Source organism: Lycorma delicatula, chromosome 1 (genome assembly GCF_047948215.1).
Source record: "Lycorma delicatula isolate Av1 chromosome 1, ASM4794821v1, whole genome shotgun sequence".
Lineage (NCBI taxonomy): Eukaryota > Metazoa > Arthropoda > Insecta > Hemiptera > Fulgoridae > Lycorma > Lycorma delicatula.
This window is the reverse complement of record NC_134455.1, coordinates 114,962,416-115,188,551: the sequence shown is the minus strand read 5'-3', so window position 1 is coordinate 115,188,551 and position 226,136 is coordinate 114,962,416. Positions and strand designations below refer to the sequence as shown.

The window sequence follows — 226,136 nt, the reverse complement described above, 5'->3', positions numbered from 1 at the left end:
GCAGAAAATCCAGTTTCAGAAAAATATGTGATAGAAAATGGAATAAAAACAATAATGCTTTGCTACACAATGATGGTATACCATTCTTAACCTTAAATTTAAGTTTAAATTCACATAACTCTAATTAGCAAATTCAATTTTCAGATCATCTTCACAAAATAGTTCTATCAAAGATTCTGTTTGTTAGTTACAGTACCAAGAATGATATCCAGTATGAAATGGTTTTGTATCAATAAGAATTCAAATAATTTTCTTTCAAATATTCTTCAAAAGTTTCAGTGAGCATTTGCCAAAGACATTTTATGTTACTGATGGGATTATCTTTATGAAAACTACCAGTTTTCATTTGAAATACTGTTATTCATCATTTGACTTCTTTTATAAATGTCTTTATTTTGTTGTAAAAATGTGCTGTTCACTTCACAAACTTAAATTTAACTCATTGATATGAAAAGTATCAGATAAGTATGCTAGTGTTGTGATCCACAGCATATCTGCTACCCTGCTTGGCATTTTTCCCATTTTCAGAACAGTTTTGAAAATAATACTAAAGCTATTACTACTAAAGCTTCTCTCTGTAGATGCTGCAATGAGTCCAGGTACAATTTTCTGTAACAGCTTTCTTCTTTGGTGGCAACACCACCATCAGAACATCAGCCAATGCCACTGCTTCCAGTCCAACCATTTTCTGCAAAGAAGTTATCCAGCTTTTTTTAATTTTTCATCGGTGGTAGTTCGTGTTGCTTTACCATACTGTGATTTACCATGTAAATCATAAGTTGAGCATAGCTTCTTTTTACATCTATGTATTTGAAATTGTAAAGTGAAAAAAATCACTATCTTTGAATTCAGCTATTAAGTTCTCTTTAATGACCAAGGCCATACATTTAATTACACGGTGCAGGGTACTATTTGACAGTCGTATTTATCTAGCTATTTAGTGATTATTCACCCCATATATCTTCTGCAGGAGGAAACAACAACAGCTTTTCCACAAATGAGAATTTCATGCTCGGTTTTAAAGAATTTTAAAGCAGATTACACATTGAGGTCAGGACTCATTGTTTATACCTGTGACAGTAAATTCAATGTTAATGTACTCAAAACCACATTTTCTTCCCAATTTTTATATTTTAGTAGAAAAAACATCTTGAGACTCCACAAAAATTTTGATTCTAAAATAGAGTCCAATGGAACAGGATTTTAGCTAACAATGTTTTGTCTGTAGTTAAATGTCAATAAAACTAAACAAAATTAATGCAAGGAAAGTTCATAAGTATGTATATAAAAAAAAGGCTCTTTGAGATTTATCAAATGAAAAAGTAACAAAAAACAATATCTTCAAATAGGATTATCACACTAGTAAAACACTGGAAACAACTGTATCCCCATCTGTTTGTACGATAACTGTTAGTCTTCCTACAGGAAAGTATGGCAATTCTTTTATTGCAGTCATTAAGAAACTTGTTTGTACATGTGCAACGAAGTGCTTGCATGGGCCAGATAAGTTGCTACATAGGCACTGTGGCATGTAGAAACCCACTGGCATTGAATGTTCACTCTTACTAGCCAAATAACTGACATTGTTGCTATACACAAATAATTTTCTCAAATTACGAGAAAAGGAAACTTATGATAAAATACTATTGTATTATGTCAAAAAATTTGAGAAGCACTGACCCACATATTAATAATAATAAAAAATATCTGTCATACTAATAATTTTGTATTTTAATAACTATAGTACAAAACTTTTGTATTATAATATTTTTTGTATTGTGTCTGTGTAGCATCTTGAGAAGCTTTGCGTATCACCAGTGCTACGCATACCACAGTTTGGGAACCGCTAATAAAAAATTACAATTTACATTACTTTCAATAAGTGTATGAGAAGTAAAAATCATCATTCAGTAGAAAAAAAGAAAATAATTTTAATTTCTACAAAAAAAACTGTAATAACAGAATCAGGAATGAATATAGGTTTTTGTCAACACTAAGCTATAACACTAAAATTAACAACATAATGCATATCTATTAATACCAAACTCTCTCAACTCTGTTTTACACATCACATTTTAACAAACAAAATCCCATTTTAACAACAAAATGAAACTAAGAATTCACTCACTCAACATCTTTTTTTTAATAAACTTTTACAAAGAAACTGAGTCTAGATTCAATTCTGAGCCAGATAAACTAAATCCCTTAAAACCTGATAGTTCTACAACATTATGAAAAGTTTTAACTTTATGAAAAGTAAAAAAATATGAGAAAGATAAAATGCAAGAATAATGCCACATTCAATAAATTCTTACCAATTGTTCACAGAGATGCTGTTAGGATGGATAACTGCATGAACTAGCAATAAGGAAAATCACACAAAAGGCTAAACTGGGATGCAGGACAAGCATCAATGTTAAGTCAATTTCACTTAGAGCAGTACAGACAATAATAATTTCAGATAATACTTTCCATCAGAGCAGTACATATAATGCTTTAAAAGTTTTTGCAAGTTTTAATTTTACAACAAAGAATATATTTTACAAAAACTTTATGTAGAATAAAGCTCGAGTTCTGAACATGACAATAACAACAACCACAAATCTAGCTTGGTGGGCAATCATTTTTTCTTACCACCCACCTCTTTTCTTATCACTGGTCCCTTATTCACCAATATCAGTTCTATAGTTGACCCTGCTACATTCATTGCCCTAAGGATCCAGGACCTGAATTGCCAATACACCCCTTGGTATCTAGTAGGGTGACCGCCTAGTGACACTCTAAAATCCATTTCTTGTTTTATGGTTGCACAACAACCCTAATTTTTTGAAAACTGTTTAATTATTTTTTTTAAATTATTTATTTTTCACCACTAAAAATAAAACTTTTATTTGATTTTAAATAGAAAATTAAACACTCTGCATTTATAATAATAAAATTAACAAGTGTTAATATGTTTCAGGGTCAGATGATAAATTAATTTTTTCCAAATGATTTTTGTATATGATTTTACACCAGTAATTTACTGTTGAAGTACTGTTTCCACACTATGTCCACTAGCTTCATAAATATCCTGTCATTAAAATTCAATTTTTAAACATTAAAACAATTGACAAAATTATTTCTTGTATTTATTTATTTGGTTGCTTTCTATTTTATTTAACTTTTGAAACACTTTTGTTTAAAGAAAACTTCTTTAGATAAAAAAACTTCTATTTAATAGAGAAAACACAGATTTTGACATTTGTCAAATTAAAATGGATTAATAATCCTAATAACACATTCAAAAATAAAACATTTTTATTATCGCTACACGTTATATCCTTGTAAAGAAAAGAAGGAATGAATTTAGTTTTAAACACATACCATTTTTAATCTCATGTTTGAAAGTTCATTCTCAAAATCTGACTGCATTACTCTTTCTGTAATTGCATGGTTGTTGACAGATTCTTCCCATTTCTTTGTAGCTTCTTCATATGCTGTCTGAAGTCTATTTTGGAAATCTTTCAATTTATCATACTTTATACTTAACCTAACACAAAAAAAGTTGTTAAAGCATTATTAAGTAAATCACCTCATAAGTAAACAAATGTTTAAGTAAAGAAACTTGGAAGAGTAATATTTGAATAATGCTTTATTTATTTTATTAATTTTTATTAAAACAATTTTGTTAAGTCCCCTCTGTACCAAATGAGAACAGGTAATCAATTGTCAACCGAAGAGCTTTCTAATCAGCAAAAGAAAAGACCTCTCATTCAGCAAAATAGGTAATGTTCAATCATTATCACATTAGTTGATTAAAATTAGAATCTTTTTTTGTTAATTGTTGCTTTCAAATTACATATTGTAAAATTTACTATATTTACACACTGTAAATTTTACCCCTGGGCCAGCCCCCCAAGAAGGGATTGAAATTCTATTACTCGTCAAAAGTAGTGACTGTTACCTTTTTCTAAGAGTTACAGTATTCTATGTGGAACAATTTTAAAGCTGCTGAGGGGTTTCCATACTTTTGACTATCTGTATATAACATGACTGAAGATGTGGATCCCATAAAAGTACTTTCATTAAAAATAAGATATCTTATCTCAATGTACTGTACTAAGTTTAAAAAGATTAAGTTAAATAAATTAAAAATAAATTAGTGTACTTTTACTTAAATATATTGTTAGGACTAACAAAAAAGGTGGCTTATATTAGTTACATAATTTTAATTCACATAGGTTTTTGTTTTCTACAGTTTCTTAGCAATCAGATCATTCCCCAAACCACCAAGTTATACCAAAAGAATATGAACACAAATGATTATTAGCAGTGATTAGCTAATAAGCCATTTTCTGATTTTCATTTCCTCATTCAATCTGTTAGAGGGGTATATCAAGTCAACCTGGAGGTTGAGTTCTTAGGAGAAATGTGAACACTATATTATATTGTTTCATTTAACAATCTTAGATCTGAAATGGATGTACTAAAATTCTTCAAATTCTATTTCACTATTTAATAGTGTACTTTGGTATCCTAATGTCATTTCATCTACTGTTTAGTCTCCCATACAAAAAAATAATTGAAACAGTATTATAAAATAGTATTTTGGTTAGAAAGAAACATGCATACACACACCCATATCCAAATACACACCAGCAGTGAAAATTATACAGTTTCTGATTAAATACTTCACTGATCAAATACTTCTATAAGCTTCAAGACATCAACAATTATCTGTTTGCAACAATAGGTTAACATTACTCATGTTAATTGTTTTGTATAGCCTGGCTGAAATGAGTGCTACAATAAATAATCCCACAAGTTGTGAAGTGCGATCAATAATTTGTTATCTATTGGTGAAAAACAAATCTGCTGCAAATATTCAATGGGAAACTGCTGATGTTTACAGACCCAGTTTTCCTTTTTCACGAAGAACATAGTAGCTGCCAGACTGTCTTCACAGACGAATTGACTGAAAATGTGAATGCAAAAATCCATGAAAACAGAAGGCTTACCGTTTTGAAATTATAGACTGAATTTCCTTTTGTTTCTCGATCAGTAATTTATGACATTTTAACTGAAAAATTGGGTTACAAAAAGTTGTGTTCCAAATTGGTACCAAAACTTTTGACAAATGCACAAAGAAAAACGTCTTGCTGCAGCTCAAACATTTTTTAGACACTCCGAAAATGAAGGTGATGATACATGAAAACACATTGTGTTCGGTAATGAAACGTGGATATCTTATTCAAATGTTGAAACAAACCAGCAATCAATGCAATGGCAGCATTCACCACCATGAAGCCCAAAAATTTTAAATGAGAAAGTTTATAGCTACAGTTTTTTTGGATGACGAATGGATATTGCAGATTGAATTTCTCGAACGTGGAAGAAATGTTAATGCCAACACATACTGTGAAAACATTCAATTCAAAACAAGAGGCACAGGAAGCTAACCAATAGGATTTTCTTTCTCCATGATAACACACGGCAAACAAAACCACTGAAATAATGCAAAAATTTCATTGGGAAATGTAACATCCACCTTACAGTCCAGATCTTGCACTAAGTAATTATTAATCTTTTCTCCATTTAAAACAATGGCTTGCATAGCTGAAAAGTTTGATGATTAGAAATTACAAAACAGAGTAATTAACTGGTTTAAATTGCAGGCAGGAACAGAATAATGAAGCTGGTAAAGCCAATATCAAAAATGTATTCCAGTGAATGGCGAAAATGAAGAAAAATAGTATATACATGTAAATTTATTTTGTTATAATAAAGTTTTTCTTTTTCACTAATTTCAATTTTTATATCAAAACGGCCCTTACTTATTGCATGCCTCATATTAAATAATTATTTAAAACCATCGTAATTATTTATTGAAACCACCAGGTCACTTTCTTTATTTTGGTAGTTATTTCAGAATAATTTGAATGATAAAAAATTTTACTCCACAGTTCTAAAACCAGTACAGTAAATTCATTAAAGGTAAAGATAATACTCTAAACATAACTCATAACTGGATTCACTTTACTAGAATTTGCTTTACAGCCAAGCTTGAATGTCAGCTTGAACAGCCAAACGGTATAGTTGCCTTACCTCCATTCTGTTGTATAATTATTCATGAGAGTTCTGTAATTACCTAAGATATACTTCATGACCCTTCTTAAAAATTTATAACATTGTAATTGTAAAGACATTTTAATCAGTCGAGCTAAATACAAAAAGGCATACACTTATATATAGAATTTGATCTGTAGTAGTATTCTACTGATGAATAAAATTTATTTCAAAGAACAGTAATGTGCAAAAATAATGAATATTTTCAAATGAGGTAATACAAGCAATTATTTGTAATGGAAAAAAATTATCCATAATATAATATATTTTTATTAAAACCTGTAATGTTTCTCATTAATAATAAAGTTGAAAATTAAAACATATTAAAATTAACAAACATTAAAATATGTTTATAGTTTGCTGTTTATCACCCGCAAAGCAAAGTTCATTCATCTGTAATTTATTAATTAAATGTAAAAAATTAATTAAAATTAAAATTAGAGATTGGATTTTTTAACCTCATAATGACCACAACCTTTCTAAAAGCTGATTAACTGATTTAACTATTCAAAGTATATATAATTTTAGTCAGCTAAACAAAATTATTTTACTTTTATATAATATGTTTGGAGACTAAAATAACATATGCTTTTGACTGCTACAATACTTCTTTCTCTATTCTAGGCACTGTTATAAGCTGAAAAACTACTGATCTAATATAGAAGATATAGGATTTTTTCCCATATACATTTGCATTGAATCTGCAATTCAGTGGTTAGAACAGAACTAAATCAGCAATCAAAATCTTTTAAAATCTGATAGAGAATAAATTAATGATTCCCAAATTCCATAATATCACCTTGGAAAAGTCAGATACAGATTAAACATATTTATCACAATTATTATAAAACTAATAAATAAACTGATCTGTAAGCAGTTCTTGTTATTTCTCTTACTGTCATCTCACCACAAAACTTATCACAACTACAAAAGTGTAACAAACTGTGAAGTTAACAATTATGATAAATTGTAAAAATTTATGCAACTGTTTCATGATAACTTAAAAGACTTTTACAGCAATAGATTACTATTACCAAATAATAAGAAATAAACGTATACATACATGTTTTTTTCTTCTTCCAGTTTAGAACACTTTTCATCAAAAGATTCAGCTGCAGTTTCAATTTTGTTACAAATTTCATGCTCAAGCTTAAAAGCATTATATTCATTGAGAACTTTAATCTTCAATTCATGGAGTTCATCAACCAATTTTTCTTTTGATGCCAACTGAGCATGCAAACAATTGTTTTCTGCATTATAAATAGAAATAGTTTCCTCTAGATCTTTTACTTTACTAGTACTAATAGAAAACTCAGCGCTCAACGTTTGTAAATTTTCTAAGAGAGAATTATTTTTAACAGTAAATTCAGAAATAAGAACCTGATTCGAAGAATTTATATCTTCTAGTTTAAAAAGCTCTTTCTTTAATTCTTCAACAGTCAATTTCTCTTGCTGCAAGAAAAACAAACAGGATTTATAAAGTAAAGATTAATAAGCTCTCACATACTGAATAAATGAAAATTATAAAATAAAAATTTTCAGAAAAAAGATAAAAAGGGTTATCCATGGAAGAAATCATCACATACGGTCAAAATTAAGCAATTTTTATTATACTTTAGGCATGTTATTTTTATTACCTTTGTTATTTTATAATTCAAAACAATTTACACTAAATGAATTATTACACTCAATGCATAATAAACATCTAGCATACACAGTACCTGTGTGCGTTTTTATAATTTACTTTACAGCTTTTTAATTCTTAATCATTATAGAAATACAAGCACATTATACCTCATACTTCTCCTGTGTATCCTGTAATTTCAGTTTCAAATTCTCTAATAATTGCACCTGATTCTTCAGCTCTTCACATTCAGAAGATAACTTCTGCAGCAACTTATCTTTATCTTCAAGGGAGAATTGCTTAAAAAGAAAGAAAACCCCTATTTTATATGAAGATATTAAAATAATATAAAATATACATTCACATTAACTTACAATTCTTACACATACATATATGTATATTTTTAATGCATTTATTTTATATACAAAAAAATACACGTTGTGAGCGATTCATAATCAACACCCCCAGCAATAATTACTGAAGGCAAATTAATAATTTATTTACACTTTCTTACCGTGTAAATTCACACTGAGAAAGGATTTTTTGAAATTGACTTAAAATGGATTAAGGGGTTAATGAGTTAGAGTTAAAATAGAGTAACAATGAAATTTACTATTTTTTTAATTTCTCTGTAACAAATGAAGTCATCAGCTGGATGGAAAACTCATTTGCCAGCTAAAAAGAATCTTTGAACACCAGTAATGTACAAAGAAGCTCTTGTGGGCCAAGAAATATATTGCTTTCCTACGAGTCACAACTTTATGTTTAGGACATATGTTAGAAAAGCATTAGATGAAAATACATCATCAGCTCATATCAAACAATCAGTTAAACATTACTCTTTGTTCATTACTTCCAGTAGATGGTATATTGAAAAGTGATGGATATGCCAAGATTCTGAAGGAAAGGGTAGTGACAACTTCAATAATTCTCACAAGACAATGGAGTATTCCAACAAGATTTAGTGCCATGCCATATTGCCAAAAAAAGTGGAAAAAGTTTTCAAAAAGTGAAAATAAAGTGCTCCCATGGCCAGGCAATTTTGAAAAATTTTTTTCTGAGCAAAAGTCAAAAAATGACAAAAAAGAATTGTATCACAAAAATTGACCTATTAAAACAATAATATCAATACAGTTTCATGAAGAAACAAAAACAAATGTGTAGTACATTTGTTGAATCAATGCCAAATCATGTACGTAAAGTGATTAAAAATAAAGGTCATATTATTCATAGATATTCATAAATTGTAAGAGTACGATTTTTTTCTAAATAAAGTTGCTTTTTATTAAATAAAATCTGTGTTCGAATTAATTTGCATGTTACTATGTCTTAACAAGTGTATTTTTTGCAAAATTTTTACATCAATATCTTTATACTACAAATAATGCACTTTCATAACAGATAGTAGGTAAAATTGTACTAGATTAGATTGGTTTCAACATATAACAAATTCCTGATTTCACAATGTAACCTCTACCTGATGGCAGTGTCTTGTATTGGTAAGCTTGCAGGCATAACACTATGAACTGTTTTTGCAGGACATTACTGGTAAAATACTGCATTAATAACTAGTAAATTATTGTGCAACGTAATATTTTGTATTTGACATGAGACACTAATTTACAGTCAAATAACAATGCAGGCCAGTTGTAATCATTACAGATGCTATTTATAAAGCAAAACAAGAAACAAATTGATGGAAAATGATATATGCTGTATATATCCCATTCCTTCAATCAAGTTCATAGACAGTTCAAGTTTTTTCCTACAGTTCAATTCATAGATAACAAATTCGGTAAATTTAACTGATTTTGTGATTTTTTCTTTTAGTAAAAAATTCATTCTTAATATTTAACAATAAACATAATAAAAGCATATATTTGCAGAGATCAATGATTACAGTATAATCTGTAACACACCATAATCATGAGTACAGTATATTACTTTCACAAAATTGAAAACCGGGTGCCTAAATTGCTTTAAAGGTTGAGATTATCTTGACACTAAAAGCTACAATGTTGTAAAACTAACTACCAAATCATACACATAGGTTAATTTTAACTGAAAAAGTTTGCATACAAGAAACCCAGAATACTAAAAAAACATTCAGAACTATAGAAAAAAGTATCAATTACATAGATAAATCTTTGTAATGATTTCTTTATTATTGCAGGAAATTGTAGTGGTTAACAACACTAAACGTGCATCAAAAAAGATTAATCATACACACTGGGACTTAACTGTATCAAAACTGCTTTACAGAGGTGGAATTCTTAGAAGTAAATGTAATTATCCCAGTGACTTCAATAATTTTAAGAAATTATTTTGGAATAAATTTTTAATTAATTTGTAACCATAGCATACATTGTTTATAGATAAACCCCTCCTCCGAAAAAAAAATATGTGCATCAAAAAGTGTAAATTTACATGAAAATAAAAAATATTATAACCAAGATTTCCAGGTCCAATTCAAATAAAATCTACTGATTGGTTGGTGGTATTGTATTTTAGAAGTCCAATGTCTAGGGGATATAATGTTGCTGATAGAAGATGTGTTTACAGAGATACCGCCCACACGAACTCAATCCCTTGCAGCTTCCACAAACACAGAAAATCTTTTCCTGACCATAATCCTAACAACCCTATTTTTACACTTATCCAGTTACTTTTTATTTCAAGTTCTGGAGATTACTCTCCAGAAATTAGTTATAGAGAAATTGGTTCTTAGTTTCTAAACTTCTGTAAAACTACTTAAGAAAAAATTATTTAATAAGCAAATAAATGAATAAATATGAAAATGACAAATGGGAAATTATCTCGCTAAGATAATTAAGTAACGAATGGGATTTTCATAATTCAAGATAATGGCGATAAAACTTAAGTAGAGATTAGTATTTCATGTTGCATCATCTACAATGAATATTAAAGATCTACACAAATGTTAAATAATTTTTGCTTTTTAAGTAACTAACTGGCGATAAATAACAATACACATAACAAAATTCATATTTCTATATTTTTGACAAAATTATTAATAAATGCTATATTTCATCATTAATTATTCACTAGACTTTTACAATAAATAATGAATTTAAAAAATGTAATAACTATAAATTACATACAACAAAAAGTTCTACTTTTTAAATCCCATACCATTTTTTCTTTGACAACTACAAGCTGGTTTTCTAACTCAAAATGCAGTTCTCTTTCTTGATTAATATGTTTCTTTTCCAAATCATTTAAATTTTCTTTAGCTTCTTCAAGTGCTAACTTGAGTTTAGTTCGATCAATCTTTAGTTCTTCATTTTCACATTTCATCCTAATAATTAAACAAAAGTTCCTACAAATAACTTAAATAAACATAGCTAACGTAATAAGTAATGATAAAAATAAATTCACATCAGTATTAATTGTTCTCCAAAACAAGAAAAGAAATAAATGAGAAAGACAAATAAATAGCGTTAAAGAAGATAAAAATAAATCAATCATCAAATACAATCAGGAAATGGACTGGTAGTTAATAATATGAATCAGAGTTTGAAGTCCATGTTATCTTCTAGCCCAAAATTTAGTTATTCTTACAAAGACCAGTAAGAGGATGTCCACAGCAATTACGTTTTGATAAAGAGCAAATATGACAACTAATAGTTACTTTTTTAGAATAATTTTTTATTCTTTAACTAAACAAATCTCATTTTTATCTGCAAACACACCCATCACTTTTAATACAAAATACTAATCTTTAGCTTAATATCATTTAAGCTAAATCTTACTAACTGAATGATTTTTAGTACAATTACTTTCTTACTATCCAGTTATTTTTGTAATTTCTTTCATTTAACTCATTTTATTATATTTTCATTTTATTAAAGTCATTTGTTTATTCATCTTTTCATGTGATTCACAAGTTTCTTTGTGATTTACTTCCACTACAACAGAGGTTAATTAAGAGCCAACATACATCAGGTTACTATAGTTTATTATATAATTTCACTTTTTATTTCAATTTTATTTATTAATCTGATCAAGTTTACATTTTCTTTATTATGAAGAGAATTAAATAATTTATACCTACTCCCCTTTTATAACATGATGAGTATAACAAAATCTCTCATGTGAAGAAGAATGAGAATAATTCAAAAGTTAATGAATGAGTTATGGTTAAAAAATACTTGATAGGGATTCTAAGAATAAAATGAAAACTTAACAAAATTTTTTCCAAATGCAAGACTGGTTCTTTAATGCAGTGTTTCAAAAAACAATTATTCTTGTTAATTACGAAATATAATAGAACAGAATCATCATATCTTAAATGGATGATTTGCCCATTGAAAAAGAATTATCAAATGTAACATCACCATCGTATCTCAATTTTTTTACATAATACGACGCTGTGATATGATAGTACTATTAGAGCAAAATTTACTGGAAATATGCATGGAAAAAGTTGTCACTTTAATATTAAATCTCTGTTTTGCCGAGGTGAGAATAAAAGAATGCAGAAGGATTATATCCTTTTCAGCAATTTTTTCTTAAAAGTTTAGTAGATTAAATGAGAATATAACAAAAACTGGTCAGTTGGTTTGAGGAGTGGCTACACCTTTCAAAAAACATGATTTTTTATTTGAAGAATGGTTTAAGATATAAAGAACACTGGTGAGACAGACTAAATGCTTTACTGGAGAGTGTGAGTGAAAGAAATGACACTGGATTGTGCATGTTAGTTTGTCCAATCGTTATAGATTTTTTTAATAATATTATATTAAATTAGGGTTGGGCAACATGTTTGCATAAATAATGTGATTGGACATTATTTTCTGAAGGTGTGAAAGAGAATGCAGAGAAATAAGACTTAGGTGGTTTGGTTATAGCAGATAACATTTTTTGAAGTATTTTTTTAATCTACTAAATTGGTAGTCCTAATTTGGTTTTGATACAAGCTTTGAGGAAAAGCATTATTGGTTATTGGATTTAATTATTAACAAATTACTTAAGGGATATATATATATATGCACACACTGCATATTTGTGATACTTACAAATGATCCATACTTATGTATGTGTACTTCATATTTTGTATCTACATGTGTGTAGATATGGTATTATAAAGAAAAATAATGCTATAGCTTGGTACAGTATTATATTCAATGTTGTTGCTATATAAGAATTAAAACAGTATGTGACCACGAAATGTAAAATCAGTAAGACACTTAGAATAATTTCTAAAAGATTCACAGACCTAGCCTGTGGTTAAGTACAAACATTTTCAACGTATAAACTAGATCTACAAAGTAATATACATAAACAGATATAAATAAATTTAAAAAACACAACATTAATGTAAGCTTACTACTCAAAATATATACCAAACTAATGTGTACAAGCATGATAATGCAACAACAAACACAAGTGAGGCATAAACCAAGTAATAGTTCATGTTTACACCAAATAAAACATTCACTCAAAAGTTTTCATTAAAAAAAATCCTGAGGTACATAAATCAGAATTTAGATTAAGATAAACAACTAGCACATGATCTTATAATATTGCAGCTAACTATCTATCCATTGTACATCAACTACTTAATTAAAATTCTGTATAACTAATACACTCAAATACAGAATATATTTAATATAAATTGTAATAAGTAATCACTTTAAATTGCAATTCAATCTTAATATAGCTACAAAATTATAATAATAAAACAAACATGAATTTATTTGCACATATAATGCATCTAATCCAACACAATCAACAAAAGTTAACTAAAAAAACCCTAAACAAAGACAACCATAAACATAAAAAGTCTAATAATAATTCTAACAGTAATATATTTATACTATTATACTATTTTATAATAATATTACAATAATATAAATAATAATTTATTATAAATTTTATAATAATATTTATAATACTATTACATTATACTATTTATATTAAACATTATTTTGATAAATTAGGTGTAAATATTAATTTAAATTATACTACAGAACAGTATTTTTTCCAAATAATTTTTTTTATTTTACATTAATATTAAAAAATAAAATAAAATAGTTTTTATATTTAGTTGTACCATGTCTTCCTTGGTTGTAAAGATGATTAATTTTGCTTTTTTTAAGGGAAAGAAAGGCAAAGATAAATGAAGTAACAAACGTCCTACAAGCAGAATAGCAAAGAAAATTAAGAAAACAAAGGATTCTTGTACAGTGTAGGGAATGCAGAGGTTTTAGTCTTCAAAACAATTAATAGAAGCATAAGAAAAAATGCAATTTACTCTTATGTAGTTTGTTTTCTTACATAGTAGCAATACTAATTTTCTGCAAGTGTAAGAACTGTTACAGTCAACTTTGTTTTGCACATAATGACAACCACTATTTTATGAAATGAATGAGTAGATTTTCTACAATCTAATAAACAGAAGCTTTACTGCAGGTTATTGAAAACATCAAATTTACAACAGAAAACGTAAGCAATGGAAGGCTGCTTTCACACAAAATAATAAATTAAAAAAACTAGTCAAAGAGCAATACATAAATCCCTTTAAAAAGTGAACAATAAAACATGCAATAAGACTACAACTGAAAAATATTATAATAATTAAATAGTTTTTTGATACAGTCAGTTCAAAAAACACAAAATTACATCTTGACAAATCAAAAGTTTGACACTTTAATGGAATATATTCTTTAGAAAATGTTTTTAAATAATATGGTAAAATTTTTTTTAGTAAAAAATGTTTACTTTATTTTAAATTTTCAGTTGATTTTTAACAATTATTTTACAATATTATATTGTTCTAAATAAAGAAAAACACTAAATCATGGCTCAGAATTTCTGTGTGTAATCAGAAAACAAAGTACAAGATCTGTAAATAAAGTAATGAGATTAGTTTGTTTTTTAGTAGTCAAAGTGGTAACACTGTAAAGTTACTAGTAAGCATGTGGTTATATGAACAGCTGATTTATGTTAGGTATTAATATTTTTAGTCTATTGTTGCTACGTGAGATGTAAACAATTTTTCATGAAATGAGTTTTTGTTGTGTGTTACATTTAAGTGATAATACTTATAAGCAAAGTTCTACAATCAAGTTTTGTTCTCAACATGTGAGAAAGCTACTGAAACTTTGTCAAAATTGAAAAGGGTTGAAAAGGGCATATGGAGATGACACTGTCATAAGCCCAAGGTTTTAGGTGATTTAAAGCATCTTCAGATGGCTGGGAATCAGTTGCACACAATCCATGCTCTGGAAGACCGTTAACATCAAAAGGTGACAAGTGTTGAGCAAATCAGAGACTTGATACGGTACAACCGGCAATTAACTGTCAGAATGATTGCAGAACAATTGAATTTGAACCATACCACAAATCCATCAAATTTTGACAAAAAATTGGACATGAAAAACTTTTGTGCAAAATTGGTCCTAAAATACCTCACTGTTGAACAGAAAAACAACAGGGTAGAAGTGTGTCGCGACCTTCTAGGGCAAATTGAAACTGATCCTGATTTTCTAAAAAAATGTTATTACTGGTAATGAATCTTGGATACTCATATTTGAGTACAACCCAGAAACAAAACACCAGAGCAACACACTTCAAACTCACCACATCCCAAAAAAGCAAAAATGAGCAATCAAAAATCAAAACAATGCTAATTTGTTTCTTCGATAGTAATGGCATTGTCCATATTTTTTGCCTATAGGACAGACTATAAATCAATATGTTTACCAAGAAATTCTTCAAAGACTGCAGAAAAGAATTGCCCTCATGAGACCAGCCATCAGACAACTGGATACTTTCTTTTTCTTTTTCCTGTTTAACTTCCGGTAACTACAGTTTAATAATTCTTCAGAGGATGAATGAGGATGATATGTATGAGTGTAAATGAAGTGTAGTCTTGTACATTCTCAGTTCAACCATTCCTGAGATGTATGGTTAATTGAAACCCAACCACCAAAGAACACAGGTATCCACGATCTAGTATTCAAATCCGTGTAAAAATAACTGGCTTTACTAGGACTTGAACGCTGTAACTCTCGACTTCCAAATCAGCTGATTTGGGAAGACGCGTTTTAACCACTAGACCAACCCGGTGGGTAGACAACTGGATGCTGCATCATAACAATGCGCCTTGTCACACTGCACTCTCAATTAATGAGTTTTTGGCAAAGAAAAACATTCTTGTAGTTCCTCAACCACCTTATCCTCAACATTGCTGTCAAGGATGGGAAAACTGTGAAGCATTGCGTGGCTTCCCAAGAAAACTATTTCGAAGATGATAAAGTCCATGAAAAACTGTATTGTAAATAAAAAGTTTTTTTGAACCAGTCTCATTACTTTATTTGCAGACCTTGTATAGCATTGTAAAGATTACACAGTGTGAATTGTTGTTTTATACCGTCCCTTTTTTCCCAATTTTCACTAGAAAATTACCTAATTTAGCATGTTTTATAATTGATGAATAAAACAAGAAATAAATACCATAGTAATCCTACAACTCAACAAAAATAACCCAGTAATACATTTGAGAAAGCACACTAACATGCTGTTTTATACCAGTCATTTGAAACATTCTCCATATTAACATATTTTACATATTAAAATGCTTATAATTATAAATGTAAGCTAACTAAACTTAACCTATGCTTGCTTTGCTCACTAACCTTGACTAATTAACAGCAATGTTTTCAATTTATTAATAATAATAATTACTGAATTTATTATTTAAATAATCAAGCTATTACTGTTAATTAGTCAAGGTTAGGGAGCATAGGTTAAGTTTGGTTAGATTATATTTATAATTTCTCTGCAAATACCTCCAAATATTCACTGAATTTGAAGAATTCTGCCTCTATTATATAATTTATTTTTGAAAATGAAGCCTCGTCTATTTCTACTACATTCCTAGACCATCTACCTTTTTTGGATTTTTTAATAGATGATCAGCACACACACACCTCTCTCAGGTAAATTTTCCAATCCATCATTTCTTCACTTGAAATTAACCTATGGTCGATTCACTCACTAACCTTGAATAATATGTTAATATATAAAATACGTTAATATGTTTAAAATGACTGGTATAAAAAAGCATGTTAGTGTGTTTTCTCTAATGTTTTATTCATCAATTACTATAAAATATAAATTAAATAATTTTTACGTGATAAAACAAGAAAAAAGTTGGGGGCATAAAGTCAGACTTTGGTCTGGCTTTATTTTTGGGGGCATGAAGTCAGATTTTTGGAAGGGTAACTGCATGTTATAATCTATAGTTAATGATCATTGCATCAAACTATTCCAGCTAGAGTAAAACAAAAAAACACACATTTACTTCCCCGTACAATACATCTCTGTATCATTTACAGAAATTAAAAGGTTAGAAGCTACTACAGAATCATTTAAGTGGAAGCAACAAAAATTTAATTTAATTTACACATTTTAGCAACATGCAATTAATAAAAAAAATATAAATACATCAATACATACAACTTTAAGTCTTCTTCAACCCTGATGCAACCTTCTTTAAGAGATTTCATTGTAGCCCAAACCTCAACACAGTTCTTATGTTCATCTTGAAAAGTCTTGTATTCATTCCTGACTCCATTTAGTTCATCAATTAACTTATCTTTTGACATAATACTAGAGTTCAAACATATTATTTCTTTGCTTTTATCAGAAAGAATTTTTTCTAATTTTTCATTTTTTAAAATGAGATCTGATAATTCAGAATTAGAAAGTTCTATGTTTTGTACAAGTAAAGAATTTTTTTCACCGATTTCAGAAATTATGATCTTATTTGATGCTTGTAGATTTTTAAGTTCTAGAACTTCCTTCCTTAAATTCTCCGAAACTTGTTTTTCATTCTGTAATAAATTAGAATAGATAAATGGAAGGAAAGGGAAAACTACATATTCATGAAAATAAAAATCTTAATGAACAGAAGAAACATGAAACTACTATTAAAATTAAAAAAGCAGCAATATGCACTACATTAACTTTATAGTGAAAATGTTTATTTCCAAATATTTTTGGAGCTTTCAATATCAATGAATTTTTACTATCACAAAAACTTACTTATTACTGTAGATGTACAGGTATGTCATAACAAAAAAATTCAAAAACTATATTTTAACAGATTTTTTTCGGTATGTTCATTTTAACTGAAGGGAAATGTCTATACACATTGCAGTATTTTATTATTACAAAGTTTTTATACAAAAGTTTTCTATCATAAAACTATAAAAAAGTGTAATTTTGAATAATTACACGATTATTAATTGGAAAATAAAAATTAATTGTAATAATAAATTATTAGTATTCATCTAAATAAAACCTTTACAGTTTTATTTTTCGAGTAATTTTACTTATGTTACAACAAATTAAATATCACGCACTCTAATCCATAGTACTTTTCAGTACAAGTGTCATGAAGAATATTGTAGACAGGATTTGGGTAATTTTACTTATGTTGCAACAAATTAAATATCACGCACTCTAATCCATAGTACTTTTCAGTACAAGTGTCATGAAGAATATTGTAGACAGGATTTGGGGAACTAGTACAATAAAGTATATCTCACAAGAACAATTTACTCATCTGCCTAAGGATGTATGCAATCAAAAAACAATAAGCCCAGGAACATTGCTGTTAATCAATATTTCTTTTAAAAAAAAGTTAGAGACCAATTATCAACATAATTCTCATGCATAATAACTTTACCCATCAAGGATTATCTATCAGACATAAAGCATTCCAACTGATTAGTTTAGAGATTCTTGGATGTAAAATTAAAATAAAAGAATTATCCAACTTAATTTCTGTAAAAACTGAAGAAAATTATATGAACCTGAAATTGTATTTGGTTTACACTTCACAGTTGAGTAAATCAGTTTGAGAACTTATGAAGTAAATATGTAACCACAATTTTATAACAAACACGGATTTTTTCTAGTACAGTTCGTTCTGTAATCTAAAATTTTTTATTTGCAAGAAACTTGTCAAAGAAATAACAGGAAGTTCTTCATGTATACAATTTTATGCTTACAAAATACTAACACTAAAATAAACATAAAGCCATATGTAACAATACCATAAAATTTTCCTTCATATTTTCTAATTCCATCTTCAACCTTTCAGCAAGATTTGCTTGTTTCCTTAATTCCTCACATTCAGAAGATAGTTTATTCAACATTTCTTCTTTCAATTTATAACATGACAACTACAGAAAATAATAAAAGTTCTATATAAACAATCAAGAATGTAAATAATGAAAATAAATAATAGTAACATTTAAAAATCAAATCACTATTATAACATGTGTTGAATTTGTGATAAATTAATCACATGTAATAAATTAATCATATGTAATTAATAAATTTATATTTATTTATGTTGGCAAGGCTATGTAACAGATGAGAAAGAAAAAAAAATTTTCAGTCTTAATAAAACAGTCAAAGGATACAGATCAATAACTGAACATTAAATATTATAATTAGATTAACTATTTTAATAAAGCAAGTTCAATCTAATTCTAATAGAACCAGAGTACGGTTATATTAATAAACAGTATGAAAATAACAAATATTAAGTGGCTATTAAAAGTTAAGAAGGAAACTTTTAAAAGAAGAAAATTCTATTTTCAATTATTAAAAGCTAAGCAAAATGGAGCGTATAAAAATAGATGATATTGTGATAGTTTTTCTCTTGTATCAAAGGAAAAAGGAGATACGGATAATATTGATATTTGAAAATTAGCTGATTAAACATTTTTCATAAGTGTCATTTTCTGATGGATTCGAGAAAGCAGATGAGCTGAAAGAAGCTGGTTCCTTTCTGCCTTTATCCCTGCATGTAAAGTTTTTTTTAGTCTATAGCGAAACATATATCAGAAACATTGAAATGGAATCATAAAATATTTAGTATAGTGTGTGTTGCTTTATGTCCAACAGATAGCACTGTTTTTCAAAAAAAGCATGTTTTTACCTGTCACAGGTGTGACATCAGGTATATAAATAATAGGTATATATAAAAACACGTGCATATTTGAATGCAACGTTGTGTCAAAATTTCAAAGCAATCTATGAAGAACTTTCGGAGATTTAAGATTTTGAACAAATGAACATTTAAATTTTTATTTATATAGATATACATTACACACACATCAATCAAAAAGCTTTGGAAAACTGGAAAAACCAATAAATGTAAAATTAGAGATGGTAGTATGTTCAAGTTTATGGAGGGAATGTTTTTTATTTTAAAGAAATGAAACAAAATTTAATAAGTAATTCTAAAGTAACAATTAAAAATATAATATCACATGACAATTTTTAATCAAAAAAAAAAAAGAAAATAAACAACAAAAGTAAAAGTATATAGAATAAAGTAACATTCATATCTTGCCTTTTGAAAATAATGGAAAACGAGCCAAAGAAATTTTATAAATGATTCATCCTGATATAAATGGGCCTCATTTTCATCATTCATACGAGTTTCAAAGATTATGTCAATGTAGTAGATTTTGAAGATAAATGATATAAATAAAAACTTTATCTTTTGACTTAGTTTCAAAGTTTCATTCTTATTTAAGCTAATTTTATAATCACATCTTTTTTTCCAATTTTCAGCATTACTGCTTCACATGTACATAAATACCGAATTAGCCAAATAGCAGGTATATATAAATGATGCTACATTATTCTTATTCTCATTTAATTATATTATCTAAAACCTATACATGTAATATTCTTTTATATTACGTCATCCTGACATCATCCAGTTTGGATTTAATTGATTTGGTATTTTCATAAAAACTCGACTTCCATACAATTTTAAAAACTTGTCTTAGTTTTACATTCAAACTTACGTTGTTTTACGTTCAATAGTATTAGCTGCAGTTCTAATTTTATGAAACCTACAGAAAACTATGATAAAAATGAGTAAAGAAAATTATATTGAATCATTAACAAAAAATATAATTTAGAAAAAACAACATTATAATATTACACCAATGGAAGTCAATTTAAAATTAGAAACTGCAAATGAAATATACTGTAGTAAATGCAAATACACAAGTGTGAATTATTTAAGCAGATTAGATTGTTTAACAAATGAGAAAAATATAAAACAGTCATATTAAAGTAGTTAATATTCAATTATGGCTATTCTATCTTTTTTTCATCTGTTACAGTGTATATTATAAGAACTGCTCATCAATTCTTTAAATATTGATCTTTAAAAATTTGTATGAAATTTATGTAAATGAAACACACAATTGCCATAGAATGCCACATTCTGTAGCAATCTTTGAATGCAGATATACATTTCTGTAAAAGTGGCATTTTTCAAACATTTTAATTTATAAACTGTATTTTTACCTGTTCATTTTTTAAATTTATTTCTTCCGAGTAACTAGAAATATTTAATTGTAATTCTGATATATAAACATTTTTTTCATTAAGCTGTACAGTTAACTCATTAAGTCTGTCAGCCATGTGATTATTTTCAGATTGCAATTCTAACAATTTATCATCCCTTTCTTTTAACAGCAGATCTATCACCTCTTGACCAAGATCAACACTTGCTTGAAAGCTAACAGAATCATTAGCATTATCCTCCATGGATTTCATTTCATCTAATATCTTTTCCTTCTCCTAAAACATGCATAATTATATGAGGAAAATTATAAAAAGTAAACATAATACAGATAAATCTTTCATTGCTTAAACACAATAAGCCTTGAGAAATCTTTCATTTTGAATAAAAATTCTAAATAACACAAAATATGCAAGATATTTTTCTCTAGTCAAAATATCTTGCATAAACATGTATACTATACAACCATGTAACAAAGATTACAACTGCACCCCATACGTTGTAGCTCAATGTATGTAGGTTGTAGACATGTCATAAGTTGGTCCCAAAAATGATAAAGTAGCTTCCCATGTAACTGCACAAATATTTAAAATTCACTGGAAAATATATAATGTTAAATAATATCAACTACTTTTTTCTTTCAATAACTGAATTTTTTAACACAAATTCAGTTATTATTTTTGTTTTATAGTAACTTAAAATATATATATCTTTTACTAATGCTCGGACAGTGTGTTCCAGAGATACGGGTTGGTGAATGACTGAAATACGAGGGATATCTCTAAAGTAAAGACCACTGGAAAATTTTTCTCCTTAAGGTTGGCGAACCTGTGTCGTTCAGGCCCACGCTAGTAATGTACACACTACATTGTTGTCTGTAAGTTGTTGCGCTGCAGTATCTTTGATTACATGTGAGTTATTACATTATAATATGAATAGGAAAATTGATGTTGCTGCTGTCTGTGAAAAACATGAAGTCATATGTTTTAAACCAGCTGAAATTTATAGGCAGTTTGTTCCTGTGTACAGTGATAATGTAATGAATGAAAGAAACATCCAAAAATGGTATGAAAGGTTTAGAAAGAACAGAATTAATGTGCATGATGAAGAACGTTAGGGAGACCATCGATAATCACCGAGGACTTGTTGAAATGTGTCTATGATGAAATCAGAAAAGATCATCATCACTCAACGATTTCCAACCTGGCCCTTATTTTTCCTGTTATTAAGAACTGTTATTGGTCGTACTGTCCATGACCATTTAGGCTTCAGAAAGGTTTGTGCACGTTGGGTGCTGTACGTTTTAACAGAATGACACAAAAACATCCGAATGGGATCTGCTTTGGAATTTTTGATGCACTACATAGAAAAAGGTGATGAGTTCCTTAATTCAATTGTTACCGGCGATGAAATATGGATTTCGTATTACATACCAGAGAGAAAATGGCAGTAAATTGAATGGTGTCATCCTCAATCATCAACCAGACTAACAAAGATCAAGCCACAGCCATTTGGACGCAAACTGATAACCACAGTCTTTTGGGATTGGTTTGGCATACTGCTGATTGATTTCATACCACGTGGAATGACTATAAATGCAGAAGCCTACTGCAAAACACTACATAAGTTACAGTGCGCCATTCAAAATCGGCTGACCAACGGCATCATCCTGCTGCACGATAATGCACATCCACATGTTGCAGGTCCGATACATGATTTACTGAACATTGAAATGGGAAATTTATTATAATCCACCATATAGTCCAGACTTACCTCCTTCTGATTACCATTTGTTTGGGAAATTGAAAGAATTTTTGAGTGATAAGCAATTCACAGGTGACGAACTTAAAAATGCAGTTAATCAGTGGCTAAATGGACTGGGACCAGAAGACAAGGGTATATTGAAGTTGGTATGATAGATGTCTTAATTCGTATGGTGATAAGTAGTATAAGGTATGTAGTTTAAGAGAAATAAAAAATATTTATAAAGTTTTCAGAATAACTTTTTTTACAATGAAACTGTCTTTCCTTTAGCAACTTCTAAACTTCCTTTAGAAACTCCTTTAGAAACTTCTCATAGTATAATAAAATAAAAGCTTGTAATGACAGAACCACACAAAAAAACAAGTCAGTAGAAGCAAACTTCTCAATATAGCATTAAGAGTTACAAAATAGAAGTACATCAACCAAAACGGAAATTTAATGAATCTCTCAATAATAAAAAGTTTAATTTGATCTAAAATTGGCAAAACATAGTCTAAAGTGCTTTTTTAGTAAAATATACAAAATAGAAATTTTTATGTTTTTTTTTTTTGTATTTAACTCAATATCTCTGCCAAATACCAATATTTTTATTTTAAATCTTTATGGTATAACCTTCAAGCAATTCTTCAAAAATCAAGATCTGGCCAAAATATCCAAAGCATTTTTCATATATTTTCCTAAGCATTTTTCATATATTATTTTCCAAAGATTTGTTGGGTAAAATTAACAAAAATTCATTTTTCAAAAATTCAAACATAGCTCATTTTGCCAAAAGTATTGGACTTTAATAAGAAAACAATATCGTAAAATAATGATGAATATGATAAAGATGAAAATAATAATGTAAACAACTAATATAACTATAATGTTAACAAAATATAATCAATTGTTTGTTAAAAACAATTGATAATATCCAGTTAAATATTCAAAAACAATTAATAATATCCAATTCTTTCCTAAACTAATCTTTCTTGATCTTGATACATCATGTACAACATTTTTCATAATGATTTATACAAATTAATATAGTTAATTTATAGTTACAACACTTCATTTGATAAATATTTAAGTAATAAGTAATCATTTTCTTCTTCTTTTTTTGAATTACTGAATTAATGGTTCATTATTATTATTATTATTAATATTAGTGCACTGATTTTGTCACTACATTTTGGCCATTAATAGAATAATGCTTAAGTGATTTACTGATGATCATTTAAATAATTATAATTGAAATGATATCTGAATGATAATTGAAATGGAAAAGTACTGTACAATTTACAAAATCATAAGCATACGTTATATAGCAAATGTATAAAAACTAATAAAACATTCTAAAATTTACTTATTTAAAAAACATTATTTCATATATATCGTATAATACAAGATAAATAATAATTTGAGCAATCGTAATACATATGGAAATTCATTTCACAATTAATAATTTTAATTTACCTTAATCATGCATTATTTTTTGTACAAAAATGAACACGTGAATTAAAGTACACATATATACATACCATTCTTTTTTTTTAATAATTCTAACACAAACTTGCATCCAGTTCACATGTAACAAAATTTGAGTCACTATTTAACACTTGACTAAACAAAAGAATGAGAGTTAAATTAACATCACAGTTCTTCAATACAGATGCAAGCATTTGCACAATTGTGAGCACATTTAAATGTACATGCTTACTCATTCTTTCTAAAATAAATATTTAACAAAAAATAGTGTTTTTTTTTACGTGTTTATCCTTGGCGTAATCTACAGTGGTTATTAGAAAATGCAGAGGTAACACTTTGTTACTAGAAATTGAATAATACGGAGCATCACAAATTTGTAATAACCAGTTCGGAAAGATCCTGCTTCATTAAATTTGGCTGGTTTGTAGTAACTGAACCACTTTCAACACTAGACATTATCTACTAAATTTAAAATTAACTTATCAAAGAAACGAGGCAAAACAATCATAGAAATCTGTGAAATCACGAAACACTGACGAGTACAACAAGACGATATGGCGACCGAGTATTACCACACTAAACGAGGAAGAAAACATGAATGAGTCGCAGGCATCCACACACCGTGGAAGTCTGACCTGCACTGAAGAAAAGTGGCGTGATGAGAAGAGGGAGAAGCAAACTAGGCCGTAGACAGAAGAGTGTTGACAACAACAGGTAGTGTGCAAGTGTTAGTCCGGGAAAGAAACAGCATAAGCAGGAAGTTTGGGAACGATACACATAACGAAGATTATTTTATTTTTTTTATAACCAAGCAGACCATTAAAAGAGTTACATTAAGACTGATAAAATAGTTTCTGAATACGAACAAGTTGAAGAATGACATCATCGCAGACAAAGAAAATTAGACTTCTAGGAACTTTGACAACAGTAAAATTGGAGATAACAAAAACAGTTATGACTAATTTGGCTAAATAGAAATTGTTTTTATGAATCATTACGACCACAGCAGACAAAATAGAAAATGACGGTGAACTTGACACTACGAGAAGACCTTGAATTTAGTGGATTAAAGCTACTTTACGCATTGGCGTAAACAATTTGTTTTCATACATTTTTAATGTTTAACAAAGTACTTTGTACCACTATGTAGATTATTATATCTAAATGTAACATATACACTAAAAGATTATTACAAATTGAAGGAACTATTTTGTGCAATATTTAGTTTCTTAAGAGGTAGTCATGTGTTGATATCGATAAATTACTGAAAATTACTTGAAGATTTCTTTTGAAGATCATTTATTCAAATAAAGTACCTAATTTTTTTAAATTTAAAGAATTTGCTGCATGCATTTAGCTCATACGTATCAACAGGTTTGCTTGCAGCTATCAACTTGTCTACGTATATTGCAGTACTGAAAGAATTTGAGGGTTTTTTTACTACTCTACTGTCAATTTACAATTCTACACTCAAACAATATCATAAAAAAATTATATATTATTTACCGAATAGACGTAAGTATTCATTTGTTCTTGTATCATTAAGCTGTGCTAATATGAATGGCTAATTGAAAACTAAATTTTTATACCTGATTATTAAAACAGGGAGTAGGCAATGTAATATTTACAAAATTATTTTTGTTCTTGCAATTGCAAAAATGCATGTGCAACTAATGTATGTAGTCAGATCTCAAATGTTGTGATATTTGCACATGTCAAGATTCATTCAATAATAAACTAGAAATAAATGAAGAAAATGAATGGATAATTTTTTTAAATGCGAAAAATAGTTAAAAGGCTACACACTGTGATAAATTTGTATATTCTTATATATTTTTTTAATAATCTGGCATGCTTTTACCAACAGCTAGTGTGAAAAACAGCTCACATGCCCCTGAGCGACTATCGCTCAAGTTACATTCAGTGTTCTTTCAATTTCTGTAACTTTTTTCTAAGGTATATTAAGAGCTGAAGCTTTTTGAAAAACTTTTCCATATCTTAAACTTTAAAACATTACAAATAAAAAATTTTGTCACTCAACTTTTGCAAATGAAACGTGCAAACTCATGAAAGTGCACCAAAAGTTTTCAAAAATTATCCCGGCCAGAAAATGTTTTGTTAGATTCAATTATAAAAAATTAATGATATTTAGGCTTATTAATTTTTTAAATCTCAAAGAAATTGAGACTGAAACTACCCAGTTTCAAAATACATACGGAGTACAGTAAATAATCCTCTACTAACTCAACCAAACACATCTCAGAGGGTTGTTACAATTTTAGTTAGGTGGTTCAATCGTGTCCTAACTACAGGAAGTACATCAGCTCCCTGCATTAGCTTAATGAAAACATGAGGAGAACACTCTTTACTTTCCCAAGTAATTATGAATCTGAATACTTGTATCAGGGTAGCTGTCTTTTATTTTAGGTTTACTGACTTTCAATAAGACAATCCACTTTATATTATTATTATTAATTTCTATGTAATATGGCAGCTATCCCATTTTCAAGTATAACCTATTTTTTTAAATATTAAAAAAATATAACAGAAATATTTATTTCTATGTAATATATGGTAGCAATGCCATTTTCAACTAAATTTATTTTCTGTCAGGACTTATTTTCTATCAAGTCATAAATTGGATTGTCCTACCAGATTTTTTTTATATTAGGTTTACTGACTTTTGATAGGATAATAAAATTTATATTATTATACTTAATTACTTAAATAATTTATATTATTATACTTATATTATTTATATTAACAGTACTTTGAAAAAAAGAATATTTTAAAAGAAATATATTGATTTGTACTCTAAAATTTTTTAGTCTAAAATAGACTTCAATTTGCTACTGAATAATAAGGTCAATATAAAATTTGGTATTTCAATAATAAAAACACATGCAGACACATCTGAAATAGAAATAAGTAACTACACCATCAGAGAACTATACTACAAAAAACAATATGATTACTAAAGCTGCCATCATAACAGACATAATGGTACATGTTTATAATCTCAAAATCAATCACGATACTTACAAAATATTTTTCTTGAAGTGTATCATACTGTTGTTTATACTGAGTATTTTCGTCTTTCAATTTTTCCATATAAATTTCATAATCTATGATTGTTTGTTTCATAATAGTTGTCTGTTTACCAAGATCAGATGCCTAAAAAACACCAAATAACTACATGTAAACTTTAAACAACCACAAATCACATTATTACAGATATGGCAGTGTAGTAATATTTTTTTCTGAATGATCTCAAATCTCATTTTAAACTTTAGCTGTAATTTTTTCCTTAATTTTCCAAAACTAACAACTGACAAAACAAAGAAATAGAAGTTTTTTGTTCTTCCAGCTGGACCTTGAGTTTAATTAATTAATTTTTCAATTTTATAATTTATATCCTGTTCAGCTGTTCATTGGTGGTAAACACAATGTATATTTAAAATATTATTTATGGGTAGGAGCTCCTGGGTTGGCCCAAGAAATAGTGGTCAACAATGGAGTTCAAACCTTTGATACACATGAGTACTGCAAATAGACCACATGCGGCACTTGACCTGATCTTGTGCCGTCTGCAAATTCAAACAGATTATATCTAAAACATTTAACATACAAATTTCAAAAAATATTTTTTAAAAATATAAAATTTTCAGAAATTAAGAAATTAGAAAGAAATAGGATCCTCTAATCCTGGGGAGACAACCGTATTCTGACACTTGATAAAAATAATACATTCCTTGGTACAAAACTTATACTAGCATGCATAGCACCATTTCTTGGCATAGTAGTGTATTCATGATTTGTTGAAAGAAGGACATTTTTAGCAAGTCACAGAATTAAAACACATTTTTGAAGACAAAAATCTAAAGAAAATTTCCGTCCAATTTTTGGTATTTTTCTACCACAAAAATTGATAATTATATGTGATTATTTAAAATGTTAACAGCTATTAAAAGTTTTCTTAATCAGGCATATTAATTACTATAATCAGGCATTTCAATTACTTTATTTCTTCAGTAACATTTTTTTAAATTTTTTGTACCACTTATTTTCCACAATAACAATTATTTATAATTTCATTCTAAATTATTTAATTTCTTTCTTGAATAATTTTTTTTTTCTTTTCACTGGAATCAAATTAAATCAAATCAAATTTTTAGTTGTTTTTATTATTTGTTACTTATTTGTAGATTTGTTCGAATTTCCCTCTACCTATTTTTGTTATCTGGGTATTTATTAATTTTACAACATACTACATTCACAAAATAAAAAGTGATATTGTGTAAATTAGTTTTATAACACACATTCTTTTTGTAACATTAAACTATTTTAACATTAAACAGTTGATAGGAATTTTTCCCTCTTTGTGAAAGCCAAGAAATAATTATCAATTTCTATGTTCTCAGTTTATTACAACTGCACTATTACTGGAAACAAACTATCTTCGAACACATCAAAATTCTTGCCTCTTTCTAAAAAAGAGCAAATATACTAAGAAACTTATGAATTAAAACAAAATACCAACAAAAACACAAAAAGGAAAAGCAAACCTGTTTCTCAAAAAAAGATAGCTTTTCCTGAAGTTCATCCAATTTGCTTAGTAAATTTTTTATTATGTTTTCATGTATACTAATTTCATCCAAATACTGTTTATCTCTTTGAAATGATGTAGATCCTTTACCAGATTCTAGTTCATCTTCTTTAAACAAAATGGATTCCAAATCTGTAATCTTTTCATCTTTTTCTTTTAATTTTGAAGCTAAATCAAACAGACAACATAAAAGTATTAAGTTTTCCTTCAAAACACTAATGAAATTAACCAAAAAAGTATAATAAATAAAAGAATTTCAGCTATTCAAAGCCCAGCAGCAACAATTGTACTATATATTAGAGTGATCAGAATTTAATTTAAACAAGTCAAGAAAATAAGTAAATAAAACCCAATTCGTTTTTTCAAACCAAACTTAATAAAGCTGCAACAGATATAATACCATTTACTTCTTTACAAACCAAAATCTCATCCAGTAAAAATTATTATTTTTGCTACCCAAGACCAATGTGTTTAAACTTCATTACTGTTATGTACACAAACACAATCTATTCAGAAACTAAAATTTGTTCAGATGACCCAGTCTGTGTAAGATTATTATCTCACAAAATAGAAAATAAAATTTTTTGACATTAATTTTGTATAACTTTTAACTATTTTTAAAAGATAACTAATTACAAAATTACACAAAGTTAAGGTATTATTTAAAAATTTTGTTACACAAAAGTTAAACACTATTAAGTGTTTTACGCCAATACATCTTATTTAGCAACAATACCGGCTTTATTTTGATCATTCTTATTTTGAAGATTTTAAAAGTACCTAAAATCCAAACTTCAACAATTTAAAAGAACAAATTTAAAAGAACCACAGCAGTAGTTTTATTTACAGGAACCAGATTTAAAATACAAGAAATTCTCTACATTTAGCTGTCAATGAAAGAGGTGAAGAATTTCAAGGGAAGGAGCAATTACTGAGAAAATGGAGAAGCCCTGACGTTGCACATAAATGGTATATACTTTATCTTTTTTCTGTTTAGCCTCTGGAACCAGTGTAAGGTATTATTACTTCAAGGACGAATGAGGATGATATGAATGTAAATGAAGTGTAGTCTTGTACAGTCTCAGGTTGACCATTCCTGAGATGTCTGGTTAACTGAAACCCAAAAAACACTGGTATTCATGATCTAGTTTTCAAATCCATATAAAAATAACTGCCTTTACTAGAATTTGAACCTTAAAACTCTCAACTTTGAAATCAGCCAATTTGCGATGACGAACCACTAGACTAGCAATTTGAGTGGATGTGCTTTACTGAACTTTTATAATCGGTAACAAGCATAACAAATTTGAACATAAAGTAAAGAAAACAGTGTAGTGTGTGCAATGAAAATAAAAGCCTGTGCTGGAGAAGGTTGAAACTGCATTACTACCAAACCTGAAAACATTATACTCACCAATAGGTCAACAATAATAATCGTACTTTTATTTATGCATGTTTAATTTATTACAGTTTTCAACTTCTATTATAATTCATTATTAAGTAATTAGAATTAATAACTAAATAAATAAAGACTAGACTAATAAATAACTAAATAAATAAAGACTAGAGTAATAAATAACTAAATAAATAAACATTAGTATTGAATATTAGTCATAATGCAAAAAAAATTACTTAGCTATTTTATGAATATATGTAAAATGACACAGCTATTAATAAATTATAATTTGTAGAGTATAGGCCTATTGTTTAATAATGACGTTTATCACTATAAACATCATCAATACTAATTCCCATTACAAGTGCACACAAATACAGCTCAAATTAAATATTTTGATAGCCTTTATTCAAATAAAGTGGACCATTCATTTTATTACCCATTTGATGGAAGGGGTGTAATAATAATTAATAAATCAGAAAGCACAACTATTCATGCAAAAAATGTGTAATAAAAAGATATAAATATATTTATCATTTTTAAAGGTCTAGTTTACTGGTGTATTTTGGTGTAGAAGCAATAACCAGCACTTTTTGAAAATAGTAAGTTTAAGACAGGCCAGGGCCTACATTGTGCATGAAATTCACATAAACAATTGTCAAATGAGGAATGTACACCACACTTCAGAAATATATTCTACAAATAAAAATGAAGAAAAAGGTTCCTATAACCATGATCCAGAAACCCTATTTTCCAATTATAGTAACTTAAGATTCTTTAAAAATGTTGTAAATAAGTAAACTGACATACTTTCCTGTGAATATAAATAATTAAGAAAAAAATGCAATTTTAAGAATAGTTTAATTCCAGGAATTAAAAAAGGAGTTAATCAACTATATAATTACTACTTAAAAATGTTTAAAATTACTCTATAAAGTAACAGACAGAAAACATCATTAGGTTTTAGGTAAATTAATTTTGTCACATAACAAAAATATCTCAATGCATAGAGAATTTAATTATGAGTAAGATGGTCTCCCCAAGGTAACTAAAACGTGTTAAGCCCATAGAAACGTCAATCCTGTTTTTTTTTTTCTATAAGGAATCTGTCCCAAATAAACAAATAGCCAGCAAAATGTGTATTGTAATGATTTGTGGCAAATGAGAGAAAATTTGAATTACTAATAACCTGGATATGAATAACTGGCTATTACGCCGCAATGAGGCTACTTGCAGTTAAATCACTGTGAAGCACTCCCAGTACCTAACAATAGGACCATTATTTCCAACTTCCTTTAATCCAGACCAACTATTGCATCTTCTTCTCCAACATGAAATTTTGGCCGAAAGGGTAGCACATTTTATATTTTAAAATAGAAATGAAATAGTTATGGGCCCTAAACTCACATCAACTAACACCTACGATCCTTCACACAATGGAAATTCAATAGGTTCACTGTATAGAAGCCCAAAGGAATTTTTTTCAAAGGAGACATTATAAATTAAGGTAGCATAATAAAGAAAGAATAGAAATTCAATGGAAGCAAGCCGAAAAATTTACTATGAGTAAATTCCACTACATTAATAAAACAAACCAGACAACTAGACTATAAATCCATATAGTCTCTATAAAACCTATGTGAGTATTTAGTAAAGTATTATGTTTATAAAATTATAATTAACTGCAAAAAAAAATCAAATACATAATCACAGCAATATAGTACCTAACAGAATTTAAGTCTTCAAAGAATTAATGAAATTTATCATCACAGTATTACAAACTGAATAATAGATAAATAACACTTAAAACAATATACAACAAATATATCTAAAGAATATAACAAATTTCTGAATACTTCAAGGTAACTTACTTAATGCTACTATTGTTTTAGATGCTTCTTCTAGTGATTTTTTCAATTGACAGTTTTCATTCCATTCTTTTTCTAAATCTTCTTCCAGAGATTTAATAGTTTGGTTCTTTTTCTCAGCAGCTAGATGTCTTTTAACAATTGGTGACTGGAATTATGTTATTTCATCATAATGTTAGAAAGCATTAAAAACTCAACTTCATTAAACAATGAATTACAAAATTTATCAAATTTGCATTAACTTCCAGAACAAAGCAGAGAAATTAACGTTTAAGCAATCTTTACTGAATTAATAAAAATAAAATAATCAGCTAATGTTTATGATACGAGGGTTATTTTTTTTTCAAGGTCCGATCAGTCACGAAATAAAAACCTGTGCAAAAATCGGATGAACCTTCGCGCATATATGTTGCGCAGCGTCTCTAGTATGGCCTTCAATCACTTCGTTTAGTTCTTTAGTTCTGAACACGCAGCTAGCACGTAAACATGTCTGCAACAATAGCATCTCCCGCCAAGTGTGAAGTGCGTGCGGTAATTCGATTTCTTCAGGCTGAGGGGTGTAATGCAGCTGAAATTCATCGACGAATAAGTAATGTGTACAGTGAAACTTCAATGAGTGACAGCAAAGTGCGACAATGGTGCAGGAACTTTAAAGCAGGACGTACAGATGTTCATGATGCAGGCAGTCAGGGTAGGAACAAAGTGTCAACCGATGATCTCGTTGAGCGAGTGGATGAGGCAATTCGAGAAAATCATCGGTTCACATTTTCTGTATTGAGTGATTAGTTTCCTGAAATTTCAAGGTCAGCTCTCTACACCATTGTCAGTGAGAGACTTCAGTACCGCAAACTGTGTCCGAGATTGGTTCCCAAGATGCTGTCCAACCATCACAAAACAATGAGAATGGACACCTCCCTAACATTTCTCCAGCGCTACCACAATGAAGAAGATTTTTTGAACAAAATTGTCACAGGGGACAAGACATGGGTCCATTTCAAAACTGAAGAAACAAAAGAACAATCCAAACAGTGGATGCATTCTCATTCTCCCAGTAAACCAAAGACGTTCAAGCAAACCTTCTCTAACAGAAAGTATGGCTACTGTGTTCTGGGACCGGAATGGAGTTCTCTTGGTGGAATTCATGGAACGTGGCACGAGTGATGGTCGTGCTCAAGAGTCATGCAGTATGAGGCTCATGCAGCCTCATACTGCAATGTCTATGAAGGGCAATTCAGAATAAGTGGAGAGGAATGTTGTCATCAGGCATTGTCTTGATGACAACATGTCATGATGTCATCATGCTCAGCCACACACTGCAGCTGTAACAAAGAAGCTTCTGCAACGTTTTTGTTGGGAAGTATTTGATCACCCACCATACAGCCTAGACGTGGCTCCATCCAATTTTCACATCTTTGCTCACATGAAATGCTGGTTAGGAGGACAACATTTTGGCACAGACATCGAGCTGCAGACCAGCGTAGAAACATGGCTGAAAACCCAGGCAGCTCCGTTCTATAATGAGGATATTGGAAAGTTGGTACCACACTACGACAAATGTCTAAATCAGAGTGGCGACTATGTAGAGAAATAGCATAACTATGCAAGTACATGTTACAAATAAAAAATCTTTTATTTTCACTGTGGTTTTAATTTTGTGACCGATCGGACCTTGAAAAAAAAATAACACTCATATTGCTCTGAAACCTTTTTTATAGGAATATACAACTACATATAATTATCTGTGTTACCTGTTTCCAAGATTAATTAATGGTCACTGTTCACCATCTTTAATAAACAGCTATCAAATAATTTTATTAGGAAGTATCACTATTAAATATGACTTTATACTTGCAACAGATGACAGTTTGAAAATGAGGAACTAATCAACGTGTGTAATTTTTGCAAATGAATGTACACTAATGCAGCACCACTTGGCACTGTTATTTACATGTAAAAACTGTTTCAAGGGGTTCATCTTTAGGAAGTATGGCCAGGAAGAGCATAACTGCAATCTGTTTAGTAGGGTATAAGCCAAATCTTAATTTTATAATGAGACCAGTAAGTATCTGTTAACATGAAAAACATTCAGTAAATCTTTTACACAATCAGATAAAGAAAGAAAAAAGTGAAATTCATAGTCACAGAGTTGAAAGGCAATTTTAGAATATAAGTACCTTCATTAAACAATGAAATAAAAAAAATAAATAAATAAAAAATTTCCAATAAAAGAAATAAGTGATACATTTCATATAAAAACCACAAAGATGTGAAAAAAAATTGACAGTAGTGAACTAGTGATAGGCCTACTTATCGCTTTTTGTAGGTTTCTTTACTTCTTTACTACCTTTGATTTATTGAGTTGCAGTAGTAGTGTTACATATAATTTTAAAGTTAACTTTTTGATTTTTGATTTAATATTTATTACCTAACCAAAAAATCAAGCCAATTAGAAAACAAAAAGTAAAAAGATAAAATCAATATTCAAGAACAAAGAATTGTTTTTAAAATCAAACTGAAGAGTTAAGCAGGTAAATATAAGAAAAAAAACGTTGATAAACATTTTTTTAAATTTTTTATTGAATAATTGCAACCTAAAATTCCAGAATATTAGATAAGGAAAAAATAAATTACGAAAAAATAATCAAAAAATAATAATTACGAAAAAATAAAATAATCAAAAAATAATCAGATAAATCACTTGAAATGTGTTTACAGTCGACATTAATTTTGATATTACCTCTGAACAGAAGTAATACTGTATCTGCTACAAAAATTTACATTTATTTTTCAATGTAGTTACCACTTACAGCTACACATTTCTCCAATGGTGAACCAGTTTTCTGATTCTATTCAATGAAGAATGCTGATGGCATTTCCCCTTAACTATGATCTCACTGTATTCTTCAAGTACAAGAGGTTATATCTAAAGTAAAGACTGTTATATTGTAAAAAAATTTATTCTGAAAACTTCATAAATATTTTTTATTTCTCTTAAACTACATACCTTACACTACTTCTCTATATAATCGCCATATGAATTAAGACATTTATCGTAGCGATACACCAGATTCAATATACTCTCATCATATTCTTCTGGCACCAGTCCATTTAGCCACTGATTAACAGCATTTTTAAGTTCATCATCAAATGCGAATTGCTTACCACTCAAAAATTCGTTCAATTTCCCAAACAAATGGTAATCAGAAGGAGGTAAGTCTGGATTAATATTGTGGGTAATATTATCTTTACTTTAGAGATGTCCCGCATGCATCATTTGTGATAAAAGGTTGCGTTTCAAATTTTTTTGATTATGTCAAACCAGAGTCCTGGTATTCCATGTTTTTGAAGGTTTTCTTCTGAGTCATAATGATTCATCCTAGTTTCATCTCCCATCACAATACTGAAAAGAAAATAATCTCCCTTGTTAAGAAATTAGTGTAGCTATTCACAACATTCCCTTCATTATTGTTTGTCCTGTTCTGTGAGTCTGCTTGGCACCTACCACTAACAGATGTGATTCATAGCTCAGTTGTGCAATATGTGTCTTACTCATTCTTTTGATCCTCCTAACTGGTGGCGATAAGTTGTTGTGTGATGTTACATCATTCTGAACCAATTCATAGATCTCCTTTTGGTGGTTCTAATCAGACCAATGCAAGATCATCAATTTTTACTTTACCAGTAAAATAAATATTGATGCAAGAGATTTTATTGCCCATCTACTCACAGTTCTTTGACCAACACATACTTTTAGATAAGTTAAACTTCTAAAATTCAGTCAGTTATTTTAAATACATTGATGTAATAGGCATAATCGACTCCATAACAATCTCAAATGACAGAAAATGAGCAAATGAGTTTTTGAATGATATGTACCAGCATGCATTACATTTCAACTGCCCTTCATATTCACTTCAATATCAATAAGTTTATATAATATAAATGCAATATTACTTTAATATATGTTATGAAACATTTTTACAAATACGTATAAAAAAAAACAAACATAAATGACACAAAAACAAAGGCAAAAACCATACTCAAAAAGCAGGATTTTTAATTGATATTATTAAAAACTGTAACAGTATAATTAACAAAACGGAAACATAAATAGTATAAATTTGCCAGTGCAATGATAGCCTTCACCACTGGCATTTCAATCACATCATATGTAATCACATTACCATATGTCAATCATGTGATGTAATTACCATATGGAGAATTATCTGAAAGTAATGACCTGCAAAAATATCTTTGTTACAACACAGAAATATTTATAAGTAAAATTTATAGCAAATTTTTAGTGTTTAATATAGAATACATAAAGGACAGTATAGAACAACACACTCCAGATTGCTTACAAATACCATTTGATCACTATCTCATAATTAGCAGTGTCATTCATAATAGTTTTTAATACTTTTAATAGTGTCAATCAGAAACATTTATTTGACTACATAAAAATGGATAACAATTAAGATTTTCTTAAGGAGAGTCAGGAGTTCTGTTTCCGACCTATCTTCCTGATACCAACATAAGGAACATTTTCTCAGATTGTATTAGTCTGATCATAATGAAATGTTTTGTGCTGTTTACTCTATCCCTGATAAATATTTTAAGATGGGAATTTTTTTAAATTTTGATTTAAAAAATAAATAAAAATGTTTTTGTATTCTAGTGCTATGTATTCAAATTTTGGTCAATTTAACTGCATAAAAACATACAAACTGTTTTCAACAAAATCTCATGTTAAAATGTGTATATGGATATGTAAAGACATGCCTGAAAATTTGGGTTTGATTAGTCATTTGGTTTCCAAGAAAATGTTTCTTTTGTGCTAAAATCATAGAACTCACAAAACTCCAAAAATAAAATACAACACAAGTAAAAGACAATTTTATCCAACCTCAAAACAGACCAGCTACATATTCTTCTTTCTGCTCCTCCTCCAACTTTCTCTTGGCAACTTTCTTTTCTCTTGTGGCTAATCTTTCGTAATATGAAATTGATTTTTGAGCTCATCAGATTCATTGTGTCAAGTTCTTTCATGGCCTTTACCATGCAATATCCATGTTAAAGTCAAAATCTATGAATAACATCACAACTAATGTTTCTTTTGTTGAATGTAGCCACAGCCTCATACACGCCAAATTAAAGAGTTTTTCTTTTTATAAATACAATTTTTGGAAGCACTGTCTACACTACATTATTGAAGGATTCATTTACATTTTTTATAGTTTCATACTACATTACTCAATAAATTACGGTTTGATCAAGCTTGAAAAATGGGTTTTATTACTTTCAAAATTGCCCTGGGGATACTTCTCTTGTGCTAAGGATCTACAAAGTGTTTATTATATTTACACCACCTATTTATTCCTTTAGAACACAACCTATGACCATCTGATTCATCAATGTCACGAACACTGGAGAAAAATCTATTTGCAGCACAAATATCTTAAAAATAGAAAGGAACATCGTACAACAATGTCAAATATATCAAATGAATCACAACAAGATTTTGAAATATAATACAATTAAAAAACTAAAAAATGACAAAAATAAGATTTTCAAACTCCTGACTCCCCTTAAACTTGTTTACTCAGAATGAATATCAAAAGTTTCTTTAGAAAGTTTTTTTCAAAAATACAACAAAACAAGCGCTATTTGTTTTGTTATTTTAGAAAATTCAATTAAAAAAATCAAGTAAAAAAATGTATTATGATTTAAAAAAAACTATTATTATAATTAAAAAACATAAATATTATACTTTTATTTAAAAATTATTATTATGATTTAAAAAACGTATAAGCTACAAACAAAAAACATGCATTTATTTCAACATGATATAAAAGAAAGTTTCTATATTAGTTATAAATTCATCAAGCTCAACCTATTGTAGGAATGTAGATTTAAAAAAGATCTTAATTTGGGAGTAGAAACAAGATACAAAATGTGGTATTTAAAATTCTAATAACCATTTAAAAATAGCATGAACTGAACAAACAATCAAGGCTTTTGATAAAGTATATCGAAGAATCAGAAATTCAAGGAAGAGGTAATTGATCCCAATTCAAAGAAATCTTACCTCAATCATATTGTCATCGCATGACTAGAATTTCCAGTTAGTAACCCAAATATATTAATAATTTCATTTCAGAACAGAAATAATAATATAATGTGACCCATGAAAATTTTCAGTGACAAAAATATGTATGTAAATTTTAAAAAGTAAACATCATTTTTAACAATTGTTATATTATTTATTTATTTATTATTCTTTTTTGACAGTCCTTGTTAAAGGAAACACAAAATGGTCATTATTTATTTGTCTGCACAGTCAGTCTTATGCAAGGTTGTCCTTGAACTGGCAAGGACATATTCTTATTATTCCATCTAACAAGATTGTACAGAACTTCTGGTAACAGAAATAAACATGATTTAATTATTCACTGGTTCATTTTGAACCACAAAACTGCCAAAACATTGACAGCTGCTGCAAATTATTGACACGTACTCATACACAAGTATATATTAATTTTAAAATTAATTATTAATTGATAAAGTTTAAAGACAAACAGATAGATGCAAGTTCTAACTGGGTGTCTGAAGCAGCATTCTCCCTGCTAATACAGTGTCCTATATAAAATGCAACCCATGTAAATGACATATTTAAATAAAAAAGGCATTCGAAGGTTATTAAATTAAATATTTTATTCTTAACTTTCCAATACCTTAAATTCTAGAGTAAATGCTGGAAGTGGCACCATCTTCACAAATACACGCTTCCACCCTTTTCACTGTGTTTCTTGCACTGTTTTCAGAATTTGTGGGTTGATATTTAAAACAGTTTGTTTGATATTGACCTTCAGTTGTTGAAGTGTTTGTGGTTTATTGCTGTAGGCTTATTCTTTGAGGTAAACCCACAGCAAAAAATCTGGAGATCTTGGTGGCCATAAGCCATGACCAATAATGCAATCACCAAAGAATTTATTAGCATAATCAGAAGTTGATGTGTGTGTGTAGTTTGATGTCGCACCATCATGTTGGAACCAGCAGTATCGATCTTCCTCTTCCAAAAGTGCAAGGAATTGCAATAAAATTTTCTATCATTCTGGAGAAATGGTGTACGCGAAGAAATGAAGGCCAATGTTTTTTGTGATATCACACACCATATGCCCATCTTCTGCAGGTGCAGTTGTTTTTCATGATATGCGTGGGAATTTTCAACACTCCAAATCCTACTGTTATGGCTGTTTATTTAGCCATCCAGATGAAACCACCTCTTATCTGAGAAAAAAATTGAGTCCATAACATGAATACCCTCATGCAGGAATTGAAGAAATCAATGACAATATTCTAGCCGTTTTTCTTTGTCTGGATCAAGAAGTTGATGAACTGTTTGAATTCAATATGGTCGTAAGATTAATTTTTTTTGCCGCTCGATAAACAATTGATTTTGGTAAATTAATTTCAGTGTCTAATTTATATTTTGGCGAGGCAGTTAATGAGTCCTTGATTTCAGCAACTGTGTCTGCAATCAACAATGTCATCGAATTTTTGTGCTCCTTTTTATTAACAGAACCCCTCTCTAAATTTAGCCACTAACCTAAAAACTGATATCTTGTTACGTGCTGGTTTATCACAGTACTTAGGCAAAAACTTGCACTGCTACCATTGATCGCATGCTAAAGTATGACTCAAGAATAAAAACTTGTTTGTCTTGTGAGAACACCATCTTCTCTCTTAACAATGCACTGAGCTTTATGATCGCTTTGTTATGGCTATCAGTAGCAGTGTACTGCATCAGCATAATGTTCAATTGTTGGACGAGTCCATTCCAGTAAAATGTAGGGGAGTTGAGCAGTCAATTCAAATACTATAGAAGGCTGATTGGTGGGTTGCGTTTTAAATGGGATACCTGTAGAACATAGATAAAATTATTGTACTATGAGAAGATATCATAGACAGCAAGGAGCCACTTCCCAATCCAGCAATCCATCCCCACCCCATACTTCAACTGATCTTTCTAAACTTTGAAGTAAAACTTCAATGAATAATTGTATTACATTACCTCAAATTCACAGAAAAAGCCTTGCAGTGGAGTGCTACTTCTCCTTTTCTTCTTTGTATCCTTAGAAGATTGTGGTGTATTACAGTTTTCGAGGAGTAAAACTGCAATCAAACAAATTTTGAGGTAAAAATGAAGTTTTTAGATTTTAATGATCAGATACTTGCTTGCATTCAGAAAAACAATACTAAACCTGAACACTCACCTACATTCAATAAGCTAGGCATACTGATGTGTATGTAGTATTTTGAGCACAACTAAGAAAACTATTGTACACCTAACCTTTCCCTAATATAACTGACAAAGAGGAAGCTGTTCTACTTTCATAAATTCCATTTTTATATATCAATTCATCTGTAACCATTTTAGTATGGAGTAATGGCAAAATGAAATAATAAACATACTTTCGAATTAAAACAATCTTGTGTAACACTTTCAGTTACAACAATTATTATTAATAATTCAATCAAATCAAGAACTGGAAGTAAGGATAGACATTTATGATAATTTTGAATTTTAATCCCTTAAACAATATCTGCTGATTCATTCAGGACTGCATTAATCGAATTGTTACTTTGTAAGCTGATGTAAAAATACTTAACAATATCTGAATAACAATTTTTCATACTGTTAACCATTATCTACTTCTTTGATATTTAGACTTCTTTTTAGTATCAATTTGTTTATTCAGACTAAACATTAATAAGTATCTGCAATAATGAGAAATGTAAAACCCTGACTTTTTCTATCGGATTTGACTTACTTTTTTATTTTAATAAAACAAAATGTCATCCTTTTTAAGTGTTCTCCTCAATTTCTGTAATGCAGGAATTTCTGTCTTATTGTTGTCTTGTTAAATTAATGTATTTTGTGCTGTATACATTTAATATAATTATCTGACAACAAATCTTTACTTTCTAGATGATTTTTTTCTCTAGGTGTGGTAAAATGTCAGCTAATCCTAAGCAGAAAATTATTTCCCTTCTTCAATAAATCATTTGACTGGAAACTCCTGCTGTATTGCTTATTATTGTGAATACAACATCTTACATTTCAAGATATATTTAGCCTATAAAAATTAATATTTATAACATTAGTATAAACAATTTCTCATGTCTGACCTCTACACGGAAACATAAGTTTATGGGATATAAGCACCAATAAGAAAATCAATCCACAGGAATCACTTTTAATTAAACTATAAAAAAATAAAATCCACCCACAGATACTATCTGCATATAAACAAACACACATATAGGCATACTGTTGTAACATATTATCATTTTACTGTTAAAGCCAAGACTATTATCTATTTTCAAATACCTCTTCAGTAAAATTAACTTTCACAACTTGAATTAAACATTAAAATGAGAATTACAAATGAGACAAGTATATTATTACAATTTACAATGGTTTATAAAATAATAATCATTTATTAATGCTATCTGAACACTATAACTTTGTATGATCACCAGCTCCAAAACAATGAAATGCAAACAGCAATAGTTTGCTCTGTAACAAACATCACCATGACATGAAAATATTTTTATAATGAATAGCCATAGGAACTACAAACAATAAATAAAAACATTAATTAATATAAAAGAGAAATACTGCAAACTTATTTTTTTGTTGAAAAAATAAATCTGTATTCATATGATTTGAACTACTTTTCTGTTTGTTAAAAAATCATTCTACCTTCTTTATTCAAATGAAAAAAATCATATTGTAAGTAATGTTATAACTTACAATTCTGTCGTAAAGGCTACACTTCAACTCAATATTTTTAAATTTAAATTCTGTGTATCCACAGTATGTGTAATTATTTCTCAACTGTTTCTGTTTAATACCAGAAACACAGATCTTTCAATCCATAATGTCCACTGCTGATAAAATTGAAAGGAACACGGCAGAATTGATAATTAATAGTAAAAAATGGAAAAAAAAGGTTATAAGCAAAAATTAATCTCTGACCTGTATTTATTTGTTGAGATGTTAGTTTGCCAGCAATATGAATTTTAATAAGATAAGATCTTAAATGATCCTACTCCTACAACCCTTCTGCCATGCATAACAGATGAAATTGCACATTGAATTAAATTATGAGTGGGAATTACATTCTCCTCCAAATGTAGTGAATGCATACACAAAGAATTTTTTTAGGAAACTACTGTAATCTAATTCACTTCCAGAATGCTTCTTCATAAATATTTCAGGAGTTATACAACTATCAAATTGAGTTAAGGGTTATAATTTACAACTTACTCAGAACCTTGCAAAAGAAATGATGTTATTACCTTGGTAAGCAATGCTGTTACTATGACACGCATACAAGAGTGATTTTGATTTCATGCTGCTACAGCATAGGCTAGTATTAACATATTTACAAATTACAGAGAGGGTAAGCACATCAGTATGAAAAATATATTTTATATAAGTACTCAAAGTTACATATGAAGTTAGATTAGTATGAATTAACTAATGTAATGTAATACCTTACAATCTAGTATATAAGTTAAAGGTGTTACAAATAGAATTTTCAATGGCTCCAAAAAAAAATTGCAGCAAATGTAGTAACAGTGATAATTATAAGAATCAACAACCAAAAGGTAACTTCCAGTTGACATGTCTGTTTAGTTATTGCATTTATGTTGCATCAAACCATTTTTAATTTAATTAACTTTAATTAATTAGAATCAAATTCTATTTTAATAAAATTAACTAACTTCCTGCTTTTTTATAATACATTTCAATATATAAAAATTATTAATAAAGAATTTTTGTAAAATTTTTGTTTTGCTAATGCAGCTTATTTTAAAACAACAAAATTATTTAACAATAACAATGACCAGGGTAAATAATTTTAACAGACTCATGTACAGCCAAGCAAGCAGATTAAGCTAGTTAATGCAAATGGCTTGTTTATTAACTATAATTAATATGCTTAAAAATCAAGCTATTCACACAGCTATTATCTTAATTACCCAAACATGTGGTATGGTTAAATTAGCAAATTAATAATAATTTTGCAAATGAATCATGTAAATCGCTTCAGTTATTCTTGAGTTACATGTTGAAAAAGATACACTTTTTCATATAATAATTTTTTTTCATACAACTAATTTTCATATGTATTATCAGCCAAGCACTTACAACTTAAAAAATATAATTACCATTGCTTGAATTTTGAATCGCATTATTTAAAGACGCTCTAACAATTTTCTTCCCATAGATTTCTTCCAAAAATTGTTTCACATGTATTTGTAGAGATTCTTCAAATTTAAGTAATGAATTTCTATAAAAATCATCAGAAGTATATAATGTTGTAGCTATTAAAAGGGTTGATGTAATGTAAGTCAGTTCTTGTTTATCTATTTCAGTGGTTTGTGAATCAGGATTTACAAATTTTGTCACTGGTAACAAAAGTGCTTTTTCCTCAACAAACTCTGGAAAAATACCTAAAAATAAATCAGAATATACATTATATATATTATATTATAATATATATATTTTAATAAATAAAAAGATTAGCAACATAAAAAATTAATTATTAAAGGTTTTAACTTTAGGTTGGTGGCACACTGTATTCATTAATCAACAAAAATTTTTTCTAAAAAAATGTCCAAGTATGTAAATAACAAAATTTGGTTGTACTGACTAGTATCAGAAATAGCATTTTATGAAATACATTTTAATGAAACTTTCAAAGTACATTTTATTTCATAATAGATTTATTTTCAAGTTTCATTTTTCTCATACCCTGCAATATAGATAAAAGCCTTCCAAAAATTCCAAAACAACAGAAAAATTCATAAGAGGTATGGGATAACTGGTAGTTATTCGACGACTATTACTGTTTACTATAAAGTTTGGCAAATATAGGTTTTTTTTAAATTACAGTAATTGGCTCCATATGAAAACTGGCCTAGAAAACGCAGCAAAACAAAGTTAAAAATTCAACATATGTCACCCTTTCCAACCAAACATGTTGTTGTTCTTTCTTGTTTTGTTGTTAATCTCAGCATTGGTTTGCTACTGATCTCCATACATCTCAATTCTCCAAAAGTCCCTTCAATTCCATATTAAATTCCACAATCCACATCACCCATAATCTGATAAGTATACCGCAGTCTTGGCCTACCCTAGCATTTTCCCTTCCACAGTAACTTCTATAATCGTTTTATTTAACCCATCATGCCTTAACAAATGGCCAACCCATTTCTCTTCCCTGCTTTAAAAAATTTAAGATACAAGGCTTCACCACATTGACCCTCCTTCACAATTCCTCACTGAAAACTTTATCCACCCACTGGACTTTGATCAATCTGCAGCAGCAGCACATTTCAAAAGCATCAACCTTCCTTTCCTCTCAACCCCCATTGTCCACATCTTACTCTCATACAAAATATACTCCAAACAAAGGTCTTTAGCAGTCTTTTTCTAAGGTCTTTTATTAAGTTTATTAGAAGTAAAAAGGACCCTCCTTTAATTGAATCCATTCTTCGCCAGGCTTATGTGAATTATCACTTCCTTTTTTTGGTCTACCATTTCCTGTAATTCTGCTCCCCAAATATATGAAGTAGTCCAAACTTTCTTATTGCTCTCTATCCACCAAGCAACTCACTTTTTCATGCTGTCAACTTTTCAAAAGAATCTTAGTCTTTTTTTTAATAATGTGCATACTGCATACTATATCCCATACAGAATGCGATCCATCTCCTCCAACATTATTACAAGATCCTGCTCACTGTCAGCCAACATTACTACATTGTCAGCAAATCATATCATAGCTATTCTCTCTTCTTAAATCTTTACTCCTCCAACTTCACCTAACTTCTCTCTAACACCATCCAGCCCTCCCTGTATACAACAATTGAACAATGGAGGTGATAACATGCAGCCTTGCCATACTTCTGGTTAAAAAAAGGCCACCTTTTGATGTTCCCCGCATTTTGCTACCAGTTTTATCTACATACAAACTATATACTATCCTTCTATCCCTATATTTCACTCTAGCTATCTTTAGCATCTCAAATAGCGTTACCTGGTTTATTTTATTGAGTCTCTTCTCTGACTATGAAGGCTATATATGTAATCTTGTCTTTCATTAATTAATCTCTTCTCGAGGATAAGGCGCAATCCCAATATGGCTTCCTTTGTTCCTGTGCTTTTACTGAACCCAAACTGGTCTTCAGTAAGTAGCACTTCCATTTTTATCTCATCCTTTTTAATGTTTAATAAGTCAGTAACTTAGCTGCATGCGGCACCAAACTTAGTGTTCTATATTGTTCATACTTTGTAGCATACTTTTTTTGGTAGAGGTATTATGACACTTTTCCTTAAGTCTGATGGGACCTCCCCCTGATCTGTAAATTCTACTGACAAACTGGAATAAAACATTATGCAGATTATTGCAAGCAGCCTTCATGAGTTTTGCAGGTAAATTATCAATACTTGAGGCCTTTCCACCCTTTATCTTTCTTAAAGCTAAATCAAATTCTTCACTTAAAAAAAAGGATCATCGATCTCCTCTGAATCAACCTCCTCCTCCTCCTTCTCCAAAAGCATTGCATCATTCTCAAAGCAATTATGTAACTTTTTTAGGTACTGTTTCCATCTCTTTACAAAATCCTTTTGGTCATCGACATCTTTCCATCCTCTGCCTCACAGCCACCTCTCACTCTCCAACCAAAGAATTGCTTGATAGTTGTGTATGCTTTTTCTATTTTACCTTCTCTCATCAGCTCTTCCACCTCTCTGCAACTCTCTTCCAAAAAGGGCTTTTTTGTCTTCTTTGATTTTCTGTTTACTTCATTCATCAGCACCTTGTATTGTTTACTACCATCTTCTGTAGTTGCAGCTTTAAATTCTCTTTGTTTCTCTATCTTGTTATAATGCTCTTTGTAATCCCTATTTTTTTAACTCTTCTTTCCTGTCAACCTGTTGTGTTTCTTACACTTTTACCATAGTACTCCATTCCACAGTTCCTCTTTTCCTTCCACTTGACTTCCCTTGCTAACTATAGCTTGGCCTGTCTCATTTTTATAACGTCATTCTAAGTTTCTCCAAGTCCCACTTCGGACTAGCTTTCTTTGGTAGTAGTTTGAATCTAATTTTACAATCATTGACAACTAAATTACAATCACTCATTTAGTGCTACAGCTTAGAAATGAAAGAATTAGTAAGGTGAGATATGTTGGTTGGTAAACATATATTAGCAGAATCAGTTAATGGTATATGCAATTAAAAGGCCAGTTAAGACCTTTCATGCAAGGTTCTGTTTCATACAGCTATTTATTTAATCAAATTCATTGAGTAAATTTTAGAATTGACAAGTAAAGGTTTTTAATTATGTTTAACTTACTGTAACCACCAGCATCATCATAAACCCATCAAGAGAAAAAAAATCTGAACTTTATAGTTGCAATAGTACCCTAACAGCTGTAATGCCATAAGTGCATATTTGTAGTGCGTTTGCCAAGCATATAAGCAATTACTATGAACAGCAATGAAATAAATATACATTAGTGTATTATACTATACTGACTAACCTCAATTTGGGGTCAAAAATATATTTCTATAAACTGAACCTTTAATACAGTAGCTATAATACAATAACTTTTAATTCTTAAACTAGTTTGGAATCAAGGTAAAGTTGGTTATAAGCAGCTGCAAGGCAAACAATCTCTACACATAAATTCATTTACAATTATTACTTCATAGTTTACCTTTCAGGTATGAAGTAAGTAAAAATCCATTAGGTTTTTCTCCTTCACAACCCTTTATTCCTCTGAAAATGATAAACAAGAATTAATTACAGATTTCAACAACAAAACAGGTATAAAATGATTAAAATATAAAATAATTAATTATGCAACTATATTTTTTATTCTGTTCTTAAACTAGTTAACTGATAAGATCTCCAACTGCAACAAAAAGTTTATTAAACAACCCAACTGCCCTACAATAAATAATAGTTTTGACTTTTAAAATGTATATGCTGATCTGTTTTAAGACTAATTCTATTTCTTGTAATTTGATCATACTCAATATTAGTTTTAAAAAAAGATTTTTTTTCTTTTTTTGACATATAAAAGAACTTTCATACTAAGTATACGTAAAAGTATATGAATAGAAGAAAATCAACACTTTTAACCTTGCAAACAATGAGCTCATACATATACAATAAGCTCACCTACATAAAAAACTCTGCATGTTAGCATTTCAGAGACTAAGGCAGGTCATTATTATAGATACTAATGAACAGTGGCCCCAATATAAGATCCTTATAGAGCTCAAACTATAAAATTTCAACCATTTGAAAATTCCCCATGGAAAACTGCACAAACTGTAAAATATGTTTTATTTTCTACACAGGACTAAATAAATATAAGAAGAGCACTACTGAATCCATAGTACAGCAATTTATTCAAAAGAAAATCTCTGCACTGTACTGTTAAAAAGTCATGTCAAAGAATCTAAAACAAATTAATTTCCCTTCAATACTTTTAATTGTGTCTAATAAAATGTGACAGCATCACCTGTACTGCACATATACAAAATCCAAACTACCTACCAGTAAAAATAAGAGGATATCTGATCATAAATTAAAAACTCAAAAAACTCTGGACACTGCCAACACAATTGAGAGAGCTACAGTTTTTAGAGAAAAGCACTAACTTAGTTTTTTTTTCAAAACTAGTAGCAAAGTACATCTGCTCAATCGGTTTATTAAACAATGTTAATAAATCAAAAAGACTATTAGAGGCCAATTTAACAATGGTTGTGTTTCTTCATCTAGATTAAGTCATTTACTTGATTTTACACTGTTTATAACATAAGATATTCGTTCAACAATAAAAGATCTAAACCTAAAATACTTTTAACATTCCACACTCCCTACATAAAAAAAATACATAAATGGTAGTATTCTGTTATTTTATTCTATGTTTTTAACAATGTTTTTGAATCTGTGAAAAATATATTTTAAGCCATGATTAAATTGCTTACTCATATTTCTATCACCAGCAAGCTTTTTAATTAAAGACCAAACAGCTTAGGTTTTAATACTATTATTACTAAACTTTTTCTGTTTTTCTCAAATTTTCTGTTTTTTTTTTTGTTCAGTTTTTTTGCCAATCTCCATGGTGAAGGGATAGTGTTTCTGACTTACATCTAAATGTTTTCAATTCAAGACCCAGTCAGGCATGGCAATTCTTCACGTGCTAAAAAATTCATTTCATTATCGTCCACTAGCAGCTCTTACATGGTAACAGCCAGAATAAAACAAAATATAAAAGAGCAAATTACTTTTGGCTGTCTCTCTCATTTAAACCAATTATAGAAATGCAACATATCAATTTAATTGAATAGATCGCAGATATTTATTTGTCAACAAACAGATTCACATATCTTTTACCCAAAAAAACCATAATACAGCTTCAAGCAATGACTCTGTATCTCTAAAAAAATTTCATACAAACTGCAGCTGTTCTCTTTATACAGCTATTTTAATTCATAAGTGTACTCTGAAACCATGGTGAATCACCTTTACAATACAAAAGAGTCAAGCTAGGTAAAAACACTGTCAATACGAGCCAGTATTTTTTGTCCCAAAGTATATATTTTATTACTGGAATTTTTAAAGGGATAATAAACTCAATGGGTCAGACATCTATAATTTTAAATCAATACTAAAGTTATTTGCATTAATTACAGAACATTTAAAATTAATAATTACAATGAGATTTTCAGATAATAACAATTGCAATTGATTTTTTTTTTGAACACAGCCAATAAACTGAGCATAAGTGCATTGCATTTATAAACCTTAACTACTGATAATTTACAAATAATTTTAAAAGGCATTAAATTAATTTTTTCCAGCATTTTAAACTGGATGGCATGAAAACTCCACTGATCTTTGAGGATCTGTATAAAATGTGTCAGAATTGTATCTAGGTAGAGTAATATGTTCCACCTCATCCAAGATGCAGAGAGTATTCCAGAACTCAAACAATTCTATGCGGACCTAAATGTAAATTACTTAAAAGACTTTCAATATTTCAGAAAAACACATTTAAGTTAAGATTGACATTTTACAAAATATTTTCATTAATATTAAAAAAGAAAAATACTAAATTATGCTATCTTTCTATTGTTTCTTTTACTGATCTTAAATGAAAACTTAAAATTTACACATATTTACTACAAAAATAATAACATAGATTAATTTAAACATGCAGATTCATTCAACACATAGAATCATTTCAAAAAAATATCCAAGTTTTATGGTGTGTAATAATAACTAAACTGGAGATAAGTGGTGTTACATCAATTTTGTTAATCTCTTTTAAAGTTTTTTCAAAGTTGTTAGTGCTTTCAACAATTACACTTATCCTCTGAAAAGAAGTATTATAATTTTCTACAAGTTTTTATTAACCAACCTTTCCTGTGCTTTTGCATAACACTGAATAATAAAACTTGAACAATAATTCAAAATATATATATATATAATTTTACAATAACATTTTTTTTGGATAAATTTTATTAATCTTACATTGAATCCATAAATTTTCTATTAATATATATAAAGAAGTCACAAAAAAATAAATAAAAAATATATGTATAACAAAATCATAATATACAGTATGGCATTTTTATTACTTACCTTATTCCCTTTTTATTTTTTTTTTAAATTAACATTATGATGGAAATAAATTATTTTTAACTCAAATTTCCCACAAATTCATTTGTATGCATAAATTCTCAATTCAGTGAACATTTCCATACGAAAATATTTTCTAAAAACTAGTCATCTGATTTACATAATTCAACTTATGCAAAACCTTCCAGAATGTAAACTTTAAATAAATTGGGGGCCAACCGTAAATTGAGTAAATTTTAGTGGTCCTTAAAATAATGAATAAATTATTTTTTGTTTCTATATTTGAAAAATGTAGGTGCACTAACAATTGAAAAAATATGATGGTGATATGGGCACAAGTGATAAGCAAAGGTAATATTTGATTAAGTTAAATGTTGTAATTTTGTTGTTAAAAGTTGCATTTTCTGTGATATTAATAGAGGATGAGAAAGGACAAGTGGTCAAAAATGAATGCTTTTATATCAACCAGATTCTAGAATAAAAAAGGGATCACTGCAACTGATTCTAAAGAAGAGTACTCTAAAACCACAATACATACTAGAAAGCTCTGGGATGTGCACTGGAGAGCTCTGGAATAGAGGAACCAAATGGGATACAGGAAGAAGACGCATTAGGAATTCTGCTACTGCAAAGTAAGTAAAATTTTTAATTCAACAACTCATCTTGGGAAATTTGCTATGTAAGAAAAAACCAACAGTTATAATGAATGTATTTCTTTGCCGCCCCATACTCATGTGTTATCAGTTTTCCTATGCTGCATTGTTATTTATTTATTATTCAAGTCACTGGATTAAGCAGTCAAAATGTTATATAACACTCTTTTTAGTAATAATAAATTGTGTTTAATTTTTATTAGCATGATGAAATATTAAGTCAAACTGGCATTAATTACTTGACAAGATAGTTTTTAAAAATCATCATTCTTCCTAAGAATTTAATATGTGCAACAGAAGAGGTTATTTAATCTAAATTGTGTATACCAGAAATGTCTTTTGATAAATATAAAACTGTGCATTATAATAAAACCAAACAATTTCTGATCATGTTGCTCCGCCTTTTGCTATGAAAACCAATTTTGATTTATATACATTACTCTACGTGGGTAGAGTAATGAAAGAATAGGATACTATTAATAGAATAGAATACTATTGAAAGAATAGGTTAATTTGCAATATGGAAAATTATTTTCTATGATACATTCAATGAAAAATAAACAGGTTATGAACTTATTAACTAACAAGTTTCACAAATGTTACAATGGTTCTCACAAAAAACGAAATGATATAAAATGGGCACAGAACTCAGCAAATAGAGGGTTAATGAACATTTAATAGTTTTACAAAAGAAAGCATTCGGTAAAGCCAAGGTCTGTTTTACTAGTTATCAGATTTTTATGTATCTAAAAGAAATTTACCCCCAATTGCCTCAGTTGAGTCTATACTGAAATGTAAATGCACATAAAGCCATTTTTGTAAATCTAGTTCACAATTAAACACAGATTTCAGTATTTTTTTTAATCCTAACAGCTTCCGATGAAAAATAGAGAGATGTTCTCTTTTAATAGGAAAAAATAAGCTCTGAATACATAATATAAAAAGTGTGAAGTTTATGATTAGCCAATTTAACTAGTGAAAATGAATTTCACAACCAAGAAGAAGGATCACTGTCATTGTTTAATGTGATATTAAAAACAAGACTACAGAGGTCCGAGCTCATAGGACCTCCTAACCCAGAGCTTAGCAAGCAAGTTTTTAACCTACATCCCTAATTATTTTCCTAATCTTGACAAGAATATCAGCATCAAAATTCCAGAAAAAGGTGTTCATTTAATCTACAAGAACTCTTTCAACATGTTCAATGCTAAGCATTACATTTTATAAACATAAAATCTAATTCCATACATATCCCAAGTAAATTCTTGTATATACTCATACATACACACATGAGCAAACACAGAACCTTAACCATTAAGGATATTTAACCTAACAAAAATTTACATGCGTTATAAATTTAAAGCCAAATCTTAAAACAAAAATCAAATTTAAAAAAAAAATATTTTAGAGGGAACTTTAAAGCCATATCAACAAATAAATAAATTTTGTCAAGTTAAATTGATTTTTCATCAACTTCATTTTTCATCAAGTTAAATTCTCTCAAATTAAATACAAGTTTTTGCATTAAAATTTGTCCACAATGAAGTGAATTAAGGATATTAAACCTGAATACTTACAGTACATATGCTGCAATTATATACAACATATATGTTTTATGACACAATATGACAGTGTTTATATTAAAATTGGAAAATTAGTGAGTTTTTCATTTATTACTCCAATTACATTTATGAAAGTTGACATAACATTTTTTACTTATATTTGAAGAAAGTAATAATCAATCATTCTAGCCAGCATTAAATGTATACAGAACTGATCTCATAACAAATTTTAAAATTGGAGATTATACAAATTAAATGAACTACTCTTTCCAAAGTTAAAAAAAACATTGCCATTGGTTACTATATTTTAGTAATTCATGAAAGACCAAATAGCATCAAAAAGGTTCTTTCAATACAGGGTGTCCCATATAAAACGCAACCCATCAATCATTCATCCATGAAATTTCAAAAGTCAAGCTTACTCCCCTAATCGTTACTGAAATGGACTCGTCCAACATCTGAACATTGCGGCGACGCAGTAGAACACTACCAATAGTAACAACAATGCAATCATAACATTCAGTGTATTGCTAGAGACAATATGGTGTTTTCGCTAGATGAACGAATTTTCATTGCTGAGTCGTACTTCAGTACAAAATCAGTGGTTGCAGTGCAAGACTTTTTTCGCCATAAGTACCCAGATAAACCAGCTCCTAAAAAAAACATCAGTATTAAGGTTAGTTGCAAAATTTACAGAGACTGGTTCTGTTAATAACAAGGAGCACAAAAGATCTGCGTCAGTGTTGAATACAGATACAGTCACTGAAATCAAAGACCGATTGATTACTTGCCTCGCCAAATAAATCGATCAGATGTTTGTCTGCTGAAATTAATTTGTCTAAATCAACTGTTCATCGGGCGACCAAACAATTACAATTACGACCATATCGCATTCAAACGGTTCATCAACTTCTTGAGCCCGACAAAGAAAAACGACTACAATATTGTCAATGGTTCCGTCGATTTCTGTGTGAGGGAATTAATGTTATGGATTCGTTATTTTTCACAGATGAAGCTTGGTTTCATTTGGATGGCTACGTAAACAGCCAAAACAGTAGAATTTGGAGTGCTGAAAATCCCCATGTTTATCACGAAAAACAATTACACCCGCAGAAGTTGGGCGTGTGGTGCGCGATATCGCGGAAGAAAATAATCTGTCCTATTTTTTTCAAGTGCATGCAGAACGATATCAAGATATTTTATTTCAGTTCATTGCACTCTTGGAAGAGGAAGACAGACATTGCTGGCTACAACATGACGGTGCGACATTGCACTACGCAGGTTCAACTTCTGATTTCGTTGAGAAATTCTTTGGTAATCGTGTTATCGGTCGAGGCTTGTGGCCACCAACATCTCCAGATTTGACTGCAGCAGATTTTTTTCTATGGGGTTACCTCAAACCACGAACACTTGAACAATTGAAAGTCAATATTGAACAAGCTGTAAATATCCAGCCACAAACTTTGAAAAAAGTTGCAAGAAACGCTGTAAAAAGAATTGAATAAGCTTGTATTCAAGAAGATGGCGGCCACTTCCAACATTTACTCTAAATGTAAGGTAATGGATGGTAATAATAAAAATTACATTTACATTTACACATGCTTTTTATTATTTCAATACCTTCCAATATAAGGTTGGGTTGCGTTTTATATGGGACACTCTGTATAACTCAAAACCAAATCATTTATCATTTTTAATAATATTACATTTTGTCATACATCTTCAGAAATAAGTAAATTTTTTATACCAGCTATATATTGCATAATGAAACTATGGTTGGGTACTTTTTTAAAAAAATATTTACTTACAATCTTTCCACAAGTTTGACAAAAAACTGCCCATCTGACAAGTGGACAATTGATTCTATTTGAGGCAACAAATCAAGAGAATTCACCTGCAACATAAACAAACAAACTATTTAAATGGCAATAATGTACAGTAATCTTTTTTCTTTCTTAATAAATTTCCCAATTATAATTACAAAATAATTTTTAAATTCTATATAACTTTTAGCATTAAATGTTATTAGATAGCAGTTGATATTGATAAAATCTTAAAACTTGTCTAGTTTATATTCCTTCCACAATTAAGCAATTAAATGAATATAATTTTGATACTGTTCAAGATATATCCCCTTCTGAACTAACCTAAAATGTTTTAAAAAAGTTGGCAATGAGAACAGTATAATTATACGTACTACAATATTATATTAATAACATCAATTTATGACTAGACTCCAGTATGAGTTCATACCACGATTAAGACAAAGTTTTAATTTGCCAAATTATATAGAAAACGGCTGCCCGAGCTCAAACAAACTATATCGGTGTCCATGCGTTTATAGTACGATTCATAAAAATAGAGAAAAAAATCAAATAAACAAAAAAAATTCAGCATAAAAAACTAGATACCAAGACCGCAGTACTTTTAAGTTGCACAGAATTAAGATCCCGTAACCCTTAATCGCAACAAGTTAAAATTCATTATGATAAATTATGATACTTACCCACTTAACCAGCACCCTCTCCCAGCACATTGTTTAATTTTAAAAAAACAAATACATCTAAAAAAAAAAAAAACTAACTTAAACCCTACAACTGAATCTACTACTCTGACAAAACAGGTGACGAGTTGTTCCGTTTTGTTAGTAGTCATTTGTTTTGTCATTGCCTGTGCTGTTGAATTCAAAAATTTGAAATATCAACTGTACCAACCTTAATATAAATGATACTTATGAATACAATAGTAACTTAAGTTTAAGCATAATGAAAAACTGGAACTATATTAGCTTTAAATTTCAAAATAAAATTAATTATTATCTTCCTTTTCAGATTCTGAAATGTAAGTATTAAGAAGAAAAACTCACACCCACATTTATTTAAATAAAAATGTAAATGTTCATTTGTTCAAAATTTTAAAACTCTGGAGCTCTTCACACAACGTTGAATTCCAATACGCGCGTGTTTTTAAATACCTACTATTTATATACCAAGATGTCACACCTGTGACAGGTAAAAACATGTTTTTTTTTAAAAACAGCGCTATCTGTTGGATGTAAAAGCAACACACGCTGTACTTACTACATATTTTACGATAACATTTCAATGTTTCCGATATGCGTGTCCGCTATAGACTAAAAAACTACTGGAACGATTTACGCGCGGGGAAAAGGGTGAAAGGGAAAAATCGAAAGAGGGAAGAAGGGGATAATGGAAAAAAGAAAAAACGGGAAAACGAGGAAAAGGTAAATGAGAAAAAGAAAAGGAGAAAGGGAGAAAGAAGAAGGGTGAAAGGGAAAGAGAAATGAAGGAACGAAAGGGAGAAAGGGAATATGGTAAAAATGAAAAAGGGAAAATGTGGAAGTGAAAATGGGGAATGGAGGAAAATGCTAGTATATACAAGGACTAGTATCCACGTCGCAGCTTCGCCCACGCTGTATAAATACTTGCGTTGCTCGTCGCGGTCAATTTTTTTTATTTTTTGCTCAAGTAAAAACCTTACATCATCGCAATCCTTACAAAATCGAAATTAAAAAAAACCAAAATTTTTTTTAGATATTAATCTGAAGAGTGTTTTCAGGCCCAAACTACTGAATATCTCGTTTAGTATAGCCTGAAATAGTGAAAATTTGTAATCATTTTTCAATATTCTTTTACCTTTCTTCACCATTTTCAAGGTTAATTTAGGAAAATCTAGAAACTTTAGATATTCACAAGAAGAATAAACACCAATAATCAAGTTGATATCTTCATCTGTTACCGAGAATTAAAAAAGTAGTAAATTGTATTGTTAGTCCATTTTAACTCTTTAAAATCGGAATTTAAAAAAATTCTTTCTTAGTTTGGACTAAAGAAAAAAATACTAAGAAAAATCCTTTCTTAGTACGTTTACCGTAAGAACAATGTGTATACAAATTTTCATCAATTTATCTTCAGTAGTTTTTTGCTGGGCGATGATTACGAATCTCACATATTTTATATTTATAGACTAGCTCCCCGTCACAGCTTCGCCCGCGCTACATGGTTACTTGCATTTCCCGTCGCGATCAATTTTTTTAATTTTATGTTTTTTCGTCAAGTAACCGGAGACAAGTGAAGCCAGTCGCATATACAGTAACAGTGACTGTGGCTGTGTTGGTTATAAATATTCCGTTTGAATTTTGAAATCAGACGATTGTTTGAAGAAATATTATAAGAGCACCCCATTGCACCTCCCAAACCAGCGCCCCAGGGGCACCCCGTTTGTTACCAGTTGATAATGATGACTGGTCTAGCCTTGCATGAGATGCTCGCTTAACCTTGCCACTCTATGCTAACACGCAGTCCCCACGAGAAGACAATTATTGTTAAACAGAATTTTTTTAAGTTTATTTAATATTATTTTATACAGAGTGATTCAAAGAAACGGGAAATTTTGAAAGTTGTGTTGGTAGCCGTGGGCGATTGGTACCATTTCATAAGTGGCGCTAGTCTCTCTAACCTAACCTGCCATTTAGTTGTCATGGATTCTTGGAGTGGTGCGCAACGTGCATTTGCTATCAAAGCGTTTTACAAAAAGAATGACAGTGTGGAGGGAGCGCGTATAGAATTTCGCCGTCATTTTAATCTGGGACGGCACGACCATGTTCCATCAGCACATGCAATTAAAACATGGATATCTAATTTTGAGGAAACTGGTTCGGCAATGAAAAAAAAACCTCCAGGCCGTGAGCGAATCGTCCGTACACCACAGAATGTTCAAGCTTTACAAGATACTGTCACACGAAGTTCACATCGATCAATCCGTCGTCTCTCAGCATCTTTACAATTGCATAGTTCAAGTGTTTGAACAATGTTAGTGAAGACTTGCAATACCATCCATACAAGTTGCAGATCGTCCAGTAACTGAAACCGAACGATGCAGTTGTGCGAGCACAATTCTGTAATGTAATGCTTCAGAAGATAAACGATAACGAAGAGTTTGTTCACGAACTGTGGATGTCAGACGAAGCGCATTTCCACCTCAGTGGATTTGTTAACAAGCAAAATTTCAGATAATGGGCACAAGAAAATCATACGCAGCTACAACAGCGTCCGTTGCACAGCCAGAAAGTGACCGTGTGGTGTGCTATGTCATCTTACGGTGTATAAGCCCTTATTTTTTTGAGGATGACAACGGTCTTGCGATTACAATGACGTCAACGCGCGTTACGTAGCCATGCTTGAAACCTTTGTTGTGGAACAACAAAAGAGATTTCCACCAATTCTTAACACAGCCTGGTTTCAACAAGATGGAGCAACGTCACATACTGCACGAATATCGATGGCAGCTGTACGCCGATTGTTTGGACAACGTGTCATTTCACGAAATGGTGACATTAGATGGCCTCCCAGATCTCCTGACCTCTCAGCTTGCGATTACTTTTTGTGGGGTCACCTTAAAAGCAAAGTGTTCCACAGTAGACCTGCTACAACGGAAGAACTGAAGGCAAAAAACCGAGAAGCAATTGCGGAAATTCCAGTTGAGATGTTATGTCAAACCATGAACAATTTAACGAAGAGACTTCGTGAGTGTTTACGTAGAAGAGAAGGTCTCCTGCAAGATGTCATCTTTAAAAAATAAACTAAAATGTATGTATCCTAAAATGCCAACATTTGTACAATTACATGAAATAAAATTCATTTTCTAAAAAACATGTTTCGTTAACGTTATTTAACTTTTTAAATTTCCCGTTTCTTTGAATCACTCTGTATATCGTACTCCCTCTATGAACCATAAGACCTTGCCGATGGTGAGGGGGATTGAGTGCTCACTGATACAGAGTAGCTGGACCAAAGGTACAACTATATTGGAGAGGTATTTGCTGAGAGCCAGATTAAGGAATGATTCCTGAAAGAGGGTAGCAGCTCTTTCAGTATTTGTTAAGGGTGTAGGTCAGAACAACTTAAACGGCCATATCAACATCACTCAATCTTCTGAGTACTGCGCAGCTGAAAGCAATGGAAAACTACAGCTGTTTTTTTCCAAGAAAATGTAGCTCTTTGCATTTTCATATAACAAGGATGGAGGCGCCTTCCTTGGTAAAACATTACAGTGATAAACTAGTCCTCTGTTCAGATCGCCAGGTGGGGACTACTAAGGAATGGGTCAACAGAAAATTAAAAAACAATATTCTATGAGTCAGAGTGTGGAATGTTAGAAGTCTTAAAAAAGGATGGTAGGTTAGAAAATTTAAAGAGGAAAATGGATGGGTAAAATGTAGATATAGTAGGAATTAGTAAGGTTTGGTGGGAAGAGGAAAACAACTTTTGGTCAGGCGATTTTAGAATAATTAACTCAGCTTCAAATAAAGGGCAGGCAGGTGTAGGTTTCATAATGAACAAGAAGATAGGGAAGAGAGTAGAGTATTTCAAAATGCATAGCGATAGAATCATTATAATAACGATAAAATCAAAACCTAAACCGACAACGATTGTTAATGTCTATATGACTACAAGCGTCCATGATGATGATGAGCTAGAGTGTGTATACGATGAAATTGACAAAGAACACATAAAAGGGGATGAACATTTAATAATAGTTGGAGATTGGAATGCAAGCATTGGAAAAGGCAAGGAAGGAAATATAATGGGTGAATACGAGCTGGGCAAAAGGAATGAAAGAAGGGACCGACTTACAGAGTTTCGCATGAAGTACAATTTAATAATTGCCAACACCCACCGTGTACGGCTCCTAGACCAAGAAGACCTCAAGGTCATTTTGAAATGGTAAACCAATTCCACTATCTAGGGGTTCTCTTTTCTTCCAATGGTTTGTTTTCACTGGCAAAGGAAAACATATCAGATTTTAATGTGTACTAAAAATAATGCAATTTACCCCAGAATATATCAACAGGCAAGAAAAAAGTTTTAAAAAAATTTCATACTTTGAATTGAACCAAGCACTTAACTAATGCAAATAATTATTGGAGATTGTGAGAAGTAGATACCCAAACACGTGTGATGAAGGACTGCTAAAAAGACATGAAAAAAAATGACAGAAATTATAACTGGGTTGTTCAACAAGAAAATTATTATTGATTTGCAATACTATTGATTTCAATTTAACTTGAAATTGAGGGTTGGGAGATTTTAATACATCCACTGTAAACCTAGACCTGGCACTATCAGACTATCATTTGTTTCGGTCTCTGTAAAACTCCCTGAATGATGTTAGGTTAGTTTCAAAAATCAAATATCACAATTTTTTTCAGAAAGTTCTATAGAGACAGGATTATGATGTTAAAGGTCATAAAAAAAAATGATGGTGTATATATCTCATAATGATATTTTCCAGTGACAGTAAATGTATTCTCAAATTTGACCTCCAAGGCTTTATACTTTTTAGATAACCTTATATTAAATTTACTTCATGTATTTTTTTTAAAGAAAATCTGTAGTATCATAAAAAAAGTCTTTCACTGTTTTTCTTTGTTATTTGTTGTACAGTTGATACATTGCGCTGGGATTGAGTTTTTTCTGCATGTAAAAAAACATTTGTAAGGTTCCATACCTTGTCTTTGAGAGATTATTCTTCTCATCCCTTATTAATAGGATCCTTTGGAAATAATATCATTGACTAGAAAGATATTGTTTTTCTGTTTCCAAGATCTTGTGAAATCCTTTCCTTTATGATTTGAAACTGTTTTACCTGTTAGTGTGATGCTCAGTGCTCCTTATAGTGGTCTTTGTTCAAAGCTTGAACAGTTCGTGTTTAGATTTTGAAATTTGTCTTTAGGATGATAAAACTCTTGAGGACTTGAACATTTAGTACGGAATAAAATGCATTCATTGATCAATGGTACTTGTGTTAGCAGCAATTTGCTACTAAGTACATTATCAACTTCGCTGAGTTATATAATAGAATAATTTTTGCATTTCTAAGTCAGAGAATCTTCATCATTTGTCAATAGATGCCATCACATGCATATAAGAAAGGAATAAACAAGTTTTTGATTGTTCGCTACATAATAATGGGTACTCTTATTTGAAATCAAACAGTAAATACGTGATGAATTCCATTTTTTTTTTCTTTGTATGGGTTTCAACCAATGGCGGCTCACGTATAGGCACTGTGGAACTACAGCACCCCTATTTCCACTTGATATTATTGATAACATTTAATATAATGATTAATTTTCTTTATACTTTTACAATATATAGTCCTTAAGCTCCCCCAATTTATGAAAAAGATACAAAAATCTTTATATGGAACTGTGCGCCTCACAGTTCCAGTGGCCTAGTGTTTGGCTGTTGTGCACATAGGAAACTGCAAGGGAGAGAGAGCACTGTCGCTCCCGCAGTGCCAACCCTGGCATGCATTTGGAAGGTAGTTCTTCTTTTTATGCTGCATGTGTATGGAACATTCCCTTTCCTACTTTATTTGGTGGAAGGAATATGAAAGTGGTTTAGTTGTCTTTTCAGTAGTGATCAGAAGATGGTGGAAAGCAAGGGCTCTTTGATTGCCAAATCTGTCCAAAAATACACTGGAAGGGCAAAAGAGAATGTAATTAGTCAGAACTAATTATGTATTCTGTGTAAATAGAAATTTAAATTAAGCACCACTGGGCTATATTGTTTTTAAGCGAACATTTTATTAAGTTACTAGCTAATAATACTAAAAAATTTTTATCTGTATTGATATTTTATTATTTATTCGGTTAAACCGAATACAGTTTTTAAACACAAAGTGCTCAAAAACTGTATACTATATTCTTGAATGTGAAAAAGTGTAGAATTAAACTTTCAGGATTATTATCCTATCCCACCGGGTTGGTCTAGTGGTGAACACGTCTTCCCAAATCAGCTGATTTGGAAGTCAAGAGTTCCAGCGTTCAAGTCCTAGTAAAGCCAGCTATTTTTACACAGACTTGAATACTAGATCGTGGATACCGGTATTCTTTGGTGGTTGGGTTTCAATTAACCACACATCTCAAGTATGGTCCAACTGAGAATGTACAAGACTACACTTCATTCACACTCATACATATCATCCTCTGAAGTATTATCTAAACGGTAGTTACCGGAGGCTAAACAGGAAAAAAAAAGAAAAGATTATTATCCTGCTTCCAGCTATTCTATTTGATTCATTTTTTTGGGTTTTTTTATTTTAAAGAAAACTTTAACCTTCAATCAGAAACCAGAAAAACGTTTTCTACAGCAGCAGCCCCACTAATTTTAGCTTCGAGCTGCCACTGGTTCCAACTAATGTTAGCCTGTGCTACCTGTTTTTTCTTTTTTTAACCTCCGGGACCACCTTTATGTATTGCTTCAGAGGATGAGATGAATAATTTGTAGCGTGTGTGAAATGCCATGCCTGACCGGGATTCCAACAAAGGATCTCTGGATGAAAGGTCGAGATGCTACCACTCACGCCACATAGACTGGTCGTGATATCTAAGTTGTACATATAGTATGACAGTACAAGACCAGTTGCTGACTGTTACATTGCATCAAATCTCAGAAATAGATTTGACTACTATTTAAAAACACACTTTGTAGAATTATCCACCCAGAAGGTTCTGCAAGTTTTTTGTCCCACTATACAATTACAACTGCAAAAATAAAATGTCTTTACACTTACCAGCACAAAAATCTTCATTACATACTGGCAGGCTTATTTTTGTTTTGGGATGATTATGAGCTGCTTTCATCAAATGCAAGAGAGATCTGACTTAGCAATCCTTTAATTTTTGTAAATTAAATTTAGATGAACTTTGGTACTCTATAGTTAGGTGCAATATCATCAATCCTCCTATCAAGTACAAAATGCTAAAAGTAGTGGTGCAAAATGTTAATGTAAGTACAAAATACTAAATTGCCTTGTTGTGGTGTTGTTATAGCAATCTTTCTATGACAATTACCTTAGTTTTTATCTAGCCAAATACCTATGCAATTGTGATTTCATTAAATATTTCTTTACTGAAAAATAAATTCCATACATCAAGAGAGATATTGTTTCTTTTTCTGTACAATTGATATGCCCCACTGAAAAACATTACACACTATTAGCAAATAAATGGAAACAGTGACAATAGACAAGAAGTGTATTATGGTAAAACAAGACATTTGTAGAGAAAAAACATAAGAAGGAACTCATAGAAATAATCTCCAGTTGGCTATGCAATTGGCCTATTGTTGCAATATCTCCTGCAAATGCATTTATGGTCTGACTCAGATTGCTAGAATGCGTTCTATTTCACAATATAACTATCTTGCAATTAAATTATAATTATTAGCTAAAACTAAATTATTTCAGTTTTATCACATGTCGAGTGACAAGGATATTGATGTTGTGATCGCGTATTATTAGTATAGAAGAAAAGATTAAAAAAGAACAATAATATTGGATCCATTCTTTCATAAGAATAATAACAGAATGGCATTTGAAGCAACCAAAAAAAACTTGATGTTTTGTTTGGTTGCTAAATGTGATGTTCATAACACTGTATAGCAGCGAACAAAGAATCTACCTTGATTTGTTTGAATAGTACATTATTATAGTATTATATTAAGCCTAAAAGTTTATGGAATTACAATGAAACAGTTAGATCATTAAAACAATACTTATCATAACTGATTTTTTCATATTAGACTACCCATATCCCTTATATATGTCCAATCTTTGCAAGATGGACTGGGAATATCCATAAATCTCCTTCCCTGTTGTTGCTTTGTCATCTTTGATAAAGTTTTAAGATAAACACATTTTTTATTGGATTAAATGCGCAACTCTATCTTCTTGCTATTGTTTCTTAAAAATTAACTGTTATTAATTTCTAATACGCAGCTAACAATATTGATACTATTATGAAACAAGTCCCTGTAGACATTTTTGTTTGTTTGTAAGACCAATATTTTTTAGATTTGCAAAAAATAAAACACCTTTAGCCCCATTTAATAAATATGGGCTATACAAATTGCTGCATGATTAAGGGTAGAAATTTCTAAACATGTACATTAAGAAAAAAAATCACATATCAGATTTTTTTTACAGTGTTTCAGAAAGTTAAAGCTATATTTTAAAGAGAGCAGTTTTTTTTAAATTTTTTATACTCTTTTTGGTTCTTTTCCCTTTTTATTTAAATAATTTTTATGGTTATTTTAATTATTTATTTTTTGATTTTCTTGTTAATGATTATTTAATCTTTATTATTTTATTTTATAGGCATTTGTCTCTTGCCAAATTAATGAAAAAATTTCATATAAATATAGGTCTAGAAGTGAACTGTTTATAAGTAACAACTTTTTACAAGCCTGATTTTTGCTGTTAAAGCTCAAATAATGCTGTGTTAAAAGTCTAAATGCAGAAATGATTGATTATATATATAGGCAGATTTGGTCCCAGAAGTATATCTCCAGTAATTTTTGAGAAAATTGTTGTAAAACTCAAAAAATTTGAGTAAAAACGCATCATCATTTTAGGTATAGCATACATATACACTTTGTTAGATTGCCATTAACTAAATAGAACTTCAAAACAATCTGTAAAGAATTTAACTGTGAGCAAATTATTGTAGATCAAGTCAATAGAATTTTATAAAACCCATTTTTATTGAAAACTAAAAAAAATCTGAAACCTTGAACTACAAATGATCAGTTAAATAGTAGGCTTACTTCTCTCAAAATAATATTATAGCAAACCCAAATCATTAATTAAATTATTTAGATTACATTAAGTGCTCATAATGTTTATCATTCATGTTAATGCACATCTGTCTATTTGTAAACATAGTGCATACATGTTAGCAGAGGGACATCCTCTAAAACCTGACGAAACTCATTTTGAAAAAAATTAGATAAGGCATCTTTGAGAGCTGATGATTAAACAGATCATTTGGTTCTATCAGGAGATTTTCTATTACATCACACTAGATGTTGGGGGTTGATTCAGAAGTTGTGTGCAATTTCTGTCATTCCAAATATAGTTACTTCTTATATTATTAATACTATTATGTGTAAAGAATGCTTCATCAGTGAAAATTACTTTTATGCCTAATTCATTATTTTCCAGTATCTGTTAGCAGTAATTGATTTTCTGATCTAATAAAGTTCTTCCAGGTGTTTTACTTGAAGATGGTATAGATGAAGAGTTTCACACGGTAATGTTCTCCACATGCTAACACACAGAATTTGCAAATGTGTTTTTATGTGCGGGTGAGAGACTTCACTGCATCATAGGCAATATCTGTTCATAATTTTTTTCCTATTCTAAATTTACCACGAATGATTCTCTTTCTCTCAGTGTCTGTAAATTTCTGTTTACTAGAAATAATTCGTTATGAAACTGCTGATGATATTCTTAACAACTTCTCTAGTATTGCAACTGTAGTACTCGTTGATAAAATGTGTATGTGCATAGTCCGTTTTGAGATTTATATAGCATTTTCTGTGCTATTTTTCTAAATCATTTTATGTAATTTTAGAAGTAATACAGTATGAATGACAATTTTTGGTGTTTTAATACAACAAAATCAATTTTTTTTTAACCTCCAGGACCATCATTAGGTATTGCTTCAGAGGATGTGATGAATGATAATTTTTGTGTGTGAAAATACCATGCCTGACCAGGATTTGAACCTGGGACCTCTGGATGAAAGGCCGAGATGCTACCACTTGTGCCATGAGGCTGGCACACCAAAATCACTGATAAAAGTTTGATCTCTTCTCACTTTTATTTTACATTGAACTTTATCTAACAGACATGAGCTATGTAAAATAATAATTAAAAAGTTAACCTATGCTTGTTTTTGAAATGAACCACAGGTTTCCAAGTAGTTTTGTTTTTAAAATGTACATTAGCTTTCCAAGTAGCTAGACAATGCTCAAAAGAGAAATGAAATATATTAGATTCATAATAGTAGACTTTTTTTTATTCTTATGCAGTTCAAGATTTTTAGAATTTTGTTGTATGATTCTTAATAAAAAATTATTCAGTTCTTACTTTGATAACATCTATTTAATCAGATTTAAATTCTCTACGAATTATGTCCAAACGTTTATTCAATTATTGGCAATTTAAGTAAATTTATATTATTTTCTCTGAAAACTAATTAAAAGGGAATATAGTCTGAACCCATTTTTCAGTTGCTTATTTAAGATATAGGATTATTTGACCTTTACAGTAAAAATCTTTCAATAGCCATGACTTGAAAACAGGTAGTTTCTAGATCTATGTTTGAATTAAGTTTTTTCATTATTTTGATTGGAGGCATATGCCTATCAAGTTTACCAGAAGTTTTCTGAAATGCTGTTTTTATGGTAATTGTTTGTCTGTTTTCCCTATACTATGAAGTAGATCAATATTTAGCAAATAAATAAAAAAAAACATTTTCAACCTTATATAAAAAACATCCTGTATTTAAAAATTAACTCACCACCTAAAAGGTTTTTAAAGAAAACAATGTATGTTAATTAGTTTTTTAAGTACTAATTACACAATTCCAAATTTACTGTAGCAACCCCATTTACACAACAGTTACATCGCTGTAATTATTTTTATTTATTAATATGACTTGTAAAATCTTTCCCTTGGTAAATATTGATCATCCGTTATTGTGTTATCTGTATAATTAGGGAAACAAAATATTTATTTTACAGTTATGACTAAAATCTTACTTTTAACCTTTTGCAGTAGCAATTAAATAGTATTGTGGTTTTTGTTTGGATAATTGGATTGCATTGTTTCCATTTGGACTGCACATTGTTTGTGATATGACTGCAGCAGTTAATTATAAAAGTTATCTTTTAAAATATATTACAGACAGAACTTCCATATACATTAGACAAGCATAAACATAATAACAATTTTTTAATAAAAACTACTAATAATATTGTAATTCTTCTTAAAATATCTTTAGATGAATGGTAGACAAAATAAAAAATTCAACAAATATAAATGTGGTTTCAACAAATATATTAATTGATGTGGTTTTACCTTTCACAAAGTTTAATGAAAAAAAGAATAAATTAAAAAACTCAGCATTGTTTTATAATAAAAAAATTTGCCTTTTTTATTTTATAAGAGTTTTTCCATAACCTTTAAAAATAATAAAAATTACTTTTATTATGATCTGGATAATCTGCATATCATGGTATACCTGTTAATCCTAAAAATTGTGGGAAGAATGTTGAATTTACTTCTGTAAATGTAATTAGGAATTGAATTTTTAATCATTTTTTATTTATTGTTGTTCCTGTTATTGGTGGGAATCAGTGAATAATTCTTGCCATAATTGCAAATACTGTTCTTATTAATAATACGTAGTGGATGTGTGCAAGTGCATAATATGTATCACGTAAAATTACATCAATTGATGAATTTGCTAAATTACTCCTGTTAAACCCCCTATTGTGAATAAAAATACATATACTATTGATCAAATTATTTGTGGTGCCTTTTTTTTATTCAGTGTATTGTTGCTATTTATCTAAAAATTTTAATTCCTGTAGGTACTGCAATAATTACTGTTGCGGAAGTAAAGTATGCTTGTGTATCAATATATATTCCTACTGTGAATACATGATGCTCATTCACTAAATCCTAGGATTTTAATTGCTAGTACTGATTAGATTATTCCTAGACGTCCAAATGTTATAATTTTTCCTCTTTCATTTGTAATAATATGAGAGATTAGGCCAAATCCTGGTAGAATTATAACGTATACTTCTGGATGTCCAAAGAATCAGAGTAGGTGTCTATATAAAATTGTATCTCCTCCTCCTGTTGGGTCAAAAATGATGTATTGAAATTTCGATGTGTTAGTAACATTGTGATTGCTCCTGCTAGTACTGGTAGAAATACTAGTTGTAAGATTGGGTAATTACAACTGACCAACAGATCAGAGGTACTTCTATTCTTATTCCATTTGGTTGTATATTTATTGTTGTTGAATTAAATTGATTGTTCCTATAATTGATCTTATACCTGCAGTGTGAATGAAAAAGATTCTTAAATCAACTGATGATGGGCCTGAATGTGCAATTTGTGCTGATAAGGGTGTTCATCCGGTTCCTGAACATGAACCTACTATTGATCTTAAAATTAGTAGGATAATTGATGGAGGTAGAAGTCAATTTCTTATATTATTTATTCGTGGGAAGGCAATTATAATTAATATTAATTATAAAATTCTGGTGCTCCATTACATGGTCAAAAAAAAAAATTGGAACTGAAGTATATGAATTACGAGGGTTATTTTTTTTCCAAGATCCGATCGGTCGCGAAATAAAAACCTGTGCAAAAATCGGATGAACCTTTGTGCATATGTATTGCGCAGCATCTCTATTATGGCCTTCAATCACTTTGTTTAGTTCTGAACACACAGCTAGCACGTAAACATGTCTACAACAATAGCATCTCCCGCCATGTGTGAAGTGTGTGCAGTAATTCGATTTCTTCAGGCTGAGGGGTGTAATGCAGCCGAAATTCACCGACGAATAAGTAACGTGTATGGTGAAACTTCAGTGAACGACAGCAAAGTGCGACAATGGTGCAGGAACTTTAAAGCAGGACGTACAGATGTTCATGATGCAGGCGGTAGAGAAGGAAGTGAGTGTCAACCGATGATCTTGTTGAGCGAGTGGATGAAGCAATTCGTGAAAATCGTCTCTCACATTGTGAGTGAGAGACGGCAGTACCGCAAACTGTGTGCGAGATGGGTTCCCAAGATGCTGTCTGACCATCACAAAACAATGAGAATGGACGCCTCCCTAACGTTTCTCCAGTGCTAGCACAATGGAGAAGATTTTTTGAACAAAATTGTCACAGGGGAAGATATGAGTCCATTTCAAAACTGAAGAAATTAAAGAACAATCCAAACAGTGGATGCATTCTCATTCTCCCAGTAAACAAAAGAAGTTCAAGCGAACCTTCTCCAACAGAAAGTGTATGGCTACTGTGTTCTGGGACTGCAATGGAGTTCTCTTGGTGGAATTCATGGAATGTGGCATGACCATCACTGCAGCAGCCTCATACTGCGTGACTCTTCAACGTCTACGAAGGGCAATTAAGAATAAGCGGAGAGGTTTGTTGCCATCAGGCATTGTCTTTCTCCATGACAATGCTCGGCAGCACACTGCAACTGTAACAAAGAAGCTCCTGCAGCGTTTTTGTTGGGAAGTGTTTGATCAACCACCATACAGCCTGGACTTGACTCCATCCGATTTTCACTTCTTTACTCACATGAAACACTGGCTAGGAGTACAACATTTTGGCACAGACATCAAGCTGCATATCAGCGTAGAAACACTGCTGAAAACACAGGCGGCTCCATTCTATGACAAAGGTATTAGAAAGTTGGTACCATGCTACAACAAATGTCTAAATCGGAGTGGCGACTATGTAGAGAAATACCATATCTATGTAAGTACTTGTTACAAATAAAAAATTTTTTATTTTCACTGTGGTTTTAATTTCATGACCTTGAAAAAAATAAACCTCATAGAATGTATTTTTTATGTTGAATCTTAAAAAGAAATCTGTTTTTCTTCATCACCCTCGGACTTTTAGTTATGACCCTTTAAAATATTGGGGGAAAAAAAAAATTAAAATACAGAAAATATAATAGAATACAAAAATTATAATTACTATTAAAATACCTACCTTTATTTTGCAGACATTTACGCATCTTAATTTATTTTTTCCTTTGTGTTCAGTGAAGTCTTCTGTTTTTATCATCCAGCAGTAGTCACTCATCATAGATTTGTCCTATCTGCCTTGATAATATTATTCCATTTGCAATATATCTTGGTGAAACCTTTCTCCTTGTTTGTCACTGATGTCACCCAAGAGAAAAGTCCAAATGAGAATGTAAAAAATGAATTTTCAGTGACATTCTGCAGCCTAATTTTTGTAGTTCAGTAACAGTTCATTTATAAGCTTTAATGTGAAAAAACCTCAGCTAAATATTTAAAGCTGTCTCCATCTTTATCTAATGCTTTTACACAAGTTTTCATCAGGCTTAGTTCTATATGTAGAGGTGGTAAAATAATACAATCTGCTTTGACAAGGGGAGTATTGACATTTTCCTTTCCTGATGTAAACTGATTTCTTTTTGGCCAGTATTTATCTGTAGCTTGACAATCCCACAAACACAATTAACACATATATTTTGTAAAGCCACTCTGAAGACCGAGAAGCCCTATCTCTTTCAGGTCAGCAATGATTTGCTGACTGTTCATCATATTTAACAGTTTTTAAAATTTCTGACATACTTTCATTCCTACAGCATGTGCTACCAGTATAGAAGAAAATTTATTTGAGTTATGCAACAACACTGCCTTTAAGTTTCTTTTTGGCTCTATAAATAAACGCCAATCATGAATAACATATTCAATATACGGTTTAAACATTAGTCCCTTAACATCAGGCAGGAACAAATTAAATAATCTCTTTTAAAGTATTTCAGTAAATTTTCGTTTCAATTTTTATATACTGAAATTTTAGTATCCTTGTTTAATAAATTCCATTCTTAAAAGTGTGAATCTAGGAGTCTGCATGTTGTTTCGACAAACACAAATCACAAATTAGGTCGCTCGGTTCTGCTTGTGTGATGAGTTGAGGTTCAGTATCTCATTCTTCTGGAATGTATGCAATATCTATTGAAGTTGAGGATTCATCAGTTAAGCCTTCTAGGAATCAGTAATTTCTTTACAAGAAGTTGGAGTGATTGGAATCTGTACATCAACACATAAAGTACTGGTCTCATAGCTGAATGAACATTTGTTAAGCAAAAATAGCAGTCATCATAATAGTTAGTAAGCTCTTGCCAGATCATAGGTACGCAAAAAGGCAAATGCTCTTTTTTTCCTTTTGCTGGGTTAGTATAACGTAGCACGTGATGCATGCTACATGTGGAGCCCAAGATTTATCTTGATCTCCCAAGGGACAGTCAAAATAATGTTTGTAAGCAGTTTTCAGCAGAGTCGATAATGGTTTTCATTGACTTTTTGTGGTAAATGCTCCACAAAAATAACAAAAAATATTTAGAGAATTTTTACAACCTGATTTTTATTCATTGTAAAATTCAGAATGTTTTAATAAATGAAAATAACTGAAATATTACATAATTATAAAAATAAATAAATTTAATTTATTAATATTTAATTACTTAAAATCCTTCATAAAATTATTTCACCACGAAGTGCAATAAAATAAAGTACGAAACTTAACAAATCTTGATGTTGTTAATAACAAAAGTTGTTCTGTCATAAAAATCTTGACTAAATTTATGGCATCACTTATGAAACAATGTTTATAATATGTGTATGATAAAACCAACTACCACAGCAAGTCATATAAAGACCTAAACTCATACTGAAGAAACTTTCATCACGTTGAATTACTCATTACTTGACTCACTGACTTATCTATATGTCTGGCTTTGACATGAAATGACATCATTTGACTGTTATGTATAAAATATATATCTACAGCAAGCATCATAATATGAGCCAGATGTGAATCAGCAAACATATAAACGTACTAACTTATGTGTATTTTGTTTGTTTTACAAATGATGTAACAAATACATTTTTAGGGGTTGTAACTTAAGAAAATTACATTATGTGATACGTTGTTTCAGAATACATATTCAGATTCAGCAAAATACTGTATAGAACACCTACTCCCTTTTCAGTTCCAAATTTTATGTTGACTAGTTATCGGTACTAGTCAATTTCTGAACCCTGCAATTATGATTTGTATTACTATAAAAAAGAATATAATACTCGTAAATGTGTGTAATGTTATGATTATATTGTAGATTTTGTCATTTTTAATTATTGATCCTGGTTGTAGTTCTATTATTGACATTAGTACTATTCAAATAATTATTCTTCTTATTATTCCTAATATTCTTGATCGTAATCCAAAGATGAAGTAAAGGTTTCTGATGTTTTTATGGTAGGTTTAATTTTTTCTTTAAAATGGAATAACTGATTAAGGTAGTAAATTGTAATTTTATTTAAGGTTATTATTTACCTTTCATTATTTTATCTTATATTCAATTTTGATCCTATATTGCAAATATATAGGTGCATTAAGTTTGTTGAGGCTTACTAAATCTGAGTCATTTTAACTTTGAAGGTTAAATTTTTTTTAACTTAAATCCTTCTTTGTAACTGTTTTTTTAGTTATTTATTAATTTACTTTTGATAGTATTATTATTACTGGGATTCCTATTAGGTTTAAAATGATTGGAATTGTTGATAAAATTATATTTAAATAAAGAAATTTTGATAAAATTGATGATACAATTATTATTGGGATTGTTATTGTTTAATTTATTTAACAATTATTCATTTTATTAAAAATACTGTTATTTACAATATTTAAATTTTTGTCTATTTGAATAGCATGAAAGAAAATTCACTTGTTTTACTATATCAAAGCAATCCTTTAATCACGCATCTTGCTTAGTTTTAAGTATTATTTTCAATGATTATTTTTCCTTTTTCATTATTTTATTGATACGTTACTTTTACTTTATGAACTGATTTTGTTTCTACGATTTTTTGCCATTTTGTTGTAATTTTTTTAACAAAAAATTTTTTTTAAAAATAAGATATATATCATATCATAAAAATATTATTCTACTAAAAAAAAGAAAAACATTATAATACACTAATTATATATATATATAATAAAATAATTAAATATAATAGAATTTAATATAGTATAATTATGTATTCTAATAACCTATAATCATATAAAATAAATTATTTAATTAATTACATTAGTGTAATAAATGAATATTTAATTTATAATAAGAATTATTAGATTAGGTATTTCATTTAAATTATCTTATAATTAAATTAAATATTACTTAGTTTAAATAAGTACTATAACATTACATAACCATTAAAAAAAAACCTCATGGGTATAACTTCACTGAAAATTTAATTAGATATATAGCCTTTTTTATTTAGTTAATTCTTTTTTAAATAAAATTATCAGATGAAGTTGGAATATTGGGGTAAATTTCATCTTTACTTGCTCAGTGACTACCTTTTTCTGATGATTTAATTATATTCACTTTATTTTTGTTTTGGTCCTTAAATTTAAAAAAAAAATGTTTGGTGTTTGTTTTTACATTTGTCTAAGTTTATAATGCAATTGTTAGTTGTTTTGTTCTACAATTTATTTATATTATTTTCAGCGCTTTTCAGCTTTTTATAAATTATTTGTATAATTTAAGTTACATACTTTTTATGACTAAAAAATATTATGCCAGAATTTTTTTTTTTTAGAGTTTAGTTATTTTATTTAAAAAAAATTATAATGGGTGAAATTTATATTTATTTATTTCTAAGTAAATTTGGGTTTAAACCAAAATTAGATACCCTGTTATTCAAAATCTGATTTATTTCTCTAAGGTCATTAATTGAAATTTAATAAATCTAGCGGTTTTTAAATCTTTTCAGAGGAATCTGTTAATTTAAATAAGTCCACGATTTTTTGTATCTTTAATTTCTTGCATATTGCTTTTGAATGTAGTGAAAATTTTATTTTCCTTTCTTTTTTTAGATTTATGTTAGGTCAAGATGCAGTTATTTAAGATTGAAAGGCAATGGATTACATTAATTTTGTTTTTGGATTTAACAATAATTTTTTTTTAAATTAATTTTTTGAATTTAGCTCTTAATTATGTATATCACACCCTTCACTCATAAACTGAGATAAGTTGTAACAATGTAGATGTACTGGAAGTGGGGTCTGAAATGAATGGTTTGATGAAAAATATACTTTATTTTAGATATTTTTTTTGAATTTTGTATTTAAATTAAAAACTTAGTTGAGGCATGACGATATCACCCTAAATTTTCATTTATATTTTTTTGTTATTTAGAAATTTTTTTGTTAATAAGTTTTGTTGGGGTGACAGGTAAAAACTTTTAATCTTTATTTATTATTTAATTTATATGTTTTTTGATCATATAAATAAGATTAAGATATATTAGAGCTAACATCATTATAGATCTGGTGTTGGATTAAAAATTGCTGTGGGGTAGAGGTTTTACAGTTTAAGGTCTGTTTGATCTTTAAAATTTTTCATTTAAGCCAGTGTGAGCCAGGCTGGTTTCTATCTTCTGTAATTTTATTCAAATTGGTATGAAAGGATTTTTAGTATGTAATAATTTATTTACTAATTTGGCAGATTTAAGTACTTTAAATTTAGAATTTAATAATGTATATTTTACAGTTAGTAAAGTTTTTTATTTATTTTTATTCTCTTGGTGTTGCTTTTTTACTTTGTTTGATCGTAGGGTGTTAGGATATATTCAGTTTTGTAGGGGGTCCAAATAAACAGGCATCCAGAAAGTTCTGGATCTGTATCTTGGTCAAGCTAGGCAGTTTTTATACAATAAAATTCATCTCTCATAACAACTTGTAATCAGGCATTAGCTTGTAATTACAAAAAGGAATCTGTACGCTAGCTAACCTTTTCAAAGCAATTAAAAAACTTAACTGCCTTATTCTTAAAAATAAAACTGAAGTATTATTTTTTTTTAATTTTGTTCAGTGTCACCTCAAAGCCCCTCAATTGTAGAATTAGATCTTAATTAGGATCATCAAATGCTAGAATATACAATGCTTCATCAATGAGACAGAAAGGTATAATTACATAAGTCTTTTCAGGCAGGGCCATCCTGTCTCACCGTCTTCCTTGAGATTTTGCACCCAGGTATTGCAAAATGGTGGATTCCCATATTAAATAGTTCCTCAATATATGAAGCTTTCTTCATACACTGAGGAAGAAACAAAAATGTTTATCCTATTCATATTAGAATCAACATCTTTTGGGAAAGCTCATTTAGATAAACAGTATAATTAATTTTGAAAATGAATATAAAATTATGCATATGTAAAATAGTGACAATATATGTGAACTTTATATTTATGCACACATAATTGTTAACTTATAAAACAATTTATTATATTCTACACATGTATAAGAATTATAAAATGTTACAATTAAATATATATCCTCAAAAAACAATTAGTAAAGCATTCATTATACACAATTATTATTAAACAGCTGTAAATTTAAAAATAATCTGATCAAGTAAAATTTCTTGCTGAAAGTCTATAATTATGTTAAATTTCCTCTATTCAAAATTATTTGCAGTCAGTCCTGGAAAAGTTAGCAGCCATTATCATTTCCATCACGATTACCAAAATGCTTATGGAAAAAGCTAAGTCTTCTTCTTCTGGGTGTCAATGAATTATCCTTTGAAGAAGTAGAATTATTGTTAGGTGTATTCTGAAAAAAAAAACAAAATTACAAATTTGAACCATTAGGTTATTTGGAAAAAACAACACTTTTTTTAAATCTCAGATTTAATTCCAAAGCTGGTAAAAACCACTTTCTAAGCAGCTTAAGATCTTATGATTTTAATTAAAAGTCAGAGTGGTTTTCTACATCACCCACATTTATTTAATATTTTTCCTTAGAATTTGACAGTGAGTTTACTTTCACTTGAACCTTCATATTTACAGATGATGTTGGAGTAGTCAGCAAAAAAACGGTTTGGTATGTTATCTCCTTCAGCACAAGTTCTACTTATTAAGAAATCTCTTTATGTAAACAGTTGTTGTATGAATGAATGTGTGCAGAATATTCTCTTTGTTTAATTCGGTTGTGGTACTTTAACATGTGATAATTTCTTACTTTTTATATATAAAAAAGATAAGATATATTATGTATATAAAAAACTGTAGGCAAAACTGTGACCTCTGGCTCACAAAGGCTGGCCATTGTTGATGGTTATGTCAATAATGATTTGAAAGTGGGCAACATATCATATATAGACTAATCAGTCTCTGAGAAAAGATACAAAAAAATCAATTCAAGCAATTTTAGCAAAGACAAAAAAATATGCTAAAAAAGGGTGTTTATTTTAGGCTAATATCTACAGCTGCACAGTTGTGATGATTTTTTCCAAACATAGTGATTAGCAATCTTAAAATATATTGATTAAAGATGAGCTACATTAACAGAACAAATGAAACTGCTCGCTTTTAAAAATAAAAATTAAGACATTTTAGCAAAATTTAGACCTGTTGTTTTGAGTGGCGCACGAAATGATCCAATATTTGGTTTTGTTAAAAAATATTTATTTGTATTGCAATACAGAAAAATAAAATACGTGTTTACTGTATATCTGGAGATTATGTTCTGCTCATCACATGTTCAATATGACCATCATTACGTCTAACAACTCCTTCAACAAGAACTCCTATGTTGTCAATAACTCGACGACACATATCCTCAGTTATCTCATTGCACGCCTCAATGATCAGCACTCGCAGTTCCATCACTGTGTGAGGATGTTTGGGAAAATCTTTTCCTTTAAAAACCCACAAAGAAAATAATCAATGTATTCAAATCAGAACTATTTGAGAGGCCAGTTCTGTCAACACGCAAAATGATTTAGAAATCAGTTTGAAATGACATTTGTGTTAAAAGTTTAATGCAAAAAGTCTAAAACAACATCTGCATGTGGTCTGGTTCCATCCTCCATGAACCATTCGTTTTCTAACTGAAACCCTTTTGCAAGAAGCTGAGGAACAAAATTATTACACAGCATAACGTTTACTGTTCACTGTCTGTTCAAAAAAGAATGGCCCGATTACCCCGTGACTTGAGATAGTAGCCCATACCATAATTCTTGGAACGTGATGCACCTTTTCATGAAGCACATGTGGATTTTTGGAAGCCCAAAAACATGCATTTTGTTTATTAACAATCTTGCCTTGGTAAAAATGTGCCAACCAAATATTACTCAACTATACGTCTTGGTTCACAGCCCATTCAGCAAATGCTGAATGATATTTGTTGTAAAACGTTGATTTAGGCGACACTTATTTTGTACGGATACAAATGCAAATCAGTTTTTAAAATTTGCTGCACAGATCGTCTAGAAACCCCAAGTTGTGGTGCTGCTTTTCTTGTTGATTTGGTCAGGCTCCTCAACAACACTGCTCTGATAGCTTCGACATTATGTGAACGAAAAATGGCAGGCTGTGCGTGCTTACTCTCAAATACTGAACCATCACTATTAAATATTTCATAAAGTCTATGTATTGTTTTAAGTGAGGGTGACCATTGAGTTTGAAAATGTGCATGAAACCGCCTTTGTGTAAGCAGCAACTTTTCATTTCATTAAAAAACAACACAGTCTTTATGCGCTGTTTAACAGTCAGTCTTCCTTTGTCAGCCATCTTGGAACTATACACAAACAGTGCACATGGAAAGAGAAGAAACTAATATACATGAATTCTTCTCTTCCTTTTTAGCCTTTGGAACCACCATAAGGTATTTCTTCTGAGGATGATATGTATGAATGTAAATGAAGTGTAGTCTTGTACAAACTCAGGTTGACCATTTCCTGAGATTTATAGTTATTTAATAATATTCATGAACTGCTATCTCTTCTGCCAACATAAAACACATTAATAATTAACCTAAAAAATTACTGCCAAAACAAGTGTTAGATCATTTCATTCGCCATCCTGTATAATGAAGAAGGAAATAAAACAAAATATCACAAGATAAAAGACTTGAATTCATAGGGTGCTCCTTGGAGATGTTCTCAAAGGGACATTTTTTATAAACTTTTTCATTTGTTAAATTCAGCTTTTGTGAAAAGAAAATCTATAAATCCAGTAACGAAGATTAAATATTTTTAACGAAAATATTTTTAAGGATATTGGGTTATTTGGAATATATATAGTACATCAAGGAATTAGGACTAAAAATATTTGGAATGAACATAGTATATCCAGTAGTATAACTGAATTAATAAATATGTTTTATATGTTTGCACTTGAAGTAGCAGAAATTTTATTCCTAGTATTCTGATTAATGTGCAGACTGAGCAATTAACACTGAGAAAGCCTTTAGTCATAAACAATTTTCATACATGTTTCGTGGTTACAATTTAATAAAAAGATTAAATTTATTTTCTTTGGAAAAATATTTGAAATTGTTCAGGCTACAATACATTTGGAATTAAGTTCAAGTAATCTTCGTTACTGGATTTAGATTTTTTTCTTCACAAAGGCTGAACTTAACAAATTAAAAATATGAAAAAGTTTTTTAATGTCCCTTTGGGATAACATCTCCAAGAAGCACCCTATTAATTCAAGTTTTTAGATTGTGATATTTTGTTTTATTTCCTTCTTCCTTATAGTAGAATAGAGTAGAGTATTCATCATAGTAGAACGCTACATCAAAAGAGAAGCACTTAAGAAAGGTCATCTCAATTAATCAGTGCGACTGGGACAAGAAACTACCTCTCTAGTGGCTTAAAGAGCAGCTGTGTATGAAACCACCGGCATTAAACCTGTCACGATGATCTTCAGAACAGCTGAGATTACTATGTGATTGGCTCTTCGATTCAATGGCTGGGAAACAGCAGAATTGGTTAGTCATCTAACAGAAGTCCATCATTATGCCCAACAAAATTTGAAGATGGCCGACCAGTAATGTATGAAAGCAGGATATAATCTACAAGCAAATTCATCTGGGTTTCAAGGAGTCTGGCTCTATCATTCAAGGAAGAAAATTGGAAGATGTCTGAAACTTCAAACAAATTGGAAAGGACCTTATATTGTATTGAACAGAATCAATGATGTATTCAACAAAGCGATGTATAAAATCAAAATTGTATTCAATTTTTTATGTTTGCTATCTCTCAATATTATTGTTGAACCATGACCACACTTTTTAATTTCATTCTATTAAAGTAGAATAACATTATGATATATATATTATTCCTTTGTACTTGGGTGAGCCAAGTCCAAAGGGCGGCTTCCCACGAAGTCAAGGGAAGTGGAGGATGGTGGTGTAGTGATTGGCCCTAGGCGGGAGGTAAGCCTGCTGAGAAACAGATGAACTCCAGGTCCGAAGGTTTAGGGTGAATCAAGGCGATGTGGTTGGAGTGGACTAAAATCTCCTCAGAAAAAGGACAAGAATGTCCTTGGAGATTCGGCAGCTTGTCGACTCCTATTTGAGTCAATGTGCGTTGTTGGTCTCAGATCTGGCATTAAAATGTGAGGGACTCCAAGGTGCCAACCTTGCCTTGGATGTGGTCATTTCATGACTGTCCGGCAAGGTGGACCAGGTTGTGCAGAGAGTCAGGGGCTTCAAGACAGTACAGGTGAGGCTCTGTGACCCAACCCACCGGGTTGGTCTAGTTGTGAACGCGTCTTCCCAAATCAGCTGATTTGGAAGTTCCAAAGTAAATTTCAATTTAAGGACGTCATATATATTTGTAGTAGTTGACGGGGTGCGCCTACCCATTTTAGTAAATATATGGCAAGTGAGGCGTTGGGGTACATAAGCCGGTAGTGTATGGCACTGCGCTTAATCCGCTCACACTGTTAGGTAAGCTTTAGGAGCTATTTAGGACACTGGTTGCTAAACTGTTTCGAGGTTCAGTAGCCATTTGTGGCACAGACATTCGGTTTTATGCTTTAGGGTGAATAAATGGCAAACAAATGGCAAATAAATGGTGGTGGGAGAAATGCCAAACAAACCAATTCCTTTGTTCTTGAAGCATTGAAGGATAATCTGCTGTTCCAATGCATATTGATACAAATAAAAATTACACAACACTTAATATTTAAATAAACTTACAAACTGAATGTAATTATTAAAGATAATTACTTACCTCATCTCTTTTAGAAGTACGTGTTGCAGAGAACAAGCTACGAAGTCTGCCTGGTGTTGATTGCTTTTGTGACTTATCATTGATATTCAACTCTCGCAGTACATTACCTTGTGTGTGAAAACTTCTGCTAGTACATGCCTTGAAAAACATCAACACAATTTTGAAATAAATTTAAATAAAGTATAAGTAGAACAAACAGATGCAGAATTCAGTTCTGGATCTTCACTACTGCACAATTATAGCTGTCTGAACTGGTTTCATAATCCCTACATGGAAGAAACCACATATCTAAATTTAATTCAAAATTTACACAATTATATGATTTCCTTTCAAAATAAGTAACTATATTATGTTTCATAATACTACACTGTGCAAATTATTTGGGACGAAGTAAAAACAGAACACTTTCAATGTTTTTTTAAAAAAAAAAAAAAAAAAAAAAAAAAAAAACATTCTATGCCATTACATACACTGATAAATACATGTATTAGTACGAAGTATGTCCTCCTTTAGCAGAATTGACCTCTTAAAGACATTTTGGCATCGACGCCACTAGCTTAGTGGACACATTCTTGACTTCATCATCGTGGAGCCATACTTTTATAGCATTATTCATTATGCATTCTTTTGTTGTCCAGTCCATCTTTCCTACATGTCTCTTCAAAATATTCCACAAGTTGTCAATGGGATTTAAGTCTGGTGAACTTCCAGGCCAATGAAGTGCATTAATTGGCTTTTCCAGCATGAAAGTCGTGACCAGTTTTGCATTACGACAAAGGCTTGCATGAATGGAACAATCCTATGTCATAATATTTGTATCTATTTGTTTGAATTCATCATACCTTGAACAGGAACTACGCTTCCAGTAATATTTGTTGTGAAAAAACCCCAAAACATCTGTTTCAGAGGGTGTTTTACAGTTTGTTGGACATGCTCAGGTCTCAAAGGTTCATTGCCACCTCATCTCACAAAATTTGCTTTGTAACTCTGCGCAAATAAATGAGTAAAATAAGTCACTAAAAATTACCTTCTTCCAGTCGTTAGCAGCCCATGATTAATATCTTTGGGCGCATGTTTAACAGTTTTTCTTCATTTTAGGAGTTGCAAATTGTTTTTTGTTGGTTGTCTTCCGGCCAGCTTTCAGAGGCCTATGATGTACAGTTGAACTACTAACATCTAAACCAATTGCCAATAAATTTCTTTTAAGGTCTGTGCTTGTTTTCCATGGATTAATTTTACTATTTCTTATTAGAACTTTATCAATTCTTGGAGTTAGTATGTTCTTAGTAGTTTTCCGTTTGCACCCATATTTTCCTCTCCTTTCTTGAGATGATCCAGATTCTTTGAATGTTGTCAGAATTCTTGATACAATTTGTCTACACCAACTGCATAAACAATAACTCTCACTCACTATCACAGAAATATGATCTTTAAGAGCAATAATTTTTACATGCTTGCTCAGAGTAATATCTATTTTTAAACACATGAAAGCAACATGGGTTACACAGAATGTGTAACATCTACCTGCCACACCTATAGGCTCACAATTGAAGCTAAAGTAACTATTTCCAGTTTGAAACCAGTCAAACTGCTTTTTTATTCTCAAGGTCAAACAGTCACACCACCTCAATACTGATAAAACCAACATAACAATTTAGAGAAAAAATTGCTTGTCCCAGTTAATTTGCACAGTATAGTAATTTTATTTTATCTCCACAATTTTTTTTTTAGGAGGTGCTACCTCTTATAGGAGAGGACACTTATAGGAGGTGCTACCCAAAAGCTCGGGGAATTTTACCATAAAAATAAAATAACTTACCAGAACTTATAATTTCCACTGTTTCCTTCAAAGTAATCCTCTTAGGCATTGATACAGTGATCCCAGCGTTTTTCCCATCATTTCATGCATCCCTGGAAGTCTGCAGGTGTAAATGTTCGATGCACCTTCTGCGTTTCTTCCTGAATCTCCTCAATTGTGTTAAAATGACGGCCTTTCAATTGAAATTTTATTTTCGAAAAGAGAAAAAAATCGCACGGGGCAAGATCAGACGGGGAATCACTAGTCTTTTTGGAAGCCAAGAAATTCAGAACGGCTAGCGATGTGTACGCGTTGTCATGGTGCAGAACCCAGCTGTTGTTACCCCACAGATCTGAACGTTTGCGCCTAATGCTTTCACGTAACCGCCTCAAAACTTCACAATGGAACATTCCATTGACAGTTTGACCAAGAGGAACAAATTCCTTATGGATAATGCCTTTGATGTCAAAAAAAACCAATCATCATGGACTTCACGTTGCTGCGAACTTGGCGACTTCCACTGCGATGACTGCTGCTTAGTTTCAGGATCATACCCATACACCCCCATGTCTCATCACCGGTTATGATGTCGGAGATGAAGTTAAGGTCATTTCTTGCTGAATTTTTCAATTCACTACAGACAGCTACGCGCGATTTTGTTTCTGGTCGCTGTTCAACAGTCTCAGTACGAATTTTGCAGCAATGCGTCTCAAGTTCAAATTATCCGACAAGATGCGTTGCACGGACCCATATGACATTTGTACGATTGCACAAAAATCATGGATTGTTTGTCTACGATCTGCAACAATAGCCTCTTGCACTTTCACAATGTTTTCCGTTGCTGCACTTGTGATGGTCTTCCTGAACGCTCATCATCATCGACTGCCATTCGTACATCTTTGAATCATTTGTTTGAATCATAGTACCATCGTTTGTTTGCTATGAGTAAAAGTTTTACTTTTACTCATAGCATTGTCACCAAATGCTTCCACAAACATGCGATGGGTTTCAGCAGTTTTTTTAAGCATGAAGCAAAATTTGATGCAGGTTCTTTGCTCTTTAAAATCTGCCATTTAAAACTTTGCCGAAGCAGTAAAATACGTTACACAATCGCACGAAAGTCAACAATGCAGTCTCTCACAGTCACAGCTGTTGGAACACTGATTCAAAGAGTACTGTTAGCTACAAATAGCGGCAGCAGGTCGTACCAGCAATGGTTCGCGCGTGAAATTCAAATTCCCTGAAATTTGGGTAGCACCTCGTATATTGCCTTATGGTACTTAATTTATATTCTTCATTTTGAATGAATAAAAAATGTTGCTGACTGTTAATGTGTTAGGACATCCAACGCTTTTGTGCTCTTCAATATCTTCACATCCTTCTTGAAACTGTTTTTATCACTCATTCACAACCTTGGTATTGTGACATAAAATCCTCGCCAACTGCTTTCTCTAAAATCTTCACTAGTTCAGTGCACTTTTATTCAGTTTTTAATGTAAATCCTTAGTTTTAATTTTCATTAGAATTATACTTTTCTTTAATAATAATAAAATTAAGTCATAAATAAATGTCTTCCTTGTCAAAACTTTAAGTGAAAAATCAGAATAAATAAAAAGAATTATATATTTTCTGCAGTATTCTTTAGCATAGTAATAGGTAATATTTCTTTAACTAGTAAATATGTTTGGAGTGTAATCAACGAGTCACATGGAGACAGTCAGAAAGCCAACAATTTATTTTACACAGTGTATATATATATATATATATATATATATACACATAATTTGATAAGGAAAATGAAAGAAAAGTGAAAAGCGATACTGAATTTGTAATTTATGCTGTCAAATTTAAATAATAGGTATTCATACAGTGTATGAACAAAGTAACAAATTTTATTTAATTTTCCAAATACACAATGTTTAAATGGACTGATGAAATTAAAATTATTCTCATATTTTTAAATAATTTATATTTAGCAGTAAACACATAACCATGGTGCATTTATACTTGTGTTTTTTTTAATAACGATTCTGAATATCAGATTTCAGAATAAAAGTGTCTTTATTGTACTTACACTAACTTACAGCATAATAGGAATTGAATAACAGGAATATATGATGGTAGTTCCCAAGAAATTTACAATGTTTTTATGAAATTCCTTTTGTTTTTATCAAAAATACAAACCAAATATGTTTACTCATTGAAAAAATTACAAATGTATAATGCAGGAACCAGGTATGGTTTTATTACCTAAAATTATGATAAAACTTAGTTTCATTACAAATATTGAACTTGCATTATTTTAATATTAAAGGAAAACTCAAGAATAAAGAACAAAACTCTGTGTTCATAATTAGATTTTAAAAGAAGTATCAAAAAGTATAATGTGTCAAAGTAAAGTATTTATCCATGTAGGGGATTAACAACCAACCCTACTTCTACAAATACAAGGGAAACCTTTCTAAGTAAGAATCAATTTTTCTTAAGCTGATAAAATTTATAAGTTTTTCAATATAATTCTTATTAAGATCTAAGCATTTTTGAGATTGAGAAATGAGCTCATAGAAACCCTACAAGGGTTTGTAGGTTGATGTCATCAACCTACAAGCATTTCTTGCTCAAAACTTCCTTTAATTTTAAACTGCTATAAAACTTCCTCTTATAGAATAGTTTTATTTTATAAAACATGAAAGTTAGCACCAGATCAGGGCTGTATGCGGATGATCAAATACCATCCACCAAAAATTTTATGCGTTTTAAATAAAAGTAAAGCACATGTTATTGTGGGATTTACAATTCAAGAGACTGTTGTTTAGTTATCAGGCATGTAGGGAGACGCCCAAGACTTTCCTCCTACTACTATGTGATCCGACCCTTTAATGTATAGTAGAAAATCAATCACCAATTGTACCTTACAATTGATAAGATTGGCAACTGACATGATAAATGAAATTCTACAGAAAAATAATGTCTGATGGACTCAATAGCTTGAGTTGGCAGTGGTAGTTAAGACAATTCCCAACCAGTCTGCATTTCAAAGCAACCTGTGTTGTTAATATAACCAAACAATTCTTATTTTTATAATGTGACTTCTAGAAACCTTAAAAATTGTTCAGTCACTTTTTATTAACCAATCAAATTAAAATTGTTATGTTGTAGTAATTTGCAATTATTTCATATTAATATTGTAATGGTAATTAAAATAAAATAAAAAATAATAGAACTAAAAATAACAAAACAGTTTGGAAAGGCACTATTAATAAAATTTTGTAATCTATTTATTGTTAAGATATTGTGCTATTATTAAGAGTCATAAAAAAACATTTAGTTCACCAAAGTACCCAGTCTGCTACCTGGCTAAGCTACCTAGTAAAAGATCATAAAATGTTTTAACATAGATATTTTCAAGCAAATAAGTAGCAACAGAATAAAGCCACAACCAGTTAGTTAAGTCAATAAAAAAATGTTCAATTTTCACCGCAAGTACAGAAAACAATCAAAATGCATGAAACAACTGAATAATGAAAATTCTTCCATAAATTAAAATAAGATGAAATATTCAGGGGAAAAAAGTATATTAGAAAATCTTTACAGAAATGTACACAAGAAGGTTTTTTATCTTTTCAACATTAATTTTAGATGAATACATGTGTAATTTTCTTTCTAAAAATCATTTATTCTTTTTGTTTGAAGCTTTTTCATTTATTTTAACTAGTCTTAATCTCAAAATTTTATATCAATATATTGATAAATACATTTTCCCAAGATTACTTTTATGCTATTTTTAACAATACTTAAAACTTTCCAGCAACCGTATATTTTAAAAAGTGAGATTTCAAGATCTGAAGAACAACATTAGTATAGTTTTGAGCTTGAATTCTTATAATATAATGTCTCATTAGACATATAATGTCTAATGAGAAATATAATGTCTCATTAGACTATAACGAAATCTATGATAACTTGTACAGCATTAGCATTACTGAAAACCAGAGGATGGTAATCAAAATCTACAGAAAGTGCACAGATTGGTTTATCTAGGAACTGAATGGACATTCAACCCCTCCCATCACTAATGCTGTGCTCCCATCCGACCACAGCATTACATCTGTTACCTCTGGAATATGAAATTAAAAAGGGCTAGCTCTCAGCTCTGTGGGCAAAGGAACAATTAAGACACCTCAACTGTAGGCCCTATGGACTTGGAACAACAATTATGTTCCTGAAACAAAAATGACTGCTACAATAACAGAAAACTTGTAAATAGTGAAAAAAATTATTAGCTCCCCAAATTTAATAGCTCTTATGAGCTAAAGGAGCAGTTCTTGAACCAAGAGTTGATAAATCCAGTTGATATTGAAGTCAAGTCAAGTCTCTGAACTCTGAAGAAGGGCTTCCCACATTTTTACACTGATGTCTGTCAGAAACATGGTAGGACAGAAATTAAGCGTTTAGGCCAGGTATTAAAAGTTATTATGGTACTGAAATCAATCTTTCTGAAGTAAAGGTAATACAATCTAGAACAAAAAATATTTTTAACAATTTTTAAACTACTAAGCTATTTACTTCTTATTTTTAACCAGAAGCTCAAGTAAGTACTTGTTAGGTCTAAATATCTTTAAAGGTTCTGGAAGTATAATCATCAGTCAAGACTGGTTTGGAATTATCTTGTGTTATTAATTAACTGGTTAACCGCAACACAATTCATCTGGTATGAGTGCCTGGACAAAAGGTGTTCAGTTTAGTTCATAAAGCCTACCCTTGAGGTGCTGTTGTAGCCCAACGTTTAGATATCGATGTAAGCTAAACATCAAATCGAGGATTGGAATGACGATGGAGACAGTTCTTACAATATACTTTTCATTGTTCATCTTTTATAATTATTCATTATGTTTTCATTAATATTGTTCTACAATTTGAAAAATGCATAAGTTTGTTTAAATAGAGGCATAAGTGGCAACAAGGACAACAAGAAAAACTTTTGTGTACATAGCAATTAACAGAAGTGTTAGCGTCCTGCAGGTTGTTTGCATGTTCAAACTTTTCAACAAATTTACCAATTTCAAACTGCCTAATTCATAATATTAATTCATAATTGTAGTGCAAGTGTATAAATATTTTGAAAGATAATTGTATCAGTATCAAAGAACCTTTATAAACTCAAAATGAATGCCAAACAATTTACCCAGTTTTGCAAATGCAACAACAATTTCAAACGATGCTACAACTATCAACACTAAACAAAATCCTCAACCAACAATTTAAGAAAATTTAAAGTTAAGAAACAACAATTTAAGTTAAGAAAATTTTCAACAATATAAAGAAAGATTCTATAACTTTCTTATGAAAGGATTAGCAGCAGATAAGGACATATCGAAAACAGGACAAAAGTAGTGTTTAAAAAAACAGTATAGGCCTCTAATACTTTGAGCTACTAAAGTTATCAGTGGTACTCAAAGAACACCCTAACTTATGACAAAATAGTACAAACTTTGAACGATCACTTAACTGAAAAAAAGAACGTTTTAGTGAGAGACATAAATTCAATCAATTTAAGATTTTTAACACAATAACATAAATTTATTTCATCATGTGAATTCCAGTGCAAATGCAAAAAGTCTGCAGCAGATCTTTTTCTGTATTCACTATTTATCAGGGGGCTTTCCAACCAAGACGTACATCAATTATTGCTAGATAATACCAAAACTTTTCAAGATACAGTTTCAAAAACTCAAACCTTAAAAGCATCATTGCTGGCTAATAAATTCTATATCCCAATAGAAAGTTCCTCAACTGATGTACACAGAGTTTCTGGACCACAAAACAGGAGTACAAGCAACTTTACCTCCACCAGGACAACAAAGTCCTCCACCAGGACCATGACTTAATTAAAAATATTTAGGAATCAAAGGACTCTGCTTAAGATGTCCCAGGAATAATCATACTTCATCCCAATGAAGGAAAAGACTTCATCTATATTAAAATTAGTACTGTAAATTGCAAGGCAGTCACGTTGAAAAAGGTGCCTAAAAGACTTATGTCTGAAAAGAAAGGTGTAACGACAGTAGAAGCAGAAGATTCCTTCCTCTAAGACCAATTCACAATATATGAAATTAACAGTCCAGATCAAGAAAAATACTTCATTCAGGTAAAAATAAACAACAAAATCCAACAGTTTAAAGTGGATTCTTGAGCTGGACAAAAACCGTTAAATAAAATTTTGACAAACTAAACCTGAATTTCAGAATACCAAAATACAATTTTGCTCATACACCGCTGGCATATTTGCACCACTTGGAGTAGCCGAGGTAGAAGTTCAGTATAAAGGTAAAAATTCAACTGAAAGACTTTACGTGGTTCCAGACGATTTTTCTCCACTCTTAAGCTGTTCCTGGATAAGGCACCAAGGCATCCATTTACCAAATATTGACATCAGAATGGGTAATACTAATTCAATATATTCAGTATTACTAACCAACACAGAACATGAAATGTTCAATAAATACACCAATCTGTTTGAAAAACGAGTTGACAGATGCAAACATTACAATTTCTCTAAAACTAAGGAAAAACGTGAAACCTGTAGCTTTTAAACCTAGAGAAGTTCCTCATGCTCTCAAAATAAAGGTAGAACAACAACTTAAAAACCAAGGCATTACCTGAAAAGTCCAAGAAAGTGAATGGGCATCTCCACTAGCCATGATCCCCAAGCACGATGGTACCGTACGTCTGTGTGTTAATTATTACTCCTAATTCAAACGATTATTACTCATAAAGGAAATTATGCCTTCAATTGTTTCTCATTTGGAATCAAAACTGCACCAAATGATTTCATCTCATCATGGACATAGTCTTGAGAGGACTCAGAGGGGTTACAACATACTCTGACAATATAATAGTTCATGCAGAAACATGAGAAGAATGCTACAAAATTCTGACCGCTTACTTCGATATTTTGCAAGAGTTCGATTAACACCTCAACTAAAAAAAGTGTGAATTTTTCAGAACTGAAGTCCAATACCTAGGCTATGTAATTGAACAAGGAAAAATTTCCAAAGACCTGACACTAAGGTTACAGCCATTATAAACACACCTAGACCAGCAGGTCAAGAGATTCTTAGGAATGATTACCTATTATGCAAAGTTCATACTGTATACAAATAACTATCCACCGACTCACATTCTACATGAAAATTCATAACTTCCAGCTATGACATCCACAAGGCTTCTATGCTACACAACTTCGTTCACAAACTTTCTTTGATTTCTTTCTCCTATTCAAGAAAACATTTCTCAAATTGAACAGTACGTGAAAGAAGTATCTCTCTCTAATGAAATAATCGATAACATTTCCAACGAAACATGAAATTTCATGTGATGAACACTTATCAAAACTGAAATCAGACTTTTCAAATTGCGAAAATTATGGTTCTGAGTATTACCTTCAAAATTGCATAATCTTTAAAGGGCAACGAGTAGTCATACCAACTTCAATGCATCAGTTAGTTCTCACAAAACTCCATCACATTCAAGTGGGAATTGTAAAGATGAAATAATTGGCCAGACAACAGGTTTACTGGCAAGATCTAGCCATAAATACAAAGAAAATCTTGTCATAATTTGTCAAGATTGACGAATAATTAAAAACCCTTCAAAAGCACCTATCCATCACTGGGATGAACCCTCCGAAAATTTTTAAAGGGTTTACATGAATTACGCTGGACCATTTCAAGATCATCACTTTTTTATCTTGGTCGATGCAAAGTCCCGATGGTTGGATGTCCATTACTCCAAAAATACACCAACAACAGATTCAACCATGCAATACCAAGATATATTCTCAACTCATGACCTACCAAGAATACTGGTCTCCAACAATACAACGTTCTTCTCCAGAGTTCAGGAGTGCAACAACCTATTTTGAGACGATCAGAAAAGGAATGTAAACTACCAGACTACGACGTATTCCTTTTTAAACTTGACTGGTTTTTAATTCATAACTTTTATACTTTTAACAATTTAAATCAGTTTTCAATAAGTGTGGAAACTGTTGTAGCCCAACGTTTGAGATATCGATGTAAGCAGACTACTGAATTGAGGATTGGAGTGATGATGTGGACAGTTCCTACAATATACTTTTCATTGTTAACCTTTTCTAATTATTCATTATGTTCTCATTAATAAATATTGTTCAACTTGAAAAATGCATGTGTTTATTTAAATAGACATAACAGGTGTCTTTGTTGTTCGTTTGCCCACTGAGCTGAGAGCTAATTCTTTTTAATTTCTTATTCCAGAGGTAATAGTTCAAATATTGCGATCAGATGGGGAGATCAACTGCTCATTTAATTCCTAGAGAAACAAATCCAAAGAGGCTTATTTGTCTTTCAAAGAAGGGTGTTTGTGGCAGTTAAATCTAGGTAACAAAAACCTTGATGTATATCATTAGGTTTATTGACCAATCACTCGCTCACTTAATGGAAGTCTGTAGATGCAGCAAGTATTTTGGAATATTTAATTATAGTTGACTAACAAATTTAATACTTTAAGAAGGTAAATGAATGTAATGCCAATTGGAATCACCAAGTTTGATTTCAAGCTAATAGTAGGATTTAGCTGAAGTCTGGTCCTATGTTGAGAAAGATAAACTTCACAAAATACCTATGCTAGTTATCTCAAAATAAAAAAATGACATCAACAAACCATTTTTAAATAACTAAAAAAGTCTAAATTTCACATCAAATGAAATCTGAAAAATCAAGTTTTTAGGGAAATGACAACTTTATGACATTCAAAGGCCGTAAAATTAATACTGTCTCACTACTGTTGACCTCTGATCAATGATTATTCACCATAGAATAGGTTAGTTTGGTTATTTTGAAATGAAATAATAAAAGCAGAATTACAATAAAAACTAGAAAAAAGGTATGAAAAAAGGTATGAGGGTCATACCTTTTTAATGAAAAAAGGTATTTAATGAAATAAAATACCTTTTAATGAAAAAAGGTATGAGGGTCATTCAATTCCTTAGAAAATCCAAGAGATGGTGCTTGTAGTATCAAAAATGGTTTGCTTTTAGTAATCATTTGTCGCTGGAGTGCAATTAAAGATTCAGCTGTATCCATCACGTGGTTTTATTACCATAGCTGATTGAAGCAACAAGTTATTTTTTATTTAGAAAAATGGAAAAAGTGAGTTTCAAGTGCTGATTAAACACTTATATTTAAAAGGCTTAACACCAAAACAGATCAAAGCTGAGTTTGGATGAAGTTCATGTCACATCTGTTCCTGTGTTTGCAACTGTTTACAATAGGGTAAATGATTTTAAACATGGCTGAAAAAAAAAGATGAACATCATTCAGGACGTCCAGTGGAAGTGACCACCCCCAAAAATGATTGACAAAATTCACGACATGGTTTTGAGTGATTGACAAATCAAAGTGCATGGAATAGTTGAGGACACAGGGATATCGCAAGATACAGTATTTTCAATTCTGCACGAAAAATTGGGTGTGAAAAAATTTTTTGACAAGGTGGGTGCTGCGTTTGCTCTCAGTAGAGAATAAATGAAATCATGTGGTCGACTCTGAGGCTGTTTTGGCGCTTTTCTGTTGCAATCCTGACGATTTTCTGTTTTGTAGACAAATCATGGATAGACTACTACACTCCAGAGACAAAGGAACGGTCAAAACAGTGGGTTTTTAAAGGCAAACAGGCTCCGAAGAAGGTGAAGACTGTGAAATCAGCCAGCAAGGTGATAGCCATGGTTTTTTGGGATGCACGCGGTATCATCTACACTGATTACTTGGAAAACAGACAAACAATAACTGGAGAGTATTATGTGTTGTTATTGCACTGGTTGAGAGAAGAAATCAAGAAAAAACATCTCATTTTAAAAAGAAAAAGATCCTCTTCCATTAAGACAATGTACAGGAGCACACCTGCACAGTTTCGATGGTCAAAATTATGAAATTAAAGTTTAAATTGTTACAACATCCACTGTATTTACCGGATTTGGTCTCCAGAGATTTTTTTTTTAATTTCCAAATTTGAAAAAATGGCTCAGTGGGCAATGGTTCTCATCAAATGAGGAGGTCATTGCCCAAACAGATGCTTATTTTGAGGACCTTCTGAAATCCTGCTTGTTGGATGGCTTAAAAAGGTTGGAGAAATGCTTGGAAACGTGTATAGAGTTAAAAGGAGAATATGTTGAAAAATAAAAAAAAATCTACACAAAAAATTTGTTTTTTTCTCTTTTTCTAAGGACTTATTGAATGACCCTCGCAGATAAGTACAAAAGTGCTGTTACTAGCACATCAAGTTGTGATAATTTATGTGTGATTAAAAGCTAGTGCAGAATGCAAATTTTTTTATAAAAAAGAAACTTTCAAATAAAATATTTAAATAATATATGTATTACATGGCACCACATCCAAACATTTTATCATCATCATACCATTTTATTCTTAAGATAAAACGGTATTTTACAATACAAAAGAAGAAAGACAAAAACTGTTTGTGAATATGTTGCATTTAATAAAATAATGGCAAATTTTTTTATTAAAGTATGCACACATAAAAAAAAGAAAAATACCAAATTATTTAAAAATCATGCACTAAGGATAGTACCAAATGAACAAACCTTTGTAACACGCCCACCATTTTTACTAGGTGTTGGAGGGCCTGGTTTCTTATAAGCAATCTGTAAACACAACACATTTCAAGCTTACTAACTTCACTTCAGCCACACACCCAACATTAATCTAATTTCCAACAAAAATAACAGCAGTACCAGTTATGAATTAAAATTATCTGTTACAGTATGAAAAAATAATTCACACATATGAACAGCGCTGAAGTTAATAAAAAGTTGATTTAATTTTAAGGAATTACAACAAAAATTCAAATTAATAAAAGATTGGTTTTTAATTAAAAATGTTAATTAAAATGTTGAGCTAGTTATTTTATACTAAATGATAAGAATTGTTTAAAACCATTTTCTGTTGCTTTTTAATTAATAAATTGAGCTATAAAACGTTTCATGTAATATAAAATCAAAAGTTAGATTCTGTTGTTTCCAAACCAACTGATATGTTTCAATTAAAAATTTGGATAAAATCTGATACTACAATATTACTAGGTAACAGGAAATATACATAACACAATTACCAATTGCTTAAAACAATAAATTACACTGCACATGCACAATAAATTCAACTTGTTCATTGGCTAGCTATCTGCTATTTTATTAGCAACTATTATTTGGGTTTTACTAAAAGGCAGTAATGATGTCAATAAAGAGCTTTGTTGATTAATACATCTTAAGGCAAAACGTTTCCTTGTCCCTAAAATTTACTTTAAAACTATTCAAATGTTCATGATGTTCAAAAGATTAAGCATATCTAATTGGAACTTTTTCCCCTCTTATGCTTCACAACCAACTGTCTTTCTTCATCTCAACAAGTAGCTTGGTTCTTAATTAAGAAAGTTTAAAAAATTTTTAAAGTTTTTGTTTAAAAAGGGTTAGAAAATAGTGGCAAATGCATTGAGAAATAAAGCAGGTGGGTACAGATGTGAAACATGATATAATTTTTCTTTTAGTTTAATTTATCATTAACATATGTGCAGTAATTGAAGGACGGGTACTGCTGTCTTTATACAATAAACAGGAAACTACAAAAACCAAATTTATAACACAAATAAAATCTTAACTAGCAGCCTCATAGAAAATACACCCAACTTAAATACTAAAATACTAATGGAAATTACACTAACTACTTGCAGCACACTTTAAAAAAAAAATAATGAAGAAACAAGAAAAATTCTACAAATAATGAAGTCAATACACTTTTAGTGTTGGTTTCAAACAACTGTAAACACAATAATTTACATTTCAATTGTTTTAATTACTGCAGCATGCACACATGTAAATATACATAAAGGCAGTTAGTCCCCATTTAATGGTGTTTTTCTTATATGCTACTGATCTTTATATTAATTCTACAGACATCTTGTATGTTTAATCTTTCACTGATCTATTAAAACATTATTTGAGCAAGAGTCGTTAGGTTCAGCCACCTACTTGGTAGTCGTAATAATATTAATAATAATGAAAATCCTATATTTAGTGAATGATGGTGAAGCTAAATTGTTTGATAACACATCACAATGAATCAGAAGTTCCCAGAAATACAAGGATGAAACTTGAAAAAGTTATGAACACAATGTATGAAAATTGTTGAAAACAATTACACATACAATTTCAGAAACAATTAACATGTTTGCAATGGCAGGCCAAAGGGATTTTTCACTACTACAAAGAGATACATAGAGACTCTGCTAAAATCTCATAAGTCTTAACCAAAATTTTTATAACAGATTCAAAATACATAAGAGAAAGAAGATAGAACACCAAACATGTCTTTCACGTTAAAAGGTGTGGACAATTTTTAAGTTACTCAATTTCTGCTAGTTACATTATGACATAATTCTTAAAAAAATTTTGGTTAGAACCTAACCAAACATTTTATCATATTTCATGTGGAGAAAATAGTTCTAATTAATGATTTTGGTAACATATCTTCCTACTGTAAATGGGGACTCTACATATTCATCACACTGCATGCAATTACATAAAAAAACAAACTGTGAATCTTAAAACAAAACCTTCTTTACAATAAAAAGAAAAAAAAATATGTGGCAGCAAAATAGCAGCAATATGATGCTCTTATGACTGCAGAAAAAAATCAATTTGTATACTTTATGAACAATTCATAGTTCTTTGTTCACATTTTCTTATTTCCTTAGTTAAAAAAAAAGAAGAAAAAAACAACAATTGGGAAACTGTTATAAAAAGTACAACTAACAAAATGTTCATTAGAGGTTGAAAAACCTGTAACCCAAAATAAGTAGAGCGAAGCAAAGATTAAAATAAATAAATTTTGATTTAGCTTTACAATAGAAGTATATAAATGGATAAAAAAGCAGTATAAAGATTTAATTTATGAAGAAAATTGACAGATTGTTTAATCCTGCATTTACTTGAGATATTCAGTATAGGTCTATGTCAGTGATGGAAGTAGTTCAAAAACTACTTTGATAACCTTGTTTCTTCTTTATTATGTAAATATTGCAATCTCCACAAAACAAAATTTAATTTCTTCTGTTAATATTCACCTTTTCAATACTTTGGAGTTTATACAGAGAAATGTTAGAGATTTACATTGTTCATAGACATTGTTAAACAGATATTTTTACAAAATATACAGGCTGAATGAAAACCCTTAAGTAACTCAAGCACAGTGATTTTTTTTATTAATGGCTAAACAAGTAGTCACAGTTTAGGAACTAAGCCAACTGCTCAGATTCACCAAAAAAAATCATTTAATTTTAATCAATCTTTAAATACATAACGATCATACAATGTTAATTATAATATGCCCCAATGAATTTAGATGTAATGAAACCATTTAATGCAGACATGTACAACAAAAATATAACACTTCATACTACCTCAGGGGTGGCAATCCATTTCCCATCCACTTAATTTATCATTTTTCTTTTTTTATTAAAGATCATGTGGTTGTAATATGTATTCAATTAGCAGATAAAAGTGAATGCATAGATTTAACGATTTGATAACAGCTAAAAATACTTCTAAAATAATGTTTCAACTGTTGACTAAGTACCTCTCCTAATAAAAATTTTTCCTTTTTTGGAAGTATCACTACTGAGTTTACTATTAAGATTTGCCAACCCTGTTCAACACCATAAAATAAATTTATGCACAGCAAAAAAGAACTACTAGTCCCACAATAAAATAAATAATCTTAACTAATTGGCTACACAAATAGTAAAATTTATTTATGTTTACAATTAAAATCAATTCATTACTAATTTAATAACAGCTTAACTCTGTAGCAGTACACTGTACACTAATACATTAAGAATCATAATCATTAGTACAGTACACTGTACTAATACATTAAGAATCATAATGAAATAAAATGATATTGCTGAACAGCTTTTATCAAAGAAAAACAAACACAACAGAAATACAACGTTCATTATTACTTTTATGGTTCCATTAAATGATACTTCTCTAGATTAGATGAATGTTTTAAACAAATACACAGAAGTATAAAGAAAACGATATTTATTATTAACTGTATGGTTCCATTAAGTGACACTATTTGTAGGTTGGATGAATAATTTATTTCCATATAAAAAATATTTTTTTATTACACACCTTTAAAAATAGAAAGTGGCTATATATTTAATCAAGAAAAGAATTTTCTTACAACATTTCTAATTTTGATATGCATATTGAACAGTTAAGAAAAAGTGCAAGAATTTCAAAAAATAATAGGAAAAATTTTATGCCACCATCCTTAAATAAGTTTAGAAATCTAACTTTTTAAAGGGCATACTCATTCTACCACACTAGATGATTCACAAGTGATTGGTAAAAAAGTCTTGGTTCAGAAGTAAACATTTGCACAAAATGTTCATCAAAAATAAATAATGAATTAACTGCTTCTACTACTACCACTAGATTATAGCCAAGGTCTTTCTGTTTTCTTAAAAACAGTTGAAAGTTAAATATTTGTACTACAGAGAAGTAATTATCATTATATATATAGTAATGATTTTTTTAACTTTTTTTTTTTAGAGCAAAGTATTTATTTTAACAAAAAGAAATGCATACTCGTAAAAAAATAATTTATTGATGCTTAAAGTTTTTTGGAGGAATGAATCAGCAGCTCTCAGTAGAATTTTGTCAAGAATTATTGCTAGTATGAGGGACACATTCAATAATTAACGAGACTTAATGTTTGTGTAATGTTCTGAGGGTCAACTCTACAATTTTGGGAACACATTTAATCAGCTGTTTGATTATAATTAATCTAACCAAACCTCTTTTGTTGATTTCAGAATGTCAGCACTGCTTAAAACATGTATACCAGAAGAGCAAAGTTCAGTGATGGGACTTTTGCTATCAGGTGTGAAACTGGCAAAAATTTACTTAAGAATGGTGAAATACTATGGTGAAAAGTATTTAAACTGCAGTAAGTGGGCGGAACTGTTTAATTCAGGCTGAAAAAGTGTGACTGATCTCCATTGCTCTGGAAGACCAGACAAAGACCGGCAAAGTTTCGACTAATGTGCTGCAAAATCGCTTAAATGATCTTATTCACAAAGACAGGCGAGTCAAAATTTCCCAAATTGCTATTTTGTGTAATATTAGTGTTGACATCGTGCATTCAATAACTCATGGCGTGCTGAATTATTGCAAAACGTGTTCAAGATGGGTTCCAAGACAGTTGACTCAAGCCCATTAAGACACCTGGATTCGCATTTGTTCTGAGCTCAAAGAATGGCTTGAAACAGAAGGTTCACTTTCTAGATTGTATAATAACCTATGATGAAACGTGATTACACCATTTCAAGCCCAAATCCAAATGGCAAAGTCTTGAGTGGAAACACAAGGATTCATCTGCCAAAAAAATTTCCCAACTCACACGTTAGCTGGTTAAGCGATGTTTACTTCTGGGACTCGCAAGGACTTTCAGTTTCTTCTGGGGCTCCGAATTTTTAGTGACTACTTAGAATAACGTAACCACGATCAGTAAATACTATTTTAATATGCTCCAACAGAAAGTGAGACCCATGATAAGGCAAAAATGCTGGGCACTCTCTCTAATGCATCATAACGTGCACCAACATTGTTCAGAGATCGGGAAAAAGGTTTGAGAAGTTGTGTTGGGAGGTATTGCCACATTCTCCTTATAGCACTGTCCTTGCCCCTTCTGATTATCATTTGTTTGGCTTGCTCAAAGACTTTTTACAAGAAGTTTGTAAACTAAGTCAAAAAAGTGGTACACTAATGGTTCAAACAATGTAAAGACTTCTATGCTGTGGAAATCTGAAAGCTCACAGAACAGCAGGACAAGTGTCTGAATGTTGTTGGTGACTATGATGAAAAGTAGTATTGACAATGAATAAATGTTTTTTCTCTACATTAATTTGTCTTGTTAATTATTGAATGTTCCTCATATTATCAAATCCTTAAACAATCATAATGAAATAAGTTAAAAATTGCTGTACTTTTAAAATACTTTTTTAATTTACTTGAATTGCAGAAAACTTTTATACAATTTTTAATTTTACTTACTCTAACAGTCTTATTAACCTTTGAATGGTACAACTTTTTTTTTTTTTACACATAAATGATACTACAGGTAAATTTTCACCCACAACCTATATATAATTTCGATTTCACTGGTGAAAAATGACAAAAATTTCTATTATGATATAAAATTATTTATTTATTTCATATACTAATGACAATAAATTTATATATGCTTTTTAGAGAAAAGAGAATTATAATTTTAAGATAACACTATGTGTCATAAAAACAAAATACATCAATCATGAAAAAATTTACATTTCTAATAAATGTGATACCACATCTTGTTAAAAGAATGTTTATACTTTGCTGTTTTTATATGTTATTTTCCTGTGTTTCCCACAAAGCTTTTGCACACACTGCACTTAACTGAATATTTTTGGCACTTTTGTGGCATTCTTGCACCTCTATTGCTGTGGACCTTCCACTGACGGTTGCTGTTTTGAAGCAAGGAATTACTGCCTCTCAGAACCACTTCAATTTTAAGTCTTAAGATCCTTGGAGATTTGGTACAGTAAGCTGCTGTTTCATAAATTTAGACGCAAAGTCACATCCAAGTTGATGAAGGAACTCAAATCAATTTGTCTTCTTTTGGCCTCTCTGGCTGCAGTCACATAACACCATAGTACAAATGCATTGATTCCAGCAGCATTCAATAATCCATAAAAAATGGCCAAAGACCATCTCTTAGTATGCCGGCTGCATGAGTAGTTTTTGCACATTTGGTCAAATGAGTCTACTCCCACTTTGATTTCATTATGGAACTCTATTGCTAAAGGCTTTTTTTTTACCTCTGAAATAACCTCTTTGAAATCCATGGCAGTCGCAAGTAACACAAGGTTCATCTCCATTATACGTTTTTGTCATGTAGGGAATACCAGTTAGTTACCAAGAACTTTGAATGTGCATCACAGATAAGTACTAGTTTTAGCCCGTATTTATTTGACTTATTTAAAATGTACATGTGAAATTCATATGATCCTCGGAATCCCAGCAATTGTTCATCGATAGTCAATTCTACTGATGGCGTATAATGTTCCAAACAGCAATTTAAAACTTATCCCAAAGAGTTCTATGTTGCTAAAAGCATCTTCATCTTTTTTAGTTTGGCTTGTTGACTTGTCATCAAAACGTAAGCAGTTTGTTATGAATCTGAATCGATTTAGACATTAGAGATGTCAAATGAACCCCATAAATATTCTGCATTCATGTGATTGTTTTTCCTCACACCAGTTATATAAAGTAAGGCTAAGGCCTTCTAACTCAAGTTTATTAATATCTTTTGTAAAACTTTGCCTATCAGTATAGTTTTCCATTTGAGGTAACTTCAATATTAGTACATTTTACAATGTCATTTAGCATGTCATCAGTAAAAAATAAGCACTAAGTTTCTTCACTGCTTTTTACCTCATGAGCCTTTCCCTTAGACTCTAGAAGTCCAACCCTGGCAACGTTTCTAGCAGGTGGTTTTTGTTTTTCAGGGTGCTTGGTGGTCCATTTTTTATTTTTATTCTCTCAAGCTGAACTTAACAATCTGGTACAAGATTTGAATTTATCTAAGACATCCACAGAATTAGTAGGGTCCCGACTTAAATATAAAAATATTTTAGCACTAGGAACACATTCTTCATAGTACAGGTACAGACACATAGATAAAGAAATATTTCCTTTTTTCTTGCATAATGGTTCCTTGGTCTATTGCAAACAGATTAATTCCGTTCTATGGAACTGAACATGATCCCACTCAATGGAGGCTTTTTCTCGACTCATCGAAAAGAAGTCTTAAAGGCACATTACTTCATAATGGCAACATACATGCATCAGTCCCTGTGGCCCATTCAATTACAATATAAGAAACATTTCAAAATATGAAGATATTGCTAGAAAATATTCAATATGAGAAACACCACAACCGGTTAATCTGTGGCAACTTCATAATAATAAGAATACTATTAGGTCAACAAGGTGGATACACAAACATGCCTTACTTTTTATGTAAATGGAGTAGTCGGACAAAGGAAAACCATTGTAATGTGGGAGTTTGGCCAGAGAGAAAGCAATTAGTGTCTGGTAGCAAGAATATTTTGTATTAACTGCTCGTCGACCGTAACAAAGTGTTACTTCCACTATTACACATAAAACTGAACTTAATGAAGCAGTTTGTAATAGCTCTACAACAAGATGGGGCCTGCTTTCAATATCTATCAATGAAATTTCCTTTCATCACACAAGAGAAATTGAAAGCTGGAATTTTTGTTCTTTCCTTCAGATCTGATAATAAGAATTTTCTGGGAAATAAAAATGATTTCAATTATAAGGAAATTGTTGACACGAAAACTTCTGAAAGCTTGGTTGTAGGAGTGTTAAAATTCACTTTCTGCACTCACACACATCGACTACGTTCCAGAAAATCTCTGGCATTTTAGTGAAGAGCAAGCTGAATGGTTTTACAAAGATATAAGGGAGATGGAAAAGCAGTACCAAGGAAAATGGAATGAAACAAAGCTGGTCGACTATTGCTGGATGTTACAAAGGAACAGTACAGAAGAAGCAGAAGGAAGGAAGTCACTTAAGAAAAAATTTGTAAATTAATGAATCTTTTCTTTGTTTCACTGTTCTCAAAATATTACGACAATTTTTAATAATATTTATCAATAACTTTTAGTAACAATAATTGTAAGAAAAAATCTCCATGTGTAACAAAGTTTAAATGTACTAATTATTTTATAAATTAAAGTGTTCACAAAAATAATCCTCTTGTTAAACTCCTGACATGATAGGTGAAAATTAGTATTATTTTTGGAATCCATGTTAAAAATATATGCAAGAACACCTATTTTTAAAAAAAAATCATCTGACTAAAAATGTTAAAATGCAGACTGGTGTAGTCAATATCATCTGACTCAGGGCCATCCAGAACATCATCTTCTACATTATATATTTCACAAACATCTTCTTGCTTGGAACTGTTATTTTCACTATCCCAATCATCTGATTCATCTAATATTAACCTTACAGCTTCACTTGCGTTTATTTCTTTTCCATCAAATATAAATGAATCCATGATAAAAATAGAATAGTTTTTCAACATAACTGGCACTAATATACTAAAAAAAAAATGCTAAAAAGTGGGTGAAAATTCAGCTGCCTAGTTCAAAATAGTGACTATAGAAATGATTTACAGCACTAGCAGGTGGGAACTGGCTAGGGAGGAGCACTGCTGGGCAGACATGGGGGAACACAGGCTTACTACTCCACCAAAAATTCCTTTGGGTGAATTTTCACCCATAGTACCATTTACACGTTAATTATAGATTTTTCATATTAGTAAATATGCACTCTGTATTGATAAAATACAGTTTGTTGACAGCCAAGTGGGCTATCTGTGTAAAATTAACAAGTTAGTAATTAAGAAATAGTTGAAAAATAGATTAAATTTAAAGATAAAAATTACTCGGAAAGAAAGAATAATATATTTGTCTCATTAACTTACCTGGTTTCTACCTTTTTTATTCCCATTACAATTTGTTTCTTCACAAATCAATCCAGCCTTTAATAAAATAAAGTGGTGATAAAATAATATTAATAATTAGTAAAAATAAATAAATTAAAATAAAACAAAAAGAATAACACAAAAACAAATTACAAACATTAATACATAAATTGTACGTACATGCTAAAGTGAACTATTTACATGTAATCTTTAAACATAAAATCATCAGTTGTAGACAGCCTGTGTGTGAGAAGACTAACCTTGGAATAACTTGAAAAGTCATCCCGTTAAACAGGTAATGAGACTGATCTGAGATAGTTTAGTCTATACTAGATATTCCATTTCTAGGGTCCAGGAGAGCTGATAGTAAGGATATTGTGAAATTCTCAATAATGTTCTTTAATTTTTTATATACAGATGACAAACATCATGGTCTGCATAGAAAATTTGTTATCTAAACCATTCCAGGAAAGGATAATTTAAGTCATGTATTTAGTAAGAACCATCATGCTGGAATAGATCTCATTGGAGGCTTTTAATCCTTAATCATTTTAATAAAATGTGCTTATAGGTCCAAGGAATGACCTGGCAGAAAAAAACCATTAAAAACAAATAGAGGAAAACTAAACAGCCACTAGAATTTTGGGTACATCCAGGACAAAATAATACATCAGCATAACAGAAATTACAAAAACAAAATCGAAATATGATGAAATTGAACATATAATAAAGTAACTTAATACTAAACACACACATATATATTATATCTACTCAAATCTAATGGAAGTTTCTGTACCCGCCCTACACCCTTTACCTTGATCCCTTCTTCTCGTGGTAGTTACTATGGAGTTAGTATAAATGAGACCTAGTACACTGTAGATTAAATACTACACTACATGGTAGATACATATATTAAATAAATTATAGATTAATTTACACTGAGACCTAGCACTCTGTGGAGCTAACTGTTTCCTTAATGGAATAGACTCTACCTGTGGGCTTTTTGGGTATCGTACTCAAAGTTTGCAAAAAATAAGCCAAGTAGTGGCTTATTATAGTGACCGATTATTGACAATGACTGATTAACATTTTCTAAAATGTTGTTTCAGTTTATTAAAAAGGTAAAATTGTATCAATTTTTAAGTATATATTTAACCCTCTATACTGAGAATTTTGTGGCAGTAGCAAAAACTGTGTCCTTTGATACCATTATAAAATTAATATAAAAAATAAACACACTATATATACTTCAATCCCCATTTTGTTCTGTACTGCTCAAGTAATACGCAGAAAGAACATCTGCAACCAAGATCTACCATCAGGTGCACATAGTGTATGGTAATAAAGTAAGGAATGATGGTTCTGTGAGAGAATGTGCAGGGAATTCAAGGAAGGGTGAACAAATGTGCATGATAAGGAAGGAAGAGGGAAATATTCCATTGCAAGTAATAACTCTATTGAAAAAATTGAACATGCTGCTTCACAATTGCTGAACTTGTGAAAATTATCCTCAAAATCTAAGGTTCACTCTTTACGAAGTTGTAAAACACAGATTGGGTTTTTGTAAATACAGTGCATATAGATATAAAGACAACTTATAGATGCCCACAAAACAAAAATAATGGGAGCAGCACTGACTTTTTCAGCAATACCAGAATAAAGGAAAGGAATCTCTTGACAGTACTGTTACCGAGATGTGGATTTCGTTTATCTATGTTTGGACAAAAGAGCAATCCAAATAGTGTATGATCACACGTTCGCCAAAAGGTTCAAACAAGAAAGAGTTGGGACTTTTTTTTTTTTTTTGTCTTCAGTCATTTGACTGGTTTGATGCAGCTCTCCAAGATTCCCTATCTAGTGCTAGTCGTTTCATTTCAGTATACCCTCTACATCCTACATCCCCAACAAAAGCGACTATTCCAGGATGCCTTAGTATGTGGCCTATAAGTCTGTCTCTTCTTTTAACTATATTTTTCCAAATGCTTCTTTCTTCATCTATTTGCCGCAATAACTCTTCATTTGTCACTTTATCCACCCATCTGATTTTTAACATTCTCCTATAGCACCACATTTCAAAAGCTTCTAATCTTTTCTTCTCAGATACTCCGATTGTCCAAGTTTCACTTCCATATAAAGCGACACTCCAAACATACACTTTCAAAAATCTTTTCCTGACATTTAAATTAATTTTTGATGTAAACAAATTATATTTCTTACTGAAGGCTCGTTTAGCTTGTGCTATTCGGCATTTTATATCGCTCCTGCTTCGTCCATCTTTAGTAATTTTACTTCCCAAATAACAAAATTCTTCTACCTCCATAATCTTTTCTCCTCCTATTTTCACATTCAGCGGTCCATCTTTGTTATTTCTACTACATTTCATTACTTTTGTTTTGTTCTTGTTTATTTTCATGCGATAGTTCTTGCGTAGGACTTCATCTATGCCGTTCATTGTTTCTTCTAAATCCTTTTTACTCTCGGCTAGAATTACTATATCATCAGCAAATCGTAGCATCTTTATCTTTTCACCTTGTACTGTTACTCCGAATCTAAATTGTTCTTTAACATCATTAACTCCTAGTTCCATGTAAAGATTAAAAAGTAACGGAGATAGGGAACACCCTTGTCGGACTCCCTTTCTTATGTTCTTCGATTATTACTGTTGCTGTTTGGTTCCTGTACATGTTAGCAATTGTTCTTCTATCTCTGTATTTGAACCCTAATTTTTTTAAAATTCTGAACATTTTATTCCAGTCTACGTTATCAAAAGCCTTTTCTAGGTCTATAAACGCCAAGTATGTTGGTTTGTTTTTCTTTAATCTTCCCCTTCTACTATTAATCTGAGGCCTAAAATTGCTTCCCTTGTCCCTATACTTTTCCTGAAACCAAATTGGTCTTCTCCTAACACTTCTTCCACTCTCCTCTCAATTCTTCTGTATAAAATTCTGTATAAAATTCATTGCTGGCAGTAAGGGGTACTAAACAAGGGTGTACTAGACAGGTGAGTGGCAGATTTTTGACCATCTTCCTTAGTCCTGATTTGGCACCATCTGATTCTATCTGTTCACATAATTGAAAATTTAGCTAGCTACTAGTCAACCTTCATAAGCAATGATGAATTCATGGATGGAGCTGCGAATGGATGGGTGAAGTGTGTCTTCTTCATAAAAAAAAAGTAATAAAGTACTTTCATCATAATAAAAGTGCTTGAATTTGGGTGAGGACTTTGGTGAGATGTAATGTAACTTTTATACATAGTAAATTTGTTTCAATCTATTTTGTTTATTTGTATTACTTGACCAGAGATTAATTTATAAGTAACCGTTGCATAAGGCGCAAGTGAGAAATGTTACCTCTCAGATTAATCTTGAAGTACAAATGAGAAAAAATGTTGCCTAAAACATTTTGTAAATCAAGAAGGCATTTGTTAATGTAAAATTTAAACCAAATTAAATGATAAAATTTGAAGAAAGTTACATTGAAAAGTAGAAAAGGAAGCTCTATCTGAAATATAATTAACAATTTAGAAGACTATGACAAAATAGGAGACACGAAAGGCAAATTTCAATACAGAAAGGATGTAGTCCCGTTTTTTTTTCAAAACTTGCAAAAGGAGTTATAGAGCAAGTTGATAAAAAAGGCTTCTGCCTAAGAATAGTATCAGAAATCTATAGCATGTGAAAAGCTCCAGGCCTGTTTAGGATTTAAATCTGAAACTCTGAATAGATGGAACAGAACACGAATAGCCATGGAGGATAGAGTAGCAATCTGTTTTACAAACTAAATATAATACAAGGCTACTACTCTGATACTACCTTCAAAGGTACTCTCTTTACTATGTTCCAGATGTGTCATCTAGCAATGAAGGGATGTTATTACTCACTTATTCATCTTAGGATTGACTTACCTACATTTTACGTGACAATTATTTTTGTATATTCCAAAAATATTAACTTTGGTAGATTAAAATTTCTCAAACATGATTACCGCTGATATATAAAAAAATTATTAAATATTTTTAAAAAAACAAATTCACTTCAGCAACAATTAATTTTGAATTTCTCAAGATCTTTCAGTCCTTAGACCATCATCAAGAGATCATTATAAAATAAAGTTAAAAAATTAAAATATTAAGCAGACATGACTGATTGTTAGTTATTATACTGAAAACTACTGAAGATGGGCTTAGGCTCAAACCTAAGAGAAAGAAAAAAAGTTCAAAAAAATTTTTTTTTCTCTTTTCACATTTACATTTTTGTTAAAATTTTTAACAAATTTCTTGAAAATGAAAAAAGTAAGGTAAGAGTGTTCTTTTAATTCTGTACTTTGTGGAGTGGCTGAATAAGTTTATATTATACATATATATAATATGTATGTGTTTTATATGTATATATATATATATATATAACACACCCACACAAAGAGAGTGATTCATGTATATATATATAAATTATAATTAGAATGGCAATAACTTCTTAAATAATTTTACCACTAAACAAATCACTTTAGTATTGAAATATTTATTTACTTTTACACACTTTGTTCTACTTCATTTACATTGTTATTGAATAATGAATGTATGTAACTGTCATAGTAAAAGAAAATGGTGAGTATTAATTGAGTTTCTAAAAATTCTTCAAGAATATCACCACCACAGGGATGTAAAAAAATGAAACCAAATAATATTTTACTAGCAGAGGTTTGTGTGAATCTTGCCTCTCTGTGTGTTGAGCAGCTAATTTATTGCACCATACAGGTACCAGATTCATCAAATAAATGTACAAATGTTTATATAATTAGATAATCTTTATTTTAATATTTAGCTCATTATTTTACTACTGTCATAAACAATAGCTCATACTTGCATAAACTATTCTCTACCTGGATTATTGTTGACACTTTCATTAATATTATTTCTTCATGTCAGATTGCATTGTGTCATATTTTTGAGACAATTCTTTTAATTTTCTTAATTTAATCTTTAGTGAATATTTTTCATCAGTTTCAGGATCAAAACTCAAACATTTATACTCTAGTCATAGATGATTTGATTACCATATGTTTCCCTTTGAGTAGTTTCCTGTATTAGTAGTTTTTTTTATAATAATAATAATAATACATTTTGAGTTTATTGTTAGTGTTAAGTTGACTCAAAGATTACATTTTAATTAACTAGACAATATGCTCAAAGACAATATATATATATATATATATAATACAAAGAGTAACAGTTAAGAAGAATTGGCAATTTAAGTTCAACAGACTTCTTTTTTTTTCTTTTTTTTCCTGTTTAGCCTCCGGTAACTACCGTTTAGATAATACTTCAGAGGATGAATGAGGATGATATGTATGAGTATAAATTAAGTGTAGTCTTGTACATTCTCAGTTCGACCATTCCTGAGATGTATGGTTAATTAAAACCCAACCACCAAAGAACACCGGTATCCACGATCTAGTATTCAAATCCGTGTAAAAAAAGCTGGCTTTACTAGGACTTGAATGCTGGAACTCTCGACTTCCAAATCAGCTGATTTGGGAAGACGCGTTCACCACTAGACCAACCCGGTGGGTAAGTACAATAAACTTATTAGATAAGAAACAACACATATGCTTCCATGACCAAAGCTGTAAGTAGTAAGTTCACATTCTGTATGTAATACTTAAAATGTTTACAAAAACTATTAGCATTACTAAAATTGTATTAAATTATATTTTTTATTTTTTGTTACACTAAAATTATAAAATTGTTTGATTAAAACTCTGAAAACTTTAGCTAATTTGATATTAATAAATGAATAAAAAAAATTACATAAAATAATCTGGACAGTTTCAAACATCAAATAACCAATTTCAACCTGTCAGGGTTTTATTTTAATCTTCAACTCACAACATTCAAATCAGCTGAATGAGTGAATGAAAAATCTTTAAAATAAAAAAGCTATTCTTTACTTCAGTGATTTTTCATACAATTATTTTTATTTGATTTGTTTCTAAAAATTCTTATTCTATTTACCTTTATGTCTTCCTCTTTAGGGCCCATCGGTAACAAAAACTGAGTTTCAGCAGGATATGAAGATTTAAGATGTGGTGGACAAAGTGAATTACGTAACATCAGTGTGCTGAGCCGTTCAGAGCCATCTGGCAAGTTACATCTACCTTCCTTTAAATCAACTAAATTTCTGTTGTCAAACACTTCTCCAGTCTCATCTTCGCTCGGGAATACTTTACCTAATGCAAAGACACATTACAAAATTTACATAGAAAATAATAAATAAAGAAAAACCTCTCTATGACAATTGACCACAGTTTGACAATTTTAGTCTTTTTGCAGAAATATGCTTTTGAGCACATGGTTTAATCCTAAACAAGACATTATATAGAACTATTTACTTATATTTTTTTATATAGGAATTGTAAAATACAAATAAAAGTAAATCAGTTGACAAAGATAAATAAAATAAATTCTTAAAATTTGTTCGCCAGAAAAGAAATACAGAAAAAACAAGTACAGTAAATGTGTTGCACATTAAAAACAGATGTGTGAGAAAAGTAATGAGGTTGGTAATACTGTGAGCGATCTGGCAATGCTGTGTCTACTGGTCTGTGCTAGACCAGGTTGTTCATCTTTTCCACATGCTCAGTACAAGTTTCAACTCTGTTCAGCCAACACATTATTTTTGACAGTGCCATCAGTGAAGTTGTGTTTTTGTTGTGCGCTACGAAAATGGAGCATCGGAATCTAGAGCAATGTTGTGCAATCAAGTTTTGTGTTAAACTTGGGGAATCCATGAGTATGACCTTTGAAAAGTTGAAACAGGTGTATGGGGAACATTACTTATCAAGAGCACAAGTTTTTCACTGACACAAATAATTTTTCGAAGGCCGAGAACACGTTGAAGATTAACCTCACTCAGGGAGACCTTCAACTACAAAATCTGACGAAAACGTTGAGCGTGTAAGGGTTCTTGTGAGATCAGACCGTCGTTTAACAATAAGGATGATGAGTGAACAGTTAAATAACACTTTCACCATAAATCAAATTTTGACAGACAATTTGGACATGCAAAAGGTTTGTGCGAAATTGGTGTCGAAAAACCTCACAACAGAACAGAAGGACAATCGAAGAAACATGTGCGTTGATCTTCTTGAGAGGATTGGCAATGACAAACAATTCTTCAATCATGTGATCACAGGTGATGATTCCTGGATATTTGAGTACGATCCTGAAACAAAGCGGCAAAGTGAAGTGTGCCACACTCCGTCATCTCCTCGACTGAAAAAATGTCGAATGAGCAAATCAAAGATCAAAACCATGATGATTTACTTTTCTGACAGTAGGGGTATCGTGCATAAAGAATTTATTCCTCCAGGACAAACTGTCAACCAAGTGTTTTACAAAGGTGTCCTTGAAAGGCTCAGGAAAAAAGTGATTCACATGAGACCAGACTTTGCAAACAAATGGATGCTTCATCATGACAATGTCCCATGTCACACGGCCATTTGCATCAGGGAATTTTTCGCATTCCTATGGTTCCTCAATCCCCCTATTCACTTGATTTGAGTCCTTGTGACGTTTTCCTTTTCCCGAATTTGAAAAATGTTTTAAAATGATGTCATTTTGGAACTCTGGGGAACATTCAAAAGACTGTGACTGACCAGTTAAAAGCCCTACCCAGTTGAAGCCTTCCAGCACTGCTACCAGGAGTGGGAACAACGACTCTGCTGGTGTATAGCTGCTCAAGGGAACTACTTAAAAGGGGATAATATTGTTGTTTGAAAAAAATAAAAACTTTGGTAAGTAAAAAGTCAGTCTCATTACTTTTCTCACACACCTCGTGTATATATATATATATATATACATATATATGAAAAATTTTAATTAAACATTTTTGTTTATAAACTGCAAAAAAAATTGTATTTATGCAACAATTTTTTTTTATAAAGTTTGTCTACTTGATTTTATTTTTTGGTTAACTACTTATTATTATTGCAGTCTAATCAATTAAATTATTTCCAAACTGGTCTCTTAATTGAGCCAATTACATAAATACTCAGTTAAGATTTAACATAACATACTGTTTAGTCACATGCACCTATTATTTTGGAAAGGCACTGTATTTGTATTGCGGAGGATATTTTTTAAGTGAATTTTTTACAGACAGATTTGTCTGCAAAGATATCTAATTAGTTTATAAATTTATTTTGCACAATAAGTGTTTGTAAAATAATGTTCTTGTAGTTAAGATATTCTTCTATTTATAAAATTAATTTGATTTACACTATTTACACAAGATGTAGAGAAAAAATATGCAAAATATTACTTTCCAGCATGCTCTTGGAATCTTTTCCTTGCAGTCAATAGAGGAAAGTAGCTTTACTAACAACTGAATTTAAGTGGAAAAAAAAGAAAGATGTTAGGAAGATAAAAATATTAAATTATCACAGCTGTAAAAATCTTATATGGGCAATTCTACTTAATTGGAGTTAAGGCAGCTTTGCACAAAAGTTCATTAATTTATATACTTAGAACATTACTACCGAAATTGATTGATATGTTTTATGGTTGAACAAGTTTCAACTTCAGATGTGTACTATTACCTCCTGGTCTGAACAACTGTCAACACACCATAAGAAAGTTCTTGTGTACTAAAACTTCTATATTAAAACAAATTCTTGTCAGTTAAAACCATATGTAATAAATAAAATAAAAAATTACATTAAAATAATTTTAATATTTTTTCCAATATTTTGTGCATGGTAAAATTTACTTTCAAAATAATTTCAGAGAACAAACATAAAAAAAATTCTTCCTGAAAGTACTAAATAATGAATTTTGGAAGCTATAATAACACACTAGTATACAAAATTTGAATTATTTTTTGTTCCAAAAGGGACGAAATCACAAAAGGATTTTTAACGACAACTATTTTAATTTTGTGACATTTTTAAAATGCATTCTTAGTATAAATACCTTACCTAAAAGATAGTAATGTTTTATTTTTTTTTGATTAGTCTTCATCATGAACATCTTTCTTTAGGATCCAACAAAAGTCAGCTAGCAGGCTCAGGACCCCAGTTGCCCTGGTACCACTTTTCCATATACTAGCTTTAGACGAATCAATTCACAAACTCCACTCCTCTGTTTTGTCTCATGACCAAATGATTCCGTTACAGACAAAACATTATTACAAAAAAAAAAATCAATCTTCAAACACAAAGATATTCTTGAAGTCATTATGCCTATTTCTAAAAACGCATACTTAGTTTCGTGGAGAAAGTACCAGCCTTTTTAAATGTAAATCTAAAAGTTCTGCCTCCTTTTTTGATAAATTCAGATTTCGTACATGATCATTGAGGTCCCCTGTGTTAGTAAATGAGGTTCACCAGACAAACACCAAGCTTCGTAGTTTGGATCAACCCTTACATCATCATTATCCTCTGCCATATCTTTGTGTTCTTGATTGTACAGTATAATATTTTCTGGTGGTTTAGGCACAGGCAGTTCTTCACCATGAGCTGCAGGCCTCATGGCAGGTAGTAAATAAGGGTATGAAATAGTGTGCTTTGATTTTGAACTAATATCTGCAATATTATTAAAGGTTACCTCACCACAAATGTATCAAAAGCTGTCCAGGGGGTTTACACAATTCCCAGACATTTTGCAGTCGCACAATATACAAACACTACAAAAAATATTCACAACATGTCTTGAATTCAGAAGATGAGATGTAAAATTAGAATAAGTTATAAATAAGAAACATTTACACTAAACTATATTATATCAGCACATACACGTGAAAGATGTACAGATGTCAACAGAGTGACCATTGAACACAGACTGACTATGGCTTGAACCAGGAACTCAGACATTATAATCAAAACAGATGTTGCTTGTGACATCACTTTGACAAACTATGATGATTAAGTCTGTAAGAATGCCAAAATCTGACTCATTTTAGAATTGCATCATCCAGCAGTTATGACTAATTGCATGTATTGTTCTATGCCACTGCAGACCTTTCAGCACAATCATTTTTAAATGCTTAATACAATTTTTTTATTCATTTATCTTATAAATGCATAATACCAAAGCATAATTGCATTATTTCCATAAGTATATAACACTGAACAGGGTAACTTGAAAATTAAGGGTGATAGAAAAATTCTGTAAACATTTTTGAATTCAAGGGAAAAATACATACAGAAAACACTTCAGATTGCTCTGGAACAAAATTTTGTAAACCAGTATAATCTAGTTTCTAGAAGATGGAGTTTAGGAAGAAACAACCATGAATAAAATAAATCTTACAATGATTGTTTTGTATTCAAACATGCAAGAGAAATTGGATATTAAAAATAAATTGATGTATTTGTTTTTTTTATGATTTCAATAAATGGGAAGGTACCACTTTAATGATTTTCTGTAATTCATAATTTCAGAAATGACAGTCAGTAGTAGCCAACTTAAAATGAAATCCCATACATGATGATCAAAAATATTATTTTCTTCACGGAGTCAATGCTAATGCTTGACTGTCGCTTATCAACACATCACATCCATCAAAATGCAGATAAATAACAGATAAATAATCAACCGCACAAGGACCATTTCCAATCAGTTCACCATAGGAACTGAATACAAAATGAACACCATTACTCTAAGAAGAAGCAGTGCTGATTATACTTGCTTTAATGGTAAGAATTATCTAAAGCAAAAATTAATGTAGTCCAATCTGTGGGAAGAAATGCATCATATTTTAGTTTCTATTTAGTAGATAATTAAAAATAATATAAATGCAGAATGTTTTAAATTCAGTGAAAATATTTTAATTAATAAATATCTGAAACAGGACAGGAAAACCAGCACGTCAGTTAATAATCTAAAAAAAATTAAATGATCTTTAGAATAAGAAATTATTACATGATAGAGAAAACTGAAGCTTCAACACCTGTTTAATGAACAATGGTTTTTTTTTTTAATAGAACAAAGCCAGTACAATGAAATTTATTATTTTCCCAGCAAAAAGTTTTGCTTACGTGCTATTTACTGGAGGGTCAAAGTTATATTAAAAAAAAAAAAAAATGGAACATAGTTGACATCTAAAAATGTCAAGCTTTATTTACAAGGCCTCTTTATTATAATCAGTTGAATATTTTGGGGGAAAAAAAATCCAATTATAAAATTGTGAAGTGTTTATGTAAATAATTATGCTAAAAATAAAAAAACATTTTTCTAGCAATAATGTCAGTGTAATAATTTGTAAAATACCGTATTTATTTGAGTACCCCCCGCCCACGAATAAGCCCCGCACCTCGATTTTCCAGACCGAAAATCTAAAAAAAAATATCAAATATATACTGGTATTTTAAAGCACAACAGATATGATAAAAAATTACATATCATAGTGAAAAGAAAGTATCACGTTGAAAAGGATCATTTCAAAACACTTTTTAATATGGGATTTTATTTTTAATTAATCACTGTCACTATCAATGTCTGTATTAGAGTTACCGGTAGTCTCCACGTCGCTCTGCCAAAGGTGATCGTCTTCACTACCATCAAGTTCATTAGATATTCCGCATTTTTTAAAACTTTTCTTTACTAATTCTGTGGAAATACCTTCCCAAGCATCTTTTATCCAAACACAAATCCAGTTAAAATCTGGGCGTTTGATTCTTCCTGTGGGCGTGAGAAAGAAATTTTCATCAGCCATCCATTTACTGTACAGTTGTTTTAATGCAGATTTGAGTGGTTTATTAATGCAGACATCTAGTGGTTGCAATAGAGATGTCAATCCACCTGGAATTATTACTTGGTCTGTCATACCCTTTTTTAAAATGTCTTTCACTTTATCAGTCATATGCCCCCGATAACTATCCATTACTAGCATACCGATATTTTTTTCATTAAGTAAATCTCCTGATCACTTTTGCCATACACACCTGATCCAATCTAAAATTAAGGTTTCGTCCATCCAACCTGATTCCTGTGCTCTGATAACTCCATTTACCTGTACGGTAGGAAGAGTTTTTCTTTTAAAAACAATGCACGGAGGTAATTTTGATCCATCAGAAATAATGCAAAGCATAACACTACTCCTTTGTTTTTCATTACCACCAGTGCTAATCGCAATACTTTTTTCACCTTTTATGTTTACGGTTTTGTCAAATGGCATTTCAAAATATACAGGGGTTTGATCAGCGTTTCATATTTGAGAAGGCAAACAGCTTTTATAATTTCTAAGATTTATTATGTATTTGTGAAAATGTAATATTTTTTGTTCATAAGCGTCTGGAAGTCGTTGAGAAATGGCCATCTTTTGTCTTATTGACAAATCATTTCGTGCAAAAAATCGTGTTATCCATCCACGGCTTGCTTTAAAATCAACTTTATTCAATGATTTAGCTATTTCATGAGCATATGATTGAAACATTTCTGTCGTGACAGCATAACTGCATTTCCTTTTTTCCATAACAAAGCCGTATAATTTTTTTTCTGTCTGTGTATTTTGGTTTTAAGCCATGAAAAGCCCTTTTATTACCAGTGCCTTTCACCAGATGTTGTTTTTTCTTATGCCAGTCTCGAATGCAGTTTTCATCTACATCAAATTTTCTTCCTGCTTTCCAATTTTTTCAGCCTCTTCTATAACACGCAGTTTTTCATTTACTGTAAAAGATCGTAAACGCTGTCCTTTTGTACTCATTTTAATGCTGTAATTAAAATAAATCACCGTATTAAACTTTACAAGATAAACTAAACAGATAAAATGCACATAACTGTCCACATATACAAACAGTATAATGACTATGGCGAATAGACAAGACGATGATGGATAAGTGATACTGTAACTGTAGTGTCATTAGAACTGGATGCAGCCTATACAGAATGAATCAGTTTTATAAAAATACCGTAACTTCGTTTCTATTGATAATATGAACAGGATGTTAATAATTAAGGATCTATTCTGTATAAGCAGCATTCGCTATTGATAAACGAAAGCCTAATGTAACTATATTTATGTGATTGAATTTAAGTACTTAAGAAAACATTTACTTTACATAAATTATCCTGGCTAAAGGCTATGTTTCAAGTAAGCTCCGCACCCTTATTTTTTCTCTCTAATTCCAAGAAAAAAGTGCGGGGGTACTCGAATAAATACGGTATTTATTTAATCTTATTAATTTTTTAGACAAAAATACTTTCAGGTAGTTTTAACTGAATGATCGAGGATACATCATGGAACAATGTAATGAAATATTTCAATCTTTTAGAAAGAGAAATGTTAATAACTTGAAAGTAAACAGGATGATGTACAGCTGTTCTTAGATTTCGCATGCATTGAAACTATTAATGTTACAATTTCATACAATCATTCAATTGAAATAAAAGCAATGAGATGGGGAAAATAATCTATTAATAAAGAAAAGTATGTTAGTAACCAACCCGATGGCAAGGTGAATTTTTTACCCATTCCAGCTAGTAGAAAACCACGACGCCTCATCTGAGTAGTATCATCAGTACCTTCAGTCAAGTGAGAACCTGAAGTACTTCCAGGCACAGGCTGAACTTCAGAATGTTCAATAATTGTAGGACCTGTATGCTGGTAACTAACCAAAAAGAATACTAAATTAAATTACGATAAATTGATATTTAGTACCCCTTAAGGTAAAAATAAGTGGAAAATTCAGCATTCAATAATTTCCATATTCCCATTTAAATTCAAATTATTTTGGAATTTTAGGTGTTAGAACATTTTTCAAAAGCATCCAATGCAACTGTGAAGCAGCACTGTCTGCTTTTGTTATTTGCTGCAAGTCAACACAATCTACAGCAGTTAGTGATATCATTGTGGGTTTGTTTGATAATGAGCCAAGGTTGTAATATTTTCAACAAGTTTTTGAACATCTCCAAGTAATCAATAAACTTTAAATTTCATGTAATTGATTCTTTATCATATCATTCACTAAGTTTCTACCTATAATTTATTTCTTGTTATTTATAAAGTAAATGTTCTGTTTTTATATTGACATTCATTTGTTATTCAATACAGTGGTGGAGGAAAGGATGCTAGTAACTGCTGGTAGATGTGAAGGTTGCCACCAGTGATATTTCAAGGTCGCTGCTCTACATTAACAGCACTGTTCAAGAACACACAAACTGAGCATTAATTCAATGCCTGTGAACCATGCAGCATTTTAACTGAGATAGGCTTTAATCTTCCCACATATTTTGTCTCAAATTTCTACAGTTTACAAATTAGCAATAATGCATGGCATGCAGTACCTACGGATATCTTAACATCTTTTTAACTAATGAATGATAATTTTACCAAACATGAACACAATCATTTAATTTTGAATGCTTTTCTAGAAACACATCATTTTTAGATAGCTATTTAAGGATGATGTATTTCTGTAATTGTGAACCATTACAGAAAACCTTTCCTTTAATAATTATTTTAAACTTAGTACAAGCCTGACACACTGAACTGTATGAAGCCCCTTACATCCACATTCTACAATAATTCACAGCATATCATCAATCCTATCAGTTGTAACAAGACCATATTTAATAAATGCTATATATTAAGTAATATAAATTATTAAATTTTTAAGAAAGCAAGATCAAATGCTTGTGTTAATTTTAAGTCTCCTATAAAAAAATATACTTTCTTGTTGAAATTTTCTGAAAATTAGAAAAAAATCTGTCATTGGAAACAACGAATTCATTCTATAGTATTACATATTCTTAAGTTTGACTTTGTACCTGTACAACATACTACTGAAAACAGCACAAGAGGCTTAAATAAAATCATCTCATTCTTTTATTATCGATATATAACCTCAGTTGGATGTATGAAATCAACTTCTTATAGTAAAACAAAATTTTATTTTTTTAAATATTGATATATATGTTATCAATTTTATCAAATATTATTATTTATGAACACAACTCTTTCAAATCTTAAAATCAGTATATACAATTTTGAAATTTTACTGAATGTATAATGAAAGTTTGGATTATGATAAAAAAACACCTGAGTAACTGCTGGTACAGTTTTTTTAATTATCATTGTAATAAAGAAAAAAAAGTTTAATACCAAATTAAAGCTGGGTTTTTCTGTGTTATTTTTTTAACAATGTATTTAAATCAAAAGAATAATAATATCTTGTATTTGGAAAAACAGAATTTGTACACCATTTTTTTACATGTAATTTCCAGTTTATGATTTTTAGTAAAACAGTCTTTGTTTACGCCAATGCGTAAAGTAGGTTTTAAGCCAATAATTTTTTTGTGATTATTTTTGTCTGCTGTGGTCCCAATGTTTCATAAAAGCAATTTCTATTTAACCAAACTCATCTTAACTGTTTTTGTTAATCAAACAGACAAGCATATTTTCACACATCAGAAGCTGCTACTTTAATATAAATTTGCATCTAAAAATTCTCAACTTTTATGGTTTAACGAAAAAAAATTATATATATATATAAAACTTAAGAAATAAAAAAGACTACTCAAATCTACTTACGGTAATGGAATGGAACCAACTGAAAGAGACCTTCTTCTGTTATCCACCTGAAAATGATAAAAAAATAATAAACAATTAAATTTATTTTTAACGGAAGAACCCATGTAAATATGATAAACAATGCAAGTTCGTAAAATTCTAATTATTTCTACCATAAAGTACTTTTTGAAAGAAATTCATAATTTATATATATATACATATATATATAAAAGAGTACAGTGAATAATTATAAAAAATAAATAAAGCAACTAAATGTATTTTTTAAAAAAAAACTACTTATAATTAATATTTTAATTCTAACAAATTATAACAATAATTATTTATGTTTGAAGTACTTCTGAATTTTATTTATTTAATTGTATAACTATTGTTCACCTATTCAGTAACTTACATGAAAATCAGGTGATGATCGAACATTAAAAAGAGCCAAATTTTGTAGTTTACTTTTCAATTTTAGATATTCATTTTGGGCTAGTAGAAGTTTGTCACTTGTTTCCCACAGCTGAGAGCTTAGTTCTGCAATGTGTGCCTCATCTTTTGATATCTACATATACACAAAAAAAAAATAAAAAAGTTATGAGAAACAACCAAAACAAAAAAAAGAAACATTTATAATTGTAGAGTACATAGAAAAATTTGCAAGTCTATGAAAATGTAGTTATAGTATATCACTTGTTGTGAGGGTGGGGGGTCAGAAGAACAGCTGAGGTTAAAAGTTTTTAGCAGAAAGTCAACAAGTTAAAATTCTTACTCTACAATTGTGTTAAACAACCATGATGTGTAAAGCACTATCAACATAAGTTGAGAAACACTAAGAACAACAGGATAGTCTGGTATTATACACAAAAATTATCACAGGGTTACAGAATAAAGACAATAAGAATGAGATAAATCACAGAGCTAATCTAAATTTAAATATATTTTTTTTGTAAAATTATCCATAAAATCAATATTTATGAATATTATAAGCTATTTAAACAGCATAAAAAGGCATATGTAACTTATTCTAATTTCAGCATTATTAATCTACATAAATACCTTCTCTTTATACTGTCTCAATTTCTCCTTAAATTCATCATTCTTCTTCTCCATTTCATCATTCCAACAAGCTTTCTAGATAAAGCAACAAAAATAAGTAAATTAACTCTTTCCAAAGAAACCAAATAGTGACTAAATATCAAAATATACTAATCAATAACTGAATTATAAAGTAACAATTAATTTTCATTTGACCTTTATTTGTATAAAATATATGCTTTATGGATAAATGATGATAACAGGCAGACTTATTACTTCACTGAGAAAGTGGTTGCCATACTGGCTACCAAATTGCACCAATTTGTAGCATAATGTGCCAATTTCTCTGTTTTAGCATTTTTGTCTAAATTAGTAAGAAAGGAAAGAGGATAATTTTATATACTAAATTATAATAGAATTGGTATGTGTTAGTGTAGTGTTTATATGTGATTGTTTGCTTCTTGAAACTTTGTTCTAATTTTTGATATTATATTCAGAGTAAATGCAATGAATTTTTTTCTGCATAAAAATGATTTGTAAAACAAAGCTAATTTAGAGATTTAGCAATACTCATTTTTTAACAGTCAACATTTTTTCAAATGTTTTAATATTCACTTTGGGTATATATTTTTTAAACTAACCACCTTATAACATCATATTTCTGCAACACTTGGTATGATTTGGAAAGTAGCCCCTTGGAAAATTATAAGATGTAATGATGGAATTTCTGAACTACATTAAATAAAACTGTTCTCACAGATTAACAGATTCAAACAACACTGGGTGCAATTTCCAGTTATTAAATTTCAATCTACATAATTTATTAAATATACATATATAATTTTTAAATACAGATGACATTTATTAGCAACTAATGACTGCAATTATTTAAAATTTGTTAGGAAACAAATATTTATAACAAGAAAAAAGTAAGAGTAGATCTGAACTGTGATAATACAACGCATAAGAAAACAAACTTAGTATGAAATATACTAACACAAAAACAAGTAATACTGATATAATTCAAGAATGAATGAAGCTCAAACTTAATATGACTTTTTGACAACATCCTAAATACACATTTTCCTGACTGAGAAGAATAAAAAATTTACCAGCAATAACTTTAACTGTAAGTTCTTAGAATTACAGTTCAGCCAGAAACGCGTTGCAAGCAGCAGCGTTGTATGACAACAAAAGCAATCAAAATATTTTAACATTCAGGTAGAAATCATACATTAAATTAATGTAAAATATCTATAGTTAAGCAAACTGATGGTTAGCATGACATGGATTGGTATATAACATTTCTTAAACTCATGTGCAGTCTGTTCCAAAACTATCTAGTTTTTTTGTTGGTCCTAAATTTGAATAAATGCATTAAAAAACATCCTAAACAATGTATCAAATGTTGATGATGAGATGTGTGGTCCTAAACTTAAGTCTTCTTTCAAAGCTTTTATATTAAGTTGTATGTACACACCCTCACTAATTTTAATTTAAATATATTGTTCATTAATAATTATTAACCTCTGCAAAAATTTAAGAATTAAAATGAAAAGTACATAAAATTTTATTTCCCTAATAACTTTATTATTGAATTATTGATTATTTAGTGTAAATTTTTGTTTACAATCAGAGGTTAATAATTATTAATAAATCAATATATTTAAATTAAAAAAAAAAGTTAAAAAAAATACATGTATATGAAGTCAGATTTGAACTGATGTGCCTTTCCCCTTGTAAGATCCAAATATTTCATTAGTTAAAATTTTATTTGGCTATAACTGTAGAACCGATGAAAATAAGTACCACTTTGAAAAGCTCTCAATGAGGACTTATTACTGCAGTTAAGAAAAAGTTCAAAATCAAAATTTTTTGGATTTTGGAGACTTTTGGTCCAGCAGATTGCAATCAAAAGGAGAGGTGCACAACTTGATGTTTGCAACAGTCCTAAATCCAAACTTTCAACATCCTACAGCTGATCATTTTTGAGTTATGCGAGATACATATGTACATATGTATAGACATCACACCAAAACTAGTCAAAATAGATATTTCCATTGAAATCTGAAAACCTAGATTTTTCACAATCACAATATACTTCCTTTACTTCATACAAGGAAGCAGAAAGAAATCAACAGGAAGTCCTTGTACTTTAGTACTGTAACTGTAGAAACATTATACCTGGTAGTACTCCATAACAAACCATTACTCTAGGTAATTGGACCATAGAATTCAAAGGATGGTAGAAATGGATCTTCAGTTTTACTCATATAATATTGTCAATGCAAAAAAGAAGTGAAGGTGATTCTCAATACCAAACAGTGTGTGCCATGCCATAACTAATTATAGGCGCCAAGCTCTTTCTTTGAAGAGAACAGAAAATTGTGCTTTAATAATGTAAGCTTTTATCGCTGAACAATTGTGTTTTAATGAGAAAATATTGTGCTAAAAATATGTTTGTACATGATTTAGCTAATTATGAAATTAATTTTTTTTTAAAATGAGGATTTAACAAGATTGTATTACTGTGCACACATCATAAATATCAGTGAATGAAGTATGAGAAATGTTTGTGGGATGCATTATTATTAGAAATTGTCATGTCTCTTGACATGCTTGTTCTCCAGACTAACTCTTTTTCTCTGGGACTATCTGAAATCAAAAAACCAAACATAAATGAAGATTTGAAGTTGGCAACCTGTAATGAAAGTGACAATATCAAACAAGATAACATGGAGGACAACATTAAACTCCAAGAAACATTTACAGTAATGTGTACAAAATGGTCATTTATTGATTTTATATACATATTTAAAATTTAAATGCAAGTGACAAGTAATTAATCTCCAAATTGGACAAAAAGTTTTCATTACTCCATACTAGTGATTTGTTTAGCTTATTTCAAAATCATTCTGTTTTTCTGCTAGTTTTGACAATAATATTAAAAAACTTATTTGGGCATTTTACAGAGCTGGTAAATAAGAAAAAAACCCAGTTTTTAAACTACTTTTCAAGTTATTTTTGACATCATACAGTAGAATATTTTTACAATATAAAATATTCCATTTCGGCTAACACAGTTCATCGCATTTTTTTGACTTAACTGTAGTAAATGGTGAATTAATTTATGTATGTGTTGTTAGAAGGAAAACTTACAATTTCATTACTGACTTATTAAAAGTGTAAAAAAACTGCATAAATACTGTATAGAAAATACAAAAAATTGTTTTTAATTTAAAAAAAAAGTTTACAAATAGACTTTGTAAATATGAAATATTACTTCCTGATGTAAAAAAGGTAATTTGAAATTTTCACAATATTTTATATTTGCATTGTCATACTAACATTCATATTGACAGATTTTGGAGTAACTTCATTCTCAAAACTACTTATCATAACTGCAAAAATTGGTGAGTACCTCAATTTGAGAGTGGATATCTTTAATATGGAATAGAATTAATATCTTCTCTAAAAGACAATTTTTAATGATAATTGCCTGCACAACTTGTCTCAAGGACCACCTGCATGAAAAGAATACTAAAATTAATATTTTTTTTTGTTAAGTTTTCACCAAACTTCATAAAGCATAATTAAAAAAAAAAAAAATAGTTCAGAAAATAAATTTAAAACTTCAATCAAATTTTTTGAATCTTAACTGAAGAGGTATGTGATTCTGACTAGGCTTAATTTTCTACAATACAGAAATGCAATATAGATGTATGAAAGGAGAGTAACAAATGATTACGAAACGAACTTAAAATTTGAGATATTTAATTTAAAAAAAAAAATTAATGCAGAATTGTATAAAATAAAAACTGCCTGAATTAAAAATTACTAACAATACATACCATTTGCTGTTTAATTTGCATCAACTGGTTCTCAAAATCAGCTCGAATTTTCTTTTCTATGTCGATCTGTTTTTTTTGTAACAAATTCCATTTGTTTCGTACTTCATCATGAACTGCCTGCAATTCATCTTGATTATGTTTAAGAGTTTCATTTTCATTTCTAAGCTTTTCAAATTCAACTTGTTTTTTCTCCAAAGCATCCCATTTATTAGTAGCTTCGTCATGTGCTGCCTGCAGTGACTGTTGATTACGTTTAAGAGCTTCATTTTCATTTCTGAGCCTAATTTAAAAAATAAAATTAAAATACATAAACTGATGATCATATTATGTGTAATGACAAAAATATTATATCATTTATATAAAAACTAGTTCCAGAAAGAAAAGTGTTTGATGTCTGAAATTTTTATTTGACAAATATTTTTACTTAAATTGGGTGAGAAAACAACTGATATTTTTTAAAGATACAAAAGTAGTCTAAAAGTTTTTGATCAGGTTTTTTTTTAAAGACTAAGGCTAGATTTGGATTCAGGGGAAGGGCAAACCATTTTATTAAAGTACTTTCACATTTGGTCGTATCGATGTTTAAAATAAACTACTACAAAGTAAATCACCAAAAATTAACCTTCATTTTTGAAAATTTCAATAACTGAAAACACAAACTATAAATATTAATAATAGATAGAAAAGTAATGTCAGGAGATTTTAAGTAATTTTAAGTCAGTAATATATAATGAACTTTCTGTAAATATATAGCAAGCCCAGTGTTACCAATAGTTAAGTGCTCTTGTTTTTCTGCCTATTTTGAACATTTTTTTTTTATAAAAAAGGAAGTGATATTGTGGAATAACTTATAAAAAAATTAATTAAATACTTGAGTTATATATACGTACAGATCACAATCCTCTAAAAGTTTGAAGTAAGCCTCTTTAATGGTACCTTCTTCAGCTTTACTTTCAACACATTTTTCATGTTCATTTTGAAGAGCAATGTAGGCTTTTTTTATTTCATTCATTTCTTTTATAGTTTTGTCTCTTGATCTTAATTTTGAATACAAATCATATATCTCTACTCTTTTATCAGAAACAATTTTCTTTAGGTCATCAATTTTCTTATTATAACCAGTAACTTCTGATTTTAATTCTTCCTGTTTCTTTACCAATAGAGAATTCTTTTCATTAAGTTCACAAATAGTAAAATTACATATAGAGTGTGAAGTTATCAAGTCGGATAGCTCTTTTTGTAAACAATCAGTTTTTCTCTTTTCTTCCTATGAAAAAAAAAAACAAAAATTACTTTACTGTTTAAAATGGAAGGCCAAAACAAAGTAAACCTTGTAGTGATGCATTCAACTACGTGGAAAAATCTATCTGAAAACAGATTTTTATTAACAAAGCTCAAATCACATGGATGATTAAATAATTTTATAGGATTCAGGTTATAAAGAGAGGTAAGGAGAAAAAGGAAAATGTATTAAAAAAACTGATTTATTTACTATAAAAATTGAATGACAATAAATGGAACTAACAATTTTCTATCTTTTAACTTCCTCATTCATTAACTAACAGAAAATGGGTACTCTGGTATTGAAAGTTCATACAACAAAAACTGAATTATTCAGTAGTAATGATGATGACAAACAGAAAATAAAAATGATACTGTCTATAAAAAACAGTTTAATTTTTAATTATAAGTCAAATATATATTTTCTTACTATAATCAGTAAAAATTGTTTCTAACCGTTAACCTGTTCTTTACCAATAAAGAATTCTTTTCATTAAGTTCACAAATAGTAAAATTACATTAAGTGTGGTCATGTATAAAGATTAAAAAAAAAAAATAGTTCCAGCCAGATGTTATTTATTGTTAAAAACAAAAATAAATATATTATTAAGAAAGAACTCTTCTAAACTGATATGATGAAAAGCCAATAATAACAGGTAGAATTTACTAAGAAATTTCAAATTAGATAGTTTTATAATTAAACAATGAGGAAAGAGATTGCAATTAAATTAATGATCTGTACCTTACTGAAAGTTAAAACAGAAAGAAATCTACTTGAGAGGGGTATACCATTATTGGCAGAAAGTTGAACAGTGATGTCAAATACTGAACTTTTTTGATGTTATTTTTAAAAAGCATCTTATATTATTTGAAAAAATAAGCCTTGTTATATAATAGAAGTGAAACAGTTGTTAAATACAAGTAGTTATTTAGAATTATAAAACAATTTACTAATTGTAAAATAAACTAAAATAAATAACTTTAAATTAATGTAGTAAGTTTAATCCTATCCCATCTTTCCAAATTCTGTGCAGTGGGATCCCTGCACTGAAAATACAAACTAATGACAATCAGGTCCAGACCATCCATGGCAAATTCGACAACGACATGATACGTGTCAGAGGCCTGTCGTATGAAGATGCTAGCTAAAGACTTCCTGCACAGTACGGCGGATTTGCTGTCACCAACGAAAAACTTCTTCCATTCTGGAAAACCTGGCAGATCACCCCTGCCCACATTCTTCTACAGGTGTTGTAGAAGAACAACGTCAAGGCTTCGTTTCTTGACAACTCAACTTTGACTGCACAGGCACCCTGGGCATTTAGCTGACCAAACCTAACCATCAAGGGAGTTGAAATAAATCTCAACTGCCCCTGCCATGTTGTAACAACCACATTCCTTGCTATTCACGGAGTGCCTATGACTCTTATGCAACCTTTTACAGTTGATGCAAGTCAGAGCCTCTTTTTTCTGCAGACAATCATCATGCTTGTGGCCCTCTTCAGCACAATGCACACAGACTGATGCATACTTACAGAGTTTGGCCCTATGGCCGAAGCGACAACATCTGAAACATTGCTGCATGTTAAGGTATTCCTCGACGTGACAGGATGCGAAATCCAGGAAAATTCTACCCTCCGACAAGAATTTCTGGAAGAGACCAGCACCTAATTCAAAAACCCCGTGATACCGAGAGGCATCATGCTTTCCTGTTTTGAAGACTAGCCTACACTCCTTTTTGAACATAGCCTTATTCTGCTCATGAAGGAGAGACAGAACCTCATCATTGGAGAGGCTCCGCTCGATGTCATATATAATGACGTGGGGCCTTCTCAACCGCTTGGGGTCAACCTTGACCTCAAGCTTCTTAACCGCTGGAGAGTCCTTGATGAGCTGGACCGTCTCCTTGTTATCCGCAACGACGACAAGACCTTTGCTGGTCTCATTGATATCTCGAATCCTAAGCTGATTCCGGTCACCGCGAAGGGCTGCCCGGAAATCCCGCTTCAAGTCTTTAAGTTTTAGACACATGGATTGACAGAGGACATGGCGAGACAAGTTATTACATCACACAGTGCTTAACTGGCCATGGTTCTTTCAAGAACATTTGAACATGTTTCATAGACGCATTAACCCCCCCCCCCCACAATGCATGTACTGAGACAGAGTAGATGATACTGAACATACCCTCTTCGTATGCAGTGAATGATGAGCTCAGCGGGCCAGAGCGGATATTCACCAGCTTAGGCCAGAGGGTTTGTTCACCTTTGTTCTGGCTTCCGAGGCTAATTAGTGCAAGTTTAAGGTCTTCACGGTTGACGTCCTGACTGTCAATGAGGCTGAGGGGAGACGACGGAGACATTAGCTTAGGAAAGGGTGGACAGCCGCACTTGTGAGGGGTCACACGCCTAGGTGTGTGGTTTCTAATGATTGGGTTGGGACTCCATGGGCTTATAAGATGGGAATAAGTTAAGACCGAGTCCTGGCTGCAATGGCACAGCCAGACCTGGTTTCTGTGGTTTGGGGCAGGCAATGTCTATGACCAAGTCCCGTCTCTGGCAGGCGGCCCAGGAACAATGTAATCAGGCCCAGTTACCATCCATTGGGGATTAGAGGCAGGCATTTAAAACATCTGACTCGGAGGCTGACCTGCTGTGCCAGACATACTGCTGGTGGATAGAGAGACCCCCTTAGAGTATAAGAACACTCTCTCAGGCTGAGTTCTACTTGCTGTGAATCCAGCCCGAGGGAGTAGGTTTAAAAAAAAAATTAAATTTTACAATATCCCTTTAAGTGAAACAAATAAAATCTCTTACATGATGAAAGTTGTTTAAATTTCTCTGCGAGTACTACTGTCCACCACTAAATATGAGACTGAACACTACTGTATAACAGTAGACTGCAACAATAAGAAAGTAGCATGTTACTCAGGTTGCAAGGTGACAAATATTGAAACAGGTACAATCACAAAAGGAACTATTATGATACACTGTTATCATGTAAACTAGACTTGAAATAATAAATAGAGAAAAATAAATTTTGAATGAAGTATAAGCATACTGTTTTTTGTTATATAAAACAATCAGTCAAAAAAATAAACAACCAAAGGAAATACTGCATCAAAAGAAAATTATACCTCATAATTCTTTTGAAGAGTTTCAAATTCTGCCTTCTGTATTTCAGTTAATTCTAACTTGCTACTCAATGATTCACATTCATCAGATAAATTTTTTAACAATAAATCTTTCTCTTCAAGCAATGATTCCTGTAATCATAAAGTTTGTCATATAAATGATTAAATATTCAGAAGCCATTAATAAAACAAAAACATGTAACAAAATACTTATTGAATGTAATGTTTAGGATTGGATTTTTCAAGTCAGATTGAGCCTCCTTGCGGGGGGCGTGGATATATCTGAAACAAGTGGGGGAAATTTTTCCGGTGATCTAAATCTAAACAAACTTCACACAATCATCTATCATCAAGTCATATCCCACTAGATCACATCTAGAGTTGTAACTTGGGAACTAGTCCTACCACAGGTGACACTCTGACAGTAAACCATGAAAGGTCTTTTAAGGAATACTACACTGGCTGAAAACAACACCACAGTTCAGAGAAGGTAGCCCTCAAATACAGTGCTGCCATTTAGAATATAACATGTGATCAGAAGCAATGGAATGACCTAACACCACACACACACACAAAAAATACAAAATTAAACTGTAGCAAATCACCTAGATTTCTGCACACAATATAAACTCCTTCGTGCAGACTGATAAACTAAAAATAATAACCAACCTAATGGACCAATAAAAATTTCTCATCAAAGACTGCAAGAAATAAGAAACACCCACCAAGACGCCATGGAATCCCAAGGATATAGGCTCTTCAAAAGTATATCTAGAAAGAGTGTGATGATAAGTTTCTCACAGTTTGGAACAGACGTTTTGGTTAATCTCACAAAACTCCTTACAAAAATTCAAGTCACAATCCCAAAGAACCTCAACATTCACCCTAAAAATATCTAATAAAATCTACACCAAATAAATGCCCATGCATTTATAAAAAGAAATCTCCAAAAGACTGTAAAGAAACAGAAAAGTTCTGAAACCTACTCAACCAGACCGTAACTAACATCCCAAAAAATCACATTAAACAAATAATTGTAGACTTCAACCTTCAACTAAACAGAGAGAGAAGATATGCAACATCATGGAAAATGGCCCGTCCAAAAGAGAACAAATAAAAATGGAGAGACCTAATCTCAATATCAACATTATTTCAAGAGGAAACCTAAAAACCTGAAAACACACCGACTGCACTAAAGAAGAATGGCAACTAGATCATCTCTTCATGGACAAACACAAAGAGATCTAACGTAACAGTCCTTCAAGGAGTAGACACAGGCTCAGACAAATATGTAGTCAACCCACAACCCTGCTAATGAAGGATGAAAACCATAATCATCATAAATTAAAATTAAATTTACTCCCCAAAAAAAGCAACAAAACAAAGTCCCTAAAAATAAAAGAAAAATAGCACCTACCCAACCAATGAGAATGAAAATTACCAAAAAGCAATCAAAAAAATAACTATCACGGATAAACTCAACAATCTTAAACAAACTGCAGAAGAATTGAACTCAAAAACGCCATAGAAAGCAGCAATAATGGAACAGCAAATGCAATGAAACAGTGGAGAGGAGACCATCAAGCATAGATTTTTCACAAATCCCAAAAATCAGAAACATCTGTCAAAAATCTAGTAAAACAGAAAAGAAACCATCCTACCCAAATCCTACAGAAAATCAAAATACATCATAATGACACACTGAAATCAATAAAAGAATTCAACAAAATGCAGTTGAGACTACCACAAAATCTTCAAAAAACAACTCCAAAAATATGAACCCACAACCCTGCTAATGAAGGATGAAAACAATAATCTGACCCATAACAATTAAGACAATGTGGAAATTGTAGCTAAATATTACAACAAACTCCTAAATTGCAAAGAATTAACAGACCTCAAGCTTACAATCGGCACCCCAATAACACCACCGGAAACTATCAATCCTTCCATCAAACCATCAATACTGGGTTAGATGAAGAATTACAAAGCAGTGGGAGATCAGACCGCTGGACATCTGGAAACATGCAGGAAGACCAGCAAAAATCACCCTTCATCAACAGCTTTTCAACATCTGGTTCAATGACTAACTAATTAGATGATAGCACTCATTCACCTGCTATACATAACAGATCTAACTACAGGGAAATCTCACTCCTAGAAACAACATATAAAGTTCTTTAAAGAATCATCCTCAACAGGACTGGTTTACAACTTGAGAAAGAACTACGAGAATACTAGGGAGGTTTCAGACCCTGGAAGGGCTATCCAGACCATACGAAGATAGTAATGGATTACAAACAGAAAAAGAAGCACAGACATGGTGATAATGTTTGTAAACTTCAAGAAAGCATACAATTGGATCCACTGAGAATCCCTGCTAAAAATTCTGACACCTTGGACTTCATTTCAAATTATTAAACATGATAAAACTGACCCCCACAAACACTAAGTCAAAGCTGAAATTCAGAGACGAACTCTCAGAACCATTTGAGATCAAAACAGGTCTGCACCAAGGCGATGGACTTTCACCGCTATTCAACCATACTCTGGAAATGGTAAGATTAGTTGGTTTGCTTGGCATTTCTCCCGCCATCACCCTATTCGGTCGCCCTAAAGCATGGTACCATACACCACTCGCTTGCATGTCCCGCCGCCCACTGGTCATATATCACTAAAATGGGTAGGCATGGTCAACTATTAAAACATACATGACTATCGATAATTAAATTTATCTCATCAAAGATAGCAATTCGCTACCACGCCTAGGCCACTGAATGCCAGCAAGTACCTGACCACCATTAAAAAGATGAAAAAAAAACAAACTTTATTTAAACACAGTTCAACTCTTCAGTCATGGATGATATAAACACAGCAATCACCTTCATTTTCAATTCTAAATGCCAGCCTTATTGTTCTACAATGCTTTCCAAGCTTTTTTTCTTTTTTTATTACATGTTGAATATAATTTTTCCAAGCATTTGTAACTACTCTATTAACTCTATATTTGTATCTTCTATCCACAGATTTTTTACATTACATAAATTAAAATTGTATTATTATTTACAATGCAGTCTTTGACTTGTGCCAATATCAATTATATTGGGTTAAAATTGCCATGGTATGGAGGAAGGCGCAACCTCACACAATTTTTTGATTTCATTTACTTGATAATGAATATATTTTTGTTTAATTGATTTTACCATTTTTAAAACTTTTACTTTTAAGATATCTTCAGTGTACACAATTTTCTTTGATTTTAAACTTTTGGCAATTTTTGATTTTCAGGTTGAAGTGTTTGGAATTTTTTCATTTTTAAAAGACAGTAGTATGATGCATTATCTATTACTATGATGGATCCTTTAGCAACAATTTTTTTTAAATTACTGCATAAAATTGCCACATTCAGTTCATTGTGATACTCCTGGGAAGATCTGGATTCAAATAACCATAAACCAGTATTCAAAATTCCATTTTCACTTCCTACGTGCATTAATATTAATTGTTTACCTTTTCCAGCCCAGTTAACAATCCATTCATCAAAACATCATTTGCAGTCTTTATTTCTTTATCTATCCCACCTTTTCCTGTACTGTCATGCATTAACCCAAGTTTCATTTAGATAATAAACTGTTTTGCCCTCTTCATGAAATTACTGAATTTCTCTTAAATAAATAATTTTTTTCTGGACATAAAATGAAAATTTATTGATTTTAAAACACAATGTAATGCACTTCTAGAAAAATTTGGTAGTTTGGTAGTCGGTATTCACAGCAGTTAATATTTTGATCAAGTTAAGAAAGCTGAACAAAATTGAAATAAAACTAATGAACTTTTTGATTATTTTCACATGCTTTCAGTCTTTTTATAACTAACATGTTTAGCATCAATTTTGTGTTTCTTTATTATTTAAAAATTGTTCTTTTATTAACATCTGTTACACTACTGCCTTTCCCAACAATGTCTCTGACTGCAGTTTCAGGGTTATCTTGTTTTAAGTTATATATAAATTGCTGATTATTTTATTTTATTTTGGAGCTACTTATAGGTTTTTCCTGGTTTATGTTTCATGATAGAATCATTCTGCTAAGTGCTGACTGGTACAAAAACAAAGGGCAAATTAATGTATGTACTATATAAAACTGTATCGTACCATATGGAGATACATGATCACACAGACTGAAATACTTTCTTCACTAAACTGAATGAATAATGGTGAGAAGCATTACAAAAAATTATGTTATCATTATTAAACATCAATAACAAAGACTCAACAAAATTTTTTAATTGCTTATCATAGGCAGCCACAGCTGATAATAATATAAGCTTACAGTATATTATTATTGCATGCATAAAACAATAATTGTAATTGAACATGAGTGTCAGAATGATTCAGCCTAAACTGCAGAGATATTACTCATAAATGATGAATTCATATTTACATCTGCTGCATATCATAAATCAAGGTTTAATAAGCAAAGTAAACAGTACAAGTATCATACAAAGGAGTCAGTGTATTTTACAAACAAAATATAAACCACCAAAACAGTAAATATGCTTTACTGTTCTACTTGAGACCTTTTCAGTGGCATTTTTAACTTTGAAAACAACCAAAAATCACAATAATTCAACACTTCTGATTAAGGAACTTGTCAAACTGAAAAATTCTGGATTAGCAATGATGCATGACTGGGAATGTTGCGATGCAAGTTCTACTTCAATCCAAGAAATATAATACCCTAGTAAAATACAAATAAAACTATCTTAAAACTCAATTTTTTTCTTTATCAAGGATTCATCAATTTTATATAAAGAATAGGAAGGCTGATGGACGATTTATTAAGACATAAACGGTTAGTGGTTCCAGAAGATAATACTATGGAGTAAAACTGTGCACAAAAACAGAATTACAAAATATGAAATGAATAATTGAGGTTGTTGGTTGTAGAAGGTACATTGCAGCAAATAAAATGAGGTTAAATGAAATGCAGAAGCACATTAAGCAATCAAGTAATGGATGAAAGAAAGAGATTGTAAATATTAAATCTGATTAATATCAGGACATCACTATAATGACTTACCATTTCCTGCTTTAATAAAGCCAGCTGGTTTCTAAAATCAACCTTCAACTCATCAGTAGCTTCAACGACCTCTGTATGTAGTCTCAGTTGATCATTTTTTAGGATTTCATATTCATTCCTTATGCTGAATAACATGTAAAATTACGGTTAAGTGTACAGATTAAAAAAAGATCATAATATACATAAAATGTTACACATGATAAATTTTTTTTTTATAAGTTGTTATAGGCATCTGAAAGGTGATATTTTCATGGACAGAGCACATGAATGAATCACCTTACCCACACTGATGATAAAAAAATTTTTCAGTAATAATACTAATAAAAAGACAATTTACAGCATAGTAATGAATTATTTTTTCACATCAATCTAGGATATCGGAGATAACTACAAAATAAATACATCACTTAATTATTCACACACTTTACATGCCTGCCATTTTGCCAATGTAATCATTAACAATTCACCAAAAATATGCAGTTACCATCCCAAACAAAAATTGTATAACGGTAATGGGTTTTTCAAACAAAAACATCATCCAAAAGTTTAAATAAGAAGAAAAACAGTACGTTTTAGTTTAATGTGATTAAAACATTTGTGATGACAATTATACCAGACATTCCTGCACATTTTCTGATGTATGACATGACATTTTAAAACTGTAAGAATCAGAGTAATTAAAAAAAGAAAAATAAATACAGAAAGACAAATTAGGTTATTATTTTTAACAAATTCTAAATCCTGAATTCATATGCAGACATAAATAAATAAAAATAATAATTAGCAACAGCTTCCTCAGTAGATAACCTAGCAACCTCAAAGTCCTCCACGGTGAAGTAAGGTCTACCATACGTTTCCTTTTACTATTTCTGCCTTCCACACTCGTTCATGGTAGAAATATGGATCTATGAAAAACCTAGAAGAAATAAAAAAAATAAATTTATGAAGAATAAAATTTCATTCCATCCACACTTCATTACCTCACATGCTTGACTATGTGTGGTTTCTAAATTTTATGTAAATTTCACAGTTCTAAGGAATCTAACAGACAACATGAGGAATCTATCCATCATTGTTTCTACAGGATTACAATTTTTTTTTTAAACTAAAAAAATAAAATTACAGTATTTCAAATCGTTCATTTTGTTATTCTATATTTTGATAATCGGAGAAAATTATATTGGCCCATTTAAAACAGGTATTATTAAAACAAGATTAATTTGATGTTTGGAAAGAGCTGTATTTCTTTCACAATTTGGGAATGATTTTTATAAATATATATAAATACTGTATTTAGATGGATGATATATTATAATTACATAATATAGCATCACATTAGTGTACTAAACAGCCAAACAATAGGATAAAAACAACTAAATGCATGATTTACAATCATATTATTATTATTCTGTTAAGTTCAGCATACTGCTTGGAGTTATTACCAAAATTCGTTTTATAAGTTACTGATGTTACCGATTGATTCATAAAGATATCTCGTTACATTAGTACCTTATTGCAAAACAAAAAAAAAGAAAGGATATATTGATTCACTTATATCAATTTCTGGTTTTCTTAAAAATAAATAGTATAGTAAGGTTAGGTTGTGGTTTAAATTTTCATTTTCATTTAATCTCTCTTAAGTAAAGAGAAGAATATAGTTAGGATTTATTCTCTGAACTTAGATAATAAATTTAAATACCATAGATTAATAATTTAAATCCAATTTTAAAATAATTGTGTTGCATGCAACTAAATAAAAAATTAATTTAAAAAAGATAACAAAAAAATAAAATAATACATACGAATCATTGTTCAAGTTTTGGTTTTGCATGTATTTCAATAAGAAATTTTAATTTAGCTTCTTTACAGTTTTTATGCGATTCTAGAAAAATGCTGAACTCTTTCTATCAAAGTTTTCATTTGTTTTTTGTCTCATAGTATCTGAATATTTAAATTGGACAATTCAATTTTAAAATTAGTAATTTCTTCTCCTAGTTTCTTATTACTAACAAACAGCTCTTAGTTTAAGTTTCTATACTTGTGTTAACAGAGAATTTCTATGAGTCCAGATATAACACATTCATTTGAGGCCTCTTAAGTTTTCCAGTTCATTAACCTTTGCTTTGAAATTATTTTCTGAAATGTTTTTTCAAGCTATAACAAAGAATAGATATTTTGGGTAAATTGTAGTAACAGGTAAACAAAAAAAGAACTATAATTTAAAATTACATAGCAGCTCTTCAATTATAACAATAAAGCCATACTAGCCATTAACATAAAACAAAACTTTTCAAATAATTATTTACGCAATGACAATGGTTTTTTTATTACAATATCTAAAATGAAATCCAAATAATATAGACTATAAACAAATAAAATGATGAATTTCATAGATACACATACATTCTAGCCTGTAATTAAAAGTAATATAAGCCATTTTTTATCAATTCCAACATAAGGATTTTAATTAATCTCCCATAATAAATGCCTACTGTAATAAAATTATAAATTAAGGGTAAATGAATCTATAGAAATCATTCTTAGTAAACTTGTTCAAATAAAAAATTAAATCAAGTTCTGCACATGTCAAAAATTATAAAAATTTTGTTATCAAATATATAATAAAAATCATTCAAAGACAATCGTGCACTAATTAAATTATTTAATCCTAACTGTATAATTATCATCAATCTAATCTTATAATAATAATAATAATAATAATAAAACAATTAAAATATTGCGGAGGTGACTCCCAAATATATTATTCATGTATTCATTAATACAACTTCCAGTAAGTTTAAAAGTTAAGCTTTTAAGAATCTTCTTGATGAAAGATGGGTCTTTTAACTTAATTAGGTTCAAAGAATTTATATCTGCTTTTTTCCATTTAAAGAAGCCATGTAACATTACAATTTTTTACTGTGAACCAAATCCAGATTACAATTCTTAGAATTGTATATTATTTTTTTGTATTTTAGGAAACCTAGAATGGTCAACCTCTAAAATGTTAAACAATAGAACCACTGCTCTAAATCAAACTCTAATCTTAATATAAATTAAATCACACTTACAGAAACCAAACTATTAAAAGTATACTTATTAAGACATAACATTTTTAGAAATACTGCAACTATACAACCTCATTTGTGCAAAAACAAGCTCATATTTCACTAGCATACAAGAGTTTTTAGTGTAGCTTCTAGTAATTTCTTCCTTAGGAAATTGGATCTTAAGCTTAATACAATCTTACAATAAAAGACATTGTCATTTTTCATGTTATAAAATATTTACATGCTTTTCTATAGTTTCTTAGAAAAATAAAAGCAGCAAAATAATTTATAGTATGAACCATTTTGACTATATTGTTATATTAATTGCTCAGTAACTTTTTTTGAGTGAATGGTTTTTGAAAAAAAGAAAGATTACCTTGGTCTTGGTATTTACAGTTAGAGTTTTACAGTATTCTTGCAATAAAAGAATCATCTCTTGTAAGTCAATAACAGTTATAGAAGATTATAAATATTCCCAAAGGGTAATATATTACTCTGATAAGACACACAATGCATCTCACAGATGCACTGTGCTCAGCACCTGTAAACTGGACTGGCTCTATTCTTAAAAACAAAATTGTGAATGGTTCAACAGAATTAGTGAGAGATGCTTTTCTTGCAGAACTGCTGTTATAATGTCAATCTGATATACTACATTACTTATTTGTTAAATATAGTCTCCTTAGATTAACCTTACTGTAAAAATGTTGAAAAATGTTTACCATTTTCTTCAAATAACCTAGATTCAAAAATTTGTCCCACAATAAACCACGGTTTACAAAAATTCTTTCTTAAATCTATGAAAATTGCAGAGATGAAGATTCCTTCATATTGTAATATTTATCAAAGATGAAAATGAAAAAGAATTGTCCAAGATTCTGTTCGTAGATATAAATAATACCTCTGCCACCTATGCAATTCTTAATAAAATGGATATAACGATTTTTGATTGGACATAACACCACAATAGCCCAGTAATTCAGATGGTTAGAGTAAACATCTTTTTTGAAAAGTATCTTCAGATTTATCAAGAACTAGTTATAATCATTTCACTTGGCAATACCATATTAAAAAAAATTATTGAGTAATGTTCTCAAATTGGAGGGCATATTGCAATAAAATTTGTATATTATATTATGCATTCTGGAGATTTATTTATTTTTTTTACAGGCTCCTTATAATCTTCTCCTTAGTTCCTTTTCTAAATTACCAATAAATGCTAATTAGCGCTACGCTAAGTTCGCTTAATAAAAACTGAACCAAATATTTAAATCTATGGTGTTCTTAGAATGTTTAGAAATAGAGAAGCTTTCAATTGTTCACCAAAATTCATATTCAATTTAAATTCTTTTAACTATTCTGTATGCATACATATTACTGCACTGAGTTTGTATCATAGTTTACATGTTCATTTCCTGAAAAAACTATTTAATAATTTGTTTAGCATAGCAGTAATCCTCATCAAAAAAAAAAAGTTTAGTTTCTTTAACAGGCCTATAATAAACATTTTCAAATCAAAAAGTACTTCTTCAATTACATGACTAATATTTAAATAAAGTTTGTAACAATCTTCAGTAAAGAAATGTATCCAGGAATCTAGTTATAAGATTGGTGAGTAATAATAAGACTAATGATAAGTCATTTTCAAATAATCATTTTTATCAAAACAAGTTTTATCAAAGGATGCTGCTCTATTTTCCTGTATATTTGACGTTAAAATAATCAACTGATGTTGGTCCAAGGTAAGCAAATTTGTAATTATAAAATCCTTAATAATACTTGCAGAGGTAAAATTCTCCTTAACTTCATCCATCAAATAAACCTCCATTTGATATGTAGATAAGTTGACCTAGACAATCATATAATGAGCACATATTAATAATAAAGAAAAAGAAAAATATTATTTTTCTTTTAAAAAAGAAGAGATTAGTAGGCTCTTTCTTATATTAATTAGTTGATCAGACTCTGGATAAATTCATTCAACAAGCTATTCGCAAATTTATTACTTATTTTCTGTAGAATATCTATCAAAGTTATACCAAATGGGTTATAATTTTTTAAGGTACCAGTAGATAAACACTAAAAGGGATAATAGTGAAACAGTCAATCTTGAGAATCAATGTCTTTGATACAATGTTGTTGATTGAAGATGTGTTTACAGAGTTACCACATATACAAGCTCAATCCCTTACAGCTTCCACAAACATGGGAAATCTTTTCCTGACCATAACCCTAACCAACACCCTTATTTTTACCTTCATGCCAATAAATTTTTATTTCAACTTATTGAAAATTCTCTATAGCTGAATTGTTTCATTATTTCTCAACTTCTGAAAAGTTATCTACATAAGAAAAAATTATTTAATAAACAAACAGGTGAAAAAATATAAAACTGACAATGAGCTATCTATCTCATTATGATATATTAAGTATGGAATGGAATTATTGCAATTCATGAGAATCGCTGTAAAACTTTTAAACAGAAACTAGTACCTCATGTCAGGTCGTTTACATTAAATATCAAAGATATATACAAATATTTAGAATTAATAATTTTGGGCATTTAAGTAACTAATTGATAACAATACAGATATACTATGCTACAAAATACACAATTATATATTTTTAACAAAGTTAATAATGTTATATTTCATTCATTCATTATTAATTAGAATATGGTTGAAAATAAGACTTTTACACTTAAATTAACATGAGAAGTTTTAATTTTAAAATGACATACCATTTTTTCTTTGATGATTACAAGCTGGTTTTCAAACTTAGAATGTAGTTTTCTCTCTCTTCATTAATGTTTTTCCTAATCATTTTAATTTTCTTTTGCTTCTCCAAGTGCTAACTTAGCAACAAGCTTAACAAGTTTAGCTTGATCAATTTTTTGTTCATTTCTACATTTCATCCTAATAATTAAACATAATATTTCCAAGAAATAACTTAAAAACACAGCTGATAATGATAAAAAGTAATGCTGAAAAAAATTCACATCTGTATTAATTGTTCTCCAAACAAGAAAAGAAATAAACAACAAAGTTAAAGAAGATACAGATAAATCAACCACTAAATAGTCAGAAAATGGACTAGTAATTAACAATAGTATGAATAGTTTGAAAGGTATCTTCCTATAAAAAACATTAGATGATAATTCACAGCAATAACAGTTTGCTAAAGAGAAAATATAACAACTAGTAGTTTCTTTTTAAAAATTAACTAAGAATTAACTGAGCAAATTTAATTTCATCTGCATTATTTTTAGTACATAACACTAATCTTATTTTTATACAATTGCTTCCAGTTATTTTTACTACATCTTTAATTCAGCTCATTTTGTTAAGCTTTCGTTATATAAATATAAGAATTTTTGTCTTTAAAGTGATTTTAACCTTCCATTACACATGCTGGCAAGTGCAGCATGCTAAACTTCTCCATATTTTTGTTACTATAGTCTGAAGTAACTCGTTAATTCATTTTTATGTATGATTTACAAGTTTTCTTGTGATCTGCTTCGACTACGAATTAATTAGGAGCCAATTCATCGGGTTGCTAGTACTTACTATATGGTTTATATTATTTAGGTTTTTTATAACAATTTTATTTATTTTTATTAAAAAATAATCAAAATCTTCTAATCAATTTTATTTTTTCTTTATTGTGAAGGCAAATAATTTAACCCTTTTATAACATGTTGATGAATATAATTTTTTCAGCATTCTCTTAGGTATTTTTCAGTATTCTCTTAGGAAGAGTATGCACAATTCAGAATAAAGTCGAAATCTATTAGGGGTTTTCTGACAGCTAATGTAAAATGAAATTTTTAAAACAAAATTTTCAAGTGCAATACTGTTTTTCAATGTTGGGGTTTCAAAAAACAATTATCCTTGTTCATTACAAAATAAATAGAACAGATCCATCACATTATCTTACAGTAAGAGAGCTGTTAAACATTTTAGGGTAGGTATTTGAGGCACCTCAAGAGCTTATTCGTCGAATGCAGTAGCAATATGGAGAGAGTTGTTTGAGTGGAAGTAAGATATTTTGTATTGATTGCTTTAAAAATGACAGGATTTTTCTCTGTGATAAACAGTGGGCAAGGTAGGCCTTCCACTTCAAAGACTAACGACAATATTGAAGTCTTTAAACAAATGATTTTCAGTAATCGATGATGATATTACAGTCGATGAAATTGCAAGCAAGTTGAATATAAGCCATGGCTCAGCAGTTTCAATCATCCACGATTCAAACTTTTGAAAAGTCTGTGCTCACTGGGTTCCGCGTTAATTAACCAGCGTCCACAAAGAAAATCATTTGAAAATTTCCCATAAGCTTTTGAAAAGTTACAAAGAAGGAGACTCATTTCTTAAGCAAATAACTGTTGATGAGACATGGATCTATCACTTTGAACCTGAGAGTAAGCAACAAAGTTTGTGTGGAAACATCTTTCATCTCCCACAGCTGTCTGCAGGAAAGGTTCCATATCCCATAATAATATTATGGGATATGGAAAGTTCACTTTTGGTTTACTTCACAGCTAAAAGTCAATCAGTAAACAGTGACAAATACTATGAGTTACTGCATTTACTTAAGCAAAAAGCAAATCCAGTAGATGTGGTAAACTTTCTAAAGGCATGATTTTGCTTCAAGATAAAACTAAACCTCAAATGGTCAAAAAACAAACAGTCCTTTGCCTTCAAGATCTCGGCTTTGAGCTGCTGGACCACCTTCCATACAGTCCAGATCTGGCTCCAAGCGATTTTCTTCTTTTTGGTCCATTAAAAGAAGAGTTACAAAGGAATCATTGTCAAACTGATGAAGACGCCACAGAAGCAGTAAAAATTTCCTTCAAAAGAAGGAATTCAAAAGCTTGTTAAATATGAACCAAGTGCATTTTAGTAGGAGGGGATTATTATTAAAAAATAATGCATGTATCATTTATATAAGTACAAATTAATATATTGATTTTTTGAATTTCATTTTACTTTTTGACTTGCCCTCGTAATTAAAAATACAATTTAATCAAAATAAACAGGTTAAATAAAAAAATATTTTATTTGTTGATATAAAAAATATGTTTCATCATATATCAATAGATATACATCATATCTTTTTCATTTAATGTTAAATATATGAAAATTCTAAAAAAAATTACTACAAATAAGAATCTTTTAACTACAAAATTTTTTCTAACTGCACGCTTGCTATAAGTCATGTGGTCTTGTGAGAGCCAATCATACCAAAGCATGCTTCAACTCAGCCGGCTACTAATATACACTCTCTCTCTTACACTTCAACCTACCCGTACAATTACTCGCAGTCATGAATAACATTCCCGATAACCTGGCAGGTAAAAGTCCCACCAAAAAGCTCGTCCTTTTAAAAATATTTTTTTCTGGGTAAAAATAATATTCTGCCTAAATCTCAGGATACCTCAAATATATTTTTTTGATACTTACTATTGCGACGTCGATGGGATGCCCTTGGTTAACAATGTTGCAGTAGATTTTAGAGTGAGGGTGGACTGTATGTGTTCATAGGTGATGAATGAAGACAACACCTTGTTGATTACTGAAGGATTGTTTAATTGTATGCCGTCTTGGTGGTTTAAAATAATTTTGTAACATAACACTTGTAACTTATCTTTAACGTTACAGATAGCAAATATAAACTAAATAAAACTTAAAGTAATGTTCATCCGAACAAGAATTGAGAGTCCATCCAGACACGACCACCTTGAGTCAGGTATGAGTGTAGACTGTTTAAATGATGCTACGTACAGTGCTCGAGGGAGCAGCTTGTGACGTAGAGTGGCGAGATGGTCAGGCGACCATAGTTTGTCATGGGCACCCTAGCCACCACTAGGTTTCAGCACCTGACAGCAAGAAGGAGTGAAAACGTAACACTTATGAAATACAAATTTGAAACGGCCTGGTCAAATTTTAAACCTCACTAAATAATCTGGCTTTTTTATTTCATTAAATACTAAATTTGAAGATATTAAAATTTCAAAATGATCAGATTTCTAATTTTACACAGTTTATCATTATTAGCTGTTTTGTTGCTAGTAAAATAAACAAATTTCATAAGTATCTGAAACAGATTCCTGCTCATAATTTTAGGTACTAAACAATTACAATAAAGAATTGATGTATCCCAGCAGTCAGAAATTTTGGGATATTTCGCTATCCTCATTTATATTATTATGGAACGAAATTTCCACATTTCATTAGAACTTGTGTCAAACCATTGACATTTCTTCTACTTTGCACTGTGAAATTTGTAGTATTTCTGTTAGTTTGCGCTACAATAAGATTTAAAATTTCATCATCAAAAACTTTTTTATATATTTCAGTAGTAATTAAAGATTCTATTCTGAGGATACATATTATGATAATTATATTTTTCTTTACCTGTAAACTGGATATGAAGAGGTAATTTGGACTTGTCAACTTCATGCTACTTATCTTCTGTGTCACCTTCCTTTTTCATTTCTAAATACTGTTCTGGAACCATATCTTCATTAATAGATGAAATGTCTGAAATGCTTTCAGGCTTGTACTCAGATTGAGAGAAAGAAAATATACTTTCTTCATTGTCACTCAAAAGTACGGCTTGAAGTTCTTCATCTAAGTTTCTTTTGTGTTGGTCTACATGATTTGAAGCTGCTACAACCAGACTGATTATCCATAATGAAAATACAAATATTTAAATTGTAAACACTGTTTAAAGATGAAAAATTTTGTAAAATGTTAATTCCTTCTTTAAAAAAACAGTAAAATATTCAGTACACCATAATCTAATTGATAACAAAAAGAGATAGGATTTAGATGTAAATAAAAAACTGATTAATTAAAAACAGAACACAAAACCATAAGAAAAATACTTAGAAAGAATAACCTCCTGGTATACAACATACAATAACTCATTCACTCGACAACTGTAAGTTCATAAAACAGGAAATTGAGGTAGACGATGGTGCCACTGTGCAATCACATTATCTGACATTCCTTATAAGCCACACACCAACAATAAAGCATTCAAAACAGGCCAAGATATATAACAGTGTATAATGCAAAAGTGTGTTTGAGAAGCCAGCGTGGGCTACTGACGGCCTGTTTGTAATCTTGAGTACCACCAGTGCTTCTCATGGCTTATAAAAATTAGTGTTTCATAAGTTTGCAGTCATAATCATAAAAAGCAGGCTGCTTCCAATTTTTTTTAAACCGTGAATTTTGATCACTTGGATATATTTGGTGGGTTGTAAAAGCGCATCATTTTTGTCATCATATTCATATTGTTCTTTCCCCTTCATTTCATCAGTTATGAGGACACAAACCCTTTTCAAAGGAATATAAATGGCAGTTCTTCAAAATACTTATAACATTTAGCACATTCAAAGTGATTATAACTTTGCTCACACATTTTTTTAAAGTTGAAACTCCTGGTAGTGGATATTACAATTTCAAGAGGTATCTATAAGCACATGGCCCAGCTGAGTGTAAAGACAATGCCTAAGAAATATCTTTACAAGACCACTTTATGCATTTTTTGAATTTGGCCTGGAGTGAATTTTTTTACACATATTTATCGTTCTGCTTCAGAGAATAATTTTCTGATTTTTAATTTTGACATTTCATCCTGTAAATGTTTGTTTTCTAACTTTATATTATTCAGTTCACTAAGCAGCTTAAGTCTGTCACTTTCTGTACATGTACTTAGTTCAATGCTTTCAACTCTGAGAACCTGAACTTTTGTAATTTTTTGATGATGAGGCAATTTTTTTTTTTATTTCATAGCATTTCATTTACTTGTTTCTTCCTTTCTCTTATTTCACAATGTATGTTCCTTGAACCAGTTAATATACTGTCAGTTCCTGTTTTAGGTAAGTGCTCAGTTGGAAAAACATCCTTTTTTAATTTTTTTCTACACAGTTCATAATTTAAAAATTCACTTTGTAAGTCTCATTCATAGCAATTCTGTCTAAAATGTATGCTATAAATTGTTGCATTAATGACATTAGAACTGTCTTGTCTACCGCGTTTACCCAGATTTTTCTTTGTGTACTATCTTTTTGAATGAAATATAATTCTCTTATAAAGGTTATAAATATTATCTTATTATTGTTATTGCATCCAAAAACAGCACACCACCATTTTGAATTTGTAAAATTATTCACCCATATTCAACTCAAAACAGGTACACACATACAGTACAATTTTCAAGGAATTTTTAGATTCACACAATCACAGATTTTACACGTGTACAAACAATACACTAGCTAAAATGAGAATAAAAAAACAATAAGTAAATCACGCATAGAACACATACAATGACTATTCACACTAAAGTACTAGCTTATAAACTGCGGATATACCACAAAGTAACTGATGGTGCGGGTTAGCAGTTGTCAGCAAGTGGTGTCATGTGCAGCACAGAACAGTTTTCAACTATATAAATATATTATCTGAATAGTCATAGTACCATGTACTGATATGGTATTCATTTTGAGTATGTGTAATGGTAATGCTGCAGTAGAATATTGAATACATTTCTGATAGAGGATTCCAGATTACAAAACAATTAGCGTGACTTTTTGCAATCTTTGGCAAAGAGGTTCACTATGTAGTATTCATACTAGATACAAAAGAAGATGTGTCCACCATGACACTGTATTTGATGAAGTTATTATCAATGCAGTTTAGCGCAGTCCTTTCGTCAGTATACTTAACAAACATTTTATCCTTACCATAAATACCAGGGGGGCAGTCCACTTTGCTTGGAATTCTGCAACTGGTGGAATACAAATCGACAACTCTACAAATATGTTTTGTTTACCAACGAGGCAAATTTTACAAAAGATTGTGTCAATAATTTAACGCAATGAGCACATATGGGCAGAAGTAAATCCTCATGACACATTGGAAGGCAATTTTCAGCACTGATTTAACATCTTATGTTTTAGTACTTTACTATCAGCTGTCTACTGTTCATATTACCTGGTTGGTTAAATGCTGAGATGTACTTACACTTTCTTCAAGAAGAATAGCCGCAGCTGCTTGAAGATGTTTCTCTACCACTGAGATGTAAAGTATACTTTCAGCATGACAGCACGTCTCCCCCAATTCTCTTCTACAGATTCCACTCAGAAAAATTATGACTATGTCATAATTTTTCTGAGAAATGAATCTTTCATGGAGGTCCACATTTCTGGCCACCAAGATCTCCTGATCTTGGTGGACAGTTCTGAAGAACTAAAATGAGCAACAAAAATAGTACTGAAGCGTGCCAAGAAATGTGTAGAAAATGGCAGGCTCTTGTTTTAACATTTATTATAAACTGGTAAGTATAATGCACTTTGGTCTAGCGTACTGTTTCTAAATAAAATTTAAATTTTTCTAACTTTTCTTTGTTTTATTCAACTTACTTTAACAGCTTTGTTCAGAATTAAATCCTCTAAAAGTTTTATGTGTTTATTACCCATCTAAAAAGGTTATGGCACGTCAAACATAAAAAGCAGGTTTCTTGATACGGTTCTGGGACCTATATTGTTTGATTTTTTAGGTCAAAAAACCCAAGAAATCACTAAATTCTGTCCCTGTTAATTAACACCCTAAAAATGTAGTATAATCTCGTTTCACAGAGGTAGCTGAAATTCAAGCAAAATCTTTCAACAGCAGTAACTGTTTCCATATTTTCAAAAATAGATCAGTTTATGAAAGTCCCAGGAGAACTTTGTGATATATCTGTACACCTATATACTTTATTCAGTCATATTAGAACCTGCATCATCAGTTGTATATAAGAAATATTTATATAAAAATACATATCAAACATAAAAATTTTTAAATTAAAATTAAAATTACAATAATATATACAAAAAAATATGAAGTCATTTAAATAAGATAAATAGAAAATTTCTACTATAAATTATTTATATACATTATGATTATATCTTTTTTTTATCTAAAAACTTGCTTGCCATTTATTACTGATTTTATAAGAATGTCATCTTCATTTTCTGGAAAAGAATAAAAAGTTGGAAATTCTTTTGTATTTATATATATATATAAAATCTCTCCAAAATGCCCAAACGTTTAATATTTCTTGACTTCTACTATTTCCAAATTTGTCCGAATATCAGATACAGTATGTTTGTTATTAATACGGTGGTCAGCAACATTAGAGAAACTCAACTTATCATTTTCATAATTTCTAATGTCTTCTAAAAATGTAGTTTTAAAAGACCTATTAGTTTTACCTTCATATATATATATATACACACATGGTCACAATCATAACACTTTATTTTATAAATTCTGCATGAAGTCAGTGGGATTGTTATTTTTTAATATTTTATTATATGATTGTCTTGTATACTGGTTTAAATTTACTTTTATCATAAATATTAGTTATATTTTCAACAACAATATCAGTGGGTAAATATTTTAAATAAGCTGCCAATTTTTTGTGTATCTTATACCATAAGAGTTGTACTATAATTAATTTTTGAATTTTGTTTTTTATGCATATATTATCAATTAAAGAAAAATTATAACCATTATGTTTAGCAATCTGTTTTATTTCTTTGTTTAATTTATTTTTATTATATTGTGTGTAATTGAACACACAAAACATTGGATTGTTCAAGTAGGTTTTTGATTATAAAAATACAATATACTGGTACAGAGGAATATGGATCTTGTAACTACTGACTTTAGAAAAATCATTATGAATGCAGACCAGGCAATGTTATTATTTAGATTTTATAAGTTACATATGAAACTTCAAAATATAATAATATACTTAATAATTTTTAATAAAATGTGCTTTAAATTAAACATCATCCCTAAATATGCTAGGATAAAGATAAAGAATTCCCAATTTAATAAATGTAAAACAAAAACTAAAAATTTTGCAAAGATTTAGAATGAAGCAGGAAATCAAACATGCATATTACAAAAGAAATTTAATAAATATTAAGTTATATAATAATACACATATCCATTTAGTACAGGTCTTGGGAGTTGTAATGCTTGATTATGTATTTAATTTGATCAAGGCTAACACTGAAATTCTTAAAAATAAATTTTATGAATCCAAATAAGTTAAAATTAATAATTTGATAAAAACTAGAAATAATAATAATTATATTTACAGGAGTTTGGATGATTATAAATTGCAGGAAGACATTGTAACAAATTATTTATATTTCAAAGATGGGTATGTAGATTCAAGATTATTTAATAATAATTGTATTGAGTAGATTAATTTTAATAATGAGACTTTGATGATAAGGTAAAGTTTATCATTACTAATGTATTTAAATTTAATTTGAATGATGGTGAAAAGAATAATGTTATTAAAAATATAGTAATTGATTCTGAAATAAGTATTAATAAAGTAAATCCTGATGACAAAGAACAATTACATACCATCATAGGCAGTAAAATTCATAAAATTAAAAGTAAAAATTTGACTTGCAAACCAATTTCCAAAAATATTAATAAAAAAGTAATTTACCAATTAAAATATAAATTAAATAAGAATAATAACATAATCTTAAAATCGGATAAAACAAAGACAAAAAAAAAAAATCAATATTCTGATGAAACAGTATGTAATAGAAAATAATTTTAAAGAAATAAATGATCCCACTAATATATTTCTAAAAATAACTAAAAGTTTAATAAAAAAAATACCGTAATATTTTTAATTATAAAAACTTAAAATATAATTTTAGATTAAACCCATTTAAACCAAGTGCATCAAAATGAATGGGACTCCCAAAAATACATAAGCCTGGTATCTGTGCAACCTTTGATAGATTTCACAACTTCTCCATCGTATATTATATCAAAAACAATAGATAAAATACTTAGGATAAAAATTAATTTGGATTATAAATACAATATAGAAAACAGATTTGAATTTGTAAATGAATTAAAAGCTCTAACAAATGGAGAAAAAACTAGAAAAAACTGGTAAGTTACGATATGTACCCTAGCATACCCATAGATAAAACAGCTCAAATAACAAAAAACAAATTAATATACAATAATGAAGACCTGTTGTTTATTGATAACATTACTATTGTTATTACTTTAAACTTAATTTTAAATATATTCAGGAAAATACTTTACCAATGGTTTTCCATTATCAGCTATCATGTCTGAGATTTATTTACAGGATTTTGAAGATAAAACTATTTATGGCATTATTCATACGCATGATATCCTATTATGACTAGGTATGTTGATGATGTTTTTGTAATTAATTTATAATCCCATTATAAACAATGAACATTTAATAATTTTGAATAAAATTAATTCATATTATAACAGTTTTAATTATACTTTTGAAATTGACATAAGTAGAAAAGTAAATTTTCTAGATGTTAATATCAAAATTAACAAAAATAATCAATTTATAATGTCAATATATATGACACAACCAATAAAACTACAATACAAAGAGCAATTAATTTACACTCTATGTAATAAAAATAAAAGTAAATTAAAATAATAAACATAATGGTTATAATGTTTCTTTAATTGACTATACAAAAAAAAATTCAAAAATTAATAATATTACAACTCTTATACCTATAAATTATACACAAAAAATGTGACATATATTAAAAATATTTATACACTGATAATGTGTAGAAAATATAACTAATATTTATGATAAAAGTAAATTTAAATCAGTGAACAAGACAAACAATCGTATAACAAAATATTTAAAAAGTAACAATCACACTGACATATAATTTATGCGGAATTTATCAAATAAAGTGTAATGTCTCTTAAAACTAGAATTTTAGAAGACATTAGAAATTATAAAAATGGTAAATTGAGTTTATCTAATGTTGCTGACCAGCTTATTAATAAATTACAAACATACTGTATCTGATATTTGGACAAATTTGTTAATAGTGGAAATCAAGAATAGCAAAGTTTGGACATTTTAGATTTTATATATATAAAAATACAAAAGAATATCCAACTTTATCAACTTTCAGACTTTTTATCCTTTTCCAGAAAATGAAGATGACATTCTTATAAAATTGGCAACAGATGGCCAGCAAGTTTTTAGATAAAAAAAAGATATAATCATAATGTATACAAATAATTTAATTCATAATAATTTATAGTAAAATTTTCTATTTATTTTATTTTTAATTATGATGTGATATTTACATATATGTAGTTTATTTAATTGACTTCATATGTTTTTGTATATATGATTAAAATTTTAATCTTTTAATTTTAATTTAAAAATTTTTATGTTTGATATGTAATTTTATATAAATACATCTTATATATAACTCTTGATGCGGGATCCTGCGAAAGTGCTTTAGGAATAAAAAAGAAAAAAAAAATAAGTGCCATTTTATTTATTTTGTAATTCTGTACTTCGGGTGTTCAAAGTTTGTTTTTGATTGTAAAAATACAATATAATGATACAGAGGAATATGGGTCTTATAAGTACTGACTTTAGAAAAAAAATTAAAATAAATAAATAAATATGTATATATATATATATATATATATATATATATATATATATATATATATATATATAGCTTACTGATCAAAACATACACCAAACTAAAGCATATATGCAGATTACGAAACTACAAAGACGACTGAGAATGAATAAATCAAGTAGTGGTTCATATTTACTCCATATAAAATGTTCACTGACAAATCTTCATAAAAAATCCTGAAGTAACCTATAAACAGAATTAACAACTTCATGATTTTTTAATCTTCAGTTTGTCTATCCACTGTACATCAACTACTTATCAAAATTTTGCACAACTAATCAGTAAATATTTTAAATTCCAATTCAATCTAACAAAGCTACAGAATTATAATAATAAAATAAACATGAATTTATTTGCATATGTAATGCATCTATGCATTATTGTGTATACATATATATAATCCTATACACATAACCAGTTAAAAAAATCTAAAAAATACAACCACAAACAAAAAATGTCCACTAACTATTTATGTCAATTAAATATTACTTTGAAAAACTAAATACTTGTTTTACTTAATTTATATTATGCTATACTATAAGAACAGTATTTTTTCCTAATTTTATTATTTTTTTTTATATCTATTATTAAAAATAAGATAAATTTGCTTTTGCACTTACTTGTACCATTCCTTCCTTAGTTGTTAAGATGAAGATCGATTTTGCTTTTTTTAACGGAAAGAAAGGGAAAGATAAATCAAATAAAGAACAAATAAATGTCTTACAAGCAGAATAGGAAAGAAAATTAAGAAAAAATAAATGATTCAAATAATGACAACCAGTATTTTATGAAATAAATGAATAGGTTGTACACATCATCCAGTTGACAGAAGCTCCAGTGAAGGTTGCTGCAAACATCAAATTTACACTAACAGAAAAAAACAAAAATAATGGAAAGCATAGACTGCTTTCACACACAATAATGTATAAAAAAAATTAGTCAATGAAGAGTAGTAATACGTTATACATAATACAGCAAAAAAACATATAATCAAAAATATTCATTAAGCGTTTTCCATTGTATTCAGTTTTCCAGTACATCAAAAATTTAAAGCATTAGTGGAATATTTGCTGTAGATAAGATAATCTAAAACAAGTATTTAAAATAATTTTAAGTAAAAATCTTCTCCTTTGTTTTAAATTTTGAGTAGATTTATAATAAAAATAATTTTATGAGATTATATTGTTCTACAAGAAAAACCACTTTAGATCATATTTCAGAATTTGGATATCAAATCAAGATTTAACACAATGCAGGTCGGTATGGAATAAAAAACAAAAGCATAAAAAGTGCTATCAAAATTACAGTCCTGAGCAAGATGACAAAAATTTCACCTCTGATAATTCATCAAAAACCTAGAATGACTCAAAAATCAATACTATAAATAATAAAATTAAGTGGATTGTAGAAACCAACAGTAAAAATCCCATTCAATGAACCATTCCCATAAATTAACCGAATAATTCTGATGATATATATTTGGAAGGGTAACTGCATGTTATTATAATTTATAGTTAATGACCATAGCATCAAATTATTCCACTTAGAGTAAAGCAAAACACACACTTCATTTATCCCACTGCACATCACTGTATCTATCATTTACAAATGCTAAAAATTAAAAGCTACTACAGAATCATGTAAGTGGAAGTAACTAATATGAAATTTAGATTATCCAGTTTAACAAGATACAATTATTAATAACAAAAGATTTAGATACAAGTCTGTACATACAACTGTAAGTGTTGTTCAACCTTGATGCAATCTTGTTTAAGAAATTTCACTGTAGCGGAAACCTCATCACAGTTCTTATGTTCATTTTGAAAAGTCTTGTATTCACTCCTGACTCCATTTATTTCTTCAATTAACTTATCTTTTGACATAATGCTAGAGTTCAAACCTATTATTTCTTTGCTTTTATCAGAGAGAATTTTCTCTAATTCTTCATTTTTTACAACGAGAGCTGTTATTTCAGAAGTAGCTAATTCTATTCTTTTTACAAGAGAAGCATTCTTTTCATTGATTTCAGAAATAATGATTTTATTTGATGCTTGTAGATTTTTTAGTTCGTGCACTTCCTTCCTTAAATTCTCAGAAACCTTTTTTTCATTCTGCAATACAGTAATTACAATGAATCAATGAGAAGAAAGGGAAAAACTATGAACTCATGAAAACAGAAATCTTAAAAAATTAACATGTTGATATTAAGAAACTTGAAACAAATGTTAAAATTAAACATCACATAGCAGTAAAATGGAGTATAACTTTTATTCTCCAAATATTCTTGGAGCTTTCAACATAACACAGAGGAATTAAAACACTGAAGGAATTTAAAAATTGACTGTGGATGAAGAGATTTGTTCAGAGTACAAAAAAATTCCAAGATTATATTTTATTAGATTTTTTTCAGTATACTTATTTTACCTTATGGGAATTGTCTATGCACAAAGCAGTATTTTATTATTTAGATAACTGCCGGCTTTTTAAGTAATTTCATAAATTTTAGTCTTATTCACTCCCTGGTTTATAAAAATCACTAAAATATTTGTTCGAAAGTTTTATCACAATTTTTATTTTATTAATTCAAAATTTAAATACAGAAATGAAAAAGTCATAATTTCTAAAATTTTAAATTTTTTAGTTGATTTATAACAAAAATCATTTTATGAGATTATATTGTTCTACAAGGTTTACACTTTAAATCACAATTAAAGTGTTTAAACTTAATTATAAGTTTGTAGAACTTGTAATGTTCGAAAATTATGAATGAAAATAATGGTTTATATAAAATTTTCATTTTTCAGGAGCAAACCTCTACCAGCAAAAAAGTACAAAAAACCTATAATCAATTGTAATTTGAATAATAATTAAATGATAGAAGAAATTGGTAATAATAATTACTAAATTTGTAAGTGGAAAATAACAATAACAAATCCTAATAATAAATGATTAGTGACTATTTCTACTAAGAATTTATCTAAATAAAACCTATACATTTATCTGATTTTAGTATACATTTAATTTTTATTATACATTTTTATCTAATTCATAGCACTTATCTGTAAAGTAGTGATGAAGAATATTATAGAAAGGGTTTAGGGAACTTATACTAGTAAAGTATACCTCACAAGAACAATTCACTCACCTGTATAAGGATGCATACAATCACAGAACAATGAGCCCAGGTATATTGCTGTTAATCTATGTTTATAAAAAAAGGTTAAAAGAGACCAGTTATCTACATAATTCCCATAAGTAGCTTTTCTTGTATGACATTATGTAGATACCTTTATTAAAAAAAAATATGGACGAAGTGATTTCAGAACGGATTTAAAACTTTTCTCCAAATGTAACAACTATTAAGTTAAAACTTAATATTCTATTAAATCCGTTCATGCCTCCACGTGGTTCATCTGGATAGCTTACTAGAATATTGGAGTAATCTAGTAAATGAACTAAATCGAAATCAAACTTGCATTTTTCATTTCTCATTATCGCCTCTCTAGATAACATCTAGAGCTGTATCTCGGGAGAAATCCTACCAAGGTTGACTACCTTCGACAGTCAAATATGGAAGAAAGTCTTTTAAGTAAAAATCTACCGCCTGGTATAAAAAAAATCCAGGAAAGACTGCAATCGGATTTGGTAGGCAGTCACTTAGAAGATTTACAAGATGGATCGGAGCATCTCCTAGAAAAACCCTTAAATTCTGAATGTGAATTAAACTCAGAACCAGGATCGAACAGGAAATTAAAATTCAAACGTATTAATTTTATGGCTATACATAATATAAATTCACTTACAACTGTAGGTAAACTAAAGATGTTTACAGATATTTTCCACAAAAATAAGATTTTAATCGTTGCATTGCAAGAAATGCGAAATTCTAGTCAAGAACCTTTCAAATCTCAAAATTACAGAATATACAACAGAACTTCTGGAGAACGTGTAATGAAACAGTGTCCACAATTTGGAACAGGATTTATGGTTTGATTAATTTGAAAATTATCGACTCTGTAATTAATTTTAATCCGATCTCTTCTCGAATTGCTTCTTTAACTATAAAAGCTTCCAATAAGCAGTATAACGCACACGCGCCTACTAATGATAAAAACAACAAAATATTAAATAAATCCGAAGTCGAAGAATTCTGGGATTTATTAGATCAAACGATTAATAATGTAAATAAAATCTACACAAAAATTTTACTGGGAGATTTTAATGCACAATTAGGCAAAGAAAAGAAGAATTGCGATATTATTGGTAAATGGCCCGCGCAAAAACGTACGAACAAAAACGGAATCAGATTAATAGAAATTTGCAGAAATTACGGTTTAATCTCCAAATCGACTTATTTTATGAGAAAACCTAATAAATTAAAAACATGGAAGCATCCAGACTGGAAGAAAGGCCAGTGGGAAAAATACCAGTTGGATCACGTCTGTATGGATAAATTTGTATATAAAGAGATTCAAAACGTTAAAGTATTAAAAGGAACAGACACCGGATCTGATCATTATTTAGTTAAAATCAAAATAAAATTTATGCCTACAAAACGGAAATTAAACAAAAAGAATAAACCAAAAAGAGAATACGATTCTTGCAGATTAATTGGAAATTCTAATTATAAAAATTTAACTGAAATTCTTGTAGAATCTGATTTGGATAAAATTATTCCAAAATTAAAAGATATAGCAAAAAAGGTTTCACCTATAAATCCTAGGAAAAAACACCAGTGGTGGAACGAAAATTGCGATAAAGCCGTAACAGATAGGCATAATGCTTGGTTGAAATTTCAAAGCGATAAATCTGAAGAATCTTATTGTAATCTTATTAATCAACAAAAAATCGCATACAAAATTATTCATAATGTAAAGAGAGAAAATCAAAATAATTTAATTAATCAAATTGAACAGGACTTTAAAAAAAATAATTTTAAAAGTTACTATAAACTTATAATCGGTTACAAAAATACGAAGCTCCAACATTAATGCTTAAGGATAAATCTGGTAAAATTGCACATAATAATAAAGAAAACGCGGAAATCCTTGCAGAAGCTTTTAATAAGCTTTTGAACTGCGAAGAACCGAAAGATTTACTAGAAATAAAGTGTTAATACAGAAATTAAAACGCCAGAATCAAACAGAAAACCGCCGACTTATAAAGAAGTAGAAAATGCACTTAAAGAACTTAAAAATAATAAAGCAAGCGGAGAAAAGCAAACGTTGCAGAAATGCAGGATAATAAGTTAAGAAATCTTTGCATAATTCTCTGGTTAAAATTTGGGAATCCGAAAAACTTCCAGAACATTGCATGACTGCTATTATCCAGACAATTATTGTGTAATTTCGTTATTAGACTGTAAGTATAAAATTTTATCTAGAATTATTTACAATAGAATTAAGGACCAACTAGAAAGCAAGCTAGGCGATTACCAAGGTGGTTTTCAGCCTTGGCGCAGTTGTCCAGATCAAATTATTACTTTGAAATTACTTATAGATATTTATAATAGAAAGCAAAAACAAATGATTATTTCTTTTATTGATTTCAAAAAAGCGTACGATTGCATACATAGGCCTTTGATGTTAAAAATTCTAAGAAATCTCGAATTGGATCCTAAATTGGTAAATATGATCGGTTTAACATTGACAAATACAAAATCTAAAGTGAAGTTTTGTGGCAAATTTTCCGAACCTTTTTACATAAAATCCGGACTGAGACAAGGCAACGGACTTTCGCCTTTATTATTTAATTATGCACTAGAATTTCTGATGCGTGAATGGTTTAAAATTAATCCAAAAAATATTCACATAGGATACCAAAAGAGATAACTTAAACTTAAATTACCTAGAATTTGCCGACGACAGCTTTCAGCTAATAGTATCGCAGAAACCAGAATACAAATAACAAGTATAGAAGAAATTGCGAATAAAATTGGACTTAAAATTTCTTATGAAAAGACTAAAATGATGGCTATAGATCCTTTAGTTATTAATTCTGTGAATATTAATGGAAACAAAGTAGAACTTGTAGAAAAATTTAAATATCTTGGAGAGATCATTACTTGTAATTGTAACGAAAAACAAAATTGGACCGAAAGACTTAATAAATTATTTAAAGTGCTACAAATAACCAAAAATACTTACAACAAAAAATCGCTCTCGATTAACACTAAAATTAGACATTACAAAACTGTGGTTAAACCAGTAATTACTTACGCGAGCGAGACTTTATTTAGATTAAATCAGAAAAATAGGACTGAACCTTTACTTAAAAGTTGAACGCAGGATTCTTAGAATCTGCATAAACAAAAAATATAAACACGAAAATCAGTATAGATTATTGCCTAATAAATTTCTGTACGAAAACTTGGAATCCTTAATTGATACTATGAAAAAGAAGCAAATTTCTTTCTGCACACACTTGTTAAGATTACTGCAGGATAGGATTACTAAGAGAATTATCGATCATTTTGGTCTTTAAAAAATCCGCCATTATGGATCAAAGAAATTAAAGACGTGCAAGAATTAAATTTGACTTATGAAGATTTACTTAATAAATCCGAAAAATTAAAATTTGTTATTAAAGATCCAAATACCAACTTTAAAGTAAGAACTTTTAATTATACAAAAAGGATTTATTCAGAAGACGAGCGTAAAGCAAGATCATTAAGAATGACTAAATATTGGGAGAAAGTGAAAGCTAAGAACTTACAGGCCAAAAGATCGGCAAAAAAGACTTGAATTATCCTGACACTAAAGTGGTCCTTTGCGGCCTTAAAAGTAAAAAAAAAAAAAAAAAAAAAAAAAAATATAGATATACATATATATGTTTGAAAAACATCTATACAGGAAAACTGTGGCAAAACAAACTGATCAGGATATTCAGCTGAGGAATAAACAGCTGCACTATGAATTGTTAATACTTCTTTACCCATCATGAATTATCCACAAAGTTTTCCAGACAATAGAAATTATTTTTTGAAATAAAATTAAAAGAAAAGAATTATCTAACATAGTTTCTGGGGGAAACTGAAGAAAATTAACTGAACCTAAAACAAATATTTGATTTGCACTTCACAAAGTTCAGTTTAAACACTTATGAAACAAGTGTAACCACAATTTTATAACTAACAAGAATTTTAACTAGTTCAGTTATGTAATCTAAAATTTTTAATCTACAAAAAACTTGTCAAAGACAAAACAGGAAGTCCCTCATGTATACCAATCTATGCTTATAAAATAATTAATACTACTAATAAAATAAACCATAAGTAATAATACCATAAAATTTTCCTTAATATTTTCTAATTCCATCTTCAATATTTCAGCAAGATTTGCTTGTTTCCTTAATTCCTCAAATTCAGAGGAAAGTTTATTCAGCATTTCTTCTTTCAATTTAAGACAAGACAACTATAAAAAAAATATAAATAAATAAAAGTTTTATATAACCAACCAAGAATGTAAATAACAGCATCAAATAATGGTAACAATTAAAATCAAATCACTATTATAACATGGAATCTTTAAATCTTGATCTTTATAATCAGTATAAGAACTAGAGATTTACAGAACTGAAAAAATTTTTTTTTTTACCTTTAATTTTTGAAGTATGTTTATTTTTTAAAAGTTCAGGTCAACCAAAAAAAAAAAAAAAAAAAAACAAGTTTGCATGAAAGACGTCACATGTAAAACACAGGCTAGAAATCTGAATCTATGTAAAAATAAGAAAAATAATATACAGAAGTGTAAAATAACTCCCACAGAATTTGAACTAAGGGCTCTTGGAATGCAGACATATACATTATTTTGTCCAAATTATAACAGATTTTTTTTTAATTTTCATGCAATATTTTAAATATAAAAATGATGTATGAAATGGGTGCACGTGCAGATAGAAAAAAAGGATATCCTTAATAAAATAACAAGGATCATCAAAATTTGTAACTAATCACATATTGGTTGATTACAAATTATATAAATTCATGAGTTGAATTGAGAGAATCTACTTATTTTTAAATCTGTAAAAAAGAAGCACTTTTCACATTTTAATTCATAAATACACAGTATTTCTACCTGTTCATTCTTTAAATTTATTTCTTCCAAGCAACCAGAAATATTTAATTGCAATTGTGATGTACAAACATTATTTTCATTAAGCTGCACAGTTAACTCATTAATTCTATCAGCCATACGCTTATTTTCTGATTCCAGTTCTAATAATTTATCATCCTTCTCTTTTAACAGCAGATCTGTCACCTCTTGACCTAGATCAACACCTGCTTGAAAGCTAAAAGACGAATCATTAACATTAGTAGTATCCTTCATGGATTTCATTTCATCTAATATCTTTTCCTGCTCCTGAAACAAATAAGCATAGATGATAACATATGTTATAATATGAACAATTATAATCCGTTTATAATAAGTGAGGAAATCATAAAACTAAACCATAATATAAACTAAATAATAAAATTAAGATTATAAAAACTAAGCATAAGATATATGACCATCTTATTTTATTAATCGTAATGAGTAATTTTATTAATCGTAATCATTGAACTCAATAAGCCATGAAAAATCTTTCATTTTGGATAAAACATTCTTGAAATATGAAATAAGCGGTGGATTTCATGTGGTAGGTAATCAGCGTGTATTGTTTCTAAACCATGAAAATATAATGTAAGATATAATGTAAGTTAGTCTTCTTAGTGTAAGTTTTAGAGTTGGAAAACTTACAGTTGTACAAATTCCACATTAGATTCATTTTAAATTTTACATCATACAATGATTACAACATTTTTATCTGTATGATATATATAACAATGTGTTCCTTAATAATGAGCATTTTCTCCAGTCAAAATACCTTGCATATACAGTAGAACCTCTAATAACCAGGATTCAATTTCCTGAGGATCCAGTTATCCGGGATCTTCATAATAATAGAAATAAAAAAAAGAAACAATGTAGGATGCTGTATTAGGCCAAACATACAGTACTATGTTATTCTTTGTAAATGTTACCCTAAACAGCACTCTACTACAGTAGAGTAATTTGACCGCATTGTACAGTACATATTACTGTACTACATATATTGAAACAGTAATGCAGTTTAATTCCATAAACATGAGTAAACATGTGTTATGTTGAGTAGACATGACAGAGACATGAAATTCTGAGAATTTTTATCAGCTTTTGAGAATTGTTATCCCCATTACCAATATATTCTAATGACTTGACTTGAGTACAACACAGAGTACAGGCCTACTGCACATACAACGTATAATGACCTTGAACGGCTCTCCACTCACGCGTCTGTTTTACCTAGTGCTTCAATCACACCATTTTATGTTCATTTGCTATCTAGTGTATGTAACACTGTAGTTTGTGTTTGGTACTGTACTACATGAGTAAGTTTGTTGTACTTTCCATGGACCAAAAAATGGCAATTATAAATCATGCAGTGGACAAAAGCGAAAGCGTAAAGAAACTCAGTGGGATTTGAAATTGGTGAACCAACACTCAAAGATCTTATTAAAAGGAAAAAGGTAATTTTCAATTTTATTTCAAGTGCTGACTCTACATTTGCTTTTTCATCAAGAAAAACTATGAAAAATTCTACGTTATTGGATCTAGATGCCATTATTTTTTATTTGTTTAAACAAAAACATGCTGAAGGAGTCACTATATCTGGACTGATGGTAAGTGAGAAAGCTTACTTTTTTCATAAAAGTTTAAATATAAATGAAGCATTTTCTACTTCAACAGACTGGCTACACAAATTTAAAAAATAACATGGCAGTAGACAATTAGATATTCAAAGGGAAAGCCTTTGCAAGTTTAGCAGCTGCAACTTCATTTAATGAATTAGATTTCTTAAAAAAAAAAAAAAAGTTCAATCTTACTCCAGAACAAATATGGATAATACAGATGAGAGTCAAGTCTATTATGGAAATCTATGCTAACAAAAATTTGGTTGCCCACTCAGAAAAGTCTACCCCTGGACATAATTCTAGTAAGGAAAGGCTCTAGAGTAAGGTAACTATTATTAGCTGCTCATATGCATTGGGAACACAAAATCAAATTGACTGTTATTGGTCAAGCAAAAAAGCCTAGATCTTTTAAGAGCACTCTTGCAGTTTCTTACTTGCAATTATTATCACCATCCTTAAAACCTTGTTTTTAACAAGTTTGTCCCATCAGTTCATTAATACCAGAAAGAAAAACATCTTCCACCCAAGGCAGTCCTGTTACTAGATAATGCTCCATGTCATCCTTCCGAATCCAGTCTTATTTCTAAAGATGGACAAATTTTTGTTCATTACCTTCCACCAAATTTAACATCTTTGATGCAACCAATGGATCAATAAGTGTTAAGCAGTTTAAAATGGAGGTTCAAAAAAATATTTCGTTTTCTTTTAAAAGAAAACTATGCTGCATCAATGAAAGGTATTTTAAAAATGTGGACAATAAAAGATGAATATTTACTGTTAGTGAGGCCTGGAACAGTTTGCCATCCAAAACCTTAAAACGTTCATGGTCAAAAATATTACAATCTGACGATTTTGGATTAGAAATACCAGAAGATGAAATCGATTCCTGCCTTGAAATTGTAAAATTTATTCCAGATTTATTAGACAGAGAAGATGTAAACGAGTGGTTGGGCAATGACAAAAACGAAGGCTTTGACCAATAATGACATTGTTGTTCATCAAAAGTCGTCCCTTCTAAGCTGAAGAGAATGATTCAGAAAGTGACATACGCAAAGATAACTTGGATAAAAGGGGTAAAAAAATTAAACCTTTAGAGCTTTGGAAGCAGTGAGAATTGGTTTTGAAACAACAGAACTGTGAATTTAATAAAATAATAACTTTGAGAAATATGAGAACAGAAATTAGAAAAATAATGATAAACACTAAAAAACAAAAATTGATAAGCAATTATTTCTCTGTGTAAATATTTTTTAATTTTTTTTCAAGTACTGTAATTTGTAATGCTGTATACATACTAATACATACTAAATTTGTATTGGATCATAATTTTTATTAGTAAAATATTTTGTAAAGTCAAAACTAAGTCTTCATGTTTTCTATGGAAGCCTATATAACATATTAGTTTTACAATAGTCTTAAGTAAGTTAGGAACTTTCTTTATATAAAACTAATCATCTCTATCTAGATTTCAAGAATCTTATGGCCAATGTAGAAATTAAAAACACAATTTCCATCAACCGTGTTTTTCTCCGGAGTTACGCCACCACGCCATTACCCTGGTGGAAGTTCTAATGTAACATGAATACTGTAATACAATAATATAATAAACGTTATAATTGTACATTAAATATAAAATAAACAATTAAGAAATTCCTAAAATCAATTCCAATCATTTATTACTCTTCTCCAGCTCTCACATATATCTTCTGGATTATATAAGATATACCTGTACAATATATTAATATACATTCTACTACTAAACACTAGTAATTAACGTGATACAAATCATAAATACTGAATTAAGTCAAAATCTTAATAAAACGGTGATTCAAACTTAACATATATGCCTTCCTTTTCTGTCTCTCTTCTCCATGTACTTCATTAACTTTTCTCAGTAATCATTATAAGCCATGTAAGTTCAACCTTTATTTCATCAACATGATTTCCATAAGTTGTCCAAGTCCATGTATATATTTATGCTAAATGCTTTAAATCTTTAACAGTTGTAGATGACCTGACATGTCATAATAAGATACTTCCAAAAATAACCATAGTTTCTCATGGCTTATTGAGTTCAGTTTATGCAATGAAAGTATTCTATAAAACATTACAATTTATAAAATTGATGGTCATACATCTTATGTTTAGTTTTTATAATTAGTTTAATGATTTAGTTTAGTTTTGGTTTCCTCACGTGTTATAAAAATAGACATAGCCATCCTTAAGAATAACAAGCATTCCACACAAAGTTTTTAGGAAAGAAAGTAGTGAAGTGGTTTCCCATTACCTTCTTCACAGAGTCAAATATATGGTTGCTATCACCATACTCAAATCACTGAAATTCAAATGATATTCAGCCCATCAAATGAACATATGTACTGTTCACCACAGTGACTGGATGCATGATGAACATAGTTACACTTGTTATTTTTTTTTTTTTTTACCTATATCATAGCCTTAAAAAATACTGGAAGAGATAATGTAAAGCAATCAATAATAATGTAGCCCTTACCATTGTGAAATTATTTTTTTCTACAAACTTCTTCAACTTAGCATGGAAACCATACTCTAAATCTGAAAATTTAGAATCTTTTTTTATGAACAATCCCACTTCATAGTACTGAAGTTAACAAACTCTTCTACCCAACACTGAGTCTAGGCAAATGCAGTTCCTACTTTCATAATTATTCAGATTGATTGATTATGGATGATACTGCTACAACGTAGCAGGGAAACATTCCTGCTAAATCCCTTCAACATCTAACTTCACAATTATTTATTTTATTTAATTCATTGGAAATCATTTAATATTAAAAATGAACATCCATAATGGATGGATGAGAGATTGGCGATCAGGAATTGGATGGATGGGAGATTGGCGATCAGGAATTAGATGGATGGGAGATTGATGATTAGTGGATGGGTGATCAGGTGATTCGATAATGGATGATTGATGATGATGATGATAATAACAACAATAATGTTATAATGTCAGTCAAATGTAAACAATATTAAAAGTTAATTGACTGAAAACTGAAAATCAGTGCAGCACAACTTTAAATACAAGAAAGAATAGTTTCATTAATTTATAGTAAACAAGATCTGGACATAAAGTTTGAGATTTTCTAGTAATTATGCTACCTGTTTTTTAACGTAATTATATCCTAAACAAAAGACAGCCACACAAGAAAAGGAGTTTTCTTGGAGCAGCAATTTGAAATGAAAATTGTTATTCACAACACTGTTAAATAAGTGAGCTACTGTTTGAAAAGAAAATATTTTGGTTGTTTATTTGTAATTAATCATAAATGATTAATGATGCATAGGGTTATTTGATTTTTTAAATCTCAAAAAAAGTTTTTTATTTATATATTTCTTTAAAAACTGTACCCATAGTTTAAAAATACATGCGGGGTCCCATAAAAAATCCATCTACCTCAGCCAAGTACATCTCATAGGGTTACTATAAATCAGGACACATCAAACCACCAAACTAAAAGAACTACAATGAAATGTATTGCTCTCTGCATTAGCTTAATGAAGAAGACAACAGGAGAACACTCTTTATTTTCCTTAGTAAACATGAAATCTGAATGCTTATTTATTAGGAGAGTTGTGCAATTTTCAACTGTAATTTATTATCTGTCAGATCACACAAAAACTGTTTGTAATGGTACAGACCACAAAGAAACAGATAAAAGTCATTAAACCTAAAATAAAAAAAATCTGATAATCCAATATCTGGGAGACCATTATCAGGGAAGAACAAACTCGCATGTTCCTCACCTGGCAAGAGACCTGGGACTGCAAGGCTTATCCTTCTGGTCAGACTCTGGACAGAACGGCAGTATGGAGAGATGGAGTACAACATGACAGTTTTTAATGGGTCACGGGTACTGCCATGCTTATCTCAATGCCATATAGGAAGCATCATTCCCTGTTTACCTGTATTGCCCTGGTGTTTGGAACAATAGTGAGCACACACTTTTCAAATGTGCTCAGCGAGTGATAGATCAAAAGACACTAGAGGCAGATTTTAGAACACCGAACCTTCACAATGTGATAATACTCTGGAATCTGAGCAGCTGGGAGAGTGTGACCTGATCCTTTGGAAGCACTCTTAGGGCCAAGAAGGGCGACCTGGATAGTCCTGACCAGGTGAAAACTAGGTAGTGGCCTTCTCAAGATAGAATAGGAGGACTCAGCCTGACGTATTGTGTAAAACTGTTCCGGGTTGAGTTCTGGTAGAAAGGGGGGTGGTTTTGGTTGGTAGTATACCTAATGGCACTTAATTTTATAAAATTTGTAAAAAATAAGCTATAAATGAATTATATTGATTTATACAATATGTTGATTTAAACATATTATTTATTCATAATGTGACTGTTATTAAATAAATTCATATTATTTAAAACATGAATGTATTAAATTTAAAATATATACTTATTTAAAATGTGAAAGTATTATTTTGTCATCACCTGTGTAATATACATGTAGACACATAATAGTACAGTATGTTTATCATCTCAAGATGAATTACAATACTTACAAAATATTTTTCTTGAAGTGCATCATACTGGTTCTTATACTGAATATTTTCTTCTTTTAGTTTTTCCTTAAAAATGTCATAATCTACGATCGTTTGTTTCATAATAGTTGTCTGTTTATCAAGATCAGATGCCTAAAAAACACCAATTAACTACAGGTAAAACTATAAACAAGCACAAATCACATTATATATTATTACAGATTCTGCCATGAACACCAGAGGCAGTGTTGTAATTATTTTAATTGTTTTTGTTGAATAATCTCACATTTCATTTTAAATTTAACTGCAATCTTTTCCTACCAAAACTAGCATTTAAAAAACAAACAAATGTAAGTTTTTTGTTCTTCCAGATGAGCTGGAATATAATTAGTTTAAATTTTATTATTTATGTCCTGAAAGAACTTATCTTCCAGTAAGATGATGTTTACCAGAAGTTAGAATTCTGCATACATCATTTATTTCTTCAACACATCCCACATATCTAACACACCGAATAACACATTTTTCACACAAATTAGGATTCTAAGGTGAGCTTACACTTACTGAATGCAAGAAATATCACGTCCTGATATGCACATTTTAGTCTTACTGCCCCAATTTTGTCACATGGGAATATCAATAAGCCTACTATATTCCATAAGATTTAAAAAGGAGTGTGCATGATTTGCAAAAGTCAAGAAAATTTACTGAACTTCTTACACAATCAACGGAACCGCTGAAATTTCATCTTTGCTGCTTTCCTCTTCCTCCAAGTCACCAACTGATTCATCACTGATCTTTGATCCATCTTCACCTATCATAACTGCCAAAACATATAACTTTGTCGACTGCATCTTCCCAGATTCTATCTTTATTCCAAAACTCATCTTGCAATTTGATGACATTTTACCAATGCAATGACCAATCATCAAGTGTGACACTTTTAATACCTCTGCCACTAGTTCTCGTAATCTGGTTAATGACACATCACCGGTTGTGTTATTAGATCTGATGTCTTTTAATTTTTGCCCAAGCTAACTCTATGGGATGTAATTTGCACATGTAAGGGGGGGATTCAAATTTCAGAATGACCATGTGGGGCCAGTAGTTTATTAAATGTGTATTCTTTCTCTTTTGGCAGCAATTGTTGTTTCAACAGAAATAGGTCAACTTTCCTCAGTTTCTCATCAGAACAGACCCCATTTGTCTCATAGTATCATGTCTTCTTTTAAAGTTGACTTAACTGGCTCTTTATTTACTTACTTTACATGGTACAGCACGCTGTCCATAGCAAATCCTTATTCTAAATTTAGAATTACTTTCTCTTTTATCTACATCTTGAAATTTGCAGCATTCATTTGCCCATGGTAATCACCAGATGCACAACCTACTTGAAATATTAATGCATCTTTAACAAACCCCTCAGAAGACCTGATGTGGATGATCACAAGTCTGTTAGACGCACTGGTAGTTTTAAGCGCTCCCAAGACATTTTTACTTTGCCAACATTTTTGAAAATTTTAATTGGTATTGGTCCAAGTTTCATCTAAAAAATATATCTTTCTTTACTTCATTCTAACTTGCCTAATTTTCTATAAATATGAACATCTTAAATTAATAATTTCTTGTATTTCCACTAACACCTTACATTTCAAAGCACAGGTCTTCCACGGGGCTTTTTTTAAGCCCCTTTTGGTTAAAATTTTCTGGAGAGTGGTTCTTTTCCAATTAAATTTGATTCGCTCTTTAAGACTGAAAGAAATTTTAAAATTTTCAAAACAACTTTTTCTGACATAGATACTTTCAATTATATTTTTAATAATGTCCTGATGAAAACTATTGATGGATGTCTGCATTACAATAATGAGGACGATTCCTTTTTTCCTGGCGTTGTTAACAATTCACCTTTACTAGCTTGAACTTCTTTTTTTATAGCACTCACACCATCTTTGTGGCAGATATGACACCTTGTGATGTAGGATTTTCTCAGTCCCTCAACAAATAAGACTACTAATAAAAGAGTTGTTGGGTAATGTCATCTTGTTGAAGTAAGAACAAGCATAAAAGAATAATATCATCAGGATGGTGAATACAATCTATGATAGAGAGCAAACATATCCAAACAACATATACATCTATAAGTACTGAAATGAAAAATAATCATGCATGAACAGAAAATACACACTTCTGGGTTCAAATTCTGATCAATAGTTTAAAGACATTTACAATTTAATTTTTTCCTTGTAGTCCTTGAGTCTGCAGTCAAAGTGTTTGGTAATTTTACATAAAAGAGCTTAAGTATTGGATAACCCTTGACCCACAAGACTGAATCAAGACACATTTAACAAAAAAATATGTTAAAAGTGGGAATTATAGTAGTTGTGTGACTTTTAGTTTTTATTGCTTGAAGGTGGCTCTAAAATCATCTAAGAGTCGAAAGGTCTTCTGGAAACCCCAAGCTATTAAAAATTATTATTATTAAAGTGGGGTGAAGAGCTTGTAAAATAGTATTTTAAAAGAGATCTACAATAATTCACACATTTGTTTGAGCTTTTTAAACATAGATAAACGGTCTCTTAAAAGCTTTACGCTCTTATATTTTATTGTAACAAGTTTATTTTACAAGGGTAAATCAAATATAAATGGGGATTTTTGTTCTTAAACGTCTACTGTTAGCAGAACTGGGTCCGCACTTCTAGTATGCTTGGGTGGGGTCATTAGGAGTGGGGAGAGCTGGCCATTCCACATTCCCAACCAATTTCTCAGTAACGCTCAAAATGTTGAAGCAGTAATGCTCACAATGTGCGCAGTGGAGGTGCCCCCCCCACAGCACAATGAATAATTACAAAATTTCTTGCTCATCAAGTTCAAGTAATGGAAATTTTCCGGAGACTAATTGCACAGTTGGGAGACCAAACACTGTCAAGGACTTGTGTGTTTGCCTAGCACAAAGAGTTCAAGGAAGGGCAAAAACAAGTGAAAACTCAAGAACATGATCACCTTCTTGGACCAGCATTATAGATGAAAACATTCATGCGGTTCAAGACATTCTTGAAGAAGATTGACGGGTGAAAGCATCCGAAATTGCAGAATAGGTCGGAATAGGTTATGGGAGCTGTCATGTGATAATCACAAACAACCTACAGTTTCATAAAGTGTGTGCCAGATGGGTCCTTTGTTTTTTGACCACAGATCAGAAGTTGAGATGTTTGTAGGTCTGTCAGAGGCTTACAGCAAGGTTTGCGAAAGAAGGTGATGGGTCCACACTACACTCCCAGTCAAAAGAAGCCAGTATGAAGTGGTGGAGAAAAGGGGAGGCAGCCCCAGTGAAATCCAAGACCGACTGTCAGCTGGCAAGGTTCTTTCAACTGTTTATTTTGACCAGCAAGGCAGTTTGCTCATTGGTTTTTTGCGTGAATGACACACAATCATTGCTGCTTACTACTATGAGCTGTTGAATGAGGTGAGAGCTGCATATCGCCACAAAAGACGAGACCAACTGATTTGAGAGGCCATCCTCCTACACAACACCAGGCCCCCGTACTGTAGCTCTAACAATTTAAAAACTAGAGGAAATGCACTGGACTCAACAATCATCCTCCCTACAGCCTGGATCTATCCACTGCGATTTTAATTTGTTTGGCCACTTAAAGAAGCTCTAGGAGGGCAACAATTTGTTGATAAGGGCGTGGAGGGATTTGTGCACAATTGGCTCCTGATGCAACCAGCTTCATTCTACGATGCTGCAATAAAAACCTTCCTTCTCCCTGGGAAAAATTCTACACCAGGAAACTAAAACAATCAAAATATACAATATCAAAATATCCAGGACAAAATAAAACAATCAATATATGCATATTTAGCATATGGTGATGTTTCATTCAACATAACATTCATCAGTTTACTAAACATTTGGCACCAGTGATTTCAGAACAGTTACAACAGTCAGTAGAAACCACTGTATATTATTACCACTGTACATTCTTTATTAACCATAACATTCTTTGTTTTATGAACATTCTTTCTCCCAGAAAAATAGAAAATTTTATTTGACTATTTAAAATGTTAACAGCTATTAAAAATTGTCTTCATTAGTTGAAATGTTATTAGAGTAATTAGTCATTTCAATTATTTTATTTCTGCAGTAACTTTATTTTTTGTACTAACTCCTTTTCCATAAATTATTTATCATTTAACTCTTAAATTATTAAATTACTTTCTCAAACAGTAATTTTTAACATCTTTTAGTACTTTCCAAAGAATTTGGAAATCATTACTGCATCATATTTATATGATATTTCTTATGCATATATAAGAAATATTTATATACATATGTATAAAAATTGTTTATTGTTCTAGGAGACACAAATCTCAACCAATTTTGACAAAACTAGGTGGAGTGATGTAAACCTACTGGGAATAGGGCCTTATTGGAAATAGAGCCCTATTGTTTTCGAGTGAATCAGTTCACAAGAACCACAGTCAGAGCCAAAAAACAGTGTTTTTGGGTACATTTTCAGTTTTTTCCATCCAAAATTGGTTAAGTTTGATGAAACTTGATAGGATGATGTAAACCTAGTAGAAATATAACCCAATTGATTTTCTAGCGAATCACTTCACAGAAACTGGAGTTAGAGGCAAAAAAACTAGGTTTTGGCGTTTTCATGGTTAACTAAAACCAGAAATCCACACCAGTTTTAGCTTGTTTTATTACTTGTTACTTACTAAATTTATTCAAATTTCCCTTCACATACATTTGTTAATTGGCTATTTATCAATTTTACAATATATTACATTCACAAAATAAAAAGTGATATTAGTTTTATAATATACATTCCCCTCTAAATTAATTCCATGAACAATAATGATTTAACATTAAACTTTAAACAGTTGATAGTAATCTATCATTCTTGGTAAAAACTCCTGTTTTTACAATAATGAATTTGAAATACTGATTTTATTTATAGGATTGTAAAAGATTTAGAGTACAATTTTCATTATCAATTATTACAGTTCCACTTTAACCCAACAGCACTAATTATTGAAAATAAACCATCTTTGAACAAAATAATGATCAAAAACAAATCAAAATTCTTGTCTGTTTCTAAAAGAGAAAGATACTTAATGAACTTACAAATTAAAACAAAAAACCAGCAATCTACAAAAAAAATAAGCATACCTGTTCCTCAAAAAAAAAAATTTTTTCTTGACATTCATCTAATTCGCTCTGTAAATTTTTTATTATGTTTTCACGTACACTAATTTCATCCAAATACTGTTTATCTCCTTGAAACGATGCATGTCCTTCATCAGATTCTATTTCATCTTCCTTAGACAAAATGGATTCCAAATCTTTAATTTTTGAATCTTTTTCTTTTAATTTTGAAGCTAAATCAAACAGACAACAAACTAACAAAAGTTTTTTTCTTCAAAAAACTAAGGAAATTAAAAGAAGAAAAGAAAGTATAATAAATAAAAGAGTTTCAGCTAACCAAATCCCAATCAGCAACAATTGTGCTTGTATTATACTGACCAGAATTTAACACACAGACGGTCCAGAAAAATAATTAATTAGCAATTCATATTAAATAATAATTAACAATTTGTCTTTTCAAACCCAGCATAATAAAGTTGCAAAAATTCCATTTACCTCTTTATACATCAAAGCCTTGGCCAGTAAAAAATTATTAGTTTTGCTACCCAAAACTGATGTATTTAAACTGCAATACTGTTATTTGACATTATTAATTTTGTATAACTTTTAACTATTTTTTTTTTTTACAGGTACCCCAATTACAAAGTTAAGATATTTTTTTATTTTTTTTTACACAAATGTTAAACATTGTGTAATTACAAACTTATAAATGTTATAAGTTTGTAAGTTTAATTTAGTAAAGACCTGCTTTAGTTTGACCATTTTTATTTTGAAAATTAATAAAAGTACCTTAAATCCAAACTTCAATATTAATTGAAGGTTAACAACATTACTGATAAATTTTAAAAGAACCACAGCTATTTTATTTGCAGAACCCAGGTTTAAAAAACAAGAAATTCTCTACATTTAGCTGTCAGTGAAAGAAGTGATGAATTTCAAGGGAAGGAACAATTACGAGAAAAAATGGAGCAGCTATGAGATTGCAACTAAGCGATTTGAATAGACATCAACTAATGTCTTTAATTAACTTATTATAACACACAGATCAATGTATGAGCACAGATTATAAAGTACAGTAATTCCCTGGTTTAATGCGATTTGATTTACGCGATTTTGAATTTGCACAGTTGATTTAATAACACTGTCCCTTGACTTAACGCAGGTCTGGTTTCGAATTAACACGGTCAGAATTACTGTATATAAGGTATAACATAATATTCGTGAAAGAATTCTTAAAAAGGGTTGTTTAAATCCTTTCGGTAAACAATACACATGGACTTATTATACACATGTTATACAATAAAAAATGAAACAGGTTTTCCCTTTCAATAATAGCATACTGAAGTGTGTTAGGTTGGTAATACTGAAGTGTGTTAGGTTGGTAATACTGAAGTGTTTGGTTTATAAACATTTTAATGATCACTTTCATTAGCTATTCAGAGAATATATTGTGTTGTGTTACTCTGTTTTATATTATATTACTGTGCAGTATGTAATTCTGATTGGTTTGTGTTCAAGGCATTATACAAAGGGTACAGTATGTACAATATTTGTAATTTATTGTGAATAATTTACGTATTACCTTTTTATTTTATATTTTTCATGCTTTTAACTATGTCTGACCTTAACGTATGGGAAAGAAAAAGAAAACTATCACTCTTGAGACAAAGACGGAGGTGATAAAAAAAATATGATGATTGTTTATGCAACATTGATATAGAAAATCCTCATGGCATCAAATCAACAGTTCATTCAATAATTAAAAATAAGGATACAATTATGATTGCTGGAAAAAAAAAGTTGTTTCTCTACAGGCTTCACGAATCTCTTATATATGATCTCCTTTAATGGTTGAACTTGCAAAACTATTGAACATTTTCATAGACGATTGTACTCAACATCATATTCCCATGACAACTATTATTATTCGTGAATGAACCACAAAGTTTGCAAGAACTATTAAGACCTAAATACCTAAAAATGCTGAAGATATCAACCTATCCAATGCAAGAAAAGGATGGTTTGAAAATTTTAGAAATGTTCAAACCTGTATAACATTTTGATTCAAGGTGAAGCAACCAGTGCAAATGAAGAAGCTGAAAAATTCAAAAAAGATCGACAAATTTTCATGAAAGAAGGAGATACTCGTCACAGCAACTATTTAATGTTGACAAAATTGCTATTTTTTTGAAAAAGATGAACAGAAAACATACTTTTATCACAAAAGAAGAACACCATTTGCACAGTTTTAAAGTATCTACTTTAAAACTTTTTTACAGTTTAAAAGTATCTTTAGATACTTTAAAACTGTAAAAGGTTCACCTTTTACTTGGAGAAAAAGGAAATTGTAAACACCATGCTTGTATATCACTCAGAATATCCCCATGCTTTTAAAGGAATTAACAAACAATCTCTTCCATGTGTAGGACATCCAAACAAAAAGCATAGATAACAAAGTGAATTTTTTCTGACAGAAGAATTGTTTTAGCCTGCAACTGAAAGATTTTTGCACAAGAAACAATATTGTACACAAAGGTTCTACTGCTCGATAACGTTCCTGGATATCCAAGCTCTGAGGAATTGGGAAGCAATTAATTCACATGTAAAAGTCGTTTTTATGCTTGCAAATACGACATCAGTGAAACAGCCATGTGATCAAGGATGCCACATTCAAGGCTTACTATCTTAAAAACATATTCTCAGATGGTTTCTGCAACTAACAGTTCAAGCAATGAGATCTATGATTTGCAAATGTTCTGGAAAATGATAACATCCTTCATATTGTATGCAATGTTGGCGAAGCTTGGAAGAAAATCAAAAAGAGTACGTTTTGTGGAAAATGGCACAAGCTTTATAAAGATGATGATCAAGATCAAACTGCATTCAATGATAACGGACAAGGAATTACAGTACTATTAAAAAGAAGTTGTGCAACTTGCCAGCATGTAGGGCTCGTAGTTGATGCTGAAGATGTAAATGAACTTGTGGAAGGAAATATACAACTTTTATAAAATGAAGACTTGTTAGCACTAGCTGAGTGGCCAAATGAGCAGATAGATGACAATTCAAGTAGCAGTGACACATCATCATATAAAGGTCATCAAAAATTGACAGTGATTAAACTTTCTTAACAGCCACAATTAACAGTATAAGGATTACAGGAGGCATTACGATACATAAAAAATTTTGTGATTATATTAGGCGATACAAAATTCTACAAGATGGTGCTAAATCAGTTGAAACTATCAGTAAAGCAAAGTAAACTACAGTTATTTTAGGAAACCAAAGCTGAACTAAATCAAAGTTTTTTTTTTAATATTCCTTATTGTATTTAGGTCAACATACGTTTATTTTAAGGTAAATATTTTTTAAAATTATACTGTACTGTGTTATGATATTTCTTTTATACTTTATTATTACTAAATTTTTAATTCATTGTACGAAGTAAGGAATACTATACTTCCTTGAATGAAGTAAAGGACGTATTGTGATCATAAAAAATTTCCGTTTTCAGATTTCAATGGCAATATTCATTTTGACTAGTTTTGGCATGATGTCTGTACGAACAAACATCATGCCAAATCTCGCATAACTCAAAAAGATTAGCCGTAGGATGTTGAAATTTTGGATTTATGACTGTTGTAACATCTAGTTGTGCACATTCCCTTTTGATTGCAATGTCCAACTAAACCTAAAATCAAAAAAACAAATTGGGATTTTGGACTTTTTGTTAACTTAGTAAGCTCTCATTGTGAGCTTTTCAATGATGCATCATAAATAGTGCTTAATTTCATCAGTTTCAGAGTTATGGCCAAATAAAATTTTAATTATTGAAATATTTAGATCTTAGAGGAAGGCACATCGATTCGAATCAGACTTCATCTCTTTTCTTTTAATTTAAATATATTGATTTATTTAATTAATTAATAAATTGATTTAATTTACAATAAATAATTACTTAATAATAAAAAAATATATGAAAAAATTAATTATATTCTTGAATTCTATTCAATTTAAAGTGATTGTTGAAAATTTTTTTTCACTTGTGCGTAATATGCTTCTTACAACTGTTGTTACCAAATATACTATTTCAGATCCATTGACTTAACATAGTAGTATTCATATATTCATGTGATTTGCTGATTAAAAAAGGTTTCGGATTTCTCGTGTGTTGTATAAATAAGTTAATAATTAAACTATTCCAACTCCTGTATACTGGTTACAAATATTAATTTTGACCTTATGGTCTACAAAACTAATATTTTAGCAATTGTGTAACTATCCACTTTTATTAAAAAATTGGAGGAACATATCTCACTTTCAAATGAAATAAGTTTAAATGAAGTACAGCAAAAATGTGTATATGTAATTAATTAAATAGTACAAGGAAGTCATGTAGTGTCCACATCAGATTTTTTTCTTTATTATTTTTTTTTTTAAACTAAAAAACCCAAACAAATAACAAAACCTCATAACAATATAACTAGTATGTACCAAAAAAGAGATTAAGTCTTTAAAGAATAAATGACATTTATAATCCTAGAATCACAAATTTAATGGATAAATAATATTTAATGATATACATCAAATATATCAAAAGAATAAATATAAAAAATTGATCCAATAGTTAGTTCAAGAAGTTAACTTACTTAAAGCTGCTATGGTTTTGGATGCTTCTTCTAGTGATGTTTTCAAATGACAGTTTTCATTCCATTCTTTTTCTAAATCTTCTTCCAGTGATTTAACAGTTTGGTTTTCTTTCTCAGCAGCTAGATGTCTTTTAATAATTGGCGACTGGAATTATGTTATTTCATCATAAAATATTAGTCTTTAAAACAACTAATCTTTATTAGACAATGAATTACAAATTTAATCAAATGTGCATTAACTTCAATTACAAAGTAGAAAAATTAATGTGCAAATTTTTTCTTTTAATTTATAAAATCAATTTTTACAGAATTAAAATAGAACAATCAGCAAATGTTCATATGTTATTATTCTGAAATCTTCGCAGAGGAATGTACAACTACATAATTATTTGTTACCATACATTTCCAAGCTCAATTAATAGTCACTGTTCACCAGTGACTATGTAATAAACAGTTACAAAATAACTTATTTGGAAGTATCACTCACTACTAAACATGACTTGATAAGATGGCAATTACTTGCAACCTTTTCAACATTTAGTAATTGTAAGTAGGAAAACCATAACTGCAACAGATGACAATTTGAAATTGAGCAACTAATCAACACGCATACTTTGCAAATGAATGTACACTAATTCAGCATTGTTATTTATATGTAAAAACTGTTTCAAGGAATTAATTTTTATGAAGTGCATCCAGGAAGAGCTTAATTGTAATGCATTTAGTAGTATATAAGCCCAATCTTACAAAATTTTATACAATGGGACCAATCTGTATCTGTTAACATGAGAAACATTGGGTAATAAAAAAAAAAGTTTTATTCTATCAGATAAAGAAAGAAAACTTAAAGTTCATAGTCACAAATTTGAAAGGCAGATTAATTTTAGAATATATTAACTTCATTAAGAAATGAAATAAATAAAAAAAAGATTCCAAATAAAATAAATAAGTGCTCCATTTCATTTAAAACCACCAATATGTGAAACATAAGTGACAATAATGAAGTTTAGTACTGATAGGCCTAGCCCACCGGGTTGGTCTAGTGGTGAACGCGTCTTCCCAAATCAGTAGATTTGGAAGTCGAGAGTTCCAGTGTTCAAGTCCTAGTAAAGTCAGTTATTTTTACACAGATTTGAATATTAGATTGTGGATACCGGTGTTCTTTGGTGGTTGGGTTTCAATTAACCACACATCTCAGGAATGGTCGAACTGAGAATGTACAAGACTACACTTCATTTACGCTCACACATATCATCCTCATTCATCCTCTGAAGAATTATCTAAACGGTAGTTACCGGAGGCTAAACAGGAAAAAGAAAGTACTGATAGGCCTATTTTTTTTGCATTTTGCAGGTTTTTTTTACTACCTTTGATTTATTGAGATGCAATATAGTAGTGTTACGTATTATTTTAAAGGTACATTTTTTAATTTTTATTTAATATCTATAATTTAACTTAAAACTCAAGCAAATTAGAAATAAAAAAGTAAAAGGATAAAAGTAAAATAATATCAAAAAAAAAATTGTTTTTACAATCAATTAAATGAAGAGTGGTAAATGTAAAGTAAAATTTTGGAGCATGTAAATAATAATGATAAACATTTTTTCACTTTTTTAGTGGTACTACCTAAGACTCCAAAATATTAAATTAAGTAAAAATAAATAAATTACAATACTGTATATGCAATGGAAGTTTCATGGTGGCATATTATTAATATCAACACCTCTACAGTAATATCTAATTTTATTTTACTCTGCAATGTTATTACCTTGTTCCAAGAATGAATCAGTTATATTATTACAAATACATAAATTCTTATTACTGTCAGATAAATCACTTGAAATGCGTTCACAATCAACATTAATTTTGATATTTTTTTTTTTAACAGAAGTAATACTTTGCTACAAAAATTTACATTTATTTTTCCATGTAGTCACTATTTACAGCTACACATTTCTCCAATGGTGAAACAATTTTCTCATTTCATCATTGAAGAACGCTGATGGTCTTTCCTCTTTCCATGATCACACTGTGTTCTTCAGTACATCTGTGATGAAGGTTGCACTTTGAATTTGTTTTATTGGGTCAAACCACAGTCCTGGTATTCCATGTTTTGAAGATTTTCTTCTGGGTCATAATGATCACCATAGTTTCATATCCCATCACAACACTAAAAAGGAAGTTATCTCTCTTGATTCAAAGTGTTTGTGTAGCTGTTCACATTCCTTTCACTGTTGTTTGTTCTTTTCTGAAAGTTTGTGAGGCACCCAACACTAACAGATTTTATAGAAGCGCAGTTGGCAATATGCGTCTTCCTCATTCTTTTGATAGGTCTACCTGGTGGTAATGCTTTGTTATGTGATAGAATGGTCTTTTTGAATTAATTCATAGACCTCCTTTTGGTGCTTCCTTTGATGCTTGAAATTTTATTGCCCATCTATTCATAGTACTTTGATCAGCACAGACTTTTAGACAACACTGAATATCACTAACGTTCACTTTTTTCCACAGTTCAAAAATTCAATTACTGAACATTTTAGACACACTGATATAGTAGGCATACTCAACTCCATAACAATGTCAAATGACAGAAAATTAAAGTAAACTGGTGAATGAGTTTTGGAATGTTACATTCCAGCTGTCCCTCATACTGACTTTATTATCAATAATTTTACAGAAAATGTATGCAATGTTACTTTCTTCAATACATATATGATACATTTTTATAAATAAGTACAAAAACATATAAACATATATGACACACACAAAGGCAAAACCCAGTTATCAAAAAGCCAGTTATTAGTAGGTATCATTAAAATTACAGTAAGATTATCAAAACATACACAAATAATATAAATTTGCCAGTGCAAGGATAGCATTCACCACTGTCATCTCAATCATATTACATGTAGTAATCACACTACCATATGTCAATCGCGTGATGTAACCACTAGAGAATTATCTAAAGTAATGACCTGCAAAAATATCTTTGTTACAACACAGAAGTATTTATAAGATAACAAATTTTTTTGTATTTAACAGAGAATATGTAAAGGACAGTATAGAAAAATGCACTTCAGATTTTCTACAAATGCTATTTGACCAGCATCATTCATAACAGTTTTTAACACCTTTAATAGTGTTAATCTGAAATACTTATTTTACTACATTTAAAGGAAAATGGTTGAAGTTAAAATTTTCTTAAACTTGTTTATAGCCAGTATCAAAAGTTTGTTTAGAAAACTGTTTTAAAACACACGTTATTTGTTTCATTATTTTAGAAAATGCAATTTAAAAATCTATTACATCTATATTAGTAGTTTCTGTATTAGTAGTTACATCATAAATTCGTCAAGTTCAACCTGTTGTAGGAATGTAGTTTTTGAAAAAATTTAAAGATCTGATGAAGATGTAGAAAAAAGACACAAAATGTAGTTTAAAGTAAATATAATGTAGTTTAAAACAATTTAGATATTTAAAAATAACATGAATTGAACAAACAATCAAGGCTTTCGATAAAGTTACAATGAAGACCAGAAATTCAAGGAAGAGATAATTGATCCTAATCGATTATATTATAATGTGATATTAAAATTTGCAGTTAGGAATAAAATATATTAATTAATAACTTCATTTCAGAACAGGCATATTGATGTAATGACTCATTAAAATTTTCAGTTTTCAAAATTTTCAACCGACATCAATATGTACTAAAAATAATAAATAATTTTGTCCAAATACTTAATTCCTTTACACTTTTTTGAATGGCGCCAAAATACATGATCATACTTATGTGGTACTTGAATGGGCCTATAGAAGGCAAATATAAAAAATACGTAGTAATCATCAACAGAAAAAAAATCAAAGTACATAAATATGAATTTACTTATCAACACTGGTTTTTAAGAAGTATACATATATAGTACTATAGAACAAATTTATATTACATCTAGAAATTAATTTTGTAAAAAAAAAAGTGTCTAAGGAATTAATTATTTGGACAAAATTATTTCTTACTTTTTAGCACATTTTGATGTCAGTCAATTTTTTTTTCTTTTTTAAATAATCATTTCATAATTTTCTGTCTGATTAATAATGATAAGTTATTTGGTGGAGTTAATGTGGTTTTTGGTGATATAATGCAGCTGCCTCCAGTCAAAAGGCCACATTGGTGTTTTTGTTAAACCTCCATGGTGTGAAGTAAATATAAATCTGAGGCATCAGTTTTCATTTTGCGAACTAACAATAAACCTAAGACAAAGAAATGGCATTGAGTTCATTGATTTATTAAATAACTTGCGTTTTAGAAATGCTGTGCGTAAAGAGAATAACTTTAACAGACGAATTTGCAGATGGAAACACTGCAAGAATATTCCCAACTATTAAATTAGTTGATGAATATAATGATATGATATAAAAAAACAATGAGTTTATATTATTAAAGCTATTGATGAATACAAGAAGCTGCAATATATGGGAAACCTCCTCCCAGGAATGTTATTCTGGTAGATGTCAAAAACTGTGGTGGTCTGTTGCATATACAACTGGCAAAGAGTTTAAGAGTTATGTTAAGGAGTGATGCATCAATTTCTGATGGTTCAGTTAACGACAATATGGGAGTTGTAAAGAAATTCAAATGCCTTGTCCTACGAAAGGACCAACTTGAAAGAGTTGAATTACCAAAAACTGTGTTAATAGATTCTATAATGAAACAGTAGCTACAAAAATTAAAGATGAGGGTTTTTGTACAGCAGTAAATACATTTCAAGCTATTACTATTAAGTACAACATTTTAAACTAAAGGATATAGAGATGTAAAAAGACGTATGTTTATGCCGTTTGCGTAAAGTCGTTTTATTCCAATGAATTCCAGGTTATGGTCGAGTCTTGTAGTTTACAGGCTTGGTAATTTTATTTTGCATTTTTGTAAGGCTTATCTATGTGTATTTTTTAAATAGATTGTTTGGGTTTGTTTTCGATATCATTTCTCCCAGCCTCCAGTTTGACTTGCTGATTGCATCATCGTATTGGTGTCAACGTATTTCATATCTCGCATTATTTATTGCTGTTTAGTCTTAATATATATATATTATTCTTAAGTGTTTTTTATTCTCAACCAATTTCAATATTGTCATAGTTCCTAGAAGTCTATTTCTCTTTGTTTGCCCTGATGTCATTTCTTCAACTTGCGTATTCAGAAATTTATTTTATCTGTCTTACGTAATTCTTTAGTAGTCTGCTTGCTTGTAAATTATTTTTGTTATGTCTTCGTTCCTGAATTCTGCACGTTTTCTCTAATCGTTTTCATACTAACACTAAGACACTACTCTTGTTGTCAACACACACACACACACACTCTTCTGTCCATTGCTTTGTTCGCTTCCCCTACCTCTCACCACGCCACCTTTGTTCATTCTAGTCCTGACTTTCACGCTGTGCGGATCCTGGTCCTCCAGACTTGGAGGACCAGGCTTCGATGTTCTCTTTCGCTCGTATATTGTTAATACTTTCTTCGTCTTCATAAACGTTGCGGTATTTCTCTGTCAAAATATTCTCTAGTTCTACTCGTCAGTTTTTCGTGATTTCAGTTTTCTATGTTCGTCCAGCCTCGTTTTTTTGTTAAGTTATTCTTCAAATTCACTATATTACTTCTCTGTCGAAAGTGTTTCAGTCACTACATACTGCCAATTCTATAGACGCCGAATCTTCTTGAGCTGCTGATTACATTTTCATCTATGCAGAATCTCTCCAAACTCGTTGCTAAATTTTTGAGACGCCACGTCCTGCTCAACCTCTAAACTACGTCTCACCCCTGCATTCCTGATACACCACTGCGGACTACGTCCAGGATTACTGTATGTATTCATTTACCTTCATTCACAAGTTTGTCTCTTGCTAATATTTGTGTGCTACAGGCAAGTTCAATTTTCATTATTTACTATGTTAAACAGTTATTTTATCATTAAAATTTGTGGAACATTCAGTTCATCGTACCTTTACGCATTTAAATTTCAAGTTTAGTTTAAAAACCATTTATTATTTATTTTACAGGTGGCTTATATAAGGTTATGTCATCGTTAAGCTGCAACCTATTTTACGTGCTTAATTATTACAATTTGTTGTTATTGTAATTAACTCTATAATTTAATCTTGTAACTTGTTAATCGCCGAGATTATTTCTTTTCTACTCATGAACTGTATTCATATTACTTCTCTTAAATTAACCTAAAGCAAATTACTCCTGATGTGCAGTTATGTTTTAGGACTTCTTTGTAATTTTATATTTTCAAGAAAGCTTGTTTACTAATATGAACTCTACTTATATGTTTACTTATTTCAATTTGATTATTGTAATTAACTTTTTTTGTACTAGAATATTATTGTGGACTTTTTTCTACACTAAACTAGAATTGCTAGTTTTAATTATTTAACGCTAAGTTTGATGATGCTCATAAATTAGAAAAGGCAAGTGCCAATTAAAATTTACTGTAATTTATTTTTCTAAGTTAATGACATTTGTTCATTGCTAATTTTTTTAATATTACAGCATATGTTAGTAATGCAATTGCATAGTCATACTATGTTTATTTATGTTATGTTTTTCTAAGTTTTATAATTGTAAATAAGTTGTTTTATGTTCTCTTGTTTTCAGGCTTTGTTAAATTGTAGATTTTCAAAATATGTATTTGAAAAATGTATATTCATGTATTTTCTCATTTAATATCAGTATTCATATATTGATTCAGCTGATATTTATTAAGTATCATTAAGTTATGTTAATTTCATAATTTCTTTTTAGTTTTTAAGGTTATGACTTAACATAAGTTCAATTGTTTTCTTTCTCATTAAAGTCCAATTTCTTTTGGCAAATACGAGCTGTGTTTTTTGTTAACTTTACCCAACAATGTATGCTACCTTTAATTTTAAGCTGAGGTGTAACAGTGCACAAATTGCAAGATACAGCATTAAATAGAGCTGTAGTAGATTTAGGGAAAAAATGTATTTGCAAAAGAACAAGGTTATGTTGCTCTAAGTCAAGTCAGAAGCTTAGATAGTTTACCTTAGTTGTCCAACCTTGAAAAACCACAAACATCTGTGTAATGTGATGCACATATATAGAATTATAAGATTCCGCCTTTTCCTACAGATACTGTATATTATATATAATGTGTATTGGATCTTAAAGGTTTAAGATGAGGTATCTTGAATTTTGAAGATTGTATTAACAATGCTACATATCTTGTGCAGAAATTCACATTACCTACCCTACAGAAGACCATATAACATTATCTAACATGACAAACACAAGAATATAGGAGGGATTCCCACTATCCCTACCCACCTACCTGCTGGACGGGAAAAAAATTTTTTGTCAGATTTTCAGATCAATTTTGTGTCTAAAAATTTTTTCAACATCATGGTACCACCATAAAAGGCAGCTGCATCGCAAAGGGATTTATTACAATGTGATTAATAGGAAAAAAGTTATGAATGAACAAACATAAAAAAATTAATGGGTCAAATACATAACTTCCTTTTTTGAAGTTGGTGTGTCTAAAAACGTTTCAACATCATGGTACCACTACAAAAAGCAGCTGCATTGACTGCAACAAGATTTATTTATTTCAATTGGATTATTAGGAAAAAAGTTACGCATGAACAAAAATTTTAAAAAATACATAGATTGAATTATAACCTCCTCTTTAAAAGCCATGTAAAAGGTAAACAATATTTTTAACAACTGTTACAGTTTTTCTTTTTTTAAATTATTATCTCTTTTGATTGTCAAGTAAAATGAACTACATAATGGTAATTATCTACTTGGCTGTACTAAGTCAGTTTTATGCAAGGTTGACCTTAAACTAGCAAGGACACATTCATATTACTTCATCTACCAAAACTGTACTGAACGTCTGATAATAGAAATAAACATGGTTTAATTTTTCAATCGTTCATTTTGAACAAAACTGCCAAAAAACTGATAGCTGCAAAAAAATTGACACACACAAATACCCAAGTACAAGTTATCTCTAAAGTAAAAAAGGTTTCATTATAAAAACATTTATTTTGAAAACTTTATAAGTATTTTTTACTTCTCTTAAACTAAATCTCTATATATATGCCACATGAATGAAGACATTTATCGCAGCAATACACTAGCTTCAATATACCCTTGTCGTATTCTTCTGCCGCCATTTAACCACTGATTAACAGCATTTTTAAGTTCATTGTCACCTACAATTACTTACCACTGAAAAGTTCTTTCAATTTCCCAAACAAATGGTAATCAGAAGGAGCAAAATCCATACTATATGATGGGTGATCGTAAATTTCCCATCCAAATGTTCTCAGTAAATCACGTGTCAGACCCACAACATGTGGATGTGCATTATCATGCAGCAGTGTGATGCCATTGATCAGCCACCCACGTTGCCGATTTTGAATGGCACACCATAACTTACACAGAGTTTTGCAGTAAGCTTCTACATTTATAGTCATTCCAAATGGCATGAAATCAATCAGCAGTATGCCAAACTGATCCCAAAAGACTGTGGCAATCAGTTTGCATCCAAATGGCTGTGGCTTGATCTTTATTGGCCTGGTTGCTGATGGAGAATGACATCATTCACTTGACTACCATTTTCTCTCTGATGTGTAATATAAAATCCATGTTTCATCGCCGCTAACAACTGAATTAAGGAACTCATCACCTTTTTCTGTGCAGCGCACAAAAATTCCAAAGCAGATCCCTTCAAATTTTTTTTGTGATGTTCTGTTAAGATGTGTGGTACGAAACATGCACAAACCTTTCTTAAGCCTAAATGGTCATGAACTGTGACCAATAACAAACAGCTCTTGAAACATCAGGAAAAAAATGAGCCAGGTTGGAAATCATTGAGTGACGATATTTTTTTATTCCATCATCGATGTGTTTCAACAAGTCTGGGTGATTATCGAGACCTCCCCAAACATTCTTTATCATGCATATTAATTCTATTATTTCTAAACCTTTAACAACATTTTTGGATATTTTTTTTTATTCATTACATTATCACCGTACCCAGCAACCAACTGCCAATGAATTCCAGCCGGCTTCATATTTTGATGGTTTAAAAAACATATGACTCCTCATATTTCACAGTCTGTGGCAACACAGATTTTCCTATTCATTTTATACCATAATCAAAGATACTAAACCTGACAACTTACAGACAATAATGCAGTGTGTACATTACTAGTGTGGCCATGAACAACACAAGCTCGCCAACCTTAAGGAGAGAATTTTCCCAGCAGTCTTTACTTTAGAGCAGTGGTTCCCAAAATTTTCCGAGTTACAGCAACCTTTATCAATTAAAATTTTTCCATGGTGCCCTAAACAATCTTCATTGTTTTTTTACTTCATTAACATTAAATTAATAATTATAAATATCTTGATTCAATCAATTATGAAGCTTTTACAATATTTTGCAGCGCCCCTGTGAAGAGGCCGCAGCTCCCCAGGGCACTGCAGCACACAGTTTGGGAATCACTGCTTTAGAGATAAACCCTTGTATATACAGATTCACACTGAATTTTAAGATTCATTTTTCCTGACCAATGTAGTAAAAATTTCCTGATTTTCATATGTTATGGTATTGCTGTTTACTCCACAGAATATATAATTTTTTTTTTTTGTAGGATCCACCATCCCCATAGCTGCCCAACTCATGCCTTTTTTTATTATTACATTCAATTTAAAAGTTTATTTTTTAATGATTCTCTTTTTTACAATATATACATTTAAAATTAGGCTATTTTTTGTGATAAATTGTTTCAGTAAAACACACTACAAAGTACAAAAAAAATATATATTTAAGTTTCTTGTATAAAAAGGAACAACATGGTAAATAAAAGTAACACAGATAAGAAATAAAAACTAACTAAAACAATTTTTTTTAATAACTGAATTGCACCTAAGATTGGTAAAAATGTTTCACAAAATCTAGCCCACATTATTTTGCAAAATAAACAAAAAACAATATTTAGTAAATTGGTTTGCATAAAAATGCTAAGAAACACAGCTTTCACTAACAAAGAATATATGTGTGATCACAACTTAAAGAAAAACTAAAATCACTGTGACTAAAATTAATACAGAAAACTAGAACAGAATACCTTATATTTTGTACAGAAAACAAATGTTATTAACATTTACTTGAAAAATATTTTGTCATCATTAACATATTTGCAGAATGCTATCAAAGTACGGTGCAAGGCCAGGGTTAATGACATAGGAGCATGGGGTCACCACTTCCTGACACCAGAAAAGTATATCAAATATATTTTGGCATTACTTCAAAAATATTTTATTAATAACTAACATAATCTTAAAAAATACTTTATAACTAACATAATCTTAATTTGATAGCAAAAATTAAATTCTCTGAGATTTTTTGCAATTTTTCCTGACTTTTTTCTAAAAATTCCTGACATTTCTTGCCTGTGGTACCATATTATTAATTTAAGCAAAATTTCAGAATTAATTATTAACCAATAAAGTTTAACAAACAAACACATAGGTGCACAGTAGTTCTATGCACAGCATTTGAAGCAGCACTGACACTGCTAATAGAACAGTGGAGGGGGTTAGTGTGACAGAATATCATAGGAAGCAAGAAGCCACTAGCCAATCCAGCAATGAATAATTATATTACATTACCTCAAATTCACAGAAAAATCCTTTCAATGGAGTGCTATTTCTCTTCTTCTTGGTATCCTTAGAAGACAGTGGTGTATCACAGTTTTCGAGGAGCAAAACTGCAATCAAACAAATGTTGTAAAAAAAAAAGACATTAAGATTTGACATTAATGATCAGCTATTTGCTTACATTAAAAAAAACAGTATTAAAGCTGAAAAGACTCATTGTATACCTAAACCTTTCCTAATATACCTGACATGAAAGCTGTTCCTTCTTCATACATTTCATTTTTATAAATCAGGCATTTATAACCATTTTAGTTTGGAGAATCAGCAACTGAATTAATAAAAATACTTCAAACTTAAAATAATCTGGTGGAACATTTTCAATTTCCACAATAATTATTAACAATCAAATCAAGAACTGGAAGTAGAGACATACCTAAAAACAGTTATGATAAGTTTGAATTTCCATCTCTTACACAATATCTCCAGGTTCATTCAGGAGAGCCTTAATTAAGATTTATACTTTGTAAACTGATCAAAAAAGAAGACTTAACAATATCTGAATAACAGATATTTTCATACTGTTTCATATTTTTTTCATACTGTTAACCATTATTAATTTATTCAAAGTATTTACTTCAAAGAAGTAGATAAAAGTGCCCATGTTTGGCCTCTTAAGTGCAGACAGGTCTATGGGATGTAAGCGCCAAGAAGGAAGTCCATCCAAAGGAAACTTTTTAAATTAAATTATAAAAAAATTAAATCAATCTGAAAATACTCAACACACAAATACACATACAAACATACTTAACACACAAACACACAGTATTACAAAATACTATCATTTAACTGTTAAAGCCAATATTATTATCTATTTTCAAAAACCTCTTCAGTAAAATTAACTTTCATGACTTGAATTATAAATTAAAATGAGAATTACAAATGGAGGCAAGTATATTATCACAATTTAAAACTGTTTATAAAATAATAATCACTTATTAATGCTATTTGAACACTATAACTTTATATGAACATCACCAGATTCAAATCAATGCACACAGCAATAGTTTGTTATCTAATAAACATCACCATGACAAGAAAATATTTTTATAATGAATAGCTTTAGTAACTATAATCAACAAATTAAGATACTGATTCATATAAAAGAGAAATATTACTAACTTATCTATTTTTATTAGAAAAATAAATCTGTAAGCATATGATTTAAAAATGTTTTTTGTTTGTTAAAAGATAAAAAATTATAGTATTAATATTTTTTAGGACACTACTGTAATCTGATCACTTCCAGAGTGCCTCTACCTAAAATGTTTCAGGTGTTATAGAACTATCAAATTCAATCAAGGGGTACAATTTACAACTTACCCTAAACCTTGCAAAAAAATGACTGTTACTAGCACGTTCAGCAATACTGCTGCCATGACATTGATTTCATGCTGCTATCACATTGGCTAGTACATTTAGTAACATTTTTACAAGCAACAGAGGGAGGTAAAAACATGTCGGTATGAGAAATATATTTTATATTAGTACTCAAAGTCAAAGTTACAGATGAAGTTAAATTAGTATGAGTCAAATAATGTAATCCAACACACTACGGAATATACCTATATGCTAAAGACATTACAAACAGAATAGAATAAAACTTTAATGATTCCAAAAAAATTACAGTGAATGTAGTAAGTTATAGTGATTATTATAGATATAAAAAATGACATCACACATATTTTTAATTTAAGTAACCTTAAATAACTAGAATAAAATTCTATTTTAATAAAATTAATTTACTTAATTTTTTTTATAATACATTTCAGTATTAAAAATCATTAATAAGGGTTTTTTGTAAAATTTATTTTTTTCTATTATAGCTTAATTTAAAATAACAATATTACTACTTAATAGCAAATCACTAGTGTAAATAATTTTGAGTGATTCACATATAGCCAAGCAAGCAGATTAAGCTACGAAAATGATTTATTAATATGCTTAAAAATCAACCTATTCACACAAGTTTCATAATTACCCACAACACATGTGTAATCAATTAATTAGTAAATTAATAATAATTTTGCAAATGAATCACCTAAATTGCTTTAACTATTCCTGAGTTACATGTTGAAAAAAAAAACACTTTTTCATAAATTAATTTTTTTCATACAACTAATTTTCATACGTATTATCAACAAAGCACTTACAACTTAAAAAAATATAATTACCACTGCTCGACTTTTGAATCGCATTACTTAAAGTTGATCTAACAATTTTCTTCCCACAGGTTTCTTCCAAAAATCGTTTCACTTGTATTTGCAGAGATTCTTCAAATTTAAGTAATGAATTTCTATAAAAATCATCAGAAGTATGTAATGTTGTTGCTATTAAAAGGGCTGATGTAATATAAGTTAGCTCTTTTTTATCTATTTCAGTGGTTTGTGAATCAGGATTTACAGACTTTGTCACTGGTATCAAAAGTGTTCTTTCTGCAACAAACTCTGGAAAGATACCTAAAAATAAATTTAAAAGGTCAGCAACATGAAAAATTAACAATTAAAGTTTATATAACTTTAGATTGGTGGCACAATGTTCTATTTGATTGTCCTCATTCATATCAAAAATAGATTTTTATTTTAGCTTTTTTTCCTCAGATTGTTATGAAACTTTCAAAGTACATTTTATTTCATTATACAGATTTATTTCAAACTTAATTTTTCTCACACACTACAGTACAGATAAAAGTCTTACAAAAATTAAAAAAAACAACATGGAGACTACAGAAAAATTCACATGTATGGAATAACTGGAAGTTATTCAGTTACTATTACTGTTTACTATGAAGATGAAGTTTTGGAAATATAATATTTTTTAAATTATAGTAATTAAAATAAAAACAATTTTTTTTTCTCTATAATGCCCTAATTAAGCGTTATATTTAATTGCATATAAAAAGGTCTAGAAAAGGCAATAGAACAAAATAGAATCCAATATTCATAATTTCCCAGCAAAACACCATTTAGTTCTATTCATTTAAAAATTAATAGAGTGAGATGTGGTGGGCGTACAGACTACTCTATTAGCATCAAATAATGGTATATTCAATTAAAATGCAAAGTTAAGTTCTGTTTCACACAGCTAAGTTATTAAATTAAATTCATGGAGTAATTTTTTGAACTGACCAAGTTTTTTAAATATGTTTGATATATTGCAAGCACCAGTATCATCATAAGCCTACCAAGATTGAGAAAATCTGAACTTTATAATTGCAATACTTCCCTAACAGCTGTAATACCAAAAGTGCATATTTATGGTGTGCTATGCATATAAGCAATTACTATGCACAGCAATGAAATAAATATACATTAGTATACCGTACTACATGGCAATCTCACATCTATAATCGTTCACATTTTATAATTCCACTAGGATTATCATAATTGATTTAAGTGTTATTTTCTGCCCTTCCTAGTACTGTCACTCTAGCATTTGTAGTTTTGCAGTACCTCCATTCTCAAAACTGGAGTGCTAAAAGTAATTTTGAGAATGAAGGTAATCTGAAACGTCAACTACTAATTTGGAAGGGCAGAAAATAACATTCAAATCAAGTATATCCGTAAAACTGATGCTATAATGTAACAACTGATTCTTTTTTATTATTTAAATTAGTTTGGAAACAACAGATAAAATTATTAAAAATGTATTAATTGTTTGATAAGAGAAATTATCAGCAGCTAAAAGATAAACAATTTCTATACACATAAATGCATTAACAATTATTACTTCATAGTTTACCTTTTAGGTATGAAGTAAGCAAAAAGCTGTTGGGTTTTTTCCCTCCACAACCCTTTATTTCTCTGAAAAATAAAAACAAATATTAATCATTGGTTTCAACAACCAAAAATATAAAATGATTAAAAGACGTAATGCAATACATTTATTATCACAGATATTACTAAAATACAATAATCATCTCACAAATGCGATTGACTTTAATAAAGATTTAATATGAACTTATGTAGGACCAGAGATGACAATTAATTTACAACACATAATTAATAAGCGATGTAACTTTTTACAACAAATACTGAAATAATTATTCTACAAAATATATGGACAGTTGCATATATAAATATGTTTTGCTCTGTTCTTAAACTATTTAAATGACAGATCTTTAATTGCAACTGGAAGTTTATTAAGTGATCCAACTGCCATATAATGAATAATTGTTTGACTTTTAAAATATTTATGTTGATCTGTTTTAAGATTAAGTCAAAATTGTTAACCTAGCAAACAGAAGCATACAAAACTGCAATTTACTCAAAAGAATGCTATGTAAAAGTGTTAAAATACCTTAGAATCTAAAACACATTAATTTCCCTTCAATATTTTTAACTGAGTCTCAAATAATGCTACAGCATCACCTGTACGGCATGCATACAAAACCAAAACCTATCCACTGGTAAAAATAAGAGGATATATGATCATAAATTAAAAACACAAAAAATCTCTTGACACTGCCAACACAAATGAGATAAAAATATAGTTTTTAGAGATATGCACTATTTTAATTCTTTTAAAACTAATAGCAAAGTACCTGTGCTTAATACATTTTTTAAACAATGTTTACTTCAAAAATCCAATTAGGGCTTAACACCTTAACAATCATGTTGACTTATCTAGATAAAAGACATTTACTTAATCTTACGCTGTTTATAACAAAATACTTGTTCAACAGTAAAAGATTTAAACCTAAAATAACTTTTAACATCTGAGACCATATATAAAAGATACATAAATAGTATTTTATTATTTTATGCTATATTTATAATAAAAGTTTTGAATCAGTAAAATATCCATTTTAATAAATTGCACATTAAAATTATATATTGTATCATTAAAAAAAAAACCATGCACATGTTGTAATGTTCATTACAGTACTGTAAAGAAAATTTTTTAATGTGCACTTTAATAAAATGAATTCAATCATGACTGAGGATGCGGGATCCTGTGAAAGAATTATCATGATAAAATTAAGGTAAAAAATGTTTTATCTCACTAGTCTGAACTAGGTGGTTTACGTTGGTAGAATTAAAAATATAATTAAACCATAATATACAGTAAGAAACTGTTATTATTTAACTTATTCTAGTTTTTTTTTATTAATATTATGATGGAAAACTATAAAATAGATAATTTTTAACTTAAGTTTCCCATTTATAAGTCTATTCGTAAAGTTAGACAAACAATTGCATATTAAAACATTTTCTAAAAAATTAGTCTGATTTATATAATTCATCTTATGCAAAAGCTTCTAGAATGCAAAATTAAATAAATCAAAGACCAACTGTAAATGTTGGAATTAGATTTTAGTGGTCCTTAAAAATATGTATAAATTTTTTTGTTTCTACATTTAAAAAATCTGCCTGCAGCTTACAGGAAAAGAAATATGATACGCACAGAAAATGATAAGCAAATGCAATATTTGATGAGGTTAAATATTGTATTTTTTGTGATATTAATAGAGGATGATGAGAAAGGACAGGTGGTCAAAAATGAATGATTTTATGTCAACCAGATTCTAGAGTAAACTGCATTCTAGAGATCATAGCATCTGATTCTGAAGAAGGGTACTCTGAAACCACAATGAAAATTAGGAAGCTCTGGGATGTAAAACAGAAGAAGCAAATGGGATACAGGAAATAGCAGAGGGAGGAATTCAGCTAAATACAAAAGTAAGTAAAGTTTTTTTTTAATTTATAAGTCAAATCATTTTATGAAATTTGCTATGTAAGAAAAAAGCAACAAGTATAATAAATAATAGGTATATGTTACTGCTCTACACATTTGTTATCAGTTTTCCTATGTTGCATTGTTTTCTATAATATCAGGTCACTACATAAAGCATCAAAATTCTATATCACTTTTTAATAATACTATTGATATGACAATAATAAATATTGTCATATTGATATTTTTTATTGTCATTTTATATTTTTTGTCACATATTGTCATTAATTATGCAACAAGATAATTAAAAAAAAAGAATCATTAATTTTTCCTAAGAATTTAAATATGTCCAACAGAAAAGATTATTTAATCTAAACTGTAACTACCAAATATATCTTTTAATAAATATAAAACTGTACATTATAGTAAAACCAAAAACATTTCTAATCATGTTACTCAGTATACAATTTCAGCCTTTGGTATTAAAACCAATTTTGTTTTATGTATATATACTATACACAACTGAAAAGCGTACGTTAAATGGCAATACTGAATATTATTTTCTATGATACATTAGATGAAAAATAAAAGTTATGAACTCGTAAACAAATAAGTTTCACAGATATTACAATACTACTCACAAAAAAGCAAAGGATATGAAGTAGGCACAGAACTATACACCAAGTAGCAGGTAAATGAGCATTTTATAGTTTTGACTAAATTTGGTAAAGCCAAGGTCTGTTTTACCAGTTATCTGGTTTTTTATCTATCTAAACTGAATACACCCCCAACTACCTCAGTTGAGTAAATAGTGATATTTGTAAATACACATTAAGCCATTTTCATATACATGTTTCTTAACTACAGATTTCACAACTAAACACAATCCGAGATAAAAACTTCTTCCACAAAAAAATAGACAGGTCAGTTTTAAGAGGAAAAGATAAATGCTGAATACATATAAATAAAATTATGAAGCTTATTCTTAACCAATTTAATTAGTGAAAATGAATTTTACATCTAACCAGCAGATCACAGAGTTACTTCATCTAATGTTAATAACAAGATTACAGAGATCCAAGCTGACCTCCTAACTCTGAGTTTAGCAAGTTTTTAACCTAAATCCCTAATTATTTTGCTAATCCTGACTAGAATATAAACATCTAAACACCAGAAACTGGGTATACATTTAATCTATATAAAACGCTTTCAATTAATATTAAACATTAATTTTATATTGATAAAATGTAATTCCATACGAATCCCAAGTAAATTCTTAAATACAAACAACAGAATTTAACCTCAAAAATTAAATAAGTCTTTGCATTAAATACATTACAATTTTTCCAAATTGAAATGAATTAATTATATTAAACCTGAATACATATAATAAAAATTATGCTGCAATTATATACAACATAGATGTTTTATGACACAATATGGCACTGTCTACATTGCAACTAATTAAAGTTGACATAATGTAAGGAATAATAATTTTAAGATAAATATCTACCCAGTGTGGGGTGGATACAGAACTGCATACCATAACAAATTTCAAAACTAGAGATGATTCAAATTAGACTACTCTTTCAAAAGACAAAACAAAAACATTGCCACTGCTTACTACTTTAGTAATTTATTGAAAGACCAAATAACACCAAAACGGTTATTTCAATGTAACTCAAAATAATTTCAATATAATTTCAATAATGTTAAACTGTTGTCATGCAACTTCAGAACTTAGTAAATTTTTTATATGGGCTATATATGTGTGTGTGTGTGACACACACACACACAGGGGTATAATTTAAAAAAAAATTACTTACAATTTTTCCACAAGTTTGACAAAAAATTCCCCATCTGACAATTGGGCAATTGACTCTATTTGACGTAATAAATCAAGAGAATTAACCTGCAAAATAAACAAAAAAATAATTTAATTGGTACTAATATACAGCTTGTAACTCTTTTTATTTCTTAATATTCCCAATTAATAATAATATTCTATTCAATATTACAATCTAATTCTTTAAACTGATACTTTTAGTCGCGTCATTATTTAGACAAACTTCAAAGATGTTTGTTTTTAAAGGATGGATTATTGCAACAGTTACTTAAAAATATAAGTAGTTATTAACAGTATTAATACCATAATTTTAAACTTGTCTCCTGTTTACGTTTCTTACCATCTTTGCTTAATAGCAACTGAATGAATAATTTGATTATACTGTAAAATACATTTCCACATAATGAATAACTAACCTAAAATATTTTACACAAGTTAGCGAAGGAAAAAGTCTAATAAACACCTATTTATGATTACATTCTAGTGTTCATTCAATGATTAAAACAATTTTATTTTCAAAATTATAGAAAAAGGTTACTCGAGCTCAAACTAGTTGTCCACGCTTTTATATAGATTCACTTAAAAAAACACAGAAAAATATTGAAACAATTAAATAAAAAACATAAAATTCGGCATTAAAAACACAATACTTTAAAGTTGCACATAATTAAGATTCCGTAATACATAATCGCAACAATGAACTAGTGATAATTCCATCTGATCAACTACGACTTACCCACTTAACCAGCACACTTTCCCAGGACATTGTTTAATTTTAAAAAACCAATAACATCTAAAATAAAACTCACTTAACACCTACAACTAAATCAACTACTTCACAAAACAGGTGAGAACTTGCTCTGTTTTGTTAGTGGTCATTTGTTTTGTTATTGGCCGTTACATTTAAAAATTTGAAATATCGAATGTACCAACCTTAATATACAAGATACTTAAAAATACTTTAGTTATTTAAATTTAAGCATAACAACAACTGGGACCATAGTTGCGTTAATTACAAAATAAAATTGATTATCTTCCATTTTCAGATTCTAAAATGTAATTATTGAAAAGAAAAACACACTCATGATATATATATATATATATATAAACATATTGTCGTGAGAGATTCATCAATGCTCAGCATAAATTACTGAAGACAGATTAATGAAATGATTAATGAATTAATGAATTTGAGATTCACAGATTAATGAATTTGTATACACGTTATTCTTACGATGTAAGTGCGCATTAAGAAGGATTTTTTTTTTTTTAATTCCGAGTTTAAAAGTTTAAAATGAAGTAATAATGAAATATACTACTTTTTTATTTCTCGGTAACAACTGAGGTTATAAACTTGATTTTTGGTTTGTGTAATCTTCACGTGAATATCAAAAACTGAATTTCTAGTTTTTAAAGTCGATCTTGAAAGGGGAAAAGAAACAAAAAAATGTGTACAATGATTACAAATTTTTCACTTCAGTCTATATAAAACGAGATATCCACTCGATTTAGGCTTTCTAGGATAGGCTAGACTAGAATGTAAATGTCTAAAAACCAGTTTTGATATTTTTGTTAATTTAAGTATTTTAAAGGGTAAAAAATATAAAATGTTTTTTTACATCATTGCAGTTTTATGCAACCACTATTGAATCAATCTTTATGATATTTGGTAACATTGTGATAGTAATTCTGATTATATATTTCGCGTGGGAAGTCGCAAAGGGAAACGGTAATTTAAAATAAAAAAAGGAGAAAAAATATATGGAAAAAGCTTTATAAAACTATATAAAAATTAAAAAAAAAAAAAATTGTAAAAACCCACGACGAAAATTAAAAAATGATTTCGTGAAATCGTTAAATATTTGTATTTTTACCTTATAATCCTCTGTGACATTGTTTTTAAGACAATAAAACTTAAGATTTAAATTAATCATCAAACGTAAATATGATTATAACTAAAGTTTATATATGTAGTATACAGTCACTCACTAGTCAATCAAAATTTTAATGTCTTAAAAACAATTTCACAGAGGATTATAAGATGAAACTACAGTTGTTTAATTATTTCACGTTTTTTCATTGTGTGTGTTTTTAAAATTTGCTTTTTATTTATAACTTTTTAAAGATTAGTAGACTTGTGACCAACAGCAGTGGAACGTTTATAGGCTGATGATGATGATGATGATGAAAGATTACTATACTTCAACAGCGCTAATTATTTAATAATCCACACAATAACGTAGCCTTGCTGTAGTTAGAAAGCCATTTTGAAAAAATACATCTACTGCAGCACCCCCTGGTGGCTTATAACCATAAAACTAATCTAAGAAAAGAACCTGCTCTGATGTTATACCTATGTAATGAAAAACACTCTATCAAAATTGGCCCGGCCGTTTTAGAGAAACACATCTACTGCAGCGCTCCCTGGCAGCTTATAACTGTGAAACTAATCTAAGAACCTGCTCTCAGGTGATACCTATATAATGTAAAAAAACCACATCAAAATCAGCTCAGCCGTTTTAGAGAAACACATCTACTGCAGTACCCTCTGGTGGTCTATAACTGTAAAACATGTCTAAGAACCTGCTCTGAACTGATACCCATGTAATATAAAAGACCGCATCAAAATTGATCCAGTAGTTTTTGAGGAAACTGGTAACACAGACCCGTGTGCACGCTCACAAACACACACACACATGCACACAAAAAACCTATTACACCAAACGCATATACCATTCCTTCATGGATAAAAACTGCACTTTCTATAAAATTCTAGTTTTAGTTTTCATGAAAGCATTAGTTTTAAGTGCACAATTCAGTAGTGACAAATAACTGAGAAGATCCTTTACTCTATTATCTGATGAGCAATAAAGCTTACACAGAGCACATGATATTTTACTGCATATTAATTTTAATAGGAGACATTATAAGTCTTGTTCATTAAATGATGAATGAATGGTTCCAAGTGAAAATTAAAAAAAAAAACTGATTTTATTTTTCATTTGGCAAAATCGAGTAATTGTTTATGAAATATGATCAAATAAAATGTCGTGATAATTTATTTTTTCATGGTGATTTTGCTATGTAGGCAGTTTATTTAATTTTACATTTTTATGATTAAATTATTTTACAATCATAACATCAACAATAAGAGTACACAAATTATTTATAGAGTATTTAATTTACATTATGTTTTCAACTATTATTGTAATTATCAGCTGAATGCTGATTTTGCCTTCATTTTTCATTTCTTGTACTGAATCACCAAGTAGTTATGGAAGAAGATCAGAATCATTGTTTAAACATTCAAAAATATGCAATGCTTCACAACAAGCTACAATTTTAGGGTTCATTGAATAACATCCTACATTGCACTACACCCATACATCCTATCACCCACACTATTTGGTCTATATCCATTAATAATCATAATTTTTTTCATCAATATCATGTGTTTATTGAAAATCATTTCACCAGCATATACAGTAAGATAATGAGTCCGGAAATAATAATAAATATCAGTCAAGGTGTGTTAGATTAGTACTGTAGTTGTTTCATGAAGTTCAAATTGGTTTTCTGAGATTTTTTTCTTGAAAGTAAAGTTCATTTAAAATAGCAGCTTTCATTAACACAAATGAAGAAACATGAATAAAACAAGCAGTGCTTCACCTACAAAAAACTAAAGTTAAAAATAAAATTTGGTAGTACTAAAACAGAAAGCAATTAACCCATCATTGCTGATAAGTGTTTTCATTTTCAGAAGAACTAGCATAAAGGTACAGTCATTTTTAACTGTAATATTGAATTTCTCTAGAGTTGTATATTTATTTGTTTTTTTTTTGCAAGATTTAATTTATAACACTGGTTCAGGACTAGCTGAATAAGTCTATAGCCTAATAGTATTAGGATTTAAAGACATTTGTGAAGTAGTGAAATCTAATTTAGTAGTGTTTCAGGTAATCTAAAATCAAGTACTGTTATTATTTCTGAGTTCAGACAGATAATATGATATGAGTTTTAATTACATAAATTACGATGTAGATTTAATTACACAGATACGCAAAAAAAAAAAATTTAATGTTTCTCTAAGTGTGATACGATTTCTTGAATTGCTTTTTTGCATACATTACAGATCTGTAAATACAATTTTTCTATCACCCTTAGTTTTAAATAAATTACGCTTCAAAAAAAATCAAGGGAAATATAGTTAAATATATAAAATTTATAATTTTGCATATCTGTGTTAAAATGATTGCGCTTATGCTTTTCTTTTATAAACAGCCTCAAGTACATCCTGAATTAATGTCCTACAGTAATTGGCTAGCATGTTAATATTCCATTTCCCCTTGTAGCGGCTTTCCATCACTGAAATGTCTTGGTGGAAACGTTCACAATGTTCGTCACTTACATCTCTGAGGTAGTCCGGAAAAAAATCTAGATGCGAGTGGAGGAAATGTATTTTCAAAGACATATTACTTCCCATAGCTCTGTATGAAGTAAGAAGTTGATTAACAATATCGTGGTAATTGTCGGATCTTTGTTTGCCAAGAAAGGTTTTGCAAACGTCTTTAAATGAAGCCCAAGCTGCACTTTCTACATTATTTAACATCGAGTTAAATATATCATCTTTAACAACTCTCTTATTTGAGGACCAATAAAAATTCCTTCTTTAATTTTTCCTTCACTTACATTCGGAAATTTCTGCCTGAGGTACAAAAATCCGGGATCATCCTTCTTCATTGCTTTTCCAAAATTTTTCATTAGTCCTAGCTTGATATGGAGAGGGGGTAAAAAATTTCTTTGGGTTCAACTAAGGGTTCATGAATAATATTTTTCCCTTTGGAGTTAAGTTGTCTTGTTTCTTCCACTCTTTGGTAACATAATGTTTATCCCTAGCTCCAGCTACGTTTTTTATAAGTTATTTTTTCAAGAATGTCTCCATCACATCATATGTCTCTTTAAAATTAATACCATAAGCGATTGGTATCAAAGGATATTTGTTACTGTTTTGTAGAAGAACCACTTTTAAACTATACTTGGATGTATCTATGAAAAGGCACCAGTCCTCAGGTTTATGAACTTGTCCTAAGTGCAACATAAGCTCATCAATTTTTGTACAATAAATCTCAAATTATTCTCATCAATTAAGTACTGAGAAAGTTCTTTTCGTCTGCTTCAACAGCCTGAAAATTTGTATTTTTTTAAAGTAAATTGCAACCTTGCAGTCTTAATCCTAACAGTTCAGCTTGATTTTAATTTAATTCAAGTCATTTAATTCACCTTCTGATATAAGATGTGGCTTATTGGAAGATAATTCAAAATCAAAATCATTGTTGTCTTCTTCAGTACTGCCTGACTCTTCATCAATGCTTTCGAAACATACATTCACAGGTGGCTCAGGAACTGGAATAATTTCACTGTGTGGTACAGGCCTGATTGCAGATTGCAATGAAGGATATTTTACAGTATGTTTAGATTTTTTAGAAGTTCCAGACACACTTGTTAGTAAAAGTAACTATCGGTTGCATGATCATTTGGTTCATGCCAAACCATAGGTACACCATATGGCAAAGCCTTCAGTGTAGCTTTCAGCCATCCTCTTAAAAATACAGAACAATTAGTGCATACTATATGAGTAGCCCACATCTAATCCTGATCACCAGTTTTACACTGAAAGTACAAATGATATGCTTTTTTAATTAAAGGTGTAATGTTATTTCTATTTGATTTTACGGTAAACTCACCACATACATAACAAAAGGCATCCACATCATTTACACAATTTTGAGACATTATGACACTGCACTGTTCACAAAATTAAGACATTATGACACTGCACTGTTCACAAACTTAAGACATCAATAAGACTGAACATAATTAATTCATTCCTAAATCCAGTGCTTAATACAAACAACACAGCTGTGTTTTCAGCTACATGTTTTGACCTGTACACATATCTTTAATCTTGTCCGTGAAGGCTCACTTTAATTCTTTGTCTAGTATTGTTTATTTATAGCTTACAAATTATGTTAACAAAATTAAACAATAAAAAAATGAGCTAACAAAATACAATATAAAATTAAAATGCTAACGATAGTTTGAAAAATGAAAACAAATCCTTTAATTTAATTTTTTTTATTTTTCAAAAATGGTGGATGATAGAAAGATTCCGAGTTTTTATTCACATCAAAAAACAGATTAAAATCAATGTATCTCATGTTAGGAAACAAAAATTATGTTTATCAGTGTTATTTTAGAGGAAAATCCTAAATCTTCTTTTAATTATTAAAATGTATACATTACAAGAAAGTGTATATTTTAAAAATAAAGATATTAAATCTATTCTCTATCTTTATAAACCATGTAGTAATATTAGTATATAATAATTGTAATGTTAATGGTTTTATGCAGAATTTTCTAATTTACAATCCAGTTATCAGGCTTAGCATTTTGCACATAGTACAAGGTGATTCAAAGAAACGGGGAATTTAAAAAATTAAATAACGTTAATGAAAAATTTTTTTAGAAAATTAATTTTATTTCATGTAATTGTACAAATGTTGCCATTTTTCGATACATACATTTTAGTTTATTTTTTAAAGATGACATCTTCCAGGTGACCTCCTCTTATACGTAAACACTCACGAAGTCTCTTCGTTAAATTGTTCATGGTTTGACGTAACATCTCAACTGGAATTTCCGCAATTGTTTCTCGGATCTTTGCCTTCAGTTCTTCCGTTGTAGCAGGTCTACTGTGGAACACTTTGCTTTTAAGGTGACCCCACAAAAAGTAATCGCAAGCTGAGAGGTCAGGAGATCTGGGAGGCCATCTAATGTCACCATTTCGTGAAATGACACGTTGTCCAAACAATCGGCGTACAGCTGCCATCGATATTCGTGCAGTATGTGACGTTGCTCCATCTTGTTGAAACCAGGCTGTGGAAATCTCTTTTGTTGTTCCACAACAAAGGTTTCAAGCATGGTAACTAGCTGAAGGTAACTAGCCGACGTCACTGTAATCGCAAGACCGTTGTCATCCTCAAAAAAATAAGGGCTTATAACACCGTAACATGACACAGCACACCACACGGTCACTTTCTGGCTGTGCAACGGACACTGTTGTAGCTGCGTATGATTTTCTTGTGCCCAGTATCTGAAATTTTGCTTGTTAACAAATCCACTGAGGTGGAAATGAGCTTCGTCTGACATCCACAGTTCGTGAACAAACTCTTCGTTATCATTAATCTTATGAAGCATTACATTACAGAATTGTGCTCGCACAACTGCATCGTTCGGTTTCAGTTCCTGGACGATCTAAGTCCTTCACTAACATTCTTCGAACACTTGAACTATGCAATTGTAAAGATGCTGAGAGATGACGGATTGACCGATGTGGACTTCGTGTGACAGCATCTCGTAAAGCTTGAACATTCTGTGGTGTACGGACGGTTCGCTCACGGCCTGGAGGTTTATTTTTCATTGCCGAACCAGTTTGCTAAAAATTAGATATCCATGCTTTAATTGCATGTGCTGATGGAACATGGTCGTGCCGTCCCAGATTAAAATGACGGCAAAATTCTCTACGCGCTCCCTCCACACTGTCATTGTTTTTGTAAAACGCTTTGATAGCAAATGCACGTTGCGCACCACTCCAAGGATCCATGACAACTAAATGGCAGGTTAGGTTAGAGAGGCTGGCGCCACTTATCAAGTGGTACCAATCGCCCACGGCTACCGACACAACTTTCAAAATTTCCCGTTTCTTTGAATCACTCTGTACAAGAAACAACTCTTATTTACATCATAAAAAAGTCAGTTACTTTACCATTAACAGGCAGTTGAAATTTTATTCTTTGATAAGAAATCCTATAAAAAAGGAAATTCTCATTCCAAGATAGAGATTGTTGGGTGCCAGTATGTTTTTAGTTCCTTCCTCTTCTTAATAGTTATTAAATAATCTTTCTTGAATCTGAAATTATTCCTCATTACTTTCTTCATATATTAATATGAAGAAAGTAATGAGAGATGATAACATTTCATCAATATCCTACAATATTAATTTAACAGGATAGAAAATTACATATGAAAAGTTTAAAATACAGTAACCTAAAAGGAAAAATTTTAAAAAGTTTAGGAAAAATCTTGGCTGTGTATATCGTGGTTCTTCACTCTTGTAACATCCTTTCCTTTGTGATGGTTATTGTGATTAGGATTGTAACTAACTTAAAACATGAATAAAAAAATTGAAACAATTGTAATAAGCTTTTTCAATAAATGTAACATTGTGTAGAAAGTTTTCTTATTAGTAACAAATAAATAGTAATAATAAATATCAATCCACTATTTAGCTTTCAAAGTTCACAGTAAAAAGCTAAGTTCTTCTGTAGTAATTAAATATTTACAGCACTCATGTTTAACTTCACCTAATGTATAACTTGTGGCATCTTCAAAGTAGAATAGGAAAAATAACATGTTCAAATTCAGAAAATTCTTAACTAAATAGTTACGAAGAGTTTTATTATTAGGAGTGGTGTACTTGAATTCAAATATTGACATGAATATGATAATTGATCAGCTAGAAGAATGCCTAATAAATAAGGTAGTCTACGTGGAAAATATTACTGTTGAGGGAGAACTCATAGGATGAATAAACACTTTCAATAGATTGGAGTAGGAAATAACAGTAGGAACAGGCATGGAAGGAAATGGTGTTCAAAAGACTTGAAGGTTAATTTGCAAGATGAAAGGCTAGTTGGTGGAAAAGCTAGGATTGATACTGTTGAATGGAAGGGATGTACTATACCAGGTAAATGCATATTTCTAGAATGTTGTTAGTATTGTGGATTATGTTGGTAAATGTAAACTTGAGTATGAAAGTTCAAAGATTTGAGTTACTAGATTAAATTCTGTGTTCAGACCACTTGTCAATTAGGTTGAAGATTAATTGTGCCTCAGTAGCTCAAAAATGCTTGTAAAAAACTAAAAAAGATAGTTGAGCCTTATTGAAAAATGGGATATAAATAAGGTTGTATTATTTTTTTTAAATATTACAGAATAGACTGTGATTATGAAAAGAATATGTGTTTATGACAAGTTAAAATATATAAATGTGATACAACAAAAAGATTGCAAATAGTGATGGAGAGGAATAATCTTGGCTGTGATAAGGTATAAAAAGAGAATACCATTTCATATTAAGAAGTAAGAAATGATAAAGAATGTAAAATCGGAATGAGGACAGCAAGTTAACAAATTATCTGAAAAAGAAAAAGCAATGTAAAAGAATTTTAATGAACAGAAAAATATAAACTTGCAAGGGAAACTGAAAAATATTACAAACTCTGAACAATTTTATCAGGTGGTGAGAAAATTTGGAAATAAAAAAAAGACAATAATAAACAATATTAAGAGAAATAAATCACATTGAGAAAAATTGAAGAAAATACTGACAGTATTTAAACACTGAGACAGATATAATAAAGTGAGGAAGATATTTGGAAAAACTTCTTGATGAAAAATGTAAAACCATGAATCTGAGAGTTTTATTAATTTAAAACAAGAGATGTTGGATAGGCCTGTAAAAATGCAAGAATTGACTAAAACACCAAAACCAGATGAACATTGAATGTGCACAAGAAACTAAATCAAAGCTAGATAAGAGGCTTTTTAATATTTTATAATTATATAATTATTTACCTTTATAAAGAAACATGGATCAAAATTAGAACAAGTGGGAATTCACTAAGGAGGTAAGAGCAACAGTATGAGTTTTGGCGGGAAATCCAATGTCAGCAATAGCTTTCATCTTGTATACCTCAGACATGGAGGTTGAATTTAGAAAATTGAAACTAATATGTACAGATATACCAGACAGCATTACATATATAATGAACATAATGTATTTGATTAGATTAGCTTGATGATCTTAACTGTAAGTAAAGTTGACTTTAGAACAAAATTTTTTGTTGTAATTGCTATTCTAAGAATGAGTTATTTAAATCTGAATGTCCAAAAAAAAATAAAAATAAAGGAGGAGAAAGGAATAAATAAATTGACATTTTTAAATGTCTCAACTATTATTGAAATGGTAATTGGTTAACTGGCACATCTTCTGCCACCATCCCATTTGGTCGCCCTAGAGCATATGACCAAATGTCCGTGCCAAAAACGGTTACTGTGCCTCAAAAATAGTTTAGCGACTAATAATCTAATAGCTCCAGTGAGCTTACCTAACAGTGTGAGCAGACTAAGCAAGGTGCCATACACCACCTGCTTACATGTCCCAACTGCTCACTTGTCATACAATTAAATTAAACCGGGGAGGTGCACCCCTTGTTATTATATTAAAAGACAGTAATTTCCTGTTGCGCCTCAGTTGCTGAATGCCAGCTAATACCTGTCCACCATTTAAAGCGCATGGAACTTTATCTGACTGGTGCTCAGCCATTATCTCTGGATTAGCTTCCCACAGCAGCACGGTAGGCGTCATTATACTTTACCCTTAACTAATCTACCAATGTCGGTTGAACCACCCAACCTCATCGAGGAACTACCACACGGTTTGACAATGCGGCTCTCGCCAATTTTCCCCTTGACCTCTAAGTTCCAGGGTGGCCCAGTCTCTGCCCCCCCCCCCCCAAGAGCAGGGCAGTCAAACATCATATACTCATTTGACTGGACCTCCCCACAGATGCACAGCTCATCAGCTGCCAGGCGGAACCTAAACAAATATTGTTTTAAATTTACATGGTTGGAGAGCACTCTGGCTCCCGTTGCCCTTAAAAACGAAGGAGAGGCACACCATCCCCCTAGATCCTGTATAAATTTATATAAGGACCTTCCCTTAGTCGTGGAGTGCCATTCTTGCTGCCATGCTTCCATCACGAGGCTGTAAAGCCTCCTCCAAAGGCGGGAGATGGGTAACTGTTCGAAATTTAGAACCGGTGCATTGAGATCACCGTTCCGCTCCGGTACTGGCCCGGCTCGAAACCGCATCCGAAATACCTTGGCTTGCCTACCTCTTCGCAATTTCCACATAACCGACCGAACTTTCACCACTAAATCGATTGGGAGAGCCTTTCCCAATACAGTAGTAGCCTCGTAGGAGGTTGTTTTAAAAAAAACAGTACATACAATTAAGGCTCTTCGCTGGGCACTCCCAAAAATTTTGATAAGTGCTCGATTTCTATCCAACCTATTCGCCCAAACGGACGCCGCGTAAAAGGTCATACTTTCGAAGACACCTCGGTACACCATGTACAAATGACGGCCCGACAGTCCGTAATCCTTTCGAGCAATCCTCGTAAGCTTGTGCATCACAGAGACGGCGTCCGCCGCTACTTACCTAATGTGGTTGCTAAACAGCAACTTCTCATCAAACAAAACACCTAGGTACTTATGAACTCGAACTCAACTGATTACACAGCCTTTATACTTAATACGGGGGTTACGACTGTATAATAATTTGTCTGCACCCTTGAGAAGCATAAACTTCGTCTTGGGCACAGAAATCCTTAAATTTGGAATGTCCATCCAGCTCTCTGCGGTTGACAAAGCCGCCTGCGCTCGGTCTTCTAGTTGCGGTCTTGAATTACCACGAACTAACAGGAGACAGTCATCAGCGAAAGCTTGGGCCGTGACCCCTCCCGGGAATGTCAGTCCCAAAAATCAGTCGAATACCAGGTTCCACAGCAAGGGATCGAGAACTTTCCCCCGGGTTTCCACCTGAGTTTAACAGACGGCTCCCCGGAAGTAGCGGTCATGACGGCTCCAGGCACTCTCCGATCAGCGGACTGGCCACTACCTAAGGGTCCGTCCATTGGCCGAGGCCGCCGTAGGACCCTATCGCAGCCAGTCTTGATGGCCAGGCCGAATTGTTCAGCAATCAATTCCACCTCCTCTCTGTGCTCCATGCGCCATTCTAACCCCTGCAAAGCAGCCGCACAGTCATGCCGCAGCATGAGCTGATCCAGGCCCCTTAGGTTATAGCGACCCGAATCTGGAGCTCTTAGACTGCCACTGTAAGTGATCTCATAGGTTGTAAGCCTATGATCACTCATACTGGCCTCGGGCCAGACAGTCCAACTACTTGTACACCTGAGCAGATCGCCCGTCACCAAAGTTACGTCGATGTAACTTTCCCCCAGTTCGGAAGAGAAAGTCGGCGGTTGTTCTGCTTCGTTAAGCAAGTAGAGGTTCCTGGTTTCAACGAATTGTGCGAGATCAGCGCCTCTGGAGTCAGTGAGTGGTGAACCCCAGGCGGTAGACTTGGCGTTAGCGTCCAGAGCAACCAGCACTCTGATGCCCGGAAGACCGTCCAGAATACGCCCAACTTCACCAACAAGTCATCGATACTCCATCCAAGCTGGAAATATCCCGACACCAGTACGTACCCCTCGTGACTCGCACGACGGTGAACTGCTCATCAGAAAACTGAGGCCTCCAGAAGACACACAACGAGACCGAGCCGACCACGATCGCAGAGAGTGACCGTTATACACGTTAATGAATAACATCAACCCCGTGGAAGCCGACCACCCTATCCCTGACCGTGTACGCCTCCTGGACCAAGAAGACCTCGAGGTCATTTTGAAATGGTAAACCAATTCGACTATCTAGGGGTTCTCTTTTCTTCCAGTTGTTTGTTTTCACTGGCAAAGGAAAACAAACCAGATTTTAATGTGTACTAAAAATAATGCAATTTACCCCAGAATATATCAACAGGCAAGAAAAAAGTATTATAAAAATTTCATACTTTGAATTGAACCAAACACTTAACTAATGCAAATAATTATTGGAGATTGTGAGAAGTAGATACCCAAACACATGTGATGAAGCACTGCTAAAAAAGACATGAAAGAAAGTGACAGAAATTATAACTGGGCTGTTATAAAATTATTAATTGACCAAAAAATTATTATTGATTTACATTACTATTGATTTCAGTTTAAATTATTAATGATTTAAATTGAAATTGAAGATTGGGAGGTTTTAATGCATCCATTGTAAACCTACAGCTGGCACTATCAGACAGTCATTTGTTTCGGTCTCTGCAAAACTCCCTGAATGGCGTTAGGTTAGTTTCAAAAGAGGCCTGTGAAGACCAAATATCACAATTTCTTTCCAGAAATCATAGAAGTTTTATAGTGACAGGATTATGGCACTGAAGGTCATAAAAAAAAAGGTGTATGTAATCTCATAATGTTACTTTCCAGTAACAGTAAATGTATTCTCAATTTTGACCTCCAAGGCTCTATACGTTTTAGATAACCTTATATTAAATTTACTACATGTATTATTTTTTTAAAGAAAATCTGTAGTATCAAAAAAAATTCTTGCACAGTTCTATTGGTCTGTGCCACTTTCACTGCTTTTTCATTTGTTCTGTGGTTGATACACTACGCTGGAATTGAGCTCTTTCTGCATATAGAACATTTGCAAGGTTCCACACCTTGTCTTTGAGAAATGATTCTTCTCTACTCTTATTGGTAGCATCCTTTGAAAATAACTTCATTGACTGGAAAGATGTTTTTCTGTTTCCTAGATCTTGTGATATTCTTTCCTTTGTGATTTGGAACTGTATTAACTGTTAGTGTGATGCTTGGTACTCCTTGTAGTGGCCTTTGGTCAATTTTTGAACAATTCATGTTTAGATATTGAGATAAGTCTTTAGGATGATAAATCTGTTGAGGACTTGAACATTTTGTAAGGAATAAAATGTATTCATGGATCTATGGCAACTTGCTTTATACTTAAATTCTTTATCAACTCCACTCTTGCTTGAGTTATGATATAGAATAATTTTTACATTTCTATGTCAGAAAATCTTCATAATTTGTCAATAGATGCTATCACAATACACAAATGAAGGAAAAATAACAAGTTTTTGGTTGTTGACTTCAAAGTAATGTGCTCTCTAACTTGAAATTAAACAACAACACACGAACAATTTCATGTTTTTTCTTTGTATGTGTTTCAACTAACATTAACCTGTGATATCTAAGTCGTACATACAATAGGTAGTGCAAGGCCAGTTGTTGACAGTTACATTGTATCAAGTCCCAGAAATAACTTTGACTATTGTTTAAAAACAGACTGCAGAATTATCCACCAATATGATTCTGCAAGTTTTTTGTCCTACACATAATTCCAACTGCTAGAATAAAATGTTGTTGCACTTACCAACACAAAAATCTTCATTACATACTGGCAGGCTTATTTTAGTTTTGGAATGATTTTGTGCTGCTGTCATCAAATGAAAGAGAAAACTGAATCTCTTCAGTGACTTAGCAATCCTGAAAAATTCAACACTTAATTCATCATAAAGATTTAAATTTGTAATTTTTGTAAATTAAATCTAGACAAACTTTGATACTCTACATTTAGGAGCAATACCTTCAACCCTCTTGCCAGGTACAAAATTCTAAATGTAGTGTTTACTTCTCGTTGTTATAGCAATTTTTCATGACAATTACATTAGTTTCTGTCTAGCCATATATCTGTACAATTATGATTTCATTTAACATTTCTTCATTAAATAATAAATTTACATATCCAGAGAGGTATTGTTTCTTTTTCTATACAATTGGTATGTCAAATGTTCTCTTTATTTTACTTCAGTATCCCATAACATTTCTCGATTGTTCCTAATAAACATAACTGGTTTTCTTAAATATGATTTACAATGGCATTTATTTTTCTGTAAAGTGGAATCTTTCCTAAATTGATAAAATTATTTAATTCTTCTGATAATTATATTGGTGCTATGGTAACCTATCTTCCGTGACTTGTTTCATCTACAAAATGGTTTTCTTCATAACTGTTTTCAAATAAGTGCCTATCAAATGAACCAATTTGTTTATTTTTTTTTAATTCTTCCATTTTTTCTTTTAAAAGAAAAGAAATTTCTTGTTTACAATCAAGTGATTGTAGCTTTCTCTTCTGTTAAATTCATTTACAGTCAAAAATTTCAATAAATCTGTGTAAACTGGAAACATTAAAAAAGTATAATTGTCACTAAAAAAAAAACAAAAAAAACACTACTCACACATTATTAACAGATAAATGGAAAGAATTATAACAGATAAGTGTACTATGGTAAAACAAGACATCTGTGGAGAAAAAACACATAAGGGACTCATGGAAGTCTACGCAATTGGCCTGTTGCTGAAATGCATCTGCAAATGTGTTTATGATCTGACTCTCAGATAGTTGTCAGAAACAGATTGCCAGGATGTGCTCTATTTCACAATACAACTATCTTGCAATTAAATTATTATTATTATTTTTATCTAAAACTAAATTATTTCAATTTGATCACATTTCGAGTGACAAGGATATTGGTGTTTTTGATCACGTATTATTGGTATAGAAGATAAGATTAAAAAAGAAACACATAAAGATTCAGGATTTACAAAAACACACATTAAATTATGGTTTTAATTTTTGTTCGTAAATTTAAAAATTATTAAACTTAATAACAGGAAAAAACAAGTTATAAAAGATAAATAAGTTTAAAATTCTGCGTTAAAATAGCCATTTAAAAATATTATTTTGTCCAGGTTTTTTGGCAATAGTCCATTCCTATGCAAATTGGTTAGCTGTTCAGCCTTAGAAAACACTCTTTCTGAGAAAACTGATATTGCAGGTACACAGGATTATTTTTAATTTATCTCATATAATTCAGGTAATGAATTTCTATACAATTCCCAAAATTCCAAAGGATTTTTGGGAATCCTTAGAGTCTATTTAGATGTGGCATTTCCAAATATTGTTGTATTTGCATTATTCTGGTTGTTCCAGGGGTCATTGTTATTTGCACTTTACATAATATTTCTTCAAATAAACTCCAAAGACTAAAGATTAGGATTTGTTGTTTCTGATGTTCTAAGATTTTATCTAATGGCAGAGTATCAATGTCCATTTGCCTTGAATTAATTAAATTTATAAAATTTTTTTAAATCTTGAATCAACAAAAGTAGCTTTGGCTATTAATTTAAAACCTTCCAAATTGCCAAGCCTTCTGCCAATAACTTCAAGTAAATTTTCTTTTAAATTAACTCCAGCATTTGTTGAATATTTATTTTATGTGTTTGTTTTGTCGAATATTTTTTTCCTAACAACTCAATAATAATTTGCTGAACAGGCTTTACAACACTAATAAAGTGACAATTATCCATTTTAAGGCATCCAGATATTGAGGAGCATTTGGAATTTCAGATATAGTAGCAGACAATGGATTTTTATTTTTCAAATAATGAGAAAATAAAATATGTCTTGTTGCTGGCATTAGTAAGAATGTTTTAAAATACAGTATCACTAAAACAGAATTCCACCTGGTAAAGTCATCCTGTTTAAGTGTTAATACAGGTGAATTTAAAATTCAATGGTCATTTGTTTGCCCCTTAATTTGTGACTTGCCATAACACTATGTTAAAAATGTGAAACAAGATACCTGCATTTTTTCAATAAATCTGAAAACTTTTTGTTCTTTTTAATAGCATCTTGCACAGATAAATTAAGGGTATGAGCCTCACACAGGTGGTATTGGAATTTTAAATGTTCATTAATTGCATTTTATTGCAGCCATTGTTTTTCTTTTCTTTTTTTTTAACCTCCGGGTTCACTGTTAGGCATGCTTCAGAGGATGAGATGAATGATTTGTAGCGCTTGTGAAAATGCCATGCCTTCGAACCCGGGACCTCCGGATGAAAGGCCGAGACGCTAACACTCGTGCCACGGAGGCCGACGTTTTCATATCCATTGTTTACAACTATTGTCACTATTTTATCGGTGATATTCCATTCTTCAAATTTTTTTTTTTTTAGATTACTGGGTCCAATTAGAATACTAGCCAATTACTGGGTTGGCAGGGGGCGCGGCTCGGTTGTGGATGTTACCGCATCCTCTGATGGGATTGCCCATTGGATCAAGGACTGGCGGATTTCTGAGGAAGAGCTGGCGAGTGACCACTTGGCTATTATGTTCACGGAAGTGCGGAAGGTCGGGAACTCCTGCCCGTAGTCAAAGGTAGCGGCCCTCAGAACGTCAGGCCAAACGTATTGTGGACAGGGTGGCTGATCGGTTGGACCCTGCTCGGACGATCACACCTGAAGGGCTTACGGAGGTACTGTGTGATGACTACAGTCGAGGTGGACGACCTGAGAGGCCGGCTAAGTGAAGAGTTCACTGGTGGATTGATGAGATTGTTACCAGGAGAGCAGCTACAATCGCTGCTAGAAGGAAACTTCAGAGAGCAACGAGGAAAGCTTCTAATGATGTAGACAAGTTACTTGTTCCATACCGACAAGCAAGAAAGTCCCTTTGTGCTGCCATTAAGGAGGCCAAGGCGAAAGCCTGGGCGGAGCTGGTAGCAGATCTGGACGTTAATCTTTGGGAGGGTGCGTATAAAATTGTCATGAACAAATTTGGCGCTCCCAAACCCCCTCTATCTCGTGAAACAACACTTCGGGTTGTCGATGAGCTGTTCCCAGTAGCTGAAGGCCTGTGGAATGAGATAGCCCCGGAGCATGAGCAACGATTCTCCATTCTTGAGGAGCTGAGGCTGGATGCCAAGCGAATTAGTGCAGATAAGAGTCCGGGGTTGGTCGAGGTCCCTGGATCGCTCGTAAATTAATGGCGACAAGACATCCTTGGGTCATATTGGACGCCTATAATACAGCTTTGGAGAGCTGTCGCTTTCCTTCTTGTTGGAAGGAAGCGCGGTTGGTCCTGTTGCCAAAGAAGAGAGACATGCTTGGGAGTGGTGTCTCACATATCGTCCGACATGCTTGCTCAGCACCATGGGTAAGCTGTTGGAGAGACTTATCGCTGATAGGCTCTGGTGCGAGGTGAGATTTCCCCAGATCAATATGGCTTTGTTAGGGGGAAGTCCACAATTGACGCGTTGAAACGTGCAACTGAATGGGCTAGAGATCGAAGTAGTGGCACTGGGCGTCGACGGAGGATCCCATTATGGTCCTCCTAGACGTCAGGAACGCCTTTGGTAATCTCCAGTGGTCGACGATTATTGATGTCCTGAGAGAGAAGAATATAAGTGGGTATCTCCTTGGCATAATTAACAGTTACCTACATTGCAGAAGGCTTAAAACCCCCACAGAAGATGGTGAGTTGGTTTTTGACGTGTTTGGTGGGGTTCCGCAGGGGTCGGTTCTCGGCCCACTCCTGTGGGACCTCGCTTTTAATGGGCTTTTGAGACTTGAGTTTGATTGGGACGTTGAACTTGTTGCATATGCAGATGATTTGGCCCTCCTCGTGCACGGACACACTGAAGCAGAAGTGGAGGAGGTAGCCAATAATGGGGTCCGGCGAATAAGTTGTTGGCTTGAGGTGAGAAGACTACAGTTAGCACCTATAAAACCTCTGTAGTAGCGTTGGTCGGGAGAAGAAGTTTGCGAGAAATGCAAATTAATGTTGCTGGGACCAATATTCCCACGTCAGGGTGCGTTAAGTGATAAAGCTTTCAAAAGAATTGTACACATTACCTCGGCGTGTGGTTGGAGAGGAGCCGAAAGTACAACGTCCCCACCTTCAGCAGACTTTGTCACGTGCTGAGACAGTTGTTAATAATCTCAGTAAGCGTATGCGTAACCACAGAGGTCCTCGTGCTTCTAGACGACGTGTAATACTGACGGTGGCTTCTTCTATCATATTTTATACCGTCCCTGCGTGGGTAGAGGCCCTTGAAAAGAAAAGGAATGCAGATAAAGTATCATCACTTCAAAGACGTGCTGCATTGAACATTGCGGCCGCATATCGCACGGTTTCGCGAAACGCTATTGAGGTCATCTCCGGGATTCCTCCGGTGCGGCTGCGTGCTTTGATGCTCCGGCGGGTTTATCTTGGTATGACTAAAGACCGAGGCTAAGGACTTACTTCTGGTCGAGTGGCAGGAGGCCTGGAACACCTCACCTACTGGTGTATGGATGCGTAAATTAATTCCTAGAATAGACGTGTGAGTGCAGAGAGGACTGGGTGAGGTGGGTTTCTATATAACCCAGCTCCTTTCTGGACATGGCAAATTTGAAGCCTACCTGCATCGATTTGGCAGGAGAGTGTTTCCTCTATGCAGGTACTGTGATCTTGAGGATACCGTTGAGCACACCATCTACCAATGCCAGCGGTGGGATGTGGTAAGACAAGATGTCGGGCTTTCTCCAAAAGAAACAGTTCCATACATATTGATATGAAAAGCGGAATGGGACAAGGTAGTACACTTAGCTACTAGAATCCTGAAAACTAAAACTAGAGAAGCTAGAGAATGGGATAGAGCCTGATTCAGGACCCAGATCAATAAAAGGACTGAAGATCACCAGCAAGGAATCAGAGTTCCATACACAAGACCTGAGACTCAGGCGAAGAAAGTGACTTGAAGGTGAAGGGGCGAAGGACAGCCCCCTGTGGAACCGTCGTGCGTCGCCACTTGTGCGGTTGGGCGATGGTGATGAAGCACGGGGACTCTGGACCCTAAAGGCACCTCCTGGGCCCGCGCAATGCTTAAACTACAGGACCGACCCCGGAGGAGGAGAAAAGGTGAGATATGAGTTTCAGTCGGTAGGGTGCGGGTACACATAGGCTCTTAATAACATCTAGCCGTGCGAGTCCCACACTCCCCCATTTATGGGGGGTACGTAAATGACATTTCTCAGACTCATTTATAACAAAACAAAAAAAAAAAAAAAAAAAAATAGAGCCAATTGCTGCTACTCCCACATGAGCAGCTAATATTCGCAAGTCGCTAGCACAATTGACTGTAGTTTGTTACTGTGTATAAGATGACTAAAAACTATTTATTGTCATCATTCGACCAAATATCGGTGGTTACTGAAACATATTTTACTGAATTTAAGATATTTTTAATTTTCTCCGATATTTCAGAGTAAATTTGTGGTAGTGTTGTACATGATAAATATTTCCAACTAGATGGCATATACAATGGTTGCAATTTCCTTGTATATTCTAAAAAACCACGATTTTCAACCAATAATAATAAAGGTTGGAAATCAATAGCTACCGTTTTATTGATGCATCTATCAATTGCAGTTTTTTCCACAGTAGATAATTGTTTGTCATTACGTCCAAATAAACGTAGATGGCTTTTTAGGCAGAGCTATATTTACTTTTTAAATGAGATTTTAATACCTGGTGTTTCGGGTGATGAATCTGGAACCAGTGAAAATACCACTATTGATATATTATTGAAAAGCTCTCAATGTGGATTTTGGGGTTTTTTGGACAATTTTGGTCCAGTCGATTGAAATCAAACGGAGAGGTGCACAACTAGATGTTACAGCAGTCTTAAATCCAAAATTTCAACATCCTACGGCTAATCGTTTTTGAGTTATGCGAGACGAACGTACGGAGTCACGCCGAACTAGACAACATTGATTCAGGGATGTTGGAAATGGATATTTCCGTTGAAATCTGAAAACCGAGATTTTTCGCAATCACAATAACTACTTACTACGTACAAGCAAGTAAAAAATTTATACTATTAATATTTCGAGTGAGTCATTCGATTATTTATATCATTTGATTACTAATATTTCGATTAAAATTTAAAATAATTTGAATTTACCAGTCACTACCTCAATGTAGTAAATACGATACGTAAATAAAGTACTATGAGTTTAGTAATCAATTTAATAATGGTACCAATAGAATATCACAAAATGATATCAATAATATGAAATTCTGATCAGTACTTAAAAATTTACAGCTACGAGCTTTGGGAAAAAAATAAGTAAAATCAGATGTGATATAATTGTAAACCCATAAATGTTGTATCAAAATGTTCACAAAACTACTACTCTGTTTCGTATGGGACAAAACATTTTTTTTTTCTTTCTTTCCAGGTTTCCTTAAGAAACAATACTTATATCTGATTTTTTCTCATATTAGGCCACAAATATCCATTTTATATATCCAATTTTTGTTTGCAACAGTCACCAATCAACTGGGAATATTCATAAATGTTGTTGCTTTTTCACCTTTGATGAAGTTTTAATGGAAACACTTTTTTTTCTTCGACCACGGATTAAACAACATAACTTTATTTTCCCATTATTATTTCTTAAAAACATCTATTTTTCTTTTTATAAACTCAAATTTACAGTTTAATCTTCTCTTCAAGTAATAGCCGACTTGTTTTCTATTTCTTACTTGCATAAGATCTATACTATTTTATATAGAGAAAGAGGGTTTTTTGTTTGGGTTAAACAAAAAACTACCCGATCTAACGCTATTAAATTTTTACCCATGTTTCTTGGCATAACTGAGAATGCTTTGGATATATTTCATCTCGAAATATCTCTAATATATATATATATATATAATGTAGTAGTGGAAATTTTCTGGTTGAAACACAAACTAATGAATTGTGAATGTCTATCACTGTATGAGTAGGGTTTGAAGTGATGGATTATTAACATCTAAAAACCAATTTCTACTCTTTCTTAGTTTCAAGGGTTAAAATTGATTTTTGAATTTTTTTTTGAGACCCTGTTATTTTTTTAACTTCTCGGTAACAAATGAAAAAATAAATGTCATTTTTGGTGAGTGTAATCTTTTTCATGTTAATAAACCAATTTCTAGATTTTTGAAATTCGACCTTGAAAGGGGATGAAGAAAGATAAAAACTTTTTGAACAATGATTATAAATTTTCCCAATCCCGAGTACAGTAAATGAGATATTCAGTACATTTGGTCTTACAAATACTCTACAGATAAATATTTAAAAACCATTTTCAAGTTTTTTTTAATTCCCGATTCTTTAAGGGATGCAAAGGTATCTGGCTTAACCACCACAACCATGCCATCTTTACTGTATGTGTGACTGGCTGCACCTGCCTCTGGTTACTTGACTAATAAACATAGAATAAAAAGATTGACCATTACGGGAAACGCAAATAACCATAGAGGGTAGGTGAAGTTGAGATTGGAAACTAGTGTCTAATATTTGTAATATTATTCTAATATTCTACGCCTTATTATAGCATAGAATTAACTAGTGTTAATAATTTCTACTTTGTAACTAACAATATTGATACTATTATGAAACAAGCCCCTGCAGATGTATTTGTTAGTTTGCAAGACCAATGGTTTTAGATTTGCAAAAAATAAAACACTTTCAGTTCCATTTAACAAGTTTGGGGTAGATGATTCTCTGCACAAACAAAAAGTAAAAATTTCAGAACATGTATATGAAGAAAAATATGACATATCATTTTTTTCATTCAGTGTTTCAGGAAGTTTATGCTATATTTTATAGGGGTTTGCCAATAATTATTGATTTACATATAATCTTACATGACAGATTTGGTCCCAGAAGTACATTAACAATAATTTCTGAGAAAATTGTTGTAAAACTCAAAAAATTTGAGTTAAAAGACATCCTTTTTTAGGTTTGGAATAAACTTTGTTAAATTGCCATTAACGAAATAGATCTTAAAGACAATTTGGGAAGAATTTAATTCTGAGAAAATTGTTGTAAATTAAGCCAATAGAATTTTATAAAATCCATTTATATTGAAAACCAAAAAAATCTAAAAACCTTGAACTACAAATGATCAGTTAAAAAGTAAACCTACTTCTCTCAAAATAATGTTATAACAAACTCGAATTATTAAATATACATTAGGTGCTCATAATGTCCATTTTTCATGTTAATGCACATCCCGTAAAACTTGCAAATACAGTATATTCATGTTAGCAGAGGGACATCCTCTAAAACCTGAGGGAGCTCATTCTGAACAAAATTTAGATACAGCATCTTTGAGAGCCAATGATTAGGGATCATTAGGTTCAATCAGAACATTTTCTATTATATCACACCAGATGTTAGAGATTGATTCAGAAGTTGTGCAGTTACCATCATACCAAATACAGTTGCTTCTTGTATTGTTAATACCATTACATGTAAATGATGCTTCATCAGTGAAAAGTATTTGTGTGCCTAATGCATTATTTTCTAGTACCTACTACAGTTACTGATTTTGTGATCAATACAGTTTTTCCAGGTGTTTTACTTGCTGAAGATCCTCACAAGGTAATGTTCTTCATAGACTACAATTTGTAAATAAGCAGATAACCTTCATATCGGGTTGAAGGACTTCACTGAATTGTAGGCAATATCTGTTCATGATCATTTATATCTGTAAATTCCTATTTATTGGGAATAATTTGATTAGGTAGTCGTCAATGATATTCTTCAACAACTTCTCTAGTGTTACAATTGTAGTTCCCATAGATAAAATGTATAAATGCATAGTTCTTGTATAAGTATTTGTACAGCGTTTTCTATATTATAGTTCCTAATTATTAACAGTTATTTAAAAAATAATATAGTATGAATGATAAATAATACACCAAAATCATTAATAACAGTTTGTATTCTTCTCACTTTTACTTTACATTGAACTTTATTTAATTGACATGAGCTGTGTAAAATAATATTTAAAAAGTTAACCTGTGGCTTGTTTTTGAAATTGATCACAAATATATAAATTAGGTCTTTAGTGGCTAAACAGAACTCAAAAAGAGAAATAAAATATTAAATACACAACAATAGACATTTTTTTTTTTTATTCTTGTGCAGTTAAATATTTTCAGAATTTGGTTCTCAAAAAAGTGGATTATATTTCACTGACTTTAATAACATCAATTTTATTATAATCAAATTCTCTACCAATTATGTCTAAAAGTCGACTCGATCATTGACAATTTAACTAAGTAAATTTACTGCCAAACTTAAAAATGCATATTTTTTGACTTAAATATTTTATTTTTTACAACCATTTTCTAAGAAAACTAGTGGAAATATAGTTCTGGAATCCATTTTTAAATTTTTTATATAAGATTACCACTCATTTTTCTCAATAGTTGGTGTCCATAGAGTTTTAGTATAGTATTATTCAATGTTTACAGTAAAATCCTTTTGCTAGCCATGACTTGAAAACAGTTTGTTTCTAAGCCTATGTTTATATAAATTTTTTTATAATTTTGATGAGAGGCATATACTCATAAAGTTTACCAGAAACTTCCTGAAACATTATATTTATGGCGAATTGTTTGTCTATTTCTCCTGTACTACGAAGTAGATCAATATTTAGCAAATTAAAATAGTTTAACAATTTCTACCTTACCTATTAAAAAAAATAACAATATCCATTTTTATTAATCAAGCAACAAAACTATTTTTTCATTCCTTAGCATAAAACTTCAAATTAGTAAAAATGTTACTAATCTTACTTTGACTGCCAAATTTGAAAAATGACTCCACCATCTAAAAGTTTTTAAAAACAAACAATTTACATTAGTTTTTAAATAGTAATTGCATAAATCAAAATTTTTCTGTAGTGACCTCATTTACACAATAGTTACATCACTGTAATTATTTTTATTTATAATATGAATTGTAAATTAACACTCTTTATCAATTTTATACTTAATAATAGAGATCGGATAGGTCTTCCTGATATTCTCAAGCAAATGCTATTAAAGTTTTTCCCCTAGTATATATTGATCATCCATTCCTTATGTGATCTGTATAACTAGAGAGTATAGTGTAACATTTTTATATTACAATTATGACTTTTGCAGTAGCAATTAAATAGTATTGTTTCCATTTGGATTGTACTGTTTCCACTTAAAATTCATACTGTTTGTGGTATAACTACAGCAGTTAATTATTCTTAAAACTGATCAAAATAAAAAATGGAAATGAAATGGATAATTTTCAATCATATACATAGTTATTACAAATGATCTTTCAGGTTACAAACTTGAATAACTCATGTTTAATTTATACTCAGATACATGAAAGTAGCATCAATGGAAAGGAAAACTAAAAAATTTTAAGTGGATGTTACAGCTGTCACGTAATTATTGATTTCATTGCTAGGGCGATAGGAGAGAAAATGGCTGCTAATAAAAACAGGAAGGCTTTTTGTGTGCAGGATTTTTATGTCTGCTAGACTATTATCATTTTGTAACATAATTGTAAAAAAAAATTTGGTGATGTGATGTAGTGAATCAAATGTAATAAAAAACCTCTTGACTTTCCCTTTTCACTGAAGCTACTTAACGTTATTAGTGTTATTAAACGTGAATTATTCATGTTTGTAATCAGAAAGATCATTTATAGTAACCCTAATTACTAACCCATGGGTTGGTCTAGTGATTAACTCATTGCAAATCAGCTGATTTTTCAAAGTCGAGAGTTCTAAGATTCAAATCCTAGTAAAGGCAGACTTTTATACAAATTTAAATAATAAATTGTGGATACCGGTGTTCTTTGGTGGTTGCATTTCAATTAACCACATCTCAGGAATGGTTGACTTCAGACAGTAAATGACTACACTTCATTTACAGTCATATATATCATCCTCTGAAGGATGATATAACCTTTCCGTAGGCTAAACAGAAAAAGAAAAATCCTAATTATTATCTGTAATAAAAGCAATATTATTTCTATATGGTTATTGATATTCATGAACATTTGGAGAACAAAATGACATAAAGAATACAGAAAAAATTAATTTACATTTTATAATTATCAGAAATTATGTTCTTCTACAAATGTGTAATTACATCAAACAATGATTTATTTAATGTATTATTTGTATGTTCACCTTTTTTTTTGTCTTCAGTCATTTGACTGGTTTGATGCAGCTCTCCAAGATTCCCTATCCAGTGCTAGTCGTTTCATTTCAGTATACCCTCTACATCCTACATCCCTAACAATTTGTTTTACATATTCCAAACGTGGCCTGCCTACACAATTTTTTCCTTCTACCTGTCCTTCCAATATTAAAGCGACTATTCCAGGATGCCTTAGTATGTGGCCTATAAGTCTGTCTCTTCTTTAAACTATATTTTTCCAAATGCTTCTTTCTTCATCTATTTGCCGCAATACCTCTTCATTTGTCACTTTATCCACCCATCTGATTTTTAACATTCTCCTATAGCACCACATTTCAAAAGCTTCTAATCTTTTCTTCTCAGATACTCCAAGATTGTCCAAGTTTCACTTCCATATAAAGCGACACTCCAGACATACACTTTCAAAAATCTTTTCCTGACATTTAAATTAATTTTTGATGTAAACAAATTATATTTCTTACTGAAGGCTCGTTTAGCTTGTGCTATTCGGCCTTTTATATCGCTCCTGTTTCGTCCATCTTTAGTAATTCTACCTCCCAAATAACAAAATTCTTCTACCTCCATAATCTTTTCTCCTCCTATTTTCACATTCAGTGGTCCATCTTTGTTATTTCTACTACATTTCATTACTTTTGTTTTGTTCTTGTTTATTTTCATGCGATAGTTCTTGCGTAGGACTTCATCTATGCCGTTCATTGTTTCTTCTATATCCTTTTTAGTCTCGGCTAGAATTACTATATCATCAGCAAATCGTAGCATCTTTATCTTTTCACCTTGTACTGTTACTCCGAATCTAAATTGTTCTTTAAACATCATTAACTGCTAGTTCCATGTAAAGATTAAAAAGTAACGGAGATAGGGAACATCCTTGTCGGACTCCCTTTCTTATGTTCTTCGATTATTACTGTTGCTGTTTGGTTCCTGTACATGTTAGCAATTGTTCTTCTGTCTGTATTTGAACCCTAATTTTTTAAAAATGCTAATCATTTTATTCCAGTCTATGTTAATGAATGCCTTTGCTAGGTCTATAAACGCCAAGTATGTTGGTTTGTTTTTCTTTAATCTTCCTTCTACTATTAATCTGAGGCCTAAAATTGCTTCCCCTGTCCCTATACTTTTCCTGAAACCAAATTGGTCTTCTCCTAACACTTCTTCCACTCTCCTCTCAATTCTTCTGTATAGAATTCTAGTTAAGATTTTTGATGCATGACTAGTTAAACTAATTGTTCTGTATTCTTCACATTTATCTGCCCCTGCTTTCTGTGGTATCATGACTATAACACGTTTTTTGAAGTCTGACGGAAATTCTGCTTTTTCATAAATATTACACACCAGTTTGTATAATCTATCAATTGCTTCCTCACCTGCACTGCACAGTAATTCTACAGGTATTCCGTCTATTCCAGGAGCCTTTCTGCCATTTAAATCTTTTAATGCTCTCTTAAATTCAGATCTCAGTATTGTTTCTCCCATTTCATCCTCTGTAACACCATTTTCTAATTCATTTCCTCCATATAACTCTTCAATATATTCCACCCATCTATAGACTTTTTTTTTTTTTTTTTTGTCTTCAGTCATTTGACTGGTTTGATGCAGCTCTCCAAGATTCCCTATCTAGTGCTAGTCGTTTCATTTCAGTATACCCTCTACATCCTACATCCCCAACAATTTGTTTTACATACTCCAAACGTGGCCTGCCTACACAATTTTTCCCTTCTACCTGTCCTTCCAATATTAAAGCGACTATTCCAGGATGCCTTAGTATGTGGCCTATAAGTCTGTCTCTTCTTTTAACTATATTTTTCCAAATGCTTCTTTCTTCATCTATTTGCCGCAATACCTCTTCATTTGTCACTTTATCCACCCATCTGATTTTTAACATTCTCCTATAGCACCACATTTCAAAAGCTTCTAATCTTTTCTTCTCAGATACTCCGATTGTCCAAGTTTCACTTCAATATAAAGCGACACTCCAAACATACACTTTCAAAAATCTTTTCCTGACATTTAAATTAATTTTTGATGTAAACAAATTATATTTCTTACTGAAGGCTCGTTTAGCTTGTGCTATTCGGCATTTTATATCGCTCCTGCTTCGTCCATCTTTAGTAATTTTACTTCCCAAATAACAAAATTCTTCTACCTCCATAATCTTTTCTCCTCCTATTTTCACATTCAGCGGTCCATCTTTGTTATATCTACTACATTTCATTACTTTTGTTTTGTTCTTGTTTATTTTCATGCGATAGTTCTTGCATAGGACTTCATCTATGCCGTTCATTGTTTCTTCTAAATCCATTTTACTCTCGGCTAGAGTTACTGTATCATCAGTAAATCGCCGCATCTTTATCTTTTCACCTTGTACTGTTACTCCGAATCTAAATTGTTCTTTAAACATCATTAACTGCTAGTTCCATGTAAAGATTAAAAAGTAATGGAGATAGGGAACATCCTTGTCGGACTCCCTTTCTTATTAGGGCTTTTTTCTTATGTTCTTCAATTGTTATTGTTGCTATTTGGTTCCTGTACATGTTAGCAATTGTTCTTCTATCTCTGTATTTGAACCCTAATTTTTTTAAAATGCTGAACATTTTATTCCAGTCTACGTTATCAAAAGCCTTTTCTAGGTCTATAAACGCCAAGTATGTTGGTTTGTTTTTCTTTAATCTTCCTTCTACTATTAATCTGAGGCCTAAAATTGCTTCCCTTGTCCCTATACTTTTCCTGAAACCAAATTGGTCTTCTCCTAACACTTCTTCCACTCTCCTCTCAATTCTTCTGTATAAAATTCTAGTTAAAATTTTTGATGCATGACTAGTTAAACTAATTGTTCTCTTTTCTTCACATTTATCTGCCCCTGCTTTCTTTGGTATCATAACTATAACACTTTTTTTGAAGTCTGATGGAAATTCCCCATTTTCATAAATATTACACACCAGTTTGTATAATCTATCAATCGCTTCCTCACCTGCACTGCGCAGTAATTTTACAGGTATTCCGTCTATTCCAGGAGCCTTTCTGCCATTTAAATCTTTTAATGCGCTCTTAAATTCAGATCTCAGTATTGTTTCTCCCATTTCATCCTCTTCAACTTCCTCTTCTTCCTCTATAACACCACTTTCTAATTCATTTCCTCCGTATAACTCTTCAATATATTCCACCCATCTATCGACTTTACCTTTCGTATTATATATTGGTGTACCATCTTTGTTTAACACATTATTAGATTTTAATTTATGTACCCCAAAATTTTCCTTAACTTTCCTGTATGCTCCGTCTATTTTACCAATGTTCATTTCTCTTTCCACTTCTGAACACTTTTCTTTAATCCACTCTTCTTTCACCAGTTTGCACTTCCTGTTTATAGCATTTCTTAATTTCCGATAGTTCCTTTTACTTTCTTCATCACTAGCATTCTTATATTTTCTACGTTCATCCATCAGCTGCAATATATCGTCTGAAACCCAAGGATTTCTACCAGTTCTCTTTATTCCGCCTAAGTTTGCTTCTGCAGATTTAAGAATTTCCTTTTTAACATTCTCCCATTTTTCTTCTACATTTTCTATCTTATCTTTTTTACTCAGACCTCTTGCTATGTCTTCCTCAAAAATCTTCTTTACCTCCTCTTCCTCAAGCTTCTCTAAATTCCATGGATTCATCTGACACCTTTTCTTCAGGTTTTTAAACCCCAATCTACACTTCATTATCACCAAATTATGGTCGCTATCAATGTCTGCTCCAGGGTAAGTTTTGCAGTCAACGAGTTGATTTCTAAATCTTTGCTTAACCATGATATAATCTATCTGATACCTTGCAGTATCGCCTGGCTTTTTCCGAGTGTATATTCTTCTATTACGATTTTTAAATTGGGTGTTGGCAATTACTAAATTATACTTTGTGCAAAACTCTATAAGTCGGTCCCCTCTTTCACTCCTTTTGCCCAGCCCTTATTCACCCACTATATTTCCTTCCTTGCCTTTTCCAATGCTTGCATTCCAATCTCCAACTATTATTAAATTTTCATCTCCTTTTACGTGTTTAATTGCTTCATCAATCTCTTCGTATACACACTCTACCTCATCATCATCATGGGCGCTTGTAGGCATATAGACGTTAACAATCGTTGTCGGTTTAGGTTTTGATTTTATCCTTATTACAATGATTCTATCGCTATGCGTTTTGAAATACTCTACTCTCTTCCCTATCTTCTTGTTCATTATGAAACCTACTCCTGCCTCCCCATTATTTGAAGCTGAGTTAATTATTCTAAAATCACCTGACCAAAAGTCGCCTTCCTCTTCCCACCGAACCTCACTAATTCCTACTACATCCACATTTATCCTATCAATTTCCCTTTTTAAATTTTCTAGCCTACCAACTTTTTTTAAACTTCTAACATTCCACGCTCCGACTTGTAGAATGTTATTTTTTAATTTTCTGGTGACCCCTTCCTTAGTAGTCCCCACCCGGAGATCCGAACGGGGGACTATTTTACCTCCGGAATATTTTACCAAGGAAGGCGCCTCTCCATCATTGCTATATGAAAATGCAGAGAGTCACATTTTCTTGGAAAAAAAGCAGCTGTAGTTTTCCATTGCTTTCAGCTGCGCAGTACTCAGAGGACTGAGTGATGTTGATATGGCCGTTTAAGTCATTCTGACTCACGCCCCTAACAACTACTGAAAGAGCTGCTGCCCTCTTTCAGGAATCATTCCTTAGTCTGGCTCTCAACAGATACCTCTCCGATATGGTTGCACCTTCGGTCCAGCTACTCTGTATCCCTGAGCACTCAAGCCCCCTCACCAACAGTAAGGTCTCATGATTCAGAGAGCAGGGTATATTCACCAGAGGGATGAAATTAGAAAGGGTATACAGCAAAAAAAAAAAAAAAAATGTAACTAATTCTTCCCACCTTAATCCAGAAAAGTTGACAAATAATAGAAATAAATGTTCCAGGAAAAAAGGTCAAAAAGAAAAAATCAACACTACTATACAATCACATAAAATCGATTACTCTTTTATTTTTTATACAACAAAGAATTACAGTTTCAGTTGAACTAGATAAGAGTAACAGTATTGTAATGGAAAAAAAACATCTTTAGAAAGAAAAATATTTAACAGGTGTAGATTATAAATTTAATTTATCTTTCATGGATACAGATCTTAAATACTTAATTGAATTCTTTCTAACACTGAAATGTCAGCTAACCAGTGAAGGAGCTGTATACCTTCAAATAGCTCTAACTGCTTGTTATAGTTGATATATTTTTTAAAATGTTGTGAACAACTTTACCAATTTATTAAGCCTTATAATTAAAATCATACCCACCTTTTTAAAAGAAATTTTTATTTGTTAACTAAATATTTAATTCTTTTTTATATTAGGTAGCATAATGAGACTTTTATACAAAAATAATCTATTCAGATTGTAAAAAGTTTCATTCATTATAAATAGGCTAGGAAATTGCATCCTAATAGTAAATATATGTGTTTATAAAAATTCATCATTCTCCCCTTCCTGCTTAATTGTTTCCTTTATATTAAAAATTTCTTGTAGAAATTAAAAAAAAAAAAAAAATACTTTCAGGAATATATTTACATAGCATAATAAAGAGATCTAATTTTACTGATCATTTTTAAGATAAACATATGTTTTCAAGACAAAAAATAAACATTTAATATGAAAAATTTATTTCAATTTATGTGTAGAGCATCAGAACATAAAAATAAAATATTAGTGTTTATTTTTTTTGTGGCTGGGATGATAAATCTAACTAAATATATATATTTATAATTTTTAACTATGTTTTAAATCTAATCCTACACATGTTCATTTGATGAATAGTCATCCAAAAAATTAGTAAACAGAGCAGAAAGTAAAGTAACAAGACGAAAAAATAATTTTTTGAAAAATGAGCACCTACTGAGTTCTTAAAAAATAATGGTGGATGCAATGCATCATGCAAGAAAATAGTACTTACAAAAACCATTTAATTTAACCCAATTATTCTTTAGAATTCACAACTAATCAGTTGTACATGGCCAGTGTTAAAGTACAGATAGTGACATCTTCAAGTTACAACACTGTCATTATCATTGAATAAATATTGGTAGACGTCTCGATTGGGAGACACCCGGACAAGTTGGTGCAAATCTTGATCAAATACTGTAATTTTGTAATGCGAGTAAAAGCCTGTAATGGAATAGTGTAAGCACATCTATAACAACATATGAGGAGCCTGATCATACATTTTTTTATATTAATTATGCAGAAATTAAACTATAAGCATACTGTGCCATGTTTTACTTTTTTTTATATTATATTAACACCTCACTTTAATTTATTAAAATGACAATTTTAATAACTTACCAATTGTATTTAACAATTGTGTTTAGCCATGTGGTAAAAGTGAAAAAGATTCAAGGCTGATAAAGATTCAGATTTTATGTAAGGAATGGGCACCTCTGTGGCTATCATTCTGCTGTAAAGATCAGTGAAGCTGATTTCATGTGCTTATAACAAGTTTATAACAAGTTTATAAGCACTAGAATCAATGCCAGCTATGGAAAACCTTTTTTCAGAAATAGTTCTTTATAGACAACTTTATGCCTAACTGACAGCTGTAGGATGTAGAGCACACCATCATTTTCCATAAACTTTATTTACATGTTAAGGATTCAGTTTTGCAGTATGTATAAAGTAATAGATGAATAAATTAAATTTTTTCATAAGAACCCTTTAGGTAAATAAATTATCATTAATCAAACTTTATAAAAATATAGTATGGTTTTCTTTTTAAGGACTTCTTTCTAAAAGAAATACTTTATGGCAGTATGTTTTACATACTCTGATAAAACAAAAATTTACAAAAAATGTTATATTTTTAAAAATACTATCAAGTTGTCAATAAATATATTTTTTATAATCTATTATTACATTTATTGCATATAGAAAACACAAGAGTACTTATTTACCAAGGTGTATCTACAAATGGTTAAACTGTATTTGGTAGTTTCCATGTAAGATAATTAATTTGATATAATAAATAAAAATTACTGATAAGATTCTACGTAAACGTAATGCTTTTGCAGTTTTTATTCTAATGATTATAATATATTAACATTTGAAACATGGTTAATTTGAAAGAATATCTGATCAGAAAAAATAAAATCCCACAAATTGAAATATTATTCCAATTTATGGTCTTATTCAGTTAGTCAATCTGCTTATTTAGTAAGTCAATCTTTTTTTTTTTGTATTATATATATAACAAATGACATAATCATAATGAACTGCTCTAACTGAAAAGAATATCTTTCCATTCCTGTCACGGAGTAACATATCTGTTCATTTCTGATGTAGTAACATGTACAATTATGTACTGATCTAATTAAAACAATTTATTTATTGCTAGTACATTCTATTTCCATATTAAGCTACCTTATCCAAATTTCATGAAATGAATAATCACATATCAACCAAGTTTAACATTTCATTTACTGTATTATTGTTACCATATGCTTTAATTTCTATTAAAATGTTTCTTTCCAAGCTCCTTAGTAGGTAATAAAACACTGTTGCTTAGCTCAGTTAAGTTCAAATTTTTTAAAGTTTCACATTTTTCTTAATCTTGTATTATCTGTTGTGTTAAATGGCTTATCATGAACCAAAATCCTAACTATTAAATCATTAATTATAAATCTGTATTAAACCTGAATAGTAAAAAATTCTAAAACATAATTTTACATGTAAATGATTTATAAAAATAATGTAAGATATATACTTAAATATTTAAATGAAATAAATAATAATTTTAATTCACTTTAGAACGAAAACAAAAATAAACTGCAATAAATAACTGAGAGTTACTGAAGTAATCTACCAAGAATTAGTACTTAATGCATCTATTAAACTAATATCTAAAATTTAAAAAAAAAACACAGGGACAAATGTGATACTAGGGACAAATCTAAGTTAATAAAGAAAATGTGAAGATTGTATTTGTAGTTTACTTAAACAAACTAAATCTAAAAATTTCAACACTTCAATTCTGTAGTGTCATTCAGTAACTGGGTTTAACTGCCAATACTGTCTGGCTAGAAACACCATTTTCAAAAATTCTGTAATTATCAAAATACATATTCCACGAACTGGCATAGGTCACTAGCCAATTCCAGAACAAATGAGGTTCACTAAACAATTCCTGGTATGTTTCAAGTTACAAAAATTATCTTATAAAAATTATAAGAGGGAAGAAACTAAATAATAGCAACTGATGCTCAGTTTGCTTATGTTTTAAGGGTTGACATTTTTCATGTATTTACTCTGACTTTCAACTCACTTGAAATGGCTTTGAAGTCATGTTTTAAAGTACTAGTTAACATAATAATCTTGTCAAAACATATATGCTAATTAGAATAGAAATCTGTTTTAAGAAATCATCCTTTTAATAAGGACTTCAACTAATCACAATTATCTATATGTGCATCATTCAGTTAGGTCTCAAATACCAACCGATAACAAATATAATCGAGAATTCTTCTGGTTCATTAAAATAAATTATGGATCCAATTTTTTACCAAACTATTAACCTACAATATTTTAACCAAGTAATTCTATATAATACTAACATACTAATAATATCTAACCAATTTAAAACTTAATTTACAGATAAAATACTACTTCTACAATTAAGTCAACTACACAACAAAAAATGTTAACAGTGAATGATTAAAACATTTACCACAAATGTTTCCAAGACCTTAACACAAATTTATCTAACATAAAAATTTTTATTTATTTGTAGATAAATCTATGTAAAAAAAAATTAAAATTGTTAATGTTTAAATCGGGTAAGTTTACTAAAAGTGTTAGATCATATTTTTGCAGAGTTGTGTAAACTAAGCTCATAGTTGTCATAAGCATTTAATGTTACTTTGAAAGCAATAAATGTGGCATAGTTTTTCAAAAACAAAAATAATTTTACTGCATTAATCATCATTCTCTATACACTACTATTGCAAGATGTTTTTCAAAAAAACTAAAAAAGCATCATAATATAATATCATTCAAAAGCATATCATTTTCAGAAATTTTCCAATGATAGAAACAATTAAAATTTCTACTCAAATACGTAGTGAAAAAGTATATTTGTATAAAGATTGAAAAAACTACATTAGGTATATATCTATTTGCAGTGCAACGTATGTACTAAAAGGGATTATAAGGCCATCATATCTTTACCAGATAGTACTCAAGCCCCAAGATTGGCTTTAACAGACACAAAATAACAGCTCCCTTATTCATTCATTGGCAGAACTACCTCCAATAAATTATAAAAATACAGACACAATACCCAAAAAGGTCTCCTCCAGATTTCTCAAAAACTACTGAAGATAAGTTTCTGGGACCTATTTTATTTGATTTTTCAGGTCAAAAACCATAAGATATCATCAATTACACCCTTTAATTAACATAGTAAAAATTTCAGTACAACTTCTTTTCACCAGGGTAGCTGAAATCTGGGCAAAATCTTTCACTTGCTATAACTCACAAAAGAAGCACTTTAGGACTTATGTTTATATATGTAATTTTTCCAGTATTTTCTCGAGTAGAGTAGGTTATGAAAGTCCTGGGAGAATTTTGCGATACGCATATATATATATATATATATATATATTACTTTTCTATGCATATATATATATATATATATATATATATATATATATATATTACTTTTCTATCTAGTTAGCGCTATAGCTCTAGAAGGGAAAGTACTTATAAAGCCCAATTGGGCATATGCGATTTTCGCTGGATCTTGACATTTTCACAAGTAAGGAACCCAAAATTCAAATGGAAATTTTCCAGATGTTAATGTTCTATGTACATGTGTTTGTTATTGGCTTCTAAATCACCTTATACCTCCAGAACTACTGGACTGATTTTGACCAAACTTTTCAGATTTCTTCTATAAATGGGGCAGTGTGGGAAAGTGTCTCAAACAACAAGAGAAAGATATCTTTGCATCAAGTATAAAAAAACTAGTTCATCGTTGGGACAAGTGTGTTAATATTGGTGGGGATTATGTTGAGAAGTAGTAAAAGTCTCATTTTGTAAAAATAGTTTTTTTCTATATCAATTAGTCTCTTTAATTATTGAATGTTCCTCGTATACACTGCTTCAAATTAGAAAATTTAAACTGATAATCAAACAACTGTATAGCTTTTTAGGCTTTAATTTCTTTTAAAAGGAAAGAAAAGATAGAAATAATGCATTTTTAAGTAGTTTTTTGTGGTGTTCTATCTGTTTTTAATATCCTCAAATCCATTTCAAATTTGGCATGAATGTTTTAATCAATTCTTGTTCACAACTAGAACAAGAATAGTAAATGTTTAATATTCAGTATGCATCTTCTATCATAGACAATGATCTTATCAGTTATTTTTAAGCACAACTGGCCAGAAAGCTTTACAGGCCAGGAAAAATAATTTTATTAATTATTTAAAAAAACCAGACCTCTATTCATTACTGATGTTTTGAGAATTCAGTTTCAGTTAATTTTTACTTCCTACTTTAAAAATAGACAAAAAATAATAAAGTATTGAATCACAGTGATTACTATTAGTTTAGGACACTGCAAATATGTATACTCACTTACCACATTTACCCAGTTAAAACAACTTATCTAGTAAATATTGTTAAACAGTTTTGTATTCCTATAAAGAGAAAATAAGAGTTTAAGATTTGTTTCTAAAGAGAAACTATCAACCTGTAATAACTATCTTATAATTCTTGATTCATTCCAACCCGTAAATGAGTCCTTTGAGTTAACAGTTGATAGTAGCCTTGTGAGGATCAAAATAGCAGATAACTTATTTAATTTTCATAATTAGTTACAGGCCAATGCCTAATTAAGATTACTACACCCTGTTTAATAAAAGTGCAGCACCTAGACATAAAGTCAAGTGTGTTGAGAAATTACATAAAATTATTTCTCTTATTTTTTAATTACTGATATAATGGCGATCATGGGAAAGTTGCTTTTAAAAGGTTTTCGGTTCTATTAATAAGAACTTATTCTAGATGTTGACAGAGATAGAAGAAACAAAATCTACAAGCTTGTGCAAAAACCCTCATTGTAATTATATTCACAGCAATGTAAATTTTCTAAAAAATAAAAACACTCCTTAGAAAAATTTTTTTACCTCTTAATCATAGGTAGGTACAGGTTTTTAGGTTAACTTCTGATTAGCTCTATACTTAGTACAGTTGCCAGAGTGCAGTAACTAAAGAAAAATAATCAAATACATTTTC

The 226,136-nt window shown here is 30.4% G+C and overlaps 2 protein-coding genes and 1 long non-coding RNA gene across 5 annotated transcripts in view; all 3 read right to left on the bottom strand.

The window, feature by feature from the left end:
- The window catches only part of LOC142317605 (uncharacterized), a 44,331-nt gene extending 13,551 nt beyond the window's left edge, over window positions 1-30,780 (bottom strand). Inside the window, exons 1-10 of the mRNA XM_075354161.1 lie at window positions 30,777-30,780; window positions 28,901-29,109; window positions 27,378-27,509; window positions 21,107-21,382; window positions 18,823-18,951; window positions 17,219-17,595; window positions 10,886-11,072; window positions 7,903-8,031; window positions 7,172-7,560; window positions 3,367-3,532 (exon numbers count right to left, since the gene is read on the bottom strand). Coding sequence (XP_075210276.1) covers window positions 3,367-3,532; window positions 7,172-7,560; window positions 7,903-8,031; window positions 10,886-11,072; window positions 17,219-17,595; window positions 18,823-18,951; window positions 21,107-21,382; window positions 27,378-27,509; window positions 28,901-29,109; window positions 30,777-30,780 — 1,998 coding nt within the window. The remainder of the gene's footprint in view (window positions 1-3,366; window positions 3,533-7,171; window positions 7,561-7,902; window positions 8,032-10,885; window positions 11,073-17,218; window positions 17,596-18,822; window positions 18,952-21,106; window positions 21,383-27,377; window positions 27,510-28,900; window positions 29,110-30,776) is intronic.
- Window positions 30,781-32,234: 1,454 nt separating this feature from the next.
- On the bottom strand, window positions 32,235-43,542 carry LOC142318164 (uncharacterized). Its single transcript, XR_012754839.1, has 3 exons — window positions 43,450-43,542; window positions 40,280-40,380; window positions 32,235-32,353 (listed from the first exon to the last, which is right to left on the bottom strand). It is a non-coding gene; the product is annotated as an uncharacterized LOC142318164 (long non-coding RNA).
- Window positions 43,543-74,126: 30,584 nt separating this feature from the next.
- On the bottom strand, window positions 74,127-190,001 carry LOC142321483 (uncharacterized). Of its 3 annotated transcripts, XM_075359598.1 has the most exons (24): window positions 189,879-190,001; window positions 189,123-189,208; window positions 185,362-185,423; window positions 183,795-184,079; window positions 181,576-181,673; window positions 170,877-171,021; window positions 166,252-166,460; window positions 161,094-161,225; window positions 154,908-155,192; window positions 154,116-154,244; window positions 148,567-148,943; window positions 130,228-130,351; window positions 125,150-125,278; window positions 121,623-121,999; window positions 120,733-121,012; window positions 116,903-116,977; window positions 116,256-116,408; window positions 115,865-115,911; window positions 113,803-113,942; window positions 106,348-106,562; window positions 100,335-100,391; window positions 91,295-91,354; window positions 78,855-78,992; window positions 74,127-74,440 (listed from the first exon to the last, which is right to left on the bottom strand). In XM_075359598.1, the coding sequence occupies exons 1-24, from the start codon at window positions 189,906-189,908 to the stop codon at window positions 74,321-74,323; spliced, it is 3,753 nt and encodes a 1,250-aa protein (XP_075215713.1). In that variant the 5' UTR covers window positions 189,909-190,001; the 3' UTR covers window positions 74,127-74,320. The 3 variants fall into 3 exon arrangements, with proteins under 3 accessions (XP_075215713.1, XP_075215723.1, XP_075215732.1); XM_075359608.1 differs by lacking the exon at window positions 91,295-91,354 and having other exon boundaries at window positions 113,779-113,942; XM_075359617.1 differs by lacking the exons at window positions 91,295-91,354; window positions 100,335-100,391 and having other exon boundaries at window positions 113,779-113,942.
- Window positions 190,002-226,136: the final 36,135 nt, after the last annotated feature.

Excerpts from the sequence above, each read along its gene's own strand:
- LOC142321483 (XM_075359598.1), bottom strand. The coding sequence starts at position 189,908 with ATGTCCTGGGAAAGTGTGCTGGTTAAGTGG. Across the intron at positions 166,461-170,876 it reads CAAAACCATAGCAGCTTTAA|CTTCAAAATTAAAAGAAAAA; the intron begins GTAAGTTAACTT and ends TGTTTGATTTAG. Across the intron at positions 78,993-91,294 it reads ATGGTGGGCGTGTTACAAAG|GCATGTACTAGCAGAAGTTT; the intron begins GTTTGTTCATTT and ends ATGTTTTTCAAG.